Source organism: Pipistrellus hanaki, assembly GCF_964339955.1.
Source record: "Pipistrellus hanaki genome assembly, chromosome: 11".
Taxonomy (NCBI): domain Eukaryota; kingdom Metazoa; phylum Chordata; class Mammalia; order Chiroptera; family Vespertilionidae; genus Pipistrellus; species Pipistrellus hanaki.
Window position 1 is genome coordinate 40,188,174 of NC_140513.1, and position 251,828 is coordinate 40,440,001.

At 39.7% G+C, this 251,828-nt stretch overlaps 4 protein-coding genes and 1 pseudogene across 6 annotated transcripts; 2 read left to right on the forward strand and 3 right to left on the reverse strand.

The window, feature by feature from the left end:
* The first annotated feature begins 442 nt into the window (after window positions 1-442).
* TMEM252 (transmembrane protein 252) lies at window positions 443-5,390 on the forward strand. Its single transcript, XM_084898044.1, has 2 exons — window positions 443-755; window positions 3,798-5,390. Exons 1-2 carry the CDS (start codon window positions 478-480, stop codon window positions 4,033-4,035), a joined length of 516 nt encoding a protein of 171 aa, XP_084754170.1. The 5' UTR covers window positions 443-477; the 3' UTR covers window positions 4,036-5,390.
* Window positions 5,391-8,786: 3,396 nt separating this feature from the next.
* Window positions 8,787-170,539, reverse strand: PGM5 (phosphoglucomutase 5). The gene is made up of 11 exons (XM_084899519.1): window positions 169,714-170,539; window positions 145,074-145,236; window positions 141,931-142,077; window positions 137,992-138,117; window positions 134,048-134,238; window positions 133,320-133,474; window positions 73,933-74,048; window positions 54,827-54,962; window positions 50,777-50,960; window positions 35,003-35,137; window positions 8,787-10,271 (listed from the first exon to the last, which is right to left on the reverse strand). Exons 1-11 carry the CDS (start codon window positions 169,972-169,974, stop codon window positions 10,182-10,184), a joined length of 1,704 nt encoding a protein of 567 aa, XP_084755645.1. The 5' UTR covers window positions 169,975-170,539; the 3' UTR covers window positions 8,787-10,181.
* A 20,365-nt stretch (window positions 170,540-190,904) lies between these two features.
* LOC311630293 (L-lactate dehydrogenase A chain-like) lies at window positions 190,905-191,548 on the forward strand (annotated as a pseudogene). Its single transcript has one exon. The product of its transcript is annotated as an L-lactate dehydrogenase A chain-like (transcript).
* Window positions 191,549-199,954: 8,406 nt separating this feature from the next.
* On the reverse strand, window positions 199,955-201,281 carry LOC311630528 (forkhead box protein D4-like 1; the record flags this gene model as incomplete). Its single annotated transcript, XM_084899615.1, has 1 exon — window positions 199,955-201,281. The coding sequence occupies exon 1, from the start codon at window positions 201,227-201,229 to the stop codon at window positions 199,955-199,957; it is 1,275 nt and encodes a 424-aa protein (XP_084755741.1). The 5' UTR covers window positions 201,230-201,281.
* A 7,212-nt stretch (window positions 201,282-208,493) lies between these two features.
* LOC311630480 (zinc-regulated GTPase metalloprotein activator 1C) lies at window positions 208,494-251,272 on the reverse strand. 2 transcript variants are annotated; one of them, XM_084899537.1, is made up of 16 exons: window positions 250,988-251,272; window positions 246,987-247,073; window positions 243,969-244,065; window positions 242,734-242,825; window positions 233,892-233,951; window positions 232,793-232,830; window positions 225,860-225,906; window positions 223,795-223,881; window positions 220,619-220,663; window positions 219,201-219,326; window positions 218,586-218,642; window positions 215,503-215,554; window positions 209,846-209,914; window positions 209,677-209,742; window positions 209,230-209,359; window positions 208,496-208,854 (listed from the first exon to the last, which is right to left on the reverse strand). In XM_084899537.1, the coding sequence occupies exons 1-16, from the start codon at window positions 251,142-251,144 to the stop codon at window positions 208,748-208,750; spliced, it is 1,317 nt and encodes a 438-aa protein (XP_084755663.1). In that variant the 5' UTR covers window positions 251,145-251,272; the 3' UTR covers window positions 208,496-208,747. The 2 variants fall into 2 exon arrangements, with proteins under 2 accessions (XP_084755664.1, XP_084755663.1); XM_084899538.1 differs by lacking the exon at window positions 219,201-219,326 and having other exon boundaries at window positions 208,494-208,854.
* Between the last annotated feature and the right edge of the window lie 556 nt (window positions 251,273-251,828).

A 251,828-nucleotide genomic window follows, 5' to 3' on the forward strand; every position in this document is an offset into this window, starting at 1 on the left:
CAGTGAGAGAGGTAAGACAAACATGTTCAGAGCCTTTTAAAGTCTTTTTAGTAAAGAGAGAGAAATAAGAAATCGGGACTTTCTGCTAAACCGCAAAGAAGATAGTTCATCAAGGAATGCTAATTTCTCTAGCATTCGTGGGGAATTACCCACTGTGAGGATTAAGACACCAGTGTTCTTGTAATCAGTGATGGGAGACCTCCCCTCAAATAACTGGGGTCAGCAGAGGGTCCTCTCCAGCTCAGAAGAACAAGGCAGCTATGAGAAGCCACTCCTTCCTGTAGTACACAGTGCTGTGTTTTTCGGTTAATCCTCCAACATACATTACAGTTACTTTCAATGGTTAATGAATACCTTCTAAGTGCCTGCTTCATTTAATTGTCCAAAGGCCAATTGGTCCCAGAGCATATAAAGCTACGAGCATTCTCTCTGAGCTGGGAGTGGCAGGGTCAGGGAGCCGGTTCCCGAGGAGGAGGGATGCGGAACAGAACTGGTGCAGTCCTCTGTGCCCTTGCCCTTCTGACAGGCTTTCTGATCATCTGCCTGGGGGCCTTCTTCATCTCCTCAGGCTCCACGTTCAACTGTCGGTGGAACCTGATCCTGGCCTATTTGCTTCTGCCTCTGGGGTTTGTGATCCTTCTGAGTGGGATTTTCTGGAGCACCTACCGCCAGGCGAGTGAAAACAAGGGGATGTTCAGCCATGTGCTCAGACCACATCTTGCTCAGGGGGCCGTGGCCCCAGCCACAGTGGACAGGTATGTGCTGATAAGCCAGAGGACAGATGAGGGTTGAGATGGGGCTGAGTTCTGGGAAAGCTGAGTGACCCGCTTGGAGCGCTCGACATGTCTCATGGAGCAGTATGTCTAGAGCCAACGTGTTATCATCAGGGGATTACTCTGGGGTTAGTTATTAGGAATAATGGTGCTGTCTCTGGGGAAAACCATGAAGTAAAGGGAATTTATACCCTGCCACCATCTCCTGCCGCCTCCGCCTCCCTCTCCTCCCACACACACATTGAAAACCCACCTAAGCCAATTTAAGAGGCCCAACACAACCAGGTTATAAGGAAAGCAAGTCCAGAGCCTAATTCTGCCACACAGCAAGGAAACAAGAAGGCATAAAATCAGTCCTGCATTAGGAACTCAGTGAAGTCCCAGCTTAGTAACCCTTTAGGTATTGTGATCATACTTTGCAGGAAAGATTCATTTGAGGGAAAGCAATTATATTCCAGAGGTAAAATTTAGATAACCTTGCCACAGTGCACCCATTAGGGTGGCTATTATTAAAAAGAAAACCCAAGTGTCAGCAAGGGTGTGGAGAAATTGGAAACCTAGTGCACTGCTGGTAGGAATGTAAAGTGGTGCAGCCACTGTGGGAAATGATAGGGAGGTTCCACAAAACATTAAACACAGAATTACTATTTGATCCAGCAATTCCACTTCTGAGTATACAAACAAAAGAACTGAAGGCAGGGCCTTGAACGGCTATATCTACACCAATATTCATAGCAGCATTCTTCACACTAGACAAAAGGAAGAAACAATCTAGGCCATCAGTGAATGAACTGATCAACAAAATGTGGTGTATACATGCAATCGAGTATTTTTTTTTTCAGCCTTAAGAAGTAAGGAATTCTGACACATGCTACACCATGGATGAATCTTGAAGACATTATGCTAAGTGACATAAACCAGACACAAAAATACAAACATATATGATTTCAGTTATATAAAGTATCTGGAAAAGTCGAATTCATTGACAGAAAATAGAACAGTGGTTGTCAGGGGCAGGAGGTGGTGGTGGGGGATGGGGAGTAACTGTTTAATGGGCACGGGGCTTCAGTTTGGGAGATAATAGTGGTGATGGTTGCACAACAATGTGAATGTACTTAGTGTCATGAGCTGCACAGCGGCCAAAGTGGTAAATTCTATGTTATATATTCTACCACATTAGAATATTTTAGTTAGCCTCATGGTTAGTATCAGACAACCCCAAACCTCCTAATTCTTGGCTGACCACAGGACCATTTAGGGATAAAATATCAGGCATCATCCTGAAGGTACGGGCTGTAAGACTCCACAAATCATTTACCCTCTTCACCTAAAATACTTTAGCTACTCTGTATGTTTTGCTACTCCGTGTATTTTGAATAAGTAGTGCACTTTTACCCGTGACTTGATTTTTGACATTATTATGCTAATTAATGATAATAATTATAATAATCTAAACCCAATTCCGATGTTTATTATACTTACCAAGCAAGGACTCGGAGTTTGATAAAATGTTGAGATAACTGAAGTGATTTTAGAAGAAGCATCTAGAATGCTGACTTTATTTTGCATGTTATATAATTGTCTCCAGAGTATGAAATTCCTGATAAGAATAATTGATTACCTCTTGAGTGTAGCTTAAATTTATTAATACATACATAGCATCACTGTGCAGAAATGCCTTAAATTATAGACAGCATTACGCTCCCCGTTTATTGTCTCTTCCTATTGCATCTAGTAGATAGATGCCCAGCTCAGTCAAAATGGCTAGCAAGTCAGCCATGGGAAGTTACATTTCCCAGAAGCGTTTGCATTCAAATGGGTACCCAGGTTGAGGAATAAAAAGCAAATGGGCTTGCAGTGGTAGAATCCAGGGCACTGGAAATGAAACTGCTGGGGGTGGAGGGTTGGGAGAGGTGAATGGGGTTTGTGGGGCAGGCAGCAGTCACCCTGGAGCCTCTCAAATCACATTAGGGGAGCAGTTGCCAACCGGTGGTCTGTGAAGTCCGAAAAGTTGGGACTGCTGCTTTAGGGAAGGGCTCACCTTATTGTTTTCAAGTGTCTTAATACATGTGCCCCATGACACAGCCTTGGCTATTCGGAGTGAAGGCTGAGATGTGGGCTGTACAGTAGACAGTGGCTCCAGCCATTTGGCTTTGGGCCTGGGCACATTTGGAAGGGAGCTGTGCCTACAAATGGCAGTCCGTGTTCTGTTGTGGTTACATATCACAAACACTCCCTGTAGGCACTGGAAGAATTCACTCTATAAATACACAACTCAACCAAGCTCACCCTCTCTCTTCTTCACCTCATTGTCACCCCCAATCCCATTCACAATGGAGAAGCTGGAAGGATTCAGCAATTAGCAACACTGGGCAAGATTACCAGCTCGGGCACAAATGGTTCTGTTAGCCATTGGTCGGATGGTATGGGAAAAGTTGTATCTAAAATCTACATAAAGTTCTCAGTTGAAATCGCTTGGGAAATTAGTTGTTTTTCTTTTAACTAGCTGCCGAGACATGAGTGATGGGAAAGAGATAAGCATCTGATATAGTTCAGGGAACTTCATGGAGCTGGTTTACATTCATTATTTTATTGGCTGTGAGGCTCTGAAACTGTGAGTGCAATTGAGAAGATGATGTGTGTGAATGGAGATAGGATGTGAATGGAATGAATAATTGAGTAGAGAAGGTACACAGTTCAAGCCCTCATGTTCCCTACCTCTGCTAAGGATTTCACTCTGAAAGTCTTGGTTCCAGCAAGTAAGAGAGAGGGGATAGTCTGGAATAACCCACCAGGGAAAGTGTGACTACAGACTCACATCTTATGGCTGAGAAAGAGAGCTCTTCTGGGAGAGTGGCGTGTTTTTTAAAAACGGGTGATGCCAGGGAAGAAATACATCTGTTTCAAAATCAATGTTTCTTAAGTTTCACTCCACACAGGGTGATCTGAGAGAGGCAGACATGTGCCTCTCTGGCCTGAACCACTTGAATAACATGTGCGTGTTTGTGGCATTTTGTCCCCCAGGCCAGATTTTTACCCTCCTGCTTATGAAGAAAGTCTGGATGCTGGAAAGCAAACCTGTCCTGCAGAGGGAGAGGCCGTGGATGTCCCGCCACCTCTGTACACAGAGATGGACCTTGGATTTGAGGTTGAAAGTGGTGCCCACCGAGAGGCACCACCATCCTATGCCGAGTCTGTGGTGGACGGGGCAGTGGCAGCAACAGCATGGAAAGATGCCCAGAGGCAAAGCCAGGAGTGCTGAAGCAGGGGGAGCTCTCTGGCACCCAGGATGTCCTCTCCTGGGACACAGCTGCTAAAAATAAAAGCAGGCAAGGGATTGTGGGAGGAAAAGCCACATCCGTGACCCCATACAAGAGCACCCCGAGATCTTAAGTCTAAGAAATCTTGTCAGCTTCATTATATTTTGTTTTACTGTAAGGGGACAAGTCGGATGGCAGGGTGGTGGAAAGACACACAGCCTGATGCTTTAGAGCTTGGACAAGGATCTTCCTCTCTGGGCCTCAGTTTTCTCCTCTATCGAGTGAAGGATTTACACTGGGGTTGATAGCCAGCAATTACGGAATCCTTTTTCTATGGCATGATCTGTGCTGTGAATGAACTTCCTGTGCTTTTTATTTAGCCATCCTTAGTGCCTTCAGAGATGTGTGCTATGGTTATTCCCATTCTACACATGCTGAGTTTATACTGAGGCTTTGAGAACTTAAGAAACTTTTCCAACAACATACAGTTATTTCCAGGAGGATGAAGGACGGTCCATAGAGGGGGATGCATTTACTTCCAATTTTTATGCTATTTACCCGGTCTTCCTTCCTTTCTCACAGAGAGCAGTTTGGACTTCTCTCCCCCCCCCCCTCCCCCCCTCCTTCAGAAAGTGGGCCTAACAGGAAGAGGAGCGATACATTAAAGCCCCTGGAAAGGCAGCAGAGGTTGCTTTTGAGTTCATCTGCTGGATTCTCCTTTAAAATGTTAACAAGGCCTCCGGGTTTTCTGCCCAGGAGCCTGGCCCTCACCTCTTGGTGTAGTTTCCTTTCATCTGATAATCATACTGATGATGAAAGATGATTCCTAGTGGTAACAGGCAACAGTTGGTGATTGGGCACAGGAGGATTTGGACAGTGATAGGAAGAATGAAGATCTTTCAAGGAGGAAGGGGGGTATTGAGATGGGATGTGGCCCCTTGGCCTTCTCTTCCCTGTTATTGCTGAAAAATACACAGGAAGCCACATAAAAGGAAATCCTGGGCCATTTACAAGAAGCATGAACGTGGGCATCTGTGACTTGAATTCTTGACATCAAGGTCACAACTGGATATGCAGGTTGTCAAACAGGAAGGTGACCATTTGTAAGCAATGCAATTGTCTCATTGTCTCTTTTTATCCCTCTACTGAGCCAGTAGTCCTGAAATTTTCCCTGGGGTCTGAGCACACTCACTGACCTGAACAAGCTCTATCGCTGGGCTTTCAGCCAGAACGTGCAATTATAATAGATGGTTTTTCCAAACTACCGGTAGTCCTGTGAAACAAATGTTAATGTTGGTTTACATAAGAAAATTGTTTTAATCTCTTTACTGTAATAAATTTTTGTACTTAAACTTTCCCTTTTTTGCCACTGTTTTATATCAGGGGGGAAAAAATCAATAGAGGAACATAAGTCAAAGTTTCCTTCTCTATGTGGAACTTACACAGCATCCAAATGAGTAAATCTCTTCACAAAACCAAACATTACTGAGAAAAACTATTGATTCAGGAAATTAGGCAGGTGCTTTTTGAAAAGAAATACTACTTAACAGGCACTTATTGACTTTAAAAAACACACATATGTACTCTGAAGCAAGCATCAAGAACATGGGTGTTACACAAAACAAAAGCCCACCTTTGAAAGGCCCAGCAGTTAAAATCCACTGGGCCAGCCAGACAAATGTCTGTGTGGTTAGTAAGAATTCATTGCCCACCCGAGAGGGATTTACTCAGGGAAACAGACATTGCATCCCCTCTTCCTCCATAAGCTTAAGATAAAATTAATGGAGATGGATTGAGAACCCTGATTCCATGAATGACAGGTGAGAAAGTGGACAAGAGGCAAACCTCTAAGCAGTGTGTCTGTGCTTGTTCCCTCTTCTCAAATGTGAATGATAATCTCATGGGTCACTGGGAAAGGGAAATATTCAGAGGCGATGGCTCCAGTATTTTAATCTTATAATGTCTCCCTGAATAGTTTTTTGAGTTATAGTTCTTGCTGCATCTTTTGCATACATGAGATGTAGTGTAGGAATTTTCAACACTCCACACAAAAAGCTCACAAAACCTTTCACCCAATCCCTTAGGATTCTACTTAAACACATAGTGTCTGGTGAGGCATCTCTCTAGTTCACTGACATTGCAGGGCACATACTAAGTGCTAAAAGGCATGGAAATATGATAAAGACATGGTTTACAGTGCATATCCTCACTGGCACCTAAAATGCTCCTTGGCAGCTCGGGCTGCTTCACATACCAGGTGGGCTGTCAGCTGCAGAGCTGGGCCCACTGATAAGGCTTCCAGCTGGTTGGAGTGGCGCAGGCATGCTGCTAAGCTCTGACGCCTCAGATAATCTCTTGCTGTTTGTAACTGCTGAAGGGCCAGTTGTAACTGTTGTAGACTGATTTACTGGCAGTTACATCATTTCCAAAGGCGTGAGATTTCTCAGACCCTTCTCCACTCAGGAATGGAAATGACCCCAGCTGGTGGCTGGGATATCAGTGTCCAGTGGCCAGGTGTTTCAAGAATACCCAGTGCATGACCAAGCAATAAAATGGAGTCATCTGTTAGGTTACTACCCATGCCCCCACGCACTCTTCAAATTCCCCAGACCTGCCATGGCTGATGGATATTGCTGCCAAAGTGAATCCATGCCTTACACTGACCCGCAGCTGACAGGCCAGTTAGAAGTCCCCAGCCATTACCCATCACTGCCTGTATTACCTGCAGAGAGCACTGGTGCAGTGCAGCCAGCCGTCAGCCCAGGGCACCACCATGGGATTGGCCATTGGTCTGAGGCTACCTGTGCAGAAAGCCTTCCCGCCGTGGCCAAGCCCTTCAGCCTATAGTGTCATGCAACACTATTTGTCCCGTGGATCAGGGGTCGAGTCTGATCCAGCCTGCCAGGTTTTTTGGGCAATGAGCGCAGCCGAGGTGTTACAGTAGGAATTAGTAGTTCATATAGTCCGGCCCTCCAGCTCTCTGAGGGACCGTGATCTGGCCCCCACTTTAAAAAGTTTGAGGACCCCTGCTGTGGATGGAAGTTGTGCTTTCTATCAGTGAGATTTTATAAATGATCTCATTTTAGTAATGGCTCCCACTCATTTTCAAAGTCAACTAATAAACTCAAGAATCAAGGATGGGGCAAAACAACTTTTTGTTCTAAAGGACGGAGTGACACCGGGCAGGATGTTTAGCATCCTTAGTTCCTTTCCATTAAACACCTACCTGGCACGTGTACACATTTCCAATCCCCTACTGGCCTGGTTGGGAACCACGTGCTGCAATACAGTAATATAGTACATACTATCACATAGAGTTGCTGTCACTGCTCTGGAGGTGCACGGTGTTGAGTGAACCCTTAATATTAGCTGATTACAAGAGCGGCCCTTGCATTTGCCAGACACTATGTTTCTTCTATGATTGTCTCCTGTGGTCCCCACAAACTTGGATTTCTCCAGTCATTTGCTTTTAAGAAAAACTAAGGGCTGGAGCCCCATCTTTAAGAGCCTAATGCACATTATATGCAGAGGAGTGACCTCTTGTCTCTCACTCTTTGAGGATAAGACAAGAGGACGTGTATGCATAAGCTCAGCAATAGAAGCTTGGGTTGCAGGTAAAGCAGACACAGTACCTTGGCAATGTGATGCCAGCAGGTTCCAGAGAGAGGCTGCATCCTAGAGCCACTGCAGGACCTTCCCTTTGCACCCTCGCTGAGGAGAAGCTCTGTAAACATAGGTGGCTGTGCAGCTGCTGCTTTCCATCGCTGGGCCCAAGCATTGTTCTACCTGATATTATAATACTGTGTCTGCTCCAACCCCACTCATCTAAGCCAACCTCTCACTAGACCCAAAGCAAGCCTACAATCCAGCCCTCCCACCTCTCAACTCCTTGACGTTGTTCTTGCTATGGTTGCCCCTGGTGAAACTATGTAAATGGTTACAAGTCTCAGGAAACTCACTCTTTGGGAAACCCTTTAAGTGCTGAGTCCTTCCTTCTCTGAGTTAATCTATGAATCTCCACAGCAACATGCACCTGTACCATTCATGTCTATCCAATTCTGTGTCATAGCCTCCTGTTTCCAAATCACAAACTCATAGGAGCAGGAATAACATTTTATACATCTCCTTGCTGCACCAAAACCAGGACTCTGCATAGAGTTGTTCAATTGTTTGCTAGATGAATGAATATATAGTTGGGCTGCTGGACACACGACTCTGTAGAGAAATAAAGAAGTAGGATTTTAAAATGAGGATTAATTTGCATTTGAACATGGAAAGTTAGAGATGATTAAAAGTAGCATCTTGGGGGGGGGGGGAATTTCTTACCATCAGTCAAGCCTAAGAATGTACTAATTGTGCTGACCAACACGGAGCTGAGTAGTGAATAAAAGGCCATCATGGACCATCACTTTAAAGACGATGAGAACCAAAGCTATAAGGCAAATTGCATTCTGTTGCTGAATTCCAGAACTAGTTCTTTAGACTCTTAGCCCAAAGCCACCCTTCTCTTATTTTGAAATGAAGATACTTACAATGAAAGGTCAAATGCCATTTTAGTTTCTGCTCACTCCCAGAGGCAGTTTTGAGCAATTCATCTGTCTTTTCTGTTCCACTTATTTAATAAATTCCTAAAGTCATGATAATGAAAACCAGCTCTTGCTAGTGTTCTGAAAAGCAGACTTATCAGAATAGTGACCACTATGGGGGGTTCTTAAATGACAAAACAAACAAGCAAAATTCCACAATCTTTGCATAAGGTTGAAATAAGGAATTCCTATTTTTATTGGAAACTAAATGTCCTTGCACGTTTCTGACAGGCATAGATAGAAAATAGAAACAAATACCTTAGTGGTGGGAATTTCCCGGCTTTCACTAATCCTAACTACAGCAATTACAAATGGCTTAAAGTCAAAGCACACCACGTCATCTGTGCAAATGACACAATAAGTGAGAGTGCCGTTCCCTAGGAAGCAAAACATATGCAAACAGGTCCCGTGCACCGAGTGTCCTGGCTGAGTCAGAGGGAGGCTGCTGAGGCTGTGGTACCCTTTTCCTGGGCAGACAGCCAGCTGTGACCCTATGCTCTCCAGCAGAGGTCCCGCTCTGACCTGCATCTCATCAGGCCCATACCTGTACCACCACACCAGTAAGGTTTGCTTCCAGCATCCACTTCATTTCCTACTTTCACAGCATTTCATTGTCTCCTTTTACAGCCATTATAAGAAAGAGCTGAATGGTGTCCAAACAAGTGCACCAAAATGGGCCCTTATTGGGAGATAAGATAGCAGAGAAAACATCAGAGATAGTAGATGTGGTGATATTTTGTCTTCCCAGGAGGAATGAGTAAAAACCCATGTATTACCCTTGGTGATGTAATCAAGGAAGGGCCTGAAAAATTTTAAACACTCATTTGCAGACTCCTGCCAAAAATGATTTCCCACCTGCATAATGAATGGCTGAATTTGAAGGAATGCAGCCAGCTCAATAGCTAAAATAATATCTACAAAATAAGAGAGAACAACTTTAGATATGTTTTGTTGATGGTGTGTCATTGTGATGTGTAAAAAGCTTTAGAAGATGTGAGAGAATGTGACACAGGGACTTTGGAGATGGGAAGGTGGGAAAGCGGGTCATCAGGTGGTTGGTAGGATAAGGTGAACTATTGGGAGTTCTACAAATTCCCTAATGGAAAAGCTGACCTTGGATGAAAAGCTAAATCTTCCTCCATGCTGAGGAGGGTCTTCTTATCTGCCCAAGGGTACCTGTGGCTTGCTCAATTCTGGCATTGGACTCTCCTCCATTATATTTCAGAATCTTTTCTCATCTGGCACCACCGATGCCCAGATGTTGTGATTAACAGTTTCCTAGCCAACTCACTCTTTCTCAAAGGGGAGGTTCCTTTGTGTGATACCATACCAAGGACAAATGATAGCTTTAAAAGACAGTTGAAGACCCCATCACATTGGGAGGAACTGACCAAAACCCAAACAAAACAGATTTTTTTCTTTTCCCACCCCCCACCAGCAAATTATATTTTGTTTTTTATTTCCAAAGTCATAAGAGGCACAAACAGGTATCAAGAAGGTGTGGGTGACATGTCTCCTGCAGAGCACTCTCCTTTGGGCCTGGTGAGTCATGGTTTCTCTCTTCAGGTTATGACGGTGGGACCCCTCCGGCCGGTTCTCTCATGAATCTGGGATATTTTCAGTGCGATGGCGATCAGAGGGCTCAGCACTGCCTGGAAAAGAAAGAACAACTCGGGTCAGTCACAGGACAGCCGCTGTGATGGACTTGGATTTCAAACATCTAGGTATGATTCTAATTATCAATTTACTGGCAGCACCATCAAGGGTAAGACGCCTGTTTTTTGGGCCTTAGTTTCCTCTTTCAGGCAAGGAGGTTGGAGTGGGCAGGGGAGGAGGGGAGAACATTATCTCTAAATCTCAGCCAATTCCCAGAAACACTGACCTAAGATAGGAAACTGCACAACCCAACCTCCAGAGCACTAGAGCGTTTCATGAACAGAGCTTTGTGATGTAGGGGACTTCAAAAACATCTGTTTTCCTCTGCTATCTTCTCTCCCCTACATGTGCACCCCCCAACCCCTCTATATTCCCCTCCGCCACACACACACACACACAAGCTTGAGGAAAAACAACCGTTCTCCATTCTAAGACCATGGGCCTGAAGAACCTACTATCTTGAAATGTCAAAGAAGATAGGCTCATCAACCTGCTAGAGCTGCAGAAAGAACTGCTCATTTCTCATGAAATAACACAGTGGTCCCTGAGGCTCCTCAGGGTCCCCTAGAAGGAGGTAGGGTGGTTTAGAGGCCTAAGAAAAATTCTAGGAATGATGAAATATGATGAAAAATAAGAATCATTTCTTGCTCATTAACTGCTTCTTATTTCATAGGAATAAGGCATTGTTTTCCAAAGTGTGGAACATGTATCACTGAAGATGATTTTAGTTGGTACAGGAGACTATTTTAGGTGGTACATGGACATGGTGTGACTTATAAAACAATGAGAAAGTCACTCTATTCTCCATTCTTCTTCAATCCTCCTAATTTTATTAAGGAGAAACTCTGCTGGCAATTCTGTACACTTTACCAATATAGAACAGACCTCAGGCAAGGATTACTTAGGTAGGAGGTGATAACATTGTATATTTTTATTGAATTCCTTTTTATGGTGCCCTTTTATTTATCAAGGGATAATGTGTTTTTCCTTGTTGAGCACTGATACAATTTTCTGTGGTAAACAGATTAAAGTGAAAACAAAGTGAGTCCATTTAAAGACAAATCCTAAATAGAGATACTGATTTAACAGGTTGGGAAATGCTGGCATAAAGAAGAAAAAAGATACCATATTTAGGAAAATAAAACCTGTAATTTTGGAACGTGGTGGGGGAGTTTTCTCACTTGCAATCCTCACCTATACTTAACAGATACGGAGATGTACGAAATGCATACATTCTCATCAAACAAGAGCACTAGCAAATGCCCAGGGTATAATTAGCACAGTATGTCCTGAGCGGAGTGTAGACACGGACCACCCTGAGCAAAGTTTGTTTGGAGGGACCTAAACTGACAGAGTGAAGGTGAAGGATTTAATTCATTAGGCAATGGAAGCTGAAGGAGTTCTCTGAGCTCTCTAACTTGTTCATTAATTTCTGCCTCCAGCAGTAAAGTTATGAGTCTACCAGGAGTCAGGTAATGTCTATTGTGCTTGTTATTTAGATTATGCAATTATTAAATTATATGTAAACCAGTAAAATGTACTAGTAAATATAAATAGAAAGAGGTTTTTTTTTTCTAGAAAATTAAGTTGAATATTTTGGAAAGAAGTAGGTAATGGGCATTAGCTAATCCTGTCAAATTAGATACTATAATATATTTGGGAGAAATAAAAAAAATATAAACAATTCTTTCCTTGTATAACTTCTCAAATAAGTTCCCACTGACTCTAAAGAAATTAAAGGTGGCCTGGCTTATGTGTTTCAGTGGTTGAGCATTGATCTATGAACCAGGAGGTCAAGGTTCAATTACCAGTCAGGGTGCATGCCAGGGTTGCAGGCTCAATCCCCAGGTGGGGCATGCAGGAGGCAGCCAATCAATGACTCTCTCTCATCATTGATGTTTCTATCTCTCTCTCTCCCCCTCTCCCTTTCTCTCTGAAGTAAATAAAAATGTTTTTTTTTTTTTTTTTAAGAAATTAAAGGTGAGCATTACAAATAATAAATTATGAATGAAAAGAAATCACAACCAAACAGTATGCTCATGTTCAAAGAAAAGGTCTTGGATCAAAATTAAAAGATTGACAAGTGACTATTCATTTAACAATTTGTGTTAAAAATACAATGGATAAGGTATGTATGCCTTTAATTACCTCTTATAACTCTCCCTCAGAATTAGTGAACCAAGCACTTGCCCCTGGTCCTAATCATGTCAGAGGAGAAGGCTTTGATGGTTATGCAAATCAAAGAGAAGGAAGCACATTTTGAAAACTTTATATGAGGAAGACCTTGAGCACAGGAACTCACACCCTGAGCAAAGAACCCCAGGCGAATCTGGCACAGAAGCTAAGGAGCCATATGCTCTTAGGGGACCATGAGGGTTTGGGAAGAAGGACATCAGAGATGTTCACCATAGACTGAGCACTAGTGAGATCCACTGAGCCATTTTAAAAAATATATTTTTTTTATTGATTTTTCACAGAGAGAAAGGGAGAGGGACAGAGTTAGAAACATCGATGAGAAAGAAACATCAATCAGCTGCCTCTTGCACACCTCCTACTAGAGATGTGCCCGCAACCAAGGTACATGCCCTTGACCGTAATCGAACCTGGGACCCTTCAGTCCACAGGCCGCCGCTCTATCCACTGAGCCAAACCTGTTAGGGCTCCACTGAGTCATTTTCCAGGAAATCAGAAAGTCTCTAGATGTTTGTATGATCCTGAGAAGTTCTGGGAGGGGTCCCTAAAAATGCCCAAGATCGAATTGTTGCCAGCCTTGTGAAATGGGAGCGGCAAAGCATAATTAATTTAAGGATCATAAAGTGAGGTATTTTTTTCTTGACTGAGTGTGTAAATACAGGGGTGAGCAAATATAGGTTTACAATTTCACTGTGACATTCTTTTGAGTTACTAAAGCTATTGTAATAATTACAACTTGCATGTCTTTTTCCTTATAAACAACCATGGGTCTACTTTTACCCATTCATATGCCTGTATATATAGAACAAATGGTCACACCTTGAGGTCAGGAACTCTGTCTAATTTAGGGCTTAGAAAGTGCCTTAGAAGGTATTCAATGACTATTGGTGGAATAAACTGATGCTATATTGATGAATGGAAAATGATGAGGCAGATAGATTCTTCTGTGGTCATTCATGAAGGGCACTATGGGTGAATGGAAGGGTAATGGATCTTTACTGTTATGTTTTTCTTTAGAAATCACAGCTTTGATACATGTGAATCCTAGATACTTCTTTCATATCATCAACCACATATTATGGAAAAGAGAGGGGAAGTTAATTTCTCTGAGGCATTAGAAAGGCTCTCAGAATGGGGAGTGAGAAGAGGAGTTAAAAATGAGAAGCCTGCCCGACTGGCATGACTCAGTGGTTGAGCTCGATCTATGAACCATAGCTTTTCTATACTCAGCTGTAGGGACCAGTGAGTGCTCATCCTGCAACAAAGCAAGTTGGCATTATGTCCATTCAACAGTCCTCGTAGCTCCAAGGTTGGATGAATTTTGCTGTTGTCACCTTGTTTATTAAGTGCCAGGCTAAAGAGGAAATTGGGGCCTGCATTTAAATTTTTGATACTTTGTTTAATGTGAATTTTTTTTCATTGACTTTTATTTTTTAAAATATTGTATTAAAATATTTATCTTGCTTACTGAATTTTGGCACCCCCTTAATTTTGGCACCACCTTACTGAATTTTGCTCATCTTACTTACCCTAATCCTGGCCCTGTGTTAGGTTTTATCCTCCTTATACCCCCTGGAAGGACCAAGGTTTCTCCTTTTACTTTCTTTCCCATCTTATCTCTTGTTTCATGTGATTTTTGTTTCAATTCATGTCATGTAAGGGATCCACAATAACAAAGCCCTAACAAACTGAACTCCTTACCCTGACCAGCAATAGACAGGAGAGGTGTAAATGACCTGAATGTCACAAGACTCGAAGTAAATAGTTAACTGATTTTTTTGTAGAAAAACAGAATTCTAACCAGAGACACAATCACTTATTAAGTGAGGTTTGTCAGACTGTGTGGTGAGAGCCTGCATTGGGAGTGTACATTAGGAGCGTCAGTCAAGTATCCTGTGGGAAGGAGGGGTGGGGATGACAGTACTTATCCTAGCTCGTGATTTGGGGCAGGTACAATCCAGAGACTGCAGATCATTCAACACAGGAAACACTGATACTCTGATGTCCATAAAATCAGGATTTATAGCAAACACCACTTTCTCCTGATCCTTAGGGGCAACATGCAGCAACACTCCCACTTTGGCTAAAACCGAACTTTCTCTCATGATTTCACTCAAACATTCATTTTTAATCTATGTGTTGCTTGCTTAAACTAAGGCAATGGTTCTCACACTTGGACGCGCAATGGAACCATCTCTGGGATCTAATAAAATGCAGACAGTTGCCCCCCTCCTGTCAAGCCCCTGATTCAGGAGATCTGGGGTAGTGCCCAAGAATGCATTTCTAACAGGTTCCAGGTGGTGCAGATGCTGCTGGTCCAAGGACCACACTTCCAGAACCACTGCTCTAAGGTTGCCCACTACCGTGCCTATAAATACTTTGCTCTAGATTAGGGGTGTCGAACTCAATCAGAGAAGGGTCCAAAATCTAAAATCCAGCCTAAATCGCGGGCCGAATGGTTTACTGAACAGTCATAAACTGACAATGTCATAAACTGACAGCGGAGTGCAGTGATGACAGCGCGGTGCGGGCCACATTGCAAGGCCTGGCGGGCTGGATTTGGCCCGCGGGCCTTGTGTTTGACACATGTGCTCTAGATAAATACTAGGTTGTCTTGTTTCTATTACATGACTTCACTCTAAGGCCATAGCTGATTGGATCAGGAGTGGGCTCCTGACCTACAGGCAGCCAAATCATAGTCTGACCAGTGAATGAGACATAGCCTAGGCCCCTAGGGCAAAACCTGAGCCAGCTGATCAGATTTTGCCTTAAACTGATAATAAATGCCCCAGACAGATGGTGAGGATAACAAGTAGAGGTGAAGGCAACCACAGATACCTGAACTCTTCCTCGGACATATGCACCCTTTCCATGCTCTGGGAGCTATCATAGATAATCTGGAAAGAGGTGGGGTCCTTAAATGGCCACTATTGAACTTCTTGCCAAGTCAGTCAGGGGTGGCTGAGTTAGAAATAGTTTGATCCATACAATGATCCGTACAATATAAGAATGTCCATACAATGAAATGTGACATTTTTGCCTCCCGGGAATTGTGGAGCAATTCAGATCTGTTATGATTATAAATTAAATATCATCCCCTGCCTTTGTTTACAAAACATCTCAGTATTGGAGAAGGTTTCTGATTACACTGCCCTTCAAAACCCCAATACTCTACAGCAGGGGTCCTCAAACTTTTTAAAGTGGGGGCCAGATCACGGTCCCTCAGAGAGCTGGAGGGCCGGACTATATGAACTACTAATTCCTACTGTAACACCTTGGCTGCGCTCACTGCCCAAAAAACCTGGCGGGCCGGATCAGACTCCCCTGGGGGCTGCATGGGCCCGCAGGCCGTAGTTTGAAGACCCCTGCTCTACAGTGTAACAGAGGAGAGCCAAGTACAAGGGTCTGTAACCTCAGGCTACCTATTAATAGGCCGGTAAGTGGGGGTGGAATATCCTCAGCTCCTCTCAGCAAGCTAGGAGGCCTGGCAAGGACTGGCATCTTCCCGGAGGAAGGGGTGCCCTTGTCTTCGCACAAAGAGGCCATCCACCAGCCTCCCTTTCCTATGTATTCCTACTGAGGGCACCTTTCCTAATTTGCACAAAGGTGTCCTATAGGCTAGATGCTGCCCTGTTTACTGTATTCCAGATTTTAGGTAACAAAAATGACTAGTTACTTTACCTGCATTTGGAAAGTATATAGAAGCAAAAGTATTACTGAAATCAACATCTTTCTAATGTAAACTAAGTGAGAATGCTAAGCACTGCAAACATTTTATTCTTTATTACAATACATCCAACCATGGTCCTAACTTTAACCCCCATCTCATGTAATACACCAACCTATCTATTTTAATCCAAAATAGGCCTAAAATTAACCAAAATACAGAATATGAAAAATAAGTATAGATAAATCTGAATTCTGAGCTCAACACTGAGGGAGCCCATTTATCTTGTCAGTATCAGAAAAAATAAAAACTGCTCCACACAAGCTCTCTTCGGAGGGGGAAAGACATTCCAAGAAAAAAGCCGATGAAATATTACCCCAGAAAGTTCAATCAAAGCCAAAACTAAACTAGCTTTTTGGGAACACAGTGACCAGCCTGAGGGAAACCACACTGGTTGGGCAGGGTTGCCCCCTGCGCCACCGTCCTCCCCACTTTTTCGATTTATTTGGATTTTAGGAGGTAAAAGGTAGCACTTAGGTTGCAAGTCCAAAATAAACTGGAAGAGACAAGAAGTCAATTTCCCTCTTTATTCAAATATGAGCTCCATTTGGCTCCAAACTGGGAAATATGGAAGTACTGTGCGGGGCAGGGAAAGGGAGAGAACAAGTGTGTGGCCAGCGTCTGCAGGTACAGCCAAAAACAATGGGCAAAATCTCGGTGCCCTTTCATTGTCCCTTTGAGCAAACACAAACCGACCTGCCAGAGTTTACAGCTTAAACCTCTTAAAACTGCTCTGTGATCACTCTTTCCCTTTCCCTTTTCCCCTTTCCACTATTTCTATTCTCGTGTCTGCCACCAAAAACATTATGAAAGGACTAGAAATGGCTAACTGGTTCAGATCATCACAATTTCTGCCTGCCCTCCTCAAATGTCCCTATCCCAGCCTCATGTTTCTCTCATTCGGGGACATCCATAACAGACATCAAATCTTTCTTCATGTGGGCAACTAGAGTTGCCCATTCCCCTACTGCCACTTACAAAACTGTTAGCAGAAATATAACTGCAAGGTTGAAAGAAGTTATGGAAACAAAAGGACCACTCTCTCTCCAGTCCTGTTACTCTCCTTGTAACCGCCTGCCTCCTTCTTTTCCTCTGTTCCCAAACTTCATCTGAAGCCAAGAGCTGGGTTATCAGTCCTCATGTTATTTTTTTAAAAAACTGGGTTCCTACATTTGGGACAATAATGTGATTCAGCTTGGTTTTCTGAAACAGAAAGCCGTGTCCTTAGAGATGAATGAAAGGCATCAACAATAATTGGTCAGCAGATTGCTACCTAAGGATGAAGTAAGGGACCAGGCAGGAAAGATGTGTCGCTGACAAGCTCCCAAAGTGACTCCAATGCATACCATGGTCTGGAAACCACTCTTACAAGGTGTTGTCTACATACTCTAGAAGGGGTAGTGTGTAATAGTGGTTGCCAGCAGGACCCTGAAGCCCAACTTGTATAATTCACCAAAAGATACCATTCTTAGCTCCCTTCCTGGATAGAAAAATGCTCCAGGACAGAAAGAGCTCTGGCTCATTTCCCTGAGCTCCAACTGTCTTCCTATTCATGTTACTATTGGTCACTGATATTTGTCAAACAATATTTTTATATATTTCTTTCACATTTTTCTTTTCAGAGGGAAGGGTTAGTTTGAATCATGTTATCCACCATTCCTAGAAGCCAGGAGTCTTAACTAGGGGTTTTGTGCTATCAAAAATATGGGGATGCACACCCACCTATGAAAGGGTGCCCATTTCAGTCTGACATGCCCAACCCATCTACTAAGACTTAAAAATGCAGTTTTGAGTACCACCATTCCAGAGTAGTAGGAAGTGTGGTCTTTCAGACTTCCTAACCTCATGTATGTCCTCAAATTCCTTCCAAAGGGCTATCCTAAGAGGGCTGCACCCTCTAGGATCTGGAGAACGCCCCAATGTTACCTGTAACCAGTTGCATCAAGTGGGCTGTAGTGGCAGTTGTGGGAAGTGCGGAGACGGTTAACCTTTCCCCCGGAGGAGCAGTTTTACCACCCTGGGATGGGCTTCCACCATCTGTCACTGAGGAGCCCTGCTAGAATCACACAGGGTTCATTTTTTCTTTTTGGCAATCATTTTGCTGTCAATACCTAAAAATCAAATTTCATATGAAAATCCAGGAAATCTGGCAATTCTGAGCTCATATATTAATAGGGCAATAACTGGAGAGGGCTGAGTATCACCAGAGTCGCCATTTAACTAGCACCAGTCGAGGATTTGCTGCCTGTTTCGGTGGGCATCCAAAAGGGTTAGCACTGAACCGGCAACAATGTAATAGAAACAGTGACATGATCCAATATTAGTGAGTATACATTTTGCCCACATAGTTCTCCCACATTTCTTTTCTCCTTTTCTGAAATAGAGATTATCACTATGAGGAGACTAAAGACTGTGAGGGAGCGAAGGGGTAGAGACCCTTCCCAACCCCTATTTCCTGAGATTCAAATTCTCAGCATGGACTGAGCTGACCATGACTAAGACACAAACTATAATCCATGAACTGTCTCTTCTCAACCCAGCCCTCCCAGGGGCACACTGGAGCCTGGCAAAGCAGCTGTGCAAACAAAGGAAAACAAAGAGCAGGGATGCTAAAACCCCAACCCATTTGGCAGGGAGAACTCCTGGCTGAGTACAGCCCCGAGAGGATGAGCTCTTTTCCTCTCCCACCCTGAAGTGCCAAGGCCTAGCAGGGCTCCTCAGTGACAGATGGTGGAAGCCCATCCCAGGGTGGTAAAACTGCTTCTCCGGGGGAAAGGTTAACAGTTTCCGCACTTCCCACAACTGCCACTACAGCCCACTTGATGCAACTGGTTACAAGTAACATTGGGGCGTTCTCCAGATCCTAGAGGGTGCAGCCCTCTTAGGATAGCCCTTTGGAAGGAATTTGAGGACATACATGAGGTTAGGAAGTCTGAAAGACCACACTTCCTACTACTCTGGAATGGTGGTACTCAAAACTGCATTTTTGAGTCTTAGTAGATGGGTTTGGGCATGTCAGACTGAAATGGGCACCCTTTCATAGGTGGGTGTGCATCCCCATATTTTTGATAGCACAAAACCCCTAGTTAAGGCCATGGGCTCTGGTCTAGGCCCAAATACCAGCTATACTACTTAGAAATAATAGGTTATTCTAATTCTCAGGGCCAAAGTTTCCTCATTTATAAAACATGGATGGATGAGTATCTATCACATTAGATGGTGATAAGAATTAAATATAACATATACAAAAACACATAGCATTCTGCCTAGCTCATAGACAGGCCAGGCACATGATACATGCTACTGAATGTTGCTGTTTTTGTTGTTTTTGTTAATTATTATTATTATTACTAGAGGCCCAGTGCAAGAATTTGTGCACCAGTGGGGTCTTTAGGCCTGGCATGAGGGATAGCCAAAAACTGTCTCTGCAATATTCCCTGAGGGGTCGTGGATTGTGAGAGAATGTAGCCAGGCTGAGGGACCCCATTGGTGCACGATTAGGGCCAGAGAGGGACACAGGAGGTTGGCCAGCCAGGGAGGGACCACGGGAGGGCTCCAGGGTGTGTCCAGCTTGTCATCTCACTCAGTCCCAATCAGTAGGACCGCATTAGCAAGCTAACCTAACGGTCGGAGCATCTGCCCCCGTGGTGGTTAGCACATGTCATAGTGACTAGTCAACCAGTCAACTATCTGTCCCCTGGTGGTGAGTGCATGTCATAGCAAGTGACTGAGTGGCATTAGCATATCATTAGCATATTACGCTTTGATTGGTTGAACAGACTACTGGATGACTGGACATTTAGCATATTAGGCTTTTACTATATAGGATTATTGTTGTTATTGAATCAGGAAACCTAGCTTTCTAGAACAATAGGTGGAAGAGAGTGAACCAGCATTCTAGCCCTAACAAATTGACCTTTGGTAGAGAGACAACAACCATTTCTGCTTCGCCTTCCTTGCCCATAAAATGAAGTTCACACTATCTTTTCTGATGGAAATTCAGGTAAAAAAAGATTAAGAATATCAAAAGTATTTTTTTTTTTCTTTGAATGAAAGAAGCCCAAACCACTCCAATCAGAAGTAAGATCTCTCTGTGTCAGTGAGATACTCAGCCTTAGAAAAGCCAGCCCTCCCTTTGCAGGACCAATCTATGTAAGCAGAGGGAATCTGATCAGATTGCCGTTGGACAAGATAATGCTGAAAACCCAAAGAACAGACATCATTGCACTTGGAACAGATTCCTTAAGGCTAGTTAGGACAGCCACACTGAGCAGCAATAGCAGAAGCAAAGTGGAAAGAAAACTTCTGCTATGAAGGCTGCCTGGGTCATACAGGAGAATCATTAACACTAGGCACAAAGGAGACAGAAATGAGCCCTCTACTCAAAGAGAGATTCTTCCCTGGAATATAAAAACTATTCATGGAATTTATGGACAGTTAATATATATTTTATGAGTGCAGTAACCAGTAGTTTCTTCCACTTTTGACAAATGAACATGTTCTTCTGTGGACTTTGCCTTTAAGATACAACTGCCATATAACCCTTAAGTATTTTAAGTATATTATTAACCTTTTTGCCTAGTAATTGAAGTAGTGTTAAACTGTTTACCCACAATTTTAGTGAGGCTTCCTATCTTGGTAAAATCAAACAGGAACTTTACTTCAGGTTTAACAAAGTGGTAGCAGAGTAGGTGGCTGTGACATTCATCTCCTCCCAGGACCAAACTGTAATTATAACTAAAATATAGAGCAATCAACCTGAATAACCAACTGAAGGCAAGCTGAAGAGAAATCTTATACCAAGGATTTACAAAGGAAGCCACATCAAGACTGGTAGGAAGGTGGAAGATACAGATAATATAATTCCTATCAATATACCTATACCGTAGTTAACAGAATTAAAACAAATATTCCAAATATTTATATGGAACCACAAAGACCCCAAATAGCCACAGCAATCTTGAGAAAGAAGAAAAAAATTGGAGGATTCACTATATTCACAATATATACAACAAGGCCATAGTAATCAAAAGAGTATAGTACAAATGGGAGTGTGTCAAACTAAAACACTTTTGCACAGCGAAAGAAATGATCAACAAAATGAAAAGACAACTCACTGAATGGGAGAACATATTTGCCTATAATATATCTGATAAGGTGTTAATATCCAAAATTTATAAAGAACTTATAAAACTCAACACCTAAAAAACAAACAATACAATTAAAAAAATGGATAAAGGACCTAAATAAATGCTTTTCCAGAGAGGACATACAGATAGACATATGAAAAGATGCTTAACATCACTAATCATCAAAGAAATGCAAATTAAAACCACAATGATATATCATCTCACCCCTGTCAGAATGGCTATCACAATAAATCAACAAACAACCAGTGTTGGAGAGGATGTGGAGTAAATGCACTGTTGGTGGGAATGCAGATTGGTGCAGCCACTATGGAGTTACCTCAAAAAATTAAAAGTGGAACTGCCTTATGACCCTGCGATTTCACTTCTGGGAATATATCCAAAGAAACCCAAAACACTGATTTGATAGAACATATATACCCTTATGTTCATTGCAGCATTATAGCCAAGATTTGGAAGTAGCCCAACTGCCCATCAGCAGATGAGTAGATAAAACAGCAGTGGTATATTTACATAATGAAATAATACTTGGAGATTATTATGCTAAGTGAAATAACTCAGAGAAAGACAAATACCATATGATTTCACTTATATGTGAAATCTAATGAACAAAATAAACTAACAAACAAAATAGAAACAGACTCATAGATGCTGAGAACAGAGTAACAGCTGTAAGAGGGGAGGAAGTTTGGAGGCTTGATTGAAAAGGTGAAGGAATTAAGCAAGAAAAACCTCATAGGCATAGACATCAGTATTACCAGAGGGAAAGTGGGGTTAGGAGGAGGTAAAGGGGGGATAAATGGTGATGGAAAGAGACGACTTTGGGTAGTGAACACACAATATACAGATGATATATTATAAAATTATACACTTCAAGCCTATATAATTGTATTAACAAATGTCATCCCAATAAATTCTATTTTAAAATAGAACTTTACTTTATCCCTGGGTTATTTTGAATCTCTCAGCTTGATTAGTATAATTGTGAGAAGAAAACAGTCTAACACTACAGAGTTCATACTGAGGTAGGGTTTCTATGGAGATGCAAAGTGAATCTGATTTTCTTGCTTCACTCTTTATTCATTGTTCTGGCAAGCAGAAAATGCGTATTCAAAGGTCTTGAGACATTTTTGGGGGGTTATTTTCTGCACTTTCTGTAATTTTCCAGAAGGGAAGAATCAGAGAGGCCAGTCACTCCTATAAATGCTCTGTAGCGGCTTGGCATTAGAGGGATTTATGTGCTTGGCAGGGGTAGAGTGGGGGTGGTGGAGGGGGTTGTCAGTCATGCTAAGCAGAGGTAGAAATAAGGATCCAAAGGCAGTAATAGCAGGAACTCTCACACTTGAATGTGCACAAAGATCACCTGGAGATCTTATTTAAATGCAGGATCTGCTTCAGCAGGTTTGGGGTGGGGACTGAAATTCTGCATTTCTAAAAAGCATCCCGGTGATGTTGACATTGCATCCAAGGAGGACCCTACAATGGCAGGTGAGAAGTTATAACACAAACCATATGGCTAGTGTCATGGGTTAAATTGTGTCTTCCACTCTGAAAATTCCTATGTTGACGTTCTAACCTCCAGTACCTCAGAATGTGATCTTGGCAGATAATCTTTACAGAGGCAATCAAGTTAAAATGAGGTCATTAGGGTGAACTCTAATTCAATAAGAAAAGAAAATTTGAACCAGGCACACATAGAGGGAAGATGATGTAAAGAGATAGAAGACAGCCATCTATAAACCAAGAAGAGAGGCCTGGAACAGATCATTCCTTCACCTCCCTTACAAGGAATCCATCTGCCAACACCTTGATCTTGGACTTTCAGCCTCCAGAAACTGTGAGACAATGAATTTCTCTTTGCACCACCCAGTCTGTGGTAGTCAGTTACATAAGCCCTAGAAATTAATACAGCTAGCAAACTTCAAGTATTTACTAACTGGCCCTTTACGTAAAGAAGCTTGCTAACATCTACTCCATGGGACTACTTTTTTGCATTTAACACTTTGAAGCCAGCATGCACATGCTTCATAACCAGCAACAGAGATTACAGGAATCTTCAGGAAGCCCACATTTTGTCTCACGGCCACTTTAGTCTTTAAATCCTTTCTGGAAGATTAGCTGGAAACAACCAACCTTCAATTGCACATCACCTTCAATAAAATAAAATTAATGAACAACCTCATTTCAGTCCCTCTTGCTTCAAGCTAGAAGAGAAAATTTGTTCCACAAGCTCCATGGATGTAAGGATTCTAAAGATAGGAAAAGTAAGAAAGAGGGGAGACTGGAGAGACAGAGACTCTCGACTTTATTTTTAAACCTTTAAATACAGCCGAAACCGGTTTGGCTCAGTGGTAGAGCGTCGGTCTGCAGACTGAAGGGTCCCGGGTTCGATTCCGGTCAGGGGCATGTACCTTGGTTGCGGGCACATCCCCAGTGGGGGGTGTGCAAGAGGCAGCTGGTCGATGTTGCTCTCCCATCGACGTTTCTAGCTCTCTATCTCTCTCCCTTCCTCTCTGTAAAAAATCAATAAAATATATTTAAAAAAATAAACCTTTTAATACAGTATGGTATATATAAGACACCATGTCATAGGGCCCTGGCACCCTTTATAAAAGCAAGGTCATTACAGCTGCCAGTTCTGTTGGGACATCTCCCACAGATCCCGTTTGCTCTAGGAGCATTTAATGGGAGAATATATGACAAGACAGGTTAATTTCATTATAAAATAAACTGCTAGTTATCTGAGACTCTTTGATCCTCATATGACCAGAAAACTAATCTACATTGTTATTAGCAATGTGCTATGAGCACTCTATATGTGCCAAGCACTGTCCAAAACATTTTATATGAACGATCTCATTTATCATCACAACAATCCTATGGAATACAAAGTGTTTTTATTCCCATTTGAATGAGAAAGCACTGAAGCTTACAGAAATTAAGTTGCACAATGTTACAGAGTTGAAAAGCAATAGAACTGAGGCTCAATACCAAAGATTTATGAGTCTAAAGCCCAACCTTTGAACAGTGGGCATTTAGCCTTACTGGTTGGTATATGACAAAACAAAATTTTGGTGCCAGATCATTTTATCCACCTGAAAAAGTGACCATGGCTTTGTCTTTTTCTCTTTGTATTAAGCATGTCTTTTATTATGATGGGCTGACACTTAGGAACCTTCCAAGGCTAGCTAATTTCCGGGAGCACACCTTTTATATGAAGACTGATCAAGCCAAACACCAAACACCCCCTTTATTGAGCTCTCATTCTCAGGCCACTGTCCACCAGCTCTAATCACCCCAGAGCCAGGTACCAGACAGCAAAGGCTGGTGTCTATGTCCCAGAGCCTGCTGAAATTATTCAAACTAGCCAGTCCCTTCTTACCCTGCCTCGCCCTTTCTTCCCACAAGAACCACATTTCCCCCCACTTCTGCTTCGTAACTGATCCTGGTGCTTCCCTGGGTGGCCCTGCAGGGTATCATGTGGCCTGTCCCCTCCTCTTGAGAACAGTGAGTAATGAGCTATCTTTTCAATGACAATTGTCTCCTAATTTGTTGGCCTCACCATACTTGAACACTAATAAAACCTACATTTTAAAACACTCTCATAATCTTATTTACCTCCCAGTCCACTATCATTAAATTTGGAGGGCAGAGGCTACAACCTACCAAGCAATGCCTCACATGATGATTTCTACCAACAAAAAATGCTCAAAGGAAACAAAAACCCCTCATAAAACAAGAATGTCATAAACTTTGTTTGCTTTCCCTCCTGTCCTAAAGTTCTGTTATGGAGATGCTGCTGTTTTGGAGTTTCCACGCCTCCCAGTTTTCCTGGGAGGCAAAAACAAAGGATGGGGAACTTCCTCACCTGCACCTTGAGCAGGATTTCTCATTCCAGGATTAAGGTATCAAAATTAAAATCAGCCTATAGCAGACGTGGCTGGATAACTCAGTTGGTTAGAGCATCATCCCAATACACCAAGGTTGGCAGTTCAATTCCAAGTCAGGGCACATACAAGAATCATCCAATAAATGCATAAATAAGCGGAACAACAAAAATGGATTCCCTCTCTCTCTCTTTCTTCCCTCTCTCCCTCCTTCTCTCTTTCTCTCTCTCTCCCTCCTTCTCTCTTTCTCTCTCTCTCCCTCTCTCTCTCCTCTCCTCTCCTCTCCTCTCCTCTCCTCTCCTCTCCTCTCCTCTCCTCTCCTCTCTCAAAATCAATTAAAAGAATCAGCCAAGAGCAGTAGACAGTGGAGCTAAAACAGCCACATCTTCCCCTCAACTGCCTGGACCCTGTGTTCCCTAGGGGGGACCAGTGAGACCATGGTAGGGAGCCCAGTCCCTTCCTTCTCCTGTGCTACTTGACTGCATGGCACAGTCCTGAGCCTTCTTCTGAAGATGACAGGCCATCTCCAGATTCACCATCAGTACTTATTTGCCAATATACACCAAAATTTATAAGCAAAGCAAATGATTTACTTTCCGCCCAAGAAGGGCACTGCTTCGAAGAAACCTAACTCTCCACCAGCTCATGAGCTGGTGTACCTTTCTGCTGGAAGGCATGGAAACTTGGTTGTGTTGTGCACCTGGGTTGCCACAAAGAGGATGTGAGAAAGCCAGATTATGCTGGCCACAGCTTGTCAAACCCATTCATCTGGTGAGAGAAGTTATGGCCCATGACCCTCTGTATTTGTGTGATCAAGGCAAATTCATTCATGCTCCCTTTTCAGGCTGAGTAAACAAGATCTAGCAACTCTGATTTGTGGACTTAAACAGTGCCAGGTTAATCAGTAGCTGGTTAAGCATGTGCTTTGGACACAGCAAAGCAGAGGCACCAAAATGAATAGCATCATAAGGGGGAAAAAGACATTTTGTAAAATTTCCTTACATTTATTTTTAAAGCTAGTGTTGTTTTTATTTTGAATACAGGTGGGGAAGTGGGGCGAGTAATTTTTTTTTTTCAGAGCTTCAGGTCTCTAAACCTAAATCCACAATTGAGTCAAAGCCAGAATCAAAGCACAATATTTAGCTCTTCTGTCTCCTAAGGCCACTAGGCTCTTGGGAGAAATTGGCACTGCCAAGATAGACTTTGAAGATTTTGCATAAAGGTCTCTTTTGTGAATACTTCCAAAAGTAGGTGCCTATGGTGGGACTGACATGAGTAGTTTATAGTCACTGTCATCAAGGCACATGCTTTCCCACAAGTCCTAGAATGTCCCTGCCCTGAGCCAGCACACACTCAGTACCCTGAAGAGAGTTCAGACCCAGCACGGCCCAAAGGAAAGTCCCACTGTCTTCAACACCCAAAGCAGCCCTGCACTGGGAGAGTCACCAGCCGATGAAACACCTGCCAAATTCCCAGCCCACGGAATGTTGCACAATCCACCAGATGATCATCCCTGGAATGGCTCAGTCCCAGGGAAAGCATCCATCCACAGCAACACAGCCTGATCCTCATCTCAATATCGAAGGGAGGAAAAGAAGGACTGTTTCCCATTTTTATTTTCCAAGGGGTAGTGTACCTAAATGATTAGAAACAGAAAACTTATACATCTTTGCTTCTTTCTCAACTGTAATTCAGCTACAAACTGTACTAAATTCCTTTCTATGCCACTAGAGGGAAATCTAACCCACCTGACCACAACTTGTTTCTTTTTTTTTTTTTTTTAAAAAAAAAAAGGCTGAGAAATACCTTGAGATGTTATCTAACTCAGTTCCTTTCCATCCTTGCTCATATTTAAAAATCCTCTAAATCTATGTGGTCTAGAAAACCAGCCACCTTAATTGGGCAGGCATTCTCGCAGTTGAAATTGCTCTAATAGTACATCTGAGTCCCTTACAGTTCAGATTGAGTTTAATTATTGAAATTCATATTCATTAGTTGTGAAGAACAACTGGTCATCTTTCTCTGCCTCATATGAGTTTTTAAATTCCTGAAGACCTCAGGCAACGCCTCTCTTCCATGCAAAATGAGCCAGCTATGAACTTGGCCACAGCATTTACATCCCAACTCTTTAACCATGTACTTCTTTTCTAAACTCTCTCTATATTACTCCACCCTCCCTAATATTTCCAAATTACAGCAATAGAGATCAAACTCTGAGAAGTAAAATAAAATGATGTATTTCCTCATGATTGTCCTTGCATATATGATTATTAATATATTCCTATGCAGATTTAAAAAAAATAACAACATAATGTTTTTGTTATATATTTATCTAGTATAACTCCAAAACCATGTATATATATGTGTGTGTATATACACACATATACATATATACATATGCACATACATTTATACATGTAAATCCATACATACTTCTTCATATTATCATGTAAATTAAATGTTTAAGTGACAGTCTATTTATGTGTCACTTCAGAATTCTGTTCTGTTTCCAAATCTTCTATATCACACATATAATTTCAATTTCTAATTTTATTTTCCAAGTCACTTCAGATGTCCCATTAATTATAAAATACAACCAATATGAATTTATAACATTATTATTTTAATCATTTTAAAAGCATATTCACTGATAATTCAAATTAAGGGAGAGAAAATTGGTGGTTTTCCAAACACATTTACCCATACTTATTAAGTGTGGTATAATAAAAAATACATTTGATTTTTGTCTTTAGTTCCTAGCACAGAGCTCCCCAAATCCTTTAAATTTCCCGAGGGATAGGAATGCCTTTTGTTATTCATAACAAGACCCTTTCAACCATACCTGAGCTTATGCTCCTGAGGTAACTCTTGGTGGGCCCCTACATTGATAGCTTTAAGATGAGGGCTATAATCAGAGAACCGGGAATAAGGGGTTGGGACTTTCTGCCCAACCCAACCTCCCAGGAAGGGAGAAGGGCTGTCTGTAGAGTTCACTCACCAATGGTCAATGAATTAGTTAATCATTCCTACATAACGAAACCTCTGCTGGGACAGTGGTGGGCCAGGAAACTGTAGACACCCTCCCCCACACATTTCTTCCATTAGGCTGTTCCTGGGTTGTACCCTTAATAATAAACCACTAATCATAAGCAAAGAGCTATCCTGGATTCTGTGAGTTGTTCTAGCAAATTATCAAGCCTAGAACATTGGCTGGAGTGAAGAGGGAAAGCGAATGAGAGGTGGGAGATGAAGTCGGAGGTAGACCTCCAGTGGGGCATTTGGGGCCATGGTAAGGGTTTAGGCTCTTCTCCTAGTGAGATGAAGAGCCCTTGGATGATGTGAGCAGAGTAAAGAGGTGATCTAACATGTCTTAAAAACATCACTCTGGTTGCTGTTCTGAGACTAGCTGTGGATAGGGAGTGGACAAGAGTAGAAAGAAGGAGACCAGTGCAATGATGTAAAGGAGCAGAGGCTTGGCCCTGCATAGAAATGGGGAGAGGAGGCCAGACCTGGTTGTGTTTTGAAGGTCATGTTGGTTGGATCTGATGCTGAATATGGGGCATGAGAGAAAGAATCGTACCCCCTGGATGAATTCTAAGTGTCTGGCCAACCCTACTAACAGGATAGAGCCACCATTTACTGAAATGAAGAACTTAAAGAAGCAGGGGGAAGGGGGAATGGGGAGGATCCTGGGAGGCTGACAGGAGTTCAGTTTTGCACACGTCAAGTTAAAGATGCCCAGAAGACATTCTAGTGGAGTCCAATGGGCAACTGGAGATGTGAGTTAGAGGCCAGCAACTCATGCATGGAAAGGCACTAAAAACAGGTGTTGCCCTTTTTATGATTTTAAAGAAGTTAAGGTCCTGCTATTAGGGCTTCACAGTTTATATAACTCTCTGCTATTCAGTGTGACTCCTAGACAAGCAATACAATCTCACTGGAGTACTTCTGAGAAATGCATACTCTCTGACCTTCCTCAGACTTGACTCAGAATCTTCATTTTAACAAGATACAGATGATTAACAACATATTAAAGTTTAGAGGCCCTTCTCTAATTTGAATTACCTTGGAAGTGCTTTAAAAATACAGGCTCTACCTCAGAACAATAAAGTACAATGTCTGGGAGGGGGGCCCAGGCCTGTGTGTTTTTACCAAGCCACCCAAGTCGTTCTGGTGTACAGTCTGAATTAGAACGACGATCTAACTCTTCACTCCTGCATGTTCCCTCTGTACTACAAGGCTTATGTTAGTAATGCTCCTGAAAACCCCTCTCTAAAGATACATGCAGATCTAAGAGAGCACAAAGGCATGTAACTAGAGTAATCATTTGCCCTGGTTTATTGGGGAGGGTGTCACTATAATTATTAGTGCCCCCTTCACTCTCAAAAGTATCCTGATTTAGATAATAAATGATATGTTCTCCTAACATAAAGCAAAATGGCTCTGTACTTTATATTTCTGGGTTATAAAGTCATACTAAGGACAGGTTGGGCAAAATGATAGATGGCCTTTGCTTTGACAGATTAATCCAATATAGAGGGACTCTCTGTGCTTAGATATTAGTCCTTAAAGACATCGAGGTGCAGCTTATCAGAAATACACACTTCAATTCCCTCAGTGGGAAAGAAGGTTGGGAAAATCAGGCTCCTTCCTGGAGTTGGGGTGGGGTTGGGAGCAGTTATATTCTGCAATTAAAGTACCTAAGCCAACTGTTGATTAGTCAGGACCTGGTTATCAGTCTGTAATTATCCCAGCCCTTAACAAAACTTCTTCCTTTTCCTTTAGACCCTTTTACTGTTCATTAGCCACTCCACCCACAGAATGAAAGGGACAAGGAAAGAAGGTGAACACTTTGTTGACTTACGGTAATTAAAACAGATATGTCTGGCCCAGCCCGTGTGGCTCAGTGTTTGAGCATTGGTCGGCCCATGAACTAGGAGGTCAGGGTTTGATTCCCAGTCAGGGCACATGCCCAAGTTGCAGGCTTGATACCCAGTAGGGGGCATGAGAGAGGCAGCTGATCAATGATTCTCTCTCATCATTGATGTTTCTATCTCTCCCTCCTAGCTACCTCTCTGAAATCAATAAAAACATATACAAAATAGATATTTTAGCAGCCCTGCTAATAAACCTGGTGGGAAAGAAAATAGAAACAACTGCCTGTTTCTGGTTACCTGTGAATTTAAATCCTTTTGGCTCATCTTTTTCTAAATTATTACCAGCTAGCTGGTTATCGGGCTCCTTAAAGGTCTACTGATTGTCAGTAACATTAAAGTAATCTTGTCTTTGTCAAACTACATACTCTTGGAAATAGACCTGGGGAGCTTTCCTTGCTGGTTTACCAATGACACAGTGAGGGCAAAGCAAGCACCTTTTCATCTTATCAAGAGCCTCCCAATCTCCTTTTTCCTCTCACCACCAATTCCTAAGTGCATATAGATAGAATTTTCTTTAAAATGTGGAATCAAATGAACAAAATAAACTGATGAACAAAATAGATCCAGAGACATAGAAGCATGGAACAGACTGTCGAACCTCAGAGGGAAGGCAGAGGTGAGTAGGTGAGAAGAGATCAACCAAAGAACTTGCATGCACATAGGCATAACCCATGGACACAGACTATAGGGTGGTAAAGGCCTGAGGTGGGGGCCTGGGGAGATCACTGGGGGGTGGGGGGAGAGGAAGGGATATGTATATAATACTTACAACAATAAAGATTTAATTAAAATGTTTAAATATATATATTCTTGAATGTAGCTAATAAGTTATTTTAGAATAACTTAAAACAAATAGTATAATCACTGTTATACAAATGGACCCAAAATGGTAAATCTATAAGAGGGCAAAGAAACTTACGTGCATGAAGATTGCATCAAAAGTTTTCCTAGTTGCATCAGTAGGATAGTTATGAATACTTGCATGAGTCAACCACAGTATAAATGTTCAAAACAAGTTCTGTTCACATGTGTGTAAAATGTCAGGAAAAGTAACTATCCCAGCTCAAAGTAAAATAGCCAGATGCTAACAAAGCCAGTTGAAGGGAACTTTCCAGTCTTCTTGCTAAATAACTTGAACGTAGATGGGCTTTGTGTTAAAGGGGATAAAAAAAATCTGTTGAATTGGAATGAGATATCAATGGAATCTCTGCCCGGTACAGAAGCACTTTAACTGGTATCTGAGTACAGGTGCCAGTGTGGGGTGGGTGAGGTGGCTATTTGTTCTCTGTTTGGTTTGTTTTCTGGGCTGCCAATTACAATAGAACAAACCAAAAAGGCAGAAGAGGTTTTTCTCTGTGGCTCAGAAAGCAACATAAGCTGGTGTTTCCCTGTCAGGCCCTGAATCAGTAATAACACTTGCAGCTTCAGGAGAATGCCTTATTAATTTATTTTTTATCTCTGCTAATTGCTAACCAAAGGCCTTTCCTTCCACCACTCTTTTAAGGCAGAAGCAGGTGGTCCTGTAAAACAATGCTGTTAGTAGGCCATCCCTGGTCCAACGGCTGCAGTAATTGAGACAGGTGGGCCTGCTAAGAATCTTCTTCCTTTCCTTAGGGTTTTAGATGTAAGGTTTAAAAATCTTAAAGTTATATCTTGATTTAAATGTACTAGCCTGTGGTCAACAAACTGCTGCTCTTGAGCCATATGCGGCTCTTTGGCCCCTTCAGTGTGGCTCTTCCACAAAATACTATAGCTTGGGCAAGTCTATTTTGAAGAAGTGGCATTAGAAGAAGTTTAAGTTTAAAAAATTTGGCTCTCAAAAGAAATTTCAATCGTTGTACTGTTGATATTTGGCTCTGTTGACTAATGAGTTTGCCGACCACTATACTAGGCAATAGGGCATAAGTTGGTGAGTCAATGATGTGTAGTATTTTAATAAGAAGTTCTATTTTTAACATAACATTTTATTCTAGGTCCTATGCTAAACACTGGGAGGCCCACCTAGCCAGGTTCAGGGAAAACCCTTGCATATGATTAGAAAAGGAGAGTATATCAGCAATCAGAAGACAGTATCAATGCAAGGACCCCCAACCATTCATAACACACAGCAATGGTGGTTTTACCACAGACTGAAGTACATATACTGTAGGGGAGGGGGAAGTTCTCCCTTCTACCCTTCTTGAGATCTGACGGCTGGACTAATAATAGAATTGAAAAAGACCAGATAAACAGAAGAAAAACCAACTTATAATAATTTGTGCATGTAAGAGATCATAAATAATACTCAGAGAAATGATGAAGCAGTCCACCTTTGTGTCATGTTTTAGACAAAGAAACAATAAATTTGTGAACATTTGACAGGACAAAGAAACTTAGTTTTGTATGCTCATTTGCTAGGAATCTAAACAGAAAAAGGTCTGTGTAGTAAATTAGAAAAAATAAGGCTTCACAGGCTTCTAGGCTCTAGATTCCTTAACTCTATTGATATGGGTGTCTCTCTTCACTCCCTGGGTCAAGGAGGACACCTTTTGCAGGGGAGATTTATTCCCTACATTCTACGAGATCAGGGAGGGTCAACATGCTCTTCTTGCACTGGCTGCTGGTCCAGTAACTTTAATGCAAAGTAATCACTCTGCCATTGTGGGATATTTGGGAACAGCCTGCCCCAGACCCTGACCATACTTAACACACAGCCCCCCTGGAAGCCTTAAAAAGGGGGCACCATTTAGCTTTTGTGGACCATCTCAGAAAGAGACTTGTAGGAGAGCACATTTGCCACCCCAAAATGTGTCTCTTTGCATAAGGATTATTTTAGGTTGTTTATTTTTAAGAAACTGAATACATAAGAAAAGCTCTAAAAACTGAGTGGAAGTTACCCTGTAGTAAGAGACATGTATAAGGGAAATCTCCGTTTGTAAGAATGTCTCCCTCACTTTACTGGGAAGTGGGGGATGACCTTAACTCTAGAAACTCTCATCACAGGAGAGCCAAGGACTGAGATATGCACAATAATGTTATCCTTGTTTTCTGGGCTTTTTTCTAGTACCTCCCACAACCCCCCAACATCAAAATATTTTGTCTCAGTTGGCAATATTATTTAAGGTGGTAACTTTTGCCATTTCAGAGAGTTACTCAGTTTTCCAGGTCTATCCTGTGTATATAAGAGGTCTATATGTTATTAAACTTTAACTTTTTTTCCTCTTGCTAATCTGTCTCATGTCAATTTGACTGTTAGGTCAACCAGAAAAACTTAGAAGGATAGACAGAAAATGTGTGTCTGGGATTGTTTTCACACATGCCTAATGGCCTAGACAATATAAAGGTATCCCTGCAGCCTATGCAGAAGGTAAGTAAAAATAAGCAAATATCATAACCACTTATTATGTGCAAATAGGGAAAAGAATGTTGAGAAAAAATAGCCCTTAGTCTGAGTGACTCAGAGCTGGTGAGGCCAGGAATATCATTCCTCACCCTGTACAAAGCTCTGAACATTCAGATCCGTGTTTTAACCTTGTTTCCAAAACATAAGATATAGATGAGAGTGTTATATAGAAAGGTAGGGTGAGCCTCCAATTTTTGCATGGCTTTGTACTATCCTGGGTGAAATTTACTCACAAACAAATCATGTTGGCAGAGTGAGACCCATCCCTGCATGGGAAGCCTGTGATCCTGAGGAAGGACCGAGCACATGATGCTGGCCTCATGCTCTGCCCCTTCATGCTCTAGGTGACCCTGACAACTGCCTCCTAGGCATCTACTTCCCCACCTGGGATCGTATTACTCGACAGATTTGCTAGTTGCAGGGTCAAGTGTAAGGATCTATGTATGGTATCCTTTTCCTGAGTTCTTTGAGCCTCTCCAAAGAGAAGTGTTATGAAGAAAACCCCACTAAAGTATTGACAAAGGAAGAAAATGTTCCCTGGCATCTTTTCCATCCAGGGAACAGCTATGGCCAATTATAACTGGAAATTCTGAGCAACTGTAAAATGAGAAGCAGTGACATTTTCTTTACTTCTCTTCTTCACAAAAAAGCATTGGAGATGGAGCCAATGTTTTCATCTCAAGAAATTATCAAAGACCCTGCTTCAAACCCAGGTTGAAGTAAAGACCAAGAGGGAGGGGGCAGCAAACAGTGTAGCTGGAAGTACCCAACATTATAGTGGGTCCTTACTGGTATTAATTAATGTTGCCTGGAGCTTGAATGAATAAGGGAGTGGAATGGCTTATTATTTTTCTAGGTGAATTATTAATTGGTTTGATTGTTGACAACAATAAGGAGGCTTTGCCAAACACTGGCTGGCTTAGCCTTGTTAGTGTCTTCCCTTGACTTTAAATTCAGGCCAGCCACAGTCCCTTCTCACATGCCAGGCTTGGCAGCAATCTCAGAGAGGAAGCCCAGAGTAGCATCTATATTGGCACTTTAAGGTCATGGTTCAACCCAGAGTTTTCCAAACACCTGAAGACTCATAATTTACATGAGCATAATCAAGGCTCTGCGTAGTTTGACCAGTTTGACTCTAACTCGAAATTTCCTTATCTATAGGTGCCTCTTCTTAATGTCACCCTCAACAAAATGCAGAGCAATTAAGAGAGGTGAGTCATTTGAGAAAAGCTAGTCTCATAGATGCTGGAGAACAATTGTTCTGTTGAAAACACTGCTATGAATGAATTAAATTTGCTTGTAGTTACTCTTAAGTTTGTCCTTCAGCTGGAAGTATCAATATGAAATTTACTTTCCAGAATATAATCATTCCCACTAAAGGCATATAGGAGCTCTCAGAATTTGTCAGAAGCAGTGAAACACATAGTGCTGGGAGCACAGCTCTGTTTTGGTACCTGTGGCTCCTGGTCATGACCGCTGGGATCCCTCTCATAGCTCTCTGCATACAGCCTGATGGTGGCCCGCATGCCACTGGAGGAACTGAGCCGGAAGATGAGCCGTGATGCGTCAGAGAAAATGATCCTCAGGCCCTGGGACCAAGAATAGTCAGAATGGATCAGTGAACAGATGAATACACAGGTAAAAGTAATTAATACCTACTTTGGAGATCTGCATGTTTCTATGATCTAAAGATACTCAGAGTCATGACAACTTATAATTGACTCTCAACACTAACCCAAGCAGGAATATGACGTCATCCTAGCGGCTACTTAAAATTATCCATTAATCTCTTTATTCTATTTATGTTGCCTTGTGGTTAATACTAGGGGAGGGTCAGGGGCAAAACAGATGCTCAGGTTTCCTTGGTCTTGTGATGTGGGTGGAGATAATAAGGAGGAAAAGATATTCAATGACCCTGGGGCCAACGTTCACCACTTATAAACCTAGATGCAATGGAGTTGGGCAATTTATGTATTATAGTAAGACAAACTACTCATGTGAGGTTAGGCTTTGCTTTAAATTCATCTTTGTTTTTTCTTTGTTTCCACATTCTCCTGGTAGGGGAACCCTACAATGCAATGCTCAGGGCTAGAGCCCAGCTGGGTTTTGAGAGCTCCTGTGTACATCCCCATCTTCTTGGTTCTTTACCCCTTCTTACTGGCAAGACCTGACCACCAGGGTGGAGTAGAAACAGAACTGTGCTACACCTCAGTGCTGCCAATATTAAATTGGTTTTGGCTCATAATGTCCCCATTCTCTATGTCTTTCTTATTACCGTAATAGCAAGGATATTTTAAAGATATGACTGTAAAACCATATTGTAACTTTTGTCAAAGGAAATTTATTTTCGTAAGACAATAGATAAAGTTGTTGTTATTAGTAAGCATGTTGGCAAGAGCCAGAGGAAAGAGGAGGGAATAAAATAGTATGTCTGGTCACTTGATATTTCTGAAAAAGTGAAACATCGCAGGTGACTGATATCAGACAATTCCCCTAAGAAAATTATCCTTGAAACTTCTCTGGTCTCAAATTTTGCTTGTTAAGAATAAGCCACTATTAAAAATATTTCATACCTGCTCTATATATCCTTTACCTCACCCTCATCTGGTGGTATCTACAGGAGGGAAGCGGGGGCACTGTAACTTCACATGAATGCTTTTCTGCTTTCTAGGTCTTATAGGCATATTTCAGCCCCTAAACAGAAAGCCTTAGTCTCTATTGGAAGGGTTCAAGGTTTGCCACAGTTTGTACAACAAAAAAAAGAGCCACCTCTCTTCCTAGCAACTCGCCACTCTATGATGCTAGTTTTGCAAACAGGATGATATTAGCCAGGATTCATTCACTGCGTAACCATTTTTGAGTGGCCCTTAGGAATCAGGTACAGGACAATGGCTGAGAAAATAAAGATAAAGACACAGTACTTGTTCTCCATAGGCCTAGAGTAGTGATTACAATGAACAGAAACCATTTTTTAAACCACCATATGCTGCCAGATAAGTGAATAGTTAGGAAATTCCAAATGGAGCAAAAGGAACAATTCCTTACTATCCAGAAAGAATTATATATCAAATTATGCTCAAATTGACAATGAAGCCCCAAGGGTTCCACCACTGTATTCCATGATTTTACAAACTCTTCTGAAGCTGTCTGTCTAAGCCCACTTTCCCACTGTCACTACCTATGGCACATGTTAGTTCATAATTCATTGTTCAGGACTATGAGTTATCCATAAACTAGTTAAAGCAATATCTAAGGCTGGAGCCCTAAATCACCCACTGCTTCGGATTCCAAATCACTTGAGGCCACCTGTTCTGGTGACCTCCCAGAATTAACCCTTTAAGGTAGCTCCCAGTGCACAATTCACCCCTCAGATTAGTTTATGGCCAGTGGGAGATATTAAAAAATCCAGATCACAGCAAACCATCAACATGCATTATCTGCTCGTAACTAAGCCTTTTTATAGTGAAGTCATTATTTTTTCCCAAGGGCAGCTGTATTTTTGGCTGTACTTATGAAGACTTGTTAGAATCTACATCTGGTAGCCTGGAATAGATTTTGCACTTGAAAAGACAATGAAGGAGTAAATAGCACACACCTACTGGACATAATCCAACATCTTTTCTCTTTCCTAAGGGACCAACCATGAGATCTTAATAGAGAATGCATGTTGCTTTGTGAGACCTCCAGGTGAGAAACACAATTCTCCTTCTCCACATGAAATAAAAAATGTGTAGACCCAGCCCAATTCTGTGCTGCAACAAGCCTAGTTCCATGTCTGTTGAGTGTCACTGTGATGTGTTACTAGTTATATTTGATTGCTTTGGGTCCACATGTTCCTCCAATGAATGTAAAGAATTTGAAACCTGAACATGAGCCATGCTCTCTCCAGCATATATCATTACCTAGTATCAATTAAATTATGAGGTCAAAGGTACTTACTGACCAAGGCTTGCCAAATTTCTAAACATTCTGTAATTCCAACAAAAGAATAGCAATAATATAATTTGCTTTTATTTTCAATGTTAAACCAGGGATTGGCAATACAGTTTGTCAGCCAAATTTGGCCTGGCACCTGTTTTTATAAATCAAGTTTTATTGGAACATAGCCATTTCCACTCACTTATGTATTGTCTATGGCTCCTTTTGTGTTACAACCGCAGCACTGAATAGTTATGACAAAGACCATCTGGCCCACAAGGGCTAAAATATTTACTATCTGGCCTTTTAAGAAAATGTTTGCTGACCCCTGGTACGAACCATCAAATTAGCCACAACACACAAGACTTGCCCTTCAACCCCACCTCGGAAAATTGAAAGAAGAAAAAAAAAAGACATCTACCTTATAAAAATCTCAGTAGAGAGAAATTATGAAGACTGTTTTTAAGTGTATCCAATCCATCAATTCTTCCATATAGTCTAGCTTCTAGCCACAGATTCATCTGGATGTATATTTGGCATAAATCAATTTAAACTGACCACCTACTCATATCACAAATTTTATAACAAGGCACCGTGTCATAAAATCCAGCAAATCACTATAGGAATATTGTTGACCATATGGAACTCCACATGAGACATTTCCTGAAGATTCAAATGTTAGCCTTTCCTTCCCTGAGGTACTGTGTGTGTGTGTGTGTGTGTGTGTGTGTGTGTGTGTGTTTGTTTGTTTCTGTTGTGGTTTTTGTGTGTGTGAGTGTTTTGTTTTTGCTTTTTTGTATTTCTGACAATAAGAACTTTATAATTAACCATAGCTCCCTTTCCAATGTGGATGCCAAAATTGAGGTTCAGCCCAAGATCTTTATGACTTGCATAACTATACATTTTTCTTCTTCTGTTCTTAACTTTCTACACTTATTTATATTTCCCCTAGTCTTGATTTCTGTTTCTTATTTATATGCTAACAACTTCATTATGTGTATTTTTGCTGCCACAAATCCTCTAGAATAAGCAAGGCCCAGTGCAAATGAATAAAATAAGTTTCCATCTCAGACTTAACTTTTTTAAAGAATATATTTTGTTGATTTTTTACAGACAGGAAGAGAGAGGGACAGAGAACCAGAAACATCGATCAGCTGCTTCCTGCACACCTCCTATTGCGGATGTGCCCTTGACCGGAATTGAACCTGTGACCTTTCAGTCTGCATGCAGGCCGACGCTCTATCCACTGAGCCAAACCGGTTAGGGCCAGACTTAATTCTTAAGTGTTAGAATTGCTGAATTATGTCTTTGGTCCTTCATTAGCTGATAAGCTCTGGGAGCTCAAAGTCTTCTGTTCCTTGTTGACCATTTATCCACATAGCCTAGGCCCTAGGGCAACACCTGCACACAGTAGGTTTACCTTAAACACCTGAATATGTGCCATGGAATGTCCAACAACTGGGGGGAGCACCGCTGGAAGGCCTCCGTCTACATTTAGGAAGGACTCACAAATGAAAACACTCATATTCTCCATCAGTGAACTGAGGCTAATGTATTCACCTTGAAGAGCAGTTGTGAGAGATTACCTGGAATGTCATCATTATGGCAGCTGTTCTGTATCTACTCATCCTGTGTTTTCAGGGCAAGAGTCAGTTTTGGCTAAAAACAATTGAGTTGAACATGGAGAGTTCCTATCCTACCATGTGTGTGATCTTAGACAAATCATAAGCCCATTAATTGCAAACTTTGCTGGACACTGGAATTAGTTGGTATGTGTGTGTGTATGGGGGTGGAGTTCTTTAAAAAACATTGATACCTGGATTTTACTCCAAGACATTGTGGTTTATTTGTATGGAGTATGATTTTGGGCATCGGGATTGTAAAAGCTCCCCAATGATTCTGATGTAAATGTGGACACCAGTGTAGCAGCCTCTTTCCTCTGGATCATCTGCTTCATCTATCAAGTGACTGGACTATACTGACAGGCCAGCAGAGGACATCTGGTTCAGGCAAACCAGAAAGTCCCAAATGAGAAAGTAGCTCCAGCCTCATTTTGTGGACCAGCCTAAGGTCACCCTATCAGGCACAACAGGAGGCAACCACACCAGAGGGCGAGACAGCAGGCCAAAGATAACAAAGGCTGCTTACAGCCCACAGCCTCAATGGCCAGCACTAATCAGGTTGAAGGACAACAAACTCAATCTAATCAGACTAAGAACACTTGTATCCCCCAGCCTCTGACCCTTGCGGTTTTTGTGAATAAAATCCAACCCTAATCTTCCCCGGTTGTGGCTCCACCCCCCCTTTCTCTCTAATAAACTTCCCTTCTGCTTGCTCACTGTGTCCGCCTAAATCCTTGAGTGACTTCTATCTTACATATACTACAAAACAGTCTTAAAGAGATTCCTTTAATATCCAAGGTTTCATGAATATACAACCGTTGGCCTGGGATCTTAGGAGGGCCATAACATGGGGGGGAAATAAAACATCATCTTGCGGATTTCTGAAAGCCTCCTTCTCGTGGCCTTTCAGCAGGAGAATCATTAGTAATATCTCCTCTTGAGCCATCTCATACTGTTTTTAGCACAATCTCCTAAGGGATCCTTGAAGCAACTATGAAGAAATCCAGGATGCCTTGGTTGCCACAGCAGCTATAGGAGTTGGAATGACCACCACAGCTTAAAGAAGAAAAAAGAGGCTCTTATCCATTAGAAGAAAGTGTTAATTATGGGGTAGAGGTACCCAAAGGGCATTCCAGCTCCTGCCTAGTATTTTTTCCCCCCTCGAGTGCCTGGAGTTGTATGCCTCAGTGATGAAGGTGTTGCCTACTTTAGTTCTGTCCAATGAAGAAAGATTTAATGGGCTATGTGTGCCCTGCAGGTATCTCCACACAAAAACCTTCCAATCTGCTTCTAGTTATCTCTCTAGCATGCATTCTTCCCAAATTTTTCCCTCTTTGTTTTGCTGTTCATGGAATCAGTTTGGAAACGATACAGAAATAACAATTATAAAACCCAGCCTTGAATTCTGGCTGGGAACCTTTCTAACCAGTGGCCTTAACACATTGCAGACCAGTAGTTTTATTGCTAGCTTTACCCAGTGGCCAGATAAGTTTATATTGAATGAATACAAAAAAGTTTTTGCATAAATGTTAAAGGAACACTAAGATTAAATATTCATTGCATTTTGAAGTTATTTATTACATGTTCTTACATGATAATATCTTTAAAGTATGATACTTTGTAAAACACTGTGTAATATGAATCGAGAATTCTTGTGATCTGTCCACAGGGTGTGAAGTCACTTAAGCTCTCTAAGCCTTAGTTTCCTAGAAAGAGAGAGAGAGAGAGAGAGAGAGAGAGAGAGAGAGAGAGAGAGAGAGAGGGAGGGAGGGAGGGAGGGAGGGAGGGAGGGAGGGAGGGAGGGAGGGAGGGAGGGAGAGAGAGAGAGAGAGAGAGAGAGAGAGAGAAAGAGAATGACAAATAAAATAGCCTGGCTTATTGGGCTGCTGTGAGATCAAATCAGAAAATGTATGCTTTGAAAATTGTAGGTCACTATATAAATATTATTATTATTATTATTATTATTATTATTTTAAAGATTTTAATGAAAATGGTGCTAAGCTCTAAGTTGTCCAACCTTTCAGATTTTGCAAAAGATTACTAAATAAAACCTAAATGGTGATGGTTTATGATGCCAAGTACATATTTATTCTTAAATTAGGCAGAATTAAGATGAATTTCATGTTAAGAACTTTGCCATGTCTCTGAAATCATTGCTAAACTCACTGGGTCTGTTACCATTTATTTTCTCCATACCTTCCACTGAATTGGTTTCTTTGGGGGGAAAAAATACTCCTTCCAGGTTTGTCAATTTAGACACTTAAGGTCCTGAAGGAAGGACCTTGGAGTCATCCAGGCCACTTCCTCATTTCACTGAAAAGAAAGAACAAATTAAAGAACTTGTTTGAGGTAACTCAGCTAGTAAATGGGGGATCCAGGACTTCAGTCTAGGTCCTCAGACTGCAGGCTCATAATTTTAGGTTGAACCATATGAGCCACAGGCCATATATTGCTTCTCATGTAAAATAGTTGAATAATATCTCATAGGGTTTGTATAGTCCCCAAAACTGGCACAGAGATTCATGTAGAATAGGTATGTGATAAATGTTTGATAAATACATAATGATATTTTTTTAAAGCCCTTGTGTAAATCAATGCAGGGAATTCTGCAAGTTGCTAAATATACACTGAGCTGCCAGATGTTCTTCTGGAGACTACAGGACATATTGCAGCCAGGCAGGGAAGGAGGAACTGTACATTACCAACAGTTACTTGGCAGCATCATACCTCATCAAATACTGACTTAGGATGACTTCCAGAGGAAAACAGCATATGGCCCTCACATCTGGTACGATGTCGCACAGTCAGTTTGCCACACCAGGCATATAAACCTGGAGACAGGACAGGCTTGCAAGAGAAAGACCCCGTGAGCCTAACTCTGATGTTATCTCCCACAGGAAATCCCAATGATTTATCTGGAAAGCTTCAAGGTGAAAATATTGCTGTGTAACATCTGCACCATATTTTTGGAGACAAAAACACAGTTTATATAGCAGGAGATTTGGATTGGAGAGCCACATCTCTCCATGAAAAAATTACTTAGAATTACCGATTTTTGTTTAAGTCATACCTAGCCATGAGCATGAGTTCAAAAGTGGTTGAGAAGGGCAGCAGCTAGTCCATACCATGCCTTTGTGTAAATTACAAACAGGTGGACAAATTACAGAAAAGCAACCTTCCTCTTTGCTGGCTTACCTTCCACTTTCCTTCCCCTATTAAGTCATATCTTTATGCAGTTCACTGCTACAATGCCAGACTTAGCTGCCCTACTATTGGAAGCAATTTTGATTTAGCCATTTTTATAACCAGCCAGCACTCATGGAAGCCAAAAATTGCAAACAATTTTCTGAGGGAAATCAAGAACAAATGGCTTCTTCAGCCCACTTTTAAAACATCCATCCAGCAAAAATCCATATTAGGTGATGAGAGGGCTACTTGGAGAATGAAGACTTAATAGTTATTTATCACTCAGATTCCAACTATCAGATTTGGAATAATGCACCTATATAATACACACTTATTTCTCTTTGGCCAAAAAATGACTGCTGCTCTCCTGTTCACTCAATACCAATCCTAGTTCTGGATTCAGACACTTGCCCCCAGACAATAGGGGTAGCTTCATCCCTTAGTTTCTGTGATCCTTTACAGCTTTTTCCTATCATATTTATGTTTCCTGGTAAGGGTCACCCACCAGACTATGCACAGACATTAGTATTTCAGTAAGAATAAATGTGATATCATTCCAGAATGTTTAAAGTCACACATCTTAGCAGGATTCTACTTACAACACTTTAGAAGATAGTCCTAAAGCAATCAGGTTATGTCAAGAGAAGGTAATCTAATATATAAAAGCCTAATATGTAAAGTGTCCTCTTGGGAGTTCCACCAACAGGGATTTTGATCGATCACTATGACATGCACTAACCACCAGGGGGCGGCACGGAACAAAGGAATGCCCGGCCTGCAGCTGGCAGCCAGGGAAAGGAGGCCCCAGCAGGCAGCTGACAGCAACTAGGGACCCTACTCATGCATGAATTTCCTGCACTGGGCCTCTAGTTTATTATAACTTCACTGAATCAGCAGCAGGGGAGTAAGAACTTCCCAACTAATTAGAAACAGTATTTCCCTTTCTCTATTTTCATATCAGCCAACAGTTCATTATAAAGCATCAAATAATGTGTTTGATCCTTGGAAGACAAATAGAAATCTCACAGGAAAGGTAGCTATTAGAAAAAAAATTAATCTATGGTTTTCAAGGTATCCTACCAAGAAGAGGTCCAATTATCTTTATTTACAACTACAGTATTATAGAATGAACACTGAAATTGAGAATCATAATAGATAATATCCCGATGAGAATGCTATTACCTATAAGAAATGCCAGCTCTTTATCTGGAAAGCTGAACAATTGTATAAGCACATTTGACTGAAGAAAAAAATGTTGTCTGATAAGATGGTTTCACCTGAGCCAGCTTCCACTCACCCTTCAGGGTACAGCTTAAATATCACCTCCCCATGGAGAGTTTTCCAGAGCCCTAAGTCCTGGTTATTTCCCCTTGATATTGCACTCCCAAATAAGTTCTTTCTCTGTAATGCTATTCAGTAAATTCTATACCAATTACAAGTTTAATACCAGTTTATCTTCCCTGCTAGACTGTGTGCTGTTGTATCATTAATGTCCAGGAAACTGACTAGCATACAGCAGTGTTCGGTAAATATTCATTAAGTAGATTAAGACATAAATGAATTAAACTTCAACTACCTTCATCATATTGTACTAACATATGAAAGAAATGTATATTTACTATAGAGATTTTTTTCAACATCACAAATTGCAACAGAAAAAGTTTTTGTGTGTGTTTTTTTTTAACTCAGTTTTAATCACAATATACATCCTATCTAATAAAAGAGTAATATGCAAACTGACCATCACTTCAAGACACAGGATAGCTGCCCCTATGTGATCAAAGATCCTGCCCCCATGTGGACATAAGATGGCTGCCAAAAGATAGCCAGCAGGGCAGGGCAATTGAGGGACCAGGCCTGCAAGGGAGGGCAGTTGGAGGTGATCAAGCCTGCAGGGGAGGGCAGTTAGGGGTGACCAGACCGGCAGAAGAGGGAAGTTGGGGGCAACAAGGCCTGCGGGGAAGAGCAGCTGAGGGGGACCCAGGCCTGCAGGGGAGAGCAGTTGGGGGTGATCAAGCCTGCAGGTGAGGATAGTTTGGGGTGACCAGGCCTGCAGGAAAAGGCAGTTGGGGGAGACCCATTCCTGCAGGGGAGAGCAGTTGGGGGAACCAGGCCAGAAGGGGAGAGAAGTTGTGGGGGTACCAGGTCTGCAGAGGAGGGCAATTAGGGGTGACCAGGCTAGCAGAGGAGGGAAGTTGGGGGTGACTGGGCCTGCAGGAAAGGGCAGTTGGGGGAGACCCAGGCACGCAGGGGAGAGCAGTTGGAGGGTGGGACCAGGCATGCAGGGGAGGACAGTTAGGGGTGAACAGGCCTGCAGGGAAAGGCAGTTATGGGCAAACAGACTGGCAGGAGAGCAGTTAGGCATCAATCAGCCTGGCAAGGGAGAGGTTAGGGGTGATCAGACTGGCAGGCAGAAGTGGTTAGGGGCAATCAGGAAGGCAGTCAGGCGAGTAGTTGGGAGCCAGCAGTCTGAGAGGGATGTCCAACTGCCCCTTTAGGCCCGATTATACCAGGATTAGATTGGAGAGGGTGCAGGCTGGGCTGAGGGACACACCCCCTCCATGTACAAATTTCATGCACTGGGCCTCTAGGGTAATGATAATATCTCACTCCCTAAACATTTCTGTTACTAATATAGGAGGACTATCTGTAGGCACTAAATTTCAGATTTAACTAAAGTCTATAGGTGGGATAATCATTATGACTAAAGTTATTTCTTAAATTCTACTTCTTTAGCTCAAACCATTCTCCAGCAAGTTATATTACAGGACAATGATAAATTGTTAATGGCAGTCTCTCAGTTGGTTCACTGAATAGAATAAAAGTTAAAGGTTGAAGTTCAAGGTTGACCAGTTAGCTCTAAATAGAGCAATCCTCCTGGAGTCCCAGATTCTCCAGCTGACACCATTCAATTGCCTTCACCTGACACCTCCAGAGATGAGGCCTCAGTAAACTTCTCTGTATCTATTGACCAGGGATTGGCTACCCCAAAGTATATATTAAAGCACCACATGCCAGACTAAGATGTGATTTCAAGATTACCAATTCACTTGATTATTTTTAAATACTGAAATTAAAAAGTGCAGACACCTTCCTGAATATTAAAATAACAACTCTGCAAGCACATTGACTTCAGAATCAATCTTCAAAGTGTGTTTTTTTTCTCTGAACTAGTTTCAAATGCTTCTTTTTTCCAGGTTGAGGACAACACAAAATCTTTCCACACGGCCTGCATCACTTGAAGAAATATTAATAAGCTCAGAGTTAGCTTGACATAATCAAATTTGATTTGGTTTTCTACATCAGCTAACTGGTATGCATTTATTTACATCAGTTTTTTAAATATCAGCTGAACTGTTACTTGCAAATGACTGCAGCACTGTTAGAATGTCATGATTTTTTATCTGTTAAATAGAAATTCAGGAGTTGGACAAGTCATAGAGACCTGGTTGCTTCAATTTTGTCCCTGAAATGTCAAGTTTTCTCAGATAAAAGCTAATTTTCAAAGTACAGGTCATAGTTCTGTGTTGATGCGCCATAGTGGCTATATGACGCCATCACCAGTGCTAGCGCCATGGTCACATTGTCCTTCACATCCCCGGATCGGAATACATCTTTTATCAGAACTGGGAGAGTCTCATAATTGTGGGCACTGAGTGGTGATTCCAGGAGATTTAGGCTACAAGAAGGAGATGGGGAGAATGATGGTAAGAGATAATCTGGAAATTGATAATGTTCCTTGGGCTATAGATGGTGGGGGGAAAGAGAGTGTGCCTAGCACCAGGGGAAGTCTGGATGTTTGCAGAAAGAATTCATTCTGGAGGAAAGAATGAGCTACCTTTAGGCTTTAGGGAGCCACTCATATTTCCCATCTCCTTACAAGGCAAAAATTGGAACTTCTTAAATTAGGCAACAGTTTTGTCAAACTGCTCCTCTATTCTCAGAGTAATTATTGTCTTATTTTTCTTACTCATGTTTAAAGAAACCATTATCATTTATTCATGGTGCCTAGATTTTACCTGAAAATAAATAGTGACATATCTTCATGGGAGCGGTAGAAGGACAAAGTGCAGCTGTTGAACTATGGGTCATTAATTTGGTATTTCTAGATCAGGGTCTCTTTTAGGTCCTGCTTAATGGAAGGCACACATCAACTTTTCTCTTGATGCCCAGGGTCACAAAAATGCAGGCATTTGGAAGCAGCCATAGTACATTCCATGAGATCAGACAGGCCACAGTGAGGCCAAATAGGGCCCTGGGAATTCACGTCAGGGGTTGATTACTTCAGGGGTTTCCTTCTTGCTCCTTGAATGACCCCCACAGGTCTCACTGGAAAGATAGATTTTGTTGAACATTTCCACAGCAGCAGGGTGGACAGGGAGTGATGGGGATTTTAATTTCGTTTTGGACGGAGAAGCTTTTCTTCTTTATCTCTAAAGATATGTATAAAATAGCTTTTTTTTCCCCTAGGGTCTGTTTCCTGACTCCAACCTCGAATCAAGAATAAAAAGGAGACTGAGCTGTCTTAAAAAGAACTTTTCCTTTCTGAAGTGAAGTAGGGGGATAGGTGAAAGTGGAGGTAGGAACATGTTGGGGGAAGGGTAGGAGGGGATAAGGGAAGGCAGAGAAATGTGACTTTAAGTCAATTCACAGATAACTTAGAGAAGGAAGAAGCCCTCCCATGTCTTTACATGACCTCTTGAAAGGCTGCATGGTTTTTTCATGCTTTTCTTATCATATGTTTTATTAAACACTGAAATCTTTCTTTCCCAAGGACCCTCTTTTAACACATTGTGGACTAGTAGTTTTATTGCTAGCTTTACCTAGTGGCCAAATAAGTTTCTATTGAATGAGTACAAAAAATGTTTTACATAAATGTTAAAGGCACACTTTAAAATTAAATACCCATTGCATTTTGAAGTTATTTATTACATGTTCTTACAAGCTAATATCTTTTTTTTAAATGTATTTTTATTGATTTTTTTTTTTACAGACAGGAAGGGAGAAGCATAGAGAGTTAGAAACATTGATGAGAGAGAATCATTGATCAGCTGCCTCTTGCACACCCCCTACTGGGGATGTGCCCGCAACCAACGTACATGCCCTTGACAGGAATCGAACCAAGGACCCTTCAGTCCGCAGGCTGACACTCTATCCACTGAGCTAAACCAGCTAGAGCACTAATACATTTTTAAAGAATTCTCATGGTTGGCTACAAGCCTTAGAACAGAAAACACGAGAATTCTCATGATCCATCCGCAATGTCATGACTTACTTTAGCTAACTATTTATTATGTGCCAGGACTTTATCTGTATTATCTCATGATTCTTCCAATGGCTGTATGAGGTAACCACGATCACTATTCTTATTTTCACATATGAGGACAAGAAGGCACAGGGAGGTTGAATGACTTACCTAAGATCATCCAGCAAGGAGGAGGCAGAGCCAATACTTTTTGACTTCAAGCCTGTACATTTAAACACCACTCACACTTTTTCTGCAAACTGATATTCAGGCAAGTGAAGAATTCTGCAAAGCGGGAAGGAACTTACATAATGTTTTCAGGATCCATATGTGTATATATATATATATATGTGTGTGTGTGTGTATATATATATATATATGGATCCTGAAAACATTATGCTGAGCAAACACAGCCAGTCACAAAGGAGCTCATGTGGTATGATTCCATTTATGGGAACTGTGCAGAATAGGAAAATCCATAGAGACAGAAAGTAGATGGTTGTTAGAGGTTGGGAGAGGACAGCTAAAGAGGACAAGGTTTCTTTCTGGAGTGATGAAAATGTTCTAAAATTGATGACAGTGAATATAGTATATAAATATACCACAAACCATTGAACTGTACACTTTAAATGGATGAATTATATGGTATATGAATAATATCTTAATAAAGCTGTTATACTTATATTTTAAAAACTGCACCATGAAAAAAAAACTAATATTACGCATTGGTTAGTCTCTCAAGAAATACCTGTTGAATAAATGTACCAAAGTACCTTATGACTATTTTAAAATAATGCTAGTTTGTTTAAATTCAAAATATGTCTTTTAGGAGTAGTTTATTTTGCAACAGTGATGCATAAAGTGTGTCCTAGACTCAACTGTCCCTGGAATTAAATGTTGGCAATTACTGCCATTCCAAGAATGCTTAGATGTGGGCTTCCTTGGTGTAAGTTTAGCAACAGCCCCGCAATGCAGGAATTCCCCCTCTAACGAACAGGGCCAATTGTGGTGAAAGAACCACCTGTGACTTACTGACCATGGGGATGCCACTGAGTGTTAGTGGCCTCTCATAACTCTTACGGGGCCAAATCTGGACCTGCAGAGAAGCTCCAGTGTGACTCAGGGCCACTAGTTAATGAAGATGTCACGTGGGTCCTAAAAACTGGGAAGATGAACAACATTCCTTCTGTCACAGAGCAGCTCCTGAGAGCAGGTTCTGGTAGCACTTATCTATTTATGGCCACATCTGAGCTCAGATGAAGGAGTGTGGAAAGAAAAAAATATCAATAAATTCCAGAGTGAAAATGGAAACCAGTATTTAGGGTTGGAGGGGAGGGGACACGAAATAAATAAATGTCCAAACTTGAGACTTCGCTGAGCAATTAGCCTGATGTGAGCAATTAAAGAAAAGCCAGGGGGAAAAGCATCCAAATGCTAAGTGCACTGAAGAAGAAAATGGCAGAGTATTAGTGGATTTAAGAGCAAAACAAATGAGCTCAACAGACAAGCTTTACATGAGCAGATAAAATCCAGAACCAGCATTGACTAGATGATCCCTTCAAGGGATGGTGTGCAAGCCTTCCTCATGGGGGAATGGCAACAATCCAAGGATACTTTAGAAGGCATGTGTGTTACAAACTCTTAAATTTTACAGTAACAACAAAATGAGCCCTGGCTTTGAGGAAAAAAAAAAAAAAAAAAAGCCCCGAGGTCCATATGTAAAATGCAAGTGGGAATATGGTACAAAACTGGAAAGGGCTTATCCAAAGCATAGAGGCTCTAAGATGCCATGTGCTGAGCTCCTGGCTGCACATTTCCAGGGAATCACTGGTATTATTTTGGAGAGAATTCAATCCAGTCAAAAAAGCATCCCGGAGTGAGACAAAACATGACTACCAAAAATGTACTGTGTACTCCCTCTGTCAAGGATAGCTATGAGCTTTTGCATAGTTTATTTCATTCCATTTCTAAAACAATTCTGAGCCAGATATTTTACAGATTAGGAAGAAACTGTGGCTCAAAAATCAAGCAACTTTGCCAAAGTCAGACACTAGTAACTGGCAGGGGTAGAATTTAATATTGGGTCTTTAAACTTTGTAACCACTATTTTCTTCACTACCTTAGACCTTTCCAAAGTAAGACCATAATCCTTGTGTCTGGCCATAAGAGGCCTTCTAAGGATGAAAGATTGACATTTTGATAGAGATGAAAAATCACCATAAAATGAAGCAGACCAGAGAGAGAGAATACCTAGAGAGTAACAGGATACATTGAGTTTTGGAACATTTGCAAGTCAGGATAACTTAGAGGAGCAAGTATGAATGAAATATTCGCCAAAATAAAAATAGCTTTACTACTTTAATACTATTATATTATATTTAAAATAGCATTAATACTTAAAATATTATTATATTTAGTTCCCAAAACTTTACAGCTTCTGATTTATTTTGTTGTCTATACTTGATGAAGAATGTATAAGAAGATAAGAATTGGAGATTTTAGAGTGGAACTTCTCTTAATGTTATTCAGAGTGTCTTATTTAGACTGCAAATGTTAAAATTTACTGAGAGCAGTCAGTATTTGCCATAAACAATAAACAGACAAAACTGAAAAGAAAAATAATTGTAATAGCTTTCAACTTTTCTTACACAATTCACAAAGATGAAACCATAGCAGAAGTTGTGGTTAATTCCTCCATTTATCTATGGTGATAATAATTCTCAACCATCAATAATTCTCAACCATAAATGTCTCTTTGGGGTTTGGTGTGTCACATTTTCCAACTGTTTCTTCTCCTACCAGCAGTAGCAAACCCCTCTGGCTAAGCTCCTCTCATTCCTCAATGACAAAAGGTCATAAAAGGGGAAACATTCCTGCACCTGGGGATCCGAAGGAAAAGGATCTTTTGCTCCTAGAAACTTAACTGAACCCATCACCAGTAATGGCTACCACATAGAGAGTCTGCAGGTACAAACATTTCAGAAGGAAGTATTGGGTCTATTATCCGTTTGAGATATTGACCCATTAGTTACCAAGCAGAAAGAATACCGGACAGAAATTCAGGGCCCCATGCTCTAATTACTCTCTGCCACTCACTAGGCAGGTAGCCTTCACCAAGGGCTTTCCCCTCTCCTGGCTACAGGGCTCTCATCTACAAAAATGAAGGGCTCAGAGTAGATAGATCATCCCTAAAGACTAGGATACTTTGGCACCTGGCTTTGCCTAATAACCTGTTTTGGTGATTTCTTAGCAAGTACCTGTTTCTTGGTCACAGTGCCATCCACAGGGTCCACATATTCAAAGCTGTCTGTCTTTGCCACACTGTAGACATGGCTCCCCACGGCAAACTGCTGGCCGATGAAGGACTTGTCTGTGATCAGGGCCTCCAAGTCCCTCATGATGTAATATGTTGCCTTGGGCTCTAGCCCCTCATAGTCAAACCTGGGAGGAAGGGCAGGAAACAGGATGAATACAAACTTAAATCGAGAACGAGCAATTAAGTGAATCTCTTATGGTCAAGTTATGATTGGCTTTGTTTTTAAGGAAGAACCACACAGGAAAGTACCCCCAACTAATCTCCCCTCTTCCACCTGGCTCTTACAATTCATTCTCCACACAGTAGTCAGAGAGGTGATGTAAAAATCGTCAGGTCACTCCATTCCTCCAAAAGCACCCTTCACATTGAGGACAAGACTCAAAACTCTAGCCATAGTCTATAAGGGAATGTGACCCTGCCCACCTCCTGACTGTGACTTTGTCCCACTTTCTCCATCTTCTTTATGCTGTAGCCACACTGACCTTCTCTCCATTCTCAGAGATACTTCACCCTTCGCTGTTCTGGGCCTTTGCTCTTTGCTGTCTGTTCCCTTTACCTGGTATATTCCTCCCACCAGCTACTCAAAATACCTAGCAATCTCTCCTTCAGTTTTCAAACTTAGTGTCACCTCCAGAAAGTGACCTTCTCTGAAGGTCCATCTGAGATAGCTTTCCTCTATATCCCCCCTCTCTCATCACCCTTTCCCTTTTCCTTGGTAGTTACCCCAATTTGTATTTACCTTGATAGTTTATTTGTATATTATTTCTTATCTGTCTTTGCCCACAAAAACTGTAAATTCCTGGAGGGCAGAGTCCTTACCTGTTTTGTTCTCAGCTGCTTCAAGTGAGTAGTAAGTGCTTTGTGAGTAGTGGAATGAAAGATGGAAGGAAGGGAGGAAGCAAGAAGATAAATAAAGAAAGGTATAAAGAGAAAGAAGGAGTTCAACATACCATAAAAGTCTCTTGGAAACTTGGAAGAAATATCACCATTTTTCCATTAAAAAAAGAAAGAAAGAAAGAAAGAAAAGAAAAGAAAAAAGTCCTCTTAGCTAAAAGTCCTCATTCATTACATGTAACAATGGGTCTGAAACATGATTAGGAAAAAATGTCTATAAATAAAACCAATCTCATTTCTTGTTATGAGGGCTAAATATGATAATGGATACCAAGCAGCTGGCACAGTGCCACAAACCAGTGCTTAAACTGCTAATTACTTTTATTCTTAGTCACTACCATAAAGAAACTGTAGCGTCTTTCTCAATGTCTAATGGCACAACCAGAATGTTCTGTTTAAGAAGCAAGTCCTTTAGATGGGCAGCTATGCTTAAGTAGCAGTGCTGGGACCCCACATTTGGACTTCCCTGTATCACAGGGGGAAATGTGCATTCTCAGAGTGAAATGAAAGAAGAAATATCTGAATGGTTGTTTTACTTTTATCTACCCAATATTTTAAAGTAAATATCAGGGTAGTAGCCAAAATTCAGAACATTAAATGATACCATGTCTAACAATGGGTCCCCTGTACCTATAGCCCTATTTTTTTTTTCCTCTCCCTCCTACACAAGGTGTGTTCTCCCCAACCTCAGAAACAAAAAAAAATATGGAACTAAGAACATTCTTTTTCATCATTGCATGCGTTTTGAGCCTAGATTCTCTTTAAAGATAGTCTTTGGGGGAAGGTAAAAAACTGAGCATAAAGAGGTGGGATGATGGGCTAAGAGAATCTCGTAGGAGACAAAGAAGCAATGAAAGTGATTCAGAAATTGAGAAAATCCACTAGTGTTATAAAATATCAAGTCAGTCTATGGCTGAAGTCATCAGACCAGCCAGCCCAAATGCTCATCATACACAAGAAGGTCTTTGCCCTCTAACTACAACCCCCTCTGACTATCCCACCACTAACACATGTTCCAGGGAAGAAACCTTTAAATGGAGAATTTCTGGAGTCAATTCACTTAAGGAAAATAATTTGGGTTCTCTGATACAACTTCAGGCTCAGTATTAGTGAAACCAAAATTGTTTAATTATTTCTTCCCCACTAAGAAAATAGGCTAGAAACCATTTTATTTCATAAGCACCTTTGAATCTGCATTAGCTGGAGGCTGAAGGAAATGTTCACCTTTCTTTTTTCTTTTTTTTTCCTTTTTTTAAAATATATTTTATTGATTTTGTACAGAGAGGAAGAGAGAGAGATAGAGAGTTAGAAACTTCGATTAGAGAGAGTCATCGATCAGCTGCCTTCTGCACACCCCCTACTGGGGATATGCCTGCAACCAAGGTACATGCCCTTGACCAGAATCAAACCCGGGACCTTTCAGTCCCCAGGCCAATGCTCTATCCATGGAGCCAAACTGGTTTCGGCAAGGAAATGTTCACTTTTCATTCTACCTTTCCTCCCTATGTCTTAATCTTTATGATCTTTTGGACAGAATCTTAAACATAAAACAGTGTCCAACAAGAATTCGAATCTCCATTGCTTTATATTCTCTAATATGGTATTTGTTATGAAAAAGGTAATTATCACGCAAGCTCTTGGCCACAAAATGTGAACTATATTATAAATACTTATCATAACACCATGTCTTCAAAACACTGGCAGAAAACTAGATAATCATTCCACAAATTATGAGAAACACATCCCTGACTCAAAGAAATCTCACTAAGCCGGAGGTTAGCAATTAATATATATTTTATCAGGTTGGACTTTTAAAAAACAGCTTTATTCAATTGAAGGATTTGCTGTGCCAATTAGCTCCTCAGTATGCCAAGAAAAAGCCCACAAGAAGCAGGATTTTTTTTATTTTTTTTTTTGGCACTTGTTAGAAATACCAGAGGTTAAAACAAGTTCCCACCTGTCTTGAGAGTCCTTATTTTACAACACAATGAATAATTTGAGATGGTTTGCAGACTCTTACATCCTTAGCCTTCTTGACTGAACAGGAACCAGGAATATTATGGTATTGTCTACATTTGTCAGAGCATTGTAGTTTCTTCCACTTTAATGAGTGCAATCACAGGCTTCCTTATTCTCTGATATTTATCTAAGTAAATGACCTCGTAAGAGAAGAAACAATCACCTTATAAGGGAAGTCTAAAGCTTTCTTTCTGTCCCTCAAGCTCTTGAAACACAAATATCCAAAGGAATTAACTATTCAAAAGCAAAGCAAATGAGCCACAATCTATCTTTAATACAGAGAGCCTGTAAGACTACCCAAGAATTCCCTTGCTCCATCCCCATGTTCTTTCCTAACACCCTTTCCTGCTAGTTTTCCCTTAACCATGGCTGAGTACTAGGGACACACATCTAGCAGGCAGCCACACAGCCAGAAAACTGCCCCCTCACTTACCTCAACAACAGAAAAGTGGTAAAGACCCCCCAGCCCAAAGCTCTTAGCCACTGTCCTTTTCCCTTCCTCCTTCCCAGGGTAATATTTCCCTTTTCTGTGCCTCCTTTTATGGGGATAAAACTTTAGCAAAATCTAGGGCTTCTGAATCATGTGGCCCCATACAGAGGACATCACTCAGGCATCTCAGAAATGGTTTGGACCATTAGTGGGAGGTAAGATAAAGGTAGGGAGAGGATTACAAAAGCACCCTGACCTGTCAAGGCTTCTGTCTGACCCCCCAACCCCTATTTCTTGATAATTTTGGGTGGAGAGCCAACAAGAAAAGCCCTTGGTTTGACTGCACCAAAGAACTTTCCAAGGCTCTGTAGTTCAGATTCCCTCTCAAGATGACTGACTGCCCACCTTATAGGCACTGATGGAAAGATTACAGAGGCATGGCATTGGGAGAGGGGAAATCTGTACTTTCTAGTTTGATAGTCCTTGGCTCCACCCCAACCACCTCTCAGGGGTTATCCAGCTTCATCCTCTGTGTTCCTCAGATCTTACTGAAAGATGCCTCCTTCTTAAGGTCCCAAGCCACCAGTTTTAGAAACCTTCTCTAAGAGTAGTTCACAGTGTCCATACAGAGACCTTTACCCGTCTCACCTGCAATAGTAGTGGCGGCCAAATTTGGCCCAGTGATCACGAACAATTTCCTCCACACTCTGCTTCCGGGCAGCAATAATGGAGAGCCAGACCAAGACAGCCCACAGCCCATCTTTCTCCCGGAGGTGATCGGAGCCTAGGGGAGAAAGAAATATGCTGAGGATTGTTCCTGGGATAAAGTAAAAGCTAAATGAACCACAAAGACCAGTTAGCAATTGTTACATTCAAATGGCCGGATATATTTATTCATTGTGTTAAATACATGCTCCATAATATACTTACATCTCGAAAAACATGTAACTGAAATTAAAATAACATAAAATCCTATGGATTGTTGAAAGGAGCCAAGTTGACAGCACACATGTCAAATGGTATTATTCATTCAGTAATTATTTGGTCATTTTTACACTATACTAAGCATTGGTGCAGGCACCAAGGACATAGCAATCATGCTCATGAAGCTTGAATTTAAGTAGGTGGAGACAGATAACAAAGAAGAGAAGGCAGATTAAAGAATGAGATGCACCAAATAAGGACAAGTACTCAGAAAAAAATGAACTGGGTGATGATGTCCGAGTGTTAGAGTAGCAAAGACTGCTTTATCTATAATGTAATTTACCTAGAATAGGGTATAATAGCACACGCCCTCCTCCACTCCCCTCCCCGCAAAGATATGTTCACCCAGAACCTTCAGATGTGACCTGATTTGGAGAAACAGTCTTGCAAATATATTAAGCATCCCGAGATGAGATCATCCTGAATTATCCAAGTGCACTCTAAATCCAGTAACAAGTGTTCTTAGAAGAGGAGTCACAGAGAAGAGACGAGAGAAGCAAAGATGGGAGTTATCTGCCACAAGCTAAAGAATGTATGAAGCTACCAGAAATTAAAAGAGGCAGGGAAAGGTTCCCTCCTAGAGCCTTAAGGCAGCATGGCCCTACCAACACCTCGATGTACGACTTCTGGCCTCCAGAATTATGAGAGAATGATACATTTCTGTTGTTTTAAGCCACCCAGTTTGTGGTCATTGTTATTGGAGCCTTAGGAAACCAGTACAGGTAGTCAGGGTCAGCCTCCTGAGGTGATGAGAAGAATGAGTCAGCCAAGTCAAGATCTCAGTTCAAAGCATTCCAGGCAGAGGACAGCAACCACAGACCTTGAGGCAGGAATAAACCGGGAAGCTTAATCCTACAGCTATTTATATAGAAAGAGATGCAGTTCATATTATGGCACTTTAATGAATAAAGAGTACAATCTAAACAGGTAGCTTCCTATACAAAAAGAATCCAGAAAAATATATCATAGGCCCAAGTAAGCCTCTTTCTATTGGCCAACTGTAAATTCTCTCCGATGTGAACATAGCCCTGAATACAAAGGAAGACGTTACAGTATAAGAATCGTGGGAAGACTTTGGAATTATGATTTTAAACCAAACTCTGCTACATCCCAGGTGTGAGACATTATTACAAAGATGTTCATCTTTCTGAGCCCCAACTCCTCATCTGTAAAATGGGGACACCAATCTTGCAGGTTGTTGTATCAATTTACAGTGGTGCCTCACACAAGGAACTTAATTCGTTCCAGGAGCAAGTTTGTTATGGGAAAAGTTCGTTATGTGAAACGCGTTTTCCCATAACAATACATGTTAAAAAAAATAATTCGTTCTGTAGCATAAAATATGCTAAGATGACATAAAAAAGATAAATTTTTTGTTATTATTTTTATTTAGATACATCTAAAAACATAATTTTTTTAAAAAAAAACACACATTTTTTTAATTTTAAGACAGACTAAGTAGAGTCTACCGAATCTTGCACATCTTCATCCATTTTCTGCTTTTTGGCCGATGGTTTCATGAAAAACCTGTCCAAAGTCGTTTGTTTTTCTCTTTTCTCCAACATCTGCCGGAAATAACGGACAAGAGTATCCGAGTAAAGATCGTTGATCCTGTTTGCTTCAGCTGAATCCGGATAGTGGGCATTGGTAAACTCCTGAACTGCTTTCCATTTGACCAGGATGTTCTTGATGTCAGCAGTTGGGATTGGTTGATTGTTTGATTGTTGCTCCTCGTTATCAGATGACGCTTCCCTTTGAGCATTGTCCTGTTGCTGGACCAGAAGTGCTTGGAGCTCTTCAGTTGTCAGCTCTTGAGTTTAACTTAAAAGGACGACTGCCGTGATACGTGCGTGATTTAATTCGTAATGAAGAACGATTGCCGAGATACGTGCTTAAGTTAAGCGCAGTGACTAACGACTGCCTGCAGTGCCTGCGCGGAAGGATGCAATACATCGGCAGCGATCGTGGAAGCTCGGGCAAAGCGGTTGTGGAAGCTCGGGCGACTTCGTTATGTGAAACGAAGTTCGTTGTATGAATCATGAAATGAAGTTCGTTGTGTGCAGCGTTCGCTGTTCGAGGCGTTCTTTATGCGAGGCACCACTGTAATTAGGTTCAGAGGGCAGGCTCTCGAGTCAAATTGTTCATATTCAAATTCTGGCTCAGCTGCTTACCTTTGTGTGAAGTGCTGTCATCATCTGCAACATAGGGACAGTAATGACCTCCACCCCCGGGGTTACTGTCAGGATGAAGCGACTAAATGTGCCTAGGTATTTAGAAGAGTGACTGGGATGTCACAAGTGGTTGCTGTTGATTTTGTTGTTGGCAGTTCACTTAAAGCACTGACATTGTGCCAATTCCTTAATACACACTTTGAGGCAAACTGTTCTCAATTATTCATATAATGTTATCCTCTGTCTCTGGCAATAGCACTGTCTTAAGAAGGGGACGGGACCAGGGAGTGGACCATTTTTTCTTACAATAGAGCAACTACAGTAGACAACACCACTCGGGTTTCGGGGCTATGAAGCGTATAGAGAAAATAAAAAAGGGAGACCTGGTGTTCCATTTAAACCTGGAAAATGTTGCAATGATACCTTAGTTAAGTTAAACATTTTTGACAACTTTTTAGTGAAGCTTTGCCCTTCTTGCTACAATTAGTGTTAAAAGTAAATGTTTTTCCTCCAAAAGGAAAACATATAACCTTGAGAGGGCAGTGAAGATATTTAAAGGAAAAGGAATGTCTTTAGTTCTTCTACACATTGATCAGTGGTCTGCTGACACTTCTACATGGCTGGTTGCAGCTGCCTTTAGACTGAGAGGACCTTGGGATTTATTCATCACACCATGGAGTGACTATAGTCTCATTCAGCAAATTCTTTACGCCACAAAATTGGAAGGAGACTGAAGATGCTGGGCTAGCTCCATGGCCAAGTTCCCCCTCCACTCCACCCCCCAACACCCCCCTCAAAAGAATCTAGGAAAGCCTGCCCAGTGGAATAATTTTAAAACCTTTTGTCCTTTTATAGCTATAAAAAAAAATCCTTTTATTTACTGGTGACAGAAAAATACCCTTTTGTTCTAAAACATGGGCTTTGCATACTTTGTATGTCCAGCAGGATTACATTACCTGGAGATGCAGCCATTAGATGCTATTAACTGTGAGAGAAGGTGTCATAATTTAGTGGTGAAGAGACATAAAGCTCTTTTAGCAGGATTTTAAAAAATCACCATACCTCAACCATTTGTTTCCCACTGAAAAGTGGATTGTGAGTTGGATAAGATATACCTGCCTACAAGTAACACATTTGCCAAGATACCTAATGGGCCAGTGATCAAATAAAATTAACTGTGCTCTTTACAGCTTTTTGATGCGGAGACAGAGACATTGATGATGAAGCAATTACACAGATGTTTCCACTGGATTCCCTCAGTGTGCTTTGGAGGGGATATACAACAAACCATTAACAAGAATCTCTGAAGTGGTAGATGCTTTTCTTCTCCTTCTTTTGCTAATACCGTAAACATTTATTATTTTCATAATAAGAAATAACAATCTGCATCATCAATGGTATATAGAAATTCACATTTTAAAACATTATTTCCATTTATGATATCTTATAGCATAGTGAGTTATTTTTTTTTAAATATATTTTATTGATTTTTTACAGAGAGGAAGGGAGAGAGATACGAGAGCTAGAAACGTCGACCAGCTGCCTCTTGCACACCCCCTACTGGGGATGTGCCCGCAACCAACGTACATGCCCCTGACTGGAATCGAACCTGGGACCCTTCAGTCCGCAGACCGACGCTCTACCACTGAGCCAAACCGGTTTTGGCGCATAGTGAGTTATTAAAGGGATCAATACTCTTTATGAACAAGTGATGAACTTTGAACCTACTGATCCCATTTCTTAGTTTTAGTAATATTGCTTTGTAGAGCACAGAGGCTGAATATGACCCTGCACCCTCCTTGTGGGGGTCACAGGACTTAGGGTTAGGATCAAGGATGTCCTGTAAGGCTTCCGTATCACATGGAATGTGAGGACTGGAAGGAAGGAAGTCCACGGCTGAGCTGTCAATGTGGACCTTGGGGAAAGATGGGCTTGGAGGATGGGCTCTGTTTATCTCACAGAAAAACCCCAGTAGCAAGAACAAAACTTCAGATTTGCATCAAAAGCCCCTACAGCCACGTGGAGAGGGAATTCACTCAGCCTGCATTTCATCCCCTTTTTTTACCAGGCAAAATTCTAACATTCTGTGGACAGAATGTTGAGTTCGTTGAGGCCCTGGCTGGGTAGCTCAGTTGGTCAGAGTGTCAGCCCAATATGCCAAGGTTGTGGGTTTGATCTCCAGTCATGGCACATACAAGAAGTAACCAATGAATGCATAAATAATAGAACAACATTAATAATGCATAAATAATAAAATCAATGTTTCTTTCATGTCTTTTTCTCTCTATAAAATCCTTCAATAGATAAAAAAAAAAAAAGCTATTTGTGGAGAAAAAAGCAAATAAGATATTTCTTTACTTCCTCACTTCATATGTTCATATTTGTTTGGTCTTTAAAACTTTAAAACATGAGATCCCAGAAAAAAAATTATTCTACTGTAGCATTTATATGCATTATTGCCAGTACAATTTTAATAGACTATTTTTAGAGCAGTTTTAGTTCCATAGCAAAACTGAACAAAAATTACAGTTAGCATATACTTCCTATTCCCACACAAATACTACCACCCTACTATCCACATCCTCCAATTGAGTGGGACATCTGTTATAGCTGATGAACCTACCTTGACACATCATTATCACCCAAAGTCCAGTTTACATTATAATTCACTCTTGGTGTTGGACATCCTATGGGTTTTAACAAATGTATAATGACATGTATCCATCATTAGGGTATACAGAATAGTTTTACTGCCCTAAAAATCTTCTGTGTCTGGCTTATTCATCCTTCCCTCCTTGCTAGCCCCTGGCAACCAGTAATATTTCTATTATTCTTCCTCATTTAGCCTTTTCCAGATTATAATGTAGTTGGACTCATACAGTATGGAGCCTTTTCAGTTTGACAGCTTTCACTTAGTCATATGCATTAAAGTTCCTCCATGAATTTCATGGTTTCATACCTCATTCATTTTTATTTTTGTTATTACTTTTTAAATGATAACTCCCCGTTTTATTTATTTATTTATTTATTTATTTATTTATTTATTTATGTGTGTTTTTTTGTTTTGTTTTTGTTAATCCTCACCTGAGGCTATTTTTTTCCATTGATTTTTAGAGAAAGAAAGGGAAAGAGAGAAGCATCAATATGAGAAAGACACATCCATTGATTGCCTCCCCTCCACATGTGCCCCAATTGGGACCAGGATCAAACTTACAACCCAGGTACATGCCCTTGACCGGGAATAGAGCCTGTGACCCTTCAGTTTGCAGGTCAGTCCTCTAACTACGGAATCACACTAGCGAGGGCTCGTTTCTTTTTAGCACTAAATAACATCAGTACACTTTTTAAAGCTTGCTTCCTCTGGATACCTGGCTGGTAGTGCTTCCAGAGCTTGCCCCTGGTTGAGAACACTGGAAGGAGCTTTTACTAGACCCCAAAGTCTTTAAGTACCACTCACCACTCACACTCACCTGGATAGAGGCCAGCCCAACGTGAAGCTCACTCAGACTTACTCTGACCCAGAGAAGCAGCTGTCCCCACCCAGATACCAGAAGGAGGGTGCTCAGCTCTTTCCTGACATGACTTCAGAAAATTGGTACAAAAAAGAGGGTCTATTTTTTTCTCATCCGAAACACCCCTGTTCCCCCTCCACCCAAATTAAGCTTTGAATTTTCTCAAGCTTTAAAGCCATTATTACTTTGAGTGAGATAGTATACCAGTAAGTATGGTGACCTCACAAAAGAAAAGGGGGGGGGGGGGAATAAAAACAGTACTCAATCATCCATTTGAATTTTCTTCAATTGGAAATCCCAGCCTGGGCCAATCAACTCAAATAAACATTGCACATGTTACTAACGGATCAAGTCATCTCAACAGACACTCAGGTCAGGACAGTTTGGATATGCCAGTTAGGAAAATACAAATCATTTGCACTTGCTGTTGACTCCAAGCTGGAACATAGGTTAGTGGTTCCAAACTAGGCTGCATTAGAACCACCTAAAGACCTTATTATTAAAAGATACCAATGTTCAGAATTTTTGGCAATGAGCCCCAGGCAGCTGTATTTGTTTAATTTCCTTGAGTGATTCTCAGGGTCAGTTAAGGTTAAAAGCCACTGCTTTACATGAAGAAAATTCAAAATGGTTCCCTTTAAGGGCAAATAGCTTAGGGTAATGAATTAGACCTGTTCCTTTTTTTGTTTAAATTTAGTGTTAAGGAAAAGTAGCCATTGGTCTCTAGATGGGTAGCTCTTGATGGCGTCAGCTTCTGTATCATGCCTCTCCTTTCATTTAGAAAACTTGTGAGGCTTTTGTCAGTTTGAGGGTAACTAACTCATCGTGGTCTGCCTGGAACTTTCCTAGTTTTAGCACTAAACGTGCCACATCCCAGGAAACCTCTCAGTCTCAAGCAAGCCAGGATATTTGGCCACTCACTCACTCCTCCACTCCCTCCCTCAAAGAGGTTCCTGGTGGTGTTTAGAACATGTGCACATTCAGCACAAACCTTAGCACACACATTTCCTGGAGCCAGATATGACAGGAAATACATATACAAAACTTGCTCCTGAAGCAGAATTGTAAAGTGAGATAAATTCCATTCTTAGAAGAGTAATAGCAAAGCACCAGACACTGAACTTAGTATTTTAAACATTATCTAATTTTCACAATCTAACAGCTCTTTTTTACAGATAAATGATTGAGGTTCGGGCACTTGTGTGAGGACACATGGTGACTAAATGGTGGAAAGAAGATTGAAACCTGGGCAGTTTGGCTCAGACATCTATGACTTTCCCACTACTAGAAGAGCCAGGTAAGGACCAGGGGCCTGAGGAGATGCAATAAAGCAGAAAGCCCTTCTGAAGATTCAGGTAGTAAATTTGCATTTCTTCCTTCTCACACTAAACAGGCTGGAAAGTTGCCAAATCTCCCTTTACTTCTCTCACATCAATTTACCCTTTTCATTTGCAAATCAAGTTTTCATTAATTTGCAGTGAAATTCATTCCATCCTCCCTCTTTCTAGCTACTCAAGATAAGGATTTGTGTTTTTTAAAATAGCAGTTATAAGGGGAAAGTTGGGAGGCACATCTTGCAAGTGAATCTGAGATTGGAGAACATGCTAAAGAATTTTGACAGGTATTTTTCCCCCCATGTCTCAAACCTTGTAAGTTCAGCTTTTAAAATCTGGCCAAAAAGCAAGACTCAGAAAAAAATTATTTTTCCATACATAAAAATAAATGTTTTGTTTTTTTTTTTTAAAAAAAGTGCTCTAAAACTTTCACCCATTGGAAAACATAGTGATGCTGCTTAAAAGCAGTTCAAAGTCAGTTGTCAGCTCAGAAAGGTTGTGCTGCTCAAAAAGGCAGTAGCTTGTCCTGAGCTGTGAGCAATATAGCTCCCAATAATAAGACTGTGTAACAATAAATTTGATGGTACTCATGAGGATGAGGATGATAATATTAATAATAATGCCTGACACAAATATGCTACAGGATTTTTAGCTAATTTCCTGACTACAGCAATACCCTGTAAGCTCCCTGAGGGAAGAGCTAAGTCTCTTTCAAGTTTACTTTTTTAAAAAAGTACCTTTTTGAAGAATCTGTTTTCACTTTATTTCAGTGGTCTAGAAAAGATAGAGTCTATGTCTGAAATTATGCACCACCCTATCCTGGCCCTGGCTCATAGGAAGTGTGCAGTAAATGTTCACTGAATGAATAAATGAGTGAAACTCTAATATGAAGTTTGATATAATGCATCAGATTCACTCCTCACTATAAGAGGCTAGCTGGAAGCAACATGGAATATTCCATTAGAAAAATCTTCACAGATCATCGCACAAATGAGGAAACAGGCCCAGAGAAGTTAAGCAGTCTTTGTAAGTAGGTCAGCCAAGAAGAGGGGGAGTCAAGATTGGGGTGAGGTCTGTCTATTCCTGGTGCTGTGCTGTTTACATGAAACCAGTCTACCAAGTCCGCTGGGCATTTTCTTGAACAGGGGCAAAGAGCACTGTGGAGCCAGGAATATTAAGTTTGAATCCTGCCTCTGCCAATGTGACTTTGCCAATGGCTTGATCTTCTTCCTAAGCCACAATGATCTCATCTGTAAAATGAGAGTTAGTATGGTCCACTGTTGAGAAGTCTCAGTGAAATAATGTGCAGGAGGCCCTAACCATTGTATCTGTCACTTAGAAAGTACTCAATAAATAATATGTATCAGCACTATTTCATTAAAACATGTCCTGAGACAGTCAATCCATCCATCCCAGAGGAGGGGAAGACATTAAAATATTGTGGCTAGCTAGCTGAAACACTTCTCTCACCTGAGCATTACCAGCACAAGAAGGTTAAGGGACAGTGGGACCTCCTAACTCATACATTCCATCTCGTTTCTTTGTTACCACTGCTGATGGGGACAACTCTAAGATAGGACATAAAGTGTAAGAAATCTCTCCAGTAGGTTTAAGGTCTGCACCACAAGGTTGAGGACCTGTCACTTTATAGACTTTATACAGTAGAACCCCCTAGAAACTATCAGAGAGCAGGTGAAGGAGCCTCAAAGCACTATTTCAGGGATTGCATCTTAAATCCCAAGATGTGGGCCCCATTGTTAAAAGTCCCTTGTTAGACATGGTGAGAAAAAAACAGTCTGTTTGGAACTCTTCAAACTGTAACAAAGGGCCATGCTTTCCCAGGATTCCCAATCCCAGAATGCACTGCTAAGTGTGGACACAGCCTCAGAGGTCCTGTTCTTTTGTTTCTGCTCCATACTTAGGTGTCTAACCACAGCCTCTCTTGCCACTTTTCATCAGTTTGGAGAATGAAATGAAGGGTCAATGGAAGTGGCACTATGGAGACCCACGGAAAGGATTTTACGTGCTGAAGACATTCTTCCCACTCTAGGAGGGAGGTCTGTTTCCCACGGTTAATAGTTTGTAGAAGGCCCAGAAGGGAGTTTCAGTTTCCGGACTTTACAGAAGGCACTTGGGGGTGTCAATCACAGCACCTCTGTGCATAGGCCCAGCCTAGATTAAATTGCACATGTGCACAGCCTGTTTCAACCAGCCCTGCGGAGACTCTGCTTCCCTTAGCACTGCTGCTTCCCCAGGTCACATCTGCTACCCAGCCAAATTTACACCAACTGACTGGGAATAAAAGAAATGCAGTAGAATGTCAATAACCTGAAATTCACAAGCATATGGGCCTCTTTCTCTGGAGACTTGGACACATATTGAAACAGCCACATGTAGAGTTCATGATCATTGACATAGGGAATGGACTAAAAAGTCTTCCTTTATTTTACCTTTAAATAATTTATATTTAATAAAATAATTGTATAAATAAGAGATAGCTAAATCTATTCAATATTTGTTCAACAGCACTACTCTGAATCTAATGGTTTGTTTGGCTGTATATAGTTCATCTGTGAAATATAAAGAAATAGGTGTGACCCTGAAAGTGTTATAAACTGTATAATTATTAGGGGAAATAAAAATCCATTCACAAAACAACCAGAAAATAAGTCAATAATATAAACCATAATACAACAGAGCTGAGAATGTCTATACTAAAGGCCACAAGAATTTAGTACATGCCGAAACCGGTTTGGCTCAGTGGATAGAGCATCGGCCTGCAGACTGAAGGTCCCAGGTTCGATTCCGGTCAAGGGCATGTACCTTGGTTGCGGGCACATCCCCGGTAGGGGGTGTACAAGAGGCAGCTGATCGATGATTCTGTCTCATCGATGTTTCTAACTCTCTATCCCTCTCTTTTCCTCTCTGTAAAAAATCAATAAAAATATTTTATTTTAAAAAGATCACTTAAGCTGAAACCTAGACATGACTATTTACAGGTAATTGTCAGCAACCACCACACAGGAAATAAATCAAGATAATAAAATAAATTATAAATACTTAACAATATTTGAAATTTAAAATCTGTTTATTAATGCAGTTTCCTAGAAGTGTTTTGTTAGCTATTAATTTGTGCTGATAATTATATGATGATGCCCAGATCTCCAGAAATACATTCACTCAATATAACTACTAAGAAGAAATACCAAAATAAAAAGTTTCTGTTTCTTCCTTCTTTCTCTTCATTCATCCACCTTCCATTCATTGTTCCTTTCCTTCCTTCCACCTTTCCACCCATCCTGCAAACACTCAAAGCCTGCCATATAGCAAGGAAAAGAGGTAAAGGAGACAAGGGCCCTATCCTCAGAGCACTTACAATTTCTGCACAGCAAGCAGAGGGATCCAGCAAATCTTAAAAGACTAGAAAGATGCCTGAGATTTCCTGTGACATGAAATACACACATACCCTATGCCTCTTGCTTTTGTGCTAGAGACTGGGAAAATAGCCAACTTCAAGAGCACTAGGCTATACTCCAGAGTTCAGAGTGGAAAACTTGGTGTGACAATGACATACAAGTCATATTGGTACCAGTAGACATGGATTCAATTCCAAATTTCCAGAAAAAGATGGATATATACAAAAGGCTTAGCAATACCTCAGCACATATAGTGCTCATTTATAAAAATTATCATTGTGAAAAACTCAGCAGAGGGAAGTGTCTTTCAAATAATAAAAATTGTTGTTTTGCCTGATTTTACTTTGCAAATTTGTGTAGCAATTGATATTAGCTTTAATATATATATATATATATCTCCCAGCAACTGTTACGGTGGACCGACCAGAATGACAGGTCGCTATGATGCCCACTGACCACCAGGGGAGTCACAGTGGTGGGAGCCTTTCCTGCATCTGAGGCAGCACTAAGGAGTGACAAGCCTTAGGAGCGAGCAGGCTGGTAGTTACCGTTAAAGGATCCCAGATTGCGAGAGGGTGCAGGCTGTGATGAGGGCCTCCCATCCACATGCACAAATTTTGTGCATCGGGCCTCCGATAATAAAAGTAATAGCAATACTCAAGATAGTGGGCAATGTTGGAGCTTTATCAGGTAATTCTTCAGTGTTACCTGTAAAGGGACAACCTCTGGCCTGTGACAATTCATACACTCCCCAAACTGTATGACTTCTTAGAAAATGGATAAAGATGAGAACAAGTAGCACATCATCAACAAATGCCAAAAAACTTCAAAGATTTTGATTTACATCTTAGTTTAAGTATTTTAGTACATCCCCTTTCATATATGGAAAAAGCCCATATTTCTTCAAATTCATTTAGAAAAGTAGCCAGAATGCCATTGAGATAAACAGTGTTCTTACACTGAAATCTGAGGATTTATAAAATACTAGAGGCCCGGTGCACAAATTCGTGGGGTCCAGCCGGCCAGCCCTGATCAGGCCTATTGGGGCAAGCTGACCAGGGGAAGGGGATGCAGGAGGATGGCCAGACAGCCCTGCCCCCTGGTTGAACTCCCAATCAAAGGGACAATTTGCATATTAGCCTTTTAATATATAGGATTCTCCTTTCTCTCTGTAAAGCAGATGTCCAGGGCCCTTCCCAAGAAGTGGGTGAATAACTGGTCCTAGCACAAAGCATGATTGCTTCTTAAATAACCTTGGTTCTTGACAAAGCAATAAACACATGTTTCCTATTGTCTATGACCTAGACCTTTCCATGGGAGATAAACCAGAACTATGATATTATCACCAGCTCATTACATTAGAAAGCTGTGGGTGCTCAACAAGCCAGCAAGGGAAATTTTTATCCAAGATATATCCTGTTCATCTTGGACAACAGCTTGGCATTCTTGAACATGAGGCAGATCCATAATTTCAAGCCTTCCTGGTACTAAAGTGTGCATTCTCTAGTTGGTACACAGCTCCATGCCTCAGAGACACTAAAAAAAGGCCTCCACTCGAGAAAATCTGGTTAAATTTTAGAAGTGTCTCCCCAGTCTCAGGTCTAAAACTTTTCCATCTCTCCACTTTCTCTGCCTTAATTATGTAAATTACTTGATTCTTAAAACCATATCCCAGGGTGAAAAGGAAGATCCTGTGAACAGATGACTTTCACAGGATGGAAGTGAGGGTCAGAGAGGCCACGTGGCTTGTCCATAAGTGGCAGGTATAGGTCTTGAATATAATCCTCAGCCTCACATGCCTAGGACTCTAGACCTCCTGGACCACACCTGACATAGCATCTCAGGCACACTCTTTCTATCATGCCTAATAAAAAATAAAAATGCTGATTTTCTACTCCTGACTGCACATCAGAATTATAGAATGGCATTTACTTAAAACTAGAGCCCCGATGCACGAAATTTGTGCAAGAGTAGGCATTCCTTCCCCCAGCTGCCAGCACCAGCTTTCCTCTGGCACCCGGGACCTGGGCTTCCCTCCGCCACCTGGGACCCAGGCTTCCCTCGCAGCCCTGGCTTCGTCCTGAAGGACATACAGTCTAATTAGCATATTATGCTTTTATTATTATAGATTATTATAGATGCACACTCTCAGGCTCCACCCTGCCAGGAATTTCAAGTAAGAGTAAGATAGAAAATCTCTACTTTTAGCAAACTTTCTAGGCAATTCTGATGCAACTAGCTCGGTGCCTGTCCAGGAACTGGCATTAATAAGACCCAGCATGAGAGCAGAATGAAGTCACTCTATCCTTCCAAAACTGAGTGGTCCAGTGCCTCAGGCCTTCTAACAGTCATTTACTGCTGAGTGCTTGAGAGATGGAATTTTTAGTCATTGCTTTCATTAGAAAGACTGATCAGCACAGTGGAAAACCGCATATACTGTGTGCAGGAGACCTATCTTTTAATTCAGCTATAACTCAAATCAGGTGGGGGTTTTCCCAGGATCTGGGGCCCTGGTTGAACCACTTAACCACTTCTTGGGCTCAGGGACTTCATCTGTCCCATCATGCTAGTGTCACCTGAACCTGGAGAATGGTGGAGGAAGCAATACTTTTAGGGCTCTTATATATAGAGAAAAATCTCTTGTGCTCCTTGAAAGGAAAATGATAAGCAAATATAACAATGAGAAACTTTAAAAACTCCCTTTTAGTCCATTCTACATGTTGCAATCAGCATAACTGTCTGAAAGCAAAGCTTGCTGAAAAGTGCAGGCAGACCTCTCCCCTGCTCAGACCGTAGTTTCCTATTTCCAGTTGAGTCCAGTCCCAACATTTAAGCTGAGCAGGCAAAGGGCTTTCAAAACTGGCTCTGCAGCACTCATATGTCCAGTCCTGTTTCTTGATACTCCCTTCTTTACACTATCCTATACCTCAGAGGTTAGTGAGCTTCAGCCCAAGGCCAAATTTGGACTTAGGCTTATTTGTGTAAGTACATTTTTATTGGAACATAGCATATTCTTTTGTTTATGTATTATCTGTGGCTGCTTTTGTGCTACAGTGACAGAATTGAGTAATTGTGAAAAAGACCATTCGTAACCTTTTAGTCTGCAAAGCCTAAATTATTCACTATCTGCCACTTTATAGAAAAAGTTTGTGGACCGACACCTGCTAGAGATCAGTCTTTTTCAGACATTTCATGACATTACCTCAAATATATATACTTTACAATGAAACTTATCGTATACATAGATACCTGTGTTTATATTTATATGTACTTATTTCTCCAAGTAACATTTACTTTTACTAAATGCAATATATTCTTTCATATATATATTTTATTGATTTCAGAGAGGAAGGGAGAGGGGGGAAAGCGGTAGAAACATCAATGATGACAGAGAATCATTGATCAGCCTCCTGCATGTCCCCCACTGGGGATCACGCCCACAACCCGTGCATGTGCCCTTGATCAGAATGAAACCCAGGACCCTTCAGTGCACAGGCTGACGCTCTATCTACTGGGCCAAACCAGCTAGGACAAATGCAATGTATTCTGATAGTTTCTAGTTAATTAACAAAAGTTTTAAGCTGTTCATGACATAATACTACTCTAATGACCCCAAATGAATCTTGATTTCTATTTGGAAGGCACTGCTTAGACAAAGTGAACAATTGGCTACTCACAACATATACCCTCCTCTCCCACCCCTATTCCTTTCTTGTCATTGCTCCCTCCCCATCTGACAAGTCCCTGTCCTTTCACCTCTATGTGCATAAACCTTTCCCATTCTTTAAGAACTAGCCCAACCTCCATCTTTTCTATAAAGTTGGCTTTTAATTTCTAGTCCTGAAGCATTGTCTCATCTCCCATAGTATTTTGTCAATTACTCTATTGTAGAACTTTAAAGTTTCTGCTTTGTATAATAGTCATCTGTACATCTTTCTTGTTATGTACCTTAGAGATCTTGAGTTTCTTAAGGGCATGATCTTAAGCATTTTGTATTTATATATACCATATAATACAGTGCCTTATACAATGTAAATACTTAGTAAATTTTTATTGAATTGAAGTATGAAAATATTTATTACTAAAGTATAATATTGTTTACATATCTAATATTTTTTCCTTTAATTTCAGAGACTATAAATATATGGTGAATTATAAGCACTCAATAAATGCTTATAAGACAAAGATGAAGAGGAAAGGATAACCTGGATTTACCAGTTTCTATTCCAGTTGTTATATTTGTGTTATTTTAATAACTAGGAGACAGAATTATTATAATCTGTGATTTTTTTTGAGTCAGTCACTGGTTTAGACACAAAAAACACCAATGAGGAAGGGAGCTGTTCAATTTGTTAGGTTTTAGCATGGAAAAGGTATAACAGTCCTGACTATTCTAAGTAGAGCTGCCATCCACACATTATCAGTTCAAACACTAGTACTTGACAGAGCTTGATGCATACCATCCATCCTATACCATTAGCAGTAACTAGAGTCTAACCGATTTCGGTAACAGGATAAAATTCCTCAGGAGGAAATGTCCTCAGGAGATAAGAGATCAACCGAAGGACTTGTATGCATGCATACAAGCATAACCAATGGACAAAAAACTCTGGGGAGGGAGGGCATGTATGGGAGTGGGGGTGGGGTGGGGATTGGTAAGTTATGTACACATATAATACCTTAATTTAAAAAATGAGAAAAAATAATAAATAAATAAATAAAAATAATTTTTTTTTTTAAAAAAGGAACCCAACATAACCTGAAATGTCATTACGACCAGTTAGAATGGTTTTACTGCAATCTGTTTAAACATGATCCAAATTTACTTATTCCAAATAGGAGTTCAAGGTTGGTTTGATATCAACAAATCAATCATAGTATTTTATTACATTCACAGAATAAAAAAAAAGAACATATCCATATATATATATATATATATATATATATATATATATATATATACATACATATATATACATATATATCACCAGATTCTGAAAAGGTACCAAATAAATCCAATAGCCATTTCTAATAAGACTCTAAGTAAAATGAGAAGAGGAAAAAATATCTATAATATATATACATGATAAATATTTTACCAATATTAAAAAGCCATCATCACACTAAATAGTAAAATACTGAATCAACTTCCATCAATAAATGAAGTATTACAATTATTCAATATTATTTTGAAGAGTGTAGCTAATATAATACAATAGAATATGAAAAAAGGGTATAAATATTAGAAAACAAAAAATATTTTAGTAATAGATTATATAATTGTATTCCTTTAAAAAATCCTAAGAGAATGTAGAGTTTCTAAAAAAGAAAATGCTATAATTAATGGAATGTGCTGAGGTGGTTAAAAACCAGAGAAAAGGCATATTATTCAATAACTTATCTTTATATAAGCATTAAACAATTTAAAAAATGAGAACATCAACATTAAAGCTCTATAGGACATATGACCCAGTTTCTTAAATGAATAAATACTAGAAACAAAAAAAATGTGGAGGAAAAAATGCAGATTAAAGGAGAATTAAAAAGTATCAATAAGGGATAATGTAAGATCTTTTGGATTCTAACTGGGGGAAAAATAAATTATGGGATGTGGAGAATAGGAGAAATTATAAATAAATTATTTTTGCAGTTCCACTTCTGCATTTCTGTTTAGGATATGAAAATCTGCAACATAATGCCACTCCCAGCAATACTAAAAGGCCAGTAAACCTACAAAATAATAACTTTCCTTAAACTCATTAGGGATCCTAAATCACAAGGCAATAAAGTAAAGTGAATTGCAGAGTGACAAGCCCCCATAAGGAGAAACAAGACACAAAACAGTCTCACTTTTGGCAGAGCACAGGAGAAAGAGGACGTTTCCATATAAGTGAATAATCAGAAGTCCCTGGCTGCTAAGGTAGACTTGCTGGTACTGGCATGCAGGAAATGATCAGCTGCTGCTGAGGACAAGCATGGAGCCCTTCCAATTCCCCAACCCCTTCTTTCACAAGACACAAAAGCCTTAAACTCCTGAATGTACAAGCTGTAAACTTCTCATGCTAAGGGCCCATGCAAAGATCCATTGCTACTGGAATAAAATTGAAGTAAACCCCTCTGCCCCTGGAGAAAGGGTAGGAAACCTTCTTGAGCCCCAAATTCCACATTGATACTAAGCAGGGGTCTGCTGCCACTGAAGAATGGTCAAGCACTGGTGACAGAGGTCTTTTTTTAATAATAGATATACAGTAACTGCTGGAAGCTTGAAATGAAGTAGAAACACTGAAAAAATCTCCTCCGGCACTCTTTCTTTTGAGCACATAGCAAAAATTATCCTACTTATGGAAGAAATTAAAGCCTATGGTACAATAAAAATTATAAATAGAAATAATAAAACCCAAATCCAGTTCAACTCCTGACTAGATTAACTTAACTTTAAATACTAATGATGTAACAGAAGGATTGGTATGCCCGTTAATGTATATAAAAATTATTTGCCTGAGTCCTACTGTTGATAGAGATAGAGATAGAGATAGAGATAGAGATATACAGATATATTGTCCAGCCTGAATAAAAAGCAAGAAAGAGTAAACCACTACTTTATTAGGAGATAAAGCAATCAAGAAAACCAGAAACTAAGATCAACCAGATGTTAGGATTATCAGACTGGGGGTTTAAAATAACTACGTTTAATATGTTAAGTGATCTAAACTAAACACATAAACATATATAAACAACATATATAAAAATAATTTTTTAGAGAGATGAAAATTATTTTTAAAAAGTCAAAGAGAAATGCTATTAATAAAAACACAATATCAGAAATGAATAATTCCTTCAGTAAGCTCATCAGTATATTGGCCACAGCTAAGGAAAGAATCAGTAACTTAAAGATATGCCAATAGAGATTATCCAAATTAAAACACAAAAGGAAAAAAGTAAACAAAACCTAACAGTGGATGTAAGAGCTCTGAAACAACATATGGTCACAATTCATATAACATAAGTGCAATTAAAGTCCCAGAAGGAAAAGAGGAAGAGGGAGGAAATAATGTGAAAAGATAAAAGCTGAGAATTTTCTGAAATTAATTCAAGACAATAAACAAAAATCCCAGAGATCCCCAAGCAAGGTTTAAAAAAAAATACACACACCTAGAAATATTATAAACTGTTGAAATATTTAAACTGTTGAAAAGAAAAGATAAAAAGAGGCTGGCCAGTATGGCTCAGTGGTTGAGCATCAACCTATGAATGAATCAGGAGGTCATGGTTCCATTCATGGTCAGGGTACAAGTCTGGGTTGCGAACTTAATCCCCAGTAGGGGGGCATGCAAGAGGCAACCGATCAATGGTTCTTTCCCATCATTGATGTTTCTATCTTTCTCCCTTTCCCTTTCTCTCTCTGAAATCAACAACAACAAAACGCATATTAAAAGATAAAAAGAAAATATTGAAGAGAGCCAGAGGACAGGGGGTAGGAGAATTTCAATAGAGAGAAACAGAAATGAGAATTAGAGCCCACTTCTTGGAAACTAAGGAAGCCAGAGACAATGAAGTAACATCTTAAAAATACTTGAAAGAAGACATTGTTATTTTTTTGTTAATCCTCACCTGAGGATATTTTGTCCAATAATTTTTAGAGAGAGTGGAAGGAAAGGGGAGAGACAGTAAGAGAGAAACACTGATGTGGAGACACATCGATTGGTTGCCTCCCACATGTGCCAGGACCATTGCCAGGGATCGAGCCTGCAACCAAGGTTCATGACCTTGACCAGAATTGAACCTATGACCCTTCAGTTCACAGGCCGACACCCTAACCACTGAGACACACCAGCTAGGGCAAAAAAATTATTTTTTAACCTATTTTTAGGTGTGATAATGATATTGTGTTTATATACTTTTTTTTCCTCGATAGCCATTATACTTAAAGGATCGCTAAGGATTGCTTCACAATAATCAGAAAGGAGGGTTCCCTAAGTGGATAAGGGTAGAGATAAAGCAAGATTGACCATGAGTTGATGATGACTGAAATAAATGAACATATGGAAATTCAATTATGATATTCTCTCTACTCATGATTTTTTTTAATTCAGTCATTTTTTTAAAAAAATGGAAGTTTATTTAAAAAAATAAAAAAGGAGAAATAGGTAGATGAGGGAAATGTATCATAACACACATTCCACTAGGTGTTTTCTTCCTTATTTATTTATTTATTTACCTATTTGCCTCTAACTCTGCCTCTAGCCTTTGATTCATAGTGGGCTCACAGGTTTCCAAAATTGGGTCACAGAGTGCTACAGCCACCCCTTCCAGAAACACCAACCCAACAAAGCCTACCAGTGCCAAAGCTCTCTTCTCCACACAGGGAGCACCGCCCCGAGTCCATCAGGTTTGAGAAGAATCTCCATCCAGCTGGGGTCTCATATACAGGGACCTTCATGGACTTGGCCACTCTGAAAAACAAAATCCAGGGCAAGAGTCAATTCATATACCTCCTTTCTTTTCTTCTCTCAGCACAAAAGGATATCTTTAGGCTCTATTAATCCCAAACTTAGATTTCAAACCACCCTGAACAATATTGACAGTTTTTAGGATGTCAAGCCATAAGGTAGAGAATGATAAATAGCCTAGACCAGTGGTTCCCAAGTTTTCTTTCCCAATAATATAGAACATATTAATATAGAGAATAGTCTCACATTTATGTTTCTATGCATGTTCCTTTATCTTTGTGGTGAGATCTGATTTGGAGGATCTCAGAATCTAAATTAAGATGGTATTTGGCTATAGACACTTTGAAATATTGTTTGACAGTATCTAATAAAGATGAATGAATACACATATCTTATGGACCAGAAATTCAACTCCTAGACTCCTAGAAATTACTAATGATATGTAATGGACACTGTGGTGCACTGCTCAGCTTCACCCTAAACACACACACACACACACACACACACACACACACATTTTAACATTTTTAGGATTAGAACACTCATTCTACCAACTGCTAAGAATATTGATGGATGACAGCTCACAAATGTGACCCCACTCTCTGGGAAAGAGAGATATCTCACTCAAAACCATGCTCACTCCCCTGGGCCAGTCCACATCCAATAACTGGTGGGTGAGGGATATGTAAAGGTCCAGGCTCCTTGCCTCTAATGGGCACAACTCTATAGGGATATTTCAGCTCCAGAGTAGCCTATAGGTTGGCTGTGGCCTTTGTTGCGATTGCATCACAGTCCAACTTCTATGTCCAGTCCTCCTTTCTTACTCCCCCATTGGTATTGATCTCAAAGGCAACTTTGATCTTGATGGCAGAAAGAAATAAACTACCTATAAGCAAATCAGAGCTGCTTCTTGGGGAACACAGTATCTGACATTACTCAACAAAATCTTATTTACACAAGATTTTATAAAAATTATCATAGAATCTCAAATCATAATAATTGAAACAATCCAAATGTCCATCAAAATAGAATGGACAAATAATTTACAATTATAACACAATGCCATAAATTCCAATGAATGAACTATTCATATATGCAACAACTTAAATAAATCTAACAAATGTAATATTGAGTAAAAGAAACCAACAACAGCTCAGCTAGTGTGGCTCGGTGGTTGAGCATCAGCCTATGAACCAGGAAGTATGATCTGATTCCCAATCAGGGCACATGCCCAAGTTTTGGGCTCAATTCTTAGTAGGGGGCATGCAGGAAGCAGCCAATCAATGATTCTTTCTCATCATTGATGTTTCTATCTCTCCTTTTCCCTTTCTCTCTGAAACAATAAAAACGCATTAAAAAAACAATAGCAAATATATATTGCATTGTCTCATTTAAATAAAATTCAAAAACAGCTAAAACTAATCAATGCTATAAAAATTCAGGCTCAGAAGTTCAAAGAGGTGAAGGGTTTTATTCAGGTCTCACAGAGGTAAAAGGCAAAGAAAGAATTTGGACCCAAGTCTGATTAGTCTCTGCTCATGTTCTATTTCCCTACATCATTCTGTCTTCCCAAATGTTTTAGTGCTTCAAGAGAAACACTAAAAAGGTACATAGATCTCAAAGCATGCTGGGGAATGAACTGGTATGCAGACATTGACCTGAGGAACTTTACCTTTTCCATGTGCCAGCACCCAAAAGAAAAAGACACCAAATGCCTGCCACTAGCAAGGTGTAGTTATTTGAAGGCCATAAGTGTAGAAGATGGTCATGCAGAGGGACCGGCAAAGGTATCTTAGTGAATGAGGAAGAAAGATGCACATATGACAAAGAACGCATTGTAATGATGATTTCTTTAAGTGTGATTCTCGCCATCTAGAAGAAAAACATATCTAGGAACTCTTGACACAGGTTAATAAACAACTCCCTTTCTATAAAATCCAAATGTAATTAATGTGTTCAAGATCTTAAAAAAATATGGGCTAAGTCTCTTTTAAGTTTGCTTTAAAAAGAAGCACCTTTTTGATGTTACCTCAGGGTCTGGTTTCACTTTATTTCAGTGGTCTGAAAAGGATAGACAAGTATGCTTATAAATTGGTAGGAGCAATGAAACAAATGCTCCCCAAATTGTAGATTGAAGGTAAATTTCAAAGGCATTAATATCATGCTCTGAAGTTCAAGAAAGGAAGAATAATTCAGACAGAAGCTTTCCAGGGGCAGTACCTACTTAAAGCCTGGGTCAAAATTAATTTAGCACATCTGAATGCATATGATTACCAAATAGAGAATGGGGCAAAGGTGAGAGTAGAGGGTGTGGGTATGTGTAATTTTTGGGCAAAACATTCCTGGAGATTCAAAGCCAAGTTGGCAGATCTAATGGGAGGGAAAAGGATTTCCCCAGCTCCCACCCTTCCCAATAAATCACTGTCAGGAGGTCATCAGGCTGAAGAATGAGGTTGGAATTTAAAAGACCGGATACGTTTATAACTACGAGCCACAGTTGTAGCTATGCAAGCTAAGATAACAACGTGGGTAGTTAAATTTCAGGATCTTGAGCACGGGTTGATTGTGTCCTGGAGTCAGAAAGGAATTCCTCTCCCTCCTCCTACTAAACTTGGGATTCATCCCAAACAGCATTCAGTAGATACCATTCCCTAGACTGGTTTTTGGCTGGAAGCCCCTCGTGAGTCTCTGAAACCTTTTGGTACAAAAGCTCAAGATAAAGCTGCTCATGCTGAGGGTCTGCACCTCTCCCCTTGACTCTTTCCACCAAGTTATGGAGGCAAACATAAGAACTCACTTTCTAGGAATGACCAGAGTATGAAGGAAAATAAAAAAAAAAATGAATTTGGGCCACAATTCTCCTGCAAGTGGGAGTGAGCCCTAGTAGGAAAAAAGAAGAAAAAAAAAAAGAAAAGGAAAAAAAAAAAGTAGATATAAGCTCCTCAGCATAGATTTAAAAACTTCAAAAAATGTGGCTTCAGGTTGGAAATAGCCTTAGCCTATCTTTCTAGCAGTTCTCCCATAATACTCCCTACATGCTCCTGAAAAACTGGACTATCTTCTATTTTTCAAATATGCTCTTGCATTTTTTTATGTTTAAGTCTGAGACCTTCATGCTTTTCATTTTACCTAGGTCAGTGAAAGGCAAACTCATTAGTCAACAGAGCCAAATATCAACAGTACAATAATTGAAATTTCTTTTGAGAGTCAAATTTTTTAAACTTAAACTTCTTCTAACGCCACTTCTTCAAAATAAACTCGTCCAGGCCGTGGTATTTTGTGGAAGAGCCACACTCAAGGGGCCAAAGAGCTTCATGTGGCTCTCGAGCCACAGTTTGCCAACCACATACCTAGGTTAATCCTTCTTTCCAATCTCTGCCAAAAGATTTCACGTGGCATCAAGACCTGTCTTAAATGCCCTGCCATCACGAAGTCTGTACAAATCCTTTTCCTAGACACACAGCTGGACTATACTTCTGACCTTCCTCACAGCTAGCAGAGGCCACATAGTGGTGAATAGAGTTCTAGCCAATGGAACCCAAGTGGAAATGACATATACCCTTTCATATCTGGCTATTAGAACTTTCTATCCTCCATGCTCTTTCTCGTACAGCTTAACATGAACAAGCTCAGCAATCCCAGAAACTAGATGTTAAGGATGGTGGACCCACAAGATGGAAGAATCTGAATCTCTAAATTAGTATTTCGAGCAGAATTAATTACCAATAAAAAAAACACCTGTTTTTAACTTTTGAAGACTGAGTTTTTAAGTTTTGCTATGTTTGATCCATTATATATTTGGGGATAAGTTTTGTAAAAGAAACTCCATTATCCTAACTAATACAACCCTTATCTTACTGCCACCATCAATCCAAAGTAACCCTTCCTGGTCAGCCCAGGGCAGCCTGCACTAGCAGGAGGACTTCCCACTGGAAGGCTGGGGAAGCCCATGAAGGACTTCTTTCAGAGGATACCTGCATAGCCTTCAGCATGGTACCTGCCACATGGCTGGTGTCCCCATGGGACACAGCTTTTCCCAGAAGAGGTTCTTTTTAGGCTTGGCCACATTCTCTCTCTTAGAGGCTCAGAAACCACCAATGGACAGAAAGATGCTTTCAATGATATTATTATAAAAAGCATAAATTAGCAAAAACAAAACAAAAAAAAATACAACACACACACACACACACACACAAACAAAAAAAAACTAACCCTTCCTGCCACTGAGCTTCCTCTAACTTGGTATGGGTCAGAAATTATTTGAGGCAGAGACTACTGCATCTTATATACCTTTATAGTTATTAAATATCTAGGATAATATAGCACCAGTCAGACCTATCCTCAAAAAAATGCTGTATGATTTCATTTGATTAATATCTATTATTTAAGTTGTGTTGTTGAATATCAGGAGGGTATGTATCTCTATTTTATACTTATAGTTCCCTAAATATATAATTCATTTCTGCATGTTTTACTTAAATTAGTTGTTACAAGCAAAGAGAATTTCTCCAGGTAGTGGGGCTATCAAGATGGCAAAGGCATTCTTGAAAATAGGAGCTTAAAGAATTGGGGTGTGACCAAATGAGAATCAAAGGACTGAGGATAAAGGTTTCTTTAGCTTGTGAAAGGATAGCAAATAAGTGACTGAAAGGAGGATTAACCTAGGCAATGACTGATATAACTAGTGCAGAAGCATACCTAGCTGCTCTTGGATTCCTACTTCAAGTTTATTGTAATAAATTTAAAGAGGACAAGATCAGGTCCCTCTTCCTTTGATTTGTCTTCTAATTTCCAATTTCTTGAGAGTGGCACAGAACAGAGAAAATAGCATACAACAAAGAAAATTAATAAAGTGCCACTATATAGAAAAATATAAATGAATCTCACAAACATAACATTGAGTGGAAGAAATTAAACATAGAGCAATATGTACTATATATGTCCACTTATAGTTTAAAAATAGACAAAACTAGCCGAAACCGGTTTGGCTTAGCGGTAGAGCGTTGGTCTGCGGACTGAAAGGTCCCAGGTTCGATTCCGGTCAAGGGCATGTACCTTGGTTGCGGGACATTCCACAAGTAGGGGGTGTGCAAGAGGCAGCTGATCGATGATTCTCTCTCATCGACGTTTCTAGCTCTCTATTCCTCTCCCTCTCTGTAAGAAAAATCAATAAAATATATTTTTAAAAAATAGACAAAACTAATCAATGATACTGGTTTAGGTATTTTTTAGATCTGACACCAAAAGCACAGGCAACAAAAGCAAAATTAAACAAATGGAATTATATAAACTAAAAAGTTACTGCATAGCAAAAGACAATCAACAAAATAAAGAGTCAGCCTATCCAATGGGAGATTTTATTTGCAAACACTATAGCCAACTAGAGGCCCAGTGCACAAATTCAGGTCTGGGTGCATGGGTAGGGTCTGGCCAGCCCACCCTGATGGGAGTCCTTGCCCCCTATCAGGGTGTTGAGGGCTGATCGGGAGTCGGACCGGCCAGGGAAGGGCCTGTTCAAGGCCTGGATCAGGCTGGTTGGCTCCCACAGTGCATATCATAGCCACCAGTCATTCTGGTCATTTTGGTAGTTCAGCCATTCCAGTCGCTGGGTTTTTATATATATAGATAAGTGATTAATACCCAAAACATATAAGGAACTCATACAATTCGATAACAAGAAAACGATCCAATAAAAAGTGGGCAAAATAATCTGCACAGACATTTTTCCAAAAAGGAAAAACAACAACATTAAAATGACCAACAGATATATAAAAACTTGCTCAACATCACATCAGGGAAATGCATATCAAAACCACAATGAGATATCGCCTTACACCTGTTAGAATGGCCCTCATCAAAAAGACAAAGGAGCTGGTAAGAATGTTGAAAAAGAGAACCTCTGTGCACTATTGGTAGAAACATAAATTAGTACGGCCATTATGGAAAAGAGTTGCAGCCAATGCTGCCAAGACCCCATGGCGCAAAATGTGGCCCACAGCCCAGCCCAGCCCAGCCCAGAAACAGTGACTGTGGGCTCCAGCTAAGGTGTCACGTAGCAATGCCCGTCTTCCTCTCCCTAGCAACTAGCCTCCTAAGAGTTTCTTTATTCCAGGAACACAGGTTGAAACATTTTACACTTTAACCAAATGTCTGTGAAGCGTTTTATTGTGCCTCATCTCATTTGATACTCACAGAAGTCCTGGAGTATGTAGATAGGAGACTTAGTGGAATTCTATTTTCTTTTCATTAGCCAGAAAATGGATATTTAGCTTAGAAACTTGACCCGACTGAAAAGAAGTAAGAAATGGTGGACCTTGAAAATGACTTCAGGTTTTCTCACTGCACAGAATATAGTCAAACACTGTATAGTTAAATATTTTACACTTTGTTCTCCCTCTGTGATCTACAATAATAATGCACTTCGTGTTGATGTTTACTGTTGTGTTGCTGACAATTACCTGAAAGACAAGTTGGGGTGCTTCACTGGGCTGGAAAAAGTTTAGCTAAATCAGAAAGCAGGTCTAATTAAGTAAGTTTAATCTATAACTATAAAAGGCTAAGTTGACTCACACATGCATGGTACATATAAAGCTCATGCTAGCACCAATCGCACCCATATGTTTCAATCTGTCATTGTTGATCGTGAATTTGGTTGACACTTCTATTATAGAGAAAGGGCAGCAAATAGCGATGTATAAGCCTAATTAAAATATTATTCTAGTTAATTTCCTTTCAATGTGCACGAATTCGTGCACCAGTATTAAATAACACCTTCCTTGCTTGCCTTATCAAGGAAGTCATAAGGATCAAAATCAGATTATCTATAACTAGAAGCACAGATTCATGCACTAGTTCGGTCCTTTGACCTGGCCTGCAGGGATCAGGCCAAAACCTGTTCTCTGACATCCCTGGAGGAGTCTCAGATTGCAAGAGGGTGGTTCTCAGGTGATGCACTCCAAAACTGGGTTCCCACCTCTCTGGTTCTGGGTACATCACCAGAGAACCACAGCTGCCAAGTCACTGCAGCTCAGCAGCTCCTGTGTTGAGCATTTGCCCCCTGGAGGTCATTGTGCATCATAGCTACTGGTCAGACGGTCAAACAGTCACTTAGGCTTTTATATATGTATGGAACAACCACAAAACTTCTACAACATTATTACTATTCCTGATATTGGATCTTCCATTAAACACAAAGGAATACAAACATATCAATTTAAGGAACATTTACAAGAAAAAGCTAAAGCTAGTTGCATATCTCATGTTCCCTCTAAACTTCTAGATTTAGGCCAATTATAAGATAAACAAAGGTGGACCCCTAAACCCTGGGGCCTTTGCTATTTTAGCTAGAAGTTTCTGCACCTGTATTTTAGTTAGATGCTATGGGGGAAAATAGAATCCTTCCCAATTAGATTTTAAATTTTCTTAGGAAACATAAGGCAGGCATATTTCTGAGGATCTTGACTTTACATAAAAGAAAATTTTGGCTTTGTGAAATTGACCAAAGAGCCAAGAAAAAAATATGTAAAATTGAAATAATCATAGTTTCACTCTCTTAAGCCAGTAAATAATCTAGCATCCTATGTCTGGAATTAACAATTGTTTGTGTTTACAATCTTGATGCTTAAGTACTCTGATGTAAACTATTCCTAGTCCTAATTATTTTCAAAGAATAAAATTGTTCAGAAGCTAGTACAGGAAAAGTTTAAGCCCCACCTGTTCCAGCTAAATTTTGAGATAAAGGAATGGTCACCTGTCCTTCATATTCCCATGAGATTATTCCCATAATAATAAAATGTAAATCATCCTCTCATCCTTTGTTTTGCTTTGAATTTTTGGTTATGTAGACACCATGTTGAAGCGTTTTGAACAAGCCTATATAAGAAGATTTATAATCAATTCATTTACTCCAACAGAAAAAAAGCAGTAAGAACTGATGTGAGAGCTCTGACCTAGGAGATAACACATCTCACTAAACAAAACTTATTCTCTTAAAGTTGTTCCTTAGTTTTCTTTTCTGGGTCCAATGAGCATCTTTTCCTGGATGGTACTGTAGAAATCTTATTGATCCTATGTCATAATAAAAGAGAGAAGATACATCTGAGCATTAAACATTAACTACATGGAGATTGTAAATTGATATTCATTCCAAAGAAAGAACAGAGTCCAGAGAAAACTAGTATTTGCACCATGCTGCATCACCATTCTATAAGTAAATATCTTAATCAGGAAATATCATGGCATTACCATTTTTCAAAAAACAAACATGTTTTTTGCGTGGGTGTTTCATTTTGGGTTCAATTTTAACAGGGCCAAAGGGAACTCGGTGATTGTCCCCAGTGTTCTATTAGACTAATTATGAACCTAAAATGGTTTATTTATTTGTTTGTTTGCTTATTTATTTTTAAATATATATTTTTTTATTTCAGAGAGGAAGGGAGAGAGGGATAGACATATCAATGATGAAAGATAGAACCCGAAACCTAAGCATGTGCCCTGACTGGGAATCAAACCGTGACCTCCTCGTTCATAGGTTGATGCTAAATCACTGAGCTACACTGACGAGGCAAAATGTTTAATTTAAACCTGTTCAGTCTAAAATTTGACAGTAGATTATTGGCAATCTATCCCCATGGGTAAACTAAAGAAAGACTTGGGGGAGGGGGACTAATAAGAATGAGCAAAGTATTTCACATTTTAGGTCTAAATACATATAAGGAAAAGACTGATGAATTTTAACCACATTAAAATTTGTAAAAATGTTTATTTGCCAAAACCCACAAAAATGGAGGTATGCCATTAGATTAAAATAAGATATTTGCAATGCATAAAACTAAAGGATTAGTAGCCATCCTAAATAAAGTCCTATAAACCAGGATAAAAAAAACTCAAATGACCCATGCAATTCACAGGAGAGAAAGATTAATTGGCCAATATAGAAATATATAATAATCAGGTATAGATAATGTCACACCTGCCACATAAAAAATAAAAACTCTAATAATTCCACATAGTGGTGGGAAATCAGAAACCCAAAGATTGATGGCAGTTTGTAAATGAATACACTCACACTCACTTTACAAGGAAATTTGAGAATTCCTAGTAGAGCCAATCAGGCCCAATGACCCAGCAAGGCCCTCTCTTGGATAACTCAAGGTCCTCTCTTGGGTCCCAAAGAAACTGGTGCATGTGCACTAGGAGATGTTATTCAAGGATGTCTATTTCAGGACTATTTCTGAGACAGAAAAAGAGTGAAACCAGAAGTAACCTGTTTTTCAGTAAAGGAATAGACAAACTGTGGCTTATTTAGACAGTGGCAAGTAAACAACTATGGTTCAAGGGCTCCAAAATATAAAAGGTAAAAGAGCCACAAAGAAGAAATTAAGTGTGTACCTCTGTCTTGCAAGATTATCTTAGACCCCAGCTATTCCAATTTCAGTTTCTCCCTCTTTAGTTCAACTTGAAAACCCAGTGGGATATGATTTCTCCTCTGTAATAACAGGTTTCAGACATTGCAACTCTGAAGAATTAATAGGACTAAATGACAAAAATGATTAGATGCAACAGCATTTGGTTCAGAGGACCAGCCAGAAGCTGCTGATGCCACGAGAGCTACAGTGGAGCTTGAAAGCTCTACCCTGTCCCATAGCTATGCCTCTGTAGGCAGAAACCAAGTCCATGCACAGTAGCTATAATTAACAGGCATGGGCAATGCCTAAGATTCTTTTTAAAATATTTTTTATTAAATTTTAGAGATAGAGGAAGGGGTAGAGAGAGAGAGAGAGAGAGAGAGAGAGAGAGAGAGAGAGAGAGAGAAATAATGATGAGAGAGAAACATAGATTACCTCCTACATGCCCCTACTGGGAATCAATCTCAAAACCCAAGCAGGTGCCCTGACCAGGAATTGAATAAGGGACCTCTTGGTGCATGAGTTAAGGGTCCACGCTCAACTGCTGAGCCACGCCAGTTGTCCAAACCCAAATGAAATCTGAAGGAAGGTGAGTCAGTTGATACAATCCATAGAGGTCAGCCTGTAGGACAGAGAGCAGGTAGTGGAGGGAAAGAGGGTCTTGAGAGTAAATGGAAGATACACAGCACACTCTTCATCCATCAGACTGGTTCCTGACTTGTCCTGTTAATCTGCCCCTCCCTTCTTTGTGCTGCCCCTAAAACCCCGCCTATCACACACTCAGTGCAGGATATTGCATTAGATGCTGGGACATGAGACTCTCTCTACTAGTAATCTGTGTACCTCTGGAGGGCAAGGGCTCTGCCTGGCACAAATTTAAGTGCTTAGAGATATTGGTTAATTCTGTGCAAGCATCACAGGGTCTACCTGAACACAGGCTCCTCCCACATGGGTAATTTAGATTCCAGAATGAGGTCCTTCAAGTATATGTGGAAGCAAGTACATGAGACCATTGAAAACTCAGGATAAAGTTAAGCCACGGTGGATGAATTTCCAAATGGAATTATACCAAGGACTGGCTAAAAAGATTGATAACCTTACTTCTAAATAAGGGTACATCAGTTTACCAAGTGCAAGGCAATAAGTTTATTGTGAAAAAGTTGCAAATTGTATTAAAACTGACCCTTTTATCTTTGTGGAATTCCTCAGAACTAAATGCTCATTTCACTGTAAAACTTAAAGGAGAGGGTAGAGAAATACTGCTCAGATTTGTAAGGAGCACTTCACAGGGCTGAGGTATCATTTAACACATGGGAAACACTGGTTAAGATTAACTGAGAAATATATTCTGTATATGATTATGGCACGGGTGGACTTCAAAGGAATTTACTCCCTTTGGATACCTTTGAAGAACAAGGGAGAAGGAATGGGTCAAATACTCTTAAGTCACATCAGGATTCTCAGCAAGATGCCTTTCCCAGATAAGCTTAAGAGATGAGAAGCTGGAAGGGCATCTTAGGGAAGCAAAAATACCCCCCTCCGAGTCCTGGATGGATGGCAAAAAGTTCTGAGTGCAGCAGAGGGAAGCCCAACCCCAGGGTCTGTTCCTAGACTGGCCTCCTGGGACATCCAGGGGCATGACCAGTGGCTATGGTTAACAGCAGGGCTCTTGGGTATCTGAACCAGGCTCTTTCCCCCTGAGGAGTCTGGTCCTGGGGTTCAGGCCACAGGGAGGCAGAAAGAGAAAGGAAGTGGGAAAGCAGCTGTTTGCATTCACGATGACCCATGCAGCCCAGCCCCAGCTGAGACAAACTCTCTCAGGGGGCCTAGCCTTCTCTGGGGGGCAGGAACCAAAATAGGTTGGTGAGAACATATAGTTTCTGAAATTAATTGGAGAAGCGGAGACTCTCCAGGGAAATAAGTCCACTTGACTGCCCTGTCCCCCTTCTCAGAGATTGCAAAGTGAGGGAACATTATCTGTGTGGATCCATTCCATGCGGGTCTAAGTGGGAGCTTAGCAAAAACTTCATTGAGGAGAGGACATGATGGCTTCTGGGCCCAGGGGCACAACCTGGAGAGAAACAATTCTTTTTAGACGACGACCCACCTTCTACAGTGAAAGGATGACAGTGAGGGACCTAGGTCACCACTCCCTGTCAGCCCAAGGAGCAGTCCAGGCAACGCTTTGTGCAAAAGGTACGCCCGCCCTCTTCGGGACCCAATGCGGCTACTGAACAGTGTGGAAGCACATGACTTTCCCTAGAAAAGAGCACTTTAATGCCATCTACTCAAACACTGTCATATGAGTATTCTAGGGGAGGTGTCTTCAATGTGAACATCGCCCTCTTGAAATGTGGTGCCCTCCCTTACACAGTGTGCATCCTGTGAAAAGATGCAGTGAGTCTACCTGCCTCACCTGAATTCAGGCAGAGAAGAAGCTGCCATCTTAAGTCCCTTTTGCATATTCCTGATGTAGCAGGGGGTAGCCACACCCTCCCCAGGGGTCACCTGACTAAGGGTGGACCCAAAGCTTTTCACAGTCTTTGAAGAGCACATTTTCTTTTACTCCAACCACATGCTCTGCTCAACAGCATTCAGTGGTGACTGTGCCTGTGCCTGTGTGTGTGTGAGGCCCCACCCCCTATCATCATACCAAACACATTAAAATACATCCAAATCTCACATAAAAATCTAATTTTTGCTCCAAAAGAATCTTGAAACGGTTTTTATAATTTTGTTTTTTAAATGATGAGCCCACGAAGTCCCTCATTTAATTAAGTGTGGGCAATGATTTCTCATTGATCACGCATGCTCAGGAATCCTTTCAAAATGAAAAAAAAAAATGTATTCTACACATTATTTTAAAGTGTTATGATGGTTTCTTGGATACTAAATTTAATAAAGTAACAATATGTTGAATTTTACACACATTAAAAAAGCAGTTAATCATATTGATCTTGCATTTTTTTTCATTTTGGAGTTAATAATTGTTTTCAGGTCTCTAATTTTAAATCCTTGAACATCAAAGGCCCTAAGTTAATAATTGTTTTCAGGTCTCTAATTTTAAAGCAAGGCTGAGAGTGCCAGTGAGAGACAAAATAACTCTGGTGCATGTGGACATGTGGGGGGGGGGTGTTGGGGGCAAGGGATGGTGGTTGTAACTCGTGTCAAAACCTTAGGTAGTTTCTTGCACAATAAGGTTTCAGGGAGACAATAGTGTTTGAGTAGATGGCTTCAACTTCTCCTTTACGTACTCTATCCTCACAACATTCTGCATATACTATACTTATTTTCAGAAGGTCCTACAACTTTATTTCTGAACATTCCATTCCAGAATTCTTTCAGCTAGCTCACATTTTCTCTGCCAATAGCCAATGCAGTTAATTATGCCCATCTGGAAAACCAGACACAGATACATGCAATCCTAGCACACTAACCAAGCACTAGGCTATTGACTACATTTCTCCGAAAACCCCAAGTCAATATTCTAATGTTCACAAAAAAAGGACATACATGCCATATTTCTGTTAGTTTGGCCTATCTTGCAGATCAAATGTGGATCAAGAGAGTGGGATTCAAAAAAGAAATGATCATCCACTTGTAACAGATTTTCTAGCTGGGTAAAATGTCACAATTGGGTTCTTTTTCTGCATGAAACCAAATGTATATATTCAACTCAAATTAAAGTAGCAAAACTGACTTCATATGATGTGACTTTTATAAACTCACAAAAGGACAATATCTATGGAGATCTCAGATAGTGTCCTTCAAGGTCTAATCTAGCACATGAGCTTGGACAAGGTTTCCTTCTTCTTTTGTTTGCCTAACTAGTATGCATATAAGATCTTTAGTTATTCTCTTCCCACCCTCCCCCCTTCCTCCTTTCCTTTGAGATTCATGTTTGACATGTTCCATGTTTCCATGCCTGGGGGTCAAAAAGTCGAACAGTTGAATGGTCAGACAGTTGCTTAGGCATATATATATATATATATATATATATATGTGTGTGTGTGTGTGTGTGTGTGTGTGTGTGTGTGTGTGCGCGCATATATACACACACACACACACATATATATATATATATTTCTTATTTCTAGAAGGATTTATTAGAAACATTGAGCTAAGACAAACTACATGCAAATACCAGTGATCAGTTAACCTATGCAATATTTAACCTAATGTGTGTTTGTGTGTGTATTCAAAATGTTAATAACGGATTTTTTTTTTTTTTATTTTGCACAGGGCACCAAGGTGCTGGCTGGAAGCCTCTGGGTGGAACCAGGGCTCTGCAATAAAGGTGCAGGGGCCTGGAAGGAGGTGACACGCAGGCTTCCCTAAGTGTCTCCCCCAACACTCACTTGGCCTGGATGACTTGGCTGCCTGGCTGCCTTGGGGACAGTGTGGTGGCTGTTGGACCTGTCCTAGAAAAGAGGAGCAGGCATTCAATGGACACACATGCCACATTTCTGTGTGGCCTATCTTGCAGATCAAATGTGGATCAAGAATGGGATTCAGCCGAAACCGGTTTGGCTCAGTGGTAGAGCGTCGGTCTGCGGACTGAAAGGTCCCAGGTTCGATTCCGGTCAGGGGCATGTACGTTGGTTGCGGGCACATCCCCAGTAGGGGGTGTGCAAGAGGCAGCTGGTCGATGTTTCTCTCTCATCGACGTTTCTAGTTCTCTATCTCTCTCCCTTCCTCTCTGTAAAAAAATCAATAAAATATATTAAAAAAAAAAAAAAAAGAATGGGATTCAAAGAAGGAAATGAGTGTAGGATTAGCTGCAATGGGAAGAGGTGATCTATGTACCTACAAGTAGAAACTCCTCCCTTTGAAACCTATTTCTCTTTTCCTTCTTCTCCAACTTTGAATTTTAACCCAGAATTGGCATCCATGCTCTCTTTCCTCTCCCACTCTTGGGTGTGCAAGCTCTCTGAGTGGACTGTCTACTCTTGAAGGACAGAATAGAGATATGGTGGGTGGGGCTAACATTTAATGAGCATCCAACTGGTTCCAGGCACTGTGCTGAGTGCTTCCACACACTCACACACTGAAACCACACCCATCCCTCATCCCCCGCTTTACTGCTTGCTTCCAGAGCAGAGACAGAGCCCCAGACCAGAGGTCCTATTGTAGGAGTGATCTGTGCTGATGGACCCAAGGCTGGATGGGATGTTCCCCAGGCAGTTTGAGCCATGCAGTCCCGGGAAGAGCTGGAGAGTCACCATTTCACTTCCTAGTGGCAATGAGGAGACCTCCTAAGCACAGTATTTCTGTGAAATCTCTATAGGTTTGCAATCAAACCTTTCTTTGTCCTTGCTATAATTTTATTTGTTTCTGCCCATGACAACCAAAATGCCTGGATTTAACAATCATTATCACCAGATTACCAACTACAAAACTGAGGTGCCAAGAGATTAAACAGTGTGTTGAAGGCGGTAGACTATAGGTGACTGGGCAGAGATTTGGGCCCTGACCTGCCTGGTTCCAGAACCCATGCTCTGTAGGCTGAATTGTGCCAAGACTTTCTTCAGGGCCTCTAAGAATATTTCTGAATGTGTTCTACCTATAAAGAAAATCTTTAAAAACTTTGCTGGATCTAGTAGTAGTAACTGTAGGGAATACTTGCTGCAAAAAACAAAAACAAAAAAACAAAAACACAGAACTATAGCTGTCTTCTGGCAGCAATAGCAATAAAAAAGCTAGCATGTATTAAGCATTTGCTATGTGCTAAGAACTGTGCTAAACACTTTAAACAAATTTTGTCACATCTATCTTCCTCATTTTCAGATGACGATCTGGGGCCTCGGGAAGGTTATATTAACTTGTCCAAGGTCTCAGAGCTAGGAAGAGAAAGTTCTGTGGTTCCAACCCAGCTCTCTCCAAACTCCAGACCTGTACAGAGACAAAACACTAAAGCCCACACAAGACTAATCTGAAATCTTTTGGAGGTTGTGGTCACCTTACTGCAGCCATAATTACTCATAACAAGGAGGGGGGTGACCAAGTGAATGTCAGGATGTATAAGTTGTGAAGTTCTCCTTAAAAGTCACAAGGCCACGTTGTGCATAGGCTTCTAATGAAAACTAAGATGCTGGCAGCACTAGGCAGTGAGCGTGGCCCTCTGAGGTTTTCCTCCCTGGAGCTTGGCACTAGCAACCCCCTTGTGATTTATGTTTCCAAATGACACAGAGCTTGCAGGCACCAAGGCTGCAGTAGTGAAGAAAATGGATGGACTGCCCGGGGATGTTTTCCCTGCACACACCACGTTCCCTTAAAAGGCCTCAAGTTTATATACAGTTCTGACATGAGGGCAGAACCAAATAACAGCAGGGCCTCTCTTCCCCTTATATGGTCAAGTGTTACAATGGCAGCCTCCCTGCTAATTTATGAAACACAGGAGTGGAGGAATGTCCATCGAGATGTGGGGATGTTTCGCCTAGCAAAGATATAAAGCTTGTCTCTCTTGCAAAGGCTTTACAAGACCAAATGGAACAGAATCCATACTTGCTGAGGTTTTTTTTTCTCCTTAATTCTGAAGAATAAACACTTTTGTTCTTTAAATATCAACATTTTTTAAAGCCAAAGTATATTGCAGAGCTCCCCCTAAGTATCAGAGGAAGAGAAAAATAAATCAACAATAAAAACTTGTATTTATCCTTCATATATTTACCCCTCACCCTAGCCTTTGTTTCTCCATTTAACACACATACACACACACACATACAACACACACACACACACACACACACACACACACACACACACCATATACACAACCAGCCAAGCATCTGAAAAAAAGGCCAATTTCATCTGAAACATAACACATAAATAGGACAGGGATCAGTCAACTACAAATAGTTATCTATAAAGAGCCTTAGCCATGTTGTTAGAGGTTATAAACCAAGTTTTCTCATCCAGTCTCTATCCTATGATTGGAACCAATAAATGCCAAGAACTCTACTTTACGCCTACTTCCTTAACCCAAAACCATAAATGTGCAAGCATTTGATTCAACTCTATGGGAACAAGAGTTGGAATTAAGTATCTCCTTTTTGGAAAGAGAGATTGTGAGATTTTGCAGTTGGATGGGTGAGGGTGCAAAACTGGCAGCCCCAATCTACATCAATAGCCACCACTTCACTCAATCCAAAAAGCTGTCTTTGTCTTTGATCTCCGAATACCTCAACCCCAAACTAAAAGGCTTAAGATTCTATTTGTGCAGCTGAAAGTAGAACTAGCCATGGATCCACAACTGCAAAGTGATCCATATGACTCTTCTAAGCAGTACATGCAATCTTAACATCCAGTGCCAAGAAATTAGTGGGCTTACATCTGCACAAGTAGACGCACTCTCCTCCTTGTCAGTCTGGGTTTTATCTTGAATGTCCTCTCCCCAGGGCAGCACCATGGTCCCTGACATGCGGCACATATGCGTGCAGTTTCCGAATAATAGGAGCAAAGCTCAGTCATTTTAAAACTAGAAGTGCCATTAAGAGATCTTTCTGCCAAAACCCATATGGCTCTTTTGTTACAAAGCTATACAAATATTTGTTTTCTGTTTGATTTGGCAACAAGGCAAACTTTCAGACTCTCTACTGCTCTTGCTTTGAAACGACTGCCTGTCTCCTGATGCAGATTATTTCCTATTTACTATGATTCTCCAAAACAAATTCTAAGTTTTTTTAGGGGAATTTGAAAACTCTGTTTAAGGGGCTCATCTCTAGGTTGTTGCTCCAGAGAAGTTGCATACAACCCTGAGAGCACTTCAGCAATAAAAGAGAAACTTTAGAATGTACTTTAATTTTAAAAATTAATCTACAATAAAATGGACTTCTTGCTGCTTTCTGTTCTATGAATTTTGACATATATATAGATTCATGTAACTCGCACCATAGTCAGGAGACAAAACATTTCCATCACCCTCAAGAAATACCATCAGACAGTCACACCTACTCCCTACTCCTAGCCCTGATAAGCCCTGGTTTCATTTCTAGAGTTTTGTCTTTTTGAGTACCACATAAGTGCAATCACATGGTATTTCATATTTTAAATCAGGCTCCTTTCTCTCTCAGCATAATCACTTGAGAATCATCAAATGTGTGTATCAGTAGTTCCATTTTATTGCCAAATAGTATTCCATTTATGACTATATCACAGTGTTTATCTACTTGCTGGTTGAAGGACTTTGGGTTGTTTCTAATTTGTGGGATAAAATGAACTGATCTGCTATCAATATTTGTATCTAGGTTTTTGTGTGAACATACGGTTTTGATTCTCTAGTAAATACATAGGACTGGGATTAGAGTCATATGATAATCATCTGTGTTTTTTTTTCTCTCTAAACAATTGATAAGCTATTTTTCAAAGTGGCTGTATGTCCAATTTTGCATTCCCACTAGTGATGTATGAGAGCTCCAGGTGATGTACATCAGCACCAGCACTTGGTATTATCCATAGTTTTTATTTTAGCCATTCTAACTGTTAAGTAGTGGTATCTCATCCTGGTTTTAATTTGCATTTATGAAAGGTTAATTGTGTTGACTATCTTTTCATGTGCTTATTGATATCCATAGATGCTCTTTGAATCAAATCTTTTGCGCATTTTTAATTGGACTGGTGGTTCAAATTCTTTCAGCATGTTGTACTTCAGCTTTTTTCTTCTTCAAAGCTGTTTCTACCTATTCTAGTTCTTTTGCCTTTCAATATGGATTTTAGAATAAATCTGTCTAAATCTACCTCAATTCTATGGGAATGTTTTGGAATTTCATTAAATCTATAGATCAATCTGAAGATAAATGACACTTGTGCTATGTTGAGTCTTCATTCTATTAGTTTCTGAAAGAATATTGTTGATGTCTCCAACTATCAATCTGGATTTTTTAATTTCCTTTTTCTATTCTGTCCAAATTGGTTTTGTGTACTTTAAAGCTCTGTTTTTAGGAGCATATACATTTATCATTGTTATGTCTTTTTTTGTAAACTGATCAAACATATTTTCAGTTTTCAAAGACTGCAGAATAGTTGAGTTCTCAAAGCCTTTGTGTATTGCTTAGAGGCAGATCCTTGTATGCTCCGCTCAAAGATAAGCCCAGTAGTTCATATATAACGTTGAGGGTCATTTTCCCTGACTTCACCCTCCCTCTGAGATCCTTGACACTTTCAGGCTTCCCTGAGACTCTTTTTAATACTCTCACCAGAAGCTTAGTGCTTTTATTTATTCTGTTCTGCCACATGTTTCCCATGTCTGTCCATGTTTCTGGTGGGAATATAAGCAGTGGGAAGATAGAGAAGAAAGAAGAGCAACAGTGTTTTCCCTACTCTCTTGGAAGCACTTCTCCAAGGGAGAAGAATATTTTTCCTCCTCCTAATTTTGGCTCCCTATCTTCCTTACTTCTACTGTCACTGCTGCCGCAGGACTGTTTGGGTGCCAGAGATTAACAGAACAGAGAAAAGAAAGAAAAAAGAAAAATGGAAATTTTCCTTACACATTTATCTCTGATTGTTAGGCAAACAAAGGACTTCTCTGGAGTTCTATCTGTGCTGATATCTAGTTCCAAGTTTCAGGCTGTATTGCATTCACACTGGAGGATGCTGAACACATCACCTCTTTGGTGGTCCTTTACGTTCTGGTCTTCTTCTCCTGCTGTCTGCTACTACTTATTTTTTCAGAGTCCCCAAATAGCTGTTCATATATCTTGTCCAGATTTTATAGCTGCACTCATGAAAAACAGGGTAGACAAAGTATGCATACTCGAAAATGGAAACCAAGAGGGAAACTTTTTAAACACTCAGATTTCCTGACTCCACTCCACACCTACTAGATCTTAGAGGAATTGGAAAGTGGGGGACAAAATAGAGATTTTTGGAGAGCACCACAACAGATGTTGATGCGCATCTGCAGTTGAAAGCCATTTCTTAGAACATGGCTAAACAGCTACAGATTACATGCAACTGCTCAGATTCTGCACCAGATCTGATAAGAACTAGCAGTTAAGAAATCTGGATTCTCACTCTAGCTGGCTTGGCTCAGTGGATAGAGCATCAGCCTGTGGATCGAAGGCTCTGAGGTTCAATACAGTCAAGGACACATACTTATGTTGCTGGAGCATTTGCAGGAGATAACCAATCTCTGTGTTTCTCTCACATAGATATTTTTCTCTGTCTTTCCTTCTCTCTTCCACTCTCTCTAAAAATCAATGCAAAAATATCTTCAGGTGAGGAGGAAGGAAGGAAGGAGGGAAGGAAGGAAGGAAGGAAGGAAGGAAGGAAGGAAGGAAGGAAGGAAGGAAGGAAGGAAGGAAGGAAGGAAGGAAAGGAGAGAGGGAGGGAGAAATCTGGATCCTTAATCAGAAACTGCAAACTCAAATGCCTCCACAGGCCATATAAGTAATATAGAGGTTAAGCAACCAGTTGGCCTTAGGGACTGATGAATACAGTGGTGAACTAGAGTCCGAATCTATTCTGGGCAATGTCCACTAAGCTCCAAACAACTATTTCTATGGGAAGATGCATGCCCAGTTGTGTCAGAACTGCAGTTTTTCAATAAAACAACAACATTCTGGGTTTTTATGTTTAAATGTGAGCAAAATAATTCAAAAATAAAACTTCAGGGCATCAGTTTGCTATTTTTGGTCCAAAGAGAAACTGGTAGCATTTCTATCAAATAATTTGGTTGTATATGTACAGCATATGATTGTGCATGCGTCCCTTTGAAAAATTAATCTGTCTTTGAGACACCTAGAAATGCCCTACATGTAGCAAAACTTGGTGGTGCAGCAACATGTGTAAGAAAACTTTCTAACTCAGCTTTTCTGGTTTGCAAGGAACAAAGTCTCAACTCAATCTCCCTCAAAATAATAGGGTAGAATTTTGTGAAATATAGTATGTAAGAATACACTTGAAATTGGGAACATAGAAATTTTGATCATAGAGCCAAGACATAAAAGAAATCCAAGGCCTGCCAGCATGACTTAGTTGTTGAGCATCGATCTATGAACCAGGAGGTCACAGTTTGATTCTCGGTCAGGGCATATGCCCAGGTTGCAGGCCCACACTGGGGAATCAATCATTAATCTCTTTCATCATTGATGTTTCTATGTCTCTCTCCCTTGCCCTTCATCTCTGAAATCAATAAAAAATATATATTTTTTTAAAAAGAAACCCAGGAGTCTGGCAAGTATAGACAAAAAGACAAACTAACAAAACATACCAATGATAACACAGCCACACCAACACAGAGACAGCGATACAAAACGGAGACAGATCGACCAGATGGCTCCCTCACTCCGGGCGAGGTGCGGAATTGCCAGGCAATACTTATAGTGGAAACATCCTAACTAGAAGCCTCTTCTGTCACTCAGGCAACTGACTCACCCCTCCACCCGGCCCCTCAAAATCCCTTGTTCAGAATCCAGGGAGGGTACATGGCTTATCATGTGGCTTGTCATCACCCAGAGCCAGCTATTCCTTTTCCCTGGCTTCCTCACCTTCCACTGTATATGGATATTTTTTACTTTATCTTCTAGCTTCTCTATTCTCATTACTCTGACTTATCTATCTATAATTCCCATCACTAATGACCATCATGACCCCACCAGATTCTTTCTATCCACAAGCTTTTGCTCCAGTTTAAGGATTCTTATTGGACTCTTACATTTTCAAATTACTAGGTTCAAGATTTAGTAAAAACAATCTGGTAGTGTTAGTAATTCTCTGTCTATGAAGAGCTCACAATTCAGCAGGTGGCCAATCCGTGGCCTAATCTATTATGACTCAGATTTATTTAAAAAATCAAATTAATACCACCCTTTGGCATATAGGAAGTAATAACTTATTTTAGATGGGCACTCACCCTGGTTAGAATGCAACATCACAGAGGGATCTAAATTCTGACACCAGATTTCATACTTTTGTCTAACTAGCACACAGATAATTCACAAATAATATTTTGTATAGTAGGCCTAAAAATATCCCACCATTGCAAATTCTAAACCATACCCATAATGGTTTGAGTAGATTTCAAATCTGCACTTTGATATTTGCTGTGTTAAACCTGGCTTGTTTCCTAAGGGACTCCTAGGAACTGGTGAGTATTATGTTTTATAGAGGATGGTTCCAGACATCTGCAGACTTGCTCAGTTAAGTATGTAAAGCGTAAATCCCCATCACTCTACCTTTCTGCTTCTTTTGGCTCTGCGCCCTCAATAAGCAAAAGGTTGAAAGAAACCAAACCAACATCTTTCCCAACCTCTTCATTTTATTTATGTATTTAATTTTTACAAGGCACGGTGATCAAAACCTTTTAAATTAAAGATCATTATCACATGAATGTTGATCTAACTTAGAACTTGATTAAAACCAAACTTGTTCAATGACCAACAAGTCAAATGTGACCTGTTCAAGCACTGAAGAACGTTTAAGAGCACACATAAACACACAGTCACCAGACTGGTTTGAACTGAACAAAATAAACAAAATATGGCCTACATCGGAGTTTATACAGCAGTGTCTCTGCTTTCACAAAGCCCTGGAAGAAAAATTCACAGCTTGAATGTTTCAAAAGAACCTTCCAGGGAGGTTAATGGATTTATTTATTAATCAAAGCTAAATCAGAATGAACTTAAATAAGCTCGGCTCTCGCCAGTCTTTTAAAGAACAGATATCCATATGGGTTTGGAACAGCCCTAAATGAATTTAGGCAATATCAATTTGTTATGTAAAAAGTCATAAGCCATTTCCCTCATTTCACAAAGATGAAGCTGACACAGAGAAGGGAAGAAGCAATTTACTCAAAGTACACAACCAGGAAGCAGCAGAATTCACATTAGAACCCATGCCTTTGGGGGCAAAATAGTTTACTTTGGAGAGTGGTGTTAATTCTGCAACAGCAATTATAATTTTGAAAGCACACTCTTTTTTACCTAGAAATTACACTTTTAGGAATCAATAATACAGAAATACTAATATACGTGTACAAAAATAATATATACAAAGATATTCACTGCACCATTTGTCTATAGAGTGAAAAACTGGAAGTAACCTTCATGTCCAACAATAAAGGAATATTGAGCTCATCATTGTGCAATGGAGTAAAAGAGCTATCAAAAAGAATATTGTAGCCAAAACCGGTTTTGCTCAGTGGATAGAGCATCAGCCTGAGGACTGAAAGGTCCCAGGTTCGATTCTGGTCAAGGGCATGTACCTTGGTTGCAGGCACATCCCCAATAGGGGGTGTGCAGAAGGCAGCTGATCGATGTTTCTAACTCTACCTCCCTTCCTCTCTGTAAAAAAACCAATTTTATATATATATATATATATATATATATATATATATATATATATATATAATACTGTACATCTATATGTTCTGACATGGATATTCATGACAAATTGTAAAGTGAAAAAAGGCAATTTCAGGTCAAAAAACAAGTATGACCTCATTTTTTTGTTTGCTAAAAAACTAATTAAAACTGTGTGTGTGTGTGTGTGTGTGTGTGTGTGTGTGTGTGTGTATAATGCAAAGGAGTGGGGTTTTTTAAAAACAAAAAGAAATATGACAAAGAAAACCTCCACAAGGTTTTATATATATATATATATATATATATATATATATATATATATATATATATATATAAAATGTGATACAGAATAATAAAATAGCCTATGCATATGCTAATAACGTGAGGCATGCCACATGCAAGACACGCTCATGGGCTGCAAACAGCTCTTGCATGAGCAGTGGGGGCTCTCCGGGGTGGCTTGGACAAGGGGAGGCTTTGGCTCTGCATTGATCTCCAGCAGCCACCATCCCTCCATTCTATGATGTGGAAAAGGATGTTCTCTTCACCTAACATAAGTGCTATTCAAACCCAAGTTTCCTTGTCTCCAGCACTCCTCTTCCACCCAGCTGCCTCCTTCAGCTATTCCTAGACGGAAATTCTGAAAAACCACAGACAACACAGAGTGGTGGAAAATATACCTTCTTTATGGAATAAATGGAATAGATTCAGACTCTGAATAGTGAGTGCATTTTGCCTCTATCTCTGTTATAATTCTAAAAGAACATTGTAAATGGTATTATCTGAGATTTCTCCAAGCACACATTCCATTGCCTAGGCCCAAGATCTATGGCCAGGTTGCCTCTTTTGGAAAGCTTGACCTAAACTAAGTAAAACAAGAGCTTAAATAGCTACATTAAATCCTTGTGTTCTTTTGTAAAATGCTTCTGAGACAGAGACAAATTTATTATTTGAGTTTTCCTAGCCACACACTGAAACCTCGCATTTGCACTCCAATAAAGATAATCTTGTCTATGCCTGCTTAGTGTCTTCTCTTTGCCCACCCTCTAAAGAAATTTTTTATTTTTCAACTTAATTGCTGGGTTTCTGTGATACAGAATTGGGAGAATGGGAAGAAAGAGGTTGAAACAGAAATACAGAGTCCAAGAAGTGAAAAAAGAGGTTGGAACAAAAAGATGGAATCCGAGAGGTGAAAAAGAGTGGAGAGTATTGGGAAGTGGTAGGAACAAGAAAATGGAGAAGGGCTTTAGGTGGGCTCCAGCAATGAAGAAATGAGAATAGAATAATGATAATCTTAGGCAGGATGGCTAGGATCTGTACTGAGATTCCTTTAAATGAATTTTGACAACTGCAAGCTAAATTTAGAACCACTTTCATATGCTTTTGGTTGTTTCTTTGAATGTCACACTGCCCCAACACTTGGTCATAAAGGCCAGAATGCTGATAAATATCTCATTGTTAAATTTCAAAACTGTAGAGAAGACAAAAGGATACTGTATTTCCACAGGCATTAATTTTTTAGAGCTACTTCAATAATGTATGCCTATTTTTCAGAGTGTTTCAATATTTCAAATAATACATCCAAGACAACAACAGGAGTTTTTAATTTGAGCTCATGCCTTTCAAGTAGAGCCCAAAGGTGTCAAGAAAATAAATTAATAATAACCAACTTCAGATACCCAGACACTGTTCTTCCTTTGAGCAAGACAAACACTGAGTGGTATTCTAGATTACTGCAATATAATTCTATGTAACAGGATTGTGAGGTTCAAGTCCATTCCTTGCTGTTGCTTAAAGGATGAATGTGGAAGACAGGAAAAAAGAAACTGTCTTAAATTGCAACAATAGATTATCTCTGAAAAAAGATTTCTGAACAGTGACAGCTGTTAAACTCTGGGATAAATGCCTGAGAAAAAAATAAGGCCTATTCTTCTTCAGACGACAGGACAAATAAAATGAATGCTCTTTCACCCAGTAAAAAATTGTACATGAGGAAATTTTCACTGCATAGTATACTATTTCATTCCAAAATATATTTGTTTCATTGAACTTCCAAAAATCCTGACAAAAGCCATGAGTTTTGTCTTTTGTGGGATATAAAAGCAACAAACACTTTTGAAGGGACAGTATTAATTGGAAGTTTGGATTAACTCTTTGATTTGTTTGTGCTTTATGAACTTCATATTAGTGATAAGTACAGTTAAGTATCACTCTACTACTTAGTATCTGGATTAATTTTTTTTGTTGGCTTATTGATTATTGGCTGTTTCTTGGTTGGTTGGCTGATTATTTTTAACATTATCAAATCTAGAAATGAGGACAAAAGTAAACTTCCAACAGTATGCATGCATTTAGTTTAATTAGACTTCGTCCTATATCAGAGAATTAATATTTTGAGATCCTTAAGGTGATAACTAATGCATGCTAAAAGCTTACTATGTTCTAGGAACTGTTATAAATGCTTTAGAGTATTACTTATAACAAGACTGATATAACCATATAACAGCACAATTATTACCGTGTGTCCCCGAAAATAAGACATCCTCCAAAAATAAGACCTACTTACAGGTTTCCTTCTGAGTGAAATATAATGCATCCCCCGAAAATAAGGCCCCCCAGGCTAAACATGAGAGGTTTGGTCCACTGATTCTGAAAGAAATGGACTCACAAGAAATTCATCAGGAAATTCAGGAATTGGATTGTTATGATGATGTTCCAGAAGATGATGACATGATTGTCATTGAATAAATGAGTATATTCTTGATACTGTAGGATTCACAGTTTGTCTGGTTTGTGTTGACAACTACCGTACTACCGTACCGTATACAGGTAATAAATTTCCTTTATTCTCATTTAGCAATAAATGTGTACCGTATTCTTCTTCATGGAAAAATAAGACATCTCCTGAAAATAAGACTTAGCGCATCTTTGAGAGCAAAAATTAATATAAGACACTGCCTTATTTTCAGGGAAACAGGGTAGAGCAGATAATAAAGTATTCTATCTATATATCTTGGACCACTAGAAGAATCTAAATCAAGATAATTTTCATCTTCATTTTGCAGATGAGGAAAGCAAAAGACAGAAAGTTTAGAAGATTTATCCAAGACCACTCAACAAACAGGTAACTAGTTGGTATTTGAATCCAACACTTTACCATCAATACCAACTCCCCAGTAATGTAGCAAGGATTTTACAAAGGAAATCTGAGTTATGAAGAACATTCTAAAAAAAAAAACCAAAAAAAAAAAACCACACACACAAATACTTATAGAAATTAGGTTTCATTGGATGGGTGCACATGTGGGATTGCAGAATGGGAAAGACAGAGATAGCAACTTCCAGGGGATACTGGGTCTCCTACAGCTGCTTTGAATTAACATCGAGAGCCAACACTAAGAACTAAGAAGCACAGAGCAGGGTTTCCTCTCACAGGCACTCCTGATTCCTAGCAGAATCACAACCTCCAGATATGGATTTCCATACTCCTGACAGGTTATTAGCTTGCAGCTGAAACACCAGACATGACCCTGGCTCAGGGGAAACAGGAATTAGCAAGCCTGCCTGAAAGCCAGTCAAAGAGACAAAGAAAAAAAATACACTTTTGAAATAGGAGCTGAAATTAAAATTAAAAAGTTCAAAAGAATTTGCTCATCAATATAAATTTGGGGTAATAAAACCATCTGTGGGTATCCAGACATAAATCAAACACCTATCCAACCTCTATATGCATACTTAGGAAACTGCAACCAATATCCCATGCAAAACAACTGTGCAAGATCCAACTCCTAGCTGACATTTCAAACTTGCAGATGTTTAATATTCTGAAACACAGAAAAACTTCTTTAACCAAGAGTTGACTATTGTTTAAAAGACAATCTTGGGCAGATAATATCTTTCTGGTCAAATCAGAACAATTAACAAATACTACTAAATTGAGTTTCACCTATTTGTAAGTTCAAGTGTATTTATTTTTATAAAATATATAGATAATACATACCAAAAAAGTGTAGCTTTTTAAGCCAAGTTTGAGGAACTCTTTAACAGAATATTGTAAAAGGAAAACCATAACATTCTAACTCATAGAGAGAATTTCAAGTCATTGTTCAATAGTGCAATGTCCAACATAAAAAAAAAATCTGAAATCTGAAGAACCTGTCAGAGTTCTCTGAGGGTTTCCAGAGAAAACAGTAATTAGGAGTCTGGAGCAGAGTTGCCCTCTTTGACTCTCTGAGGCCTCAGAGTCTGAGTTAAGCCAACCCTACAACAGGCTTCAGAGTAAGACCCAATATTGGTTTTCAGCTAGCCTTCCAAAAATTACATAGAATCCTAAGGAATAGGTTGCAAAGCAACCCGAGTCTAAGGCCAAAAAAAACTATTTAGGGTGATTTGCTCAATTTCTGTTCCACTTATCAAAGTTTTTTAGCAATTGGCAAGTGGGCAAGTATAATGTTTAGAAATGGACTTATTCATACATAAGCCAAAAGCTCAGAACTCTGATGTTTCCTGAATTGGCCAGAGGCCCCAGTGTCCATGCCCACAGCAGGTGGCCTTGTGATGCTCACACAGGATAAACAGGGATTTTCTGCTCCAGAGGGGATTTGGAAACCCTCTCTACCCCTGCTGTGTCAAGGAACTCTGTTTTCACATCCTGACTCTTGCAATTCATTTTGGAGTTCTTTGACATAGGATATCATTATCAAACAACAGACAGAGGCCCCTTCCGTCATCTCAAACTCTGTAACAAGATCGTGGTTACAGAATGACAGATATTAGAGAGTAGATGATTAAAATATTTGACCAGAGCAAAGGCCTTCCCTGAAATCACATTACATGGGTCAGGCCAGTTCCACCTTTTAACCCCATTTCTAGGAATTCACAGACTGAAGACCCAAGTCTCCTACTCCCACTGGGGCCTCTGCTATTAGGAAGATGAGGCCACCTGTGCTGCATGTGCCTTTCTCTAGCTCCGGTTTCTAATTCTGTTTCTTGCTTGATATTTTTAATAACTCTTTGATAAATGAATGTTTTGGCAAGTCAGGTAACTATAAGGAACTTATTCTGTGTTAGCCATCTGCTCAGTTTATTTCCATTAAACAATCACTCATAGAGATCTACGACAGGCCAGGCCACGCTAGGTTGCAAAGATGATTCAGGCGCAGTCCTGCCCTGGAAGACCCTGAAGTCTCAGGGGAGACCTTGTAGGCAAGTGGTTTTGATAGAGCCTACAGCTGGAAATATGGCCGCCAAATGCACATTCTGAATCTTTAGGATGCTTTCAAGAGGACTTGAAGCATTCTATTACATTCTAGGAAGGTTACCAAAGAAAGGGGGGTTGGATGAAGGAAAAACCTCAAAAGACAGGCTAGATAAAAAAAAAAAAATTAAAATAAAAATGTTCATTCACTTTGATTCCATAATCATTCCTCTGGAACTAGTCCCAGAGAAACTGGTCTAAAAACAAAGCCTAAATGTACAAAGATGTTTTTCACTGTATTATTATAATAGGAAACAACTGTAAACCATTTAAATGTCCATCTATAGGGGGGAAGCTAGTAATTACAGCACAACCGTAATGTTAGATGGTCAAAAGTGGAACTCAAGTTTGTATAAGGCACTGTGATTGGAACCATCCTATATAATAAAAGAGTAATATGCAAATTGGCCCTAAAGGCAGAACGACCAGGAACTATGGGTCACTATAATGTGCACTGACCAACAAGGGGCAGACACTCAATGCAGGAGCTGCCCTCTGGTGGTCAGTGCGCTTCCACAGGGCGAGTGCTGTTCAGCCAGAAGCTGGGTCATGGCTGGCCAGTGCAGAGGTGGTGGCGGGAGCCTCCACCAGCATTAAGGACGTCCAACTAACGGCTTAGTGGCCTAGGCCGTTAGTTGGACATCCCCCGAGGGCTCCCAGGCTTCCAGAAGGATGTCTGACTGCCAGTTTAGGCCCATTCCCCCAGGGAGCAGGTCTCAGCTGTCAGTCAGACATCCCCCAAGGGGTCCTAAACTGCAGGAGGGCACAGGCCAGACTGAGGGACCCTCCCACCCTCCCACCCCCAAGTGCACTAATCTTCATGCACTGGGCTTCTATTATTTACATAAACAAAGATCGAATGGAGGTAAAAATAATTGTATGCATATGTAAGGAACCTGAAGGTTAAAAGGTTTTTGCATATTCTCTTACTGAATATTTAGAACAACCCTGGGAAATAAGCAATGTGATAATGAATAACTTTTTTTTTTTTTTTCTCACATGAGGAATGGAGATTCAAGAGAATATGTGACTTATCCAAGGTCAGAGCAGAAAACTTGAACACAAGAAAGACATCTAATCTCAAATCTTCTCTTTTATACTACTTTGCTTCTAGAGAATCAAAAGAGTTGCTGGGCTATCATAGATAAAACTTTTTTTAAAAAATATATTTTTATTGATTTTTTACAGAGAGGAAGGGAGAGAGATAGAGAGCTAGAAACGTCGATAAGAGAGAAACACTGAACAGCTGCCTCTTGCACACCCCCTACCGGGGATGTGCCCACAACCAATGTACATGCCCTTGACCAGAATCGAACCTGGGACCTTTCAGTCCGCAGACCGACGCTCTATCACTGAGCCAAACCGGCTTCGGCAAAACTTTTGCTTTCCATGATTTAAAATGCTTTCAGCAATAATTTTTAAAATATAACTAGAGTAGCAGAGAGAGTTTCACACACCAAATAAAAACAAAAATAAAGTTTGCTGAGAACCAGAAAGTGTTTCTTTTTCATCTAAAAGTTAAAATAGGATAGTGTGAATCCTATTCTGATTTCAATATAAATTCATTTTGATCCTAACTATAGAAAGCCAATATGGGCATCTCTTGTCACTTTTTATGTCCAAGGTGTACTGACAATAAAAGTTACTTTGCTTTAATTTACCAATCACTAAAAATTGATAAGGTGTTATCATATTTTGACCAATGAAAATAATCGCTTCAAGATGGCTCCCCTTCCCCATGCCAAGTAGAAAACCATTTAATCCAAATGTCTAGCCCTGAGCTATTTTGAATTAAAGATATTTCTGGAATTTAGGTATCTTAACTCCAAAATAAGATGTGTGTAGGATAGGATAGGATCTGATCCAACCTCAAGATCCACTGAGAGCACTCTTTTGATTTTTTTTCTCTTGGCTATGTATAATAAGGAATATAATATACCTTTGCAAAATTACAAGTCCACTTATTCAAAATACATAAACAATTAAATGTCTCCACAACTTTCCATTATCAGAAATAGTACCTTAGCATCTTCATTACTCTATCCCTCACCTCTTTCTCTCCCTTTAATGGCCTGTTATTAACGTCATTGACCAGATGAAACTTTTACATTGAGCTTTGAATACCATCTTTTGAAAACAATTCAACTATGTGGATGTCTCTACCATGCCATCAAGGGAGTAGCCTCTCTTGCCTTCCTCTTTCTCTGTTTTTTTCTCACTGCTATGGAAGTTTTGATAATCTTGACCTATTCATGAACTTGTCCTTTTGCCTGCCAATGGAAAGAAAATATGGATGAGGTGACCTAGAGTTAGAGCATACCGAAAAATCTTCAAAAAAGATCTCCCATTGTAATTCTTGAATTACTTTTTTATTTGAAATAAGAAAATTCATTTTTAATGAATAGAGACTTACATCAAATTTGCCTTTCTAGAAATATGTTTAATCGCATTAATATATTAATTTCAGATAAAGAAGGAAGAAGGTTGATTTTGGACATTAGATACAGGTCTGTGTAGGGAGGGCAACTTGAAATCATAGTCACATTTTGGAAGGGAGCTATAAAATAAAAAACTTCAACCTCCTCCTGATATAAAATCCCTTCTATAAAATCCATGACAATGGAGCCAACCAACTTCTGCAGGTTTCAGAGCTCCCTTTTTGGGGATGTCCATTTAAGTCCTTTGCAGAGCAGCATAGTTTCTCTTATACTGAGTCAATGTTGTGTTTCCCTAACACTTCTACCAGCATATGTCCTCTGGTTAAGTACAGAATAAAACCATTGCTTTTCCACTTGATGATTTAGGTTAAGATTTCTCCCATATGGTTCCCAAGGAACCCTAGTGCTCTAAGAGATCTAATAGATGCACCAGGGATGGAGGTTCTTGGCTCAAATAAGCTTGGAAAGCATTGCATTCTAAAGCCCTCTATTGGAAAATCACAACAACCTGTTAAAGGCTATATAAAGGTATTTATTTGTTTTTAATATTCTACCTTTATTTCATCCTTTTTCAAACTTATATAGCCTATGGAACCCTTCTGCCCTATTTTGGAAACCATAAACATTTCTCATGAGAAATGTTTGTTCTGAGAAACACTTTGCAGGAAATGCAAAGCTGAATCTTTTCTATGCTAAACATCTCAGGTTTTGTCAACAGCTCTTCATAAAAAACATTCTTAGACACGTCAGCATCCTCGTTCCTGGTGAGATCATGGTGCCTGAGAAGCAGATGTGAGAAGGAAGAAGTGAGAAGTATTCTGAAATGAAGTTAGAAGAGAAATGGCCATAGATTGTGTCTACTCGTTTTGCCAAGGGACATGGTGGCAGTAACATCTAGATGTGTTTAAAAATAAAATTCAATTTCCTCAAATTCAGCCCCATCTTCTCCATCTAAGTTAATTCTGTCTCTCTAATGCTGTCCTGTTTCCCTATCCACGCCCTACTCCTCCCATGGCAAGGAGAGAAGAAAGAGAAAAAGGAGATAGAATTATGTATATGTACATACACCACACTTTTTTCACTCAAAATGTAGTATAGTATTTGAAGGCTATCTTACTATTCAGAATGCTAAAGGGTTCTCAAGGATCTCAGCCTTCAGAGAGGGAAGAAGAAAAGGGGAGAAGAAGTAAGGGGAGGAAAAGGGAGGAAAGGGGAGGGGAAGGGAGAGGACTGGAAAGGAGGGAATGGAAGGGAACTGGCTTAAATTGTTATTACTTCCCAAACTGTGATTGCAAAACGTTTTAGAGAATTCTCTAAGAATTCAAAGGAACTCTGCCACCAGAGTACATTTTTACCCTTTTTAATTCAGATAACTTTTGTGTTCTTTCATATCTTTGCCTTTGCAGAATGCTTTTCTCCTAGTACTTGTATTTCTATTATGTACTAATTTTATTTAATTTAATTATCTCATCTATGTGTACCATTTTTACTTCCTAAATGGCGAATAGGGAGCATCAGAGCACAGTAAAATCTTGAGGATCAGTTGTGGTAACAAGAGAGAGGAAGTAGGGGCTTTAGTCCCACTCCATAACCTCTTCCAATCATTCTCAATAATTTAAACATGCACAAATAATGAGTCCTTGCTATCCAAATTGAGTTTTAAGATAATCCCTCTAGACCTCTTTTGAAAAGATTATGAAGCTTAAAACCCCCTGAACAGACATTTTGGAGCCAATTAATGTTATTAACTACCTTGTCAAGTCATCAAAGCATTATCTTGTTATTGGGGATTTTTCCTCATATTGTTCTGTCAAAAGTTAGAATTGCAGTAAGGTCTTTCACTATCATAAAGTTTATAAAAAAAATATTTCAGATAAAAGAATCACTTATATATGTTGATGTTGTTATTTGATACATATGTATGAGAGTTATAAAAATCAAAAATTTCCTCATTGCTTTAACATTTTCTGTCCTTGGTTTTTTCTTTTCTTTTTGCTTACAACTTTTATATATCTTTACCAACTTGTTAATTTTAAGCATTAAACTCCATTCTGAAAACCTTTGTCTTTTCCAAAATAGTTCAACTCATTTACATGTAAATATGGACACAAACCAGGGACTTCCTTCTGTCATCTCCCTCTACTTTCTTCATATCATATACTCCCTCGCTAATTCTATTACTACTATAGGGACTCACTTTATTGCTTTTTTCTTTCACGATTTGGCAGGAATACTTCCCAGTCTTTATTCTATTTGTGGTTTATTTATTCAACACATATTTCTTCAGTACGTATTTACAATATGCAGGCACTGGGCAATCTGCTTTACACTTCAAAAATTTATAATCAGAGTGCAATGCTTTAAAATAAGGTTAAGAGTAATTTTAGTTACACAGCAATGCTTTAAAAGCTTGGCATTTTAATCATTTCATCAACAGCCTTTTATTGCTTATTTCCACTCTTAATACAGATAATGTAAACTAAGTTATAACTCATCACTTGACTCTTTTATTTGTTCTGAACCTCATCACATATGTTTTTTAAGCCTTCCCACAGATGTAACTGAAATGTTAAGATCTAAGGGACAAAAAAGCAAATGTAAAACTGTCTAACTTTCTAAGATCCAAAGAATTCTCATCATGCTATTTCAACTGCCTTTTGGAATTGGAAACCCCATTAATTACCTAGTCCAATGCAGTCTTTTAAAATCATCCCTGATCCCTTCATGATTAAAACTTAGGAAACTCCATCCTATTCTTAATTTTATAGAGACAAACAATGATTCAAATAAGATAACTCATAAATTAGAATTAATCCCATGTAAAATAATATTAAAAGACCCACATTTAGATTAATCTTCCAGTATGGTTCCTGTAAAAGTGAGCTTGCGTTTCTACTTCATTCATGTATATTGCATGACGATAATAATCTTACTCCATTTTATAAATCCAAGCTGGGACCTGACAAATTCAGGCACTATAAAACATCAGCTGGTTACTCTAAGTAGTGAAAGGGCTTCAGGGAGAAAAACTTTTATAAAAAACAACAACAAAAACAAAACAAAAAACAGCACAGCTACTCCAGAATATTAGACCCCAAACTTTGCTAAATGCTAATTTTAATTTAGTCTTCAAGTAGATTCAGGGTATACTCAAAATATGGTCACATTTTTTTAAATAGGGTAATCAAATTTATAGACTAATAAGCTTGCTAAACATTGGTTACAATTCTTTCTTCTCTACAAATTGCTGGTGCCCCTGTTTTAATCTAATATCCATCTATGAAGTAAACATATTTTCCAATCAGGAAAGCAGAATCAACTCTAAGCATTTCAAACAGAAATAATTTAATGTGGAGAATCAATTACACAAGAGATGAAGGAATGAGCAGCCAAACAGAAGACAGTGAGACCACTCAGAGATTAGCAACATCAGGAATGGGCCACAAACTCCATGGCTGCAGGGACAAGAAGAGCCCTAATGCTGAAACCATCTGACAGGAACTAGTTCTTCAACTTTGATGTGAAAGAAGCAGCTGTCAGTAGGAGGCAACCAAGGAATGTAGCTCCCTGAGATACAGAGCAGAACAGGGGAAGGGCAGGGGATGGATCTGAATGCAAAAGTGAAAATGACTAGAACACATCTAACCTTACACTCTGTACCCCACAATATGGGCACAGGCACCTATATGTGCACATGCACATATATGTACACACACACAAGCACACACACACACATTACTCATTCATCTATTTTTTTCTCAGTCTTGCCTTCCAGAGAAAAAGCCATCCATAGACAAAGTATGAACCTCAATATTACTTCTTTCAAAATCCCTATGATCATTAAAATATATTATCCTATATAATAAAGAGGTAATATGAAAATTGACCATCACACCCTCCTGTCACAAGATGGCCTCCCCACATCATCACAAGATGGCCACCCCATCTTGTCACAAGATGGCCAGCAGCAGAGGGCAGTTGGGGGCAACCAGTTGGGAGGGCAGTTGATGGGGACCAGGCCTGCAGGTGAGGGCAATTGGGGGTGATTGGGCCAGCAGAGGAGCAGTTAGGTGTCAATCAGGCCAGCAGGGGAGTGGTTAGAAACAATCAGGCAGCCAGGCAGGCAAGTGGTTAAGAGCCAGCAATCCCAGATTGTGAGAGGGATGTCTAACAATCGGACATCCCCTGAGGGGTCCCAGATTGGAGAGGATGCAGGCTGGGCTTGCACTTCTGTAATACTTAAGTATTTCAAAGCACACTCAAAATCACCAGTGCCTTTTATTAATTGAGGTATATAAATAACATGGATTTTTATTTTAGTTTTTCCAACTACCTTGAATTTACACCCTCATTTGACAAACAAAAACATTCTGAGAGCTCTGACTGATTTGGCTCAGTGAATAGAGCATCGGCCTGCGGACTGAAGGGTCCCAAGTTTGATTCCAGTCAAGGGCATGTACTTTGGTTATGGGCACATCCCCAGTGTGGGGTATGCAGGAGGCAGCTGATCAATGTTTCTCTCTCATTGATGTTTCTAACTGGCTATCCCTCTCCCTTCCTCTCTGTAAAAAAATCAATAAAAATATATTTTTAAATAAAAACATTCTGAGAGATTAAGATGTCCAACTAATGCATCGCAGAATCAGGTCAAAGTCCTAGATTCTTCAGGCACCAAGGCCAGACTCTTTAATGTTTTGCCTACTGATAAATGCCTGAAGGTCATGGTGTGCAGAGTATCGTTTCTGGGCTCTAAGTCCCCAGATCTGGCCACAGACTAATAAGAAGGCTGAACTTAATTAATCACAGGCAATAATTAACCTCTCTTAATCAACTTTATGCTTCTAGTTACCCATTTTAAGAAAAATGCATCACAGCAATCATTGGCATAGTGCATGACAGTTTCCAAAGTGCCTCCCTATCTCCCCATTTTACCTAATACAGTGCCTGAAATGCATCATGGTAACTACCTCTTATCCAATGTGCATGCATTGTGGTTGAAAAAGCTCAAGGTCAAGAGGGCCATGTTTTTACTCCTCATAGATAACATGTATCTTACGGTCTACTGCATGAATTCAAAGGGATCTGTTTCCTTCACTTGTACTCAAGATCACAATTAGCAGACTTTCTTCAGATGTGACCTATTTCTGACTGTTTTCCTAACCCACAAAAACCACAGACAACAAAGCAGCTTGCCAAAACCGGTTTGGCTCAGTGGTAGAGCGTCAGTCTGTGGACTGAAAGGTCCCAGGTTTGATTCCAGTCAAGGGCATGTACATTGGTTGCGGGCACATCCCCGGTGGGGGATGTGCAGAAGGCAGCTGGTCGATGTTTCTCTCTCATTGATATTTCTAGCTCTCTATCCCTCTCCCTTCCTCTCTGTAAAAAATCAATAAAATATATTTAAAAAAAAAAAAAGGGCAGCTCTGACTCTCTTTTTGCAACACAGCACCCTTCAGAGGTTTGCCTCTGGAAGTAACACAGTTTCAGAGTCCTCAGAGTCCCTGGGTGAGGGTTGGGAGGTGCCAGCCACCAGTGCAGCAAGACTGGCTGATCACATTCAATAGTTGGAATTCCTCTTGGTGTACATTTGCATAAAGGGCTTGATGGTAACTTGATTCTGTCTGCAAATAGTGACACCTCAGACGTTGGGGTCAAGACACTCTCTGTGCCTTTGGCAACTGTCCTTAGGCAGGACTGCAGATCAAAGGCAACCTCACTGTTCAGTGTGGAGCATCACAGCGAAAATGGAATCTGATAGTAACATCCCAAGCAGCACCAGCACCCAGCAGAACAGATAGGATTTCTCAACATTGTTAGACCCTGAGTGGATTCTCATGGGAGGGGAATGGTTTATCTCAAAACAAACTTAACATCTGTCCCAGTGTAATACTGAGAATTCTCTCACTTCTACCATGAAAATGTTCTGTTTGGGTTCTGAGAATATTTAGAACAGGGGTCCTCAAACTTTTTCAAGTGGGGGCCAGATCACGGTCCCTCAGAGAGCTGGAGGGCCGGACTATATGAACTACTAATTCCTACTGTAACACCTCGGCTGCGCTCACTGCCCAAAAAACCTGGCGGGCCGGATCAGACTCCTCTGCGGGCCGCATGTGGCCCGCGGGCCGTAGTTTGAAGACCCCTGATTTAGAAGGTGAGCTTTCATAGGGCAACTGACCTTTTCAGACTTGGAGCATCTAAATGCTCAGTCAAAAGAGAAATGGATCTGATCCCCAGGAAATGCTTCTAGACAAAGTGAAGTACAGGAGGAAGGAGGTGATTTGCAGAAGAGCTCTGGGAGATCCCACCCCACCCTGCCTGTCCTGATTTCTCCCCCGTATACCTTTCAATATGGTTTCTTCCACATCAGCTTCAAAATGCCCAGCTGCGTCGGAAGCAATACCTACTCTGGATGAGGCCAAATCCCCCCAGGAGTAAGTCAACCCACAACCAACTTTCCCAAAAAGGATGCCTTCTTCCGGAAGCCTGGCTGCTTCCGGAGGAAATGGAGGTTGGGTCTGGGAGCTAATCATTAAATCTATTTTTGTTTTGCTGTTTTACTCATAACATTTTCAACTGATGGATACTCCACACATTTGCTGAATATTACCAGCAGTTACAGAGTTTTAAAACTGAAAAAGCACCTCAATATATATTATCCTCTGTTCATCTTTATCTCTCAGACATATTATAGTGCCTATATCTCCCTCCTAATCTTTTCTAATAAAAGAATAATATACAAATTGACCATCATTCCAACACATAAGATGGCCACTCCTTGTGGTCAAAGGTGGCTGCCCCCATGTGGACACAAGATGCCACTACAAGATGGCCGGCAGGGGAGGGCAGTTAGGGATGACAAGGCTGGCAGGGGAGGGAGAGCAGTTAGGGGCAATCAGGCCAGCAGGGGAGCAGTTAAGCATTGATCAGGTTGGCAGGGGAGTGGTTAGGAGATGATCAGGCTGGCAGGCAGAAGCAGTTATGGGCAATCAGGCAGGCATGCAGGCGAGCAGTTGGGAGCTAGCAGTCCTGTATTGTGAGAGGGATCCCAGTTTGGAGAGGGTACAGGCTGGGCTGAGACACACACACACACACACACACACACACACACACACACCTCCTCTATGCATGAATTTTATGCACCAGGCCTCTAGTTAAAAAATAATGAGCTATGGGATTGAGAGCAACTGTGTTATATTAAATCAAATGGATTTCATGAGATTTCTTTAATAGGATTTTTCAGTCAAAATCCCAAAGCAGAAGTTTATTTCTACTTACACATGGGGGGTGGGAGAGTGCCTTGCAAAGCAGTAAGTAATAGTTACAATTATTGTATTGATAAAACAGGGGACCTGATCCTCACCACAATCTCTCTTTCCAATCGATGCCAAGATTGGCACTAAAGCTCGCATAAGCCTGGTTCTTCACACAGTATCATTTTTCCTCTGAACTTCATCTCCCAACACCTCCCACCTCCCTCCAACTCTGACATTCAAACCAACAGGCTGTGGAATGACAGGAAGGGGTTCAGGTGGACACCCTAGCAGGAGGGGTCCTGAAGGAAAAGGAGAGAGGGGCCTGACAAGGGTGTGGTCATGCCCACTCCCACTGCAGCTGGCTGATAAAACTGGCTCCCTGGGCTCAGACAGGATTAAGGGGGAAAGCACAGCACCCCCAGAGCAGGCGGTTCAGAGCAGTGAATCCTTTTGACAAAGAGCAGAGCAAGGTGAGAAAAACAGAAGCAGCCTGCAGTGGCAACTGCTGGGCCGAGTTTTCTTCTTTCTTGAGCACAAAGCATCCTTTTTCCTATCACCCCTTCAGTTTAGGACAAGCTATCAGTGACAGGGTCTGATTTCCAAAGCGCTTTTCTCTCACACCCTCAAAGCTACAGGATGTCAACTAAAAGGTCTGGGAACTAAAAATAATACCACTTGTCTGTGAAGCTGAGCACAGAGGTAGAGTGCTATTCAGAGCTTTTGTCTCAGCCAAGGCAGAGTGGCAGGTGACAAAAACCCCAGGGACAAATCCACTGGGGACTCCTTTCTCTGAGTCTCAGAGATAAGTAAGAAAGCAGTCCAGCTGATGTGCCCAGTGAAATGGGGTATGACCTCTGTAGTTTAAATAAGCTTGAGGTGCCTTGGATCAAACTCAGCAAACAAAACATGGGCTCCTGCAAGCCAGTGGGTGTCAGACTGTAATCCAGAGATGTGATAGAGAGAAGGACAAAGTGGAGAGAAGGCCCTCATTGACCCTAGAAGAACGGCTCTGAGTCTCCGCAGGACAAAAAGGAGAGATGGAAGGCAGGAGAAATAACTTCCCTGCTCCCTGTAATGAGAGAGGGCTTTGGCAACTGTGGGTCTCATGAGAAGCCAGGCAGAAAACAGTTACTTCGGAGGTTTCTATAACACAGAAAGTGAAATTCAAGTAACCCAAGAAGCTAGCGGCAGGGGAAAGACATGGTCCAACTGAGGCAGAGCTAAGAGGCTTTTCCTGGCTTCTTCCAAGGTCGAGCACATGCCATTAAACCCTAGAAACAACACAGGAGAGAAATCTTTATGGCAGCCAGAAAAAGGAGGAAAGCTTCAAGTAAACAGATGGAAGGAAATTGGTTTTGAAGACAGGTGTTGACCTAGAACAGTGGTCATCAAACTGCAGCTCGCAAGCCACATGCGGTTCTTTGGCCCCATGAGTGTGGCTTTTCCACAAAATACCACGTGTGGGCACACACGTACACTGCTATTGAAACTTCGTGGCCCATGCGCAAAAGTCGTTTTTTGGCTCTCAAAAGAAATTTCAATCGTGTACTGTTGATATTTGGCTCTGTTGACTAATGAGTTTGCCGACCACTGACCTAGAATATAGCAGCTTTTATATGCTCTTTACCCCTTCATGTTGGGGTTAGATGTATACTGTATCCTTTCTAGCACTAACGTCACTTTTTTTTTTATCCTCCCCCAAAGATATTTTTATTGATTTGGGAGGACAAAGTGGAGGAAAGGCCCTCATAAACATTGATGTGAGAGAAAAACCTCTATCAGTTGCCTCCTGCACGCATCCAACCAAGGATCGAACCTGCAACCTAAGTATGGGCCCTGACTGGGAATAGAACCTGCAACCTAGATATGGGCCCTGACTGGGAATTGAACCTATAACCTTTCTGGTGTACAGGGTGACCCTCCAACCAACAAAGCCACCTGGCCAGAGCAATGTCACTTCTTAATACAACTTTGAGTACAAAACTGCCTATCATATATTTGACTATTCCGTGAGTGATGGCAATAAGAGGATATGCAACTCACTATTCCAGGAAATGGATCCTCTAGGCCCGTGGTCAGCAAATTGCGGCTCACAAGCCACATGTAGCTCTTTGGCCCCTTGAGTGTGGCTCTTCCACAAAATGCCACGGCCTGGGCGAGTCTATTTTGAAGAAATGAAGAGTCTATTTCTAACTGGTGTTAGAAGAAGTTAAAGTTTAAAAATTTGGCTCTCAAAAGAAATTTCAATCATTGTACTGTTGATATTTGGCTCTGTTGACTAATGAGTTTGCCAACCACTGCTCTAGGCACTTGGTCAAAATTTTCCACAAACGAGACATAGCACAGATATTTCACTTCTCCCCAGAGCCCAGGAGAGCACACTCCTTGGTTCTCTGACTCTCGCAGCTTCTTCTCGAGGGTCCCAGGTTTGGCAGGGAGCTAGAGGTGCATGAAGAGCTTCATGAATCTTACCACATGCGCTTCTAAGGAGAGCTAAAAGCATAAGTAACCCACTGTCAAAGGAGGGACTTCCAAATACAGTTCTGTCACCATGTCACTCCATTTTAAAATATATTTATTTATCTTGTCAAGGAAAACCTATTGAATGGGACCTATTTAAAAGCAGTACCTACTTCCTCCAGCTTTGTTGCAGATAGTATACCTATACCAAGCAGGCCTATACCTCTCAAGAGGGTGGTTATCTTATCAAGATGGAGAACTTAGCAAAAGGATGGTGTACTCATTAAACCTGAGCTTTCCCAGTCTTTATACCTCTCCCTGGTATTTGATCCTGGCTTTTCAGCCAACCTGTTGAACACCATGAGGAAAGAAAAACTGTCAACATTCCGAGCTAAGGAAATAGCATTTTTGAGATAAAATTTTCTCTGTGGCGGATGTATATTTAGCTTTATCAAGTGTATTTCCTCAACAGAGTTGCAGAGCAATAGATTTCATAAAATAACAAAACCACATGTAATCACAAAAGCTAAAAACACTCCCTCTGAGATTTCCTGCTGAGTGGGTCCTGAGATAATACCCTGGAGCTGGGCATGTTTCTAAGTTCTCCCATTATAATTGTGTAAAGTTTATCTGCATGCCTTAATTTTCTCATTACCGACTTTTCCTAATCCAGGCACAAATAATTGGATCAAATATTTGTGGAAAATATGTCAACACCAAATAAGAAGAGAATAAATACACTTGATGTCTTAGTTTGGGTTCCCCAGGAGCAGACTTAAGTTGGGAAACAAGGATTCAATGCACATCGGTGGTCTGTGAGAGATGAGCAGAGTGGAGAGATTGCTGGTAGGGAACAGGAAAGTGAGATGAGGAAGAGAAGAAAGCTAATAAAGGCGGGCTCTCAAGCCAGTTACAACAGCAGATGACTGAAACCTACTCCTCCATGAAAACACATGCCTCAGAATCACCCTGAGGGGAAAGGGAGCTAGGGGTTTCACACCAACTCTCATCACACACTCTGCAGGAATCCCAAAGGAGCAAACTATCACTCCGTGTGTAGAATCCAGGCTCAGAGCACTATACTTAATACTGAATTTTCTCTTACTACGTCAGGTGTGTTTTTTTTATAATAAAAAAAAAAACACCTGACGTAGTTTATTATTATTTTTATTTCAAAGAGAGGAAGGGAGAAGGAGAGATAGAAACCTCAAGGATGAGAGAGCATCATTGATCAGCTACCTCCTATTAGGGATCAAACCCACAATCTGGCTGTTCCCTGACCAGGAATTGAACCATGACCTCCTGGTTCATGGGTCAATATTCAACTACTGAGCAACACTGGCCCAGCAAGGTTTTTTTTATCTTTATCTTTTTGTATGTGGGGATGGCAGGAAGTCAATAGCTAACCAATAACAGAGCATTTATGAAAGAAACAACACAGATTCTGCATCTCCCCATAAGTATGCATATCATAGTGTGAATGTTTTTGTCTTCACCACCACCAAATTCATATATTGAAATCTCAATGCCCACTTTGAAGGTATTAGGAAATGGGGTCTTTAGAGCCCTCATGAATGGGGAGGGACTAGCTTTAGTCCCTAGTCCCTACCACTATGTGAGGATACAATGAGAAGTCTGAGACCTAGAAGAGGGCTGTCACCTGACCATGCTGGTATCCTGATCTCAGACTTCCAGCTTCCAAATCTGTGAGAAATAAATTTCTGTTGTTTGCAAGCTACCCAAACTGTGGTATTATGTCAGGGCAGCCAGAACAGACCAAGCCAGCCAGTCATTTTTAAATCTCAACAATATTGACTTAATTTGAAATAGTTGTTAGATATGGAAAACACAATTTCTATTCTTAAAAGAGAATGAAATTTGATCACATTTAACTTAAAATTGCATCTATGTATTTATATATGTTCTGTTTAAAATACTAGTTAGGGCAGCAGTCTCCAGCCTTTTGGACTTCAAGGACCACCGGTTGGTGACTGCTGGTTTAGGGCATGATAGATAGATAGATAGATAGATAGATAGACAGACAGACAGACAGATGGACGATAGACAGATAGATAGATACTTGAAAGAAAAACACATTCCCTGCCTTAACAAATTTATGATCAAGAGTTAAGGCAGACATGTAAAAATATATCATAAGACAAGGCATAATATAATTACTAAAACCATAAACATAGTGCTCTTCATCGCCACGGAGGGATCAATAAATTCCAACCAGGTGAAAATGAAGGGAACATTTTATAGAAATGATTCTGAGTTAGTTGTAAGCCAATTTGGTTCTATCCCTAACAGCAAGCTCTCTCCTCATGGTCAAGCCCACAGCTGGCTTCAGCTGTCCACATTCTGTAGCTCAGAGGATCCCTCCAGGTTGCGGAGTGTGCTCTAAATCATCTCAGCTGTGGTCTAAAGCTCTTCCCTGAATTTCCTTGCAGGTCTTTGCACTTATTGTATGCCCACCTGACAGCCTTTAGCTTCAGCGTCTTCCTGAACACTGCTTCTCAGAACACTCTCCCCAGTTCTTCTCCCTCAGGACTGTAGGTACATCCCATACTTCCAGAACTCAACCAAGTCTCTGCGTCTTCAGACTTCAATCTGGCCCAGGTTTTCCATCTGCATATGAGAATCAACTAGATAGCAGACAGTTTAGGTCTTGAATGCCTGGCAAATAAGTAAATATACATCTAGACAGACTTTGCAGGGGATGTGGAAGGTCCAGAGAAGAATTGACTTCCCATTACATGAAGGATCAGCTCTCAGCACATACCATGGGGACCTTCCCTCAGTACTCTTCCAGCATCACTATGTTTCCCATTGTTTCATTATGTGTGCCTCCATGAGTCCTGAAACAATGCTCCAGAAAAGTCATGCTTGGCAGTCTCTTTATGTGCCTTGATAAACTGTGCCTCACACTCTTTTATTGATTGCTGTCTACTCCCTGGTGTATCCTTTCAATTCTCCTTCCTATCTAGCCAACAAACTCTTATTTTCCAAATCTTCCATGTGACCTTCAACACACACTTCAAATAGCCCCTCCTGTCCAAAGTCATCTCTGCCCAGCATCCTCCAATCTTAAGCAAAGTTGATTTCTCACCTTTTTGTGTCACCTACCTTAAAACCATTATTTCTGTGATCATTGGTTTACTTGTCTGTACCTCCTCCTGGACTTGGAGATTTTCTAAGGTAGAGAGTGCATCTTATCTTTTCCTTGTGGACCTGCCCTCCATATGGTGCATAATACCTGGCCCCGAGTAGTACAGACACCAGCCTGACCAGGGCAGAGGATGTAGGTTAAAAGAAAGGAAATGAATTTGTCCACATGGGATGAGGCCAACATCTGGAACACATATGCATTCAAGTCATTAGATAGGAAGCAGGAGGAAAAGAGACTAAAGTAATCAGTTGGAGATCTTTCCATTGTCTTTCATTTGGACCCATTGCCAAGGTCAATAAAAAATAACTTGGAAGCTTCTTGAATCATTCATTTCAATTGGTGGTTTGAGTGAACTCCCATGATGCATTACATGGCCTTGCCAATATCTCTTGATTAATCAATCTACTGAATTATTCTCCTAAATGTCTACGGCCATACCACCCTGAACGTGCCCGATCTGGTCTGAATTATTCTCATAAATGAAAAAGGACCTTGATTTTATCTGAATGTCACTGTGGTTTTTGTTATGAATATCAGCTCCTGTGTTCCTTAATTAGCTGTTCCTAATGCCTAGGACATTCTAGATATTAGAATTTAAAAATGATTGTGGAGGTAATGTGAGCTCAGTATTTTGAATCCACTCTGCACATTTCATTAGCAGTGTCATAGTTTTAAGTGATTAGTACCACAGATACACTGATAAGATTTCTTTGAATTCCTTTAATTCTCCAGAAGCAAATTTTAAGTGTCAGATACTAACTATGCTCTCTTGAATAATGAAAAATGAGGCAGTTTCCCTGCAAATCAGTTCCATAAAGCTAAAGAAACATCATCTTTAATTAATTCTAGGCAGTGATGCTGAAGATGGGGAAAGGAGGGAGATATACTTTAAGGGTTAGATGACAATCTCTAAAATGTTGTGAGTGTGAGTATATGTGAATCTGAGTGTTTGCACAGTTGTTTCCCAGGTATTTTGATAGCCATGAGGAAAATCCTATTCCACATAGGGAGCCATTCCTACTCATGAGAGAGAATGCAGAATTAAGGTTTAGAAGTGTTCAGTCATAATTGACACCCAGGTGGATGGAAATGTGCTGAGAAAGAGAAGACACAAAGGAAAAGAGGGAAATGAAGAGACAGTCACAAAGGTTTAAAAGGAAAATGGTTTCCTTTAAATAGAAAAGTTGCCCCAGAACACTCTCCAATAAGCTGCTTGCTATGTCTTTATTTTGACAAATGGGACCACATTACTGCTGGTCCAAAGAGCTCCGATCTCAGGCCAAACCCTGGCTTGAGAAATGAAACCCACACAGTAACAACAGGTTTCCTACCACAGCCATTGTGTTGATACTGGAGCAGATTAAAACAGATGCTTCCTGTCAAACTATGACTCTCTCCCTCCAAGGAACACATCAGCATCCTCAATCTCTTCACCCCACACATGAGACCAGGGATTCCATGCAACTGGATTTCTCCTAATCTTCCTGCTCCAGTGGTTAGGTCAGTTATCCCTAAACAACTTAACATGCTCTGACAAACTGTCTTCTTCTCAGAAATGGAATGTGGCACATAGTTTGATAAGAGGAAGAAACTATTAAGAAAATGGCCGCTGAAGCCAATTAGAGAAAATAGTCTCTGGTATATGGCTGCTATGACATTCTTGGCTTAAAAATACCTAACACCTTTGGGGCAGCACCCAGAGCGTGAGCCCTGATAATATCTAGAAATTCCTGTGGAAATGGGACTCAGCAACAAAAGGTGATTTCATCAATTAAGGAAAACACAGCCTCTTGTGGAAAAAAACTGGCAACTCTTCAACAATGCACCCTTCCTATTTTAGGAAGTGGAGAGCACTGAGTCAACGGACTGTAGGAAATATTAGCATGTGCTATTTGTCAGAATCAGATTATAAATGCCTGTTAATTCTATGGCTCTCAACTAAGACATTGGGAAGCATAATATATATAAAGTTCCCTTCCAGTTGCCAGAAACATTCTGATTTAGAGAAAGTACTTTATCCAACAAACAATTCAATAAAATTGAAGATTTAGATAAAAGACAAGACAGACAATGTTATTAAGTAATAATAACAGCTAATATTCATTGAGTTCTTATTCTGTGCTGGTCACTTTACATGTATTATTCCATTAAAGTTGCATGATAACCTGATGAGGTTAAATACTCTAATTTTCATTTGACAGATAAGTAAACGGGCACAGAGAGGTTAAGTGACTTTCCTACTTTTAAACAGCAATGGTAGAGCTCTCTCTTGGACTCAGGTGTCTGTGAATTCTAAGCACATATTCTCTGTCACCACACTGTACCACATTTTTACTCACAATACTAGTAGATGGTGTGTTCCAGAATGTTTTCTCTTTTCCTAACCTGACTCATCCCTGCTTATCATACTGAGCAACTACTATGGTCAAAACAATGCATTTATATTAAAAATAAAGGTAAAAAAATAAAATGTAGTTCCTGTTCTCAAGGAGCTCGTTCAGAACTTGAGAGAAGGAAGTTCCATTACAGCCAGAAGTCCTGATCCTGATCCAAGTCAAGGTAAGTGGTTCTTCTCTGCATCCTCATGGCCCCTACTATGGCATTCCTCACATTGTATTGTAAGTGTTGCTCAGAATATCTGTCTCTCTCACTAAATTATAAATTTTTTGAGGGGGAGGGTGAATCATATTCACTTATAACACTAACCCAAAGACGGCACTCAATAAATGTTTCTTGATGAGTAAGTGAGCAAACTGTAATCAGCAAGTGACCTGAAATGCATTTTTCAGGGAAACATCCATAAATCTAAAATAGTGGGCAAATAGTTTAAATATACTAGCAGGCGCTGGCAGTTGCTCACCCAAAGTCATTCATGCTGATTTCCTCTTCAATGAAACCATGACTTTATTATTTATCCTCAGCAAAGATTATTATAGATCAGGACAAATATGCACTGGATGGTTTCCTTACCTTTAAAAAGACACATAAATAAAAGGCAGTCCATTTTCTCCCATTAGACCATGTCAGATGTGGGGCAAATAACTAGAATTGCTGGACCTTCCCATTAGAAAAGCTCAACCAAGAACAAAGGCCACATCCTGAGGATGACAGATTTTGGCTCCTTAATGACAATGCTGAGGCAATGACATAGCTCCCCACCCCAATCGCACTGGAGCTAGCTCTTTCTAGATGTTTTAATATGTGAGAGACACCCTTCCCTTACTGTTTATATCCTTTGGAGTTTAGTTTTCTGTTACTTGCTACTAAAAAATCACCTTACTTCCTTCCCAAAAACCTTGCTTCCCAATTTTTGTTGCCATAACTCCAAAGGTAAGGACTAGTGTTACTTCCAGAGTTTCTCCTACTCTGGGCATCAGTCTACTTATACGTAAAATTGGTAGAATAATACTTTTCTGATTAGGTTGAGAGTTTATTTTAGATATAATAAATAATCCTCTTACTCCTCATTATTATTAATATCATAATCATAGTTTATGTCATCAACCTAAGTTCTTTAGTCTAAAGAAACAAACAAAAGATTTCAGCATGTCAAAAATTAAAAAGCAAACTATTTTATAGCTACATAGCCTACAATATCTAAACCTATGGCAGAGACAGCTAGCCAGCTATCCCTCCATAACCATTCTCTTCTTCTTTCTTGATAGGAAAACCCCAGATTTTGAGTGGTGCACACAGCCATTCAAAATAAAGACTCCATTTCCCAGCTTCTCTTGCAGCTAGGGGTAGCCATTATCGTAGGTTCTGGCCAATGGACATAAGCAAAAATATCAATTTTCCAGTGAACATCTTTGAAAGGTGAATGGATAGTATTTCTATTTCCTTCACCGTTCTTCTTTATCCTTTCCTTCAGAAGCTGCCTAAAATGTAGACATGATGGTTGGAGTTCCTGCTATTTTGAAAAATGAAGACAAGGACTACACCCAAGGGAGGCAGAGCAATGAGGAAGAAGGAATGTGGATCCCTGGAGCTATGTATAAAAGAGCCACTATACCAGCCCTGACTACTTCCCTTCTGGATGGGGAGATATGGGCTTTGAAAAAGAATGGTGATCAGTGGTAAAGTCAGATGTACCAATACAATCACACACTCAAATCACATGTGACATCTCCCTATAGTCGGCCTCAACCTGGCTCAATGTCAGACCCACCCAGAGCCACAAGCCAACCTCTGATCTATAACCTACTCCAAAAGTTGGTCTACAAACCCAAATGGCCTTGTATAAGTCAGCTCTCATTCTCAAATTCCTCATGCTCCTGGCACCCACATGTTTTGATAAGATTCTTATAAATAAACCCCATTTGCAAAGAAATATCCACCCTTCCATCTCCCAAGTCTCTCCTTACTGCACCAGAGGGATTGGCTAATGAGTTTGCAGAAAAAGGGATTCCAGAGGATCCTTTAAATTTTTTAAAAGTGATTATCAAAGCAGGAAACAATCATTACAACAATAAATTGGGATTGAGATGCTAATGTTAAGAAAGGAAGTAGCTAATGTTACCTTAGTAACAAAGGACAACAAGGAAAGCCACTTTTCAGGAATCTCTCCTCTATTTTTTCATTCCCACACACAATATAGTAGAGTATGTTTTACTTATTTTAGTTTTTGGCTGAACTACTAAACAGATTTTGAAATGGGCAAATGCTTAAATTATGCATATTAAAAATTTTAATTTGTAACAACTTTAAAGAATACTAATAAAAAGTCAAAAAATCAAAACATTACATATTTTAATGGGATGTGTAATATAATGCAAAGTCAAATTTCTATCATCAGAATTAGTGGTAAGGAAAAAACCTTGAACTCTGTATGGGGGTTTGGCCAGCATACAGACAGGCACAGATGTGTTTTAAAAGAAAAAAAGGAAAATCCTCTATGTTTTCCCAGAAAGATAATTTTTCTAAAGAAATGGAGCTTCAAGGGTACAATATTGATACCAGAGAGGAGCATGCCTCATCTCCCCTCGTTGCTAGTGGGAGTGGGCTTCTTGGGGTACTGCTGGAATAAGCACTTCTGGAGGCCCCCATAGGAGGAGGTGATATGGTAGAAAGCTTTATTTCTGTGGAATTATACCCCTCGTTTCCAAAGTCCCATTTCCCTTAGTCCAGTCATAGAACATGTGTAACTGGGGTTTCATTAGAGCTAAAATCAAAGCCAGTGTCCAGAGTTTGGTTCCCTTCCATGCTGGAGCAGGGTCAGGTACACCTTCTGGCTAGTTGCAGTCTATTAGTCTATTGCGTGTGTGGGTCCGCATGGCTGTGGGCCACATGGGAGAAAGCCAAAAAGCCAATCATGAGCCAAGAGCCAAAAGGAATCAAGAGAGTGAACTTCTTTGTTCAGAGGATTAAGTATCCCAAATCTTTGCACGCTTGCAGTGGCCACGCCCATTCTGGCCAATGACCTCTGTTCCCAGGTGTTATCCAGCTTTACTGGGCATGGTTCTATCTAGCCTTTGTTGGATCCCTGGGGAATGTGAAGCTGCCCCAATGATATACCTATGATGTATGGACTTCCCTTTGCTCCTTTTTTTTTTTTTTTTTTTAATAACTAGCTAATTACAATGGTATCAATATGTTTTCTAGGGAAGCACTTGATAAAGTTAATTTAAAAAAAACTTCTAATTTGAAACAGCTTTAAAGAATACTAATAAAAAGGCAAAAAAAAATTAAATGGCAATGGGTCTAATCATGGGTCTCTAGTTGAAAGATTCATTATACACAAACAAAAGAGCTAAAGAAAATTAAAAATCATTATTTACAAAGTAATCTGAAAAACTACCAAATACAGATATTCTTCCAAAAGCTTTGTTGAATTGTGAAATGTGAGCAACCCACAGCAAAAAGCATCACCCACAGAGGATAAGGGTTTAAGTGTAGCCACTGGTTGAGTTTTAGTCTCAGTTCCTTAGTGTGAAAAAACTGGAGACCAATCATTAGAATCCACTGTCTATCCTTTGATTTGTTATTGCTCATTGAGTTCTTGCCATAGACTGGTGCTGTTTTTAGTATTGTCTATATATTACCTCATTTAATCCTCAACAAGAAGATTGCTGTTATTGTTCTCTAGCAAAAGAGCCAGGAACAGGGAGGCTGGGGATTAGAGAGAGTAAATCTTCTAAGGCAGAGCAGAGCGCAAGTATCCAGGTCAAACAGTAGTATCATGTGAGCAGCTGGAGCAAGGTTCACCTGTGGCCAACTCTTCAGTTATGAGAGCCAACACATTCCTCTTATTATTTAGGCCCATTTCAGCTGATTTTCTCCCATTTGCAGCACAAAGATCCTGACTGATACAATATCTCTGTGAGTCCTGGATAGAGATCTTACATTCTTAAATACCGGCACCAACTCACCAAAGAGTGAGTTACTAGAAAACAAACCACTGATGCAATCAGGGACTCTTAAGGACTGGGAATTTCAGATGACAAATTTAAACCTCAGGCTGAAACCTGCTCAGAGATGAGACAAATGGATCCCCAGGTCTGATTCCACCCTCACCTTAGACAAGGCCTAACAAAATTTATTTTCACTTTCTTGTCCCTAAGCATGGGCATCTTATTTAAACCCAACCACTAACACATTATTTACTAAAGGAAATTGTTGTATTTAATTAGTACTTTTCATGTTTCTGGTCATCACTGTAGTCTGTCTGAGATTAAAAACTCTTTAGAGTGAAGGAAGCATATCTGTTTAACCCAGTTTACACAGAATGTCACAGAGAAGAGCTGCTGAAACCTGATAAATGCTTTTTGCCTAGCCGCTGCTAGAGATCCTAATTACCTTAAGCAGATCCTGGGGCAAGGCTATAAAATGCACATCTTGCCTTTAACTCCAGTCAACATTTTCCTGGAAGTTTTATGTCAAAGCCATCAAACCACTTACTTTTCCCTAGCTTTGCTAAAGTAGTGATGTTCAAGATAAAAATTACACAACACCTTGGGGTTAAAATTAATTATGCTTGTCTGATGTCATGCACCACCTTTTAGGCAATATAAGTTCTCTCCCCCACCCACACCAATCCACACACACCAACCCACACTAGTGACTTTCACTCAAAGTACAATCAGAACATTTTCCTGCTCTCAACAATAAGGAACAGTAAAGAAATTATGAGGCTTGGAATCAAATCACTATACTACCAATTTTGACTGCTTCTTTCTTACTGTGTGACCTTGGGCAAGTTACTTAACCTCTCAATATCATAATTTTTCTATAAATAGAATGTCAATACAGTAATAGTCCCTGATTCAAATACTTGAGGATTTGAGTGAAAATCAAACAAGATACTGGAATAGAGTTCACTGTAAACAAACAAACAAAAAAAAAAACACAAACCTGTATCCTCTTACTCTTTGCTGAGAAGGCAAAACTTTGGGGCAGCTTCTTTTTTTTTTTTTTTAAATAAATCTTTATTGTTCAGATTATTACAATTTTTTCTCTCCCCTCCCCCATAGCTCCCCTCCACCTGGTCCCCACTCCACCCTCTGCCCTTACTCCCCCCCCCCATCCTCATCCATAGGTATATGATTTTTGTCCAGTCTCTTCCCGTACCCCCACACAGACACCCCTTTCCCCCTGAGAATTATCAATCCCCTCTCATTCTATGCCCCTGATTCTATTATATTCACCAATTTATTCAGTTCCTCAGATTTTTAATTCATTTGACTTTTAGATTCACTTGTTGATAGATATGTATTTGTTGTTCATAATTTTTATCTTTACTTTTTTCTTCTTTTTCCTCTTTTTAAAGAACACCTTTTAGCATTTCATATAATGCTGGTTTGGTGGTGATGTACTCCTTTAGCTTTTTCTGATCTGTGAAGCTTTTTATCTGCCCTTCAATTCTGAATGATAACTTTGCTGGGTAGAGTAGAGTAATCTTGGTTGTAGGTTCTTGCTATTCATCACTTTGAATATTATTGATTCACCCTGTGCATCTTTCTTGGATACTATTCTTCCTTCAGCCTGATGGGTGAAGTGAAACCAAGGATATTTGGCAATCATTTAAACAGTGTTCTCCCAGGCCTAGCTGACCACCACTTTGCAAGGCTGGGGTTTAAAACTCATTTAAAAATTTTCCTTTTGTTGTTGGAGTTACCAAACCTACTTTAAAATATGAAGCACAGACTAAAAGTGCATGCTCTTTTACTCCAGAAAGATCTTCAGATCTAGGATTATTTATCATTATCCTCCTTCAATTAAAAGCATTGTCAAGTGCCAAGCTTACCTGGCGGCCTGACCAAGCATATGTTTCAGTTTTGCTAGTGTATCCTCCTTGTATCTTTTATGCCACCAATAAGTTGGCTAATGACCTTGAAATCTTAGAGCCTCTGACTCTACACATAAGTGTTTTTCAAAAAGGACAAGACTGCAGGGAGTAACTTGATGCTCTGGGTCACCGCAGGAAGGAAGGCCGTGGGCAGCAGCTCCAAAGCCACACAGCTCCGCTGAACCTGGACCATGTTTACTGACGATCTAGTCAACGCAAGCCTCCAGGCTGGGAACTAACTGTTCAGGGAGGATTCCTGAAATCAGTCATAAAGGAAGGTGCCTTTGTTTTGTGCTTAAATAAATAGGTTTTGATTATTTTTATCACTTTACCAAGGTATAATTTGTATAAAATAAAATTCGTCAATTTATATGTCAAGATTATGTGTGTGTGTGTGTGTGTGTGTGTGTGTGTATCTATAATAATAAAAGTGTAATATGCTAATTAGACAGAATGTCCTTCTAGACGACCTTCCGAATGAAGCCAGGGCTGCGAGGGAAGCCTGGGTCCTGGGTGCCAGAGGGAAGCCGGTGCTGGCAGTTGGGGGAAGGAAGGCCTCCTCTTGCATGAATTTCACGCATCAAGCCTCTTGTCCTTTATAATAAAAGTATATGCAAATTGACCAAACGGCAGAATGACCAGTGGGCAAGGGATGACCAGTCGGCGGGGGTCAGGGCCTGGCCAGCCAAGGCACATGCCATTGGGCAGAGGGAGGGAACAGCAATGTGGGGGGGGCAACCAGCAGCAGCGATGAGGAGGGCCAGCACCGTCCCTTGATCAGCCCATCTAGTTGCCTCCCACAGATGGAGGCCAGACTGCGTTAGGACATCCCCTAAGGACTCCCAGACTGTGAGAGATTGCAGATCAGGCTGACAGACCTCCCCAGTGCATGAATTTTTGTGCACTGGGCCTCAATTATTATATATATAAAAGCCTAATATGCTAATTTTCCCTCTGACCATTCGACCAGTCACTATGATGTGCACTGACCACTAGGGGGCAGATGCTCCACCTGGTAGGTTAGCTTGATGCTGGGATCTGGCCAATCAGGACTGAGCAAGATGGGCTGGACATGCCCTGGAGCCCTCTTGTGATCCCTCCCCAGCTTGGCCAACCTCCCGCATCCCTCCCTGGCCCCAACTGTGCACCAGTGGGGTCTCTCGGCCTGACCTGCACCCTCTTGCAATCCGGGACCCCTCAGGGGATGTCAAAGAACCAGTTTCAGCCCAATTTCTGCAGGCCAGGCCAAGAGACCCCACTGGTGCACGAATCCGTGCACCAGCCCTCCAGTATATGTATATAGTTGTATAACTATGTTAAGTAGCTACTGCCATAATTAAGTTTTTATCAGCCCAAACCAAAGAGTTACCTCATGGCTCTTTGCAACAATAAATGTGTGATAATAAACAAGTAACCTTTTCTGTCAAAGAAGAGAGTTTAGGCAACTGCCATTTTGGGTCATGTGATTTGGCAGCTGCCATTTTGGTTTGCATGACTTGCAGCTCCCCTAGGGGCCGCCATTTTGAAATAGCAAAGGTCTACCCCTCCCTTTTTCCTTTAAATTAGCCAATTCCGCAAGACTCTGAGCCTAAGCTCTGGCCAGTCAAAAGTGAGGGACAGATGACATGCATCAGATATAAAAGACTGAGCGGACAGCTGCTCAGGATGTGTGCTGCCAAGCCCTGTGTGTGCATACCCTCCTTCAGGAGTAAAGATCTTTGCCTTTCTGTCTGGCTCCCGAGGATCCTTGGTGTTCTGCCAGGACTCCTGGTTCGGAGGGCTTGCCTTATTTCTAATGAATGGGATTGATTTTTTTTAATTGTATAAATATTTTAAGTCACAAGAACAAAAGAAGGTTATTTAACCAAATGGACCCTCCAAAAACTGAAATTGAGAATATGAATAAAGGTGGGCCATGAAGTCAATGTTCCCATTGGAGAGCAACTGCATGTCACTTAGTTCTGTGCTCTAGACTGGATGTCACTGAAATCCCTGCTTAAAATGGTCTTTAATCCCCAGTCTCCCAGGGTGGTGTTAAGGGCTTCTGTCAGCAGTAGCTGGTTCCTCCATGGCCACAGTGACCTGGCACAGGCCCAGGAGGCTGCGTCAGAGGAAGGGCTGAGAATAGGGTGCTGGACACCCTGACGAAGACCATGCCTTCCTAGAGACATTATAGTGGCGGAGTCCTTGCCAACATGGCAGGCAAGAGAGAATGAATCAACAGCTTTCTGCTATTGTGAGTCCTGGGGTACAGCATAATATTTTTAAATTTTGCCCATACTTCTGTGAACCAGGTTATTAAGTTATGATTATTGAATCATTTTTAGTAAACCCCTTTTGATGGTGCCATCTCTTTTCTGCCTTGACCTTGACTAAATTAGCTAGAGAGAATTTCAGGGCAGTAACTCCTATGATAAATGTTTTTGTTTTTTCCCCTTTGGAAAAATTTTTAGTATAGGATAAACTTGAACATATTTATCTGCTATGGCAAAATAATTCACATCATCTTGTAGCAAAAGCAATGTGTGGAGAGACTAATTAAATATTAGCTTATCTCTCTCCCACTACCTTAGTCTGGCATGACTGATCTTAGAGACAAAACAGCACAGATCTAAAGGACACAGTAAGGATGGAGGTCATCACAGACCAGTCGATACTTGCATGCTTGCAGGATTAACACTGTCTGGATTCCAAAGACCAGCTAAATATGTTCAAGATAAAGCTACAGTACATATTTCATACTGAGGATTTGCAACAAATAGCTATAGACTACATTCTGAAAAATAAGTATTTTCACATGTGTTGCAGGCCATTTCTGAACTCAGCATCATAGCCAGGCACAGCTGTATCATCCTGATACTTGGTTCCTACCCATAACCTCTGCAGAGAACCCTTCCCTGGCTATTCCATTTAAGCAGGATGTTCCATACCACCAGTTATTATTGCATCAAGTTCATTTCCCATGAGCATGTGTTACATTTTACAATTACAAAAATATCTATATATTATTCCTTTACTTGTTACTGTCTGTCTTCTCCATGACTCTAAGTTCCACCAGAACAAGGAACTATGTCTAGGACACAAAAATCTCTTCATAAATAATTACTGTGTGAGTAAATGGTGAACAACAGGGATAGCACAAAAAGCAAAGACAAGATAGAAGAGCATTTATTCCCTTCACCACCATATATATTTGTGTTGCCTCCCTTATAGTCAAAACAACATTTTAGATCTGGCTCCCTTGCAGTATATCCAAGGATGCTAGCTTCTTTGAGGCTGTAAATATCTCTAATGAGGGCTCTAGTCTGCATGTGTTTGCCTTGTTTTACACAGTATTTGGCACAGCCCGAAGCACAGATGGGAGCTTCATAAATATTATTGAAAGATAACACACAGTATTATTTAATACCTCCTAGTAGAGTGGAGATAGGCCTTGGGCCACAAATGTATTATGAATGTGCTTTACTTCTCAAATGATTTGAACCAAAATGATTTCAGCAATATAGACCCATTTGAAACCACAAATCAGACATATTCAGAATGACAAAACCCCAAAAGAATGTCATTTTCAAGGCTGAAACTGTATTATTCCTGTGTGAATGGAATCCTTGTTTTAGCAACACGGTAAGGGTAGAAATGAAAGACACTATAAAGGTAGAAGTGAAAGACACTAAAAGTCTTCCCTCAGGGAACAATGATTATCTGTTAACAATAAAAGTTTGTCTGAATAATTCATCAGTTTCAAGGGTGTGGGCCCCCCTTATTCTGGAATCCCAAGCAGTTAGGCAAATGCACCATTTAATGTTTCCCAACTACTCAGTTGTCATTCTTCTAGTGCCTGACAATTCTGGGCACATCCCTGATTTTATTAATGTTTAAAAAATAACCTACATAGAAAACCGATGTTAAAATTTTGAAGCTGCATTTATTTTACATAGGAAGAAAGAAGCTTAGAAAGTGTCCATCATGAGCATCCACCTGGGAGCTACACAACAGATCAAATACCCAAAACAAATCACCACATCGGAGCCCCACAGAATTCTGAATCTCAACCAGCAAGCATGAATAATCCTTTTAAATGGTCACTTACATATCAGAACAAGTCCTTTGTGAAATCTTTAAGCAAGGCCTCTGGTTTCTGACTGAAACACATTTATTGGGAAGGGGGATAAAGTGAAATCAAGAACTACTGGGAAATTTCCACAAGAAAAGAGGACAAATGGTTTTTGTTGTCAGAATGAAACCAGCCTCTCCTGGGGCCAAGGTTTGAAAAGTTGCTGGCTATCCCATAGGAAAGTTGGGTAATATTCTCATTTGGTTTTTAGGGATCATCCTAACCAAGTTGTAGTTACTGGGCATATGCAATAGCAAATCAAATCAGAAGACCTAGTTTCAAATCCTGGGTCCTTTCTTATTAGCTGTGCAACCTTATACAAGTCACTTAATCTCTCTGATATTTGATTTGACACTTTTAACATGTTGAGAGTAATGACTAACCAATTACCATACTATTATTGCAAAAAATCAAGTGAGGTCAAATATATCAAAGTCGTTCTAAATTATAAGATTCTGTATAAGTGGAAGGTTATTATTAACTACATTCCTACACGCTGTTAAATAACTTACATAACACTCAGGATGTATATAATTCTGGGTTCTTAGTTTCTAAAGATGGTTCCACTTTTGCCTGTTCTCTACAGTTTTACTGAATCTTTTTTTTTTTTTTTTTTTTTTAAGAAAGGGCATAAGCAAAGGCAAATAGAAAAAACAACATAGAATCATAAACCCTTCTGTTTGGTGCTGTTAGGCAAGAATTTTAAACTGAGATGGACTTGATATCACTAAGAATTTTAATCATCATGGACTTGATATCACTATCACCTGAGAAAAAGAAATAAAGTGGGGGACATCCAAAAGGTCTGTGATTACTTTCCCATCTTGTGAAAGAATACAAGATCAGTTTACAAAAATCAATTGTATATCTAATTACTAGCAGCAAAACACTGGACAATTAAATCCATTAAACTATTCCATTTACAGTAACATCAAAATATATAAAAATACTCAGGAATAAATTTAAAGAAAAATTAGGTAAGACCACTAAACTATAACACATATGTATGAAAAAGCAAACTAAAATGTATGTATGAGAAATTAATTAAAACTAAATAAATGAAAAGATATACCACATTCCTGGAATGGAATTCTCAATACTATTAAAATGTAATTTTCCCCAAATTGCTCCATGGATCCCAATCAAAATCTCAAACAGGCTTTTGTAAAAATTGACAAGTTGATACTAAAATGTATACAGAAATGAGAAGGACCTAGGGCACATAATTTTTTTAGTATTGGACAAAGAAGAAAAGGAATTGGAAGAGTCAATTGCAATATTTACTTTAAAACTTCAGTAATAAATAAATAAAACTTCAGTAATCAAGACAATGTAATATTGGCATAAGGACAGACAAATAAATCAATGGAACAAAATAGAGAATCCTTTAATAAACCCACATTTATATGATCAACTGATTTTTAACAAAGGCACCAAAGGGAAAGGAAAAGCCTCTCAATAAATATGGTTAGAAGAAATGGATAAAAGGGAACTTTTCTCCTGCCTTCCAACACACACAAAAATTAATTCAAAATCATCAAGACTTAAAAATATCAAAATTAAAATGTCAATGACTCTAGAAGAAAACAAAGGAAATAATATTTCTGACCTTGGGGTAAGCAAAAATTTCTTATAGAGGACAAAAAAGTATATACTAACCATTCAAGAAAAACATAATAAATTGAAGTTCATTAAAACTTAAAAGTTATATAGATCAAAAGATACCATTAAGAATATGAAAAGGCAAGCACCAAGCATGGAGAAAATATTTGTGATACATATATCTCACAAAAGCCTTATTATCAGTAACATATAAAGAATTTCTATAAGTCAATACCAAAAAGACAACCCAATTTTTAATTGAGCAAATACATTAAAAAGTTACAAAAATGAACAATAAGCATATGAAAATAAGCACATCACTAGAGATTAAGATAATACAAATCTAAACCCAACTGTAATGATATTTTATACTCACTAGGATAGCTAAAATAAAAAAGACAACAACAAATGATAATAATGATATAAAGCATCTAAAACTCTCACAGATTGCAATTAAGAATGTAAAAATGAAAAATCATTTGGGAGTTTCTTAAAAAATTAAACATATTTCAACCTACAATCAGTATTCTAATCCTAGATATTTACCCAGGAGAAATGAAGATGTGTCCACAAAAAGACTCGTAAAAAATGCTCATCACAGCATGATTCACCATAGGGAGTGACTGAAAACAACCCAAATGTGCATCAACAGGAGACTGGAAAAATACATTGTGATCTACTCATCCCTTGGTATACTACACAGCAACAAAAAGGAGTGAACTACTAACCCATTCAATGACTTTGGAAAATCCATTTTCCAAAACTCATTGAAAAGTACCCTTAAGATGACTCATTTCACTGTATGTAAATTTTTACCTCATGAATAAATAAATAACACCACAAGGAAATAGCCACACCAATCCAGAAGGTGGAATTCTGCAGGACAACTGGTCAGGTCTCCTCAAAAATCACTGTATTAAGTACAAGAGGAAAGGATTGCGCTAAATTATAAAAGACTTAAGGGACATAGCAACCAGATGCAATGTATGGTCTTGTATGGTCTTGCTTTGGGCAACAAATCCATTAAAGACATTTTGGGGACACCTGGGAGAAATGTGAATAATGATCTTGGTTTTAGATGACATAAAATATATTAATACAAAACTGAAGATTGTTGATGGAAAAGGAAAAACAAGTTACCAGGCATTTCAAATCTCTTTTTGGTATTACCAAAAAACAATTATATGATGTATTACACATATTATATATTATGCATATTATATATTATGCATATTATAATTACTTATGTACCGGTATATTATATATGTATAGAAGGAGATCCTATAGCAAATATACATTTTCTATTAACACAGGTAACTCAGGGAAAGGGATGTGTTTATATTTACTTATTAGTTGTGTCTTCTAACTTTCCAACAAGTACTGCTTCCATAATAATGCATGCTGCTTGAAAATATTAGACTCTGAAATTCCTTGTTTTACCAGACAAGGTAAAAAAAAGATGGTAGGGGTGGGTAGGGCAAGGAGAAAACAACCTAACACTTGGATCTACTAAGTGAATATCTGTTGGGTATCTCTCATTTCTTCTCACAACAAACTTATAATTGGTCATCCCTACTTTTACAAACTTAATAAGAATACAAGCCAGCAGCTTAACATATTATCTGACCTGAAAACCCATGTTCTTTTCACTCCTCACTTAAATATTGTTTTATTACTAAACATTTATAAAGTATTTATTATGTACCATTTAACTCTGTTAAATGTTTTACATGAAATACCTCTCTCCTACCTCATATCTATGTAAGGATAATACTATTATTATCATCCTCATATCCCCACAACTAAGAAGTGAAAGGACCAAGAATCAAGTTCAGCCCACCTGGTTCTACATGTTCCTATCCAGGACACTATCCTTGTCTCTAAGTTCCACAAGTTACCAACAGAGTATGGAAGAATGAGTCATTGCTAGTGGCAAAGCAAAATGACATCAGGGTATACCATGAAGTTTTTCATGATGATATCCTTGCTTACCTGTCCAGGGCTGTGCTGGTGGGCATACTTCTCCCAAAACCTCGGACCCCCATCTGGCGGAAATATGGAATGCAAGAGAGGTTGGCAGCAATGATGGCCAGGGAGTCAGAAGGGCTCACAAAGAAGCCATTTTGGCCCAGGATCATGTAACGATCCTGTGGGAAAGAATGTATGAAGATGATCAGACAGAGGCAACTGCTACTAGCAGCCCATTCCCATAATCACCACATTTCTGCCATCAAATATTTAAGACAACTTGAATGAGTACAATGAGGGCATGAGAAAGCTTCTTTTAAATCCCTGAATATTGTAGGCCCAAGGTCTTGATGCAACTAAGAATGTGTCACACCTGTTGAAATCTGGATGGCTACCTCAGGTTTCAGTAGCCTCCATATCCTAATTCATTAGTCCCCCAAACATAATGGAAAACAGGGGTGACAGCTAAATCACTGGTTCCTTAACATGGTGCTTTCAACAAAACCCGCCATAAATAAAGATTTATTGCATGAATATTTTTAAAAGAAATAATCTTTTCATTACATAATGTTTACCAGGAAATAAGAACAGTAATGGCTAAGTTGCAATACAGAAGAGCAGACAGTGCCAATTAGAGTTCATATGCCCCATACATGTCGGCCCCAGATGGGTTCATTAATTCTCTAATTTCCAATGCTTGGTTCATTAATGTAGCAAAAGGGTCACAGCAGCCAAAAAACATTTCTACTTACCCCATCAGCATCAAATGCAGCTCCAAATCCATATTCCCCTCCTTTCATAGCTTCCAGAAGGGTTGTTGCATATGTCAGGTTTGGATCAGGATGCTGCCCGCCAAAATCTTCCAGGGGAACACAGTTTATTGCAGAATTAGCTGGAGCTCCCAGCTCATCACACAGGACTTTTCTCACATAGGGTCCCATAACTGAAAAAAAGATACACATCAATGCAAAATCTTTGCAGAACCCCACCACCACCAAGAATGTTTTGTTAGAACAAGGATGACTATTTAGTAACACACACACACAAACACACTTACACACTTACACACACACACACACACACACACATATATATATATATATTATCAGCTTTCTCAAGACACAAGAATAATATTTACATCGATTACTATTCACTGAGCATCTACTATGTGCCAGTTAGCTTGTTAAGCAGAAAGAAGATCTATTCAATAATCCAGTTACATGAAACTTTCCTCCAAAACCTTCTAAAATGCTGTCAGAAAGAAATCAACTATTTAATAATGATTCACTGTCTTTTACTTTTTATGTATTAAAAGCTTTAGCTAAATATATGCAAAAGCACTAAAAGGCTCTAGCAATGTTCTTTGTTTCTGCAATTGTTGTAACTCTGCCAAGTGTATAGTAGTTAAACACTGTAGACCACTAAAGCATATAAAACTAAGCACATTTTATAAAATAAATGCTGATGAATAGAGTTTTTCAGTTCAACACACATTTATGGATTGCCTAACATGAAATTCCTATAGCAATAGAGGGGATCATATTCAAGGAACTCAAAGCACATGGTTCCTGCATTGGTGGGTTCTTAATCTAGTAGTGAGATGAGTCAAATCTACAGGTAAGTGACTGCAATGGCAAGACAAGCACAATTCATGTGTATTTACAAAATCATCAGATCGAATGGCATAAGAAAAATAATGACCACAGGTAAGGCTTCCAAAAGGAGACAGCATTTCTGCATGGATTTGAAGGAAGGACATAAATTTGATAGGGGTAAGGAAGAGATGCCATCGAAATAAAAAGAGCATTATCAGTAAGGAAATAGAGCCCAAGACAGAATACACAGCATGTTTGGGGACCAGCAGGTAATTCTGTTAGCTGATATTTATGAAAAGGATTGCTTTCCATTTATTCTTCATTAATATAACACAAATCTCAAATAGTGAGGCAGCTCTTGATTTTGCCAGCTTAGCACTCGTTTCCCCTTCCTCTAGTAGCAACATTTTGGGTTTCCTTGAAAGAGCTTACCTTTTCCCATCTCAGTTCATGTGGTCTGGGTATGGCTAAGTCCCACATCCCCAAAAGCTGGGGAGGTAACTGAGATCTGTCCAATCACTGTCCTTCATACTCTGCCAGAACGATGATTCAGAGATGGTCATATAGCTAGGCAGTGATGCTCAAATCCAGAAATATTACTCAAACTCTAGAAAGAGCAGCTTTCTTTCCTCTGGCCAGATAATACTAAAAAAAGAACCTGAAAGATCCTTTTCTGGTGGATATGACCAGCCTAATGGGAAAGAACAAAACAGCCCAGACAGAAGGCCTTAAAGTCCATGGAGGATATGCTCCACACATGGGCTCAGAAAGCTCAACAGATTTTTAGTGCCTCACTCCTAAACATGTCAGAGAGCCAAGGATCACCAAACTTTTGAGGAATGCATTTAACATGAAACTAAAACAGAGTAAAGAGCAATTTGAAGGAAACAGAAACTATACAGAGAGAAGAAAACTTATAAAATATGTCAGTGACATCCTAACAGAGATCAACAAGATAAATTAGAATTGTAGGGAGTGGCTATAGGGTTAAGCCTCAGATTGACTTGTAGACAAAGCCACAAACAAGTCCCAGTTTGGAGGCCACACCCCTCTTAGCATAATTAAGTTTGACTTATGACACTCCCTAGATCCTCCCTGGGTAGTTAATGGGCTGGGGGAGGTGCAGCCAAAACAAGTGCCGCCTTCCCTCAGGCCCGCTGAACCCTTGCCTGTGCTGGCAAGGCACAAGACTGACTAACATTGAAAAGACTAACAATACTAAGCATTGATGAGGACACAGAGAAACCAGAGCCCTCATACATTCCTAGTAATGTAAATGGGACAGCCACTTTGGAAAAACAGTTGGGCAGTTTCTAGATATTTATCCAAGACAAATGAAATCATATCTCCCTACAAATACCTGTTCACAAATGTTTGCAGCAGCTTTGTTTGTAATGGCCAAAACCTAGAAATAACCCTAATTACATAAACTGGTGAATGCATAAACAAATAGTAAATCCCTACAATGCACTACTACTCAGTCAAAATAAGGAATAACTACTAATACACACAACACCAGTTGAATGCATCTCTGAAACATCATGCTGACTGAAAGAAGCCTGAAGAAAAAGGTGACACATTACATGGAGCTTTCTGAAAAAAGGCAAAATTATGCAGGCAGAGAGCAGATGAGTGATTGCCAGGGGCTAAGTGTTAGAGACTGGGTTTGATCTCAAAGGGCCACAGAGGTATTTTTTGAAGTGAGGGAAATATTCTGATTTTGATTGTCATATTGGTTTCATAACTATATTTGTCAAACTTCATCCAACTGTATACCTAAAAGGTATAAATTTTGCTGCATATATATAATTTATACCTCAGCAAACCTGACTTATTAAAAAGAAATATGGCATTCATGAAACATGAATAAGAAGCTATTTTAAAAAGAAATTATTTGAAAAGCAAAAAAAAAAAATTGAGAGAGATTAAAAATGTTTTAGTGGGACTGAAAAACTTAATGGAAGAAATTGGAGATAAAGCTGATTAAATTTTCCAGAAAGTATCACAAAATAAAGAGAAGATAAATGGATGGGGGGAGGAAAATAGGATAATGAGAGTGTCAGTTCTATAGGGCCAATATCTAAACAACAGCCATTCTGAAAAGAAAGGAGGGAAATAATGGAGGAAATTATCCAAGAAGTAATTCAAAATAATTTCCCAAAATAAAAGGGCATAATTTTCCAGATTAACAGGATCCACCTCATACTGCCTGACTCTTTCAGTGGCTGAGCCTTAGAGCAGTGGGCAGGGCTTAGAGTGCCCTGTGCCTTCTGCTGAGTGACCTCAGGCATGGTACTAGTGGCAGCCAGCCACAGTTAGCAGTGTGGCTTCTCCCACACACCTCTAGGCCTACCACACGTAACTAGCTACCAACCTGAATCATTTCGTAGCTCCTACCAGGTAGCGCCAGGCCAGTCACAGGGAGCAGCTGATTTTGGCCTATACTGGAGCAGTTCCCAAGAGGCCCCAGAACCAACACATCTCATTGCTGGCTTTAGACCACAACAAAGCACTATCCAATTAGTTCCACAAATGAAACCCCCAAACAGTGGTCTCGCCAGGCACCAGAGCCCACTGGGGCAAATCCCACTCTATAGGGTCAGCCTGAGCACAAAAGCTCATACATAACCTGTGGTCATGGCCAATCTTCACAACCAGTCAGCCTGAGGGTTAACCCCACCCATTGATGTGCCAACAGCAATCAAGGCTCACCTACAACAGGAGGGCACATACAACCCAGACAAGGGACACTCATGGAGCACTGGGCTCAATGATCAGGGAGACTGTGTGCCACTGGTCCCCACAGGTCACCTACTGCACAAGGCACCCTGCCAAGACCAGGAGATAGAACAGATCTACCTAATACATTAGAGTAAATACAGTGTGACAGCAGATTTATTTGTTCAAGCTTTGCTTTCATTTGCATCAAACAAAAGGAATTAGAACCCTGAAGTTTAACAGAGCATTCCAAATAACTGAAAATACATATGTTGTGTAAATACCTACAAACCCACCATTCCTCATAGTCCCAGAAATGCCACATGGGTCAAGGTCTCCTTAACATTTCTTGCCCACCAAATGGGAAAAGCCCACAAGCTTACCTCCATGCATAGCATCAACTCGGATCTTCAGTTGGCCAGGCCCAGCCAGCAAACTTTTGATGGCGTTAAAGTCAAAGATGGTCCGAAGGAGATTGAGATAGATATCGACTGGATCCACTATCTCCACTAAGGATAAAAAAGCAAAGGATATCTCCTATTTATTATCTAAGGTATTTGGGCATCTCCACCTTAAGTACTTAGAAAAGCAAAGACAACTTTCGACAATTCACAGCCTATTCTTAGAACAATGAAAAAGTGTGAGTGACCAGAAAGAAGATTTGGAAATATAAAAATGAATTACTACCCTAACACATGAATCTCTAATCATAATCCCATCATAACCCCACACACTATGTGAGAAGCAAATTCTCCATTTACAGACAAAATCACAAATTAAGACATTAAGATGCTACAAACTTTTCAGGTTACATGGGTATAAATAGTATCAAGTTTTAAATTCTCCTTTGCAAGTAAAAATCAACCACAAGAATAAAGTAGTTAAAACTGTGTCCTGTTTCCCTGCTCCCATCTTCTTTCTGCTACCTCCCCAAAAACTGCACCCACCTCTGTGCTAAAAGGCATCTTGGCACATTCAGTGGGCTCTCCTGTGGGGTTGGCCAAAGAATGACTCAGCTGGCATGAAACAAGTCAAAGGAGTGACCTCAGCAGTGACTCCTATTTTCCAAATGCCATCATGCCAAACAGACTCAGGTTCGGAACTAAGGATGAGGGATATCTCGTGTGCCCAATCTAGTACCAATTTAAGGGTAATTGCCAGATATTAGAAATCCTCATCAGAAACAAATGTACTCCAGTGTCCAACACCACCCAATGACCAGGAATCCAAAACAAGTCTTTTCCATTTATTTGAAAAATAAATAAAACCAGAAAACATTACATTTTTCAAACTTGGTGATCATTACATAATAATACTCTGAAAGTACTTATCCTTAAAAAGTTCCTACTTGGCTTTCAGACACTAAGATTTTGTTCATGAGCCTCACTTTTTAAATTTGTAAATTCTGAAACTTATATTTTTGGTTTTCAAAGTTTTCAAATACATGCTTCTTTGGAATCCTGAAATACCTAACATGCACTAAGAATATTAGCAATCCACCTTTAATAATTTTCAGTAAACCCACATGCAATATTTAATGGAAGAGATTTTAATATGTAACATGAAACTCTCTCTTCCTCTGGCCAAATATACAAAAATATTTTTCCTTGCACTGAAATTAATGTATAACGTAGCTCCATTCAAATATAATGTCATGACTTTTAAAGAACACAGGTTTTAATCACATTTTGACAGGAAGAAGATATTAATCCTGAAAATAAATTAATTAAAAATTAATCTATATGAACTTAACACCTAAAAATGGTTAAAATTATAAATATTTTTATATGTGTGTTTATGTGTGTGTGTACATATATATACATATATATATATACACACACACATATATATATATATATGTGTGTGTGTGTGTATAAATATATATATATTTACCACAACATTAGTCTATAAAATAAAAAGTCATGTCTTGACTATAAAAATTTTACTCATTCTACAATATAGAATAATGTTTTTGGCAATTTCAATCTGGTACTTTAATTCTTAAACCACTTGCCTAAATACATTTGTACTTAGAGTAGATAATATATAGTACCAAACAGAAATGTAAAAAACAAGAAAGCAAATAGAATTCAGTGAAATTTGAAAGTTAACTCCATAAATTTCATGCTCTTGATCCTTTAAGGTGAAATGCCAAGGATTTATTTGTTTCCAATTAACCTAAGCCCTGCTCAACATTTAAAACAGCAAGAACATACCACAACAATTATCCCAAACAATTATCTGCATATTCTTTTGGGGAGCCAGGAAATCTCTCTACCACCTCCTGGTATCCATAGCTTTAAAAAAAAAAAACTCATCAAATTAGCAATGTGTCTGCAGCATTGAACCTGAGTCTGAGTTCATCAAAGACCTGGTCTCTTGAACAACTAAGTATCAATAAAATTGTGAAGATACAATCAATCAATAAATAAAACTTTTTCTTGATGGAAATGCCTGATTTTTCTCAGTCATCTTATTGTCCAGCCCTTCCAAATCTAGTTGGGGGAGTGTACACGTGCATGCACACATGTGTACACTCCTACACACACACACACACACACACACACACACACACACACACACACTGATTTGACATGCTCCCAACTAGATTAATAAAAGTAGGCTTCCGTTGCTTCCAGTAAGAATCACATGGGTTTGTGTTGATTTCTGATAAGTAAACAATTAACTCAAAATCTTTTAAGAAAAATGTAATAGAGTTGGCCCAAAACTGTGACCCTTCAACAGTTCATTTCAAGCTCTTCTGACCCTACAATATCATGTTGCTATGAACTAGCTATTTCATCTTTTTCAGCTAAGTCAAATTACTTGTAAAACATGGGTACCATCTTAACTGTATTTAAGCTTATAGGGGTACCAAATGAGTAAAAAAAGAAATATTAGCTTTATTACTACTTGTATGTCTTCTAGGAAAAGAACATCAAGATAAAAATAGAGGGGGAAATGATATGCAAATAAATGGTAGTAATGTTGTTACATAGAGCAATCCTATCTAATAAAGAGAAAATATTCTAATTGACCATCACACCCTCACAAAAATGGTGGCACCCACAGCTAATAAGGAGGGAATATGCTAATTGACTGCCACGCCCTCATATATGGTGTGTCCAGCTGCACCACCGCACACTTGCCTCCAGAGTACCCAGTCCCCTCAGCCTCCTAGCTGCCCAGAGCAGACCTGAGGCACAAGCAAGCCACAGATGTTAGCAACCCAGCCAATACCTGAGGCACAGGCAAGCCTCAGATGTCAGCAGCCCAGCCAATACCTAAGGCACAGGCAAGCCTCATATGGCAACTGCCCAGCCACCCAGAGCAGGACCGAGATAACCAGGGCTGGCCATGGCCAGCAGCAGAGGTGTGATGTGGGCGTCACCTTCCCCCTGATTGCCGGTCGCCTCCTGCCTCTAAGAACTTCCAGACTGTAAGTGGGGGCAGGCTGGGCTGAGGGACTCCCCCTCCAGTGCATGAATTTTCATGCACTTGGCCTCTAGTTGTAATCTGAGCACATCCTATTTATTCATGTAACAACAGGATGATATTTTTTACAATATCATTCTGGTTCTCTAAGTTTTTGAACCACTTGCCTAAATCCATTAGGTATTTATTGAATTTGTAAAATTTCCTAACACAGTGTTGGTAATTGTGCACTGAATCAAGATGAACTGTGCTGTTCTTAATTTTTTTTTTTTTTTTTTTTTTTTTACAGAGAGAGATAGAGAGTTAGAAACATCGATGAGAGAGGATCATTCATCAGCCGCCGCCTGCACATCTCCCACTGGGGATGTGCCTGCAACCATGGTACATGCCCTTGACTGGAATCGAACCCGGGACCCCTCAGTCCACAGGCCGACGCTCCATCCACTGAGCCAAACCGGTTTCAGCTGAACTGCACTGTTCTATCTTCCATGGGAAATTGTAGCCCCATTACCGTGCTAGGTCTCCTATTTATTATCTAAGGTATTTGGGCATCTCCACCTTAAGTACTTAGAAAAGCAAAGACAACTTTCGACAATTCACAGCCTATTCTTAGAACAATGAAAAAGTGTCAGGCGTGAAACTTTCCCTATGTGGAATATGATAGAGAATTTGGAAAGTGGTTTTTGAAAGTTGCCAGTTCTGAATATCTTAATGGCTGTTCTCATTTTCCTCTACCCTGCATTCAGATTATATCTATTTATCAATTGTCACTCCAAAGATTGATACTTCAACCACTTTCCCATGTATACTGTACACTGCCCTGCAGAAACCAGTCAACCCATCCACGGAGTTATTCTGACTTCTTAAAAACATAATCTCCCTATTACCTCTAAATGGTTTGAATTTGTTCTCCAGGTCAAATTCTTGTCTTCCTAGTCGAGACAGGTCAATTCGAAGATCAGGACATATAGCATATTCCTCAATTGTTTTGCTGATCTGATAGATTTTGTCTGAAACAACATCTGGTGCAGGACCTAAAATTTGAAAATAATGCATCACCAAACATATATTTATTTAAATTTTTCATCAGAGAAGTATCACCTCCTCCTCTACCAAGCAGGAGAAAGATTCATTTGTTCTCTAAACAATAGTCAACAGTCCACAGTTCAATTATTTCTTGTGTTGTATACACCCACTGTGGAAGAAATTTAGTCAAGCTCACCTGTTCAATGGAGGTGCATAACCTACTTGTTTGTTTGTTTGTTTGAATCTACTTCTAAGCAATGATACATCTTCCCTAAAAATAGTTTCACACCTGCCAGGGAGGCCCGGTTATGTAATCAGCTTTATTCAGGATATGAGACACAAACAGGATATGCATTTGACAGAAGTGAGGGATTCCAGAATTAAACTGCAGCTTCCCTAGTGCACTTAGAGGGAAAAACATATGATTTCTACTCCCAGGACTGCTGCCTCATGGATGTGTGAATTTACCAAGGTAAATTATTTTCCCCAACTCATACTCTCTAGTGACTCCTAAGTTTTTAAATGATGTTTAACTCAAAATATCCCATACATTAGTTGTAATACCACTTTAAATTAATTGAACATAAAAACAATAGTTGTCCTCCTTTGGTTTTTCTTGTCTTTTTAACTTTTATGACTTAATGCATCCCTCTTTACATTTTTGGCAACAAGTCTGGGAATCAAATAAGTAGACTGAAAAATCTAAAATATAAATTAAAGAGAATAGATGTGAGAGAGAAAGAGAGAGAGAGATGTTAAGATAGCTTTGTGTATTAATTTCATTTACCGACTATATTTTAACTTTCTACTAAACACAAATTATTTATTGACTTCTTTTATATCCCAATCCTAGAGCTGCACTGTCCGATACAATAGCCACTAGCCACATGTGGCTACTGAGCACTTGAAATGCGATAATCAATTTGAAATGTTCTATGATTACAAAATACACACAAAATTTTGAAGAGTTAGTAGAAAACTATAATACATCGTATTAATAATTTTATAGTAACATGTTGAAATAATAGTTTGGTTATATTAGGTTAAATAAAATACATTACTCATTTCACCTGTTTTGTTTTTTTACTTTGTTTATGTAACTATCAGAAAAATTTAAAATACATATGTAACTCACAACCTATTTTTACTTGACAGTACTACTTTAGGGCATAACACTGTTACTGCCTCCCAATAAATACTCATTGAACATATGAAAATGAGTTTAATGCCTAAACTCATTAAATTGTATACATTAAATATGTGCAAGTTTTGTATATATCAATTACACCTCAATAAAAATGGAGGTGGAGAAGGAATAGCAATAGCACCATTCCAGCAGGTGGGAAAGAATAGAGCCTAGTAGATTGTACTGACTTTTTTTGTTGTTGTTGTTCTATAGAGGACCACAAAGTAATAAACGTATTCCTTCTCAACTTCATCCTTTTAAGAAACATAAAAAGTAAATAATCTTATTTAGTTTATGCATTTCTTATGCAAAACTAATGCTCACAGATTAAGAATACATAAATATCCCCATCTTCTGGACACTACAGCATGTTATTGTGCTGTCTCTATCAGTTTTTACCGTATTTTCCGGCGTATAAGACGACTTTTGAAATGAAAAAAGGTCAACCAAAAATCGGGGGCAAAAGACCAAAATTGAACAAAAATTACCTGCAGATCTTGACGGCAAAGTAAGTCTTTTTCTTTGAAGTGGGGAGTAGTCTTATACAGCGAATATAGGCCTAAACCTATGTTTTAACTGTAAAATTAGGGGGTCATCTTATACGCCGGAAAATAAGTCTCTATTTGAGTTTTAATGCCAAAGTACAGTGATTTTTTAAAGTAAAATAAGTTCTACGTCACGAGACGATAATTTTCAATCAGCCACCCACAGAGATAACCTTAGAGCTCATCAGCCATCTGTGTTCCTTGACAACTTCCAAGTTTCTTGACATCTTCTACTCCAGTGATTTTCTTCTTCATTTTAGTTGATGCCTGGTACAGTCATAACTTAAGTAATAACGTCTCTTAAAAAATTCTTCCTTCAAAAATATCAAACATGAGTTTCCTTACCCCACAAATTCCTTATCTTCCTTCTACCTTACTCTGTTCTTCTGCTGAGCCTGCTCTTCATCACTTAATTAATCCCAGGCCATCAGTCCATTCTAGTTTCATTGGTGTCTTATTCCAGGCAGGATCCTATGATCCACCATTTGAGCTATGCCTTTGTCAGCCCAGTTACACAAGCAAACATTTACTGAAATTTACATATACCACATCTCACACTTGATATGAGATTTGGCACTCACAGAAAGCAGATGAAGTGTTATTATCCCCAGGTTCCAAATGGGGAAACTTAAATTGGAAGAGGTGACCTTAACCAAAGTCACATACCTAGTAATTGCTAGATCTGAATCTTATGTTGTCTGATGTCAGCTCAAACACTATTTACCACCACCAATCCTCTTGATGTTCTGCCATGCCCGCCTACCTGATCATTCCCCAAATATTTATCTGCTCCCACTGCTGACACTCCCATACACTGCTGAAGGTAGTCATGGAATTATACAAACTGCCTTATCCTAAGAATGCGGGTTTAACTTAACCCTGGTTCTCACTTCACAGAAATCTTCAACAAATTTCCCAGAGTACCTTTTAGAAAACATCTCCATTTATCCCAAAACCCTTCTCTGTTCTTGCCTTGTGATCTTAGCAGGCAACCTTTCTTCTTACTTTATTTTGAACAGACATAGGCAAGTATTCCCAAACCTTCCATTCTGCACCCTTCAAAGTTGCTTCTTTCCCCATAATCACTTGAACCAATTCCTTTATATTCCATTGGTTCTGTTTCTCTGGAGAACCCTAATACATGCACTTCACTAGATTTTTCTGAACTACTTCCTCTTTGCCCTGTTTGACCATCAGGAGGTCATTGTAAGGCTGTGATAACATAATGGAGGAAAGAGATCATGATGATTAAGGCATATTCTGAACCACATACCTCCATTGGAAACATTAAACTTCACTCCAAACTCTCCCCCGGGTCCTCCAGGACAGTGGCTGGCTGTCAAGATAATTCCACCAGCTGCCTTAATCTTTCTTATAATGCAGGAAACAGCAGGTGTTGACAAGATGCCATTCTGTCCAATAATCAGTCGTCCAATCTAGATCAGCCAGGGAAAAAAAAAAATCAATCCTAATACATGGGATTGAAGTACATTTCAACAGGAAAGTGCCTTGGGCTCTACTAAAACACAGTAAATCACTTGGCCAAAGGAACTGAGTGGGCAGGTGTGAGGGGAGAGGGAAAGAATGCAGAATTTCAAAGGCCACCCAAGATCTACTAAATAAGTATCAGTATCTTAACAAGATCCCCTTTCCTCCTTCTAGATAATTCATTTGTTCATTAAAGTTTGAGAAGTATTGATGTAGCCCACAAACCAAGGCAAGCTTTAGCACCCAGCTCAATAACAGTTAACCTGGCATCCAAAATAGCATGGCTAGAAGTAGGTCATTGACCAAATATGATAATGAGGGAAGATACAGAAAAATATACCCTATGGAGAGCAAACATAGGAACTCCAAAACAAAGCACACTTGGGATGACTTGGGATGGAAAGGACCCACATGCCACAACATCTCCATAGTATATTTTTGAGTGGATGAAGCAGATTATAAACAAATAAATGCAATAATTATTATTATTGGTTACTTATTAGGAAGGAAGACAGAAGAATTCTATGATAGAAAATAATGGGGTGTCAATTTTAAGAACAACAATAGTAATAATAGTTAAGGGACCTTGGATTTTTATTCTAAGTACAATGGGAATCCATCAAAGGGTATTAAGCAATGGACATGATCTGATACCATTTACATTTTAAAAGATCATGGACTGAGCAATTCAGATGATCTTGTTAAAAAGCAAATTGTACCTTGTCAGCAAAACATTCCCATTACTTTTCTTGTTCCCCACCAACCCAAAGTAAAGTCAAAGTCTTCATCATAGATTCCAAGGCCCTACATGATCTAGTCCCCATGGCCTGCTATTTCCATCCAGCTCCCTGCTTCAGCCACAATGGCTACTTAACTGTTCCTCAAACACACCAAGCATGTCAGGGCCTTTGCCCTCTTTTCCTCTGCTTAGAGTACACTTACCCAGGTATTCATATGCCTCCTCACTCCTGTCCAATATAATCAGAGATAGCACTGTTGACAGCCCTATATAATACAGTACCCATTAGTCCTTAATTCCTCTATAGGTCTCTGTTTCTTTTACCCTGCTTTAATCTTATGTATTACACATATTACCATCTAATATCTTCCATATTACTTATTTTCCCACTATATATAAGTTCAGGACTTTGTTTAGTCACTGCTATATATTTTAAAATTCTAAAATCTATTTAGCATCTAGGTATATAATAAATAGATGTTGAATGAATTGAAAAAAATGAATGAATGATGAATGAATGGCTGCTATGTGGAAAACGCATTGGAGAGTGACAAGAGCAGAAGGAGAAATATCAGATGAAAGGCTATTATAGCAGAGCTGATTGTGAATAATGTCTTGGATTAGGCTAGCGACAATAGGGATGAAGATAAGTGACTATATCTGAGATATAATTTTTGGAAGGAGAATGAACAGAAGACATGTGTGGAATGAAATATGAAAGAGGGGAGCTCTGGAAACCAACTTCCAAGATGGCTCCCAATGATCCCCCCTTCTGGGCAGTCCCTTCCCACACTGAATGAGGCAGATCTGGATGATTAGAACAGTGTTTTTCAACCTTTTTTGGGCAAAGGCACACTTGTTTCATGAAAAAAATCACGAGGCACACCACCATTAGAAAATGTTAAAAAATTTAACTCTGTGCCTATATTGACTATATATAAAGTAATTCTCTTGAATAGGAATCAAATAAACACAAAGAAAGTATTTTATAATTACTTTATTATGAAATATTAAGTAAACAAAATAGTGAAAAATTATAAAATTCTTGTCTTGTCTGCACCTACGGCACACCAGGCAACATCTCTATTGTGCCGCGGAACAGCGGTTGAAAAACGCTGGATTAGAACATTGAAGAGGGAGAGTGTGTGACTTCCAAGGGGAGGCTGTTAAGTGCCACTTCTGCCTTGCTCTCTTGGGTTGTTCCCTCTGAAAGATACCAGTCATCATGTCATGAAGACACCACACAAGGAGCTCTGTGTAGGTACCTGAATGGAGAGAACTGAGACCCCCCAAAAGCCAGCACCAACTTGCCAGCCATGGAGGTGAGCCATCTTGCAGTATATCCTCCAGCCTCAGTCAAGCCTTCATATGACAAAGCCCCCACCAATATATGACTGTCACCTCATTAGAGTCCCCAAGTCAGAACAACCCACCTTCTGTCTCTCAAAAACTATAAAAAATAATACATATTTATTGTTATAAGCCACTAAATGTTAATGGTAATTTCTTGCATAGCATTCTACCTTTAGATTTGGATGAATGATGGTGACATTTATTAAGACAGGAAAGACATAGGACAATAATTACATTCATATTATTATCCAGAGCCATAATAAATTATTCTCTACATGCTCTTGTTAAAATTTATTTGGCCATTCAACTCATTTTATTATTACATACAATGTAGAAGACCATACAGATACAACAATGAATACAATTTAGTTACTTCCCTCAAGGATAAGTTTGTGGATTCAAGAACCTGAAAAAGTACTATAACTTTTGTTCATTGTTTTCTATATATCCTGTTTTTTAGAATATTTTTTTATAATTCTATAACACATCATCTGTATATTGTGTTGTGTGTTCACCATCCAAAGTTAAATCTCCTTCCATAACCATCTATTATTCCCCCTTTACCCTCTTCTTCCTTCCCCAACTCCACTTCTCTCTTGTAATCACCATACTGATGTCTGTGTCTCAGGTTTTTCTTGCTTAATTCCTTCATTTTTTTCACCAAGCCCCCAAACCCCCACCTCTCTGACATCAGTCAGTCTGTTCTTGGCATCTATGGGTCTGTTTCTATTTTGTTTTTTAGTTAATTTTGTTCATTAGATTCCAGATACAAGTGAAATCACATGGTACTTGTCTTTCTCTGACTGGCTTCTTTCACTTAGCATCATGGTCAGCAAACTGCGGCTCGGGAGCCACATGTGGCTCTTTGGCCGCTTGAGTGTGGCTCTTCCACAAAATATCATGGCCTGGGCGAGTCTATTTTGAAGAAGTGGTGTTAGAAGAAGTTTAAGTTTAAAAAATTTGGCTCTCAAAAGAAATTTCAATCATTGACCTGTTGCTTTTTGGCTCTATCGACTAATGAGTTTGCTGACCACTGACTTAGCATAATACTCTCCAGGTCCATCCATGCTGTGGCAAAGGGTAAGATTTCCTTCTTTTTTACAACCAAGTAATATTTCATTATGGTGATTATCAGAGGGAAAGGGTGTTGGGAAAATTAGATGAGGGGAAAGGGCAGACAATTGGTGATGGAAGGAGACTTGAACACACAATACAAAATACACATGATGTGTTATAGAATTGTCCTGAAGAAACATACACAATCTTATTAACCAGTGTCACCAAAATAAATAAATAAATTCAGTTTATAAATTAGTTTTAGTGTCCCTGGCTAGCTAAATGTATGCACTATGTATTTCAATTTATTTCAGCACAACATGGGGCTTGGGGGTCTAGCTTTCTCCCACAAATGATACCAAGGACTCTGGAGGCAATGGTACTTCTTGGTGTAGTGAGGTTACTGCTCAGTGTAGTGAGGTCACTAATCTTATCAGGAAGTGAGGTCACTGCTCCTCCTGAGGAGATGCCTGGGGTAGAGGATGCAGGGGTAACCTTACTTCTTGACAATGAAGCCCCACAGAACCTGGAACCCTAGTGACCAGGCAGCCACATTCTATAACTGCCACTTCCCATCTCATTTGGATAGAGACACTGGAAAAGACACCATGTTTTCATGTTGTCTCCCCCACCATGTCCCAAAGTCGAGACCTCAAGGGAGACAGCTATGAGAGTAGGTTCCACATTGGCCACTGCTGGCTCAGGACTCAGCGCAGACCCCTATCACCCTTGACATGGTTGGAGCCAGAGGTAACACAGGGAGGCCCTGGGTGGTTTTGTGTCTGTCAGGCCACCACTCAGACTCCACCTGGGCAGCCCCATGTCCCTTCCGTGTGTGTGTGTGTGTGTGTGTGTGTAAGGGGGGTTCACATAGAAAGGGCCTGAGCAGGAACAGGCTGAGGAGGGGTCAGAAGCCTGGTGGACCAGTCATGTTCACACCCCTGATATCAAGGCTGGCTGGGTGGACGTGGAGTATGGGTACCTCTGCCCGAGGTCTATCCCAAGCACTGGAGGTGACCCTCATTTCCCCTGGGAGGAGGTCTGTGCAGACACAGGGCTGGGCCTCATCTGGGAGCAGAAGGTCCAGTGAGCAGAAGCAACAGCGACTAAGGCAGGGCAGGGCTTGAGGCCTCTGGATTGGCTGCTGGTCACTGTCATTACAGAGCTCAACCCAGGTGATGGAGGAGCAGCAGTTGGTCCATGAAGAACCCAGCCCCGCCTTTATTGAGAGGCAAATGGGCCATACTACCGAGGGCCAGAGTAGGCCCAAAGTGCATATGGCCAGCTGGGGGTCTGGGGAACCAGGGCCCTTTAGTGCCCGGAGATGGAGTCCTCCCCAGAAGCCCATCAGGTTCCGCAGACCTCCATCCTGGAAGCTGCTCAATCAGCAAAGGCGGATAGCACTTTGCAACTCCTTCCTGGAGTCACCCAGGTTCCGCAAGAGATTTCCAATGTGTGATGCCTACCTGGAGCACCAGGCCCGTGTGAATCACACCGGGCCAGAGGACCTGCAGCCCCAGGAGGCAGAAGACAAGGGTGAGGAGGTGGAGAAGGTGTGGGGGGGCTAGGAGGTGGACGTGCATGCAAGCTTATGGGGAGAGCTCAGTGCCAGACACACAGAGAGTACCCCCAGAGGCTGGCCAGGGGCAAAGCCTGGCCCCAGACCACCCACCTGCTAGATTGCAGGTGGAGAGCACATCCTGTGGTGGGTGCTGGGCTATGGCTTCTCTGGAAGGTTCTGGCTTCTGTTATGTTCTTCGGGGGAAGAAAGGGCATATGGAAAAGCAGGGACATGGGTCATCTTTTCTCCTCTCACAACCCAGCACCGGCCCAGGAGGCAGAGGAGGCTCCTGCAGTAACATTTGATGTCCATACAGAGGAGCCTGATGAAAGCCACAGGCGTGTACACCTCCAGAGGTCCTGCCACCTCCAGCAGCTACTCTAGCTACAGCTATGGAGCCGGGGCTCACCTAGGAAGAACCTGCAGACATGACTAAGGCCCCACCCCCCTGGATGAGGAGCCCTCCCTGGAACCTGCCCTGGGTCCTGCCTCAGAGGAGGAGCTGCCTCCTGAAACCCCAGCAGGGCCAGCTCCAGAGCCCCTGGCCGAGACTGCTCACTGTCTCCTCTCAGGAAAACTGGTGCTACCCCGCCCCCCCCCCCCCCCATGACCTTTTCCTCTTCTTTTTGTTTCCTGTTTTACTATTCTTTATGGGGTAATTCAGCTGTTTATTTTTTAATTTTTATTATTCAGAATATTTTGGGGTCTTTTTCTTTTTCTCTGTTCTTCTTTTATGCTTTGTTTCTCCATGGGGTGATTCAATTTAATAAATAAATAAATAAATAAATAAATTGTTTGCATTTTAAATGGTGTCATTCCTGAGCATGAAGGACATTTACGATGCTGTACAAGCACCATCACTATCTATTTGGGGGATGTTCAATCCCCCCAAAAGGAAACCCTGCACCAACAGTACTCACTCCTCACTCCTCCTGTCCCTGGAGACCCTGGTCTGTTTTCTGTTTCTGCTCTGTTACCTGTTCTGGACACTCCCTACACATAGAATCTTAGTGCCTTTTTGTGTCTGCTCACATATTTTTGTTTGTTTTTATCTGAAATAGCATTTTTGTTATTTGAAAGGGAAATCCCATGTGGATTTAAGGTCAGATGTAGGAGGTTGGGGGAAAGAAGCCCCTTTCCCTAAGTATGTGTATAACCCTGTGGTAGAGATCACTATGCTAAGTGTGACCCATGGCCAGAAGCCAACCAGGTAACTGTGCCCCAAACTAAAAGGAGAAAAATGCAGAAATCTGGGAAGACAAACCACAACCTGGAAAGCATTCCTCACAACCCAAGGCCAGAGAAAGGTTTAAAATCCCTGTGGTACAGAAAACTCTTAAAAGTGGGTGCTTTCTAAAGGGACAAAGGACAAACACATTTCCAACAAGAGGCAATGCACCCAACTCTATCCGACCTCCACGATGGGGACACATGCACTGTCAACACTGGGGAGAAAGCACTGTCACCATCAGACTCACAGGCTTCTGGTCTGATGGCAACCAACCCTGGGGACAAAATGAGAAAGCAGAGGCCCCAGCAGTTTCCCCAGGGCTTTTTGTTTTACCGAACATTCAAGGAAGAACTAAAACCTATCCTCCTCAGACTATTCCAAAAAATTCAAGAGGAAGGAACACTTCCAAGGTCATTCTATGAAACCAGCATCACCCAATACCAAAACCAGATAAAAACAACACAATGAAAGAGAATTACAGGCCAATATCCCCCATGAACATAGTTGCCAAAATCCTCAACAAAATTCTAGCAAATCAGATCAAGCAGTACATCAGAAAGATCATACACCATTATCAAGTAGGATTTATCCCAGGAATGCAAGGATGGTACAATATCTGCAAATCAATAAACGTGATACATCACATAAACAAATTGAGAGATCAAAATCACATAGTCAAATCAATTGATGCAGAAAAAGCATTTGACAAAATCCAAAATCTTTTTAAAAATATATTTTATTGTGTTTTTTTTGTGTTTTTTTTTTTGTTTTTTGTTTGTTTGTTTTTTTTTACAGAGAGAGGGATAGAGAGTTAGAAACATTGATGAGAGAGAATCATCAATCAGCTGCCTCCTGCACACCCCCCACTGGGGATGTGCCCGCAATCGAACCCGGGACATTTCAGTCCGCAGGCTTTCGCTCTATCCACTGAGCCAAACCGATTTCAGCCCAACACCCTTTCTTGATAAAAACTCTCAGCAAGGTGGGAATAGAAGGATCATACCTCAACATAATAAAAGCCTTATATAACAAACCCACAGCCAACATCATACTCAATGGGCAAAAACTAAAACCATTTCCCGTAAGAATAGGAATAAGACAGGAATGCCCACTCTCATCACTCCTGTTCGACATGGTACTGGAAGTACTAGCCATTGCGATCAGACAAGAAGAAGAAATAAAAGGCATCCAAATTGGAAAAGAAGAAGTAAAACTGTCCTTATTTGCAGATGACATGATATTGTAGATAGAAAACCCTAAAGACTCCATCAAAAAATTATTAGACTTAATAGATGAATTTGGCAACGTACCAGGATACAAAATTAACACCAAGAAATCTATGGCATTGCTATACAGTAATAATAAACTTACAGAAAGAGAGACTAAAAAAGTAATCCCATTTACCATCACACCAAAAAATATATATGATACCTAGGAATAAACTTAACTAAGGAGGTAAAAGATCTATATGTAGAAAACTACAGGACACTGAAAAAAAAGAGATAGAGGAAGACATAAACAGATGAAAGAATATACTGTGTTCATGGATTGGTAGAATCAACATCATCAAAATGTCCATACAACCCAAAGCAACCTATAGATTCAACACACTATCCATTAAAATACCAACAGCATATTTCACAGACATAGAACGAAATTTATCTGGAATAAAAAAATAAAATAAAAAAAAAGACCCTGACTAACTGCATCAATCCTGAGAAAGAAGAACAAAGTAGGTGGGATCTCAATACCAGATATCAAGCTGTATTACAAAGCCACTGTTCTCAAAACTGCCTGGTACTGGCACAAGAACAGACATAGAGATCAATGGAATAGAATAGAGAACCCAGAAATCGACCCAAACCACTATGCTCAATTAATATTTGACAAAGAAGGCATGAACATACAATGAAGTCAAGACAGTCTTTTCAATAAATGGTTTTGGGAAAATTAGACAGATACATGCAAAAAAATGAAACTAGACCACCAACTTACACCATTCACAAAAATAAACTCAAAATGGATAATGGACTTAAACATAAGACAGGAAACCATAAAGGAATCCACAGGCAGCAAAATCTCAGACATACGCCAAAGCAATTTCTTCACTGATACTGTTCCTAAGGCAATGAAATCTAAGGAGAAAATAAACAAATGGGACTACATAAAAATAAAAAGCATTTGCACAGCAAAAGAAACCATCAACAAAATAATAAAAAAGCCCACTGCATAGGAGAACATATTTGCCAATGTTATCACCAATAAGGGTTTAATCTCCAACATTTACAGGGAACTCATATAACTTAACAAAAGGAAGATAACCCAATCAAAAAATGGGCAACAGGACACAAATACTTTTCGAAGGAAGGCCAAGAGACATATGAAAACATGCTCAAAGTCACTAATCATCCGAGGGATGCAAATCAAAAGACAACTCAGTACCATCTCACATTTACCAGAATGGCTATATCAACAAATCAACAAATGACAAGTTGTGTCGAGGATGCGGAGAAAAAGGAACACTCGTGTACTGCTGGTGGGAATACAGACTGGTGCAGCCACTTCAGAGAACTGTATGGACTTTCCTCAAAAAACTAAAAATGGAACTCCCATTTGACCCAGTGATCCCACTTCTAGAAATACATACCAAGAAGCTAGAAACACCAATCAGAAAGGATATATACACCCCTATGTTCACAGCAGCACAATTCACCATAGCTAAGATTTGGAAACAGCCTAAGTACCCATCAGCAGATGAGTGGATTAAAAAACTGTGGTACATCTACACAATGGAATACTATGCGGAGGTAAAAAGAAGGAAGTCTTTCCATTTGCAACAGCATGGATGGAACTGGAGAGCATTATGCTAAGTGAAATAAGCCAGTCAGAGAAAGATAAATATCACATGATCTCACTCATTTATGGAATATAATGAACAACATAAACTAATGAACAAAAACAGATCCAGAGAAAGAGAAGCATTGATCAGACCATCAAACCTCAGAGGATGGGGGTAAGGGAGAGAGATCAACCAAAGGACTTGTATGCATGCATATAAGCCTAACCAATGGACATAGACAACAGGGGGTGAGGGCATGAGTGTGGGGATTGGGGATGTAATGGGGAGTAGGGACACATATGTAATACCTTAATCAATAAAGAAATTTTTAAAAATCTATGTTGATTTCCTGTGGCTGCTGTAGTTAGAAGACCTAGATATGAGTCTTAGCTCCACTCCTGACCTAAGGCAAATCTCCCATCTATGTCTCCCCTTCCCCAAGCATTTAGAAGTCATGACTAGATAGGAACAAGTTCATGCAATCACCATTATTCCTCTGGTGCAGTTACCTATAATCTCTCTGGGTCTATCCTAATGTGATACCAGTGCCTTTCATCAACCCTTTCACCTCACCTAGATTGTACCATTATTTGTTCCACCTATGAGTGGGCATAGCAGATGCAGAGAGAATTAATATGCCCTTCCACATGCCTCAGACTAGTGTCCTGAGAAAGAAAAATTTTATTACACAAAGCTTTCTCTCAGCACTTATATTTCTTTACACCAGGTACATATACAACTAATTTTGTTAATGATTTTATTTCTGATGGATCCTTCTTTTCAGAATGCTACCAACTACTCTTCTAAGTTAGATTTAGTATGTGTTCAGTTTTTAATTAGCTCAAATTAAAATCCTAGAGAGCAGCAGCAGGTTAGAATCTCAGAGTAGATGCAGAATTCTTACTCCAGATGTGTTTTCCCCAGTAACTAATGAAAGCAGGACTCTTTTCATGTGTGAAATCTCTTAAATAAGACCCCCCTTGATGATTACCTTTTTACTTTAAGTAAGTCATTTAAAAAAAAAAAAAAAAAAAAAAAAGAGTCCCCAAGACAGAAGAAAAGTAAGAATGACATTCCTCAATGTCTTTCATTCATTGTGTCATATTCCCATAATTCCCAACATGAATCAGAGAGAGTGAAGAGAGCAATAAACAGAAATTTCCTTGACAGTACAGACATGAGTGTTGTACAGGACCACAGAGCCACCGCCACATCCATCTACAAAGTGCATAGAAAGCCATACACACAGAGATGCCTATTTCCTGTCTTCTCAGTTAAAAAACAAAACAAAACAAAACACAAAGGCAGTTCAAAGCTCAACTGCCTGGATGGCAGGGCGTAAGCCTTTCTGTCCCAGCTGTCAAAGAGGAGAGCCAGCCTTTACACACTGCTTCACATGAGTAAGCAGGTGATGGCTAAATAGAATTTCAAGACATAACAAACTCAAGATGTGGATGTGGTTTTCCAAACACCAAGGGACTTCTCCAGTTGTTCATGGATAATTGTGCTGTAAAATTCTTTTGTTACATGGAGACCAGATGGGAGCACCCAAACTCATCCTCAGCTTCCCATCCCCCTGGATGTCTTTACACGCACACTCAGGGGCTGGAAGCAAGAGACGAGAGTCTATTTGAACCAAACCAAGATGGATTTCACACTCGATTCCTAAGATCTGAATAAGTTCAGAAAATTTACAGGCATCTAGATGCTTGACCCAAGTTCTGTTCCTCAATCAGCCCACCAGTTTTCAAAATCTCATTGAAAGGATCAGGCAATTTAGCTTTCCAAGAGTGTCAAATGAGGGGGGTTTAGGTACCTTCTGATGATAAGGTAATTCAATGCTTGGAAAATGCTGAAATCTTTACCTTAAGGCACAGGGTTTGGTTCACTAAAACACGAAGGGGCCCTCTTTGCTGCCATTTCATGAGTGTACCAACCCCATTGGGAACAGGATAACCATTGAATCTACCTGGGAAAAGAGGCAGAGTTGAGATCCCTGAGATAAGTTGAGACTTTGGTTTCCAATGGGAAAGGATGTAAAAACTGACTTTGCCACCTATTAGCTATGGGACTTTGGATAAGACCCTGAATCCCTCTATATCTGTTTTATTATGTAAAAGATTTAAATAATCACAGGATAGAGAATGAAAACCAATACAGCTGAGTTCCAGTTCAATAAACTCTCAATACATTTTATTTGCATTCCTCGTTGGTGTCACTTCTTAATTCTTAATTTCTTAATTCATAGCAATTGAATGAAATTGTTATTGTTTTAAAAAATTGTAATGGTTTTCTAATTGCAAAAATATATATTTGCATGTTCCGTTTTTTGAACCTTTAGGAAGTACATAAGAAAAGGAAAAATAAAAATCATCTATAAACTTAAAAATGACCACTGTTAACATCTCTGTGTACATCCTTTGTCTTTTATCTATCTGTTTTGGTGCTTCTCTCTTTCTCTCTTTCTCTCTCTCCCTCTTTCTCTCTCTCCCTCCTTTCCTTAAATTTTATGTTGTTTTTTTTTAACAAAATTAAAAAAATTGTGTGGCCTACATATTGCACTTAATATAACTAGCCCTTCCCTAAAGCCTGTCTTTCTATCACTAAATATTCTTCCATAACATGATTTTAGTAGCTGTAGAGTCTTCCATTATTTAAATGTACTATCATTTATTGACCAATAAAAAAAGTATTCTTTCATTTAGAGTTTTTATATGTGCAACTAAAGAAATATCTGAGGACTGAACTCATACTGTGGAATAAATTAAACTGAATATAGCATGTCAATAATTAAATCTAAAGAACTAGTTGAAACATGCCTGCATGACAATAATGTCTTTTCTCTTTAGCCACCAAAACTAATCACTAAGAGACTACTGAAGTGAATGGTAAGGAATAATAGGACCATATCTGTATCCTTGTTCGACCTGGATCTTCTGACATTTTCCCCAGCCATGCCTCTGACTTGCACTATCCACTGGTGTATACTAGGCTGGCCTGCTAACTTACCCATGTTGTTGAGCTCACTGCAGAAAGATGTCCTTGCAACATATCTTCCTGCCTAGAACAGTGGAGTTAAATTGCTTGTATTTCTTAGGCTTGGTCCATCCAACTCAAGCATCCATTCTATTTATTATCATAGAAACACAGATAATTTGGGAACATTTAGTCACCTCCTTCAATTCTATAAAGCCTTCAAACACTTCTGACATCTGGGACACTCTTCTATCTTCCTCAGAATATATCCAGGGAAGAAGATATATCTCTTTGCAGGGGTGGGGGGGGTGTCCTATGCACAGATGAACACAGATATGCTACTTGATAAACTACCTAAATTCTTAAGAATACTTTACATCTGGCACAGAAATTTTACAGTACAGCAGGTCCTAGAAAAATATCCATTTTGTTTGACATCATTTCATTATAATATCACAGGAACTTAACTCTTATTTATATCAATTAGCCTATGGTAAAATTGGTTTCCTTATATGTCATTTCACTTAAAAGTTACAGAACCTATTGACAATGTTAAGTGAGGACTTACTGTGTAGTGATTTTATATATACACACACAAACACACACACACACACACACAAATATATAAATATATATATATATATATATATATATATATATATATATATACTCCAAAACAAAAACTCAGTATCTTTGGTACCTCTGTAGATAAAATATATATATTCCAAAAAAATTAGTCTCTCTTTATAGCTATGTGTTTTTCCATGAGTAGTTGTCACATCAACTAAAATACATTTATATGGATCTTCAAATAAATTCCATCAGACCACTTTCTGTCTGGCTGGTTAATCATTACTGCCCATTTGCTAAGTGCCCCCATCTCTTATAGTATGTTCCAGTGAACTAAAGACCTCTGGCTATCATAGATTTACAACTCAGCAAGATTAAACAATTTACTGTTATTTATGACAGCAAAGCTGGGTCTTCTGCATTATATTCCACATTAGCATCTGTCATTTTACATTTGGGAACTCCTGTCCAAAAAAAGATTATGCCTCCTAAGCAAGCATTCGGCAGGGCCACAGACGCAGGCACCCTAACAAATAGCCTGACAACGTATTTTAAAGCATCCCCAACTCCTGCAGCTGTGCATTTCCAGACTACTCAGCAGATTAACCTGGAGTCTCTTAGCCCCTACTTGGTCTGTTCCTCTCAGTAATCTCTCACATGGCCCAGTCCATTAGGCTTGAAAATCCTGAAATGAGCAGATTAAGATTTGGTCTCAGGAGGGGATAGTGGGGTGGCGGGGGGTGAAGGTGGGGGTGTTCTTTACAAAACCTGAGCTTTAGAAAGGTTTAAGGTAGAAGAGTTTGGCACTGACACAACTAATTCATAACAGGAAATAATGCACAGACCATGCTAAAAAAGAAAATAAGTCCCTGCCAGAGCAGCTGTCCGCTCAAGTACCATGGCAGTGAGTGGATGCAGGAGTGTTTGTGGGTGTGTGAGTATGTGCACTGGGAGGCGGGAGAGGTTCATGACCTCAGCAGTCATTATCCAAGCCTTAACCAGCAGCATGGAGAATACCAAAAGTCAAGAGGAAGCCTCACCAAAGCAAATATGATCACCACATCCACAGGCACCTCTGATCAGTAAAGCTCTGGAGATTAAAAAGCCCATATGCACATGTCCTTTTATTTTAATCAGAGGAAAATAATTTGGTAATGTGAATGAATAAAATAACTGATAATAATTAATTATTACATTCAATCTTCCCACAATCCTGGAAGATATGGGGGCAAGTATTATTACTTTCTCTATTTTTACATATGATAAAGCAAACCCAAGAAGGCTAGGTGACTTCACAGGCATACAAGTTGCCAATGGTAGTACCATGACCCAAATCCAGAGCTTCTTTTTTCATTATTCTTTATTGACATGTTCAATTATGTAAGCAATTTACATAGCTATATGATTAGTTAATAAAGAAAAGTATATGCAGTAGATATGGACAGAATTCTCCATTCACACCCACAGACCCCAGATATATTCTCTGTTAACTGTTTGGAGTGTGCTTCTTCCAACCCTATTTTCTATGCATAATTTATACACAAAAGTGGGATCATGCTGCATAAGATACTCTACTAATTACTTTGATTCACTTAAACTATTATTCACATCTTCCTCATACCACATATAGATCTGCCTCCTATGCTTATGAATATTAATGCATCTATGGTGAGGTTGTGTCATAAATTATGTATTTGTTTTCTATTGTTGAACATATAGATTTTCCAAGTTTTTCTTTAGCAAAATGTTGCAGTGAGCATTCCTATACAGAGACATTTGCACATTTGTACTAAGAATATCTCCAGGATAAAGTTGTAAATTAAGGGACTCCTGAATTATTAAACAAGAACTCTATTGATTTCGATATATAATGCCAAATTATCTAAGTAAAAAGTTGTATAAATATAACTTCCACCAACAGTGTACATACATGACAATTTTCTATACCCACACCAAACCCTGAGTATTTTTTTTTCAAACTGATGGGTTACTCTTATTTATATTTTTCTTTTTTTTAATAAGTCTTTATTGTTCATATTACTACAAATGTTCCTCATTTTCCCCCCTCCATTGCTCCCCTCCACCAGGTTCCCACCCCACCCTCTGCCCTTTCCCCACTCCCCGTTGTCCTCATCCATAGGACACCTATGTTCAGTCTCTTCCCGCACCCCCCACTCCCCTTTTCCCCGAGAATCGTCAGTCCACTCCCCTTCCATACCTCTGATTCTATTATATTCACCAGTTAATATTGTTCATCAGATTTTTTAATTCCCTTGGTTTTTAGATTCACTTGTTGATGGTTACATATTTGTTGTTCATAGTTTTTATCTTTATTTTCTTCCTCTTCCTAAAGAACCCCCTTCAGCAATTCATATAATTCTGGTTTGGCAGTGATAAATTCCTTTAGCTTTTTTTTATTTGTGAAGCTCTTTATCTGGCCTTTGATTCTGAGTGATAGCTTTGCTGGGTAGATTATTTTTGTCTGTGGGTTCTTGCTATTCATCACCTTGAATATTTCTTGCCATTCCCATCTGGCCTGCATGGTTTCTGTTGAGAAATCAGCTGACAATTGTATAGGTGTTCCTTTATACATAACTATCTGTTTTTCTCTTGCTGCTTTTAATATTCTCTCTTTGTCTTTTGCTCTTGGAATTTTAATTATGATGTGTCTTGATGTGGTCCTCTTTGGATTCCTTTTGTTTGGGGTTCTATGTACTTCCTGGGCTTGTAAGTCTATTTCTTTCACCAGGTGGGGGAAGTTTTCTTTCACTATTTCTTCTAGTATGTTTTCGGTATCTTGTTCTCTCTCTTCTTCTGGGACCCCCATAATTCTGATGTTGGTTCGCTTGAAGTTGTCCCAGAGGCTTCTTACATTATCTTCAACTTTCTGGATTCTCTTGTCTTCTTGTTTCTGTGGAGATGTGTCTTCTGGCTCTTTATGTTCCAAATCTTTGACTTGATTCTTGCGATCTTCCATTCTGTTTTTAGAACTCTGAATAATATTTTTTATTTCAGACAATGTGTTCTCTATTTCTAGTTGATCCCTTTTCATATCCTCATAGGTCTCGTTTATTTTATTGGCCTTTTCTAGGAAATTCTTGAAAAACCTTATAACCATGGTTTTGAACTCTATATCCAGTCGCTTTTTGTCCTCCATTTCTTTCATTTGTGATCTGTTTCCTTGTCTGGGCATTTTCACTGCTTCCCTGAGATGATGGGATGGCTATGTGTGCTAAGGTGTCCTATATGATTCAGTGGGTCAGTCTCCCAGTCACCTGAGGTGGACACTCTTGGTACCCCCTTTTGTGAACTGTGTGTATAGCCTTGTTGTAGTTAAGTCTTGATTGTTGTTGGTATCACTGGGAGGAACTTACCTCCAAGCCAATTGTCTGTGAGGATCAGCTGTGTCTATGCCAGAAGACAGACTGATTAGACTAGACTTGGAAAGTTGCAAAAGCCTCTGTGCTCAGCTTGGATGGGCGGAGTTTCAGGGTGGAGCCTACAGCCTTGGCTTACTGTCAGCCCTGCCCTATGAGATTCCTGATTCTCAGTGTTCCTCAGTGTCCTTAGGTACTCGCTGCAAGCACCTCTGAGAGAAAGGTGCCCTCGAGTTTCACCCGCTACCAGTCTAGGCTCTCCCCCAATGAGCCCGGAACTGGGGTTCAGTGCAGTTGGAAGCGGGGTTCAGAGCAGTCTGGAGCTTTTGTCTCCTTCCCGCTAGGGCAATCCAGCAGCAGTCAACGGTCCATCCTCTGGGTGCAATGTGCGCGCCTCCAGGACTGCCTTTCGCAGCTCCCCTGAGTTTCCACCTAACAGCCCAGACTCCCTCTGTATAAGCCTGGGTCCCCAGGGTGTTGCCCAGAACTGGGGTTCTGTGCTGTCAGAACTGGGGTTCAGTGCTGTCAGAACTGGGGTTCAACACAGTCCGGAGCTTTTATCTCCTTCCCGCAAGGGAACGCCAGCCAGGCTCTCAGCCTCCCCCTTCTCTCCAGCTCCGTCCTCTCCTCCCGCACCCCGTGTCTCCGTACCTTAGGCTTTTACAGCTCCTCTGATTTTCCTTCTGGTTTTTTCTTTCCTTCTAGTTGTAGAATTTCCAGTCAGTCAACTATCCTGTAGTTCTGGATAATGTCCATTTTGTATTTTAGTTGTATTTTTTTTTTGAAATTGTTGTATGAGGCTGCAGTTAGGTGTTTACCTATGCCACCATCTTGGTTTCTCCTATTTATATTTCTTTATTAATGACGTTGATCCCCTTTTCATGTGTTTGTGTTGTTAACAATATTTTTGCCGGGACCAGTTTGGCTCAATAGATAGACCATCGGCTTGGGGACTGAAGGGTCCCAGGTTCGATTTCAGTCAAGGGCATATACCTTGGTTGCGGGCATATCCCCAGTAGGGGGTGTGCAAGAGGCAGCTGATCGATGACTCTCTCTCATCGATGTATCTAACTATCTCTTTCCCTTCCTCTCTGTATAAAATCAATAAAATATATTTTAAAAAATCAATAAAATATATATATTTTAAATATATATATATATATATATTTTTTGTTAACAATATTTTAATTGTTTGAATTTTTCTTATTGGGAAACACTTTTCATGTATTGTAGATATTAACCATATGTAGTAAAACTCTCCTCCCAATATTCTGTGGGGTCTTTTGTCAAATGGGATAAACTTTGATCTTTATGATTTCAAATTCTTTTCTCTTTCCATTAGAAATTCCTAATTGCAAAACTAGATACCCTCCCCCAACCCCGCCAGCTACAAAAAAAGGACTCTTACCAGAGGAGAAAAATATACTGGTAATATTTTAATATTATATTTGTACAAAGCACCTATTAGGGACTTGAAAAGAAAAGAAAAATTTCTGTGACTTTTTGCCAATAAAAAAAATTTCTTTGGGGAATGAATGTTCGTGAAACTTTTCTGACAAATAGAGACTGTAGTCCAAAATTTGATGTCACTAAAGATGTAAGAGATGAAAGATATCCAAGAACTCAGAAAATGTGGATTTTAACAAGTCTTGTGTATATTCTAAATATCCTTTTATTCATAACTAATGAGAGTCAAATCAGATGAAAGAACCTAAAACTTTCCCTTTGGCTATGCAAGTATAAACAGTTAAGGCATACTGGCCAAATCTTGAGTGTTTGCAATTAATTGTCAAGGTTGTAGACTAACAAAGAACATTGTAACCCTAGCTTTCTAACTTCTATATAAAAATCCCTGGGAAATTTAGACCTTCTTTCCCCTGCCTATCATTCTCCAATAATCCTGTTCAAATTCTATTATACAATAGTATTTGTTCTTGTTACTGCTATCTAAAAGAAGAGTGGCCAAGGACCAAGAGATGTATGTTAAGATTAGTGAAGCCAGTACCTTTGCTGAGATTCCTCAAAAATCGGTTCCAACTTCTACTCTTTATGCCTGTATAGAAACTAGCAAACTTCAGAGTTCACAAATGGCTCAAAGAGAACAGATGTTTCATAGAAAATTCTCAGGGCAAGTTTCACACATTATGTTGCTGATGTGTGTCTATCTTTTCAATAAACATTATATGCTTTATTAGAAGATTTACTAAAGCAGCTTAGTTAAAAATGCCATCTGGGTCTCTGGACACATTAAACAAAGCTTAAAATAACCCACACCAGCAACTGGGAGGGCCCAGCTGTTCTCAAAACTTCTCCCACTCCCTTTACTTACACACACACACACACACACACACACACACACACCAAAAAAAAAAAAAAAGTAAATTCTTAAGACTAAATATTTAAGAATGAACTGGCCCAAACACAGATGGATGGAACCATAGGCTCCCTAAAACTTGCTGCTGCTCATATAATAGATTTCCCAATTCCATGAATCACGAATGGGGATTTGGGAAAGGAAGCAAAATAGAATGATGGAAAGCTCTTTAGTGTTTTCTAATATAGTAGAGGCCCAGTGCACGCCCTTGGCCTGGCCTGCACTCTCTCACAACCTGGGACCCCTCGGGAGATGTCAGAGAGCCAGTTTCAGCCCAATCCTCGCAGACCAGGCCGAGGACACCACCAGTGCACAAATCCATGCACCGGGCCTCTAGTATGCATATAAGATCTTTGGTTAATCTCTTCCATCCTTTCCCCCTCATCCTTCCCTCTGAGATTCATCAGTCTATTCCATGTTTCCATGCCTGTGGTTTTATACCTGGGTTAAGCAGCTGCCCCTTGGTGGTCAGTGCGCATTATAGCTACTGGATGGTCAGCCGGTCAGCCAGTTGCTTAGACTTTTATATAGAGAGATTATAAACCTTCCTAACATCTAGGCCACAGTAGCTCATTCCAGCCACCTGTACCTATTCTGTAGTGAAAACCAGTAGAAAATACATAGCAATGACCACTCAGTTCTTTTTTACTTCAAGAGATAAGACCTTGGGCCAGCCAAGCTCATATTTCCACATCCATTCCAGGAAAGAAGCTTTACGTACTGAAGCACTGGTTTCCCTCTCTTGCTTCCATTTTCTTCCCTCTCTACTTTCCACCCACCACCATATCCCACTCTGCTTCCCTTCCAAGCCTATGTTCCTTGTCTTTGGTTCTACACCAAAGTGTTTCCCCATATCTATACTAACAAAAGGGTAATATGCTAATTAGACTGAATAGACCAGACGTCATTCCAGACATCCTTCCTGCAAACCACCAGCAGCCCCTTGCCCCGGCCAACCCCGCCCCCAGCAGGGACCCCCTTCAGGGCAGGCCAGCCGGAATCTTATAGTACACCAGGCCTCTATCTTATAGTATAATAAAAGGATAATATGCAAATTGACCCTAACAGCAAAACGACCAGAACAACTGCTGGACCAGTCACTATGAGATGCACTGACCACCTCTTGGTCCCTTTCCCCAGCCAGCAGGGTCCGATCACCTGATGGCCACCCACAGCGGGGGCAGGGTCAGCGAACAGGCAGGAACAGTTAACTTCTCAGTCCCTTTGTCTGGCCATCAGGCACTGATCACCCGATGGCAAACTGGGAACCAGGGGTGGGTGGTGGCAAGGGGTAGGGCCAGCTGCCGGCAGGTGGAGAAGATGGCCCTGATCACAGGCCAGGCCTTGGGACTGTACCCACACACGAATTTCTTGCACCAGGCCTCTAGTAGTCTGATAAACTACTAGACGCAAGAGTATTCTCATTCTTTGGAACACCTACCTTTTCATGCTCTGTTAGAATCAAATATAACCTGTGCAAACATCTTAGCTGGAAGACATACACAAATCTCTTGCTGACCCAACTTTCCTCATGCCCTTGCACTTCAGCTTCCACCTCGAAAGGGTTTCAAAAGGCATTAAGAAGCTCTTGAATGCTGTAACTCGATAATGATGTTGTTGTTGTTGTGGCTGATCATCATATGCCCAATACTGTATATGGCTAGTCAACAAGTGGATTTTCTCTTGACTAAAACATTAAACAAGATATATAAATTATTTGCAAAGGAGCCCATTTTATGGTTTATTCAATACATGTATTCAGATTATTATTATCTGAGATGTATTTGGTTGACCTTAATAATACTCGAATAAATATCTTAGTGCTACAGATGTTTCTAAATGCTTTCCTATGCAGTGTATTATCTGACTCCCAGAATAATTCAGTGAAGCTGTCATACCCAATTTATAGAGGACGAAACAAGAAGTTTCTAGGTATTTCAAGAAGCTAAAGTATTTGTCCTGTAACTTGCAAGGCAGAGAGAGGTAGGAAATCAAGGGGAGACTTCCAGATGCTGATACAGTGCTTTCTCTACCAAACCTCATTATCTCCTAGGCTATAGTATGGTTTGGGTTTGCCAAATACATATTTTTCGTATTTGATGATTTACCTTTATTTTACCTATAATTGCTTTGACTGTAATACTCGGGCTTCATTAAACACATATATACACCACACACACACACACACACACACACAGTATGTGTACAGTGTGTGTGTGTGTGTGTGTGTGTGTGTGTGTGTGTGTGTGGTGTACATATAGAGCTGTTCTGTCTGGTATGGGAGCTATAATCACTTGTGACTATTTAAAGTTAAAATTCAATTAATTAAATTAAATGTAAAGTTCAGTTCTTCAGTAGGTGCATTTCAAGTGTTCAATAGTCACATGTGGGCAATGGCCAGAACAGTGCAGATTACAGAATATTTCCATCATCACAGAAAGTTCTACTGGACAGTGCTGATATACAATGTCATTTCCAGAAAGAGAAGACTTTAGAAAAAGTCGGAAAGAGGCAAATACAGTGTTTTATTACTGTATAATAATAAAGGTAGTTTGTGACTAAAAAAAGATTATAACACAAAGAAGAAAGAGAGAGAATGCTCTTAGCCAGATGGATCTACCCAGAGAAGGGTGAAGGCATTCTTGTAGCCATTATGTTGTATTTAGCCTTTGAACTCATAAGAGATTAGAATAAATTGGTATATGGATAATCTAAACCCCTAAAGAGGATCTGAAGCAGATGGGAATAGAAAGAGAATAAAAAATCAACTAGTTACAAACTAAGTTTAGTCACAATTCATTTAAATGACATAATTTACTCTTTGTACTTACTAATTATTTTTCTTTTATAGCATGACATTGTATTTTTAAAGGGGAATTAAAATACTTATAGGAATTTTTTAGGTATATTCACATAGCTACATAAAGACTACAAAAACAGGTTAAAAAGTATCTTTTCACTAACAAATCCATTCAAATTGATTCTATAAAAATCCAGGTGTCCGTAGCAATATTCAAAAAAATAAAAGCAAAACAAAACAAAAATCATATACAACAATGGAGGTTGCTATTTCACCAAATCTTACTATGAAAACTGATGTTGTAAAGAGAGAAATAAATGTATATTCTGCTTTCCAGAGGGAACTCTATTATTAAGTTAACTAAATGGCCCAACTGTGAGGAAGCTGCCTCAATCTATAGTAAATACCAACTAAAACATGCAGGAGGAATAGGAAAATTAGCAAATCAACATTTTGAAACCCCTAATGAAACAATTTACTCAAGCCAGGATCACTCATGGATGTTAAAACATGGATGAAGGTTGATAAGGAAACAAATATTCACATGGTACTTAGTTTGCCCAACAATCTACTTGCTAGTCCCAAAGTGAGAAATAATAGAAGCTACCGGCAATCACCACAATAACCCTGTAATCATTTTAGCATCACGAATAATGGAACCACCAGAGATTGTTTCCTAATGTGCTACAACATGAACATATATCATCTATAAAATATTCTTGTAAAAAAAAATGTTGACCCCGAATCTAATTAAGCCATTGCAACTAATTTTCAGTTCAACAAACAAATAAAACATGAATATAGTAAAAGTTAAATGACCCCATCAAGAAATAAATAAAAATTCCAAAGGGGGAGGGGGGCTGAGAGGGGAGATTCTTTAGGACAACTGACTAGCCTAGTCTCTCCAACAAATAATTTTCATTAACAAAAATAAAGAGGGAAGTATTTTCTAGGTTAAGAGAGACTTAAGAGAAATAATCAAATGCATTGTGTGTTTATTGATTAGAATAAACCAGCTTGAACAACCATCTATACAAACATTTTAAAATAAGTGAGGAAATCTGAATGTGGGCTTGGTAATAAATGATACAAAGAAATCACTTTTTATTTTGTTTGGAATGAAAGTATAATTGTCAAAGAAAATGTTCTTCTTTTTTAGAGATCCATACTAAAGAATTTAGAGGTAAAATGTAATTTTCTTTAAATACTTTAAAATACTTTACTCCCTAAAGAGATGAAATAAGTATAGGAAAAATGTTAACAATTTAGGGTATGGGCATATGAATGTCATTAGTTTAGTCTCTCTACTTTTCCAAAAGTTCAAAACTTTCACAACTTTATAATAAAAATGGAAAATCCCAAATTGTACAGGGATGTATCTGAGAATCCATTTCAAAGTTTATGAGATATTAAAACATTGGTAATGTAGTTTATCATTTTATAAATTCCAAACTTCTGTTCTCCATTAATTACATAATAAAAGAACAACTAAAGTTTTTGTTTTTTTTATAGAAAATTGTTTTATAAAATTAACATTTTTAATAAAAACCAAGATTTTTCAGATAGAGAGAATGCAGCCCCCCAGTCAGATTCAATCCAGATCAAAAAAGAAGAAATCCTATTTTTCTACTATTTTCTAGCCTATTTATTGAATATTTCATAAGAAATCAAAAAAAGAGCATTTGGAATCAAGTTCATAGTTCCCGAATATAACTCAACAGTCCAAATTAGGAGACAAGTCCATTCTCACCAATTTGCAATTACTCAAGAACAATTTTGCTTACAGTTATCAAAATTGCCTTTCCCAGAAGCCAGCCTTTTGATTATTCACTTCTCTTTAGCAAAAGTCCCTAAGAACTGAACAAAAATGAGGATAAGATTGGTTAAAATCGGATGTTTGAAATTTTGATAAATATCCACCATTCTCTTCACCCATGTCCACCCGCCTCAGAAGTAGTACTTTCAGAATATTTAAGAGATGAACTTTTATATGGATTCTTCATAACCACTGTGAGGTTACATTTAACTCTATTTTAAGTATATATTAACTTATGATAACTATCCCCTAAACTTTGTTCAAAGTTAATAAAATGTGTTCACCAGAGAAAACACAATATTGGACAGGCTATGTTTCTCTCATCCCTGGGGGAAAAATGGAAGGAGTATGCAAGCTGCCATGCTCTCCCAAGGCTCATTATTCTCCATCATTCCACAGGAACAGCTTTGTCAGATAAGAGTAAAAGACCATTTGTAAACCTTTTTTCAAATCCCTGATTCTAGCCAATTTTCACCAATCCCAAGTGAGAACCAGAGAGAAATCCAAGTCTTTTATCTCCAGCATCATTGTCTGCTGGGGTTGGAAATCACAATTCCACAACCCAACTCACCCCTTGGTTCTGTTTCTCCCAATTGGTTTTGGTTATTTAAAAAAAAAAAAAAAAAAAAAAAAAAAACCTATTTCCTCATCCCTCAAGCATTGGGAAGGGGAAATTATAATAGACAAACAGGAAGCATGGACAACCCCAAATCTCACTGGTTCGTTCTCTCTCTCTCTCTCTCTCTCTCTCTCTCTCTCTCTCTCTCACACACACACACACACACACACACACACACACAAAATGGGGGAGGGGGGGTGAGAAATCCAAATGCCAGACAATTGTTTAGTTTCACTTTTTTAAATGTTCGCACTCATTTATACATCTGCAAAGATTTCACTTAAAGAAAAGTTCTATGTGTGTGGGTCTGACTACATTAACAAGGCCAAAATTACTCTTTAAGGCAATGTTTCCCACATGGAATTCAGAGATGTGTGAGATTAGTTCTCTTTCTTGTGGAAGTCCCTGAGAGGCCACTGGACTGGGAAGGAGAAAACAGGGACATGAGGATATAGCAAACGTTGCTTCTAGTTGTAGGATGTCAAGGAAGGAGGGAGACGTGGGGGTAGGGGTGTCTGAGAATTCCAATTGCAAAAGAAGGCTGCAGAGGTCGTGAGAGAATGGAGAGGAAATGAGAATGAAACGCAAAGGGAGAAAAGGCATGAAATGTGGTCAAATGCCAAAGGGCATCTTGGAGAGATGCAGGGAATTGCTTTAAGAAAGGCATTGCAAATCTCATTTCAGACCATTTAAAGACGTCTCCAGGAAACTGAGAGCCCAGGCTGCATAGCATCAAATTGATCCCTACCCCATTTCCATCCGAATCAAATTAATCATAAAATATTTTCTCTGGGCTCATGAACCAACGATATTAAAAACCTTCACCGTTTGCACTTGGCAAATATGTTGGGGATCAACACTGTGTGTGTTCTGAGACAACACTACTGTTAAACTTGGCAGACCCAACAAACTTTAGGTGGGAGATGCCTGCAAATAGGACAATGTCCTGGGTGCACCAGGGAGGCTGTGGAGAGCGGAGGTGGTGGGAGGCTGGGCGAAAGGACCTGGGCTAGGAAAGCGCCGAGCTGGCAGGCAGAAGGGGCGCGGGCGAAAACCTGGGGCAGCAGCGGGAAGCCGGAGGGGGGGAGGGGAAAGGGGGGGCCAGGTAACTCACCCCGTTGGCCGCAGCCATCTGCACCACGATCTCCGTGGCCGTCCTGCTGAAGTACCTGCCGTCGCTACCCACCACCATGGTGCAGCCCTGGCGATCGCGCAGGTCAATGGACGACAGCACGCTCTGGATGAAGTTGGGCAGGTAGTTGCGCTGGCCCTCGAAAAGCCCGGTGGGCCGCCGCAGCCCCCCGCCCCCGGTGGGCCGCTGGTCCTCGTAGGGTGCCGTTGGCACGGTCAGCACCGGGATGGGGCTTCCCTCCATGGCCGCTCCGGGCAGGTCCTGCCGGGCTCCCGGGAGCCGGAGGGAATCTGCAGCCCGGGAGGAGGGGGGGCCACCAACCTGGCGGCGGGCCCGAACTCCGCCTCGCGCCCCGGCCCCCTCCCCGAGCCGGCCCACAGCCTGCGCCCTCCCGCGGCACCGACCGGTGGATCCTCTCCAAGCGGCCCCTCGCTGCCCCAGCAAAGTTTGGCCTCTCTACCTTCCAACAAACTTCCTCTCCAGCTGGGTGGCCCTAGGGGCCCGCAGTTCTTCCCCCCAGCTGGACTCACTTTCCGGGTGTGGTCCCCAAAACCTGTTCCCAGTGCCAGCTACCCTCTCCCCTGGGGGCTCCTATTCTTGGGTCTGACCAGAGCCTTCCCCAGCAAGAACTCTCTCAGGGGCCCACCCTCCAGGAGAAAATAGCCCCGGGGAGTTGTGAGACCAGGAGAAGGATTTGGGATCCTCTCCGGCACCCCCAGTCCCTCTCCCCTTTCACCAACAACCCTGTCTCCTCTTCTCCTTGGGACTGAGCAGTTTACTCGCACAAGTTTCTCTCTGGAACAAGGACAAGGGAGAGAGTTGGGTGGAAGTGGGGGTAGGGAGGAGGGACTGAAACTTTTGCCATCAGCAATAGTCCCAGCCAAAAATAACCCTGGAAAGTCAAGCTGAGAATTGTTATCTTCTGCCAGCGATGAAATTGGAGGCTGGGTGCTGTGTGTGTGTGTGTGTGTGTGTGTGTGTGTGTACACACCCTCCACCACTACCATTTGTTGCAGGGAATCACATACTGTCAGGCCCTTCCATCCAGCAGGGCCCGCCCAACACTTTCCCTGGCTATCTCCAGATAGCCCACATTTCAGTATAGAAACATTTCTTTATTAGTTGCAACAGCAGCAACAAAGACCCACATTTTCTTCTTGCCCTTCCCACCCTCACTAGCCCAGCTCATGCTTAGAAAGAGGCTTGTCCCACACTGTATTTGCTCATATTGCTGAGCTCTTTTTAATATCCTACCAGAAATGAACAAACTCAAATTAAATAAAGACAGGGTAACTGGGAACTGTTAGGTCCTTTCCAGGGATCCTCTCATTCTGCATGGGCTAGCGATGGTCTGCCCTGTCTCCTTAAAGCTCACCTGAAATCCAAAACCAAGAAATACCCCCATAGAAAATAGGAATAAAGAGAGAACAGACTAAAAAGATAAAACCCTAGAGTCCCTGAATTTGTGGTTGAGGGAGCCTTGGATTAGCACCAGACAGATCTCAACCCTTCCAAGGATCTGTGCATATCTCTATGGTGTGAGGGTTTTCAAATCATTTTCTAATAACATTTCATGTCACAAAGAAGGACAGTATTATTCCCAGGAGAAGAGAAGGTGGTAAGGCCTTTCCCCTAGTGAAGACATAGCCCCCAAGCCTAGAGATGCAGGACTTCATCTCTCCACTTTCAGCACCTGCCTCAGTCTTGATATCGCCATCATTCTGTCCCAACAAAGCTCAGCTCCTCCCACCAGACTAAAGACAAGTCAGCCCATATCTCACACAAGATTTTACAGTTTTACCAGTCAAGAGAAAAGCCACTTTTCTTAGTTCAAATCCCCAAATTCCCAAAGACTCTGCTTGGCCCAGCACAAGGGAATGTGCCCAACTATATTACCAGAAAAGAACCCCACAGTGAAAGGGTAAACAGTTCCTCTGAAGGAAGGAGGTGCTATGCTCCAGAGCAATGGACCCCCCCCTCCCCCGCCCCTGTTGGCAACCATTGCTCCAGAGGGAAGATAAACGGATGCCCAAATCACAATTGTTCACCACATCTTTCACACTTTCACTGATCAAGTATTTTGAAATTTACTTTTTTCACTGAGTTCACAGAGTACTTTGTATCACTAATAAGGAATGTTTCCCATGTTGCTATACCTTTCTGCACATATCTTCTCTCCTCTAGCTGTATGTGACCTTGGAATAATCCCTTAACCTCTCTTTACCTTAGGGTCCTCACTGTAAAATGGGCATTATTATAATCCCTACCTCATAAATTGTTGGTAGAACTAAAATACTATACTTAGAACAGTGCTGGACAAATGTTAGATGTTTATATTATTGCCATCAATGCTGCATTTATCATTATTAATGTATAATAAGAATTACAGTCTAAATATTTGTAGACCACCACTGTACTTAAAGGCTCTTGGGCATAGGTGATATTTTATAAAGATTGGTGGAATTAATCTATGGGCTTTGACAATGGGAACTAAAAACATATAATTTTCCCTTGAAACAAAATAAAGTTTTATAGCTAAAGAAATATCTTCAAAGCTACCTCCACATTTGATCCAGTTAATTTTAATAAATTTGTCACAGTGATGGAGAATGAAACCCGAGAGGGCCCCATAGATAAGAAATGTCTTGCCCATAGTTGCTCGCTGGTAACATGAGAAGGTCAGCTTAGATCAGTGTTTCTCAGTGGGTTTTCCTCAGAACATGAGTGCTACCAAATGCTGCACAAAACAAGAATTTTGTAGCTAAGTCATTTTTTAGAATCCTGCACACACCCCATTCTTGGAGCTTCACAATGCACATTTTCATATTCAAAGCTCTGAGAGGTCCCATAGAAAAGACATCAGTGTAACTTTTTTTAAAACTGATGCTTCCCAGCCTGAATTCACAAGACCAGTTTGCTTAAGCAAAGAGACTCAGACTACCTTTATGACTACAGTGTTGACATCCCCCTTCCCATCTGTGGGTCCTCAGTGGGCTAGGTCAGGGATGAATACATTTTCCTGCTTCTAGGGACTGGTCATCCCTTTGTACTGAGCTCAGAGCTCTCGGCAGCATGGGTCACAATGAAGGGCAGCTCTGTTTGCCTAGAGATGCCTTTCGGCCTTCTCTGAGCCTCTAGTCTAGAGAAAGGCATCTCACTGAGAATTCTTGGCATGAAACAGGAGCAACTGATATGTCTTCCCTTTCCCTTGGGACTTCCTTGCTCTCAAAAAAAAAAAAAAAAAAAGGTGTCAGCCAGCACCTTCATGTAGAGAAAACACTAGCTGGCTCAGCAAGATCAGCATTTCCCAAAAAGAGAATTTAGGGTAAAATAAGTGTTGAAACACTACATACTTTGTCCCCTATCTTCTAGATTCACAAGCACATTAGCATATTAAAGACTGAAGTTCCATAGGAAAGAATACTCAACTTTAACCCAGAATTTCCAAATATTATCCGACTATGGGCCCTTTTCCAAAACATAGCAAGGACATTAATATTCTATGAAACACTTTAGATCTTTCAGGTCCCTTCCAGATAAATCATTCAATGATTCCTTTTTTTTACTAATGAAGCATTAAAAGAATAATTTCTGTCAGGTTTCTATTAAGAAAGTTACTAGAATTTGCAAGAAGAAGCAGGTAAAATCACTCAATTAAAAAATATACCCTTGAGCCCAGTTGGTGTGGCTCAGTGGTGGTTAAGCATTGACCCATGAACCAAGAGGTCACTGTCCAATTCCCTGGTCAGGGCACATGCCCATATTGTGGGCTCCATTCCCAGTAGGGGGCATGCAAGAGGCAGCCAGTCAATGATTTTCATCATTGATGTTTCTATCTCTCTCCCTCTTCCTCTCTCTAAAATCAATAAAAACATATTAAAGAAATACAAACTCATGAATGGTTTCAAGACTTAAAATGACTTACATACATATTTATATATAATTTTATATGGTCTGTTCTTCCACCTCCCACCTCCACCTCTGATACTCTGGCTGGCAGAGAAGGCTGGCACACACATTTGGTCATGGTAGTTAAGTATTCCTATTGAGTTGGAGTCTACTTCAGTGCACACAGGGAATGCTAAAAACATGCTGTTGACTCATTGACTCTAAGAGCCGAAGAAATGCCAAAAGTACAGGACAAGCGCCAGAAAAGCAGGTGGAAATGTCATGAGGCAGTCATTCCTCTAAGGAAGCACCAGTTCCCTTTTTAATCTGCCCAAACACCTTTGGGTAGTGGAGAAAGTCTATTATATTTCTCCCAAAATATCATCTTCCACTAAGCCTTCTGTTCTCTTTCACTGTGTCCAAATGAAATAGCACATAGCAATCCCAACAGAACTTGCTGCTTCTCTACTGCCTTCATTATAAAGCCACTAAGTGAATGTTCAAATGATGTAAAGGTTCTTGTCTCATGTGTGTCTAGTGCACTTGTTCCTATGTTCCCACATCTTGGGCTTCAAATATTTGTTTCCCACCTTCATCAATGACTATATATGTTGCCTTAGACAACTTGCTTTCTCTCCCTAAAGCTAGGTTTCTGTACCTGAAAAATGAATATAATGCTACCTGCCTCCTAAGGTTGATGATCTTATTCAAAGAGCTAATATATAGAAATTGCTCAGCACAGTGCCTGGAACATAATAGGGGCTGAATAAGTGATTGCTACAATGATTACTATTGTTATTACCATTATTATTATTAAAAATAATTTTATTGCTATTACATTTACTAAATTTATTATTACCGTAATAATTATCCTAATATATAAAAACCCTGGGTCCAGTATGATCAGAGGCTTGACCAACCATAAGTCAGTTCTGCAGTCAGTACTGGGTTGCTATGGCAACCCAGTACTGACTGCTACAGCTACATCTGCGGTGACCTAGCACTGTCTGCTGAGGGGGCTGAAAATCAGGCCCAGAGACAGGCCTGAAGAAAGAAGCAGGGTCTGATACATAGCCTCTGTGGCAGCTGTTGATCGCCCTTGCCTCTCTCTTTCTCTCCAGCAGCGGTGCCTCCATTTCTCTCCAGGCCTCCACCTGGGCTGCTGATCAGCCCTGTCTTTCTGATCAGGCCCTGTTGATAGGCCCAGAGATGCTGACTTGCATAGAAACCAACCAATCAGAACCAAATCTGGGTGAACTGTGAGGAGCCAATGACTGCCTAGGAGGCGGAGCTTTTGAAGCTGACTGGCATAGAAACCAACCAATCAGAACCAAATTGGCCAGCAATGGAGGGCAGTTGGGCAAAAGATGAGGCCTGCAGGAGAGGACAGTTGGGAAGGGCAATTAGGGGTGATCATGCAGGCAGAAGCAGTTAGGGGTGATCAGATCAGCAGGAAAGAGCAACTGGGGCTGAGATCAGGCCAGCAGGCGAAGGCAGTTGGGGGCAATCAGGCAGACAGGGAAGAGCAGTTGGGAGCGAGATCAGGCCGGCAGGGGAGGGCAGTTTGGGGTGACCAGGCTGGCAGGTATGGGCAGTTAGGGGCGATCGGGCCAGCAGGGGAGAGGTTAGGTGTTAATCAGGCTGGCAGGAAGAAGCGGTTAGGGGCAATCAGGCAGGCTGACAGGCAGGCAAGCAGTTAGGAGCCAGCAGTCCATAGGGATTGGGCCTAAACAGCAGTCAGACATCCCCTGAGGAATCCCAGATTGGAGAGAATACAGGTTGGGCTGAGGGACACACACCCGCCCCCCCAAGTGCACAAAATTTGTAAATAATATAATAGTAATGGTTCTTAATCTTTGTATCAGTAGTACCGGTATTATCTTTGAGAGCAAGAATGAACTATGTCTGATTACCTTTTCAACTCACTATCTAGCATAACATCATAGGCAAAATAGAGAACTAGCCTTAATGATTAAAAAAAAAATTTTTTATTGACCCTTAAATACTTTGTAACAGTGCAAAAGGAGTTGTCAGCCTAACACGTGGAAATTCCCATTCCTGTGTGGTTTGTTCTGGGAGGTGCCACAGGATGCCTAGGAATCCTGAAGGACTGCTTATCAACCTCCCAAGGCAGCACAAAAAGCCAACGGGCAAAGTAATGCGGGTGTAGTTTCCTGGCCTTCATGCACTAGCCCCAACTTTGAAAACTTAATGTTAATTAACTAACTTGTAAATATTGTTTTTGGAAAGCCAATAGTTTCCCTTTAATTCAGTTTTACCTCAAAATAACAAGCTGACCAACCAAGGATAAAGATTCAATTTTCAGGTGTCCCCCAAAATATCTAGAACCATCAATGATATATAATAACAGATTATTAAAAACTTTAGAAAGTTTTATCAAAGTTCCTCCTGTTACAAAAGGCAGAAATCTTTACTTTTCTAAAGGAATCTCTATACTCTTTTAATAGGTGAATTTTGTTAAAGAAATACAATTTAGATATTCCTTAAAAAAGAACTATATTTTCTATAAATTATATTTCATTAGTCATTTTTAATCATAACATATGTGAAATTTTTTCTTTGTTTTTTTGTTTTTGTTTTTGTTTTTGTTTTATTGTGTTTTGTTTTGTTTTGTTTTTTGGTATGGTGGATTTTAGAAAGGGATCCCCAATATATGACTAAAATCTGAATAAATATTTTTAAATATTTTAGCATTCCTAGCTAAAGTCATTTCTTTTTTTTTTTTTTACAAAATTAGCTTTTTTTAACTATTGATTTTAGAAGAGGGAGGGAGGGAAGGAGGGAAGGAGATTGGTTGCCTCCCACATGTGCCCCAACTGGGGACCAAATCTGAAATCTGGGTATGTGCACTGACCAGGAATCCATCCCACCACCTTTCGGTGTATGGGACGATACTCCAACCAACTGAGCAACATTGGCCAGGGCTATAAAGTAATTTCTCAAAAACTATTTTATATTCATCTCATGGAGCTAAATAACAAGTATGCTGTACAAGCCAGTATTCCTATCTTATGAATGGATTTTTTTTTTTTTTTCAGCTATGAAGTCTGGGTGAATTTGCATGACTGACAGTGAAATACTACGATATCAAAGCCAGTCAGTTTTGGAGTTGTGAGCACATGCCATCCTCAAGTCCCTAGCCCAGCCCAGGCCTAGCTCAGATGTTACTTAGCTATTTATCAGGAATACTGGTCCCAACAATTCTATGTACTCTACCTGACCAATTTTCTCCATGAGATTCTTCCAGTCTTTTGTTCATTTCCTCAGAGCACATCTAAGAGGGCACAATAATTTGAAAATCAACTCGAGCAAATGGTGAACACAACTGCATTTTAACATAGGGTTTTCAGGACACACAAATTTAACCCAAAAGTGGTGCCAATGATTGGGGCTTTAGGGTCTAAAATATGGTTATCAACTTCAAAGGGAAGCCAAGAACACCTTCATTGTTTTGGCATTTTTTCTTCTCCGATTTTAATGTTTCCTCAGAACCTAGAAAGTGGTAACTTCAATTCTCATGGAATGGATTTTTCCCACCTTCAGTAGGAACTGAAATCAACCAGTTTTTTTATCCAATAGCAGTTCTCTTTATGTATCTGAGATCCTCCTACATGTCTGACTTAGGGGCATCGTTAGTCAGAGTGGCTCCACAATAACATTTTATCATTTAACTCTACCAGGTATCCAATAGAGGATGTTATTCCCTTTCACTGTCCAAACTTCTGACAGATATTAATCACTGGGATTCTAAAATAAATAAATGGAATATCTGAAAATTCCTCCTGAATTTATGTTATTCTGAAATTTCATAACACTCTACTTACAAGATTTTGAAAAATAACAGGAAAGCATAAGAATAAGCACAGCCCAGTCAACAGGTTGAGCATCATCTTGTGCAACAAATGTTTTGTGTTCAGTTCCCTGTCAGGGCACATACCTGGATTGTGGGTTCAATTCCTGGTTGGAGCACATATAGGAGACAACTAATCAATGTTGCACATCAGTGTTTCTCTCTATCTCTCTCTATCTCATTCTCATTCCCTTCCTCTCTCTCTAGAATCAAGGAAAATATCCTTGGTTGAAGATTTAAAAAGCAATAAGCACAGAATTATTCTGGAAAACTTTTCTATATGAAAAGTTTTCATGGTCTTCTGTTAAGAAAAGATATAATAGCAAGTGGATGGTTTGCTAACACTATGGATCAACATATTGGGACAAGATTATAAAATCCAATAACATATAGAAATGTATCTATATGTTATAATTTCTGATATTGTAAAGACACAGGGTGATAGAAAACATTTTGAAAAACAAATGAGCATTAACAATATAAATGCTAAGATCATTTAAAAATTGGAAGATAATATCACAGTTATTTAAAGACTATCACTTTTTAAAAGAAATTTTTTAACTCCACAAAACATCAATTGTTCTCTCCAACAGAAATAATGTAATATTGGGTCTTCTTGCAAATGTAAGAGCACCACGGAGAAGCAGATGTCAGAACTGCCAATTTAATGACAATTTAATAAAAATTCTAAAACTTGTTATTTCTTAGAACAGCACTCACAGGATTTGTGAAAAGTATACTATGCCATAATAAGTATACTATTGTATGTAAACTTATTAACATTTACTCACTATCAGCAGAGGACAGAGACATGAAAGCACACTGAGAGCAACAGATACAGAAAGACTGACTAATTCTTCTCTCCTACTGCTCCTGTCCCTGTTCCCAGAAATGTCGACCTTGACCTTCAAATCCATGCATCAACAGTTCTTGCTCTTGCTCTCAACCTGAAGTCAGTGGATTTCTTCATACCATTAAGGTCTCTACACAGATTATATAAGCCTCAATTCTTCCAGGAGAATTACAATCCTTCATCCAATTTTCTTGATTTCAACTGATAGTTCTCAAGAATTTCGGAGTCCATGTAAAATTCCCAAGAAATTCACAGAAGCAATTTCCTGACCCTAATTTGTTTAATTGTCCAGGAAAAGAAGGGAAAAATGCCTTACTGGTTTAAAAAAGTGAGAACATACGATTCCATTCATGGGATATTTAGAAACACACGTAGGAACACTCTTTATAGTTTATAACACATATATGTAGTCTGGGCATAAACTGTGAACAGTGTGCATATCCATATCAAGATCATGGTTGCCTGGAGATGGGGGGAAGAGAAGAGGGAGGACATGGGCCAGGAAGAGGCGCAGAGGATACTTCAACATGGCAATGCTTGGTTCCAGGTAATCACCACCTGGTTTGCCCAGAGCCGTTAAATTTACATCTGTAATCCCAGAATAACTATCAACAGCAACCCCTTCTCTCTTAAAAGTATCCCAATTTGGATAGTAAGTTCTATTGTCACCCTTTAAGAACATTCCAAGTAATTGTAGAAAAATACTACTCTATATTTTCATGTATGTCTGAAATATTTTATAGTAAAAATATTTTAAAGTTGTTATGTATACAGAATACAGCTGCCAAAGCCCCTTACTTTGACATCCCAACCATGAACCCTCTAGACTCTAGAGTCTAGAGCACCTTCTTCACACAACACGTGTAAGGATGAAAGAAGTCCTATAAAGCACTCGCTCATCAGTGACCTGCACTGCATAAATGAGCCACCAGTAAGGTGACATTTCTTTATATTAACAAATTCTTGTAAGTAATTTACAGATATTTTCATTTAATTTTTTTATGTAGGTGAGACATTTGTATGGCTAAAAATTAAAAAAATACAAAATGAAACGTATTCAACCCAAGTCCCTGTTAATTTCCCTAGAGGGAACTAAATCTTACAGAATATTCTATGCTTATCAGAACAAAGAGTGTGTGTGTGTGTGTGTGTGTGTGTGTGCGTGTGTGTGTGTGTGTGTGTGATCTCATTTGCAGTTTATAAAGACTTTGAAAAGCTTATTATTTCTTCCACTTCACTTGATAAAATTGAGGCCTGGAGAGATTAAGTGACTTGCCCAAGGTCACATAGCTAGTTACTAGCAAATTTTGGATTCAGATTTCTTAACTATGGCATGTATTACCTGAATTAAAAAAGAATAAGAATTAACTTAATTGAAGGCGTAGTTTAAGCATCAAAGACACAGGCTCATTTGCAAAGTTCTCTCACTTAAAAAAATCTCCCCTTTTCATAAGAAATTCTACCATTTCAGATTTTTACTTAAGCATTTAGAGTGATATGCTCTTATTCTAGAGCTTCCTAATTAAAATAGAAATCTTGGAAAGCTAAATATATCCTAACACTGTGAAACCATGGGCTCCTCTTCCACAGGCCAGGCACTGAGAAAGAGGTCCGAGAGGGTGGCCAGAAGGCATCCTTAATGAATGAGAATAAGAAACTGAAAGGCAAGACAGCATATGAGAAAGAAAACCTACCTCATGGCTTCCCCTTGAACCTGCCCTAACTCTGTTCTTAGGTTCAGCCACTGATTTGTGATCAGATCTATGATGGATTTTTTCCAACCAATCTAAGTTGTTTTTAAAGTGATAATGAAGCCAGGCCAGCATGGCTCAGTGGTTCATTGTTGACCTATGAACCGTGACCTCTTGGTTCATTTCCTGGTCAGGGCACATGACCAGTTGCCAGCTTGATCCCCAGTAGGGGGTGTGCAGGAAGCAGTTGATAGTTGATCAATGATTCTCATCATTAATGATTCTCTCTCTCTCTTCCTCTCTCTCTCTTCCTCTCTCTCTCCCTCTCATACACGCACACACACATACACACACACACACACACACACACAACCTTCCTATGAAATCAATAAAAAATATTTTTTAAATTATGATGAATATTGATTTGGTCTCTTCATCCAACATTCCAACCTGGGTCTTATTTCAACCAAGGGCACACATTGCCAAGCAGAGTGTGAGTGGCTAATTCTCCCCCATGAGAATCAGAATATTCTGAGTTAACCAAGCTCACCCACCTAAACACCTGCCAGTTTGTATGCTTAGTCCTGAGCAGCACTCCCCCTCCCCAGCCTCAAGTTCTTGATATAGCAAAGCTAGCTCTCCCCTAAGAAAGCTCCAGGCATCCTGGGGCAAAAACAAACAAAAAAACAAAACAAAACAAAACAAAACAAATGTGAACTCAGGAACAATTAGCCAAAGTGTGTTTCTATCTGAAAAGGATGTTTAGAGCTTCCTACAAGTAGCAATGAAGCCAATCCACAGGACCCACAGGAAGCTTACTCCCAACAAACACAAATTACAAGATGGAGGGAAAGGAGAAGTCACCTTTCCTTGGGAAGCACTGGTGATTGGCTCAATATGATAAAAATATTTGTTCCTGAGCCAAATATTTGCCTGATAATTTGGATACTGTTTGCACAACCAGAAAAATCAGACATCCATTAGAAAAATGTGTTGCTAAAATCAATGGCTTCTAAATAAAGTGCTGAAATCCATGACATAACCTCCTGTTTCTCCAGTTTTCCCATTCTTCTCATAGGTTTCCATTGCACAAAGCCCACCATTAACAACCCTTCCTGCTGAAATCTGGCTCTCCAAGAAAGTATCCAGAAACAGAAAATGTGTGTGTGTGTGTGTGTGTGTGTGTGTGTGTGTGTGTGTCCTCATTTGCAGCTTATAGGAATAGTATCCAGAAACAGAAAACACAGATAGGGAGACTCTTCCTGCTAGAACTGCTGCTTTAGTTTAACTTGAAAAAGCCAACACCCAGTTCCTAATGAAAAACATCTGAACCATCAGGTCTTCCCACAAGCAAGTGATGCTGATGCTTCATGCTTGCTCCATTCTACATGAAATGCACAGACAGCAAGAGAAGAAATGGAGCCTGATTTAGCAAGACATTTCCATATCATATGTCCAACCAGCTGCAATTCCTCCACTGCTTTTGTGCAATGTTCTAACTCTTCTTGCTGAATTTCCTGATTTAAAAGTCCAATTCCTTTCACCAAAAGTGTGGCAGAAGTAAATAGGTATACCACCCTCTCCTGCCAGATCTCCCAGACCAAAGCTCCTGCTATTGCAATCTGTAAAACCTGGTCTCAGTATGCTATGCAGGAGGTACCAATCCAGTGTTCTACTTTTATTAGTGCCACAAAAACTTGGCTGATGACAATGGACAAAAAACAAGTTTATCAATTACATCAACCACTAAGCTTACTCCTCCAATAAAATAAAAGCCTAATGTCCCTTATTCTTCTGAAATAAAAAAAAAATGTAAATTAAAAGGAGTCACAGTTTTTAAACATGACACACTTTCTCTAAGCAGTGAGCTACTTACAGATGCAATGTTTACATTGCATAATATTCCTAGAGCAAGGATTATAAGGCTCAGCTGTCGTTCTGTGTTTAGGATTAAGGAAAAGGTAACCGGGCCGGCCAGGGGACAGTTACTTAGGGAAGGAGCCCAGAGAGAAAAGTAAGTAATCCCATTTGTTGATTATACAAACAATACACTTACATGCAGATACATACAAACATGCATACATACTACAATCCTTTCCTACTTGTAATTAGCCTATAATGGTCTCTCCTGGCTAATCAACAAGGCAAATATTTCCTCCTTTTCCTGCACCTTTCTGGGCTTCCTTTCATTACTTCATTTATACATAAATGATCAACTCACTTTCTGTAATTTGTAGTCTACTACCCCAATTTCTCCTACTTAAACTGTCTATTTATATGGTTGGCTACCACAGCTGTTAGGCATTCTCAAGTCCTCTGCTTCCCTCTTACACTTGAACATAGACATTTCCAGTGGGCACCACCACATCTTCCGTACTGCTTTATTAATTTTTTATTGCACATAAGAGAAATCTCAGGCGTGCAAACTAGAAGGAGACAGTAGGAAGAAAGTGTATCATATGAAGAAAGTTTATTCTACTAGTCCCAAGGAACCATCCTTTTGATATCAAATCATGCACTTACGGTACCAAAGGGAAATGTGCACGAGGAAAATGGTCCAACAGCACCACTTGCAGTAAGAGCTGTTAAGTGCAACCGAGCTGGTTTGTGTCAGCAAAGAAAAGCAAGCTGGGGACGGGACCGGGCTCATCAGAAAGACGGACCTCCCCCAGTCTCTGCAGAAAGATTATGCTGGTGACAGGAAGCCAGTGCAATCATTTTGTCATCACATGAAGGGAACACAAGGATTCCAGCAACTCCCGGGCAGGAAATGTTAATATCAGGCTCTGCTACAGGATAAGGAGTAACTCCCAATTGAGACAACTGATTTTCATCAGAGGCTCCTGGTGCCTGGAAAGACAGACCAGGAAATCCTGCATTATATCTGGTGCATTTATTCCTTTATAATCAAGGCTTCCCTCCCCCAACCCCCACACATACACCACCAACTCAAATAAACCCAGACACTGGAATTGCCTCTTCTAACTTCTAACTAACTTGCTTTCGGAGTTTCCAGGTCAAAAAGAAATATAGCACAAAGACGCTTTCTCCTTAGGGATTATACACAAATTCTATCAGTCTGTTTCTTTTCCACATCAAGCAACAAAGCCATTAGACTTCCGTCCTCCCTTTGGCTCCTTCTTAGTTAAGTAAGATCAATCTTAGATCTCTGTCTCCAGATGGCAGGTTACAAGCGAGGGAGGCTTGGCTAGGAAGGTCCTCTCCATGCCTCTGCATTCAAGCAAGCCGGAGTGGACAAGCACAAGCAATGATGGCTGCATTCCAGTTCCACAAAACTCACAGTTAAGAATGGGAGTGTGTGTGTGTCCATTCCTATATGTGTGTTGGTGACAGAGAGTTAAGTTATACTTTTCATTCGCTACATTATTTAAATTCATCAGACACTGACTCTATCTTCACTCTGGCAGGATAGACCTAATTTAGGACATATTCTCAACAGCCTTAATCTCCGAAAATCAAAGAAAAGAATCAGATTACTATTAAGTTCAGACAAAGTCTTGTTTTATTTTATTTTTAACGTGCCTATTTCTCTGTAAACCTTGGTTCAACAAAGATATTATTATAAAATGCAATTCTTACATTTCAGTATCTAACTACACACTTAATAAGTGTCCTCCCCCCAGTCTTCCCTATATACTCTCCATTAGATGACCTTCTCAACTTTAGAATCATAGGTATCAAAATGCTATGCCTAAAGAGAGCCTAGCTACTGCCCAATCCTGTGATTTGTACATATTTTTAAAATATATTTTATTGATTTTTTACAGAGAGAAAGAGAGAGGGATAGAGAGTTAGAAACATCAATGAGAGAGAATCATCGATCAGCTGCCTCTTGCACACCCCCTACTGGGGATGTGCCCGCAACCAAGGTACATGCCCTTGACTGGAATCGACCCGGGACCTTTCAGTCCACAGGCCAAGGCTCTATCCACTGAGCCAAACCGGTTTCGGCCAATCCTGTGATTTGATGAGTGAGGGCATTTAAGCCCAAAGAAGGGTAAGTCATTTGTTCCCAATGTCATAAAAAAATAAGAGGGGAAAATGACCAGTTGGCAGTTCCCATTATGTTCAAAGACAAAGGTCCAGGATCACAGGTATCACTGAATTGTGCTGTGCTCCTGCCTCCTTATTTAGGAATTTTATTTTGAATCAGAATCAATGACTTCTTTTTCACACTCACTGAGCTCTGTCCTCATGGGCTGTCACAGGCATCCTGGTAGCATAGGACATAAAGACCATTTAGCTAGTTCAAGAAATTAACCCAGGCAGGGAAACCAGCTCCTTTCCTCATGTCCAGTAAACATGCTCTATCCAGGAGAAGTTGCCAGAATTGGGACTTTCCTTCACCCTGATTTTGACCTGTGTATGAATGAACTACTGTGTTAAGACTGCTTTCCTGGCTGTTAGTGAGCAAGACTTTTTTTTTTTCATTTTTATAGTGAAATATTAAATGAAAAATGCAGACATTTATTTCATGACCTCTTATCCTCTTATAATTTTCTTGTGGACATAATGAGTTTCTGTCTCTCTCCCCAGTGACCAAAAGAGTAACGAGTGCAAAGCAAGCACTCAATAAATATTTTTGAATAATGATTCCTGCAACCCAGTACATAAGTTTTGTAAAATGCTTACCTCATAAATGATCTAACATATAGTATCACTCAGCCAATAAAATCAAAGGTTGCTTTTTTTTTCAGCTCTCTTAGTCCTTTTTGCATCTGCCTTCTCTGCATTTCCAAAACTTGAGTCATCCTATCTTCATAATTTTTCTGTCATATACTTCTATTGTTATTTATTTAAATGGGCTTACTCCTAAAAGCCAGCTTCATCACTGCTATCTATCAAAGGCCACAACACTTGCTCTAAGTAAAGTACTCCTAACAATAAATTCACAGCTATTAACATTTTTAAACATTTACCCACAGAAAGACAACCATGACCCCTCAGCTAATACTCTTCCCCCTGCTCCCAGGTCCCTGCTTCTCCAAGTACAGTTGGCAATCTAGAAGTATCAGTGTGCCCTGGATGCTTCCAAAAATGCAGAAGCTCATGCCCCACCCAGGCTTACTCATTCAGATTCTGCATTTTAACAAGATTCCAATTGAGTCAGGTGCACATTAAAGTTTGAGAAGCCCTGGTCTAGATCAATAGTTCTCTGAAGAGAGCCTGTTAAGTTGATGGGTAAGGGAATTGAAGCCCAGAGGAGGGTAAGTCATTTGTTCTCAGTATATGAGAACCATCTGAGAAATAAGAAATACTGATGCCTGGGCTCTGCCTCCCAGGGATTTCAATGTAAGTATCTGGGGTTTGGCTTAGGTAATTTAGTCCTAATAAAAAGATGGCAGATTAGAAGTGAGGAAAATCTGTACAGCCACATTGAAACATAGGGGTTTAGTTCAGTGATCTGAGAATTTTGCCACAGAACCACCTGCAGGGCTTGTTAAACCACAGATAGTCTGTCCCCACTCCCAGAAATTCTGGTTCAGGAGATCCCCATGGAGCCTGAGATTTTGCACTTCTAACAAGTCCCATGCTAACGCTGCTGTTGCCAGGACATTTAGAGAATCCCGGCTAGCTATATGGACCATACAAGATCAATGCTCGGCTCTTTCCAAGAACTTTTATAGCCCCATATACAAGCTGTAGTTGAAGCAAGCATCTTAAGGGTAAAAAATGTTTAACTATAAAATGTTAAGGTGCACAGTGCCCTGGTGTTTGTGGGACAGGGTGGGAGGGTTGTCTCTCCTGTGCAGAATCTAAGGGGTGGGAAACTCGAATCCCTCTCTCCTCAGGAAAAGCCTTCGAACTTTTGAGATCCCTCCTGTTTGTGGATCATAGCTATTGGGATGTGGGTCACCCTGGCCCCAGCACCCCTACATTTCCTGTGCAAGAGGATATCTCCGCCTCTCCTTCCATCTCTATTCAATCTTTTATCCTTTGTTGTGTAGGCTCTGATCACCTGCTTTTCAGGTCCCTTTTAGAGGGACCTGTCCCATATATAGCTGTAGATTTGTTAAGGAGGAGGTAAATTAAGGTCCTTCCTATCCTGCCATCATAAACACACACACCCACAAAAGTAAAGTATTTCATCTGTGCTCTCATATAATCATATTTCTCTCACCATAAAAAATGTTCCCAGATTGCTTGTTTTTGTTCTCATAAAATAACTTTCCCACCAGAATGAGGTCTAAATAGAAGCTGTAAAAATATCCTGGGAATCAGCCCTGGAAGAGCCCTGAGGGAGTCAGGCTCAGGTCCCGCCCAGGTGGGCAGGTGGCAGTCATCATCGAGTGACTCCCCTGGAGTTATAAAGCAGGTGGTGCCCTGATTCTGACATTTGGCTGACACCACAGCTTCTTTGTTTCCCCCTCAGGAAGCCACCATCCAAAACTGCTCTGACGAATTCCCTGAAACCCATGTTACCACGAGGACCACATGTTTGCCTGCAAGTTCTCTGCGTTTGCATCATATTGATTATATGGCAACAAAGAAAACACAACCTAAAAGATTTCTCTTTTTAAAAATCATATCCAACTCATAGCACATTATCATTATCAGTCTGTGCATAAGCCCCTCTCTTATTATATTTTTACTAGAGGCCCAATGCACGAAATTCACCACGGCCTGGGCCTCTGCCACCTCTGCCACAGTCCCCACCCGCTACGGCTGTCTGGAAGGAAGGACGTCCGGAAGGACATCTGGTCTAATTAGTATATTATGCTTTTATTATTATCGATTTTTTTTCTCTCTTATCTCTTATCTATACACTGATGCCCCCTACCTCTTAGGCAACCTCTCTAGTAAATATACACATATCTCTATAGGAATAGGCTGGGCTGTTTGGTGTGTGTATGTAGCTTCAGATTACATAATGGCATCATAAATCCTTATTTTTCTCATTGTTGCACTCAACATTATGTTTTTAAGAGCTATCCATGTCATATTTTGTCCACCTAAGATGCAACCACCACATTCTGATTATTGAGAGGTCATCTTATACATCTATTCCTCACGCTGAAATCAGCATGCTTTTGAGTCAGAGTATTTCAAACTGAACAAAACTGTTTGCTGGGGTTAATCTGACACCAGATGCATTTATCCCTCTTTTAGGACTATAACTAATTCCTTTCCGTTCCATGTGGCTGTGCTGGCTAGCTGGCATCGCAGGTGTCTTCTTTAAAAGGGAAAAGATTTTGTCGTTTGGTTTCCCGGCAATCCCCACACACATAGTGTGTGTGTGTGTGTGTGTGTGTGTGTGTGTGTGTGTGGTGTTTTGTTTTGTGGGCTTTTTTGTTCCTTTTCATGAAGTTCACACCAAAAGGCACAGATGGATTCCTCGAAGAGAAAAGTCTCACATTCATCTACGACTTATCTTGCTTAAACAAGCTCATTCCCACCTATGGAAAAGTATTTTTTTCAAAATAAGAAAAAGTACCTCAATCTTGGATTACAGGTTTCATATAAAAATGAAAAAAGAATAAGTCAAATAGCTTATCAGAAAGTGTCCTAATTTAGTCTTTCTTATTCCTTTTGCAAATGTAAGTAATAAATTCAAAACCAAATTCCCTCTCCCAAAAGGTGAACTCCCACCATCACCCATGAGGAGGAAATTGGCTCATATAATAACACAATTAAAATTTATAATTTCCACATGTACATGAGCAGTAAAAAAAAATGCTTCTTTGGGCCTGTTTCCAGCCCAATCCTTCAAAATATGTGAAACCATATATATTAATCAACTGTACCCAATAAAGTGACACAAGATACCAAGATTTAAAAATATAATCCTTTCTAGGCCACAAGATTCTGGGATATGCCCTTCAAAAATGTGTAGTAATAAAATTTTAAAAACAAATTATGTGTTATAATATGCCAAGCATTATACTAAGCATTAGTCATGTGTTTTTCCATTTAATCCTCACAAGCCTATAACACATTCCTTATCCCTGTTTTAAAGATGAAAGATCTAAGACTCAGAGATGAAATAAAAAGAAAAATGTAATCCCATTATGCAAGATTAGCTCATTCCCCTAAGCCAAAAAATACTCTCCTATCTCCCTTCTCCTAGAGACACACTCTTTAACTTGTTTCTCCCTCAAGAGCCCAGCCTCCTGACTTCGGTCAACATCTGGAATTCTCTGCCTGTGCTGACCTCCTCTGTCTGTTCTCCTCCCTTCTCCCCTCAACTCCTTACAGTCTGGGTGCTTCTCATAGCAGTGACGCACACAGCCAATTCTTTGGTCCATAATCAACTCAAACTCTGAATAGCCTTGAACCCTTGGCTGCCACTCCTCCTCTCTAAATCCTCTCCTGCCTTGATTTCTCTGGCACTAGATGCTTCCAATCTCTTTGGTCTCTTTTCGCATATCTCTGCCAATTCCTCTTCCTTTGCTGCCCTGACACATCCAGGCACAGCACAGCTCCTGCCAGCACAGCTCCTGCCTCAGACTCTCCTCAGTTCCAGCTGGTACCCGTGAGCCCCGCAATGCCCCAGACCCGAGCCTACTGTGTTCCCTTCCACCCGTGGATCCTCAGCTCCTGCCACCAGTGGTTATCACAGGTGCCTGACTGTGCTACAGACTCTCCCTGCTGCATGATTGATTTCCCAATGTTGCCCATTGATTGCTGTGTGAACCTGGGCCTCGGTTTCCTCCTGTGCAAAATAAGGAGCATGAATTCCATTATCTCTAGCATCCTTCCCAGGCTGCCATTCTTGCATTGTTAGTTCCTCTCCACAAACAGAACTCAAAACTCTTCCACCCGGCCTTGGGGGACCTCCACCTGATGCCCTCAGGCTTCCCTCTCCGCCCCCTCACCCCAAGAAATACTCTAGTCCCCTCGGCCTTTCCCTGAAACAGAGGTGCTTCTGTGCCAGGGCCACCCCTCCTTCCTCTCCAGCATCTGCCTTCCAAAGTCCTGAGTTCCATCCCAAAATCTTCAATCCGCCAGGCAGCTGTCTCAGTTAAAACCACTCCCCTCCCACTGCCCCTGAGCAGGGCCCTTGAGTGTGCACATGGCAGGCATCCACCTGGGAAACGCTGCCAGACAGCTTAGGTTTAGATTGCGTAGAGCAGTGGTCTGCAAACTCACTGGTCAACAGAGCCAAATATCAACAGTATGATTGAAATTCTTTCGAGAGCCAAATTTTTTAAACTTAAACTTCTTCTAACACCACTTCTTCAAAATAGACTCGCCCAGGCCTGTGGTATTTTGTGGAAGAGCCACACTCAAGGGGCCAAAGAGCCACATGTGGCTCGCGAGCCGCAGTTTGCCAACCACTGGTGTAGAACAAGCATGTCAAACTCGCGGCCCACAACAAATATTTTTTGTGGCCTAGCCAATATAACGGTATGTAAGAAACGTTTTCATAAAAATTGAGTAACTTAATTTTTACAATATCCTGTTATACATAATTAATATCGAACCATAATGTTTTCTAATGATTGATTACCATAATCGTGTTGCATTCATTTCCCTTACGCTTCTTCCGCGCAGGCGCACCGTTTCTCTCCACTAATACCAGCAGCGAATATTTTAGCAGCTGACTGCCACGCCATTAGTCTTGGACTGACCTGTTCGGTGTGCACAACAGAAAATATTTGGCTTTCGGAGAACAAGAAAAATAGGTTTATTTGCGTTATGCTTATTAATGTTGTGCAGTTATTCAGTGTCTGGTCAGTTAATGTAAGGTGACCAGACGTCCCGATTTTTAACAATTTGTCCCGTGGCGTTCTAAAAAGTCCCGATTTTGACGCGGGACAAATTGTTAAAAATCGGGACTGTCCCGCCAAAAGCGGGACGTCTGGTCACCTTAATAAAGGGGGGACCAAGCCTGCCAAACCCAAAGGCCAGCACGGGCCAAGTAAAACAAGGTTTAAGTTCATGTGGGCCAATAAAAAACAAACGCTTCCATTTTCATAAAAACGTAGTAGGCTTCTTTCAATAGACATGCCGAATACAAAGGGCTGGAATAAACGAGTCGTTGTGAACATAAAATAATAGAACATTTTAATAAAAATTAATATTTTTTCTGCGGGAGACACCATCCTAGAGCCCCAGGGGAAGCCTGAAACCAGGGAAGACACTAACCCCTGTAGGTACTGTTCCCCCTGCACAGACGTGCCTAAGGTGAGGTTTACTTTGTAAAGGAGGCACAGCGAGATGCTATCGTGTTTCCCCGAAAATAAGACATCCTCCGAAAATAAGACCTAGTGCATGGAAAGATAAGACATCCCCTGAAAATAAGACCTAGCGCAACTTTGGGAGAAAAAAATTAATATAAGACACTGTCTTATTTTCGGGGAAACAGGGTAACAACAACTAGCAAATGATAAAAGAGAACAATTACTAACCATTTCCTGTGCCTGAGCCCCCTCCCTCTCACATCTTCCTGGCCCGCACTCACCCTTCCTGCGAGGCGGTGAGCAGACACAGGCCGCGGGGTGAGGCGAAGGGAGGTGCTGATGTAGATGCTGTGAGGTGGCCTCAGGCTGCCATTAACCTTCTAGCTCCAGTAACAAGCACGTTACGGCTTCTCTCTGTGAACACAAGCAGGGAGAAGCCATAACACCAGTCCGCCCGACAACCAAGATGGCGGCCGCCAGGGGACCCGGCGGGAGCGTGTGCAGCGTGACTGTGGCCGGATCCAGGAGCGTTCTCGTCCCAGGCGGCAGCGCGGAGCCGGACATCGCGAGATTTCATCCCGCAACTCAAAACACGGCCGATTTAAAACGTGGACTTGTTACCCGAGCAGCTGCCGCCCAGTCCGGATCCAATGCTGCCCGCCGCCGACGCCCGCCCACCATGCACTCTCGGTTCCTTATGGTTCTAAGTCCAGTTTGGCAAGCTCATGGGTCAGTTGAGAGTGAATCTTCCTAAGGAAGAACAGAGCCCCCAGAATAAGATGGCAGTGGTTGGGGGTGGGTGCTGTTGGCATGGCTTGTGCCATCGGTATCTGAATGAGGGTCGTGGCAGGTGAACTTGCTCTTGTTGGTGTCATATAGACGACGAAGTGAAGGGAGAGATGAGGGATCTCCAACATGGCAGCCTTTTCCTTAGAACACCAAAAAGTTGTCTCTGGCAAAGACTATAGTGTGACTGCACGCGCCGAGATGGTTGATATCGCAGCTGGGCACATCCACAAGAAGGAGAAAGACACCTTAATTTGGTCCAGGGGGTAACGTGAACATCTTTAAATTCATCATTCCTAAAGTGGTATAATACAGTCCCAACTGAAAATTGCTTGTTTCCAATCCAGTGGCTATCTTGACCTATGTGGCTTGGAAGTTAAGAGGCTATCCAAAAAACCATGTTATTGGAAGTGGTTGCAATCTGGATTCAGCTGGGTTCCCTTACCTAATGGGGGTGAGGCAGGGAGTACAACCATTAAGCTGTCATGGGTGGGTCCTTGGTGAGCATGGAGACTCGAGTGTGCCTGTATGGAATGGAGTGAATGTTGCTGGTATCTCCCTAAAGAATCAAGAGGTAGCATGATGGTTCTAAAAATTAAAGGAAGAAAATCGGGGTCATCTTTTTTGAAAGAATGCAAAGGCAATTTCAAATTGTCCATCTGACAAATAACTTTAGGGGTCCACAGTGTGGTGGGGGCAGGGCAGGGTATGGAAACTTCATTTGCAAAGAAATTTAAATTTTTGTTTAACTTTATTTATTTAACTTTATATATATTCGTAAAACCTTGCTTCTCGTTGCAAATTAAGCTGTAAGTTAAGGCAAGAGTTATGTGGCAGTTAGGAGACTGATTAAGAAGATAAACTATGCATAATACTCTAAGTCTAAGGCATCTTGCAAATAAACGGGAAGGACTGAAAGTGACTTTGTAGCTTCAGAAGGTGGAAGCTCACAGCCTCCTGTCCGCACACCAGCTCTCAGTGTACAGAACTGTCCGTAGTACCACCTCACCTGGCTGAGGAGGCCTCCGAAGCTTTGTGTCTTTAGGGCTTGGATTCATTTCTTAATCTCCCACCCCACTATTTAGTCTCTACTCTTCATTAGAAATTTGTCGATTAAGCACCTACTATGGACTAGACATTTTTCTAGGCTCTGGAAACACATTAAAGAGCAGATTCTTGCTCTCGTGGATCTTACAATCTAGAAAGGAAGATAAACAAATGAATATGTAATACACCAGAGGTGATGAATGCTGTGAAGAAGGGTGAAGCAGGGTAAGTGGGCAGGAAGATGTGTTTCTCTGTACCAGGTAAGGCCTCTCTCATAAGGGAATATTTGACAGAGAGTTGAAGAAAGTGTGCAGTGAAGATGAAAACCCCTCGGGCTTTTTTTTTTTAAATGAACTATTGGATGGAGTATAACTTACTCATTTACATATTTGAAATTTCTTCCAAATCATTGGGATCTCAGCATAGTTTCTCAGCTAAATCACTTTCTAGAAGGTAGCTGAATGGAAAAATAAACTGTGAATGGAAAATGTCAGTAGGTGAATGGAAAAATAAACTGTGGTAAATCCAGATAATAGAACATTACTCAGGAATAAAATAAAATGAGCTATAAAACCATGAAAGACATGGAGGAACCAGACATTTTTTTTTTAAATGTATTACTAAGTGAAAGAAGCCAATCTAAAAAGGCCACATACCATTATGACTAACTTGGTGGCATTCTGGAAAAGGCAGAATGGAGACAGAAAAACGGTTAGTGGTTGCCAGAGATTTTGGGGAGAGAGCAATGAACAGGCAGAGGACAAAATATTTTTTAGGGCAGTTAAATCACACTGGATGATATTTTAATGCTATACATATCGTTATAGATTCATAAAAGCCATAGAATGTACAACACCAAGAGTGAAGCATAATGTAAACTATGGACTTTGGGTGATGACGTGTCAGTGTAGGTTCATCAACTGTAACAAATAGGCCACTCTGATGGGTGATTGAGGTGGAGAGGTTATGCATGAGTAGGGGTAGGTCTATGGGAAATCTCTGTACTTTCTGCTTAATTTTGCTGTGACCATAAAAGTATATTTAAAAAAAAAAAAAAAGGAATCATCAATATAATACAGCAGGCTTTAGGCCAAAGTTATGAAGACAGAGAGTCCAGGAAGCAGCACGATGCACAGTTGCCTCAAATCACAGCATGTTCATGCTGAGGCCCAAGAAAGAGGTGGGGCTGTGGCTAAAGAAGCAGGTAAGCTAAGGCTCCAAAAAAGGAAATGAAACAAAAGCAAACATAAATCCTGGAAGAAGCAGAGGCCAGTGTGACAGCCAGACATGAAGTTGCAGAGTAAGGACGTTAGTGAATGACTCTGGAGCACGTGCAGCCACAACCACCCTTGGCATGCAGCCTGAGTTTTCCTCCTGGAAGGCTTGCCCTGGATACTAGCGTACCAAGTTGATGATAGCTCAGGAGGTTTACTTTTTGTTGCTGTGTGTGGTGGTTGCCTTTCTAACAGGGGCATGTGATTTGATCTGGCCAATACAATGGAAATGGAAATGATGTGCACACTTCCATGGAAGTTTTAGAAGCTATTGCACACTTCACCAGGGCTGAGTGGCTGGCTCAAAATAAAAATTTTTAAAAAAATTTGTGTTAAATTGGATATTTGGAGGTTGTTTATTACTGCAGTATAACTAGTGTCTATTGATTAATATGCTTAGCTTGAAATTTAAATGAAGCTCTTCTAGTTCAGGGTTTCTCTACCTCAGTACAATTGACATTTGGGCTTGGATTACCCTGTCGTGGGGTTATTCTATGTACTGCAGAATTTTGAGCAGCATTCCTGGCCTCTACCCACAGAACACCCAGTTGTGACAACCAGAAATGCCTTCAGACACTATAATTCCATATATGTGAGGTGCCTAGAGCGATCAAATTCATAGATACAGAAAGCAGAATGGAGGTTGCCAGGTTGTGGGGGAGGAAGGAATGGGAAGTTATTATTTAATGGGCACGGTTTCCATTTTACGAGATGAAAAGAGTTCTGTGAGTAGGTGTTGGTGATGGAAGCACAACGGTGATAATGCACTTAATGCCATTGAACTGTGCACTTAAAAATGGTCAAAGTGGTAAATTTTGTTATGTGTATTTGCCATAATTTTTTAAAATAGAAGGGATAAAGGTCTCCAGACATTTCCCAAATTTCCTCTGGGGCAGGGGGATAGGAGAGCAAAATAGCCCCTGTTTGAGAATCACTGTTTAGGCTATAGCAGCAGCTCATTGAAATGTATATCTAAAAATGCAGGGCCAGGGCTTAGCTCTGTTCTATACTACTAAGGATTAGAATCTCAACTCTTCCAAACTTGTTTTTATCTACTCTGAATTCAGGCCAGCATCTCCACAACAATTAAACGATTTAATCCAGAAAAGATTCCTCTCTTTGGACCCAAACTGATTTGATAGGAATAAGCCTTGTGAAAATTCTTACCCTATATGCAGCTTTCCACTTCATTTAATAAACAGATCACACTAGGAATTCCACTGGGAATAATTATTCCTAAAATCTCCTGGTTCCTCACTCAGATCCTAAGGTTAAGGGGTGAAGCCAAATGGAAGAAAAATAATGGAGTGGCTTGAGGGACTACACAGCAGGTTTGTGAGTCTGTCATTCTACAAGGGGTCATGTTTTCCCCTCTTGAGAAATACTCTGTAAGCCAGAGGAATAAATTAAGCCAACATGGGCGTCCAAATGGTGATAGGCTCTGCTTTCCATGAGCTGAATTCCACATTGACATTGAAGCAGGAGGGGGCTTTTTACATCCACCTCCACCGCCACTTGCATTAGTTATCTCAGAGAACCCTCTCTGTATCTCCACATTGGGGTTATATTCTAACCCCTCGGTCCCTTTCCAGAATGACCCCTCCAGGTTGCCCAGGTTAGGACCATTACATGGAGGGCAATGACAGTGCTGGGTGAAGACTTCTCCAAGTCAGGGATGGTGCCCTTGACCGTAGGGCTTCTCGCTCTGGCCCTCATGGGCATTCTCCAGATTGACACTGAGACTTCTCCCCGCAAGCTCTGTACTAGGCATGAACAGACTCCCTCCCCTTCTTGGTTCCCATGGCCAGGATCCTTAACGAATCCTCTACCCACAAAGTAGGGCTGGTTTCACAAGCTGTTGTCTCAGCTGCTCACTCCAACATCTGCTCTGGATTTGCTTCCTGAACACCTCCAACATGCATGGAGCATTGTCACCCTTAGTCCGGCTCAGTGAGCTGCCCCCTCCACTCTCAAACCCTTCTGCATCTGCACACACCTGTCCCCCCTCCCACTCCTAGTATGGCCCATACTGATCCATCCACCTGTGCCCCAGCCCCTCGGGATTTTGCACCAGCAATTATATGCGTTCAGTCCAGAATCATTGACCTCTCCATCTCTGGGAGCCCTTCATTTATTTAGCAGAGAAACTTGTTTAAGCCTTTTCCATGGGGAGTGGGGTGGGGTGGAAATCCTCCCTTTATCCCTGTCTGCAGCTTCTTTTTTAAAAAATATTTTTTTATTTATTTCAGAGAGGAAAAGAGAAGGGGAGAGAGAGAAAAAAATTAATGATGAGAATCATTGATAGGCTGCCTCCTGCAGGCCCCCTACTGGGGATGGAGCTCACAACTCAGGCATGTGCCCTTGATCTAATGGAACCCAGGACCCTCCTGAATCCTTAGCTACACTCCCAAGAATAAGCAAGTACTTAAGGTTTTGCGCAGCATCTGGGCTCTTAGAAGGTCAGATTGCACCTGCAAGGGGCATACTGGCACCTACAGCTACCGAGGCTCCAGTCCGCCTGGTCCCCAGATCCCCTCTCCTTCTCCCTAGGGGCTGGTACCTTCACTCCCATTCCCCTAAGCCCCTCCACTCCCATCACACCTTCTGACCTGAGGGTGACCTGCAGGCTGCGGCTCCTCTGGGAGGCTCGGCATCCTCTGCCCTCACCCATCTCCCAGGCCGCCGCCCATCATTAGGGCCCATCACAACCATCATGTCCTCGGATCCCGGGCCCCGCGCGGCCAGGACTCCTGAAAGGAACTGGGGGCAGCGCGGCATGAGGCTGCCGGCCACCACTGCCAGGGAGGGCGGTCGGGAGGAGGCGACCCGGTTCGATGTTCCACCGAAGCCTGCGTTGCGGGGTGCCCGAATTCTCTGGGACCCCGTGGGGGAAAAGGAACCACAGTCCTGCTGGGGAGGAAGAACACACTCCCGGGACTGACTCCTCCTGGCGGTGTGGCCTTAGGTGGAGTCCCCGAGTTCCACCTCGGCCGGTGGGGCCAGGCCCTGTCCTCCCAGGGACCTTCCCTAGGAAGCAGGCAGCAGGGCCGGGGCGAAAGGCTTGGAACCGGCGGTCGGTGTGTCCTTGGGTGCTGCTGCGACCCAGAGGTCCCCTGGCGGGCGGGAGCAGGTCTCGGGCAGCGGTGGGCTTGTGGTTAAAACACCAGACAGTCCCGGGACCACTGCCTAAGAAGGAGCCTCGGGAGAGTCGTTTAATTTCTCTAAGTCACACATTTCTTAACTGTGCAAAGGGGATTCCATGGTGTCATTTGGGTGCTGTGAGGGTTACAGGTGGGATCCAGTGTCTGGCAGAGAGAGGATTGGGGAAGGTTGGCACTCTTCACAGGGGGCAGGACCAGAGAAAGTCTCCCCTTCAATTTTCCCTCTGGCTCTTGCCCCGACCCCTCTGCACCTCCCGCCTTTGGCAGTTCTGGACACATCCAAGGGTCAAAAATGACCCCTGATGACTGATCCCATTGCGCATTTTGGGAGAGGCGTAACCTGCTCGCCAGCATTTTATTTTTTTATTTTTAAAATATATTTTTATTGATTTCAGAGAGGAAGGGAAAGGGAGAGATAGAAACATCAATGATGAGAGAATCATTGATTGGCTGCCTCCTGCGCGTCTCCCAGTGGGGATGAGCCTGAAACCCCCAGGCCGACATTCTGTCCACTGAGCCAAACCAGCCAGGGCATCGCCAGCATTTTAAATGTACACCACGCTCTTGCCCAAGACCGGGGCCAGAGGCCAGCACCAGGGTGCACAGAGGCCCAGGACTCAGAAGTACCAGGACGCCCCTGCGCAGAACGACCTGGACCCAGAGCATTTGCCTCTGTTCTGTGCCGCCCAGCACCTGCACCCGGTCCCCATTCCGCCCCCGCCCCCGCCCCCGACTTTCCCTGCCTGGTGGCTGCTGCCAGGCGCCACCACCACTCCCGGACCGCCAGCCCTGCCAGCACTGGGGGCTTGGCAAGTTCCCCGTTTGCAGGGGCTCCCGCCGGCTCCCCTTCAGGCTGACCTCTCCCAGGGTCCCCGCGCTTCTGGCAGGTGGATCCGAAGCGCCATGTTCCGGTGGAGAACTGCGTTTAACTTGTTCTTCCACTGAGCCTACGGTTTTCCTGAAAATCCATCGTTCGGTATAGTTTTGCTTGGTAAAAATTAAGACCTTGGGGGCCGGCTTGGGCCCAGTTCCTATCCGCAGTCACCCGTGTTGGTGGCTGTGCTGCCTGGCTGGGAGCAAAGGCGGGGAAGAGGGCTCCTCCGCCGAGTGGGGAACGCTGGGAGAGGCTCTGCCTGGCGCTCCGAGGACATTTGGTGACTTATTCGAATACATGAATGGGTGCAGGCCTGGAGATGTTTCTGCCAAAGACAAGGGAGAGTTGGAAAGTGAACCACCGGAGAGCTGACAGGAGAATGGGTTCCCTTTACTCTTGGTTGGCCCAGCCCGCAGAATTTGCTAAATCAATCTTAAAACTGAAGTGCTGAGAGTCAGACCGAGAGAGTTCAAAGCCTCCATGGTGGCAGGCAATAGGGTATGAAGACATGGGGGGATAGGAGCAGGAAGGAGGGGGTAAAGGGAGTGGGAAATGGGAGATACCTGTAATGCTATCTATCAACAATAACAAGTATAAAAAACAATTAGACTAACTACTTTAATACTTAAATTTGAGATGATATTTCCAAAAGTCTTTATATTATGATTCTGTTTTATGCAAAGGACTATTTTCATTCTTTGAATTTTGTTGGTTGTAATTAGCTATCTATATCCCACAGGATGTAGTTGGGTTCATAGATATGATATAAAGTCTCTACATTTCCATTTTTACAAACCCAAGGAGGGAGAAGTGGATGAAAGAGGAGGGGTTAGGAGAGGGTCTGCCTGCAGCCCAAGGATAGGGGCCTATGTCATAGGGCACAGGGCACGGGTGGTGCTTGGTACCAGCAAAGGCTGCAGGTGCAGAGCCACAGAGTACAATCTGAAGTTCTGTGTCTCAGGGCTAACAGGGTTTGGCTTAGGAACTCTCCAGAACGTCACTGAAACGGAGCTACCTAGCCCCAAGAAGGTAGGGATTGCTGGCAGAACATGCCAAAGAGGTTCTGAGGGATGCAGTGGAAATGAGAAGCTGGAGTAAAAATCACCAATTTAAAGGCTGTGAAAACGGGTCTCTTTGGAGCCCCTCCCCCTGTAATGAGAAATTCATAGATGTGCCTGGGGAGTAGCTGAGGGCCAAATACCTTCTTCACAGGCACAGATTGACTTTTTCCAAAGCCTGGAAAGCAATTCTTGTGAGGGGAAAAAAGAGAGAGAGTCTGCTTAGCGAATGGAGAGCTGCAGGGTCTCTAGAAATTTGGTCTCTCGGGCAGGAGTATGACATGATGGGCATTTGGGTCTTCTTTCCCTACCATCCAGTCACCTGAAACCCAGTGCAGTGAAAGCTTTCTGGTTGCAGCGTCCTTTCAGGAATTATCTGTTTCAAAACAAAAAGAAGTTACTCTCTGTTCTAAAGAAAGAGAATAGGAGCCCTTAGAAGGCACTTGCCTAGAGAGAGGATTTTTAAAAATTGTAAATGTCCACAACATGAATGCTTATTTGATACATTATATACCTTTTCTTTGGGCCCTCATTTTAAAAATTCTAATGCTTTTTTTTTTTTTTTAAACGCCCTCCCTCCCAGAACTTCCTCACCTCACAAAATAAATGTTGGCCACTACCTTCCATATGGACTTCAAATAGTCCTCCAACTTATTCTGGAGGAAAATCAACATTTTTAGGAAGATTTTAAAAATGTAGACTATATTTAGATTTTCTCCAATTCTTTTGTTCTATAGGTTTTATACGTATTAAATCCCATCTTTCAAAAGGCAGAACTTTTTCAACTTCAAATATTCTGAAGCTTTAAAAGTCACTTTTAAAATGGGTTGTTTCTGATGTGTATAATGAATAAGAATTGCAAAACTAAATTGTTTATTGTTCACGAGTTTTAAAAGAAGTCCGAGGAAAGTTCCATAGATGATGTTGTGTAATATTTTAGCACTTTATTTAGTCTACACAGATAGGCTTAATTTTAACACCTCTCCATGGAATATTGCACATTCCACACACAGATCAGAAATCAATGCCCTGAAATTAAAATCCTACTTATATTACACACGGGTTTCAGAAAGACATAGAAGACATGAGCACATTGTACTGGACTTGGGAATAATACTTGCAGTTCCTAGGGGGGGAAGAAGGAGAAAACATGGGCCTTAGACATTGTATCTTTGTTTTTTCTTTTCATATCACAGCAAAATACCCCACTCACGTTCATAGTTCCTCTGGAAATGGGCAAACCAGAAAAGTCCTGGAAGCCACGAGGGGAGGCTGGGAAAGACGAGGTGCAAATTGATGCCACAGGAAGTTTGCACTCAGGTTGTTTAAGGGAATGGTAGCCAGCTTCTCCTTTGTAAATATTTCGCAGCGAACAAACGAAAATTGGTGGGAAGGGACTTGGGTGGTTGGTTGCTTTGCTTTGGGATATTAACGCATACTCCTCCTCTGGCGGTGCAAGGTGGAGTGCGCTAGGATAGGCAGCGGGGAGAAGCGACACCTGGGTCTCTCTGCCTTCTAGTTTGGCTCCAGGTTCGCCCCCTTGGAGTTGGCGCCTGGGCAGGAGGCAGGTGCTACTCAAAACGCGGGCGAGGTCCCCTCTCCGCAGGACACCTGCCCAGAGCCTTCCGCTCCAGGCGGACGCCCCAGCAGCGCCCCGGCGGCGGCAGACAGGTGCCGGACCAGCAGCCCGCCTTTGCTGGCACCGTCCTGGACGGCGGACACATGGAGCCAGGGGTCAGCAGCCTGGGTGTGCCACAGGCACGACGGGCGCTGCAGCAGGTGCCAGTAGCCCCACGGGGTGGTCCGGGGCAAATTCTGCGCCGTCGCTGTCCCGCCTCCTCGGCCTCCTTGCATGATGCTTTCGATGCTGAAGGAGGTACCTCCGCCTGCCTGTCTCGTTGCGAGCCCCTTGCCCCCTTCCCAAGGCTGGAAGCCCAGGGAGGGCGGCTGCAGTGCTGGGAGGGCGGCGCCGGGCGTCCCCAGGTCCCCGCCTTGCACTTTCCCGGGCGCCTCGGAGTAGATGGGGGCGGACAGCAGCAGGTAGCGAAGGGGATGGGGGTGCAGCAGAGCGCAGGGGCGGCTCCGGGGGGCGGCGGCGGCCGGGGAGGCCCCGGGGACGGCCAGGGACCCAGGCAGCAAACCCGGATAGGGGCCGTGCAGGGTGGCGGGCACTACGGGGAGCGGGAAGGGGTGAGGCAGGTGGGCGCCCGGGGGCTGGTGGTGGCGGCGCTTGAAGCGCTTCCTGCGCCGGAGGAAGCTGCCGTTGTCGAACATGTCCTGGGAGGCGGGGTCCAGGCTCCAGTAGTTGCCCTTGCCCGGGCGGCCGGGCTCGCGGGGGATCTTGACGAAGCAGTCATTGAGCGAGAGGTTGTGGCGGATGCTGTTCTGCCAGGCGGGGAACCTGCGGCGGTAGTAGGGGAAGCGGCCGCGGATGAAGGCGCAGATGCCGCTCAGCGTGAGGCGCCGGTGCGGGCTCTGCAGGATGGCCATGGTGATGAGCGCGATGTAGGAGTAGGGGGGCTTCGCGGGCTGCGGGGCGTCCCCGGAGGCCGCCGCGGGCCCGGCCGAGGCCCCGAACTTGGTGCCAAACTTGGGGGAGTCGCTTGGGCCACCGCTGCTCTCGGTGCGCTCCCCAGGCTTCGCGCCCGCGCCCTGCGACTCCGGCTGGTGCAGCAGCTCCAGGAACGGCGGGCTCACTTGGATCTCCACGTGGTCCTCTTCTTCCTCCTCCTCGTCGTCTTCATCTTCTTCCTCCCCCAGAATATCGATTTCGCCGTCTTCGCCTTCGGGGCCCCGGAGGCTGCGCGGCGGCGGTGTGGGGCGAAGGCGCTCAGCTCCCGGCGGGTTCATGGAGCAGCAGGTCCCCCAGCCCCTGGGACGGCGGCCGCCCACCTGCCTTGCGGTGGGCTGGGCTGGGTGCCAGGGTTCGTGTGTTCTGAGAAGTAGGGACGCTTCAGCTGTTCTTAACGTCTGGTTTCTCCTCCTATACAATGCAATATGCGAGTCCAGCAAAGGTGCACTTTGCATTCAATGAAAGCTTCCTCGAGTCCCTATGCTGTGAAGTCTCCTGCCCTTTCTAACCACTTCTTGTCCTACCTTAGAGCGCTCTCACTTCGTGGCCGCACAGTCCAATGATGAGGGTCCTCTGCGCATTAGCCAACTGGGAAGAGCCTCCAGCCTCCTCCTCCCCATACCCACCCACCACCTAGGAGAAGGCTGCACTCCTCAGGTTAGCCTGCCTGTCGTGCCCGGAGTTGCATAGGCAGTTAATGCGCGTTTTTTTCTCCACCTCCACCTCTCCTCTCACCTCACCCTCTTAATGCACTTTTAAAACTGCGCCAATAGCCCTGGCCGGGTGGCTCGGTTAGTTGGAATAGTCCCGCCTGTACACCAAAAGGTTGCGGGTTACATTCTAGGTCAGGGCACATAACCTAGGTTGTTCAGGATCAGTGTTTCTCTCTCATCAAGGTTTCTCACATCAATGTTTCTTTCTTCCTTCCTCTCTTTTCCCTCTCTCTAAGAAAACAAAAACAAAAACAAAAACAAAAACATCCTCGGATGAGGATTTTATGTGACTATAAAATAGAACTGCGCAGATAAAAAGGGGGTAGGAAAATATGACACCCAACAATCTACCATGAATATCCAGGCCTCTCGTACTCCTGGAGGAAAGAAGGGGCATTGAGATGTGAAACAAATTGTTTTCGTGCTGCATGGCATGTTCATCAACTATTTTCATCAGTGGATTCTGTCATTAAGAATGATGAACTGAAATATTTTAAATATTCTAACTATATCCCTGGGCTCAGTGGGTTGTGAAAAGCTGTTGCATCTTCCTACTCTCCCCAACCCCCTTCCACAAAATGTCCTTCCAGACTCAAGTTTTCAGAAAAGGCTGAACTATCCTGGCATTAAATAGTGGAAGTTCAGGGTGGAGAGAAAGCAGGCAGGCTAGAGAGAAGACCCCTTCAGCAGCGATTCGCTGACTTCCTTGAACATTTAACCACAGTAGAAAATGCATTTTGCCCCACAATCATGCATATAAAACTTGCATAACTACAATGGTTTCATAGAGCAATATACTCACACTAGAGTGATGAGTGACATTTTTCTTCCTTAATGGCCACAACCAACTAAATTGATTTTACCACATACTAGCCAGTACAGACCTATTTTGAAATACCGTGTTTTTACAACATGGCCCCACAACTCCAAGGGATGCACCCAGGATATGAAGGACTCCTTTCTCCCTCTCCCTCTGGGGGGGGGGGGGGGAGGGAAGGAAAGCACCCCACATTAAGCACTTTTATTATAATAACACAACTTAAGAAGTGAGGCAAGGAGAGGCTGTAGTTTCAGTGACAAAGTTGTCATTCATTACTCACATAGGAGAGGATCAATATGAGAAAGAAGCTTCATTAACTCACTTAGCATCTTTGGAGGTAACAAGATTTTTTGATGGCCACATTTATAGCAACTCAGAGAGTAAAGTAGCAGTCCAGTAGAATATAACGTAATGTGTTATATAAATAGGAATTTTATGGTATATATTCATAATAATGGTATATGTATACATGCCACAGTATATTTTCATAATTTAAAACTCACCTACTTATAAACAGAATTTGGGGTGGCATCTAATTAAAATGCAGCATAAAAGAATATTGTATCAGGCAATTGATAGTCACATAGTAAATCTTCCCTTAATGTTTGTAAAATAATGACTTTTCAGTCACAAGTCAGAAGCCAGCTGAAAGGTCAAAATACAATTAAAAAGTAGCTGGTGCCTTCAGGATAAAATTTTGAAATCAGATTTCTTAATCCTGAGATATTTATCCTGTAAGCTTTACCAGTTATATATAGTTTGAAGTAGGACAAATAAACAGGTTTTAAGATGATTAGATTTGTGTTTGAATCCCAAATTTACCAATTACCACTTGTGTGATCCACTAAATTAACTCCAGGTGTCTTATTCAACCTTAGATTCTCAGAGGCCTCCCCCTCTACCCCCTGCAGGTAAAGTTTAGTTCTGCCATCAGCATAGAAATCAGGATTACCTGAGAAAGGGAGTATTGTTAGTTTTCCTAGAGTCAACTTCTATTGGGATTTAGGGTCATTTAAAAATGAAAGGAGAAAGGAGGAAAATAAACCCTACATTGGGGGTGGGTATGTCTAAGGATACACAGGAGTCAGCTGTAAAAGCTCCCAATGGCCAACGCTGGGACGATTTGAACAACAAAATGAAGTCGTATTGGATTATAACCTAAAGTATAAAATAGATATCTATGTATTCATACTGATAGAGGATTGAGTTAATAAAATGGAGGAAGAGGCAGAATTCCAAATAATTTAGGTTCTCAGCCCTTGAGGATGCGTAACGCCCCACGCCTTCATTGTACAAAGCTACATAGTGACTTCCCTCCAGGACGTACAGTATGGACAGGGGTAGAAAGAGTCACTTAACTGTCCAGTGCGGAAACCTCACAAACACTACTTCAGCCAGATGGTCAGGTGGTCAATGTCAACAAAAACGCACATGAACCGTGTTGATAGTGTATCCCCTTGATATGTGATGAAATGGGACTCTGTGATCTTCCTCCCTTAGGCCCCAATGAGAAAAACACACAGATTCCAAAAGAGGAGTGTCCTGTGTTCATGACCAGTATCTCTCACAACTGGATGTCAACAAAGCAAGTAAAGTCTAAGGAACTGTCATAGCCCAGAAAAGTCTATATATAAGACATGGCTATTAAATGAAACACGGAATCCTAGATAGGATCCTGGAAAAAAAAAAAAAAAGAACATTAGGTAAAATATAAGGATATCTGAAAAACAGTGGGCTTTAGTTAATACTGTATCAATATTGGTTCACTAATGTAATAAATGTACCATACCAATGTAAGATGTTAAGTATGTGTGTATGTTGGAGGGTGATATATGGGAGCTCTCTTTTACTATCTGCTCAATTTTTCTGTAAATCTAAAACTGTTGTGAAAAATATTCTATTAATTAAAAAATTAAACATAAGGGAAAAGAACATAATTTCAGAAAAATAAAAACTTAAATGTCCATCAACTGAGGAGTGGATAAACAAAACGTGATTATAAATAGAATGTTATTTAGCAATTAAAAGGAACAAAATGCTGATGCATGCTACAACATGGTGAATCATGAAAACATTATAGTAAATGAAAGGAGTCCGGAAAGAACATCTTAGCTGGTAGCAAAGAGCAAGGAAAAATGGGGAATAACTGCAAAGGGATACAGAGTTTCTTTTAGGAGTGAGGTATATTAATTATAGTATGTGAATTATATCTGGAGTTGTTATACAAAATATGTCAATATAAAAACAAAGAGCTGTATCAATGAAAACTAAATTGAATGCTTTACAAAGATTCCATATGGCATGCCACTCTAAAAAAATAATTTTTTTTTAAAAAGGCACTATTCCTGTCCATTCCTTTCAATTCTTCAGTGTTGCCTTAAAAATGAAAAGCTTTACATTGTCACTCCTGCAACATGGCGTCTCGTGCAAAATTTTTGGTGATTAATAGATATTTTTCCCCGAAAGAAACTATCAGACTCACAAGACACTTGTTTTGCAAAACAACCTTTCCCAAACTAATTTACAGGAAGGATGATGATGATGATGTCTGATTTCTCTCCATTTCACACTGAAAATTAAAGGCAATTTGGTCATTATTTAAAAGGTAAAGTTGATTCCAATATCAAGTTAAAAGGTAAAGTTGATTCCAATATTAAGACTGTGAGAAAAAAAATCTAGTGTATTTTCTCATCAAAGTAGATCAAGTTGCTAAACAAAGGTAGAATTCAATTCTTTCAACACTACTACTATAATGTATAGCATTTTTAGAAGTATGGAAGTCACTTCAAAGCAATCTAAATATAGTCTTCCTACCTAGTCTAGTAATCCAAAGGAAACATTTATTCACTTTGTAAAAGCAACCAAGCCCATAAATGTTTAAAAGGCTGTTAACTTTGTTGATAATTCCCTTCAGACTTTGGGATCTAGGAATTATAGACCCTTTCGATCAGCAGGTCTTCCCTCATGCCCTGTGCTGAACCTTAATCTCAGTACCAATGTTCTTGCTCCTTTCACTGAAAGCTGGGGAAAGCCTAGGAAAGAACTATTTGTTTGAAGAAAGTGCACAAAAGCTTTTTTTTTTTTTTTTTTTTAAATAGGGTTTTGCTAGAAATGGGGAATTCACTTTTATTGAGATTTGGTATTCAGCGTGCTTTCAATTTGATCGCTGGAACAATCCAGAGAGATCTGCATCGTTATATCCATTTTATGAATAAGGAGGCAAAGGCTCAGATTTTGTCATTATCCTATATCACTCATTAAGCTATAGTTTTAGATGAACTATCCCTAAACCTTAATTATCATCATCAATACCCTGAAAATCTTCTATAGTAAACAGAATAATAGCCCACACTATTTACTTTAGTTAGCAATTTGTATTGTAAAAATAAAATCTTCTCTGGAGGATATTCATGACAAGTTCCAAAGTCCTCTGAAGGTGCTGGTTATACTATTGCTCTGATCTCTGAAAAATACTTCATTTTGGGGAAAATAAGAATGAGGGGCAGGATCTTTAAAGTAATATATAAACAATATAAAAATACAGAATAAAATCTAAATTAAAAGTGACATGTCATCCCATGCAGGTTGACAAATGTTAAACTGTGTTAGCTAGGTTTGGAGAAATTGGTGCTTTCCTATACTACTGTAAAGAGGTACAGCCATTGGAAGAACAATTTATATTGTATCTATTAAAATTTTAAGTGTGCATATCCTGGAAGCTCACAATTCCACCCTTCTAGAGAAACAGTATCTCATAAGAACAAAAACGCATGCACAGTAATAAAATTTAAAAAACAGAAAACAACTAGCTCATCCATCACAACCACATCACTGCACTTCCTTGAGCTTTCAGAATAATCCAAATGTGTCACTCAGTCCAACACCTCTGGCCCCAGCTCATGACTCCAATTCCATCTCCAAGCCTGGCTTTGTAACCTTCCACTCTTGTCTTCTTCCTGGTCTTCCAGCATGTACTGGTTGCCACCTCAAGGGCTTCTGCAAACTCCCTCCGTCCTTCCCTCCTTCTCCCTCACTTTGTATGAACAACTCCTTTTACTAGTAAGTCTATTCTCAATTTAAAAGCTACCTCTCCTCAGAGGGCCTTTCCATGACTCAATCTGAAGTTGATCTTTAATCTACCATCTTAAGGCTATCTCATATTTTCTTCTGTCTCCCTTCACTAGTACAGATTGTAAGCCATATGGCAACTTAGCCTTTATCATGAGCAGTTTCAGCACTAACACTAATACCTGAGCAAACTGGAAGCTCTCAACCAACTTTTTGAAAATGAATGTTTTCTATTCTATACTATACATATCTATACAACAGTTAAAGAATAGGACATTTATATACACTGTCATGAAAAGATCTAAGACTAATAGTTTTTTTAAAAAAGCAAACTGCATTATATGTTTTATTTAAAACTTTTCCTTGAGGATATTTATGGCAAGTTTGCAAGTTTCCGGGAGAAGTAGCTTAAATTAAAGCTTAAATCATAGGAAAATACGGTAATTAACTTTGGGAAACTACATAAGTAGAAAAGACATCTAAAAGAATAGACATAAAACAACAATATTGCTTATTCCTGGACTTTCTTCTTCAGTTACCGCAACAGGATAGTTAATTATAAACCCTTTCTGATCTAAAAGATATGAATCTAGATGAATTATTTGTCAAAGGACATCATGAAGTATTACAATGACTACATAAATTATAAAACAAGTTTAAGCTGTTAAGAAGATCCATTTGCCTGGGCTCTGTTGTGCGCCAGGTGCATTACAACCTCTTTCATACTCACAACAACCTTGAATGGTTGATATTATCACTGTGCACTTTATAAATATGGAAACTAATCTCCAAGAAAATACTTTGCCCAAGATTACACAGCCAAGCAGCAGCAGAAGTGAAATTAAAGCCCAGATCTCACTCAAATATTAGCTGGCTTTCTATTGGGCAACATGCTGCTACAAAATATAGGTATTTTCACAACCACCGATTAAGAGAACGGATTCAGAGGGCAAATGGATGAATATAGATAAGTTATGTATAAAAATATAGAATGCAAGGGACAGAACATATATAATCTAATCAACTGATCTGCCTCCAAACATTGGAATTATACACAGATGTAATTCTTTTATTTAAAATTCTAAAAAAATACAAAATGCTACCTTGATAGCCTTCTCTAATATTTAACAATTATTAGTTTGGGAAAGCACTTCTTGAAATTCCAGCTAATGCTATTCTCCTACAATTTGAATGCTGTCAATGCTGACCTGGCTTTTAGTAGGAACAGGAAAAAAGTAATTATTATTGAATTAAATCTTCTGCAGTTATAGCTGAAGATTTGTACCTTGTCACTTTTTGGCGTATCCAGTTAACTGCCACGATATTTTGAATTTAATTAAAAAAGGCCCACTGCTTGTCTATAGATGTCAATGAAGTACAAATGTGTATACTAAAAATTAAAGAAGTTAAAAAAAAAAACACCCAAGATGAACTTAATACCAGGAGTAAAATCTACTTAAAATTAAAAACTCTACAATAGCCGAAACAGGTTTGCCTCAGTGAATAGAGCGTAGGCCTTTGGACTGAAGGTTCCCAGGTTCGATTCCTGTCAAGGGCATGTACCTTAGCTACGGGCACATCCCCATTGGGGGGTGTGCAGGAGGCGGCTGATCGATGTTTCTCTCTCATTGATGTTTCTAACTCTCTATCCTTCTCCCTTCCCCTCTGTAAAAAATCAATAAAATATATTTTAAAAAAAAACAAACATAAAAAAAAAACCTCTACAATATATTCTAAATATATCACAAAGTGAACGGGTTAAGTTTCATTACACTGATTATCAATAAGGCTTAGAACTGACTAAAAATAATCAGTTCTGATCGCCCCAATAGCCGGCCAAGCCAAGGGACCCCACCCATGCATGAATTCGTACACAGGGCCTCTAGTTATAAATAACTCCCATAGATGAGCTCGGCATAAGTAAACTCCCAAGCCATTTCTGTAAGATATTTTTGTGAAACATCTGTTTATTAAAAAAACACTTCAGAGGATATTATATTTTATTGTATAAATGTCAAATATTTTACAGTACTGCTTTACCATATTTTATGTATCCTATAAAATAAATATAAATTTAACATACACTGGAATTCATAACAGAAGTAATGCAAAGAACAGATGCTTGAAATATACCCATCAGGAAACTTATTCCTAGTATTATCATACAATCCTTTGGCTAAGAAATGCTTCCAATATTACAGATAAACTTGATCTTCTTTAAAATATGTTGTCCACTGTTTTTCTGTTTCTGTCACAGTAGCTATAAATAGTTGTTTAAGGATATCCTTATCTAAATTTCTGCCTGCAAAGAGAACAAAATATGGTGTGATTATACTATGCTTATTAAAATGACACAGTTTAGCTATCAATTCCTAACCATTAAATCTGATGATCTTCAGAAAATTAAAAACATTAGAAATTGAGTGATTCTTTCCTTAACTTTTTAGTTAAATACTTCAGTATCCAACTGATACTTGGATTAATAACTTTTCTAAAGTTCTTAGAAGAGTAAAAGGTCTAGCAAGTTCTTATGAATGTGATAACCTGATTAAGACAAATATATTAACCAAATTTTATTTAGGTTTCAAAAGGGCTTCTGATTGATTAATATTGCTTAAGTAGCACATAATAATCTTTTCAATTATGTATTCCACTTTGCTTCAGAAATTTAACTTACCAATAAGAACCAGTCGATTTGTTCTCTCAGTGTCATCTCTCCAGATCACTGGAGTCTCCTCCAGATCATACAGCTCATAGACACCTTGGACAATCACTTGCTGTGGTTTGTCTTTGATCGACACCAGCCCCTGCTCAGAGGAGAATGATCAGTCAACCTCAATGTGAATTGAGTCAGATAACTGCTCAGAATGCCTGAGAGTAGAGAGCACAGGGTAACATTTCAAAGTACACAGGTTGTTTTAGCTGCAACAGTAAATGAAGCTGTGTAAATAAATTATGCTTTATGCAGTAATTTTCAAAGCGTTTCAGCAATGGAAATAAGAAAAAATTAAAAAAGGTAAAGGTTATTTGTATAAAACCAGTGCTTCCATTTAAAATTAAATATGCTTTTACGTAACAGCCAAGAAAGGGACGCTGTCCAAATGTACAAAACTGTATACTGCACCTTTAGTCGTATGACCTCCATGCAGTCATCATCCTTGTTCCTCACATTCTTTTCCCACAGAAGATTCTGTATCAAGTAACATATGTCAGTAAGACCAACCACTGCTAATAGCAACAACTATGTAACAATACAGTTCATAAATCATTAATCAGTTAACTATTGGATTCACCTGAATAAATTCATTTAGACTTTCTTCCTTTGCATTTCCTGGTACTTCAAATGTGACTGTAATAATACTCTGTAAATCGAAAAAGATAATTAATAATGATTTTTTATAGTAAAAAGTGATTTAGAAAAAAAATCTTAAGTTTCAAGAATGAAAAGTAAGGAACACATTGATAGAAAGTTATATTACATGTAACTTTCCCACTATTATTTGATTTTTCGTATCAGCAACTCTATTTTCTAAATTCTGAATAGTTGATCAATGGTTTAGCATTTACACAGAGAAACTGCCATAAAAAGGTACACATCATTTAATTCATCCTTTTCAGGATTCTCAGTGCTAAGAGGAAAGATAATACACATATATAGTTTATCAACTATAAGTACTGAGCCAGGTATTTTTGCTGGGTCAGTCACTTTATCTTTTATTTACATGTGACAATAATCCTGTGGAATAAAGAGAATTATTTCCATTTTATAAGCTGGGGGAAATGAGGCTCAGAAAAAAACAAATTACCCAGAACAATGTGCATATACTTAATAATACTGCACTCTACACTTAAACATTTCTTAAGAGGGTGGATATCATGTTACGTGTTTTTTAACACAATTTTTTTTTAAAAAGTTTATTTTTAAATCTTAAACTATTCTTATAAATTATGACAACAATAGTATGTATTTAAACAAAATGACAGCCTTCTTTCCTCCTCAAAACAATCACTAAAAATCTATATAAAAATGTATAGAAAATCTTGTTAAAATACACAGTAAAAGGGTGCCAAGTGAAACATAATTTGTCAATTTTAAAAGACGGTAGTAATTTAATCTTCAAAAATGCTAAACATGTATTTTATTCAAGTTAGATAACTTGGCATTTAATACTGGGAATGTCTTAATGCAGCACTCAATATTGCTCTATTCTATTGCTTTATTCTTAGCCTAAATTTTTTCATATCAGGGAATGATTTTTGCCTTTTGCAGGTTAGAGATATGACAATTGTCTAAGGGGTACAATTAACTCCAGCATGAGAGGAAAAAGATTTTAAAAATTAAGACAATGCATCATGGAACTCAAGGAGGAAAATAAACATTTTAAAACAAGATGTTTTTCTGTATCAATAAACTCTAATCACATTAGACTTTAAAGATGAAATCCGTAAGTTTCCAAGGCAAAAGATGAGGGTCACAACTCATAATTCATAATTGGCTCTACTGATTAAGTATGCATAGATTGTCCCTTGGGTTTTCTCATCTACTTTCCACCCTCCAACCCCAAGTTCTCCTTATCGGGAGTAAATGAGAAATCCATAAAATATAGAGAACTGCATTAAACATCATTCAAGGATAAAACTTTAATAACACCCAACATGTCCTAGGTATTACCTATTTCAGACTTTTCCCCTAGTTTATTATTGTTTGTAATCTAAAAATAACTCTTCTTTCCCAAACACAGAAAGAATCAGAAAACTGAATCAATAATTCAGAAAGCAAAATAAGGTACTGTACTTAAAATAAAATCCAGGTATAACCTAAATTTGAGGAGTATTTTTTCTTTTTCTAGTTCAGTTTTTTCTTTAACCTAGCAGGTTATTTCCCTCGGGTTTCCACTCTTTTGCAAACAATACCTAATATGCAACCACTTCTATGTTTTATTTATCTAGAAAACTAAGTCTACTAACATGCTTAAACCCAAAATCGGCATCCCTACACTTCAGTCCTCTGATCCTCTTTGTCTGTATAATATCTACTGTGATATTCTGCCACCAAGTAAAGAGGTGAATATTCAGTTTGGCTTCCAGAGTTTTCTATTTCTAGGTTCCTCTAGGTAATCTAGGCTTTTGCCATTACTTCTCTCTTCTTATTGTTCCATCACTAGTTAGTCAAGTTACCCAGGCAAGTCTACCTGTGAAATAGTGCTCGATTTATCCCATTTCTATTCTCAGTGTAAGAAGGCCCTCATCAAGGGCATGAGAACTTGTGCGTTATCTTCCTGCTTGGTCCCTGACTCCACACTTCAGTCCGGCTGACCTAATACTGTCTGACAGCACAGCATGAGGTCTCTCTCTCTCTCTCTCTCTCTCTCTCTCTCTCAATATATTTTTATTGATTTCAGAGAAGAAAGGAGAGGGAGATAGAAACATCAATGATGAGAGCAAATCATTGATCGGCTGCCTCTTGCACACCTCCTATTGGGGATCAAACCCACAACCCTGGCATGTGCCCTGTCTGAAAACTGAACAGTGACCTCCTAGGTTCATAGGTCAACACTCAACCACTGAGCCACGTAGGCCAGGCCATGAGTTTTCTTTGCCTAGCAAATCAAAACCAATACTAGGATCTCAATAACAAGCAATTATGAAGACTTCTGCACTGGAGTTCTGCTCATCTATTGGGTCGGCAGCTAAGTAATTGCGGGTTTCACACATATGGCTTCAGTTGAATTTTTAGGTTTGCAGACGTAGTACAAATGTAAAACACATTTTGTTATTTGATAGTTGGCTATTCAGCTGTTAATCAGTAAAAAAAGTTTTTTGATCTGTTTTGTAGTTTTCATTTGGCGTTCCTTGAAAAATGGAAAATCAAAAGGAACATTTTCGTCATATTTTGCTTTTTTATTTCCGCAAAGGGAAAACGCATCGCAAGCTCATAAAAAGTTATGTGCTGTTTATGGTGACGAAGCTTTAAAAGAACGGCAGTGTCAAAATTGGTTTGCCAAATTTCGTTCTGGTGATTTTTCACTCAAAGATGAAAAACGCTCTGGTCGTCCAGTTGAAGTTGATGACGCCCTAATCAAAGCAATAATCAATTCAGACTGTCACAGTACAACACGTGAGATTGCAGAGAAGCTTCATGTATCACATACATGCATTGAAAATCACTTAAAACAACTTAGCTATGTTCAAAAACTCGATACATGGGTTCCTCACGAACTGAAAGAATCACAGTTAACGCAACGCATTAGCAGCTGCAATTTGCTAAAGAAACGTAATGAAAATGATCCATTTTTAAAACGACTGATAACTGGCGATGAAAAATGGGTTGTTTACAACAATATCAAGCGGAAAAGATCGTGGAGCAGGCCAGGTGAACCAACTCAAACAACATCAAAAGCTGATATTCATCAAAAGAAGGTTTTGTTATCAGTTTGGTGGGATTACAAAGGAATTGTCTACTTTGAACTCTTACCACCCAACCGAACGATCAATTCTGATGTCTACATTGAACAACTAACGAAATTAAACAATGCAGTTGAAGAAAAGCGGCCCGAATTGACAAATCGAAAAGGTGTTGTATTCCATCATGACAATGCAAGGCCACACACATCTTTGGTCATTCGGCAAAAATTAATGGAGCTTGGTTGGGATGTTTTGCCACATCCACCATATAGTCCTGACCTTGCACCATCTGATTACTTTTTGTTTCGATCTTTACAAAACTCCTTGAATGGTAAAAATTTCAATAATGATGATGATGTCAAATCGTACCTGATTCAGTTTTTTGCTAATAAAAACCAGAAGTTTTTTGAACGTGGGATTATGATGCTGCCTGAAAGATGGCAAAAGGTCATTGATCAAAATGGGCAATACATTACAGAATAAAGTTATTTAGTTCCATGAAAAAATTGTCTTTGATTTTCTTTAAGAAATCCGCAATTACTTAGTTGCCGACCCAATAGAACATTCTCACTTTCCCACTTTTAAACACCTGGATTGGTCTTTTCCTTACTTTTCTGGTAAAAAATAAATCTACCATTTTGGGGTTACTTTTTGGAGTAAAGTCAGAAAAGCAGCTCTTTGGGAGGAGAGTTGCTAACTGAACATTTTCTATATCTTGAGCTGAGTGGGAATTGTAGGATTGTGTGTTCGTGTACACATATGGGCAGATATATAGGTAAAAATATATGCGAAGATACTTGTATACTAAAAATTTGTATTCTTTATTTACTTTACATATGAAACATAGTCTTTTATAATCTACTAAACCAAATGAGACAGTTGGAGCTCTCGATTCCATAGCCCTTTGTCTGCAATATTATATTTGTTCTATGTTCAGAAAAGTCTTCTGGAGAGCTTTACAAAAAGAACAGTCACACCCTAGTTATTGATAAAATGATACAATGTCTGGGATTTGCTTTAATACACTCCAGCAAGGGTGATGGATACATGTAGGTTCATTACTATATTTACTTAGTTTTATGTACGCTTGAACTTTTCTATTTAAAGAAAAAAGTTTAAATAATACTGCAGCGAAAGAAATACTGGGAAGATAGATGAAATAAAATCAGCAAAATATTTATGGCCATTGCAACTGGGTCATACATATAAAGGGTTAATTTTACTATTCTTTCTACTTTTATATATCTTTGACATTTTTCAAGATAAAATGTTAAAAAATATACATACACATTAACATGTACATGCTTAAGGCCCATTCCTGGAGATATAAGGGGTGGCAAAAACTGAGCATCCAAGTTATTTTTAAAAGCTCCACAACTGATTCTGAAGTACACCCCCATTTGAGAATCTCAGCTTTGCATTCTTTTAATATTCACTAAGCACTCACCATAAGTTTCTAGCAATGAGAAATTTACATTTAAGGAATTTAGAGACTACTGCAATGGAAAAGCATTTCAACCCAAACTACAAAGCATGAGAAATGCCATGATAAGGATATATTCAAGCCACTATGAGTGAAGACACTGGCTATTATAAAGGTTCTTGAAAGTGAATACTACATCTTTTAAACCTTATGACTCCTACTATGATGTCCTTTACCCAGAAAAATCATTAAAAATGTGTACCAGGCAATTGACAGTCACATTCTACCTGGCTCTTATATTTTCCCAATTCACTCATTTTAAAGATAAGATAAATATTGTATTAAGTTTCTGAGAAAAGTGTTACAAACATGGTAGCATATCTCCCCATAAATATGAGCCAAAATGGAAACAAAAGAACAATTGGCTGCGGTTGCCTTGGTCCTATTACAATTAGTAAGGACTCAAAAATGAGTAAGAGCTTCAAGACAAAGGAAGGAAGACTAGGTTCAATGCTCACCCACAATCCCCCCTTCCTTTCACTGTGTTTAAATGGAATAAAGAAGTTACCCTAAAGCTCTACTATCTACGACTTGCTTAAAAGAAAGATGAGTACAGTGAATATTTATTTTGTTTGTTCCTAGCATTTTCAATATTTACCTCAGGAATTAGAGTTTTAGAGCATGAAAAACATCTTAACAAGTTTAAATTTATAGTGCTCAACTGAAACTCAAAGCCAATTTTTATTTAAATAAGCCATACATGCTTATATCAAGCTTCCTTAATCAGTTCAATTAAGTTAAAAATAGGCTGCATATAGAACCACTATGCTGCTTTTAAGTGATTCCCTCAGAAGAACTGATAAAATATGCTGTGTGACCTATAGAATGGAGAAGTTAAAAAGCATGATTTTCTAAACATTCTAGGCAATTCCAGTTTAATGAAGTCCTATTATGTTTTAAGAAGCGAGATTAGTTGACCTCACTCAAAAGGATTTACAATCTGAAAACTATCAACATGATTAAAAAAATACATTTTTAGAATGAGTTCTAATAAAATAGTCCTAAATAGAACCTATTTAGTTCAAAAAGTACCGTAAAAATATTTTCAAGATTTTTTTTTACCTGATCAAGGTGAGGTTGTATTGTTGGCAAATGTTGAAGTTTTTTCTGCAAACTAAGAACAATTGATTATAAGTTCAGATATCAATATATTTTTTTATTTAACCTTGTACATTTCTTAATGTTAAAAAACTACATAAGGAAGAGACATTCACAGTTTAATCTATTATACAGTTTACATGTTGCTCACATATTCTAATACAGAAAAGCTGGCAGATTATTTTAAAACTTTTTAAAAAATGTACAAACATTCACATACATATATACAATATAAAGAAAAATTAATCTTTAGCAACACTATTTTGTGTGGTTAAATATGTCAGTATATTTCTTTTTATTTTCAAAAGATCTAACTAGCCCAAAACCCAGATACAAAAATCTAAATAAGCCTAGAAAAATATAAATAAGCAGTTTTACTACTGCTCAAAACATCATCAACTCTTCCCATGCTTCCTAATATGAAAATTCTGGTACCTAAAGAAAGTTAGAAGAAAATATTTTCTTTTATAAACATTTTCCTTTGAACATGAATACTTAGTAAAAAATAAACAGTATTCATAAATATAAGCCTTCTATATATTCAGTTAGTGGTAAAAACAAAAAGCCAGAATTTTAACAAGCATTGTTCTTATGATATGAAAAGAGTGAGAAGAGCATAAGAAATTATAACCATGACAACTGTTAGACATTGATGGGGGTAGGCTAAGAGGTGGGAAGGACTTAAAACCTTGCAGATGTTTTGCCTTGAAGAACAGTGAGGGGTAAATTGGTAATACCAAGTTTAGGAAAGAGAAAAGGCTTGTAGGAGCTGTTGGAGGGAATGAGTCTCACTGGGTGGAAGAGGAAAGTCTTAGTAGGGAAAGTGTCATATTAAACCTTCCCAGCTGGCTGCTCAGGAATGGATTTCCCTGTTCAGCAATGGGCACAATGAGGAATATGCAAAGGCCTTACCCATGGGGGGCAGGAGGCGGGGCGGGCATTGCATCAAACAGTTACTTTTTTTTAAGTGTCACTAATGCCTTATAACTGTTCTTAAGTAAATCATCTGCTAATTCCCTACACTTAATATTTAATGTTTTTTTGGACAATGACTGCCTAAAACTTCCATAGGGAAGGAAGGAAAAGGTTTTCTTCTACCCTCTTCAGGTCCCTGGCTGGTTCTGAAAATTAAACTGATAAAGACAGAGTAGCAGGAGGAAAGCACACAATTACTTAAGTTTTACAAGACACGGGAGCCTTCATAAGGAAATGAAGACCCAAATAAATGGTTAAGCCTAAGTGGTTTTATGTAAGGTGTGGTAAAGAGTGCCAAGTCATGTAAAGATAGGACAGAACAGAGTGCCAGCCACGTGCAGTAAGTTGGGGAAAAGTGAGTAAGGCCTGCCCCTTCAGATTCCCCCATGTGTCCATGTCCTCAGAGAAGCATGCTCCTTTCCTCAGTATAGGGAGGAAATACTCATAGAAGGGTCCATCTACTTCAGAGGAAATGGAAGAAACATGTACAAATCATGTCTGATAGGGGTTAACACCTAAAATATACAAAAACTCCTGCAACTCAGCCACAACAACAAAACCTAACAACCGGATTTAAAATAGGCTAAGTACTTAAATAGATATTTCTCCAAAGATGATATACAAATGGCCAACAAACATATGAAAAGGTGCTCAATATCTCTAATCATTAGATACATGCAAACCAAAGCCACAATGAGCTAACACCTCATATCTATTAGGACAGCTACTACCAAAAACAACAGGAAGTAAGTACCAAAAAGATGTAGAGAAACTAAAACCCTTGTGCACTGTTGGTGGGAATGTAAAATGGTGCAGCTGCTATGGAAAACAGTGTGGTGGTTCTTCAAAAACTTAAAAATAGAAATACCATAGGATACGGTAATCTCACTTTTGGGTACATATCCAAAAGAAATGAAAGCAGTACCTTGAAGAGATTTTAGCACACTCATGTTCATAGCAACATCATACACATACAGGGAAATATTATTTAGCCTTTTAAAAGAAGGGAATCCTGCCCTGGCCAGTTTTCTCAGTGGTTAGTGTTAGCCCATCGGCCAAAGGATAGGGGCATTCAAATTCTGGTCAAGTGCTCGTACCTCAGTTGCATGCTTGATCCTTAGCAGTGTGCTAAAGGCAACCAATTGATGCGTTTCTCTCACATTGATGTCTCTCTCTCTCTCTCTCTCTCTCTCTCTCTTTCTCTTTCTCTCTCTCTCTCTCTCTCTCTCTCTTTCCTCCTTCATCTCCACTTTCTCTCTAATAAAAAAAAAAAAAATCAAAGTAAATAATAACCTTGAGTGGGAATTTTTTTTTTAAAAAAGGAGGAAATCCTTCTTTGTTAAATATTATGAACCTTGAGGACTAAATGAAAAAGTGAAATAAACCAGTCATGACAAGACAAATACTGCTTGATTCTACTAATATGAATATCAAAGTAGTCAAATTCATAGAAACAGATAATAGAATGATGGCTGCCAAGGGTAGTGGGGAGGGGAAAATGCAGAGTTGTCACCGAATAGGTGTAGTTTTAGTTTTACAAGATAAAGCATTTCTGTAGATCCAATCCACAACAATGTGAATATACCTTATTGAACTGCACACTTAAAAATGGTTAAGATAACTTTTTTTAAAAAAAGATACTGATGTACAGAAAAGAAATTTACATTCTTTTCTTTCTTATTAAAAAAATTCCTTTTAGGGAAAGAGGCAGAAAACTGATCCATCACTGAGAGGAAAGAAAGTATCTGAGGTAATATCCTAAGCTAAAATTTTCTATGTATTTTATGCATTTTGTCATAGCAAGTATTATATATATTTGGAGTAAAAATAATAATTAGTCTTAAAGTTAACTACCATTTACACTATAACTTCTATAGGAAAATGTGCCGTGATTTCCAAATATCTAATTGATAAAACTTTCAAGAACATAATCATTAGGAATAGTCTTTTATGTCAAAGAATGACAGGAAGCTTAAATCAAGTGTGCACTCTGTAAGTCATTCCTATAATACCTAACATTTTGGAATAACAGGTACATTACAATAAAAATTACCAAAACATAGGACACATACCTTATTCCAGAGAGACTGTCAAAGGCATGAAGATCTAACACGTTAGAGAGATCAACTCTAAAAGAAAGAAAAACCAATGTAACAGTGTAAAATTCTATAAAATATACTCAATCCAGAAAAAAAAAATCTTAGACTGTTTTGTCAAAAATGTAGACATAAAGGTTTATCAGTATATCATAGTAAATATGAACCAAATAAATGCTATTACAACAGAACTACAGCTATTTATATGGATATGATTTTTAAAACCTTACTTAAGCATTAAGTGGTTGTCTGTCATTTTATGAAGGAAGAATCATTAAGGAGAAAAGAAAGTAAAATGCAATAGGAAGAAGACATACTGAAGAATGCTCACGGTATCAGCTAGGCTATCAGACATTTTCTACACTGGAATTTGAAATGCAGGGAGCACATTTGGTGTATGCTTGTAGGGAACTTACAATCAAGGCATTATTCTGCCACCTCTGCCAGCAGACCAGTGGCTCCTGAGAATGCATACAAAATTAATTCCCCAGCTGCTGACATGCATATAAGCAGCTGCTGCTGTTACGGCCTAACATTTATGGTAGTCTGTCAGCACCTCTAATCTCTGCCCCAGCAGATGAGCTACTCAACTTAGGCGTCACTGCACTTTCAAGGAAAGATCTTCGAATTAAAAACTGGGTGGCACAGACTGCAAGCTGTGAGTCACAGAGCTGTGGCTGCATGTTGCTGGGTCTATCAGCTGCTGAGCCATTTTTGCTAAAAAAAAAATGAGCTTAACAAAATACCCCTGTAAGCATTCAATGGAAAATAGAGTTCAATCTATAGAAATACATTTTAGAGATATTTTAAGAACACATACTTTTATAAAGTAATGCACATCTGTATAAACACAATGGAAAGAGACAAGAACCTACAGAAAATAGAAATTAAGTTCTTTTAAAAGTTCCATATATTTTTACATGACAGATTATTTTTGCAACCATGAAACACTAGGAAGGTTTTAAAATGTTACAAAGTGTCCTGGCTGGTGTTGTTCTGTGGTTAGAGCACTAGTCTGCCCACCAAAGGGGTCTTGGGTTTGATTCCCAGTGAAGGGCAGGTACGTGGGTTGCAGGTTTGATCCCCACCCCAGGTAGGGGTACATGTGGGAGGCAACCAATTGATGTGTCTCTCTCAAATTGTTATCTCCCTCTCTCCCTTTCTCTCTCTACCTCCTTTCCCTTTCATCCCTTCCCCTCTCTCTAAAAATCAATGGAAAAAATATCTTCAGGTGAGGATTAACAATTAAAAAAAAAAAAAGCTACTTAGATATGTCAGATTAAAATAAGATTCTTAATAATATACTTTTTTTGGATTTCTACACTATTTTTATAAATGGCTGAATACTCTACGATTTCCTCTTCATTAGCAAAAACAAAGCTACACAGTGTTATCATGGCTCTACAGTCTTAATTACAAGTATAAGCAAGTATATTAAATAGATATGCCAAACTAACTTTAAAAAAAATACATATATTTTATTGATTCTTTACAGAGAGGAAGGGAAGGAAAGAGAGTTAGAAACATCAAGCAGCAGCCTCCTACACCTCCCCCACTGAGGATGTTCCAACAACCAAGGCACATGGCCCTTGACTGGAATTGAACCTGGGACCCTTCAGTCCACAGGCCGATGCTCTATCCACTAAGCCAAACTGGTTAGAGCCCAAATTAACTTATAAAGAACATTCAAATAAACATTTCTGGGCCCTAGTTTTAAAAATGCACATGTGCCCTGGCTGGTGTTGCTCAGCTGGTTGCTGCCATCCCATGTACCCAAGGGTCCAGGGTTCAATTCCCAGTCAGGGCACATAACCAAATTGCGGGTTCAATCCCCAGTCAGGAGTGTACAGGAGGCAAATGATCAATGATTCTCTTTCTCTCTCCCCCTCTAAAAATCATTTTTAAAATGCTCATTTTTTTCTTATATTAGATTCAAGTATATTTATCAATTCCTTAATATTCATTATTAACTAAATTTATTGTTAATATCACATAGTCTTTTACAATACCTTGATCTTTGTGTTTCCAAAATTTTTCCCAGTCCATTTATTGATCTGAAATAAATTTAAAAATGAGGAAGAAAAGGTAAAAAAATGTTTTTTAAAAACATACAAGGCACATTATTTCTAAAATATGAAGCATATATAAATTTTTCTGGAACTAGAAAAAAAAACAAAATATAGAAAAACAAAACTTTCATATTTTATAGTTTAATTATCTTTTTCTTCTACTCATAAGTCAGGTATATTCTACTGAGGCATTAAAACATGATATGCAAAAATTTACTGCACAACTCACAGAACGAGGGGCTACTTTGCTATTTATAAAAGGTCATTCACTTCAGAATGTGATTCATAACCAGTAATTCTAATGTTCTTAAAATAAGTAGATAAGTAAAACATTTTATTGATAATCAATATTCCCCAAGCAGTTTGTGGAAATGACTCTACACATGCTAGAATTAAAGCCTAGCTCTGAGTGGCTTTGACCCCCAGCCCTCAATACTCACAGCAACACTAAGGTATACATCCAGGTCCTTTTAGAGAATAAACTCTTCAATTCCCAGAGTAGAAACTCTACCCACTCCGACAGCCCTTCCCTTTCTGATACTAAGATAATAACATATGGCTCCCATTACATGGCACCAAAAACACTTAAATCTTTTTCAACATACTGTACACCTGATCTCGTTATCTTTATATCATCAATGCCATTGCCTTTAGTGTTACTTGCTGATGATGTTTGCTATTTGTTCAAGCTTGTTCTCATGTGGAAGGCCTCCCGCATACAACAATTCTGAGACAAGTCTCTCCACTGTTTCACAAAATTCTTAATCTTCTCTTTTGAATGTACTCTGTAACCGGTGGCTATTTCCTCTCAAATGTTTACCTTCCAACTCACAAAATCTAAGTCTGAGTCAGTTGCAAGTCTGGTATACCATGGAGGATAAACAGCCAAAAGGGTCTTTAACTTCTCAATGTGCTTTTGTCCAAATTATTTTCTGGTATAGCTGTACAGCTCAGGCTGGCAACAAGCTGACTAACAGTCAGTCCTGCAGATCCAGCTTAGTCTTTATGGAAAAAGAAAAGCCCAGTAGTAATAATCTCAGATGCAAAATTTTTTGCTATATAGATTGTGTTCTTTATTTCTAGTATAATCATAATGATGCATGAGATTTGAAAAGAGAACAAAATTTAGAAAATGAGTGTCAAAAGAGGTAAAAGAAGTAATCTTCATTTACTGGTTCATCTTTCTAGACTTAAAATTGTCAACCATCTTTCTATTTCTTCAATTTTTTTATTCACTGTACCTTGAAATTACTATATAAACGAAGAAAAAAATCTATAATATGACAATGGTAAGAGTTATTTACTCACTATGTGCTGTGCACTGTGTAAAGTTTACCAACATTATAGCATATAACAATCAAACCAACTTATAAGGTTTGTATTATTCTTGCTTTACAGATGAGAATTAAAAATAATCCAGTGAGAAACAGACCAAGGACCAAAGTCCATGACCTTAAATATTATGCAATATTATCTGCCCTCCACTTGGAGATATTATTACAGTTTTTCATAGTAAAGTCTGAGGGGCTATTACTATTAAAATAAGACCAAATATGGAGGAAAACATGAATTTTTTCTTCTGTAATCATTATCATTGTAGGCAATCTCCTAGTGAGACTTAGCTTCATTAATTCCATTCATAACATATACTATATGAACTGGCACTGACAAATTCAAAATCTGATGTCAGCAGACTGTGTCCACTAAAGATGACTAATAATAAAAACTATTCAATGTATCTTTATAGGCATTTATTAGTTTAGGTCTTATAAAACAATTCAAAGTCCCTAAACTCTAACCTTACTTGAAAAGTCCAAGTTACTGTTGGATCATTTAACACATATTTGAGTATCATTCATATTAGCCTATATTGATTGGTAAAGGCCATGAATACTGCAGACATTAAGACAAGCTGGAAAGAAATCAACCAAAGGACTTCTATATATGCATATAAGCCTAACCAGTGGACACAGACAACAGGGCGATGAGGGCATGAGTGTGTGTGGGGTTTGGGAAGGTAATGGGGGGAGGAGGGGATGAGGACAAATATGTAATACCTTAACCAATAAAGAAATTAAAATGCAAAATAAAAAAAATTAAAAATGAAGAAATAAATAAAGGTCAGGTGCTTTAGAGTCGTGCTTAGGTTTGAACCCCATGCTACCACTTCTGACCTCTATGACCATGGGGCTATTACTTGTCTTTGCAAGTCACAGGTTTATCTGCTACAAAATGGTATTCAAAAGCGTTGTTTTATGAATCAAAATAAATTAAGAATATGAATTTTTTGGATGAAAAAAAAAAAAACAACACACCAGAAAACAGGTATGGTCAGTTGACAGTTAAGAAAGACAAAGTCCAGCCGAAGCCGGTGTGGCTCAGTGGATAGAGCGTCGGCCTGCGGACTGAAAGGTCCCGGGTTCGATTCCGGTGAAGGGCTTCGATTCCGGTGAAGGGCGCGTGCCTTGGTTGCGGGCACATCCCCAGTAGGGGGTGTGTGCAAGAGGCAGCTGATCGGTGATTCTCTCTTCATCGATGTTTCTAACTCTCTATCCCTCACCCTTCCTCTCTGTAACAAAAATCAATAAAATAAAATTTAAAAAATAATAAAAAAATAAAGAAAGACAAAGTCAATGAAAGTTCAGGTAAAAGTAAGACCACATAAGTCAGGGAAAACTTCACATAAGAAAGAGGAAGAAAAAGGTGGGGAAAGGAGGGGTTTTAGGGAATGGATAAAATTGTGGGGGGGAAAATAAAGAAGAAAAATAGAGAAGATAAGGAATTCGAGGACTGGCAAAGTGAAAACACAATATAACTAATAAAAGGATTTCACAAGACACATGAGAAAATAAGTAAATAATCATCCTGGGTACAGAGAACATCATGTAAGGAAAAAGTCAGAGAAGACAGGAAAAGCAGGATGAAGTCAGAAGACCCTGAATATCAGTCTATGAACTTTGAACAATGCTCAGTAAGCAATGGGGAATAATTTCATATATTACTACTTATATAAGTCAGTCAATAACAATACATGTGATTCTCTAATGGTACATGGTAAAAATATTTTGTGTAGTACATTTAGAATTTGTAGGTACTTAACAGTTATAATTTTGTACCTAATAGTTGTTCTTAATTTGTTTAAATCCTCTTCTGAAACCAAGTCTGTTTTATTGATGAGGATGATATCTGCCAAAGCAACTTGCCTAAATTAGCAAACAAGAACAGATGTCAAAACAAAAATGTTAAGAAATTAAAAATAAATAGAAACATTTCCTTCAGATCAATTATCAGTTAAAAACTATATAGTACTCTATATAGCAATTCAAGTTATTCCTAACCTACTTATTCTTCAGAAATAAGAACAAATTATATTCATCACTATATAAATTCAAATTTCACATTATTCATTAAAAATATTTACTAAGTACTTTCACTCGCTACTCTAGAGCAAGTCTCAAAAGTTTATAACCAAGGATGATTTACAATTAGGATGATTATCAACTCATGATTTTCTTTGTAAAGAAATGCATAAAATTCAGATTTCCAATATGGCAAAAATAAGGACAGTTTACTTACTAAAATATTCCATGTAATAGTTAACATAATTTTCAAAGAAATAAAGCAAATTAAGTTTTTTTAAAAAATATTAAACAGTATTTTAAAAAACTACACCTCAGAAGGTTTATCAGGATCTCTAACAAATATCTATTTCATCACTATGAACATATATTTTTTTTGTACGACAGATATACAAAAGTTCAAGTTAAAGAATCCAGTTAACAGAAAGCTGAGTAAAAAAATAGCTTACTATGCCGAAACCAGTTTGGCTCAATGGATAGAGCGTTGGCTTGGGGACTGAAGGGACCCGGGTTCGATTCCGGTCAAGGGCATGTACCTTGGTTGCGAGAATATCCCCAGTAGGGGTTGTGCAAGAGGCAGCTGATCGATGACTCTCTCTCATCGATGTTTCTGACTCTCTATCTCTCTCCCTTCCTCTCTGTACAAAATCAATAAAATAAAAATAAAAAAATAGCTTACTATAACAGAATTTATATATTCTATTAACAGGAATAGTAAAGCTGAGGAGTCTTTAAATTTTCCTCAAATCCTCAGGAAATTTTAATCATGAGACTATCTGTTCCTATCCTAGTTTTGTGCTACCTGGAGGTATAGCCGATAACACAATCAAATTCTCAAAAATAAATTAATTTTAATTCATTAAAAGAGCAGGTTTCAATAGCATGCATATCACGATCCTTTTTTTAAAAATAAATTTTACATGAATGTGCACATTTGAAAATATAAGCAGGTGCAATCTTTAAATTGGAGGTCTTTTATGTTTAATTTTATTTTAGCTTTTATAATATTTTCCTATTTTCTGGTTGGTTTATTTACATTTTCTATAATAAACCTAATTTAATAAAGGAAAAAGATACAAGAACATTTAAGTTCACTCTAATTTGAATTATAAGTATATACCAAATGAATGCTTAGGCAGTATTACATAACAACAGAGTACCACACTCCAAAATGATAGGAAATCAATTGATTGCTTGTAGTCTTCATTATTTATGTCTGGATCATTCATAGCAAATTTCAAGGGAGCTCGTTCTTAAACCCAACAGCATTTTTAGTGACTGTCATTTATCCAAAAACCTTTTTCCTATTAGTGAGAATATGCTCAGAGTAGGCAAATTACTTAAATATTTTAAGTCTAAAGAAACACCAATAAGAAGCATAAAAGTATTTAAACAAAAAATGTTCTAAATGCCAAATTAAACCATATCCATATTGGGTCTTCTGTTATTCTGAATAACAGTGAACATTTGATTCAAATGAAATCCTGTTAAAAAAGGCAGTAAGTGAGCCAACTTTTTTATGATCTTCTTCAATCCCCCCCAAAAATGTTATGAGAATAAAATATTTTTTTAAAATATTTTTTAAATGTTAACAGTTCTCAAACTCCTCATTAAGAACTCCTATGTCCAGCACTCACTTTATGCTATAATAAAGTTTTAAACAAAAGTTTAGTTATCAGACTATTATAAATAAAAATAATTCCACTACAGAAAAAAAGATAAATTCCTTGACTTATGTTTTTATATTTGCTTTTGGTTTTCACATTCATAATTTTCTCTTTCCAATTAGCCTGAAATCAATATATACTTTAAATATGAATACCTAGAAGCTTCATTGATAAGGCCATCAGGTTTTTCTTCTGTTAAATGCTAAACAAAAACAAAGTTTGAAAAAAGTTACTGTAGTGCAACAAAATCTAATGTTAACACAAAGGGTTTTACTTTGCAGACTCCTTTCTCACCTCTGACAAAGACTTTAACAAGCTCTATTACTGAATATACAAATTAGTTCTTCTCCATTTGTAATTTTTTTCCTACTGTGAACCTGTAGGGTGTTTGTTTGTTTGTTTGTTTGTTTGTTTTGGGGGGGCAGCTTAAATTGTGTCCCCTAACATTTTTTCTTAAAAGGAAAACCCTCCATATTTAAATAAAGTCAAACACATAGAACATTATAGTTCAGGTTTTAGGCATTTTCCTTTTTATAAAGTTGTTCTTGTTCTAAATATTCATTGCTACTTATTTTAAAAGATAACTATTGAACTGTACTTTGAACACATCTAATATACTTCCCTCCATTCCTGCCCACTCTAGAGGACATAATAATAGAATTTGTTATAGCCTCATATACTTCTCTTAAAAAAAATACACTTCAGAAGATTTATTGAGATCTTTAGCAAATATCTTCATCATTATGAATACACTAGTGACCCAGTGCACGAAATTCATGCACACTAAAAGGGGATTAATTAGAGAAAATAATTTATTATTGCTATTTGCCCTTTCTCTATAATAAAAGTGTCAGAGATGAAAGAAAATTAGTAAAATGTATATTGAAAACCTTCCTCCTGTCAGAATCTGAGGCACACCATGGGACCCAGAGTCAAGTCCCTGCCCACCTACATATACTTCAAAATCGAATGAGACCCAGACCTAGCCAGCCCCCGCCACCATTGGGCTAGATCCCATTGGCAAGCCCCACTGGGCAGGGGACGTAGCCTCAGGTCCCCTAGCCCGATGCCAGGACAGGGGGCGTGGCATGAGGTCCCCCCAGCTCAGACTGGAGTAGGAGATATGCCTTGAGGTCCCCCATCAAGCCCCATCAGGTGGGAAACATGGCCTGAGATCCCCTGTCAAGCCCGGTTGGGTGGGGAGCATGGCCTGAGGTCCACTGTCAAGCCCAGCCAGGCAAGAGGGTGCAGCCACAGGTCTCTGGCCTGGTGCTGGAGAGAAGGTGTGTGGCCTGATGTCCCCTGTCAAGCCCTATGGGGGTGGGGGGGTGTAGCCTCAGGTCCCTGCTGACTGCCTGTTAAGGCTCCTTATGGGAACTTGGCCTCAGCTGTGGGTGAAACCATCTTTATGATGGAGTGATGGTCAATTAGCATATTCCCTCTTTATTAGCTAGGATGTGCTCTCTGTAAAACAGATATACATAAATTCAAATTAAAGAACCCAGTTGACAGAATGCTAATAAAAAAGAGCCTCACTCCCCACCCTAGAATTATATTACATTATAATTAACTCAGCACTGGGCCCTTCATATACCCTAGAAACAAATGTGCTGAGAGAAGGGCCCAGCCCTAATTCTAGCATAAAAACAGTTTATCATTTAGAAACACTTGAGTGATCTGGCCTCTCCATGCAACTGTTTATTTTGTTGTGTTTTCCAGAGTCACACTAGCTCCAAAATAATATTTTGCATTGACTTAGAGGCCCACAAGGTAGTGCTCATCTCTCTGGATGCAGTTATCATTTTTTCATAATCCTATTTATATCTCCAATGTTATCAAAGCCATAAAGTTCCTCTGAAAAAATATTTCACCTTCATTATCTTAACTCTCAAAAGCTGTATACTGAGATTAGATTATATTCTTCATATTTAAATCAAACTTCACAATTATTAAATCCTTTTACACATATTATCTCATTTAGTCTTCATAACCACTATGGGAAAAGGCTATTCTCATTTTAGAAAAGAAGAAACTAAATCTAATGCCACGACAATCACAGAAACACATTGTTATAGGTCTATTTTACTAAAATTGAAATGTAAGTAAAATTTACAATAGAAGTAAAATGAACATTATTTTTAAGTCTTTGTGAAAGCTTTTTGTCTTATCAAATCAGTTTTGCATACAGTATTATACATATGTTAATAATCATATAAGAATATGGTAACAACTTATGGCTTTTTCTTCTCACCGTGTATATATACTGAATGACCAGATTATTATGATCTCTGAATGAATGATAATCTGGCTACTTAATGTGTGTGTGTATATGTGTGTATGTGTGTGTGTGTTTAGAGGCTCGGTGTATGAATTCATGCATAGGTGGGGTCCGGCCAGGGGCAGGAGACATGGGCGGTTGGCCGGCCTGCCTGCTGGTCGAACGCCTGATCGAGGGAACAATTTGCATATTAGCCTTTTATTATATAGTATATATACTGAGTGGCCAGATTATTATGTGTTCAGAGATCATAATAATCTGGCCACTCAGTATATTTGTAAAAATAACCTAAAAATTAGATTTAAAATTACTTCACCATCTTTGCTTTGGCAGCACCTTTACTAAAAAAATTATTTCATCAAACTAGTTTCACAATTCATGGAGAGGCAGATCATTAAGATATTTGAATAGTTTGAAACCTAAGAGCAATCTATTAATACTTTTATTTGATAGTATTGGTTAAGTCTATAGAGAAAAGTGTTTTTCTTTTAAAAGTTTGTCAAATTCTATTTTGGAGGAAATAAGACTAAACTAAAACTACAGTAATAATGTACTGGTTTCCACATTAGGTATAATGCTATAAATTTAACAGCAGGTCCACTCAAGTCATGGAAATCATAAAACTTGGAGAATATTGTAGCAAAAATTGTTCCTTGCCAAAAGACCAAGTTTACTATTTTTGACTATTATTCTTGCCCTGAGGCTCTAACTAATCCTATTATTGTGTCCTCTAGAGAATAAGGCTGTTAATACCCTGGAAAGAAAACCTCACATTCAGGCTTAACAAATATCTGTTAAATGAATTCTAATTAATACCCTCTATTTGTTGACAGGTACATGAACATTATTTAAAAAATCTACACTAATAAAAAAGAAGTATGCAAATTGACCACACATCCATGATGACCACCAGGCAATCAGGAGTGAGTATGCAGATTAACCCAACAAAGATGATGGGCTAATTTGCATTCTCAGGTGCCAAGAAGCGTGAGTCCTGGGGATGGGCACCAAGCCCGCAGCCTCCTGGGACCATCACTGGCCCCGGGAGGCAAGGGCGGCCGCACATCTTAACAGCACCTAGCAGGGCCTGCTTGTCTGTCACCAGGGCAATGTGGGAGCAGGCAAGCATGGCTGCCAACAGCCCCCAGCAGGGCCTGCTTGCCAATTGCTGTGGTGTAGAGCAGGCAAGTCCCGCAGAAAGCAGAGAAACATGGGGAATGGGCCTAAGCTATCAGTAGGACATTCCCTGAGGGCTCCCGGATTGGAAAGGGTGCAGGTCGAGCTGAGAACCCCCCACCCCCGTGCAAGAATATCGTGTACTATGCCTCTAGTTTTATATAACATCAAGCAACAAATCCCTTTCTATTCAGTAGTACATCTATTCAGCAAAGATGTATTTTTAGCTAGTCACCTGTTCCTGATTGATCCTGTAATACTTAAGTTCTTTTAAATTATTTTTCAAAATATCATATTATTGACTTTTTGGAAGCTTTGTTTACATATGAATTTGGTGCTATTGGCTATGAGCTGGTGCAATATGAAAAAGATTTGGCAAGAAAATTAGGAACCAGTTTTGAATTTCAGACCTAAACAGAATTAATAGTAGTTCCACAAAGTAACTCTTGTTTCTAATGCATTTACTTCTCAAGAAAATTATAAATCTTCACTCAAAGCTATATTTTACTACCTCTAGGCAGTCCATCAGTATCACATAAAAAATGCTACAACTCTCCAAAATAGCCCAGCCAGTGGGCTCAGTGTATTGTGGATTGTCCTACGCACCAGAGATCACCCATTGGATTCCTGGTCAGGGCACATGTCCAAGGTTGCTTTTTCCCCAGTGAGGGGGCATGCAGGAGGTGGCCAATCAATATTTCTACCTCCCTCCCTCCCTCTCCCTTCCTCTCTTTGAAATCAATATAAACATATTAAAACAACTACATCATCTCTCCAAAATAAAAATCTGCCAACACACACAACTCTATGAAGAATATGACATATAATAATCATATTACAGCCGAAGAGATAAATGCCCTGTTCTATGAACATATGAAGGCTATACAAACATACAGAAATAATAAATGCATACTAACATTTATTTTCTCTGGATATCAGCCTAACATTTCCCTTATGCAACCTCCCACCTCCCCAAGACAAACTCTATAAAATGACTAAAACCAATGGCTGCTATTCAAAAGGACATTCTCTAATATCAGCTTTTATACTATTAAGTCAGATGACTTCCACTTATGAGGTTTAAAGAAATGGGCATTTTTGACATTCTATTCTATCTCTACAGGCAAGGAAGAAAAAAATTTTGGAAAAAAAATTACATATATACACATATACCTCCCCAAAGGAATCCTCAACTCTGCTTAAAGACTGTGCCTTTTGCTTATATTTCAAAAAAGACAAAAATAATTTTGGTGTTAATTAATCTAACATATCCAAAAAATTAAGGTTCCACTTTATAACTTAATATACCATAAGAAAGTAACCATTTTAAATAATAGCATCGTAGGCACAACTTCAATAAGGGCTATAGGTGTCTTTTCTGCAGAAATAGAAACAAGCTGCATTTTTTTAATTAAAAAAAAAGGAAAGAAAACACGGTTGTTGACCAAAGTGGAAATAAATCTAGTGTCAAAGATGTCAGATGACATTAAAAAAAAAAGCAGGCATTTCTTTCCAATGGATCGGTTATAAATATAACACTATTTTGGCTTTTAAAAAAAGATATTGCATAATGTCAATCTACTTATTTTGCTGGTCTTTTCCAAGCCAAACTGTTTTCTGACTGAATTCTTTCAGCAGCTTGTGTAATATGACAAAAGAACCAAGAAGAAACCTCTTCCTTGACCTTTTCTCTGTAACTTCATTCATTGATTTTATTGCATTAAATGCTGTCACATTTGTAGAACTGAAAAGAACAATGTCAGTAGCCTCAGTGTCAAGTCCTAAGAATAGAGAGCTGTCACTGAAGTTGTCCAATTCTTTGCCCATGATTAAAAAATGAATATTTCAGATCAATGGGTGACAATCCCATTAAGGTGATAGCCCATGATATCAATTACCACTTCAGTTTCAATTTGGCTGGCTGGCCACAGGGTACCATTTTTCAGCTTCACTTGTGATGGGCTGGCTCTGTGAAGCATGACACCCTTAAATTGCTGCCCATTATCCAAGTGTCATTACTTGTACTGCTTCAGAATTCTCTGAATCACAAGCAGCTACTGAGGTCAAGCTTTGCAACCCGAGGAATTGGACAAGTTGGCAAATTCTTTATATAAAGGAAAAGTTATTTATCTGGCATCTGACTTAGAAAATCTAAAGTTTCCATTATCCTGACAGTATGTCAGTTTTATGTAGGTATATTGATTTAATAATTTAAGAGGTTTTATCAAGATGGCAGGGGGTTAAATGTTTACTGTGTTTGCATTATTCAGAATGCTGCTTTGATTTTCTGGCCTCTATCAAACCGATAATAGATTCTACTTAACTCCTCTCCATAACCAAATATACACATAAAATTGTTCTAATAATCATAAATACATAAAGAGTTTGACTTTAAGTATTGCACTTTAAGTCTATCAATAAAATAAATAAATCTTAACTGCTATCTATTCCATAAGATCCTAAATTTAGCTAAAAATTTATATAGGAAATAAATTTAAACATTCCAGAAATCATTCAGAATTTGAGGATTGGTTTTTGTTTTTTTTTCTTTCTTCAACATTTTGCTAGAAATGTTATGAGTTCAGAACTGTCAGAATTTTTCTAGTAAAATTGTGATATCTGGAATTTTACTTTGATTCTTAGGACTATTATTAATAAATTTGGACTTAATCTACTAAGAAATTATCACCCAAACTTCTCAAATTAGGGTGCTCTACCCGTGAGGGAACTGAAGAGCCAGAGAAAGGGTACTGATAACCATTTGATAAGACTGCCATAGATTTGTAGATCATCATTTTAATAAAAGTTTGTAAGAAAAACAAATTTTTTTAAATTAACCAGTTTAGATATATTGTAGGACAGAATACAAAGCAAACATAAATTGTTAAACGTTAAATTTAATCTTTAAAAAAATTATACTGGGCACTATCCATATCCCCAGATTGGAACTGGGAGATGGAGAATAACTTTACTCTCTTCTTTCACTTGGAAGGTTGAGAAACACGATTTTACTTTATTTAATAACATATTTTTATGTAACTATACTTTTAAAAATCTTGCTAAGAGCATTTTATAAATTGAAGCCCATTAAAGTGCACCTGAGGACTTTGTTAAGGACCAAAAACATTCAGGGTAGGATGCCTTTAAGAGTTGCTCTTTACTAAATCTACGAATAAATCCTGATTTCTTAAAAACAGGGTGAAGCAGTATTGTTTTTTAAAGCTCAATTATCTACAGCATTGCAGTTTAACAAGAAAAATAAGCTCTCGTGCTTTATCAAGCTCAGTTTCCTCTATCAATCAGAAAAACTTAACAACATTGGGGTTGAACCCTACTGAGGAGTTATACATATCCAAACTTTATCCTGTAATATTCTTATTACAAAATATTATACCTCCAACTTTTATTACATCAAACCAAAGTAATAGAAAATAATTAATTCAAAAGCACAAAATAATAATTTAAAAACACAAATTTTATCTACTGTTCAGGATACTTTAAAAAAAAGATTTTGTCAAGGAAAATTTCAAACAGATACAAATAGAGAAATAGAGAAATAGAGAAAATAATATAATCAATGACCATATACTCAGCTCTTAAATAATTAGCAACTCCTAGCAATCTTTCAACTTACTTTTAATCCATATTTTGAGTCCACAACAGTTATGATACCTACAAAAAAATAAATCATTTATCACCTTTATACTTGAGAATAAAAATTAAAACTAATCTATTTCAGCATACAAATGTGACTCAATAAAGTATATTTTTCTCTTGCCAAGGCTGCAATTTAACTCAATTCCATTAATAAGCGCATGCATTTTCAAATGTGTACTGAATCTCCAGCACTACTTTAAGGTATTAGAATATAAAATAAATAACATTTTTAATTTAAATAAACAAACCTTTTAACTTATAATCCAAAATATTGAGACAAATTTTAATTTCATAATATAAAGTAAAATGTGACAAATTACACAAAACAGGTTATTTCTAGTTTATTTTCACATAATCTAATTTGAGAATTTTCTTAACATTTAAATTATTGTTTAATAAACCTGAGATGTCTTAAGATATAATCTCTCACTAAATCTAACTCACACAAATGTTATATATAATTTGAACCTAAATCTCCAGATGATTAATTAGTTTGACAATCTCTGAATTTATATGCTAAATAACTTTTTCAAAGGATAACAGTAGAATGAATTTGTTGATGCCTAAATAATTCAACCAACTGTACGTCACAAATATTAGAGCCAAATAACAGGGCCCAGCTTCAATGATTCTTAAATGATTTCACTGCTTCGTCTATGAAAGATCTGATTTAGAAAAAGGTAAGAGATGTGGGGGAAGGGGTAAGACACAACAGAAGAGAGGCAGACAACACATAATAAGACATAAATAAAAAAAGGATATAGAAAATCTACCTAGTATTTATTTTGAAAGGAAACTCTTAGTCGAAGTACTAATTTGGGAGTTGAGATTAAGATCTAACATCCAAAAAAATAAAATAAAACATAAAAATATACAAAATATCTGACATCTAATTCCACCATTGTCTGGGGCATTAGAATTTGTATGAACAAAGACTTACTTCATCATCAAACTAAACAAGTTTTAAAAGAGTAAGAATGTAAGGAATTAAAAGTATAACATGAGTGAACAAAAATCATCTTAACCATACAATAATATTTACTTGAAAACAAAACAAATTTCCTCTTTAAACTTACCATCAAGATAAATGTCAACCCCTAATTCATCATCAATCCAAAACATAGAAGCTACAGCACCTGAAAATATATATAGTAATCAAATAAAAATATTTCTCCAAACTGAGAAACACAGTTTTACCCGTAATGTTTTAATTTGCCCCAACAGAATTAGCAGGGAAACATGTACACAAATTAAACATGGGTTTCCAATCTTCTTATGGAAATTACAGTGATAGAATCTTTTACTATTTACATCCATTTCTTCTCCTCTCCCTTTATCTTAAAAAACAATAGACCAACTTTTATTAAACAATAAACCCAACACCAAGCTTCTACCAATGAAATAATGATTTACCAACCGATATTATCAAATAATTTGAGCAATATGGCTGTATGCACAAAGAACATATTTTTATTTTCTCTTTCCTGAAAATAATAATCATACAGTTCAAAAATATTAAATTATATCTCTAAAGGAAAGCAAAAGAAAACACAGATAATTCCAAAATCATATGTCAAAAAATATTTGTAAATTCTATAGAAGAAAAAGAACAAGAAATCCTTTCACTATTTATTTAATACTGATATAAAATTTGGGTTTGAGGAAAAATAATTTCTAAATAAGAAATTAAAACTTGTTTTTTAATAGAAACTGGTTCAGTACCAATCCACACACCCTGATTAGTTTACCACAAACACAAGAAAAAGAAAACTGACAGCAAAAGAAGTATTTGATCTTTCAAAGCATCACAGGTCCAGTTAGTGACAGGGCTGTCTAAAAGAATGAGTACTGGAGAAAAACAAGGGTAACTGAACTTGTTCCAATGTCTAAAACTGTCCACCTACCCTGACGAGATGTGATCCCCCAAGCATCACTGTGTGTCAACAATGAAATACCTGTCAGCTGTTTACAATGATTACTCATGCAAGATATAGCAAGGGCCCCAAGATCTAATGGTTTCCAGATACCTATTGATTTTTTCCCAAAAACTTAATAGTTTTCCAATTTGACTGAAATAGGATTTGTGAGTAACAGGGGCTGAATCAATGTCTGTCCCTTTCAAGGAAATTACTTTACCACGACAATTATTTAGCTTAGAACTGGAGAATGTCAGTCTCCTAAATGGGAAACAACTGAATCGCCAATACAAATTTTCTTCACTTACTTGGCTAACAACATGATTTTAATTAATGAGGGGGGGAAAAGTAAGACTACTGTGAGTATCACGACTCCAAACAATAAATCATAAAAAAGTATTAAGTTTTCAACTCAGTATAATTCCTAACATTATACATAAATCATCTTCATTTTTTTTAAATTCACTGATTTCTATTCAGATATCTTATAAGTACTTGATAGTTAGTATTTGCCTAGTATTAAGTTGAACTACAAGAATATATTAGAGCTTTTATCAAAATCAGATGGGTATCTGTGGTATAATACTTACCAGTCCACACAAGAAAGAACTATTTCAAATTTAGATGCAGGAGTTTAGAAGGAGAAGCACACATGAGAGAATGAAGTTAATCAGTAGTTCTCAAACCAGGGTGATTTTTCTCCCCCAGGGGATATTTGGCAATGTCTGGAGATATGTTTAGTTGTCTTAACAAGGGTACTGCTACTGGCATGTTGTGGGTAGAAACCAGGGATGCTGTTAGACATTCTACAATACACAAGACAGCCTCCTACAACAAAGAATTATCTGGCATAAAATGTCATTTGTGCAAAGGTTAAGAAGTCCTGAGTTAGATGATAGAATCTCCCTTTTCAAAACCTAATAAAATGAAAAATAAGATAAAAATTTTAAAGCTAGATTTTGGCAGCTGCAACCAAATACACAACCTCCTGCCATAAGTTTTGAAGAGTGGTGGTTAAAATAAGAAACAAAAAATTCTATGTGACTTATGATAGCTCTTAATTCTACTCCATACCCAGTAAGATTATAGGGAACTAGTTTACAAAGTCCTAATACTTTACAGAAATAGTTTTCAAAATGACAAGAAAAACTGAGGGAGAATAAGCAATATAGAAAAAAAAATTGAAGGTAAAAGTTTCCTGTCATCTTTAAATTTGGGGGGGGGGGAGAGTCACTTTCTAGGGCTCAGAGTAAAATGAAGTGAAAGGTCTCAAGCTCAAGGACATCCCCATACTTTGTGTGATATACAATATATTCATGAAAATTAGAACAAACCCAGGAGGGGGGTGCATGGGGATAAATGGCAATGGACAGAGACTTGGGAATACCATGTACAGATAAAGTGTTCCAGAACTGTCCATCTGAAACCTGTAAAATTTTATTAACCAGCATCAGCCAAATAAATTTAATAAAAATCTAAGTGGATACACAAATTGTGTATATTATTCACTAATATACTGGAATTCAGCAATGCAAGGAATAAAAAAAAAATTAAAAGCACTTGGATTTCTAGAGAGCTGAAAATAGAGCTGAATAGTATGTCTACTGTATCACTACTCCAAACAATAAATCATAAAAAAGTATTAAGTTTTACAACTCAGTATAATTCCTAACATTATACATAAATCATCTTCACCTATCTACCTGATCACCCCTAACCACTCTGCCTGCCTGCCTGATTGCCCCTAACCACTTGCTTAGGCGAGCGCTGTCTGTCTATCTGGTCACGCCTAACCACTGGCCTGCCTACCTGATCACCCCTAAAAGTCACATTGTCCATCTGGCACTCTCAGTCTCCCCTTTCCCTCTACTCCGAATAATACCCAGTTTTCAAACTGGAGCTAAAGAGAAAAAAACAAATATAAGTAAAATGGATAGAGTATATTACTGAACTTCAAAAATTCAAGTCACTTTCAAGGAGGCAGAAAAAATACCCAGACTTTTCTACAGCAATACTCATTGCCCCAATATAATAAAACTAGAGGCCCGAGGCACAAAAAGTTGTGTACTCGGGGGTGGTAGGATCCCCTCAGCCTGGCCTGCACCCCCTCACAATCCAGGAGCCCTCAGGTAGGGTTCCTAGGCCTGGCCTGAGATCAGGGCCTATCGGGGCTTTCCTTCCCTGGGCTGCAGGCAGCTGGCCCCACCCCTGCTGCTTCCACTGCTTGCCATCTATGCAGTGCTATCCCCCCTCCCCTCCCACTTGTGGCTCCCTCTGCAGGTTACAGACTGGGATGCAATGGCTTGGCTGGCCTGGGCCTCCCTCTTTCTTTGCTGGGGGGTGGGACCAGTCCTGCGAGGGGCTGTCTGCCTAACTGATCTCCCCTAACCACTTTGCCTGCCTGCCTGATTGCCCCTAACCACTTGCTTCTAGTTGGTCAGCCTCTGGTTGTTACTGGTCATTATGACCCAGGGTTTTTATATATTAGGATAATGACCAGAAAGTTCAAATGAAAATTTTCCCTAAAAATATTGCCTTCAGCCAAGTAGTCTTTTGAGAATAAAACAATAGGCAGACATTCTCAAACATTAAAGAAAACAACAAACATTGAAACTAAAAAAATAGAGCATTCAAAAATCCTTCATCATGAAATAAAAAGAAAATATTGAACAAGGAAATTCAACTAATCAAAACATACTGAGATCTTGGAACTACATTTGCTAAATTCTGAGAAAAAGAAATTGTGATCTGAAAATCTTGAACCTAGCCAAGTAATCCCTCAAGTAGAAAAACAAAACACAAGTATTCTCAAGCAATTAAGTATGCAAAAACTCAGGGAATACAGAACCTATAGCTTGAAAAGATTACCTGACCATGAAATTCAGTCAATCAAGAGAATGATCAACAAAAGAATGAGAAGCCACAATACTGGCAATGAGGATTAAAACTGCTTAAACAGAAAACTAAACAAAGTAGGACAGAATGTAAATATTAGAAACCTTGACAACATAGCACAGAATACAATAAATCCAAACCAGGAGGAGGGAAAAAGTTGATGGGTGTTAATTCCCTCATCTTCTATTCAGAGAGCTAATAAATAATGCTCTCAAAATTGAAATGTGAAGTTTAAAAAACAACTTGTCCAAAAATCTTCTTCTTTTTTACTTAATTCACATCTCTTGTAAACAAGAAGCATTTACCTGATATTCAGCAATTCCTTCACGTCTTTTAAATTCAAGTTAACTAAATAATTCTATATAATAAAAGGCTAATGTGCAAATTGTCCCCTTGATCAGGAGTTTGACCTGGAGTTCAACCCGGGGGCGGAGCCAGCCCTCCAACTACCTGCAGACCCTCCCCCTAAAAGGCCCCTCCCCCAAAGAGTCCCCATCACAGTGATTGGGGGTGGGGCTGGTTGGAACCCACTCATGCACTAGTTTGTGCACCAGGCCTCTAGTTATTTCAGAATAGCACAAGGAATGAGATCCCATTTTATATAAAATATTTCTGCTTATTTATACAGTTTTCAGAAATGCATAGCACAGGGTTTCCCAGACTTATGAATTTACTAGAGGCACAGTGCATGAAATCATGTACAGGTGGGTCCCTAGGCCTGGCTGGCAATCAGATTCCCACCTCCCCCATTTCCCCTTCCCTAACTACCCATATCTGCCACCACCCACTCCCAGTTCCCTGGCCCCAATAGGGCAATTAGGGCCTGCTGACAGGTAGAGGGACTGGGAGGTTGGTGGCCAGCCCCGCCCCAATCTGAGGGGGGGGGGGGCGGGCAATCAGGGGTGTGGCTGGCCGAGAGAAGGGGCCAAGGGAAGTTTGGGGGTTTGATCAGCTGCCGCAGTGCATTCCGGTCATTCCGGTAGTTCAGGTTGCTAGGCCCCACCCTTAGAGATTCTGAATCAGTAGATCTGTGATGGGGTTCAAGAATCTGCTTTTTTTGGGCCCTAACTTGTCTGCCTCAGTAGGTAGAGTGTCCAAGGCACATGCCCTGGTTGCGGGCTCAAGCCCCAGTAGCGGGTGTGCAGGAGGCAGCCAATCAATGATTCTCTCTCATCATTGATTTTTCTCTCTCCCTCTTCCTTCCTCTCTGAAATCAATAAATATCTATATACTAGAGGCCTGCTGTATGAAATTCGTGCACGGGGAGAGGGGGAAGTAGTGTCCCTCAGCCCAGCCTGCACCCTCTCCAATCTGGGACCCCTCAAAGGATGTCCAACTGCCCGTTTAGGCCCGATCCCGGTAGGCTGCCTGCCTTCCTGATTGCCCCTAACCCCTTCTGCCTGCCAGCCTGATCACCTCCTAACCACTCCCATGCCAGCCTGATTGATGTCTAACTGCTCTCCTGCCAGCCTGTTTGTCCCCAACTGCCCTCCCTTGCAGGCTTGGTGCCGCCCAACTGCCTCCCCTGTTGGCCATCTTGTAGTGGCCATCTTGTGTCCACATGGGGGCAGGATCTTTGACCACATGGGGGCAAGCCATCTTGTCTGTTGGAGTGATGGTCGATCTGCATATTACCCTTTCATTAGATAGGATAGAGGCCTGGTGCACAGGTGGGGGCCAGCTGGTTTGCCCTGAAGGGTTTCCCAGATTAGGGTGGGGGTTCCCTTGGGATGTGGGGCGGCCTGGGTGAGGAGCATGTGGCAGTTTGCAGGCCAGCCCACACACCTCAACGATCCAAGCAGAGGCCCTGGTATCTGGAATTTATTTACCTTCTACAATTGAAACTTTGTAGCCTGGATTGGAGCCAAGCCTTCTGCTTGCTCTGTGGCTGCCGCCATTTCTGTTTGGATTTGTTTACCTTCTACAACTGAAACTTTGTAGCCTTGAGTGGAGGCTTAGGCTGGCTAGGGCAGGTAGAAAGCATGGCTTCTTTCATTGCCTAGGAAACTCAAGCCTCCCTCCTGCTCTCTGTGGCTGAAGCCATCTTGGTTGGGATAATTTGCATACTCGCTCTGATTGGCTGGTGGGCGTGGCTTGTGGGTGTAGCAGAGGTATTGTCATTTGTATATTACTTTTTTATTAGATAAGAGAGAAAACTCTAATATGCAAATAGACCAAACGGCAGAACAACCAAACTACTGAACAACCGGTAGTTATGAAATGTGCTGACCACCAGGGGGCACATGTGGAATATGGCAGGCATTGGCAACAAGTGGCAGAGTGCGGAACATGATGGGCATTGGTCTCAGTTGGATGGTGGAGCAGATGAGCAGGGGCACCAGACCAAAATGGGGCACCGGTCACTGTCATCAGGGCAAGACTGAAAATTCTTTGCTCTCGCATACCGAAGTCCGGCCTGGTGCTTGCACCTGCTGCCAGGGCTGGCCCCACTTGCACCTGCTGTCATTACTTGAACTCATTGCCAGTGCCCAGAGCTGTCAGTGGGTGGAAGTGGCAGCTGCTGGCCCTGATCACCCCTCAAGGGTTCTCCACCTCCCCCAGCTCCTGAGGGGCAACTGGGGCCGGCAGCCGCCTCTTGCATCCGCTGCTGGTGATGGCCTTGCTCACACCCACTTCTGGTGCCGGCTCCAATTCCTTGGCATTATCAGCGGGAACGAGCAGGGCTGGTGCTGTCAGCGTGTGGGAATGGAGCTGCCAGCAGGTAGGAGACTGGGGGCCATGGCGGAAGGGGCTGGACAGAGGCACGGATGATGGGCTGAGACCTGCCCCCATGCCCACCGCAGCCTCGCAGCCCACAGTTCCTTTCAAAGTGTGTGAATTTGTGACCTGGGCCCCTAATATTAAAAAAAAAAAAAAAAAAAAAAAAAAAAGAATCTGCTCTTTCCACAAGCTCCTGAGGCCAATGCTATCATTCAACCATAATGAGTAGCTTGGCACAGAGAAGTCCTGGGAATGAAATTTACCTACTTGAATTTTAACGTACTGAAACATAGGATGATTTTATTTTAAACTTCATATTTTCTTAGGTATTCTTTAATTTTTAAAAATAATGTTTAATTTCTATCCAAACAATAAAAATCATTATTCTAAAAAAAATCAGAAGAAACATTAACCCATTTATATCTACAATTTGCTGAATCATATTTTATTAAACTCACCTACTCTCAAAGAAAAATTACAAGAGGCCCTAGCTGGTTTAGCTCAGTGGATAAAGCATCAGCTATGGAATGAAGGGTCCTGGGTTCAATTCTGGTCAAGGGCACATGCCCATGTTGCAGGATCAATCTCCAGTAGGGGGCATGCAGAAGGCAGCCAATCAATGATTTTCTCTCATCATTGATGTTTCTATCTCTTGCTCCCTCCCTCTTCCTATCTGAAATCAATAAAAATAAAAGAATGTCACATAGACCTCATTAAAAAAAAAGTTACAAGAGTTTTTCTGATATTACAATGAAAGATACTGATATTTGCTATTTTAAAAAGAGGCATATATTTCCTATCTTTCTAGATTTAAGTGAATTTAATACTTAACACTAGTGTAATAATTCAAATCGTATCATTGGTCAAACCTATTGGACATGTATGAAATGTATAAAAAACCTAGGCATTCCATAAGGACAAAACAGCCCATTCAATACTAGTTTGAAAACATGAGGGCAATGTTATTATGTAATACTTCTAAGTATAATACCATTTATTACATTTGAACCTTCAGTATACTACAATATTTCTTTTAAAATAATTATGACCCTTTTAATAAATTAATCCCAAATGTTACTTTAATATAGTTTTATGGTCCAATGCCATAGATCCAGATCAAAAAGAAATAATGGTATGGATCAGACTTACAAAACAAAACGGTATGAGTTGGACTTGGAAAGGTTCTGCAAACTAGGAATAAGAATGTTACCTAAAAGTTATTTGGGAACCTGGGCCGGCTCAGTTGGTTGGAGCATCATCTTATGCACTGAAAGATTGCCGGTTAGATTCTTGGGCAGGGTACATACTTAGGTTGCTGGTTCGATCCTACATTGGGTGCGTATGGAAGGCAACAAATCAATGTTTCTCTCTCTCTAAAAAAAAATAAAACATATATATTTAAAAAAAGTTATTTGGGTAAGAAGGAAACAAACCCATTGACAGAAACAGGTCAACTTTGTGTAGCTTTCACTGGGGAAGTTTATATATAATTCCATTCAAAGGTAAAAATTTCATGAATAATCAATCTACACCAGGAAAAAAGCCTGTGGGTGTAGCGGAGGTATGGTCATTTGTATATTACTTTTTTATTAGATAAGAGAGAAAACTCTAATATGCAAATAGACCAATGATTCAACTCTACACCTTATAATAATGCTGGAGGCCCGATGCATGAAATTCATGTAAGAGGAGGCCTTCCTTCTCCCAGTTGCCAGCACCGGCTTCCCTCTGGCACCCAGATACGTACTCGGGCTGGCTTCTCTCCAGCCACCTGCCGGCACCTGGGACCTGGGCTGGCTTCCCTTCAGCCACCTGCCAGCACCCAGGACCTGGGCTTCCCTCCGGCCATGGCTTCATCTGGAAGGATGTCCAGAAAGATGTCCGGTCTGATTAGCATATTACCCTTTTATTATTATAGATTTACTCCCAAAATTATTATATTTTAATTTTAGTAGCAGAAAAACAAAATGCTAACAAATAATTTACAGGAATAAGTACTGCTAGAATTAGAATCCAAAAGCTCTTGAGATTACATGACCCTCTAAGAAAACTGTATTGGAAAATAATCAGAAATACTAGTAAGATCTAATCAAATATAAAGTTAAAAGTAAAATGTCTCAAATTTTCCTAAATTTTCGTATTTTTAACAATTTTTGTTTCTACTAAAAACCCTAAACCAATCAATAAAACTTCAAATTCTATTTTGAGATTAAAAGTACTAAGTACTTTGATCATGATTTATCTTCTAAAGAACATGACAACACATATTTTTCCTCTCTTAACCAAAGAAGAAAGCTTTAAAACTCATTTTAGAGATTTCTCTAGTATAGTTATTAAAAAAAAATGTAAGAACTATGTAATGGTTATTAATAATGTTGTTTCTTACCAGGATCTGCTAATCCCGTGGTCTCTAACAGTATGTAATCAAATTTCCCCTTCTTCTGCATCAAATTCTCAATTGCTTTAAGGCCATTGTCCCTGGAGAATAACAAAATATACTATTGGGTATTGGCCTGAATATTTTAAAGCAATCATTATAAAAATTTAAAAACATATTCAGCAATCTGAGACAAAAATATCTTTAGGCATGTGAAAATTTAACTCACTTCCAAACTTATAACAAAATGTCCATTCAATATTTACCAGTGAAGGAAAAAAATAGATGCATATACACTGATAAATAAAAAGAAATCAGATACATAATAAATTAATACTTAATTTTACTAAAATTAAAAGCAGGGGAAATGTTTGCTATACCTGACTATAAAATAAGTCAGAATCTATTATTTTTATATTTTTTTGAAAAAATCGACATCACAAATAATAATAAAATTTATGAATTACAGTAATTTAATATAACAGCTAAAAGGATACTACAGTAATTTAATATAACAGCTAAAAGGATACTACTGGTAAATACCATTTATCTCTGTTTTAAATTAGAGTACCAGGTTTTAATTTCCCTTTTTCCTTATAAAAAGTATAAGAAAATAATTAATAGATGTATTTTGGTTATTTAAGAAAATTCATTATGACTTTAGCCTTGTTAATATATTTGACTCAAAGTCAAACACCTAAGATAGTAAATGATGTAGAGGAAATTTAATTCACTAGAATATACAAAACTCACAGTGCAGTTGTTAATTTTCCTAATTCTCTCAACAAATACTTGAGTGACTGGTATGTGTCAGATCCTTTTCTAAGTTCTATGGTATATTAGTGAATAAAATAGATAGTCCTTGGAAAGAACTATAACTGGTGGAAAATAATGTGAGGATTTTCTCTTTTTTTAATAGTCATTCATTTTTGTTTTTAGAGGATGAAGTCTTAGAACAAAGAACAATGACTTAACTAAACTCAGGCCATTTTTCACAGATAAAATGAGACTTTTATGCACCACAGAGATTAAATAAACCCTGACATAAAAAAAACTCAATAAAAGGACCAAAATATTAGAGCATGTAGAAAAAGAAATAAAATAGCAATAAACACTTTAAGTCTATTTTCTATTTGTAAATACAATGAAGCAGACTGTAAATTCAGTAAAATTACATAAGAAAATCAAATATAATAAGTTAACATTTACAGTAAACCAACAAGAACACTAAACACATTCCTCACTTTACTGAACAGCACAGGCAACCGTTTCTAAGTTCCAGCCATTCTTCATAGAGCTCTCCACCTTGGCTCACAGCTAAGGATTTCTCCACTGCACTTCCTGAAATAATAAGAAGTACTCCAGATTATGTTCACTAGGAAACCAAAAAAGAAAAAAAGAAAAATTATATATATAAAAGGCTAAGTGACCAACTGTCCGGCCATCTAACCAACTGGCAGATACATATGATGCACACTAGCAATCCTACATAATAAAGCAATCCTACATACTTTTTTTTGTATAATAAAGCTAATATACAAATTAACTGAATGGCAGAATGACTGGTTGCTATGATGTGCACTGACCACCAGGGGGGGAGACACTCAAAACAGGAGCTACCCCCTGGTGGACAGTGTAATCCCACTGGGCTCAAGGCTGGCGAGCGCAGCAGCGGAAGCCTCTCCTGACTCCACGGCAGCACTAAGGATGTCTGCCTAAGCCATCAATCAGACATTCCCTGAGAGTTCCTGGACTGCAAGAGGGCACAGGCTGGGCTGAGGGACGCTCTGAAGTGCACAAATTTTCGTGCACTGGGCCTCTTGTTTAAAAATAAAAGTTGACACACACATGTGCAATACATATAGCTTTTGCTGGTGCCAATCTAGACAGAGTAGGAATATTCCTATCTGAATCCATTTTGGGACATGGTCAGTTATATATTGCTTTCGTTTGAGTTCAAAGAGCTTGTGATGTTAAAGTTCAAGTTGTAAATACTTAATCACAAGGGAAATTAGGTACTCTGAAAGTGTTTTTACTCTTAATGTGATATATAGGGATATATTAGAATAAGTTTAATCAATTTATTAGTCATTGTTTTTATCAATATTGTTTTTATGTTATGTTTTTGTATCATGTGTTTTTATATCATTTTTGTTGTTTTTATATCATGTCTTTGTTGTTGTTACATCAGGTTGTTATTTATTAATCAATTTATATATTATTTTCATACACATTTTATATATTTTCATCTCTGACACTTCTATTATAGAGAAAGGATGAATAGTGATATTAAAATATTTCTTCTAATTAATTTCCTTTACATGTACATGAATTCGTGCACCAGGCGACTATTGTATATATATATAGTTAATGCTCAATAATGGAGAATTCAAAGCAAAAAATGCATTTTATAACTTTTATTCTATTTTATTCATGCAGCTTCCTTATCTTAATCTATACTAACTCCAGCTTATTTTAGCTTTCATTTCTTACAAAGTAATGAAGTCCCTAAGGAGACAAGTCTAAAATTAATGAATCATACCAATGCACTCTTTCTTGTTTGTGGTCAACTTCCTAGATAGTGCGTTTTAAATATTAGTTTTCATATGCCCTTCAACCTCCTAGGGTCCTTATCTATATTTTTCTTTTCATTCTTCCTCTAAATTGTTTTTGTTTCTATTAGACAGTCTACTCTGTAATCCAAATGTGAGTAAAAACCCTGGTTCATTTGAGGAAGTTTGCTTACCCAGGGAATCAATGTGCTCACTTAAATATTAAATTTAGTTTCCTAGCAATGCCTACTTGAGAAAAAAATATATTTGAGATTCTTATACACATAAGAATCATATAAGAATACTTTTCAAAAATCTTATTTTTTTTCCCCAATAAAGAAATATACCAAAGCCAGGAAAGAGTTCTAATTGTCCAGTAACGCAAAGAGCCAAAAAAATTTTTTTTTAATTCATATACTTTTTGTTTATATTTCCGTTAGGAGCTGACAAAGAGCTTTGAAAGGTGTTGCCACAGAATTCAGGGTGTAGAGAACATCAATAAAATGTGAAGGAAAGTATCATGAATGCTGTAAAGGACAAATTGTGAAAATGACCCAGGAAGAATGAAAAAAAGTAGTAAGAAATAATGTTATCAATATCCAAAAGATCAGTTAATTATTCAATAGAAGCCAGAATATAAAATTGTGATTTAAAAATCTTGGGATTTTAATTTTGTCTAACAGGACTTTTCTCTTTAGTTTACTGGAACCACAAACGACAATTAACCAACAGGCTTTCCATCCTGTTCATAAAAACTAGCTCTTTTATTAATTTACAACAGGAAAAAAATAGTATACCTTATGAATTATCCCACAAAAGTTACATTTTTTGGCTAAAAGTGAGCCTTTATTAAAATTCACACTTAAGAAGAAAAACATATAAAAGTAATAAAGAACTGAGTTTTATATTTCTGTATGGATTTTTTTTAACTACAGTTCAACATTAAAAACAAAATATTGAATGTTTAATGCATGTATGTTCACTGGTAACTGAAGTTTTTTGAAGATAGAGACCATATGTTCAACATATTTTTAAAATCTTCAGTTTTAATTGCTTTGCAGATAAATATTCAACTAGGAAACCTTACAATAAATGAAGCATTTTTAATTTTTTAAAAGCTGATACTAAACAGTATAATCATTACAAAAGTATCTTTCTAGTTCCTGAAAGAACTTTCTTTCATATCAAATATCATAGATTTTTACTTCTGGAGTAATTTATTTCATGTAAAAATTTAATTCCATTGATATGAATTTGAAAGTTATACACAAAAATTTATAGAAACTATCTAATTTCAGTATTCAAAATCTGTCCAAAGGAAAACTTGACAGAAATTAATCTCGCCAAAACCGGCTTGGCTCAGTGGATAGCGCACTGGTCGGAGGACTGAAAGGTCCCAGGTTCGATTCTGGTCAAGGGCATGTACATTGGTTATGGGCAAATCCCCTGTGGCGGGTATGCAGGAGGCTGCTGGTTGATGTTTCTCTCTCATTGATATTTCTAGCTCTCTATATTTCTCCCTCTCTGTAAAAAATCAATAAAATATATTTAAAAAAAAGAAATTAATCTCATTCTTCCAAAACTATCCACATCAATATATTCACATTATAATGCGCTGCATTTCATTTTTAAACATGAAATATCAAGTCACAAATGGGATGAACTATCTTATAAATTCTTGCAGCACAGCATTTATTCAATTTGACTTACCTTCCCCAAATTCATTTAAAATAACTGCAATTCTTTTACTGTGTTGCTCTGTCAAAATATAGTTCAGAAGTGTTGTCTTCCCAGCACCTATAAAAATATGTTTTATAGATCTTATAAAATAACAAAATTTAAAGATACAAAAAGATAAGAGACACAATGGTTTTAAAAATATTATTTAATTAAGTTTATTCTAGAGGAAGATTAAAGTGTCCTTTGAAAAGTATTAAAAATGTTTTGTTGACATAACAATTTATAAATACTTACAAATACTCCTATAAGTTAGGTCACACAGCTTTCTTCAATCTCATTATGACAAAAATAATATGCCTTCTACATAATTTATAATACAATTAATACAAAGGCTTTAAAATTTTCTATTAAATAAAAAAATATTGAATAGCTTCCAAATAATAAAGTACTGATGTAGTTTATACAATATTTAAATCCTTTTGCATGATAATGTTTCTTAGCCAAGAATATAAAACTTAATTATAAAGATCTTTTATTTCAACATCCATCATTAACCAGATACAAATTGAAACTGACTATATGTCTACTTTTAGTAAGCTTAAAGCAAATTTATATATATTATATAAATTATATATATATATATAATTATATATATAATTATATATATATATATATATATATATATATATCACACAAAATAATGGATGTAGGAAATAACAAGATAGAATATTCAGTCTTTAGAAAGACAGACTCATAAAGCTACACTAACTTTATCCAGTAGGTGGCATATTAAACCTATTACGTTCAGCTGAAGTAGAAGAAAAACATTTGTCTTGTGAGCCATAGACAGCAAAATTCATAGAGAGGGGAAAAAATCCCAACTGCACAGTACTTTATTTCAATTGTATAAATAAATCATTTATTTGTTTATTTTTCTGTTGGTGGACATTGAGTTGTTTCCAGTGTTTTGTTATTACAAGCAGTTGTACTTATCTTCTGAAGTGGATTTACAAGATTTCTAGGAAATTACTGAGTATTAGGGTATTGATATCTTCTAAGTCATATTCCTTCAAAAACTGAAGGATGGAAGGCTTGTGTTTAGAGTGCTCTATGTAGGAAGCTCAACGTCACTGAAGTGTGAAGTATAGAATGGAAGGGACATACCTTGAGGAGGCAGTGCCATAAAGAAATTCTCAAAGAGTAAGACAAAGGCCATGGACATGAGTGCTCTATTAGGTAGTGGCAGTGAAAATGGACAGGAGGTTGTAAGATATCTTATAAAATTATTAACGCTTAACAATTAACTATATTATGAAGCAAAAGACTTTAACATGTAGTTCATTCAAAAGCTATTATGGACCAGATTTCATGCTGTACCTTGGTGAAAAGAGCACAAAACAGAAATTCAGATCAATAAAGAGGCAATTATGTTACAGGATGAAACATTTAATAGATGTATAAGATGTTATGGAGCACCTAAGAGGACATCTAGCCAGAAGAATAAAAGTAAGAAGACTATACAAGGGCCTGGCTGGTGTGGCTCAGTGTTTGAGCATCGACCTATGAACCTCGAGGCCACGGGTTGATTCCTGGTCAGGGCACATGTCCGAGCATGCAGGAGGCAGCCAATCAACGATTCTCTCTCATTATTGCTGTTTATATCTCTCTCTCCCTCTACCTTTCCCTCTGAAATCAATAAAAATATGTTAAAAAGAAAAGAAGAAGAATATACAAGGGCTAAAGTTCTTGGTACCATTTAGAAGTAGGTCAATGTTGGGTCACAGTTTTGCAGGCTGGAGAGTTTGTCAAGAGCCAGACAATTCACGTTAAGGAATTTGAACTTTAACCCAAATAGAAACCACAGAAGAGTGTGATACAATCAGAATGACATTAATAAAAACCATTAAGGCTAAAATACACAGATACTTCTCAAAAGTACACTAGAGGTACGTTTCCAATTAAGTACCTCTAGTGTAAGCGCATAAACTGTCCTTCAGGAAACTGGCATGTTTACAAACCTATGAATTCAAGTGTCCCAGTGCATTCTTGAACGACCTCAGTTTAAAGAAATACAGTCTGCTTCCGGTCAACATAACAGTGTAGGTAGATGTGGTTCTCACATCCTCCCACAAGCACAAAGTTACAACTACACTCCAGAACAACTATCATTCAGAACCTCCTGAAACTGAGCTGAATGCAAGTCTTAAAACTTCCCTAACCTGGTGAAGGAAACAGACACACAAGTTCAGGAAGCACAGAGTCCCAAACAAGATGAACCCACATCAAGACACATCACAATTAAAATGCAAAAGGTTAAAGACAAAGAGAGAATCTTAAAAGCAGCAAGAAACATTGCCGAAACCGGTTTGGCTAAGTGGTAGAGTGTCAGTCTGCGGACTGAAAGGTCCCAGGTTCGATTCCGGTCAAGGGCATGTACATTGGTTGCGGGCACATCCCCGGTAGGGGGTGTGCAAGAGGCAGCTGGTTGATGTTTCTCCTTCATCGACGTTTCTAGCTCTCTCTCTCTCTCCCTTCCTCCACTCGGTAAAATATCAATAAAATATATTTAAAAAAAAAAAAAGAAACAAGCAGTTACCTATAAAGGAGCCCCCATTCGACTGCTGATTTCTCATCAAACTTTGCAGGCCACAAGGGATCAACAAGAAGTATTTAAAGTGATGAAAAGCAAGAACCTCTAACAAAGATTACTCTACCGAGCAAAATATCATTTAGAATCAAAGGACATACAATGAGCTTCCCAGTCAAGAAAAAGCTAAAGAAGCTGAAACCGGTTTGGCTCAGTGGATAGTGCGTTGGCCTGCGAAGTGAGGGGTCCCAGGTTCGATTCCGGTTGAGGGCATGGCATGTACCTTGGTTGCGGGCACATCCTCAGTGGAGGGTGTGCAGGAGGCAGCTGATGGATGTTTCTTTCTCATCGATGTTTCTAACTCTCTATCCCTCTCTCTTTCTCTCTGTAAAAAAAAAAAAAAAAAATCAATTAAAATATATATATATTTTTTTAAAAAGCTAAAGAAGTACATCACTGACAAACCTATGTAACATGAAATGTTAAAGGGTCTTTTTCAAGAAGGAAAAAAACAATATGAACAATAAAATGGCAATAAATACAAACCTATCAACAACTGAATCTAAAAAAAACCCCACAAAATTAACGAACAAACAGATCAAAAACAGGCTCATAGATATAGATGGGTGTTGGGAGGATGGGTGAAAAGGGTGGAGAGATTTAGAAGTAGAAATCGGTAGTTACAGAATAGTTATGGGGATGTAAAGTACCGCATAGGGAATACAGTCCGTCATTATCTGATAACTGTATGGTGTCAGATGGGTATAAGATTTATTGGGATGGTCACTTAGTAAGTTATATAATGCCTAATCACTGGGGTGTACACCTGAAACAATATTGTGTGTCAACTGTAATTGAAAATAAAAATAGACGGTTAAAAAACAAAAATAAAATCTCGGAGGGCAGAGCGTACACCTATGAAATGTTAAAGGCCAAGTGTTTTAAAAACAGATCTCAAACAAAAGGAAAAAAAAGTTTGAGGGAGCTGGTATTTCCAGGAGTGGCTGGGGAGAATGGCTTGAGGGGAGGGGAAGGGGGATTCACTGAGGCCTGCCCTTGTGTGGAGCATTTTACTGGCAGGACATCCTTTCATGGCCACAGGCTTACAAGGTGGGCATTTCCGGCCCCATTTTGCAGGTGAGGAACTCAAGACAGGTGACCAGTATTGTTTCCATTTTCAAATGAGGTAGATAAGCTTCAGAAAGGTAATGTGTTCTCAAGGCCAAGGGCACAGTTTGGGGGCGGGTCCGGGCTTCAGACCGCAAAACCAGAACTAGTTACTATTCAAAATGCGAAGTTAATTTTGAATCTCACAGGATACGTGTGAATCGGGGAGCCAGTGGCCCAGCCCGCACCTCCAGAGGCATCAGCCAGGATGCCTAAAATCTGTGAGCCCCGCCACATCCCCGGAGACCAGGGTCCTCTGACCGGGATGGTTAGTTACCTAAATACCCGGTGATAATTGTGACTGGGATCTTGGCGCCGGGGCCAGGCTTTTCCTCCTGCTCTCTCTGCTTCGCCTCAATGGGGACCAATTCAGGACAATCCTCCTCCGCCGCCAGCTCCTCGTCCTCGTCCACAGCGCCGAAGGCCTGTGACATCTCGGCCGGCCGACAGCGCGCACCCGGCTCCCTGAGCTCCAGACCTGGGACCGGCCCGCGGAAGAGCGGCCGCTCACGCCGGCCACGCCACGCCAGGCGCGGTACTTACGTCATCACGCCGCGACGCCAGGCTCCTCCGAGCCCCGCCCCTTTTACCTGGGCTCCGGCTGCGGACCGCCCAGCGTCTTAGCCACGCCCCCAGGGTGTTCCCGGAAGTTGAGGGCGGCGGGCGGGGTTCCTGGAGGAGCCCAGCTCTGAGGCCGTCACTGTGTGCACGGGTCCGAGGGCCGCTTTAATGGCCGAAGGCTGAGAGAAAGCTGAGGCCAGGCTGGTTGGAACCTGACCCCGAACAGCTTCCACAGGGCATACACTTTATCAACGTGACGTTAAATGAATTTTTTAGTATAATTAAAAAAATGTTTTTGATTCATAAGGAAAAAAATGGAAGGTTAGGTTAGAACAATACAGTGTTAATTATATGTATATTTTATAACCAGTGAAACCTTTTTCTTTTTTAATAATTACATATATTATGTGTATCCAAATGTTTGCAATGCACACACATTACTTTCATTTATTGTTCTTTGTCACTATTTGTTGGAATCTTAGGTAACCTAAGTTCATTTTCTTTTTTTCTAAAATACATTTTATTGATTTTTTCAGAGAGGAAGAGAGAGGGATAGA

What these genes read in the sequence shown, in the direction of transcription:
- TMEM252 (XM_084898044.1), top strand. Translation starts at nt 478, where the DNA reads ATGCGGAACAGAACTGGTGCAGTCCTCTGTGCCCTTGCCCTTCTGACA. An exon ending in GCCCCAGCCACAGTGGACAG is followed by an intron (nt 756 to 3,797) that starts GTATGTGCTGAT and finishes TTTGTCCCCCAG; the next exon opens with GCCAGATTTTTACCCTCCTG.
- PGM5 (XM_084899519.1), bottom strand. Translation starts at nt 169,974, where the DNA reads ATGGAGGGAAGCCCCATCCCGGTGCTGACCGTGCCAACGGCACCCTAC. An exon ending in GGCCGCCACTACTATTGCAG is followed by an intron (nt 50,961 to 54,826) that starts GTGAGACGGGTA and finishes CCTTCCTCCCAG; the next exon opens with GTTTGACTATGAGGGGCTAG. An exon ending in GCACTGTGACCAAGAAACAG is followed by an intron (nt 35,138 to 50,776) that starts GTACTTGCTAAG and finishes TCTTGGTCCCAG; the next exon opens with GGCCTGAGGATCATTTTCTC.
- LOC311630480 (XM_084899537.1), bottom strand. Translation starts at nt 251,144, where the DNA reads ATGTCACAGGCCTTCGGCGCTGTGGACGAGGACGAGGAGCTGGCGGCG. An exon ending in CACGGGATTAGCAGATCCTG is followed by an intron (nt 233,952 to 242,733) that starts GTAAGAAACAAC and finishes ATATATTTTCAG; the next exon opens with GTGCTGTAGCTTCTATGTTT. An exon ending in GACAGTCTCTCTGGAATAAG is followed by an intron (nt 215,555 to 218,585) that starts GTATGTGTCCTA and finishes AATTGTTCTTAG; the next exon opens with TTTGCAGAAAAAACTTCAAC.